This window comes from Ictidomys tridecemlineatus, chromosome 1, assembly GCF_052094955.1.
Source record: "Ictidomys tridecemlineatus isolate mIctTri1 chromosome 1, mIctTri1.hap1, whole genome shotgun sequence".
Classification (NCBI taxonomy): Eukaryota; Metazoa; Chordata; class Mammalia; order Rodentia; family Sciuridae; genus Ictidomys; species Ictidomys tridecemlineatus.
In genome coordinates, this window is record NC_135477.1 from 15,358,157 (window position 1) to 15,615,656 (window position 257,500).

The 257,500-nt window shown below is 46.9% G+C and overlaps 4 protein-coding genes and 2 long non-coding RNA genes across 16 annotated transcripts; 2 read left to right on the forward strand and 4 right to left on the reverse strand.

The window, feature by feature from the left end:
• Positions 1 to 26,350: 26,350 nt before the first annotated feature.
• Positions 26,351 to 55,269, reverse strand: Plekhs1 (pleckstrin homology domain containing S1). Its single transcript, XM_078046223.1, has 13 exons — positions 55,031 to 55,269; positions 51,683 to 51,729; positions 42,579 to 42,667; positions 42,343 to 42,449; positions 41,069 to 41,203; positions 38,683 to 38,758; positions 37,700 to 37,816; positions 35,737 to 35,862; positions 33,675 to 33,781; positions 32,563 to 32,769; positions 31,778 to 31,879; positions 30,948 to 31,083; positions 26,351 to 28,407 (listed from the first exon to the last, which is right to left on the reverse strand). The coding sequence occupies exons 2-13, from the start codon at positions 51,708 to 51,710 to the stop codon at positions 28,228 to 28,230; spliced, it is 1,410 nt and encodes a 469-aa protein (XP_077902349.1). The 5' UTR covers positions 51,711 to 51,729; positions 55,031 to 55,269; the 3' UTR covers positions 26,351 to 28,227.
• Positions 55,270 to 71,073: 15,804 nt separating this feature from the next.
• Casp7 (caspase 7) lies at positions 71,074 to 103,110 on the reverse strand. Of its 4 annotated transcripts, none has more exons than XM_005320687.5 (7): positions 102,973 to 103,110; positions 97,499 to 97,608; positions 80,033 to 80,169; positions 79,441 to 79,569; positions 76,933 to 77,108; positions 76,439 to 76,568; positions 71,074 to 72,695 (listed from the first exon to the last, which is right to left on the reverse strand). In XM_005320687.5, the coding sequence occupies exons 2-7, from the start codon at positions 97,606 to 97,608 to the stop codon at positions 72,466 to 72,468; spliced, it is 912 nt and encodes a 303-aa protein (XP_005320744.1). In that variant the 5' UTR covers positions 102,973 to 103,110; the 3' UTR covers positions 71,074 to 72,465. The 4 variants fall into 4 exon arrangements, with proteins under 4 accessions (XP_005320744.1, XP_021579006.1, XP_077902835.1 ...); XM_021723331.3 differs by lacking the exon at positions 102,973 to 103,110 and adding an exon at positions 102,296 to 102,398; XM_078046709.1 differs by lacking the exon at positions 102,973 to 103,110 and adding an exon at positions 99,248 to 99,268.
• On the forward strand, positions 81,139 to 85,280 carry LOC144377161 (uncharacterized). The gene is made up of 2 exons (XR_013437834.1): positions 81,139 to 82,120; positions 82,597 to 85,280. It is a non-coding gene; the product is annotated as an uncharacterized LOC144377161 (long non-coding RNA).
• Positions 103,111 to 103,162: 52 nt separating the features above from the next.
• Positions 103,163 to 180,815, forward strand: Nrap (nebulin related anchoring protein). 5 transcript variants are annotated; one of them, XM_078046313.1, is made up of 46 exons: positions 103,163 to 103,364; positions 105,117 to 105,198; positions 105,456 to 105,546; positions 106,345 to 106,483; positions 107,861 to 110,521; positions 110,851 to 110,945; positions 111,482 to 111,569; positions 115,702 to 115,806; positions 118,293 to 118,397; positions 119,438 to 119,545; positions 120,215 to 120,319; positions 121,030 to 121,137; positions 121,436 to 121,507; positions 123,897 to 124,004; positions 124,972 to 125,088; positions 127,282 to 127,386; positions 129,128 to 129,235; positions 130,231 to 130,335; positions 134,978 to 135,076; positions 136,014 to 136,118; positions 137,223 to 137,330; positions 137,580 to 137,681; positions 140,382 to 140,579; positions 141,520 to 141,624; positions 144,352 to 144,450; positions 146,303 to 146,407; positions 147,812 to 147,919; positions 149,894 to 150,205; positions 151,365 to 151,469; positions 154,234 to 154,332; positions 155,866 to 155,970; positions 156,723 to 156,830; positions 157,371 to 157,484; positions 159,588 to 159,785; positions 161,377 to 161,481; positions 162,640 to 162,738; positions 164,263 to 164,367; positions 164,717 to 164,824; positions 165,689 to 166,000; positions 171,749 to 171,853; positions 172,596 to 172,694; positions 174,280 to 174,384; positions 177,543 to 177,650; positions 178,871 to 179,182; positions 179,855 to 179,986; positions 180,549 to 180,815. In XM_078046313.1, exons 5-46 carry the CDS (start codon positions 110,450 to 110,452, stop codon positions 180,651 to 180,653), a joined length of 5,166 nt encoding a protein of 1,721 aa, XP_077902439.1. In that variant the 5' UTR covers positions 103,163 to 103,364; positions 105,117 to 105,198; positions 105,456 to 105,546; positions 106,345 to 106,483; positions 107,861 to 110,449; the 3' UTR covers positions 180,654 to 180,815. The 5 variants fall into 5 exon arrangements, with proteins under 5 accessions (XP_077902439.1, XP_040128724.1, XP_040128725.1 ...); XM_040272790.2 differs by lacking the exons at positions 105,117 to 105,198; positions 105,456 to 105,546; positions 106,345 to 106,483; XM_040272791.2 differs by lacking the exons at positions 105,117 to 105,198; positions 105,456 to 105,546; positions 106,345 to 106,483 and having other exon boundaries at positions 123,900 to 124,004.
• Positions 180,045 to 211,718, reverse strand: Habp2 (hyaluronan binding protein 2). 4 transcript variants are annotated; one of them, XM_078046554.1, is made up of 13 exons: positions 211,549 to 211,717; positions 200,013 to 200,049; positions 194,074 to 194,184; positions 191,332 to 191,439; positions 190,057 to 190,173; positions 189,213 to 189,332; positions 188,602 to 188,773; positions 187,988 to 188,085; positions 186,801 to 187,056; positions 185,667 to 185,809; positions 184,906 to 185,040; positions 183,406 to 183,551; positions 180,045 to 181,405 (listed from the first exon to the last, which is right to left on the reverse strand). In XM_078046554.1, exons 1-13 carry the CDS (start codon positions 211,615 to 211,617, stop codon positions 181,241 to 181,243), a joined length of 1,677 nt encoding a protein of 558 aa, XP_077902680.1. In that variant the 5' UTR covers positions 211,618 to 211,717; the 3' UTR covers positions 180,045 to 181,240. The 4 variants fall into 4 exon arrangements, with proteins under 4 accessions (XP_077902680.1, XP_077902634.1, XP_077902747.1 ...); XM_078046508.1 differs by having other exon boundaries at positions 186,801 to 187,059; XM_078046621.1 differs by lacking the exon at positions 194,074 to 194,184 and having other exon boundaries at positions 211,549 to 211,718.
• LOC144377168 (uncharacterized) lies at positions 197,385 to 200,000 on the reverse strand. Its single transcript, XR_013437857.1, has 2 exons — positions 198,791 to 200,000; positions 197,385 to 198,378 (listed from the first exon to the last, which is right to left on the reverse strand). It is a non-coding gene; the product is annotated as an uncharacterized LOC144377168 (long non-coding RNA).
• Positions 211,719 to 257,500: the final 45,782 nt, after the last annotated feature.

The window sequence follows — 257,500 nt, forward strand, 5'->3', positions numbered from 1 at the left end:
GGCTGGGCTCAGGAAGGGCCGAACCCTATGTGAGGTCTCTGTTACAGGGGCCTTGATTCCATTCACTAGGGAGGAACTCTCGCCACCTCCTAAAGGGCCTGCCTCTTCATATTCTTGCATTGGAGGTTAAGTTTTGGAATTTCCTCTATGAATTTTGGAGGAAACATAAACATTCAAACCACAGCAGGATGCTCACACCATTTCCTGATGATCAGAGGACTCAGGGGTGAGCTCTGGAATAAAGGCCATTGACATTATCACTGTGCAACTTGTCAGTCTTTTAAAACGCATTGAGAAGAAAAATTGCTGGGCAACAGGTACAGTAATGAGAAGTCTTCACTTAGTGTCCAGAGACTACAATTTAGTACAATTTCTGCCACTAACTTTGTGACCTTGAGAAAATTAATTCACTTTCCTGGGTCTCATTTTTCTCCACTAGAAGGAGAAAACTAACTGATCTCTAGGTCCTGCTTTTTCTATGAGCCTGTGAGTTCAGCCGCTATTTGTTTTCAGAGTGTTTCACACTTTACCAGGTCTTGGCTATGATCATAATGTTCAAATTAATTATCACAATGAATCTGTTCTCTAATATTAAAATATGTCAGGTGAAAAAATGCTTTGAGCTCATTTATTTATTTTCTTTATTAATATTTACTTACCTATTTGTGTGTGTGTGTTTATGAGAGCAGCTGAATTTCCTCCTGCTTAGACTTCAGAGGTAGAGCAACAGAAGAATCTTATACCTTACAGTGGTATTAACTGCAGTATGGTTGTGTTAGCCATAAAATAATAAAATGGGCCAATAGCAATGGAAAAGCCCATCAGTAAGTGAATCGAAGACTGGGCACGCATAGCACATTAGTTCTTCAGTATTCCCAGCATAGAGAGGGCACCCAGGAGCAGAACAACTCCACCATGCTGATCACTTATTTTGATAAACAACGTGTTGATACAAACAATTGGTAAATTCTATATATTACGTCAGTTGTGAAGTACTGATTTATCACTCAGAACTGCAGTTTCCTGATTCAATTTAATGTACAATAGATGAACATATTTTGGCAGCTCTATGGATCGTCTCTGGTGATTCCTCTTGGATGACAATCCACTGCAGTATCTGTCCCTCCCCTGACATCGAACAAATCAATCATCTAAGAGGCACCAACAAAAAGGATATTTGAAAATTTCAGGTGGTTTGGGGGAAGAATTAGAGTTGACTTACAGGAGTGCCCATTTCCTACTCATAGGAGACGCTCTGCCGGCCATTCCCTGCTGTTACTCAGGATTCCCTCTCTGGGCTTAGGAGGGCCAGGTTTCCAGGTTGAAGTGGGCTAATTCCCTATTTGGAAGGGCACTCTAGACGTCTAACTCCAGGCGGGGAGTATAGAGGAAAGGGCTGTCCTGCTTCTGTAAAAATGAATAGCTTTTGAGAGTGCATTCTCTTTTCTCTCCCAGGATCATTGTCCCAGGAGGACACCTTCCACTGCAGGGAGGTGAATACAAATACGGCCAGGATTCAACCTCCACTCTGGATCATACACCCGTTTTTGAAGCTCCCCTCTTTCCATTCCAACAGCGAAGTGTCCAAAGGGCAATGAACATTTCCCCCTGTTTATCCCTCAGGGTTCATGGAGACATTTTTCATCATCCCCTGGCTTGGTGAGAGAGTTTGTTAACCAACTTCCATCTCACGCCCAGATGACAGTGTCAAGACGGACAGGGCAGCTGGTTTTCTTCAGTGATAAAAGAATGAAAGACGTTGCTGGTAAATAGCTTTGACTATCTTCACAACTATGTTTATGACCTCTTAAATTAGTCTTGCTATCCTTGTGTCTCTCAACAGCTGCTTCAAAAACTGCTCCTTTTCTAGCCGGAGAGTTACCCTGGTTACCAATCTTGATAATCAGTTCCTGGAGATTTCCACTGTGGATGCCTGAGAGCCTGTGACAGCCTCTTCCCTAGGTCCTGCGTGTGATGGCTTTGAACTTGGTAGGATTCTGTGGACTGCTGCCTGTTCAAGTTCAAGTCATGTGGGTGGAGTGGGACAAGGAAGAATGCTGTCTTGCTAGGATCTGAGCAAAGGCATGCAACTGAATTTCTCTAGTGTTTTAACATCAAATGCCTACCATATTCTTCTTTAAAAATAAGAACTGTCATTTATTCTCAACTGATGCAAGAAATCTGGAGACAGTGGTCCCATGGCTCTCTGGAGTTCAGAAGCCCATGTCTAATTTGTGCTCACAGTTGATCTGTATCTACTTCTTCTTCTTCTTAAAAATAGGTGTCTGCAAGTTGGGGATATAGCTCAGTGTTAGTGCACTTTTCTCACATGCACAGGGCTCTGGATTCAATCCCCAGCAATGAAAAAATATATATATATAGCTTGCAAAAATAGTTACCTAGTTACCTGGCAGACTCCACATCAGTCTCTGCAAAAGAAGGTTGAATAATGAGAGCAGAAGGGAGTATCTGCCTAAATTCACAAGAAGAAGGAAGCAGGGAAGAAGAAGGGGGGGGGGGAGAAGGAGAGAAGGAAAAGGTGGAGTGAGAGAAAGAAGAGAAGGAGGGTGAGGAGGAGGAGAAAGAAAACAGGGCAGTCAGAAATGCTTTTTCTTTTTTTCTCTTCTTCTTAGCAATGTTTCTTTTTTATTTATATATGACAGTGGAATGCATTACAATTCTTATTACACATATAGAGCACAATTTTTCATATCTCTGGTTGTATGCATAGTATAGTCACACCAATTCGTGTCTTCATACCTGGACTTTGGATAGTAATGATCATCACATTCTACCATCATTTCTGACTCCATGCCCCTTCCCTTCCCCTCCAACCCCTCTGCCCTATCTAGAGTTCATCTATTCCTCCCATGCTTCCACGAACCTATCCCTCTATGAATCAGCCTCCTTATATCAAAGAAAACATTCAGCATTTGTTTTTTGGGAATGGCTAACTTAGCATTATCTTCTCTAACTCCACCCATTTACTTGCAAATGCCATGATTTTATTCTCTTTTATTGCTGAGTAATATTCCATTGTGCATATATGCCACATTTTTTTATCCATTCATCTATTGAAGGGCATCTAGGTTGGTTGCACAGTTTAGCTATTGTGAATTTACATTGATGTGGCTGTGTCCTTGTAATATGTTGTTTTTAAGTCCTTTGGGTATAGATTAAGGAGAGGGATAGCTGGGTCAAATGGTAGTTCCCATTCCCAATTTTCCAAGAAATCTCCATACTTCATTCCATATTGGCTATATCAATTTGCAGTCCCACCAGCAATGTATGAATGTATCTTTTTCCCCACATCCTTGCCAACACTATTGTTGTTTATATGCATAATAGCTGCCTCTTCAACAAATGGTGCTGGGAAAACTGGAAATCCATACGCAACAAAATGAAATTGAACCCCTATCTCTCACCATGCACAAAACTCAACTCAAAATGAATCAAGGACTTAGGAATACAACTAGAGACCCTGCATCTAATAGAAGAAAAAGTAGGCCCTAATCTCCATCATGCAGGATTAGGCCCCAACTTCCTTAATCAGACTCCTGAGGCATAAGAATTAAAATCAAGAGTCAATAAATGGGATGGACTCAAACTAAAAAGTTTCTTCTCAGCAAAAGAAACAATCTGTGAGGTGAACAGAGAGCCTACATCCTGGGAGCAAATCTTTACCCCTCACACATCAGATAGAGCACTAATGTTTAGGGTATGTAAAGAACTCAAAAAGCTAAGCACCAAAAAAAACAAATAACCCAATCAGTAAATGGGTCAAGGACCTGAACAGACACTGCTCAGAAGATGATGTGCAATCAATCAACAAATATATGAAAAAATGTTCATCATCACTAGCAATTAGAGAAATGCAAATCAAAACCACTCTAAGATTTTATCCCACTCCAGTCAGAAGTGCTTTTTCAACAAAGTATTTTCCTTTGTCAGTTCCCAAGATATTCAGAAATCTCTCACTGCAGAGTTGTTCCAGAGGGGCGTCCTAACTCCTGCTAGGTTTCTCCTGTTTCCAGAAGACAGCTTGACAAGTAGTAAGAAGCCCTTTCAGCTCTTCTTTATTCTAAGGTTTCTCAGATTCATGGGCCTTTCTCAGAATTCTTTTTGTAAAGACTAGGGCTCCAGACTTTAAAAAAAAAAAAAAAAAAAAAAAGAAGAGAAAAGTGGGTATTTGCAGGAATGAGTTCTGAGACTCTGCAATCTACAGGTTTTTTTTTTTTTTTTTTTTTTTTTTTTTTTTTTAGGGAAGGGCTCCAGATGGTTCTTAATGCCAACAAAAATGTGTGAATCATCCCTTTAATCCTTAGGATTCGGAAACTGTTTTGCTCAAGGCTGGGTGTTCCTTAACTCTAAGCACCCTGAAACATTAAAGAATTTTGTATGCACAAATATTGAAAAATAAAGGAGTTTCTGCATTGCTATGTCATTCAGTTGGACATCCTAAAAGATGATGGGTCACTTAAGAATAAGATTAGGAAAATGAACATAAGCTGGGCATGGTAGCTCATGCCTGTAATCCCAGCGGCTGGGAGGCTGAGACAGGAGGATCATGAGTTCAAAGCCAGGCGCAGCAACGGCAAGGTGCTAAGCAACTCAGTCTGTAAATAAAATACAAAATAGGGCTGGGGAGGTAGCTCAGGGGTTGAGTACTCCTGAGTTCAATCTCTGGTACCAAAAAAGAAGAGAAAATGAGGATGATAAGTAAAGAGATGACATACTTGAAAAAAAAGTACATATTTGATGACGTACTTGAGAATAAGGGAGTGACTCTGTTAGGACTTTTGGTGCACCTCACTGTACTGCATTTCTAGTGTAAGCTGCCTTCTGTCCACGCTGGAAGCCCTCTCATGGCCCCGTGGAGGGCAACGGCTCATTACCCACAGTTTGCATATTGTGGGACCAGGAAGTACAGCCAACTTCTAATTGTAACATAATCCAAGATGGAAAATGGAAAACGCTTGGGGTCCAGGACCCAGCAGGCGGTTGGCCACTTCCACACATGCAAACCCACCCGTGTGGCTGCGTTTCCTCTGCCATGGGCTTAATGTGCAGAAGCTTCCAGAAGGTGATCATTAAAACACCCTAAAGGGGAGGGAAGTGAGGATTGTGGGAGGAGGACCATCAGGCTGACATGGTGGGGAAAGACAGAGCGCCATTGAATGCACCCACCATTGAGTGTGCGCAGGGCAAAACCTAACCGACCAATCAACCAACCCACTGAACAACAACCCAAAAGCCCCCAGATTTTCCATTTTCTATTCCTTAATAACCCACTGCTAAACTTCATTTCTCATGGGCAGGAGTAGAATAAAGAAATCCTCATATTTGTTGAAACTTAAAATAGGGTCATTTTAAATAAGCAATGGAGATGAACTGAAAACTCAAGAAGTGAATGGTAGTGAATGTTTAGTATGCAGTCAAAGATTTTAGTGGTCAATAATCGACTATGAGTAGATTAAATGAACGTTTTATGAAGAAATGAATTGGATAGAAAAACATCTTTTTTTAATTAATAAAGTTTATGTTGATAAATTAGGGAGTGCTATGGTTTGGATATGAGGTGCCCCCCCCCAATTCCTGTGTTAATGCAGAAATATTCAGGAGTAGTAAACGGATTGGACTGTGAGAGATGTGACCTAATAAGTCCATTGTGGTTTGAATGGAATGACTGGCATTCATTCCACAATGGTGGTCATCGTAGGCAGATGGCTCACTGAGGGTGTGACCTGGAAGAAAAGGGTTCCTTCTCTCTGCTTCCTGTTCCTCCACCATGCCCTTCCACCATGGGACTCTGCCTCACCTTGGGCCCAGAGCAATGGACTCAGCTGACCATGGACTAAACCTCTGGAACTGTGAGCCAAAATCAACATCCTCCTCCAGGTTGTTCTCAGGGTTTTTTTGGTCACAGCGACCCAAAGCTGAGTAACGCAGGGAGTTTACTATTTTTACTCAGTTCCGATAGATTTTGACAAATAATGCACACTGTATTGACCCTTCGTACTTAGGTTGGTTTTGCATTTTTGTTTTTCTAAAGAGCAGCAAATAAGAAAGATCTAGCTGGTAAAGGGAGACGAAGAAACAACAGGACAGTAAGAGGGAACAGAATGTGCAAATGTCTCACTGTGGGTGAGGCATGGAGCATCTGGGGAGCTAAACAAAAAACAGTGTAGGTGGAGTGTGGTGGACTTAGGGGCCATGACAATGCTGGCAGAGATGCTGTCATAGAAGATTGGCCGACTATGATCGGGAAATGGGGTTCTATGCTCAAGAAGATGCTCAGAGGACTCCGGGAATAACTGGATCCATATATTCAACATATAAACTTATTTCTCAAAATTTACAATGAATAAAGATAGAATCAGAAGAAAATAGAATAGTCCATATTTGTTATCTTGACTCTTAGTTGATTATTTGCTGCTGCTAACTGAGTAGATCTTGTTTTGAGATTAATAAATACTTGAAACTTACCATACTTTGGGGATAACTAAAAATGTGGTCAAGTAACTAGCATAGAGCAAGTCATATTAGATGCTTGATGATATTTATTGTGAATGAGAAAGAGGCCCAGGTCATGAATGGGAATCAATAATGTCTATAAAGTGTTATTCAGTTCCCTGAGGGGGAAATCTGACTACAGTGAATGGAAATGACAGAAAATGATGTCCTAAAATATCACTAAATTTCAGAGCTGGTGACTATGTAATTTTTGAGATAACCCCACCCCCAAATTGTTGACACTTGGAAATCTTTTAAAAATTGTTAAATAAAAATTTCCCAACCACATTAGACTCTAATTCATCCAGTATAAAAATGACCTTGGATTTTAATACTAAAGGACCTGATTTCAATGCTCTATCATTTCTGAAGGATTAGAGATGTCCCTCAGACATTCCCTGTGTCCTTGAATAAGTCATTTGGACACATCATTCAAGAGCTCATTTAAAGCTTGACTGAATTCATTTACATTTTTAACTTGTCTCTCCTAGTGGATTATTTTTATAAGGCTCTCAGAAATTTATTTATCTTAAATTCATTTCTTTCAAATTATACTGTTAAAATTTGAATACTTCTCTATTCTCAGTCTGTCCCCAAGTTTGGTTTCTTATGGTCACTCTTCCTTGGGGACATTGCAGGGAGAGGGAAGAACGGCATGGCAGAACTTCTGTAGTCCTAAAAGATAGGCTGATTGTGGAGGGGTACCTGAGGGAGGGGACCACCCAGACTCTGATTACAGAGTCTCCAGTCTGGACTCCCCAAGAAAAAGGAGATCAAGATGTTATTTTATTTATTTATTTGATAGTATTTATTGGAGTGAACTCAGAGGGCTTTACCACTAAACTACACACTCAGCCCTTTCTATTTTTGTTTTGTTTTGGTGCTAAGGATCAAACACAGAGCTTTGCACATTCTAGGTGAGTCCTCTACCCACTGAGCTATACCCTCAGCCCTTTTTATTTTTTGAGATGAGGTCTCACTCAATTGCAGAAGCTGACCTTTCAAAATGCCATCCTCCTGCCTCAGCCTCATGAATCACTGGGATGACAAGCATGTAACACAATGACTGGCAAAAATGTCAAAAAACAACCTAGCTGGGCATGATGGTGCATGCCTATAATTCCAGCAACTCTGAGGATCACAGACTGAGGCAGGAGGATCACAAGTTCCAGGGCAGCCTCAGCAATTTAGTGAGGGCCTAAGCAACTTATGGAAACTCTTAAAATAAAAAACAAAAGGGCTGGGGATGTGGCTCAGTGGTTAAGTGCCCCTGGGTTCAATCCCTGGTACCTAAAAATAAATAAGTAAATAAATTAAAAAAAAAAACAACTAAAGAAAAGCAGTTTAGTATAGTCTGAGGTCAAATAGCTTTGGTTGGAACTCTTGCCCTTTAATAGCATGTTGTTGAACCCTCTAAGCCTCAGTTCCTTCTGTAAAGTGGGCTAATAGGCTTCACTTCCTGAGTGACTATGGCTAAGAAACAAGAAGCATCATGCATGTGGCTGCTCGGCACAGACTGCTCACTCCTCTCCTCCCAGGCCATGCTCTTGCTTTACAGAATGTCATCTCTGAGCCCCGAGTTTCATCTCCAGGAATCCTGATTTGGCAGCTCTGATCCCACTCCGATAGGTCATGGGATGTGACAGTTAAAACTGCTAAAAGGCCCTGGGTTCATTACAGTTGGGCTGAGTTTGGTTTGCACGTCCTTCCCGAGGATGCTTCACATTTTGATGATGTTTGGTTTTACTTTTAGTACTTTGAGCTCACAATTTCTGAAAACCTCATAAGGACCACCTTCCTGTGGTTTAAGTGACATTTGGGAGCCCATAATTACTTAAGCATGGTTTCCTTTATTCTCTTGCTTACATTGAAAAAATTTTTTTACCTTTTTTTTTGTACTAGGGATTGAAACCGGGCACTTAACCATGAAACCACATCCCCAGCTGCCGCCACTTTTTTTTTTTTTTTTTTCTGTTTTGAAACAGGATCTCACTAGATTATTTAGGGCCTCACTAAGTTGCTGAGGCTGGCCTTGAACTTGCAATCTTCCTGGCTGAGCCTCCTGAGCAGCTGGAAATGCAGGTATGGGCCACTGCGCCCGGAATCTGCCACTTGTTTTTACTAGCTTGGCATTCTATTTCTAGGAAAATCAGCATGATGTACAAACTTGCAGGTTTCAATTCTAGGTCTGGTATTGATGCTTGAGAGGACATTAATATCCTCAGTTTCCCATTTAGAAAAGAATAATCCATCTCTCCCTAATTTTTGATCAAGTTCTCAGTCTTTCTGGTCTGGATTGGCTTTGTTTGGGGTATGAAATCCATTGGTTTGAGCTAAGTTGCATGTTAGTTTTAGGTGGCCATTCTGTTTGTAGCTGAGATTTGGCTTCTGCACATTTGGCTCTTGGCTTCTGAGACCAGTGCTGAGGATAAGCACAGTCCTCCAGTTCAGGAACCTGCCTTCTCTGACCCCCAAGCTTGCACCCATTAGCTGTTCTACTCACTCTCACTCCTGGGCATGGTGCCAATAACACACGCTGGATTTTGTGCTAGAGAAACATGAATTACAATCCTAATTGTTTTACTGTCTTTATTACCTCAGAGATTTCTTGTCACAAATCAAGCGATCTAGCTGAAACTCATATTTAACTTCGTAAACTTCCAAGTGCCAGAATGCCTCCAACTCGCCATAGTGCACAAGGATTACTAGTGCAGCTGCCCTTCTGTTAATGTGTTTTGTCAGCCTTTGAGATATTAACCTGTGTGGATCTACATCCAGTCAGAGGTATGTGTTTTCTGTTTTTGAACCTTAGAATGAGGAAACAGCTAGGATCCTTTGCTTAGAGAAAGTTGGTTCTCTCCTATGACAGCACGAAGTGTGGCCATTCTGCATTTTGAAAGCCAAGACCAAAGTCTGCAATATTATCTATTGTTTTGTTCTGACTTCAATTCCAACAATACCAATGAAAGCTAAGTTTCTCTTGGATTAAAATTAATGAGGGACAGGAACTCCCTCTTGCTTGTCTAGTGGTGCTTTTCTTCCCGACTCAGCCCACTTAGCCAGATTTAGACCACACATGGAGATCTGAAAGTCCTCTCCGAGCTTTGGTAGACCAGTTGGTCCTCTTTCCAGAACTGTTCTGGACCAGAGGGAAAGTTCCTGGAGTCAGTTGGGGTGGTAGAACTCTCCAGTGTTTTTTCCCCATATTATTTTATCTCCCCAAATGCCACTAACTCTGCTTCCATGTTTTCTGTTGAGACTTGTAATCCAGTGTCTCTCCATCATAGGGAACCTGCAGGGTCTGGGCAGGGGTATGGGGAGTGGGTTCAACACCTTTTATTTCCAATCAGTCATTCAGACCATCCAATCTCCTAAGAGCTTCTTAATGTTCCTTCCTTCCAACAGATCTGGGAATTTGGAGTCCTGGGTTCAAGTCCTTGTTTTGCTTCTGAGCAACCTTGGGCAAGTCTTTCAACTTCCTGGGGTTGTTAAGCCTCACTTTGCAGATGAAAATGTTAGATTGGATGGCCCCCCACATTCCTTTTACTCCCAATTCTTCATTATAAAGAACCATTGATTATTTGCTATGAGTGGCTGGAGCTTGCTCTTCGGTGACTTTGGTGCAGTGAGGGAGCTAAGGCAGACACACAAGAATCAGGTTTTATCAGTGGAAGGCTATGTGTTATGAAATGCCCAAAGAGCTGTCTGCTGAGGCTCACAATTTTGATTACAAAGCTCGAAAGTAATACTGAATGTAGTTGGTAAACAAATCTGTGAGCTCTTGGGAGGTTAAATATCATCAACAGTCTTTTGCAATTTGTTGGAGCAGGGACAGACATCTGCAAATTGTAGATATTTACATAGATGAAATACAATACTCTAGGGGGATTATACTGCATCTCAGTAAAAATGAAATGTCTAGTCACCATATTGTAAATTTAATTCCAACCAGAATCTTTATTAAGCCCTCTGGGGCGGAAGGACACAGGGATATAAACATTTTAAAATTCGGCTGCTCTCCAGAGGCTAGCACTCCAAAATGCAGCATTTCTCTTTCTAGTTGCTAAAAAATAATGTCCTGTTGAGTCACATTTAAGAAACTTGAAGTGAGCCATTAACTCCTTATTAGCCAATGCTTGAAACACCAAGAAAACTCAAGGCACAGACAGGTATTTAGACCAATGGCCACATTTTTATTGTGTATTTTGTCCATATCTGATAATGGAACAAGGTTCTCATTAAACAAGAGTCCTTGGTTTAGGGCTGTGCACAAAACAGGCCCTCAAAAAAATATTGCTAATATTTGGATCTTGAGATTCCGATATACCCCAAAGCCATCGTTGCAGAAAGTAACACACATTTGAGAATTTTAAATATGATTTGTATTTCCATTACTTTATCATCTAAACTTCATTTTATAATTTACAAAACTGAAGCTTATAGAGATCACATTTTCTGAAATCACCCTGCACAAAACTCAAAGTGGATCAAGGACCTAAGCCTTAGACCAGAGGCCCTGAGCCTAATAGAAGAAAAAGTAGGCCCAAATCTACATCATGTCAGCTTAGGAACTAACTTCCTTAACAAGACTCCTAAAGTGCAAGAAGTAAAATCAAGAATCAAAAAATGAGATGGTATCAAGCTATAAACCTTCACAGCAAAGGAAACAATCAAGAAGGTGAACAGAGAACCCATAGAATAAGAGAAAATCTTTGCCACCTACACCTCAGATAGAGCATTAATCTCCAGGATGTATAAAGAACTCACAAACTTAACAACGACAACAACAAAACCAATCAATTGATGAGCAAAGGAACTGAACAGGCACTTCAAAGAAGAAGAAATATGATTGATCAACAAATATATGGAAAAATGTTCACCATCTCTAGAAGTTAGAGAAATGCAAGTTAAAACTACACTGAGATTTCATCTCATTCCAGTCAGAATGGCAATTATCAAGAATACAAGTAACAATAAATGTTGGTGAGGATGTTAGGGGAAAAAGTACTCTTATACAAATTGGTGCAACCACTAAGGAAAGCGGTATGGAGATTCCTAAGAAAACCTGGAATGTGACCACCATTTGACCCAGTTATCCCACTCTTTGGTTTATACCCAAAGGACTTAAAGTCAGTGTATTTTAACAGCATAGCCATATCAATGTTTATAGCAGCTAAATTCACAATAGCTAAACTATGGAACCAACCTAGATGCCCTTCAACAGATGAATGGATGAAGAAGATGTGGTACATATACATAATGGTTTATCACTCAGCCACAAGGAGAAATGAAATTAAGGTATTTTCCAGTAAATGGATGGAATTGGAGAATATTATGCTAAGTGAAATAAGCTAATCCCCTTCCCCCCCAAAAAGGCTGAATGTTCTCTCTGACATTTGGATGCTGACTCACAATAAGGGCGGGGGAAGTTAGGGAAGAATAGAAGTACTTTGGATTAGACAAAGGGGAATGAAGAGAGGAGAGGGGGAATGAGACTAGGAAAGATATTAGGAGGAATCAGACATTACTATCCTATGTTCATATGTGAATACACAACCAATGTGATTGTACACATTATGCACAACCAGAGGAATAGGAAGTTGTACTCCATGAATGTATAATATGTCAAAATACATTCTATTGTCATAAAGAACAAATTTAAAAAAAGAAAAAAAATCACATTTTCATGACATAAAGATTTCTCTGCTTTTAATTTCAAATTCCATGGTCCTTCCAAGGTCATAACAATGTGAAGCAAAGATAAATACAGACATCAATATAGATAGATATGGGTGAGGGTTCAAGGGTACGGTTTCAGTTAGGACGAATGAATTTTGGAGATCTATGATTCAGCAAGTGATTATAATGATGCTTAGGAGACTTGAAAATTGCCAAGAGTCAATTTTTAATCTTTTCATCACAAAAATATAAGTACATGAAACGATGGTTATGTTAATTAGCTCCATTGAATCATTCCACAATGTACACATAGATCAAAATATCATGTGGCACACTGTAAAATAAAAGGAGAAAGAAGTATTTCTCCTAATAACTTTGCATTCTTTGGAGGCAAAGAAGTCATTGAGAAAGAAAAAATCTTTTATTCTGTGAGGTTTTCCCTCCTTAGCCTTTTCTAAGTCTTTTGAATACCTTGCGTGGATTCCACATATTGAGATTTCAGAATCCAATTATAAATTTCAGCAAAAGCCCAAAAGCACAGCATTGAGAATGATTTGTAACAAGTCCTTCCATTCTTAAAGGTTCCTTTTGGTGCTCAATGTGCATTGGCTGGGCTTAACCCTGGTCTGGCAGCCCGCCTGTTTTTTTTATTTCCCTCTACCGCTCTCTGCTGGTAGGAGATATGCATGGCAACTTCCAGAACACAGGCCACATGATCTTTCATGTTCCTGTAGTCAGACTATAGGACTTAAATCAATGATTATTGACTCTGGCTGCATATTAGGATCATATGAGACATTTGCAAACATACTGATACTCAAATCCCAGAGATTCTTCCAGAATCTTCCAGAGATTTTGATTCATTTGGGCCTGGGGAGGGTCATTGTTATTTTTGAAAAGCTCACCCAAGAATTCCAATAAGTAGACAGGGTTGAGGATCACTGACCCAAGAAATCAAATCTCACTAAGACATATAACAAAAGGCTCATGTAAGTGAGAAAAATCTGCATTCCATTTTGTCATATGTAGACCGGTTCTTCAATTTATTCCATACCCTTAGTCACAACTCATTTCAACTCTGTGATTTTTATGGATTAAGAAAAATTGAAATAAATTATTTTCCCTGCACACTTTCAGGATTTTCCTCATGACTACCCAGGAATCCAGCCCAAAATAAGTCAGCTCTATTATTTGATCACATTTCATAGTATAAGCTATGATATAAACAAATACTAAAAATAAAATGAGTTATGAAGAACGTATAATTCAGAAAGAAGTAGGCTTGCATTTCATTATTAATGTTCTTATAAACTTAGCATTCCTTTACCATGAGTTCCGTGTTAGATGAAGGAACCAGAGGCCTGCTTACTTTTGAAAGCAGGTGAATTGAAAAGGCAATTTATTTGAGATTGAATTTCTGTCTAGTCGTGAGGAGAACTGAAACTTTGCGGGAGGAAATAATATAAGTTTCAAACACACACACACACACACACACACACACACACAGAGAGAGAGAGAGAGAGAGAGAGAGAGTGAGAGAGAGAGATTCTTTATGTTTTCACATACCACATTACAAATGACTGGGAATAAGGGTTTGGTTTTCTTAGAAGTGAATTTAACAAGTGATTCAAAGAACATCCATTAAAATAAACAAGCATCGATTCTGTGTTCCCAGTAGACGTCCTTCATGTCAGGAAGCTTCTCCGCTCTCCTGCAAACCCTGATCTCATTAGCCCCAGTGGAAATTGATGTGCTTGTTCTCATGGATGCTCCCCTTTTTTGGGCTGCTTCCTATCTTGTGGGCACAGAATGTCAGTCTTTTCTTCATCAGCTCCTGAGAGGGCCTGGCCCTCTGGCCTGCTGGACCTGCTGGTATTGAGGAAACTGGAGTTGCAATGTTTTCACAAAACAAAAAACAACCAATCAAGCAAAAGACTCCCCTTAATCTTTTCTTAGCTTTAACTATTTTAGGAACATGCAACAGATTTACACGCTGGTTAAGAAGCAATTTCCTCTGTCTGATGAGGCAGATGTACCAGTTAGTCCTAAGGGCAACTTCTATTGGGGAAGTTTTTTTTTTTTTAATATTTATTTTTTTAGTTCTCGGTGGACACAACATCTTTGTTTGTAGGTGGTGCTGAGGATGGAACCTGGGCCACACGCACGCCAGGCGAGCGCGCTACCACTTGAGCCACATCCCCAGCCCCCCAATTTTTTTAAAATAATGGAATAATAACCTATTCTTGGTGGATCTGAAATTTTCACTGAACTTTAAAAGTCTTCCTATAAATATAGCTTTTACCAAAACGAAGGAAATGTGAAAGAGAGGCAGGGTAAGTTCGGTTGTTTTTAGCCTTATTGCCTGATTTCCACCTGATTTAAGTTCTGAAAAAATTGTGCAATCATTTATTTTCATGGCTAAAGAAGCGAGTTACAAAACTAAGGAGATACGATCTTGAAATAATATGAAAACAGCCCTTATTTTATCTGGAAGATGAAATTATTGTTCTGTGAGTTTCCCAACATTATAATTTTCGACTCAGCCAAGATTCCAGTTCCGATCATTCGGAACAGATTTAGGGATGACAAGGTGATTTAAAGCTTTCTTTTAAAAATATTTTGTACATGGAAGGAAATCAATTTAGTGTCCCTTAATACTGAGCAGTAAACAGTCAGTTCTATATTCCTGAGATTAGTGTCAATATCAACCAAAACGTTATCACTAAAATGAACTGCTGTGGCTGGTTCTATCTAAAAGTAAATAGGATTACTCACAGAGGTACTGTCTGCTGAATTCAAACACCACCATATTGTTTGGGAGGAAAGACACCTTAGGTTTAAAATGGAAAGGGGATAGGGACCTTGTCGATATTTAAGGCTATACAGGGAGTCAGTAATGAAGGTCAGACTAATTTCAAACGTATTTTTTGGTTACTAGTCACTGCCTTGGGAACCCCATAGTTGAATTCCTTGGTGACATTGCCTTATTTTTAGTTCTTTTGATAAATGAAAACTTCTCAATTTTGGATTTTGTTGTTGTTGTTTAGGTTTTTTTTGTTTTGTTTTTTGTTTGTTTTACCATTTTCTTGCCTTTCCCAAACAGGCAAGAAAATTCCAGAACTCCAGATATCCAAAAGATGTTGCTAGGAAACGTCTGATCCATTCTAGTTACCTTGCAGGAATGCAACAAAATTATGAAGTGAAAAATATTTGGGGCCTTTATAAGAGTACACACATGTGGGATTGCTATTTCTCAGGACACAACAAGAATTCAAGAGATGACATTGTTGGAAAAAGAAAGCCAAGATTATTCTGGCAGGCAGGAACGACAATCTGGCAAGACTCAAAGATTTTAGGAATAACAGCAATTTCACAAAAGGGTTTTGATGTTGTCAGCATGTGAAGTATATTTAAAAATTTTAGAGATTAACTTAAAATCAGGTATTTAATCCATAGCATGGTTAGACTTAATTTTAGTGTTAGAATGCTATTAACTTTAAAAATAAGTCTATAATTAACTTGAATGGTAACCAGTTCGCATATTATTAAGAAGAATTTATTTTCAATTCAAACATCAGTCAATAAAAATTTTCTACAAGTTGGCAGAAAATATATAATCTTTAACAACTTTATATGGAGAACAGATCTATTATTATAATTTCTATGCTGGAGTTGATGATTTTACCAAAATGTAAGCTTCATGAGAGTAGCAATTTTTGCTTCTTTTGTTCGTTGCTAATGGCTCTGGTGCTTTGAATAGTACCTGGAAGGTATCAGGTGCTAAAAATATGTGTTGAATGAATAACTCTTTATTGGTAGTAAGTAATTGAGACTTAAATTTTGGAGGATTCATCAAAAAGTATTTACTTCTTGGATCTTAATCTCTCTCTCAGTCAGAGGCTGGTCATCCATTTGGAAGTCGGGAAGAAATTTTTTTTTTTTTTAAGACTGAAATGTATTTAATTTTTATTCTCATAAAAACTTTTACAAGGTAATTCTTTTTTTTAATTTTTTATTTTTTTTATTGGTTGTTCACAACATTACAAAGCTCTTGACATATCATATTTCATATATTAGATTGAAGTGGGTTATGAACTCCCAATTTTACCCCAAATGCAGATTGCAGAATCACGTCGGTTATACATCCACAATTTTACATAATGCCCAATTAGTAATTGTTGTATTCTGCTACCTTTCCTATCCCCTACTATCCCCCCTCCCCTCCCCTCCCCTCCCTTCTTCTCTCTCTACCCCATCTACTGTAATTCATTACTCTCCTTGTTTAATTTCCCATTCCCCTCACAACCTCTTGTATGTAATTTTGTATAGCAATGAGGGTCTCCCTTCATTTCCATGCAATTTTCGGGAAGAAATTTTGACTTTGACATTGATCTGTGTTTTCCAAATCTTCCGTCCATGTATTTGCAGCCACTTGCTCACATTGATAGCTTGAATTGCCAGAGATGACAAGATAGAAGGGTTCTGTTTAACGTTTATGTCCTCAAGGTGTCTTTCACAGGGTGGACATTCAACACAGTTATTAATAGAGTTGCATTGTACTGAGTGACTTAAGCTGTAAGTATAGCTTTCCATTTTTCTTGGCAACTGTCAACCTGGGCAAGAATCGACATCAGAGGTATTGTTAATAAGTTTGGTTTTATTTTCAGACCCCAGATGAAAAGCAGTTAGCATATGGAAAATGCTGACAGTTTTTCTCCATCTGCTGGTCATTTCAGAGAAAACTGTATCTGCACACTTTCCAGGGTGGTTTTACCCTGGATTTGCATTGCATGAAGATACGTTGGTTACTAAGCATTCAATACAAAGGCATTCCAAGGGCCATGTGGATTGATGGCTACTAGCTTAAGCTTGCTCTATGCTGTTACTGCCTAAGCAGGACTCAGGTTGCACAGCTGGGGAGACCACAGGATGAATTTTCACCAGGTGGGATTGGGCACTCAGGGAGCAGGGGCAGTGGGTATGCTGAATACCTCCTCGCACACCTTCCTCTGTGGGCACGTGTTCTTCAGAGTGAGTGCGTTAGTACTGAATTAGTACTGAAGTGATTAGTACTGAATGCTGACTTGCAATGCTCTTTACTGCCTTTCCAAATGGAATCCTCAGGTGCAGGGTCACGGGATCCAGAACTTCTCCATCTGAAAACACTTGTGTTTTTGCTGTATTCATTTTGGTCTTTAATCACTTGGCATCCCAAGAAAGTCAACACAGTGTATGGCTACTGCAGCTTCTCCTGATAGACCCTGAGTCTTTCTCTGATTCCCTCCTGGATGCTGGGGGCCCCAACCTTGAAGCTACCTTCATGTCGTGCAGTTGGGTGACACACTGACTGTACAGATGAACAAAAGCCAGTGTGGACCCTGCAAGAAGTGGTGGCCCTCTAAAGAGGAGTTCTCTCTGCACGTAAAAAAGTCAATGACCAAAGTTGGCTTAAGTTGAAACGAGATCACTTCCAGACCCCTGGAGTCACAGAACATTGATTGTTTTATTTTCTGGAGGGCAACGACTTCTTCAGATCACATTATTTCTATGTTAGAATTCTTGCTTTAAATTCTTGAATTGCTGGTGGCATAGCTGACCATATGAGAGAACCAAAGCCTGTAGACTAGACACTCTCCAATACAGTAATACACAGAATGAGCTGTGTTTGCTGAAGGGCTCAAAGAAATGTGCAAAGGATTAAAAAAAAAACAGGAGTAAGAAAGAGAGAGAGGAAAATATCAAGGAACACATGAGAATATCAACCAAAAATAATACCAAAAATAATAACAATAACGAAGTTGGAACTCTTTGTTAAGTATGACAAAATGAAATGAAAAAAAAAAAAAGAACAAAGACCTCAAACCATCTTCCTCTAAAGAATCCTTGGGAAATGTGTCTCTTGGAAGTATTCACACAGCTGTCGTCTATCAGATGGAATTAAGGAAATTAATTTCTTATTCATTGATCAGCCAGCTTCTTTGATCTTTTCACATGGAATAATAGACAAATCATTGCTCTAAAAAGTCATTAGATATTAACTTTAAAAGGGGAAGAAAGGAAAATTTTCAAAAGGGAAGAAAAATTGGGAGTTCATAACCCACTACAATCCAATGTATGAAATATGATATGTCAAGAGCTTTGTAATGTTGTGAACAACCAATAAAAAAAAGGGAAGAAAAATAAGTATAGGAAACCACCTTGATTTTTTGCTGATGTCAAGAAATAACAAACTAAACAGGAAATCTGTCAACTCTGGCCAAAATACAATGATGAGTTGAATATCCAGAAGAGATCAAATCAAACGTGTCAGACTTGTTCCACCAGAGTAGGGCAAGGTTTGGGAATCTGGGGGCGGGGGGATGTTTAAGATAGTCCCCCACTTGACATTTTATAAGGAAAATTTGGCTATCTACACGGATGCTCCCGGTGATTACACAGGCCTCCTGGCTTTGCATATCCTTCTCCATAAGCCTAGCCAGTCCATCGCATGGAGTCAGACCTCAGTTCTACAACTTACTAACTGTGTGACCCAGGGAAATAATTTTACTTTTTGAACCTTAGTTTCCTCCTCAGTAAAAGGAAGATAATCGAGGGCTAGGGCTGGGGCTGGGGCTCAGAGGTAGAGCGCTCACCTCGCATGTGTGAGGCATTGGGTTCGGTCCTCCCTCAGCACCACATAAAAATAAAATAAAGGTATTGTGTCCGCCCAAAACTAAAAATAAATATTTTTTTTAAAGGGAGATAATCTAACACTTAACATTATAAAAATTGCTGGGAGGCTTAAATGAAACAACCCTTATGAGGTGCCTGGTGTGCTCCCGTTGTGAACCTGCAGTGAGGGGTCAATTGGTCATTTTGTTCTCATGACTTCAGTGCTCTCTTCCCTCTTGTGCTCATGGAAACTCGTTCCCCCCACCCTCCATGGCCAATCTGCTGCCTCCCTTGTCTTTCCATTCATTCACATTGTCATTCATTCTTTTTGTCCCAGTTTAAACCCCATCTGTTGCAAGCGGCCAATCTGTAATGCGTGCCCATTAGCTCCTAGGCAAAATTCTTCCTCTGAATTGCTGTGTCACTAATGGTTTACATGGTGGGTCTCGGCACTTGAATACACTCTTTCTTATGTCACACAATACTTTTTTCTTGATAATTAAAGGTATCTTCCTGAATGGGTTTAGAATGATAGGGCTTAAGGTTACAAGTGATAATGTAATCTTTTAATCCTAAAAGATTACATTATCACTTATCAAAAAGTAGTTAGTATTCCTATTTTACTGATGCAGTAATTGAGAACCAATTGCAAATTTTTCAGATCAAAGGTCAAGCAGCAGTTGGGTGACGGTTCAGAAGGACCTTAAAGACCGTGCCTGATAGTGGTGAATGGGATTGGGAGGCAGGCCAACCTAGGTTTTATTCTGTGACCTTGAGACAGTTCATTAACCTCTCTGAGTTTTGTTTTCCTTGCCTGTAGAGTGAGGCTGGTAGTACTTAACTTGAAGAATTGTTGAGATTAAATGAAATAATGTTTTAAAGCTCTTAATACAGTGCACAGTGTTACCGAGCAGGTTCCTTTCTGTAACTTCAAGAATAAAAAGGTGTCTTCTACATTTTCTAAGTGAGCCTTTATTGAGCAGTGCCGCTTAGATACCTGGTTTCCAGACTGGAGAGCCAAGTGGGGGCCTGAAGGAGGAGGATCATAAATTTGGGGTTAGCCTGGGCAACTTAGTGAGACCTGGTCTCACAATTAAAAACAAAAAGAACTGGGAAATGTAACTCAGTGGTAGGATACCCCTGGGTTCGATTCCTAGTATGAAAAAGAAAGCCCAAAAAGCAAAATGTCATTTTATTAGTGACAGATGTTGAAACTCTGTTTTCTCTGGAGGCTCTGACCCATGAGGCTTTAAGAACTCATCTATTTATGTGACCAAAACCAAGAGGAGCCTTGGTGACCCTTCATGGAAGCCTTTGCATTGTGAGATTATGACTTCCTCTTTCATTTAACTTGACATGCATTTATTATCATTCTGAGCACTCTTAAAAACTATGAAATATAAAAATTACCAAAAATATGGGTTTTTTTTTTTTTTGCATCAAGAATCCGCAGAGTTAATCAGGGCAGGAACATCAGGTAGAGTTGGCCCTCTGTATCCACCTATTCCACATCTATCTATTCAACCAGCTGCAGATTGAAAATATTGGAAAACAAAGTGTGCCTTGATGGATTTTTCCCCTTGTTGTTATTCCTTAAACAATATTGTATAACCACTACTTACATAACATTTACATTGACTCAGGTATTATAAGGCATCTAAAGAAGATTTCAACTCTATGGAGGGAGAGGTGTGCGTATTTTATATACAAACACTACACTATTTTATATAAGGGATGATGGTGTCCACAGGGAATCCTGGAATCAACCTCCCCGCTGCCCCCACCAGGATGCTGACGGATGACTGCCTAGTTATAAAGAACATTTGCAGATTTGCATGCTACAGAGGAAATGGATACAAAGTGATAGGGAAACATAGATGGAGCCATCAATTCTGCCTGGAAGAGAAGTGAAGAAAGCTATAGAAAAAGGGGATATTTTAGCTGGACCTCCTGGGTTGACTGTTTGCCAAGTAGATGCATACTCTATTAAAAAGTGTCCACAGCACCGCCATTTACTTTCCCTTTATGTTTCTTTTCATTCCTACATCGTAGAGAGTTAACCAGGGCCTTCTGATGTGGTTTTCATGGTCTGAGTGGTTTATACTCAAATCTAGCAAGTTAGGACAGACAGATCATAGCGGGAGGGGAATCATGGGTATGAGAAAGCTTTGAAGATCATAACGAGTAGGCAAATGCTCAAGAGCCCACATAAGACCATAGGAAGGCAAGCATCTTTCCTAAACAGACAGTGACACTAGCATCAGGTCTATTTATATAGCTCAGCAAATAGATACTGCATTAAAAATGTTCACAGCATTGCCTAATAAATCCATAGCCCAGTTCAAGTTAGGCTTATGTAAGCCAGGAGGAATTCTGGCAGAGTCCCTTGCAGTTTTACACACTTTGTTTGGAAGTGTGAGATATTAATTAAAGAAAAGCTGGATTACCACATCCAGCCTGATTTGAGCTGGCAGCTTCTTGGCAGCTTGCCTGTGATGATGAAGACCAATTTCTTCCTAAGTCTCCCTCTTTCTGAGCTGGAGTCCTCTGCCTGCCCCCACGTAGCTCATGCTGGAGCATCTGGTCTCCTAGCTGGGGTCCTCATGATCTGGTTATTGTTTAGGCTTTTTAGTTTTGTATGACAAGATAATGGGATTGCCAGATAGCCTCTGAGAAATCAAGGTTGGATTAGCATAGAAGACAAAAACAATCGATCAAGGAGTTAGCTCTCCTTGGAGTAGAGGAAAGCCCTATCAGTCCTGAATATGCAAAACTGGCAATCCTGGTAGCTTAGCAGTTCTTAGAAGAAGGCCTTAGAGGAGAGCCACCAGCATCTACTTAGCTATTGACAAGTTGAGAGGTTTGTCGTGAGTGCTTCATTGGTATCCTGGTGTAGCTCTGTGAATCCTGCCTGCTAGCCACTGCATGCCCTCTTGCCTGAGTTGACATGTGTGTGACCAAAGTACCTGACAAGGACAACTTAGCAACTTAGGGAAGGAAACGTTTATTTTGGCTCACAATGAGGTCTCAGTTCATCGTGGTCAGCTGATTTCATTCCTCTGGGCCTGAAGTGAGGCAGAACATCACGGCAGAGGACAGGGCAGAGCAACACTCCCTGCTCATGGTGACCAGGGAGAGAGAGAGAGAGAGAGAGAGAGAGAGAGAGAGAGAGAGAGAGAGAGGTAGGAAGGGGCCACAGGGCAGGCCCCCAGTGACCCACCTCCTACAGCCCTGCCGCACCTGCCTACAGTTACCACCCAGAGAGTCATTCAAACTAGGACGGACCGATCAGGGTACAGTTCACAGTCCAATCCAATCATCTCACCCCTGAACATTTCTTCTTTAACACAGGAGCTTTCGTGGGGGACACCTTATATCCAAACCATGGCAATTTGTATATCCTTCTACAAATTGGGACCCTGGTTGTTGGGCTAATTTTAAGATTTCAGGACATCTTCATGACCCCAAAGAGAAACCCAAAGACCATCACTCCCCATTCTCTCCTCCCTTCATACGTGACAACCACTCATCTACTTTCTGCTTCTAGGGACTGTCTATTCTAGATATTTAATAGAAATAGGATCAAATGATATGTGGCCTTTTACGTCTGACTTCTTAACCCAATGTTTTTGAGGTTCATCCATATTGTAATGTGTCCGTGTTTCATTCTTTTTCATGGTTTATAATATTTCATAAAATGGATTTATCATATTTTATTTTTATCCATCAATTATAATTGGCATTTCCACTTTTTGGCTGTCATGAACAATGATGCTGTATGGGGTTTATGTGCAGAAATATATTTCAATTCTATAAGGGAAATGTTTATCCCTAAACAATTTTTTTTACCCATGTTCTTAAGCTATCATTTCTCTCAAGGAAAATATTTTATTCTTATTAATATTGCCAGTGTTTGGCATAGTGCTCTATACCCACAGATGCTCAAAAAGTGCTGATGGTGGTCACTAAAGGAGATAAGGAGTTCTCTGGCCTCCACCACCATCACCACCACCACCACCCCACCAGGCAGCTGAGCCCCAAATCCATGTCCCAGAAACTCTGGATAAAAACTGGTGTCCTTTCTCCTAAACCTCTTACACCCACACTCCTGGCTTACTGACTCTAAGTGTGCACATGGCTATAACAACCACAGTATCTGCTTTCCCAGCCCATAGCATCAACAAAAGCAACCCAAGTTCATTGGGGAAAGGGGAAAATGTCCTCTAAATCTTTGTACCCTTAGGAAACACAGATTGAAAATCCGAAATCCAAAATCCTCCAAAATATGAAACAGTTTGAATATTGACGTGCTGTCACAAGTAGAAAATTCCTCACCTTGAAACTTTGTTCATGCACCAAATTATCAAAAATGTATAAATTTGTCTTCAGGCAATATGTATAAGGTGCATATGCAACATAATTGAACTCCTTGGTTAGAAATTGGATCCCATTCCCCAGATGTCTCATTCTGCATGTGCAAATATCCCGAAATCCAATGTCTGAAACACTTCTGGTCCCAAGCATTTTGCATGAGGGATGTTCATCTTGTACGTAGAGTGGTGTACACTTAGCATGCCCATGAGTGTGTCCCTGAGTAGAGAGACCTGAAGGATGCTGGAAAGGGTTACATTTTGGAAAGCCTATGATAATTTAAAGACTAGACCCCAGAATAGTGCCTTCTCAAGTGACATCAGGGGAATAAGGGATCATGGTATGCTCATTTTCTCTTCCTCACTGTGTGGTCAGCAGTTTGTTAGAGAGTGTTAGACCTTGCATTTCTCTTGTGTCCTCATAACAATTCCCAGGTCTATTGGCTATAATACAAAAACTTGTTAACTGTTGAGAAAACAGCTTGCATTAAAAAGGTCCGTAGCTTGCTTTTCAAGTTAATTATATCTGATCCCAGGCCAAAAGAAAGAAAGAAAGGTGAAAAAGAAATGTTACTAGAGTCATTAATGTGAATATTTTATTTGAAAACACTATCAATATAGAATAATATTTATGAATTAGTATTTAACATAAAAATGCAGTAATTTCTTCCCAACATCTATTTATTGAGCATTTGCTATGAGCTGAGCACTGTCCTTATGTGCTGGGAATAGACGCATAAGTACACACATGTGTGCATAGACAGGGGTGAGTTTTTCCTCCTCTTGGTGCTTACTAAAACTTTCCATGTTGACAGAAATAGTCTATATCTGTGCTACTCGACGCAGTAGTCAATTATCACACAAGACTATTGAACACTTCAAAATGTAGCCTGTGCCTCTGAGAAATGGAATTTCAAATTTCATTAACTGGTTTCAAGTGAAGTAGCTACGTGTGGCTACCATGCTGGGGCAGCTCAGCTCCAGAGTTCTCTGATGTGAGTGTGAAGTTTTCTTAAGCACCTAGTTTTCCAGAGCCACCTAGCCACAGTTGATAAGGACAATGGCCCCAAGATCTTACCACATTGTTGATCTATACACAAATATTTCTCTAACTCAGACATTTTGAAAGGCTTTCTCAATAAAACACATTTCTTCCATATCTACAAGTCCAGTTTCACAAAAGAACCCTGATTTAATCCAGCTGAATCTGAAAAAATCCTCTTCCTTTGGGCCTGTTTATGATACTTTAAATTCTTGTCATTGTCCCAAGAGAGAGTCACTTGGAACTAGCTGTGAGGGGAGGAGCCTTGGGTGTGTCAGCTTCTCAGTTTATTAAAGAATTCCTATGACTCCCATCTGTCTCCTCGTGCCCCTCATTATATGCACACACACATTCACATCCATACATATAACCGCGCTCACTGTCCTCACTTAAGGACAGATGTCCCTGGCCCTGTGCATTCAGTTCCTACCTTACCAGCTGTGTTCTGCATTTCACTGTGGAGGGTTTGCATCCTCAGTAGAGAGAACAAAGCAGAAACACAGTCTCCCTCCGAGGCCTGTTCTAGAGGCAGGAGGTGCCCTTCAGGAACCAGGAGCAGGCTGGAGGAGCAACTTCTCCAAATGCCTCGCAGGAAAGTTGTGCAAAAGCCCAGGAGCCACAGGCCTGGCATGGAGCTGGGCAAGCCTGGGGGGAGTCTCTTCACATTTCTGTGCTCTGGCTTTCCCCCAGCCAAACCGAGCCACACCAGATGCAGGCCAAAGATGCGATGGGCAAGCATGCCTATGGTCCATATGGAGTAGACATGGAAGAGGGCCACCCCTCACAGGCACAGCTGGGCCAGTCTCCCATGCCCACCTGGAACGGGGTTGCGATGAACACCAAGGGCAGCTCTGGAAGGATAAAGGTCACCGATGACGTTTTCCCCGAGGCTGGCTGTGCTTGTGACTGTGGACAGGCAAAGCGCGAGGAAGGCCTCTTAGCACTGGAAAAAGTCTACACCATAAGGAACAAGACTGTTTTCAGAGACCTCCCCATCTCTCAGCAGCTCATCTTGCAGAGCTCTTTGCCATGTCACAGAAAAGAACCCCAAAAGTCATGCTTAGGGACAAAGGCCCCGATGCCCAGATTTTTGGACCCGTTTTGTCAGGACCATTTTTGGGGCCCACTGGCATCGTGAGGAGAAAGAACCTGTATGTCGGGGATGTGTGGCTGCTCCGGCTCTGGGAAAGGGGAGGCACAGAGGACAACCAGGAACCGATGCTGAGGAACGGCAGGCAGAAGTGACAGAGCTTCTCCGCCTCAACTGCCGAAAAGCACGTGGCGGCACCCAGACCAGAGGGCCTGGTGCCACTCAGCTGGTGGCCAAGAGCGGGACGGAGAGCCAGGCTGCGGCCTCAGGATCCAGCTTCCTTGGAGGAGGTGGGCTCATTTGCCTTTCAGAGCTGTCGAAAGCTCGACCTTCCCCCTAGAGGAGGCCCGTGTTCACACTCCATGTTCTGCAGCTTCACTGGGGACACACAACCCTCCACACGGACCCCTGGAAAGATTCTTGGTGGACCAGCAGACAACTCCCCTGGGAATATGATAATGCAGATTCCAGGACCCCACACAAGATCCACCCTGTCGGAATCCTTGGGTTGGGGGCCTTGGAATCCACCCTGAGATTTCCTTTTGAGAACACGCCCCTTGTGTGGGAGAAGCCCCAGGAGCCTGTGCACCTAACAAGTACCCAGCTGACCCTGCTGTGAGGATGGGGGAAGGAATTTGGGGATCGGATGCGGGCAGGGGCAGGCTGGCTGTCTTCCCTGTGGCACACTGGGAAGGGCCAGGGGCTGTGGTGTGTTGTCCCGCACATCTCTGTGCCGGACAGATGATCAGCCGCTCAGTCCTCTGGCTCCTCTTTGCCTCAGTAAGGAGGTGGAAGGACTTGGGCTGACATTTGTCCCTCTCCCTCTGAGGCTTTTCCAGGAATTGCAGGCTGGCCTCGTGAGCAAACCAGGGGGAGGAACTTTGGCTTCACACGGTTGGTTGCCAGGTGGTTTTACCTTGAAGGTTTTTATTTCCTGTACTGAGGTGGCTTGGTTTCTCACTTAAGAAGGTTTAAGACATACACACACACACACGCACACACACGTTTATTTCTCATACTAATATATATATATTTTTTATTACCAAAGCAATATATGCTATGGAAAAGAGAAAACAAACAAATTCAAACATAGATATGTCTCTTGCCCAAGGATCTACCCGATCGTGTTTCTCAGAAGTAATTCTTACTGTCAATCTAAAGGGCATTATAGTAAACATAAAAAACAAAACCAAAAAGCAGGGCTGAGAGACAGCAGCACAGCACCTGAGAGGGTGTTCACAAGGAGGCCACCTGCCTAAATGTCAACCCCACAACCTCTCCAGGAGGGAGGGAGGTGGCCCTCTCCTAAAGAGGGCTGGGGAGTTTTTAGATCCAGAGCTACACAGACACAACATTACTACTAAATTGGGATGTTTTATCTATCAAACTGCAACTTGCCTTATCCCCCAACCCCGCCCTCAGTTTGAGGATTGCACTTGGGGGCCTCACATATGCAAGGCAAATGCTCTGGCACTGAGCTACATCCCCAGCCTTTTTAAATTTTCATTTTGAGACAGGGCCTTGCTATGTTGCTTAGGGCCTCATTAAGTTGCTGAGGCTGGCCTTGAACTTGCCACCCTCCTTCCTCAGCCTCCTGAATCACGGTGATTACCAGTGTGCACCACCACACCTGGCTACAACTTGCTTCTTTGATTCTTAATAGTTTGTGCATATTTTTCATAATTGTCTATGCTGAACTTTTAAACATCTTCTATGTTCAGTTATATGAAATCATAACTAAGCAATTTCCAAATGATTTTTTTATTACCACAAGCAATATTACAATGTGACAATAAACTTTCTGGTTTTTACTGATATCTTTGTGTGTGCATTTCTATAGGATACCTTTTTAGGAGTAGAGGCAGTTGTCAAATAGGCCATGTAAATGAGAACATTTTTACTTTCTAGACAATCAGGACATTAGAAAGTGAAACATTTGAATGTGTCTTCTAAGCACTGAAGGTCTTTTCTAATCTTATCCAAATCAAAGGTGTAAGTTAGGATATTTGTTTTCCAGAGCTGGTTGTAGATTGCTGGTTTTGCCACTAAGCAGCTGTGAGCCTCAGAGCTGTGGAGAAGGCACATGACCCACAGTGTGGGGCCTCCATTTCTTCCCTGTGCAATGACAGCCTGGTAAGATTCACTTTCTGAAGCCCCTTTTGCTCTAATGTTCCCCGATTTGATTAGTGCTTCAGCTTTCGCCCTCGGCTTGTTTATGAAAAAGCATTTGATTCTTTGGGCCTCCCAGGATCAATTTGTTACTGCACCAATTAGCTAAGAGCTTTCAAATTAGAAGCGCTAAGTAGTTCTCCTTTTACTTGCATAGCAAGTAGGGCACTCTTGGATGGAACCTGAAACTGCTTTGACTTCTAAAATCATTTCTGGGTCTTTAAGCAAACAAGAGATGCATTGGATCCAAGTGGCCACCCGGGCCACTTTCTGGACTCTGGGGCTGATGAGTCACAGGAGGTGTTTGGGAAGGCTGCAAGGGTCTCGCATGTCTCCGGGGAATCTTGCCTTCCTGGAATGAGTAGTTCCAAATGGATGTTCCTGAACAAAAAAGCAATTGTGTGACAACGACCTCACAGAACACAGTGTGTACTAATAAGATGAGGGACTTACCCAGTCTGTGTTTGCAGTATTTGGGACAGAGTCTCAGATAACAAGGCCTTCCATTTTCACTGTGTTCCCTAGTCATTATCCCACTTGACCCTCTCAACACCCCTGAGGCCACAGTCAGAGCAGGGACAGTTATCCCCCAGGTAAGGTGCAGGTGCAGCAGTTGAGAGAGGTGTGCTAGCGTGTCTCATATCACCGGCCTGAGTGGCCGCGCCTGGCACAGTCCAGGGCTCTATCCTCTGCTGCAGTGAGGTGGTGGCTGGCTACTCCCCAGTCCCTTTCTGCTGGCCCTTTTTGATGGCTGGGCTCCTCTTGGGTGCCCTCTGCAGTCCAAACTTCTCCTGTTGGATCAGTGCAACTCCTTGGTGTTTTAAGAGGCAGGTACAGGCCTCAGCATGAAATTTCTCTGAATTTGGGATCCGCCCGATGGACAGCTTTACTTTCTAAAATATGAGGAAGAAGAAAATTAAATGACTGAAGAGCATCCTTAGTTGGTCCTCACTTGGTCCTCCTTCACACCCTTTGAAGCTCTTAGGAAGAAAATCCTGAGATGAACAAGATGGCCAGAGGAAGCCAGGGATGACGATGGTTTTCATTTTCTGGAAGTCACTGGCCTGAGCCTCTAGGGAAGATTCCAAAGAGCTTCAAGGATGCCCAGAAGGGTCCAGATGCACCAAGAATTAAAAGGACCTCTTGAAACCAGCGAATCAAAATAAGACCATCAGACAGGACCAGCCTCAGACAAAACTGGGAGGAAATTGACGTTTGATGAGTGTCTCCTTCAACTCAGCAGGCCCTCCCCCTCGAAACTCTCATTTCACCACCTTTAAAAATCTTACATTCTCAGCTGGGTGTGGTGGCACCCGCTTGGAATCCCAGCAGCTTGGGAGGCCGAGGCAGGAGGGCTGCAAGTTCAAAACCAGCTTTGGCAACTTACCAAGGCCCTAAGCAACCTAGTGAGACCCTGTCTCAAAAAAATAAAAATAAAAAGGGCTAGGGATATGGCTCAGAGGTTAAATGCCTCTGGGAAAGAAAGAAAGATCTTACACCCTCTCCCCATCACAGTCCCTACCCCAACCAATCAACTGTAGCCTAACAAGAAAGGTAGATCTGATGGGCTCAGATCCTTTACAATATCAGGGGCCACTGTTCCTTCTCTGGCTCCACATCTTTCTTTCCAACATTCTGTTTCCTTCCAGGGACCAGATATTTGAATTTTAAGAGAACTGTATACACATTTTTACATAAAAGAAAGAAGTCAGGAATAGTGGAGAAGGAGGGCCACTTCCTAATCTTCCAGATAATCGTGGGGTGGGCGCCCCGTAGTTGTCAATAGCACCTAGGAGTTGCAGACAGAAAGGGGAACATGGGGTGAGCCTAAGGGAAATAAATGCAGGTGTTCCTGCCCACGCAGGTGACTCTCCAGTCCGGAAGGATATTCGTGATGAAAGCGAGGCAGAGACAGCCAGGTGGGGTTCCTGGATCTGCTCCCAGTCAGAAACCCTTTTCTTGGCATCTGGGTTGGAAACTTCCAGAACAGCACAGAAGGTTATCTTGGCTACTTGGCCCCAGTGTGGCTCTTTGGCAGACTTAATGCATTAGTTACCAGTTCACACACCATATGAACTCTTATCCAGTCTTCAATACCTAAGCCAAACTTCACCTCCTCTGAGACACCCTCCTGGTCTTCCTCCATAAACTTACTCCATTCTTCTCCTGTCCTCCCTATTCATGTCTCAGGGACATGCTAAATAGCCCCTGATATGCTTTTTTCAATCCACTAATCTATGAGCTCCTTAAGCTCAAGGTAAGGCCATTTTTTTTTTTTGCAGTCCTACAACAGGACACAGTATCCAGCATAAAGCAGATGTTCAATAAATAAGGGATAAATGAATGAATGAACACATGTGTCCTTGCTCTGCCATTAACTCGGAAGGTATCTTAGCCAACTTTCTCATACTTACTGGGTTTACCCATTTAGATAACCGGGATAGGACAATTTGTTGAGCCAGCAGGGTTACTGTGGGATGCAGAAGAGAGAAGAAATATCCCTAATATACATATGATGCATAGTCATAAACCCTCAGAGTTGGAAGAAAGGTTATCTAGTAGCATGGCTTTTAGAAATTTCAAGTCATGAAACTGTGTTTTCAAGGGAAGCTAAGACAGGCCAATATTTGGGGGACTTGTCTGTTTAATAAAACATAAATGAGAACCACGGACTTCTCTAACAGAAGCCCCTGCACACTGTCCCCCTCCTCTTCTCTCTCCCAACTACCACCCTAGAAGTTCAAGAAGCAGAATTTGAAAATGGACCCTCTCGCTTTAGAGAAAGGAAACTAAAGCCCAGAGAAGGAAGTGACTTTCCCAAGGTCACAGGGCTAAAAGTTAGAGATAAAATTGGACCCAGGATAGAATTAGCCATATGAAAACTACACTAATAGGAGAGACCATTTAAAAACAGGCTGACCTTTTAAAACCACACGTACTCTGCACACCTACATATTATGTCTAATTCTCATAATAACTATATGAGGACAGTGTGATGATGTCAAGACTGAGCCTATCCATGGCCAATAAAAGAAGCAAAAAGAATAGTACCTACACTGAACACCTAGTATGTGTCAGTCACTATTTTAAGCACATGATCACATATTATTTCATTTAATTCTCCAACATCGGGTAGGATCAGTATCCCTGATTTCACAGAAGAGAAAATGGAAGCACAGACTTCTTCAAGTAGCTCCTTTGCAATCCATGAGCCAGCCTGATTCTATGCAAACTCTTTTTCCCACACTATGCTATGTCTGAGGTCACAAACCCAGGTACTCTGTCTCCTAGCCCAGTATCTTGCAAATACTACCTTATGTGAAAGGCAGAGTTTCATTTGTATCCCGAGTACTTTTCAGACTCCAGTGAAGACCTTGATCTTGTTCCTCCTGCCACTGACTTGCCCTGGCCAGGGTCGGTTAGTAGGACTCACCTCTTTCTGTATGGACCGGGTAAGGAACAAGGAGACCTCCTCCAGGCTTTGGGGTTTCAGGTCATTCACAGCCAAGACATGATCTCCATGGCAAAATACGCATCCCAGCTGTGGGGGGCCTTCCCACCGGGCCACGCTGCAGTAGAAATACAGGACTCAATACTAGCACGTGACACAGTTCTCAGGGAAGGGAGGGTGGGGCCGGGCCTGCAGGGACTCCTCACTCAAGCTGTGCTGGGCCTCATCTAAAGCTGACCAGCTCCTTTTTCTGTTTCGAGTAACTTCTGCGCGGTCACTACTGTCAGAGTCTATCCCTTCCTCCAAAACCTGTGCAAATCATTTCACCCTTGCAAAGCCCTGTGGACTCTGACCTTCTGCTTCTTTTTCTATAGTTAATCTCCCTGCCCCTGGGATTCTGCGTTGTGAGAGCACCTTCTTCATTACACTTTTAAATAAAATGCATTTTGCGCTTGCTTGTCTGGGCAGCTGTCTTTCTCACCAGGCTGTGGGGCCCTGTGGTGCCGCCTTTCTATTGTTTTGTTTTAGATTTTTATAACCCCACAGTTTCAAGTAAACAGAGGACGCTCAGTAAGTGTTGGTGGGCAGTGAGCCCTCGAGGTTACACAACGCACATCTAAAGAACAAATCAGCAAATTCCCGAATGAGCAAGCTCCGCCTTAAGAGAAGTCCACAGCCTGGCCAAGGATTCCTTGAGTCTTCTTTGTGACAACATGACAGCCCAAGTCCCCGGTCAGTTTTGTCAAAATGACTGTTCCCTTCCTGTCTTGGAATCTCCTTTTTAGTCCACAACAGTCAATTCTCCCACCTACCATATCCGTCCGGCTGCTTCGACAAGAGCAAGATAGTTGATGACATCTGGCGGAGAAAGGAACACGTCAAGCGTCTCTAAGTGGCTTTCATCGGGGATGTTGCTGACAGAGAAAGCATTTGTAAAAGTCACTTCAGGCAACTGACCCTGGCTCTTGAACTGTCCTCTCTGAGCAGATTTTTGGCCTCCTGTTTCTGAGACAGTTTCCAGCTAATGGTTGTCAAAAACATTTGGAGAAAAATGTGAATTTATGTTAGACAATTACTCCTAAGTATCCCTCCCCACCGTTCTTGGGATGTGGTTGTGGGTGGGAGACAATGGAGAAAGAGAGAACTCAGTAAATTGGTTGGATAAGTAAGCACCCTTAAAATGACAACCATCTTGCTAAATGCCTTTGGCATCACTTGAAATCGGAACATCCCCTTCCTTGTCTATAAACCAAGCCTCTCGTGACCTGCACGCCATGTTAGTAATGTTAATGGCAGAAGCCGGGTGACATACTACTCGGATCAGTGTGGATCCAAAGTCCCAGGACCTGAAAGACTAGCCAAGGAAGAATTTTTAAAAGTAGCTGAAGATGCCACCCCAAGCCCAGGGGACTGTTTTCTGTCTGGCTCTGTCACTCACTGTCCTTGGCCACAACATCAATGACAGGGAGAAGCTGGTCAGATTCTTGGCTGACTTGGAGATTTTTAGGAACTGCTTCAAAACTTGAATTACTAAATAAAAACAGAAGGCCTGCCTTGCCCTCAGAACCCATGAGTTTTTAAAAGATGAGAGCTTTACTTGAGTAATATAGACAATTTCACAACAGTCAGTGAGGCCGATCCCTTCTTATCATCCGTGGCCTGTGTTCCTGGATTGGCAGGTGAAAGACACAGATCACTTCCTGAATCTGGTTCCTGCAGTTGGGTGCCTCCATCCTGGGGCTCTGGAAAGGTCTGGGCCTTCTCTGGGCAGTCAGCAGATGCATTGAGCGTATCCTTGAAAAAACTATAGAGTAGAAGACGTTAAAACAAACCCTTTTTTAGCATGTCTATTTACAACTTTCCACGGTGTGTGTCAGATTTAAGTAGCCAACAGCCACGTGAAAACTAACAAGGTCTTGAAGCGTGTCCAACCCTCAGAATCACAGCCGAAGTTAGGATCAAATCCAATAAGATTTCCTTCTAAAAATGGATATGGAACCAAAATAATCCTTTACAGGGCTTGGAGGACAGACTTCGAGTGTGAGAGACATAAATGCAAAATAGGAAACAATTTTCCCAGACAGAAAACGTCCTGAGGTTGTCACAAATGCCTTTCTGTGGGTGGAGAAATCATTGCCATTTTTCTGGTTTTGAGATTACAGATTGAGCATCCCGCATCCAAGAACCTGAGATACAAAATGCTTCAAAATATGAAATGTTGAGTGCCAACCAGATGTTGTAAGTGGAAAACTCTGCACCATGAAACTTGGTTTCATGCACAAAATTAAAAATAGCGCATAAAGTTATCTTCAGGCTATGTGTATAAGATGTCCATAAAACATAAATGAATTCGCATTTAGACTTGAGTTCTATCCTTAAAATATCTTATTATATATATGCAAATATTCCCAAATCTGAAATTTGGAATGCCTCTGGACCCAAGCATTTTGGATAATAAGATTCTACTTGGGTTGAATGGAGTCTGTGAAAACATTTCTCTCAATTTGTCAATTATTAAAAATGAATTTGGGGGCTGTGGTTGTGGCTCAGTAATAGAGTGATTGTCTAGCACATATGAGGCACTGAGTTTGATCCTCAGCACCACATAAAAGTAAATAAATAAAGGTATTGTGTCCAAAAAAAAAAAGAATTTACATTAGTTGTTTTAGGATAACAAGAATCAATTTTTAAAATGGCAGTTTTACTTACCAGGATTTCATTGACATGTAATGGCATTCAATTGTCTTGGGGACCTGGTCTTCACTACCAGGTTCGATGGATTCACCAGAATCATTGGAATCAATAACATTATCCAACTAAGGACAAGAAGAATGGATGTAAAGATGAAAGTCTGCCAATCAGACAGGAACCTTCTACTCCTAACCTGGACATTCACCTGGACCCTGAACTAGTAAGTACATCTGCCACTGGATGGATAATGGTTCTCATTTAGGGAATGTCAACCAACCTCACCTACACAAGCTTGAACCAGTAAAGTTCCTGGCAGACTCAAAGTCCATTCTGTCCTCCTGGGTGCCCCGTGCTTTCTGATACAAGTGTTCTATTGGACTAAATTGCTGTTTACCTTCACGTTTTACCACTACGCACGAACAAGGGCATGAACCCTTGTCCCCTGACAATCCTACTGCAGAATCATAGAAGTGGAGCTGCTCATAGGCTACAGTGCTCACAGGCAGCCCCAGTTGTTTGAGGAGGCCCCGAGGGTCCTAGAAACTTCTGTCCTTGGGAGATGCTCACCAGTCCCTTAGAACTAGGCATCATTGACAGCAATGGTTGCTCCAAACCCCAAGACTCACCTGCCTAGGTCACCACTAACCTCACCCTGGAACATTGCCGCCAATCAAGCTGGTCTTCCTGTGGCTGCCCCTGACCAGTGGTGCTCTCCTAGTCCCCAATGTCCATGCTGTTTGCTTCACCTGGGATGTCCCTGTTCTCTTCTGTCCATTTGCACTGTGTCCAGGCCTGGCTGAAGTCCCACAGCCTGCCCTGATCACCCCACCTCTGTGGATGGCTCTCTGAATTTCTATTGCACAGATTAATCTGCTTTGTGGACTCTGCATCCCTTACAGTATTTAGCAAAAGACAAGCGTAAATTACAACTGATGCTCAAAAAACACCTGGTTGGTTGGCTGGTTGAACTATCATGAAAGACTGTCCCCTAGCACAAAAATATTCCTGGTGAAGAAGGCTTCTGCGCTCAGATAAGCTTGGGAAATGCTGTGCATTGTGTGCCACTCACCTATTTATAATGCACCACTGCCTCTTAGAGGCTCTGAGGTCCCTACTGTTAAAAAGCTTGTATAACTTGGCACTTCCATAACCATTCTCTAGTAGAAAACGCCAGGTCCGGGAAACCATGCACCCCATGCCCCCAGTCATGTGGCCTTCCTGTCTCCCATTCTCTTCTCTCTGCACCCACCGCAGATGGAGTGGCTGGGTTCATGTGACTGGAAGACAGTTCAGGTTCTGCTACTTCCCAGCCTAGAAGCCAGCTCTGTCCTGATGCTGCTTAGAGAATGAAGTCAACTCCGTGTTTGAGACCATCATGGACTGGCTCTTTTTTTCTGTTTTGTCCCCCCACACTCTGAATGGCCACCTAACTGAACGATTCATCATACACATATCAAATACCGTTCCATCCCCCAAATCTTTCTTCCCTGACTCCAATGGAGAGAAAAATCTGTCCCATTTCTGATGCTCCAGGCTACTTTGTGCCTCTTTGTGTAACATGATCATGTGGTAACGATTAGACTGTGAGCTCGGAAGCAAGGGGCAGCCTCAAGTCCATTACTGAGGCCACCACGCCTGGGACAGGACAGTGCCTAGCACTCAGAAGGGCTCCAATGTACCAACAGGCTATTGATACACACCACACAACTTACCACCCGAGGACCTACCTCTTGTTCTTACTTTTCTTTCAGTCCAGAATACTGACAAGCTCCCCAAGTCAACTCCTCAAGTCCAAATTTTAGCCATCAAGTAAGGTCAAATGTCACCTCCTCTATAGATCCTTCTCTGGTTTCCGTTTGGAAATCAGGCCCCGCTCTTCCTATGACTGGCACACCCTGGGACACTGAATAAGCATCTCTCTGCAGCGTGGGGCCCTTTCTGTCTTATACTGTGGCAACTCCTCCACCAGGGTCAGAGCCATGAGCTCATCATCTATCCTGATTCTCCACAAACAGTGCAGGACAGGGGCTCAGGAATCACTTCTCTAAGAAATGAGCCATTAGCAGACGGGAAAGGTTACCTCTAAAAGAACACTTCGAGGACTAAGATAATAACTTTCTTCTTGTGTGTCTTGAGTGGTCTCTGACAAGAAATCACGTGGAAGATGAGCCTGCTTGAATCCTGGAGAACTTTTTTCCATTAAGTACTGCACAAAAGAGATGCAGAAGGAATGAATGATTTTATTTTCCAGAAACAGAGCTAAACCACATGCTTTCTGGAAAAGCCACAGTAGAGTAGTTGGATTTCAAGATCAAAGAACCTTCCAAGTTCCCACCCACGCAAGTCCACACACCTTGACCTGGTCTCTTGAGTCTGCATTGCCTCCCATGTTGTAAATACATAAGCACATCGTTCAGACTGCTTTCTCGACGACTTGAAGCATAAATCAGAATAAGCGGTTTTGTCCTGGGAGTGGCGTTCTTAGTTACTAAGCTCTGCCATGGTGTCCCCACTCCCACCTTTTTCATTATCAGCTGGTGCCATCTGAGCAGGTAATTAACCGGAGGCAGGGCACGCCACCCTTCCTCTTCTTGTTCCTAGTCGTCTTTTGTGTTTTGCTCACCTCTTTCTGTTTCCATAGCAATGCTCTTAGGCAGCATCGATCACGTGATGGTATGGATTATAGGAGTCAAGGTGATAGACATTCAACCAATTAATTATTGCCTTCTCTTCCCCCTAGATACCACTTACTCCACTAAAATGACTGCTTTGTATGGCAGGAGAATTGTTATGAATTCAATTTAATTCTTGCAAGAACAAAGCCTTAGGGTTGGGGTTTTCAAAAAGACCCTGAATGTTCTCTAAGAAGTCCTTGAAAGGTGATTTTAAAAAACATGTGTACAGATGATCCAACTTATGATGGTTCCACTTATGATTTTTCCACTCTCTGATGATGAGAAAATGATGCACATTCTTCAGAAAGCATACCTCAAATTTTAAATTTTGATCTTTCCCCTGGGGGTGAAAAAGGGTCCCCCTTAATCTGTTAAGTCCCAAGTTTTCAGTGCTGTGAATACTACAGCCAAACTGACAAAGAAATCGTAATCTAGAGCTTATATATCATTATATTAGTTAATATTAATTAACAAGATTATATCATAATTATTATATTATAATATAATTATATGATTATGTTATATAATTCTATATTATAGAATGTATTTTTAATATCTGGGATAATGGGAAAGTAGGTTAAATAACAATGACAGAAACCAACAAACTATGGTATCCTTAACTCGAGCTGGTTAGAAAATCACTGGATCTAAACAGCAGAAAAAGGCAAAGTGATCAATAATGTTTTCCCTGGGGAAAAGGAGACCTCATGAGTGGAAAGCAAGAGGTCTTTGCTCAAAAGGGTCACAGGACCGTATCCACTTACTGAATGGATAAATGAGATGAGGTGTTTGGCCTGGTGAGTGAGACACGGTATGAAAAGCTTTTAAAATAGTTGAAGAGCTACCAACTCCATAAACTGGGAGGCTGTGCATCTTTAGGGATGGTTGAGACCCACAGAGAGGGAAAGTCTCTAGGGGAGGAAACAGTATCCAGCAAACCCAGGCAGCCCGTTTAGGACGGAGATCCAAAGCTGTAGAGTCGGAAGGGCAAGGCAGCAGAGGGCAGATGGAGAGTGGCTTTCAAGAGGCAGTGCGTTTACCTCACTCCCTGAAATTCATGAGCATTTGAATGGATTTCACCAGAAACAAAGAGGAGGCGACAGCAGTTATAGTGAGAAGCAAGACCCAGGAAGGTGAATGAAGGAAATCAGTAAGAAAAGAGAAGCCCAGGCTGGACGGTCAGAAACCACAGGGAGACTTTCTCCAGAGGCGTTTGTGCCTGTGCATGGCAAGGTGCCAGGCCAGCAGGCTTTGGCTTTAGCAGAGGGGCCGCAGGCCAGCATACCAGACGTGTGTCCAGGACATGTAAATGGAACGCAGACAGAGGGAGCAGGGGACGGGTCCCAAGAGAGAAGGTGATTCTTTTACCATGTGTGGAAGGCTGTTTCGTGGCGAGGTGGGGCTCACAGCCTCCATCACACTGGAAGGACCAAAGACAGGGCTGGGGTAGGAAACCGGCCTTGTATCACCCAGTGAGTGTCCCTCCTGCTTAGGAAAAAGGAATGATACCATCAGGACACAGCTGATCTCTTATCTGGAATGGAAGAAGAGTCTCCTGTGGGCTCTTCCCTCAGCACCTCCTCAGCTGTCTGGGCGCTGGGCTGCCACGGGCCAGTGCTCTCTCACTAAGACAGGGCTGATCCTGCCAGCTGGCTCCTCCTCTGTTCCCAAAACCGAGGACACTCTGCCTGGCCTTGAAGGAGGCCCTGAGCTTCCTCAACTTATCAGCCGTCTCTCCCTCTGAACCCTGCCCGCTCTGCTCTATCATTCAAGTTTACTTATAGATAGACTTTGCTTTCTCCTGCACCTTGGCTTTTGCTCTAAGCATGGAACAATCTAGGAAATATGTGAATAAAGTCACCTAGAGAGCAAAGTTCCACTTGTCAAGGCCTGCACCAACACAAGACTGACGAAGACCCTTTTGAAGCAAACTAAAAACTTTAAACTACCAGCCCTTCTACAACTAACTGGCAGTATATTAAAATGCAAGATAGATGAAAAAACATTTTTACAGAAACCGCCCTAGATGTTGTCATTCAAAAGAGAATGTCTTGCGTAGCCTGAATAACAACGATGGAAAAGAGTATAGTTCTAGCTACTATCGAAAATCTCTTCCTTTCCTTTCACTCTCCCCCCAGAACAGACATTTGAATTGTCCGTATTTTAGCTCTCTTGCAAAACATGAAAAGTATTTTTTTTTCCTTTTGTTCATCATAAAACATAACATTTCCTCACTTATTTATTTCTAGAATTAATGCCTGTTGCCAAGGAGAAAGAAAAAGCTACCCTTATTCCTGTTAAAAGAGGGTGGTGTTCAGATGTCTGTTATTTTATGAATGATGGAGAGTCACCTGGGTGTTCTGGTGAGCTGCTCGGGCACCACAGCAGAACGATGATATGAAAGAGACCCAGTCTTTAATCTTCTCCCTGTTGATGGGAACAAACTCTGAGCTGACATGTGGCAACAGCAGCACCTGAACTCACTCATTTTGAACCAGAGGATCATTTTATTTATTCCAATTAGTTATATATGACAGCAGAATGCAATTCAATTCATATTATAGAGCGCAATTTTTCATGTCTCTGGTTGAACACAAAGTACAGCCACACCATTCGTGTTTTCATGCGTGTACTTAGGGTAAGGTATCAGTCTCATTCCACTGTCTTTCCTACTCCCATACCCACCTTCCCTCCCCTTTGCCCAATCTAAAGTCCCTCTATTCCTCCCATGCTCCTCCACTCTATCCCCATTACAAATTAGCATCTTTATATCAGAGAAAACACTCAGCATTTGGTTTTATGGGGATTGGCTTACTTCACTTAGCATGATATTTTCCAATTCCATTCACTTACCTGCAAATGCCATGATTTTATTTTCTTTTAATGCTGAGTAATATTCCATTGTGTGTGTGTGTGTGTGTGTGTGTGTGTGTGTGTGTGTGTGTGTATATACCACATTTTCTTTACTCATTTATCTACTGAAGGGCATCTAGGTTGGATCCACAATTTAGCTATAGTAAATTGTGCTGCTATAAACATCAATATGGCTATGTTCCTGCAGTAGACTGTTTTTAAGTCTTTGGGGTATAAATCAAGGAGTGGGATAGCTGGGTCAAAGGGTAGTTCCCATTCCCAGTTTTCCAAGGAATCTCCATACTGCTTTCCTTATTGGTTGCACCAATTTGCAGTCTCACCAGCAATGTAAGCGTGTACCTTTATCCCCCACATCCTCGCCAACACTTATTGTTGTTTGCATTCTTAATAGCTGCCATTCTGACTGCAGTGAGATGAAATCTTAGAGTAGTTTTGATTTGCATTTCTCTAGTTGTTAGAGATATGAACATGGTTTCATATATTTGTTGATTGATTGTATATCATCTTCTGAGAAGTGTCGGTTCAGTTCCTTGGCACATTTATTGATTGGATCATTTGTTTTTTGGGGGTTAAGATTTTTGAGTTCTTTATATATCCTACGGATTACTGCTCTGTCTGATGTGCTACTGGTAAATAAAAACTTGCTCCCATTCTGCAGGCTCTCTATTCACTTCACCAGAGGATTCTTTTACTGTGGCTCGAATAGGCCATGGGAGCAGCTCTCTGGTAAATATGGATGTGTTTGCCAGTAGCTTCAGAGGCCCACCTCCTCCCCATCTGTACTCTGGAAGGAATTCTCATGCCACCCCGGTGAGGAGAGCTCAGAGAAACGAAATGGGAAATAGAAAATAAGAGGAGTAATCCCAGGGCTTGGGGCTTTCGGCTCTATGGTGTTCTGGAGCAGGTGCCCTCCTAGCCTGACAGTGCCATTTGGGCACAACTATCCAAGTGAGCTTCCCCTCAGGGAAGGCCGGTCTTCATGAAGAGTCGTGTCTGAAAGACTGTATATAAATCCCATCTTCTTCACTGCTGACTTGCACAACAGTTTAAAAGAAAGCTCTGGATCTTTAGGTCAACCTAAAAGACATCAAGGTCCCTCAGGCTTCGATATTCCCGGCCTTCTCCATAGCCTCTTCCCTTCACCATGGCCTCACCCCCCAGCATATAAAAGTGTGCAAAACTGGAGTGGGCACCTTCACTAGCTACAGGAGCTGCTCCTCCAAGAGAAGACCCCTTGGGGATGAGCACGGTCCCTCCCTTATACATGTAGCGTACACAGGTATTCTTGTACTAGGTCCTTTTACTTGGGATGCATCTGTGGTAATCGTGACTATTATGGGTTGGATCGTATCCCCCAATCTGTCCAGGATACAGACATCCCAGTTCTAACTCCCAGTCCTCAGATGGTGACCCTATTTGGAAATAGGCTTGTTTCGGATATATTTAGTTTAGATGAGGTTATACCAGAGCAAAGGTGGCTCCTAACCCAAGGTGACTGGTGTCCTTACAAACAGGGGACCTTTAGACACAGAGAATACCATGTGAAGACTGGAGTCACACTGCCACAAGCCAAGGGAAGTTAGGAGAGAGTCCTGGGACAGAGCCTTCCCTGGAGCCTTCAGAGGGACCACGGTCCTGCCCACACTCTGATCTCCGTCACCTGGCCCCCGGAACAGTGAGACCATACATTTCCGTTCTTCTAAGCCACTTAGTTTGTGACACCCCGTGACAGAGCCTTTGGAAATTAGTATAGCGAGGGCTGCCAGGATGGCATTGGAGATTTCAACATGGTTTAAAATGTTCTGGATTTCGGTTTGCTTTTGCTTAACACCCAGGAGACGACTCTATCTCCTTACAGCCTACCTGTCGTGGCTGATGAGGAAGTAATCTCTGTTAGTGGTTCTGATGGACATCACCTCATCCGGGCGGCATTTAAACATCCTCTGCACAGATTGAAGCTTTTCCTGGCTATTTATACCCACGTTGACGCTAGCATTTCTGTTAGATATAGACACAAAGTACTAAGCCAATGCACATACCAAATGAGGAAAAAAACTGACTAATGTTTGACATTAGAATGCATATTTGAATAAAACTTAAGATCTGCTTGATCCATGTTTTAAAGAGCGTCCAGTAATTTGAATTATTATTGCTATTATTTGAATTATTATTTTATTTTTTTTTAGAAAATAAATGTGCACTTTGAATCTGGTTCAACATTAATTGAAACACTGTGTTTGACCTGAAATTTAATTCAAAAGATGCTGTTTCCTTTTTTTTTTTTTTTTTTTTGTATTAGGGATTGAACCCAAGGGTGCTTAACCACTGAGCCAGATCCCTCTCTCCTTTTTTAAATGTTTTATTTTGAGACAGGGTCTCACTAAGTTGCTTAGGGCCTCGCTAAGTTGCTGAGGCTGGCTTTGAACTTGTGATCCTTCTGCCTCTGCCTCCAGAGTCACTGGGATTACAGGCATATGCCACTGTACCTAGCTCAGTTGGATTCTTGAGTTCACAAATCATCTTTTTTTTGTTTGTTTGTTTTGTTTTGTGGTTTTTTGGAATCAAGAATTGAACTCAGGGGCACTTGGCCACAGAGTCACATCCCAGCCCTATTTTGTATTTTATTTACAGACAGGGTCTCACTGAGTTGCTTAGAACCTCTCCTTTGCTGAGGCTGGCTTTGAACTCTCAATACTCCTCTTTCAGCCTCCTGAGCTGCTGGGATTACAGGCGTGCACCACTGAGAAGGGGACCAAATCATCTTCTCAAGTTGTTTTCTTGTACATACTTTTTTTGAAAAAGAGAAGACAAAAAAGTTGACCTAAATTTTTTTTTAAAACCCATCTCAGCTTTATAAAATGGCAATTTCACCTGCTCCCTCCCATCTATACATTAAGTGAAACTCCTTTCCAAATGAATGCTTATTAATTAAAGACTTATCATCTGTAACATAGTATGAATGAACATTCAACTACCTTTTACTCTACGTGTTCATAATTTTAGTTCCCTTTCAAATATCATAATAGGATTAAAGTCCATAGTTCCTCTGTCAATGATTTAAGTTTAAATTTACATGCCACTTGTTAGTATCTGACTTGATAAGATGTGTTATAAATTTCCTTGCTCTGGATACACACCGGTCAATTTCGAGGGAACCTCGTTGGTGATGGTCTTTGTAATAGGAAAGAGTAAGACCCTTGTCCCCATTCTTTGACAGGACACAAAAACGCTTTTTCCAAGAGGTCTGAAAGGTGAAGAAAAAAAAAAAGAAGAAGAAGTTTTGCATTCAGTTAAAACTCAGAGAAAGAGAGAGCATTAAAAAAAACGCTCATGATGCTGGTGGGAGGCTTGTTAATCTGTAGGGAATACTTACTGCGGAGGAGAAAAGCTGAGGAGGTGGTGACTTAATAAAGTAATCTTGTTTATAGACTTCATTTTCATAATAAAATGTGAGTTGCTTGCCTAATAAAAGAAAGTGAACAAGACTCAGTTTGTTCTCTCATAAATTTCAGAAGAGAACTGCTTCAATCAGATAACACTGTTTATTTCTGGAAAGGTCTTCAAACCATTCATTTACTCATAAGATCGTCCTATGTCAGCCCAAGAAAAAAAAAGGAGCAAGTGTGTGACTCTTCCTCATCCATGGCTGGGGCTGTCATTCAAAGGATGCTTCGAGGTACCTTTGTCCTGCTCACCCCCATCTGGTTCTGTTTCTGGAATATGTCACTGACTCTCTAGGTGTGAGCACAGGTTTGTCACCATTCCCATTGCAGGAGCAAGATAATTCTGTACCTCCCTTTTGTTTGCAAATAAAAGTTAACCACCTGCTATTAAAAATGAGGTGGCAAAAGTGCTTTTTTTTGGGGGGGGGGTCGGGGAGAGGGGCAGGTGGAGTGTCTGCAGAACTTGGGGAGAGAGGAAACGTCAGGACAGCTGCTCACCAGAATAATTGGACACTGGGATGCTGATCCCAACGTACGTACTACAGAATCTTGATTCTGTTTTCACTTACTTACTTAATAAAGACGCTCTCAAATTTCCAAAGCCAGGTGCAAATTAGACTTATATCTTGAATGTGAAAGTAAAACCAATCGCTTAAAAAACTATTTAAACAATACTTTGGTTTTCTAAATAATGAAAGTAGTACATATTTCTTGTAGACATCTTGGAACCCAGAAAAAACTAAAAATGCTTATAATTCCAATACTTACAGAGAACAGTTAATGTATGAGTAGCTTCTTGATTTAATCACATTCACCACCTCCTTTTAATAGCAAGTGGCTTTGCTTTGGTTTGCTAGACCAAAGGGCAATACACAGAGTCCTCAAATATTCAAGAATAGTAATTAGCATAAGGGTGTGCCCAATCTACCTGAGGCCAGGGTAAGAACCATTAGAAAAGATCAGAAGGAACAGTGTTCAGTGTTCACACAGGGCCAGCAAAAGCACCCATTCCTTTCAGCCATACTGGAAAGACCTATAATTTACTTATAATTTACAGAACATTAGGTAGAGTCCTGAGGAATAATTAGCCCTAGACTGAGGACTGTGCCAAACTCACCTAACAAATCATAAAAACAAGTCTTAAAAGGACCAAGTTGTTTCCAAGAAACTTAACTGCATCCCAGAACAAAGATTAAGATTTATAGGTATTATATATATGTCTCCAGTACCCAATAGGGTAAAATTTTCAAAGTCTGGCAATCAGTCCAAGATTACCAGGCATGCAAAAATGGCAGGAAAACATGACTATGATGAAGAGCATAACCAAACAATCAAAACAGACTGAGAGCTGACATAGATGTTAGAATTGGCAGAGAAGATCGCTGGAACAGTTATTATCACTGCATTTTTAAGAAATTGGGTAGAGATAGAAAATTTAAAAATACCCAAAGTGAACTTTTTGACATGAAAGTGACAATGTCTTTAGGGGAAAAAGAAATACACTGGGTAGGAGTAACAGAGAGTGAACATTGTAGAATTTAAAAACGTAAAAAGAACACCAGAATGTTGTGAAAAATTTCAAGTGAACTAATATACAAGTAATTGGAGTTTCTTAAAGTGGGGGAGGAAGACAGGAGAAAAATATTCAAAGAAATAATACTATAAATTCTATAAACTTAAAACTATAAATCCCAAGATTCAAGCAAGTCAATGAGCCCCAACCATATGAAACACAAGATACAAGGAAATACACTAAGGCAGATCAAAATCAAGTTACTCAAAACCAGTGATAAAGGAAAAAAAATCGTAAAAGCAACTATTGGAAAAAAAAAACATGATGTATACAGAACAAAGATTAGGAACAATGATACTGATTTCTAGTCAGAAACAATGCAAACAAGAAAAATAGAACAATGTCCTTATAGTAATGAAAGAAACACTGTCATCCAGAATTCTCTATGCAGCAAAAATATCTTTTAAAAAATGTCTTAAAATTTTTAAAAATATCTTTTAAAAAATTTTAAGACATTTTCATATATGCAGTGCTGAAAGAATTCATCACCAGGAGGGTTGCACTATAAAAATGTTAAAGGAAGTCATTCAGGCAGAAGGAAATCTTCCAGATGGAAATCTGAATTTATAAAAGGAATGAAGAATACTGAAATGGTACCTACAAAGGTAAATATGTGAGCTTTGGTCTTATTATTTAACACATTAAAAACCCATTGAGGGGCTGGGGATAGAGCTCAGTTGGTAGAGTGCTAGCCTCATATGCACAAGGTCCTGGGTTCAATCCCTAGCACTACAAAAAAAAAAAAAAAAGATTGACTATTAAACAAAACTAACAATGATTGTGCACATTATAATAGATATATAAATAAAATGCATTCCAATAGCAGCATAAAGTCCAGGAGGGAAAAATGGAAATGCACTTTTGTAAAGTTCTTGTATTATTGTTGAATTGGTATAAAATCACTTAAAGTTAGATTATAATATGTTAAAAATGTATATAAGCCCTAAAGTGATCACTAAAATAATAAATCACATAATGATAACTAATAAGCCAATAAGGAAGATAAAACAGAATTATTGAAATTCTCAGCTAATTCAAAAGAAGGCAGAAAGGACAAAAGGAGAAAACAAAGGGGGAAAAAAAGACAAATAGAAAACAAATATCAATACAAAGCTGAGTGGGCAGTGCACACTTGTAATCCCAAATACTTGGGAGGCTGATGCAGGAGCGTCATAGAAAAAGATACACTATGCTAACACAGCCAAAATTTGCAATGGTTGTATTAATATCAGTGTAGATTTCAAAACAAAGAATACTACCAGGGATAAAGAAGGTAATTTCATAATAATAATGGGTTCAATTAATCCTAATAGAACATAATAATCCTAAACATATATGCACCTAATAACAGAGCTTCAAAATACCTGAAGCAAAACCTAATAAAACTACAAGGAGAAATAGATATGTTTACAATATACTGAGAGACTTAAATACTCCTCTCATTATAACTGAGAAGACAAATAAATAAAAACTGAGCAAGGATATGGTAGACTTGAACAACATTATCAGCCAACTTATCCTGAGTGATATTTATACAATACAGAACATTTCACTCAACAACAACAGAATACACATTCTTCTCAGGGGTACTGGCAATATTTACCGAGATAGACTCAATCTGAGTTGTAAAACAAGTCTCAGTAAATTTAAAAACATTCGAGTTATAAAATTGTGTTCCCAGAGTATAATTTCCAATCAAATTATAAATCAATAAAAAATTTTTATTTAATTTATTTTTTATTCTAATTTGTTTTATATGCCAGCAGAATGCATTATAATTCATATACACATATAGAGTACAATTTTTCATATCTATGGCTATATACAAAGTATATTCACACCATTCCTGTCTTTATACATGTACTTAGGTTAATGATGTCCATCTCATTCCACCATAAAAGAAAATTTCCACCATAAAATTTCCTGAAATAAATAACTCCAGGATCAAAGAAGACACTTTTTGTATTGGATGAAAATTGAAGCTGAATAAGTCAGATTTTTTTGGAGGCCACTAAAAAGTATTTAGGAGACATTTTATTGCACTAAATGCCTATAGTAGAAAAGATCAAGATCTCAAGTCAATTAGCTCAGCTTCCACACTAAGACACTTGAAAACACTGAATTAATTAAATGTAAGTTAAAGAAAGGAAAGGAAATAAAGATCAAACTGAAATTCAATGACAGAAAATTGAAAGACAGTGGAGAAAGTCAAAGAAACTAGAAGTTGATCTTTTTGAAAATATCAACAAAAAATCCCATTTTCAGCTTTGCTATTGAACACTGTATAAGAAGGTCTTTCCTGAGCAATTAGGCAAGAAACATAAATTAAATGCATCCAAATTGGAAAGGAAGAGGTAAAACTATCTCTATTATGAGATTACATGAATCTATATAGAAATCCTCATATAGTACATTTTTAAAAAGCTTCAGGAGAAAATTCAGTAGCTTACTTGATCAGCACAAAAATTAGTCTTATTTCTATAAGCCAGCAATAAATAATCTGAAAATAAAATTAAGAAAGTAATCCCATTTATAGTAGAATCCAAAATAAATAAATAAAATATCTAGGGGTAAATTTAATTTAGAAGGTGAAGTATTTGTACATTGGAAACTACAAAACATTGCTGAAAGAAATTAAAGAAAACAAAAAATAAAGAGAGAAAAATATCCCACATTCATGCATTGGAAGACTTATCATTGTTAATATGTTAACACTATCCCAAGCAATCTAAAATTTCAACACATTCCTTATCAAAATTTTAGTGACTTTTTTGCAGAAATGGAAAAGGCAATCCTCAATTGGAATTCCAATTGAATTGCCAAAACAATCTTGATGAAGAATAGAGAGACCTCAGACTTCCCAATTTCAAAACTTAATACAACACTACAGAAATCAAAAGCATGGTTCTGGTGCAAAGATAAATTATACAGACCAGTGTAATAGAGTTGAGAGTCCAGGAAAAACAGAAACAAAAACAAAAACAAAAAAACCCCACACATCAATGGCCAAGGCCATTTGATGAGGAGACGATGATCTCTTTAACAAATTGTGCTAGGACAACTGGAAATCCATAGATGAAAAAAAAGTATAGTTAGACTCATACATCTTATCAAACAAAAAAGTTAACTCAAAAAACAATGACCTTAATCTGAGAGCTAAAACCACACTATTCCTAGGAGAATACATAAGGGTAAATTTTCATGGTGTTGGATTTAACAGCAGATTCTTAGAAATGACACCCAAAGTAAAAGCAACAAAAAATAGGTATATTGTATCTCGTCAAAATCAAACACTTACTCATATCAAAAGATGTTATCAAAAAAGTGAACAAACAACATACAGAATAATGGGTAAATATTTGCAAAGCAGATATCTGATAGGGGCTTAATACAGTACTCTTAAATGCATTAACTAAAACAACAACCTTATTTAAAAAATGGACAAAGGACTTGAATAGATGTTTCTCTGAAGAAGATATACAAATGCTAATAAACACACAAAAAAGTTGTCCAACACGAAGTGGGAACAATGAGAAACCATTTTGTGCTTGCCGGGATGGCTTCATTAGTAATGATTATGGTGGAAAGTAAGTGTCCGGTGAAGATATGGAGAAATTTGAACCCTCCGACTCTGCTGGTGGGATGCAAAATGATTCAGGCATCGTGGGAAACAATTTGGTAGTTCCTTAAAAAGTTAAGCACATAATTATCATATGACCTCCTCAATTCCAATCTTAAGCATAAATTCAAAAGAATTAAAACGGCACTCAAACAAGGACACCTACACATACGCTATATCCAGTGCTGTTCACAAGAGCTAACCATGGAAACAGTTCAAATGTCCATCATGGACCTGGATAAACAATTTGTGGAATATATATATATATATATATTCCTTTTATGACTTATGATGGAAAATTACAAGTCATAAAAGGAATGAAGTTGTGATAAATGTTTTGACATGGATGAACATTAAAAGCATTTTACAGAAACAAAGCAGCCAGAAACAAAAAGTCACATACTGTATAACTGTATTTCTTTGACGTGTCCTGAATACATAAATCCCTAGAGTTAGAATGCAGATTGGTGCTTGACAGGGACTAAGGAGAAGGGAAAACAGAGAGACACTGCTCAGTTGGGTGAAAGGCTTTAATCCAGGAGTGAGGTCATGTTTCAGAATTGTGTAGAAGGGGTGGCTGCACAACACTGTGAATATGCTAACATCAAATTATTTCCTTTAAAATGGTTGATTTAGGGCTCAGGATGTGGGGCTCAGTGGTAGAGCACTTGCTTAGCATGCACAAGGCCCTGGGTTCGGTCCCCAGTGTTACAAAAAATAGAAGAAAATAGTTCATTTACTTTTTCTTTAAAATCTGTTTTAAAAAGTTAAAAGGCTATTCCACTCCAAAGGAATATGCAACCATGCAAAGATTTATCATGGATGTTCATGGAGTTTTACTTGTGATACCTATAGACTGGAAGCAATCTATACGTCCACCTACAAATTGTACTGTGACCATACAACTGAATACTATTGGGGAATTAAAAGGAACAAACTATTGATATATGCCATAGCAGAGATGAATCTCAAAAAAATCATGCTGAGTGAAAGAATCCAGATGACTTGTTGATACTGCATGATGATATTTATGTAAAATTTATATGGGGCTGGGGTTGTGACTCAGCAGTAGAGTGCTCACCTAGCACATTTGAGGGTTCGATCCTCAGGATCACATAAAAATAAATAAAATAAAGGTATTGTTTCCAACTACAACTAAAAAATAATATTTAAAAATGTATATATATATTTATTTTTTGATATTTATATAAAATTCTAGAATATTCCAGTTTATATATGGAAAAAGCAGAGCAGTGGTTGTCTGGGGAAATGTGTGTGAGTGGAAGAGTGGGAGACAATGGATGAGAAAGCTTGTGGAGTTGACGGATAGGTGCATTATCTTGATTGGGTGGTGGCTTCACAGGTGCATACATATGTCAAAACTTGTCAAATTGTTAACTGAAACCTGTCTGCCTATTGTATGTCAATTATACCTCAATAAAGTTTTTTTTTTAAAGAAATAAAAAAAATGAATTTGGAAAAAATAAATAAACCTCTTCTTATCATCTCATTCCTTCATTCTATTAGGTAAAATAGATATATGATTTTGCAAAAATTTATAGACAATGCTCATATCAGCTTTCTTTGTAATAAGCAAAGGCTGAAAATAACCCAATTATTTTGTCATTAGGAATATTGACAATAGGTAACAAAGTACAGCACATCCATGGAAGAGGGATATGACTCAATGAGAGGGAAAAACTATTAATACATGCCACACTGTGGGTGAATCTCCAAAGAGTTAAGCTGAGTGGAAGAAGTCAGACTTTATACACTATAAGAAGGTGCTATAAGACTCCATTTGTGTAAAACTCAGGCAAATCCAAAGACAAGAGGGGGAGGCAGTACTGTGTGCTGGAGGAAAGAACTACAAACAGGCCTAAGAAAACTTTTGAGGATGATGGCTGTGTTCACTATCTTGATGGTTTCCCAGGTGAATGCATCTGTCAAAACTTATCCTGGTAAAGAAACTGTGGTATATACTCACAATGGAATATTACTCGGCATTAAAAGAGAATAAAATTATGGCATTTTCAGGTACATGGGTGGAGTTGGAGAATATTACGCTAAGTGAAGTAAGCCGATCCCCAAACACTAAAGGCCAAATGCTTTCTCTGATTAGTGAATGCTGATCTATGATGGGGGGGGGGGCATGGGAAGAATGGAGGATCTTTGGATTGGGCAAAGGGGAGGGTAGGAGGAGTTATGAGGGTAAGAAAGATGGTGGAATGAGATGGACATCATTACCCTTGCACAAATGGTGCTTCTCTACACTGTGTACAACCAGAGAATTGAAGTGTTGCAATTCATTTGTGTACAATGAATTGAAATGCCTTCTGCTGTCATGTACAACTAAGTAGAACAAATTAAAACAATAAATATAATTTAAAAAAAGCAAAAAAAAAAAACTTATCATGGGGGACTGGGGTTGAAGCTCAGTGGTAGAGCACTTGCCTAATGTGTGAGGCACTGGGTACAATCCTCAGCACTACATACAAATTACATAAATAAAATAAAGGTATTGTGTCCATCTATAACTAAGAAATATATTTAAAAACTTATTGTGGTATTACACTTCATTTCATTCTCTTGTTTGTTTATTTATTTAGTGGTATACTAGGGATTGAACTCAGGGGGACTACACTACTGAATAACATCCCCAGCCCTTTTTGTTTTATTTTAAGACAGGGTCAGCTCACTAAGTTGCCCAGGCTGGCTTTGAACTAGAAATCCTCCTGCCTTCACCTTCCCAGTGGCGGGTGTGTGCTACCGCATCTGGTTCAGATAGTATACTTTAAATACGTGCAGTTTATTGCATGACAATTGTAATAGATGATAATAAAGCTATTAAAAATATGACCAATCTGAAATTCATGACCATGCTAGGTCCATGCTCCAAATACTTTGAGGTTTCCCGTAAGATGGGGTCAAGGTCTGGCCCCGTGTGGTGCCGCCCTTCTGTGTCCTCCTCCTCTATCCCCCCCCCCCCCCCCCCCCCCCCCCCCCCCGCAACCTACCTTAGGATCCCGTTCTTGTCTGACACATCCTGCCTCTGAGTGACTTCCCTGCTTTTATTCCTGCCATTTCTTCGGATTTCTACGACTCTTTACACAGTTTTTCTTCTTTGGTTTCCACAGCATTTTGTCCCTATTTCCTGATCTCAGCAAAGCCTGACGGCATGTGCTAGCCTGTGTTTTTCAATACAGCTACTTGCGGGCGCTTCTCTTAACTTTCCAGTGAAATGATGAATTCCTTAAGTGCAATGACTCTATTATTAATTTACCGGCATATCACCCACAATATGAAGCACACAGACTGAGAGTAATAGGTTCTTTGTAAATATTTTTTAGTTGAATGGAAGAATTTGGTTTCCAAGTTATTTGATCCTGAACTCTGCTCTTTTAACCACTTGCCTTTAGTGGATTATGTGAATAGGAGCCATGATAATAGAATAATGTACCTGAGCTACCTTCACAGCAAGCTTCATAACAAGCTAGGCAGTTTCTCTAATGAGAATTTCATGCAAAATCATGGAAATCCACCCCTGTTTTTGCTGGGCCATCGTTTGTTATGAGCACTGTCTCCAAGTAACAAATGGAACATTTGGCCCACGAAAAATCACAAAATGTGAAATTTCTAGACACGTCAGCTCTTACAAGATAATTAAGTGAATCTAAAGTTTGTGCTGCATTCTCCAAACCAAGAATCATGATCCCAGAGTGCCCACCCTTTATTCCCCCCATTGAAACCTATGTGTGCATCCTGGTTAGCTTGATTGGATTTGTTTTTCATTTTTTTGATAAAAAGATTTTTTTTCCTTTTGAAATTATGCCCCCAGGTACCTGGACTCTTTGGAGATTTGGTTTCCATTATGGCCGTCTGTTCTTACCTGTCAAAAAGAAGGGTAAAGTGTCAGTTGGTCTCCAAACGACTGTATGCCCCTTTCCATCAGCCACGGAAGCACCGAGTCTCAGGATGGTGCTCACAAATGCTGGGGAGACGGGTTCTGATATCCCCTTTACATTTCTTTAATACTTTCCTCCTTATCCCTGAAGCTGGTGATGGCCATGGCCATGGTAAGCTGGTGGACAAGTCCAGGCAGCTTGTGCTTACCAAGTGGGTGGTCTGTGGACGTGTTGGAAAGGTGACGGAAGGAGCTGTCTTTCCTGGGCTTTTTTGTCCCTGTGTCAAGAGCATTTCTGACTAGAGAGCCCTGGGTGGCAGCAACACCAAGGAGAAGCGATAAGAACAGGGCAGAGGGCAGGAGTCCACAGAATGCGGGCGAGGAGGCACTGCTGAGGACAGGAAAGACTGGAGAAGAAAGAAGCCCTTCTCCATGACAGGGACTTGCCTTCTCCCAAGGGAAACTAGCGAGCAAGGCCGGGGCAGCCGGGGTGAACCGGGGAGAAGACGCAGGGCCTCCCACTGCCATGGGCACCCCCTCCTCATCTCCCTCTCTCCAGCATAAACTTATTCATTCCTCCAAAAGTAGAAATGACTCATCTCTGAATGACAGAGAGGAACATCTTAAGATTAAGACATGTCCTCACAGCATCCTTTTGGTGTTTTGTCAGATGCGTGGAAGAGCTATTTGAAGACCAGTGGGGGAGATTTCCCAAATCCTAAAATCACACCTATCCTGCCTGGGGAAATTGTCTTTCTTGGGGTATCCTGTGCAATAACAGTAGTGATGATGTGGGCGAATTTCTGGGGCATGTGCAGATGTATGTTGAAGAACACTGCCCTTGTCCCTTGCCTGGTCCGATGGACACACTCTACTCCGTGCAATGCCTGTGGAGAAAGACACACTATTGAGGTCAAAGGCCTTTGTTCCCTGAATACCAGTTCTGTACAAGGAAGAAGAATGATATAAACTACTTAAAACTTTGCCCATCCCCCTCAAAGCAGGGACAATATTTAAAAAAAAAAATTACCCCTGAGATTTGGTATTGAATTCATGAGCTTCTTTCCAATTCTGGGCTATCCATGCCTGCGTGATTATTAGGAATGGATGGTTTCCAGCCTGTCATCCTTCTGGCCACCCATGCACGTGAGACTCAGTCGCCCTCCCACGTGAGCAATGGAGTTCAAGCTCAGCCGGGAGGACTGAACAGAAGTGACGAGCTCTGTTGGACATATTTTAAAGCACCATGCACCGTGTTTGCTTCAAGCGGTTTGGGGGCTATTATTTGTCCAAAAGCCCCACATCATTTCTTCTGATAAAATATGTCACTAGTTGTTTTAAACCCTGTCTTGTTGATAAAGGTCAAGAGTAAAATCCTTCCAAGGATAGCAGGTTGAGAACTTCCTGTAGGTTCACATTTCAGAGTTTGTACTTAATCTCACCCTGCCACCAGAGCTCAGAATGAGCAGGTGGCATCCAGGGAGCCCAGGGGCAGGGCACTTAATGCCTGCACCAGTGAGTGCTGTTTCTTTTGTGTCTCAGAACTGTTCTATTTGGAGGTGGCCTGTTTTACAAATGGAAAAGTGCATTTGAGAGAGGAGGAGTAAGGTGGCTTGCACCTAGGTCTCCTGTGGAGCCCCCTCAGGGCACCTGATTGATGCTCAAGTACACTCCTGATGACTTCCACTCTCCTGTGATATTTGATATTCTCCTGCGTGAATATCAAAGTGTGCTTTGAAGGACATCTCTGGCTTCCAGGGTCTGTGAAGAGCTCCAAAGTCACCAGTGGGGACCACTCCTCCCTCTTCTCTCCACCAACTACAAAATGGGATGACAGATAAGGCTGCAGGGTTTGATGGTTTAGTGGGTTAACAGTGGAGATTGGGTTTCAATTTCATCCCCATCAGTTATGAGAGATGTGATCTTGAATATATGACAGTACCCCTTCATGCCTCCATTTCTTCATCTCTAAAGTGGATGGCATAATGTCACCCTTCTAGAATTGCTGTGAGCCTCAGTTGAAATAATCTGATGAGAGCACTCAGTAGATATTATCTTGTTTTCCAATAGTATCAATAAATGCTAATTTTCAGATCCTTTCCAGCTCTGATATTCTATGATTGCTTAATAATAGCTGCATTTATTGATTATAACAGGAACTTGTAAGCAATATATAGAGAGAGCCTCATCACATGACTTGTGAAGCTTATATTCTTTTTACAATGATATAATACCAAGTGACAGACAAGGAGACAGTTATTAGAAAGAGTAAACAACTTGGCATTTGTTTTTTAAGGATTGGCTAGCTTCACTTAGCATAATCTGTTCTAATGCCATTCATTTCCCTGCAAATTCCATGATTTTGATATAAGGAGAGCAACTAAGAACAGAGCAGGGAGGAAGAGCATGAGGAAAAGACTAACATTATACAGAGACGAGTGGTGGGAGGGAAAGGGAGAGAGAAGGGAAACTGTATGGAAATGGAAGGAGACCCTCATTGTTACACATAATTACATATAAGAGATGGTGAGGGGAAAGGGGAAAAAAAACAAGGGAGAGAATTGAACAACAGCTGATGGGGTAGAGAGGGAAGATGGGAGGGAAGGGGAGGGAGGATAGTAGGGGATAGGAATGGTAGCAGAATACAACAGTCACTAATATGGCATTATGGAAAAATGTGAGTGTGTAACCGATGTGATTCTGCAACTTGTATTTGGGATAAAAATGGGAGTTCATAACCCACTTGAATCTAATGTATGAAAGATGATATGTCATGAGTTATGTAATGTTTTGAACAACCAATAAAAAAAAAGAAAGAGTAAACAACTTGCCTTAGAGCACACAATTAAAAAGAAGCTGAGCCTGCCTCCCAACTTGAAAGTCAATCTTCACCACTTTGTCCTTCCTATCCAAGGAAAAAGAATAAAACCTTTCCCTAGTTCTGTCTGCATTTCTTGTTGCTGCCCCCAAACAAATCAACAAGCAGAAAAACCTTTCCATTCATCTCTTCAATCTCACTCAGGAACAGCGCTCCATATTCATTGCCTCAGCTGTTCATTATAGTGTCACTCGGGATTTGTGGACTATGATAACCAAGAGGTCTTATTTCCCTCTGTACAGCCCAAGAAGATTATGAAAAAAAAAAAAAAAAGCTCATAAAAGCAAGATGCCTCAATTGAAAAATTTCCAATTTTTGATTTTCAATTTTTCAACTGCTCCATGGTAATGAGCTTCCAAATCACAATAGTCTTGAGACTCCAAACCAGTGACATTATAGAGTACTTACTGGAAGCTGGTCCAGCTCTCAGGAAAGTGCCTTGTCCCTGGGTCTCCTGCAGTCCACCTGTTCAATGTGAGCTCTGGTGCCAGGTTGGGGATTAAGTGTGAGCTCTGTTTGAAATGTGAACCAGCAGGAAGTTCTCAAACTAGAACTGTTGGGAAGATTTTACTGCCTCAAATTCAAATGGAAGCTGGTGCTCTAGGGGAAGTCCTGGGCTTTCATTCTTCTTGTGGCTTGGCACAGAACTGCCCTTGGTGTTTCAGGTATCTAACACCAAAAAAAAAAAAATAAAAGCAAACAAATAAAAAAAAAAGTCCTGCGAGACTTTGGACCATGGTCACAATAACTCTTATTGAGGACCGCGCCAACCCAGCCTTGACCTTCTGCAGTGACTACCACTGAAACAATTTCTTCCATTCCCACCCAACCATATCTTACCAACATCTTCCTGAGGAGGGTAGGAAGGATTCCTTTGTACTAGATGAGAAAACAGAAGCTTGGCTTCTCTAACACCCTCATACATGCCAATGGTTTCCAGGAAGAGCTAGCTGCTCCCTCATCCGTGATGGGGCATTTCATCCACAGGGTGGTGCAGGGCACAACCCCTGGCGTAGCCATCCAACAGTTTATAACAGTGAGTAGGTTGCTCGAATGGCCATCCTGAGACCTGCTGAGTGGTGTTTGGCCACCAAAGGGCCTTAGTACGTTTATGTATTTGTTAGGAAAAAGGTGTTAATGAGTTTTATCCTGTTAAATCACCTTTCAATGAAAATACCTTGTCTTTCATTTTAATCCTTCTCACCCTCATTAGAATAGTTGGGATCTAATCAGCTCTGCTCTGCATCCATTGCCTGGGTCTTGCAAAGTTACTTAGATTCTCTGAGTCTATATATTTTAAAATTTTCAGTTGTCAATGGACCTTTATTTTATTTATTTGTATGCGGTGCTGAGAATCAAACCCAGGGCCTCGCACATGTAAGGCAAGTGCTCTACCACTGAGCCACAACCCTAGTCCCCCTCTGAGTCTATTTCCTCATCAACAGAATGAAATGGACAATTCTGACTTCATGGAATCTTTTAAAAATTAAAGATTTCACATATAAAAAGCACTTAGCACAGTGTTGGATCCATAGTTAGCATCTCACAGAGGTTATGTCTTTGTTTGTCTCTTTTGCACTCTGTGAAGAGAGCAGGTCTTATTGATTTCTTTATTTGTCTAATTTAATTGAACCTCAGGTATGCATAAATGCTTGATTTATTGTTTACCTCCTGCACAGTACTGGTTTTGCTTGGTTTAGGAGAAAAAATTCTCATGATATTATTTCCTGAATGTTTCTTTGGGCAGCTTTTGGCCACTCTCAAAATAGTCTCATATCTTTACAACTGGTCTTTAACTAGATATTAGTAATTGTAGGTCTGAGTAGTTCTTAAAAAGCCTGTGCTGATGTCCACTTACTTGGGAACTCCCAAGCCATGACAGCCCATCATTGCAGTACAGAGACCTAGACAAAAGAATATGATTTTAAGACTTGTGTTCCTTTGGAAAAGATGCTCATAAAAGGTTAGACAGATAAATAGACTTTCCACTTTTCCACATGTCCATCCATTATCCCACCTTGTTCCAGCCATTTTTTGAGGGGTCTTGTTTTCCAATAGTATCACAAAACTCTTTGGGGAAGAATTTCATATATTCTACAGGTGCCTAGGAAAGCTATTTGTACTGTAGATGCAACCTGTAAAATAAGAACTAGGAACAAACAAAAACTGGCTCAGACATTGAATATTAAACTTATGAAATCTAAACACATGGATGAAAGGCAAGCATTGTTTTCCTTTTTAGTTATCTCCATCCACCTGTGAAGAAGGCAGTGGTCAAATACCTGCTGCAAATCAGCAATTGCCTGCTCACTTGAAACAGCAGATGAGTTATTTCATGACTTGGCTAATTATGCTTCCCTGTCATGGAATTACTCTTCAGTTTTCTGTTGTCTCTTCACAAAAACACAACTGAACAATTTCAATTTCTATTGCATGAAGATGCCTACTATTTACTGGAACATTTTTACTCTATCTAGAAGATTTTTTAATCCCAAATTTTTGCAGGATAAATATTATTCCTTAATTTCAAAAGGAAGAAACTGAAATTTGAAGAGATGAAATCGTTTGAAAAAAAAAAAAAGTCATGCAGCTCATATATGAGTGACAGAAATCAAACTCATCTGTTTAACCCCGAAGCTGGTATGTGTTCTTTTACACTTTCTGTAATATATGAGTCCTGGCTGGGACCAGTTGCCCTGGGCTCTCAGCCTGCTCTGCTACTGACCGATGGTGTAACCTGGCACAGGCGGCCAGGGAGGCACAAGGAGGAGATGACATCTCTGCTGGTCTCACGGGCTGGAGTAGATAAGGTTTCCATTTACCTCCCCGCACCCCTCCACTTCTCAATTACCCTTGGTACTCATCTTGCTCTTGGATGGTGGACACATGACTGTAGTGTTGGCCTCAGTCAAAGGCTCTAAGGCAGAAGGCATCTTGAGATTTCTGTCCAGGATGCTAGTTGAAGGCTCTCTTCCTTGAGCAGTGCATTTTGTGGACAGGAGAGCATTTTTCTTTCACGGGGGAAGCTACCCTGATAACAAGGATGACACCCGGAAAGGGAAACACTGAAGAATCACAGACACAGAGCAGCAGTCTGGAGGGTTTGGCCAACTTGGCACCAAACTGCTTGAATTCCATTCTGCCTCTGGACTTTCCCACTATGAGTAATTGAAATTTCCTTGGCTGTTTAAGTGTTTTTTAATTAAATCGTTCATCAGGGAGGCATTCATGTATTGTCACTTCTAACCTGTTGAACAGGCAGCAAAGTGGACTTCAGAGAAAGGATACAAAAGGAAGCTGAGTCAAGATGGCCTGGTATCCGCTAGCATGGAGTCAGACTTCCAAGGGTTGCTGGTGTGCTCTGTGATCTTGGAGAAGTCGCTTAACCTCTCCATGCTTTAGTTTCCTCATCTTTAAAATGGGGATGACGATGGTACCTATTTGATTCACTATGAGGGTTGAATGAGCTGATATTTGGAAAGAGTTAGGATGGTTCTTGGCATGCGGTGACACTTTATAAGCAAGGCAGTGTGTCTGTAATTTATAACCAAGCTCACCTCTAGAGAATGGGGCTGGGCTCCCCTCGGAGTGTCAACGTATTTTTACATGGTGACAAAGTCATTCTTTTGGGGATGCCCATCATTCTTTCGTTATCCTACATGTATAAATAAAGGTCCTAGGAGGATCAAAATAATCGGGGGTATGTGTGGGGGAATCTAGTAGTAAACGCCACGAAGAAGGCCAAGAATGGGACAGGAGTTCATGCTTCTGCTCTGCTGCAGCTCATGGGAGACTCAAGCCTGTCCCCTTGCTCCCTCTAGGGGAATCTGGTGGTGGTGAGCAGGTGACCTTCAGATACCTAAGGAGTTTGATAAACTCCAAGTCTCATAACACCACCTTAATTGAGTCTACAGTCTCGCCCACGTCCTGCACGGGCAGTAGAAATGGGGTTTCCCCTTGATGAAATGGGCTGGCTGAGAAATAAAAGCTAGGAAAACTAGAATGATGGAAAAAAAAAAAAACACACAGGACACAGAACTGGGCCGGACGGGTAAGCCCATCAGACGGATCAGGCTCCTAGACTCTGGCAAAATGGAGCCCACGCCAGCTTTATTTATATTGGGAGACATCAAAGGCCTTCCATAGAATGTTCTTCACCAAAATCGGTTAAAGGTGGGCTGACAGTTCCCAGTGGGTGACGCCCATCTCTGGAGCTACCATGAGGGATCTTCCTAGGAGAGCTGAGATAAAGGCCATGTGCATTGGGCAATCTTGTCTCGGGAGAGCCATGGATAGTTCACAATGCCAAACCTCAGTCTCCCCGGCTACCATACCGAGAGAAGACCCTCAAGTAATTCACGGATGGCTTCCTGCACTTCAGTTTACCATTTACAAAGCATTTGCATAGGGTCTCCCTCTGTTCACACGTAAGCCTTGTTAGGGGCACAGTGAAGACATTATTTTCCCTATTTTATATCCAGGAAGAAAAGCTAGATACCTTGGCTTGGATTTGGAATGTTCCCCAAAGTCTCACGTGTGGAAGGATTTGTTCCTAGTGCACCAAGGTTGACAGGTGGGGCTTTTAGGAAGTGAATGGATCATGAAGGCTCTAACCTCATTAGTGGATTAATCCACTTATGGATTAGTTTGAAAGGACAACGGGAGGTGGCGGGAACTATAGCAGTGGGGCCTGGTTGGAGGAAGTAGGTCACTGGGGTGTGTTCTTGAGGACTGTATCCTGTCCCTGGGCCCCTTCTCTCTTTTTTCTCTGTGCTTCCTGGCTGCCACGAACTGAGAAGCTCTCCTCCATCACACTTTGGTGCCACGATGCTTCTGCCTTGGAGTCAGCTGACTATGAGCTGAAATCTCTGAAACTGTGAGTCAAAAAAACCTTTTCCTCCAAAGGTAGCAGAATACAACAATTACTAATAGGGCATTATGTAAAATTGTGAATTGTGGATGTGTAACCTACGTGATTCTGCAATATGCATTTGGGGTAAAATTGGGAGTTCATAACCCACTTCAATCTAATGTATGAAATATGGTATGTCAAGAGCTTTGTAATGTTGTGAACAACCAATAAAAAAAAAAACCCTTTTTCTCCTTTAAGTTGATTATGTCAGGTATGTTGGTCACAGTGACAAAAACAAACTAACATGTTAACTGCTACAAGGTTTGATGCTAAGTAAACTACCACCAGAGTAACAGCAGCTGAATCCCACTGAAGCTGGGCACTGGTATATAACACCTGCCTCCGAGTTAGGTCTATCCCGGGATGAGGGAACTCTGATGTTTATATACGACCTCCTGCCAACCATCAGGGATCATTAATTTATACGCATGACTATCGTGTCAGACATGTCAAAGTGGGCTTTGGAGGTCAGAAGAACCCTCCAGACAGAGCCATGTGTATTCTGGCAGCTGAAAGGAGGCCAGTGACTGATGCAATTGGCAGGGGGGATATGGGCAGTTACCTTGTCACTGTTGCCTGCAAACAGGCCTCAAAATAGAGTTTTTGGCTGGGCATATGACTATTCTGAATTCAATCAGGATTTTCAGGGTAAGGAAATAGGAACATATTGTAGCCTAAATAATGCCCACTCCCTAAAAAAGCCTACAGCCTAATCTTCAGTTCATGGATGTTACCTGCCATGGCAAAGGGACTTTTGCAGACATAAATTAAGGATCTTGAGATGGGAAGATGAACCTGGCTTATTAAGTGGACCTGAAGTAATCACAAAGTCCTTAAGGAAGAGGTGGGAGGTCAGGGGAGAGAGAAGATGCTACCGTGATGTCTCTAAAGAGGGAGGAAGGGGCCAGGAATGGGGGCAGCTTCTAGAAACAGGAAAAGGCAAGGAAACGGATTCTTGTCTAGAGTCTATAGAAGGAGTCATCCCTGCAGACACCTTGATCTTAAATTTATGACTTCCATAACGGGAAGAGAGTTCATTTGCAATGTTTTCAGGTGCTAAATTTGTTGTAGTGTGTTAGAAAGTAAATTTCTTCCAAAGAAAGTGAAGGTTACATGGTCCAAAGGAAGAGCCTCTTCCGTGTATCTAGTGGGCATCTCAAACAACTTTCATAAGATCTTGATTTTCACAGTTTTGCCTCTTCCCACCAAATCTATTGCCAATTGCAGGAAACAACCATTTCATCCACCTGCCTAGACCATCAACCCAGGACTCAGCCTGAATTTCTAGTCTTTTCTGACTGCAAATCTGGCAGGCTCTACCTTCAAAATAAGGCCCAAATTCTTGATGGCAATGATAGTTTTACAGGTATAGACTTATCTTCACACTCATTGAGTGGTATTTACTAAATCTGTGCAGCACTTTATATGTCAATCATACTTTTTAACAAAGTGGCCAGAAACAAAACAAAACAAAACAAAAACAAGCCCAGATCTGACTCCCCTCCCCTTATTGAGCATAGAGGTCTCCTCCAACCCACCATCATCTCTCACCTGGGCTGCTACCACAGTGGCCTTCTACTTGGTTCTCCATTTTTCTTTTTCTCCTTAACACATTCTTCAGAGTGTCTTTTGCAAAGTGGGACAGGTCCATCCCTTCCCTGAGCAAATTTCCCAGTGGTTTTACATTTTGGCTGAATGAAATCCATGTGCTTTTATCATGGTTGAGGGTCTGTCATCATCTGGTCCTGCCCACCTTTCCCCTTTGTTTCCGGCCGACTCTACAGCACTGTGTGCTTGATGTTGCTCGTACAGGTCCGGCTGGGTACCTGCTTCAGGGCCTTTGCACTTGGCTGCTTGCTCTTCCTAGAACTCTCTGCACATGTCCCCACAGCCTTCCTCATTCCACCCAGATTTCTGCTCAGAAGTTACTCTCCCCAGAGAGGCCTTTCTCAGCCATTCCAACAGCCCGTCTCCTTCCCACCTCATTGTTTGTGAGCCTCAAGTCCTACTTTATCACTACAGGAAATGCTATCGACTGCTTTCTTGACTAAAACATAAATTCTAGGAGGACTAGGACTACTTGGTAAACCACCCTCTCCCCAAGGCCAGGAGCAGCACTTGTCACTAACTCAATAAATATTTGTTGTTGGAAATGAAACATGTATAGTTTATATGGTTATTTCCTTTTAGGTATCATGGATAGTGAAGGACAAGAGGTGGCTTTCCGCAGAGCTGTGGTTTCCTGAGAACACGGAGCTGTGCATTTTTACATCACCACCCACATCTATATCTTTATGCCTGAAAAAGAAATTGGTCGTCAGCTCCCACAAGCCCTGCCAATAGAAGAGAAATTGTGAACCTACTGTGATTTGCAAGCACAAATCTCCAACACAGACCTTTTCAATCACAAATGGATCTTTCTGCATTCTTAGATGAGAGGGACCATTGTTCCCCTTGTGATACCTGGCTATTAGATGCTGGCTGGTTAATTGCAGCAAATTCTTACCTGGTATTCTTAACCTAACCCACTATTTCTAGATTACATCCAGATCTCTTAGTGCTTTAGCTGTCCATGCTGTTTTGCCCTTGGTTACTAATGTTATCTTAAAATGTAAAAGTTGTAAGAAGTTGATTGAATATACCTTTTTTGAAAATAAATTCCTTCCTGGTATTTCTTTTTTTTTTTCTTTTCTTTTCTTTCCTTATCCCCTTCTTTGAACCAGTCTTACCAAAGGGCATAGCTTTCCCCCAGGGCCCTCCTCTGGCTCCACAGTTTCTCCACTGTCCATCTCCCCCTGTTCCAGGCCCTGGGCCTCTGGTTGTTCAGCTTGGCTGCAAATGGAAATGAATGGAGGAGTTTTCCCACACTGATTCCTGGGTTCCAGCTTCACAGGCCCTGACTTGGGTGCACTGGGATGCTGCCTGGGTATTGGCACTGGAAAAGCTCTCCGGTGTCCGAGGTAGAGAACTGCCACATCTAGTCCCTCTGCTAGATCCTCCAAAGTCCTCTTTGAATTTTTCATACATCTCCTGGAACTCATGAGGATTTGAGTTCTGCTTGATGACTGAGTTTTTGTAACAACACCCACCAAAGGAGAGGGCTCCTCATGTGATTTGAGAGTTCTGTGGCGATGTCAAAGTCTCTTCTACACGTTATTTCTCCGACTCTTCCCAACATCTTTGTGAGGTGGGCCCTCAGGGCCAAGATGAAGCCAGAGTGCTGGAGTGATGATGGTGTGCACAGTTAGCACAACCTGGCTGCCAGATTTTTGTCCCACAAACAAACAAACCCAACCCAAATTATCCAACCAAAACAAGAGGTACAATTAAATTGAAATTTCAGAGAAACCATGAGTAATTTCTTGGTATGTTCCAGGTCCTATTTGGGATATATTTATATTGATGCAATTGTTTTATCTGATATTCAAATTTAGTCAGTGTCAATTTAAGTAACAACAGAAAGAGCTTCTCCAAAGATAATGGAATTATTTGGAAATGAACACTGCGATGGGAATATGCGTGCTACGATAAATAACACTCTGTGCTTATTTAGGGAGGCAAGGGTGTGATAACAAAAGCAAATGTGACTCCATTTTGTTTTATGACTTCATCCTGTAAAACAACCGTGCCAAGGAGAAGGGTCATGACTGCGGCAAGATGTTCTTTTCCTTTTGCTGTAGAAACCTTTAAGAACACAGAACTACCTAATGGGGCATTGTTTCTGTAACTAGGGTAACGGGGGCTCTGTTTCTGTAGCTGGGCTAACTGTGATTGGTTAGGCTTCCCGCCTTTGACTGCACTCTCCCGCTCCTGTAACCTGGCTTGCTTGCATTGGCTGGACCCACAAACGTCCCTTTTGTGGTTTTCAGGCTTATAAGGAGTGACCGTGCAATTGTTTGGGGCTGACCAGGAGAACAGCTTTATGTTCCGGTCAGCCGCCACCGGTGTGCTTCAATAAAGGCTTGATTTCGATTATACGTGAGTGGTCTGGAAGTCAGTTTATGAAACCCCGGGATGAAGCTTTATCTATAACAAGGGGAGGCAAGAGTTTCTAAAATAGAGAGGGTTACATAAGTATTTTTTAAATAGTCATCCTTGACGACAAGCATCAGTAACAAGGATGGCATCAGTCCAAGGCTGCACTGGCAGTTGCTGGGCAGATCTCCTCACAGGAGTATTTTACTGCTGTTCCGTTGTAGTGGGCTTTGTGCAAAGTTGTGATTCTGGTGCGACAGTTCTTGTTATCAGACATGAGATGACATTATGCATGAAATTCCCTCCTTCAGACTTCCTGGCCTTATTTGTTTATGTTTTGTTCAGGGTTGGCACAAGTGACTCCATTATGATTTCTGACAACTTTCACACTGGCATCTTGTATTTTATCTGGGGACTCTGGTCCTCAGTGCCGGTTCCTCTTCTGGGAAGTTTCTGCCGTTCTCTGACCTTCCTATAGTACCCAGGGGCTTTGCCTCTGCTCTGGGCTGCATCCTTCCTCTCCTTTGTGTGGGTAATCACTTTGCTCAGAGAGAGCCTCCTCTGCATTTTAGAATCCAATTGCAGGGGGCTGCGGTTGTGGCTCAGTGGTAGAGAGCGCTTGCCCTAAGCACGTATGAGGAACTGGGTTCGATCCTCGGCACCACATAAAAATAAATAAAATAAAGGTATACAAAATATAATAACATTATTTTTTAAAAAAAGAATCCAATTGCATCTCCTTTCCCACTTTCCTAATCTCTTTCTGTGGCCTGATTTCTATGAGGTCAGGCTGGTTTAAAAACACAATCCCAGGTTTAGTGAATATGTTCTGTGTGTAGGCATCATGGTAAGTGCTTTGTGTTCATTATCTCATGCATTCCTCACAAGACCCTTGGAGGTAGGTACCATTTTTTTGGAGGGGGTACCTGCAGTGGACTATCTCTATTTGAAGATGGAAAAGCCGAAGTTTAGATAGGTTAAGAGACTCCTTAAGCTTGTACGATATGGAGGAGCAAAAGTTGAGATTTGAACCTGGTGCTGTCTGACACCAGAGTCTTTTTGTCTTAGCTAGTACACTGGGGAAACAAGACAATAGTTCTAAGACCTTTGTGACTTTGCTAGTCAAGTTTTCAGCTTATTTAGTTTGACTTTCTGAAGCTCCTGGAATTTGGAACAACCACTGGATAAACTTTTTCTATTCCATGTGGGTGGCTTAGAGATTAAAAATATTGGCAATATAGCAATCCATAAGACATATCCATATTCATATTCTTGGAAACCTTATTTTTAACCCTAAAAAAAAAAAGAAGTGTCACTGAAAGGCTTTTGAAGAAAGACGTCAGCAACCACAGCCAGCCCAGTAAACTCTAAATCAACCCAGGGATGATGTTCTTTAAACACATTTGCTGCAGCTAAAGGGGCAAAGAGTTTTTGCTGATTCTGGTTACCAAGCCATGGAGATGTATCACAGAGGCTATTTCCTAAGTGTTCCATATTGTTTTTAGAATAAGCTGCTGTTTGTGCTTTAGCCTTCTGTAAATATTTGTGCAATTAATGTATGCTGGCAAATATCTCAAGAGGAAAGCAGGCTTTATAATGCCAAGCAAAATTCTAATTAGCAACACAAAAGAAAAAGAATTGGTCTCTTTCATTTCAGTGCTTCTAAACTGTCAGCACTTAAAGCTGAAAGCTTTGGAAAAGATAATTTGCAAAAGCTGATTTTCCTAAGCTTTTGAGAGTTGGTCCTATACCCTAACGTTAAAAAACGTTTGCTTGAGAATTATCTGTTCCTTTCCCTACTGAACAATGTCAGTAATTTTAAAGGGAACATTTTGCATTGTGGGTATGAGTGACCTGCTAAGTGAATGGCTAAGTGATCTACTTGAGAGGAAGCGAGGAGGTACACCTGCTGACACCAGCTGGAGAAGCCGGTGCACCTGGGTCCAACTGGGCCTTTCTTAACAATATGTCCTGGGCTTGAAGATCCCATGCAGACTCTGGAAACTCCTGGGTAGGAGTGCTCCAGTTCTGAGCACACTTTGGCCCTGAATCCTTTGCTATTTGATGTGGGATTGCGATGGGTCTGCAGGTCTGCAAACAGCCAGTACTCCGCTGGCCCTTGGGTGTCCTTGCCAGCTGCTTAATTTAGGCTTTGCTGTCAGTTGTGCAGATTTACAAGGGAGACGTTTGGTATCTGTTCCTTGTGCTGGGACCACCTTCATTGGAATCTCTGATTCCTGGTTTCTACCCCAGACCTACTGGATTGCAATGGGGATGGGGATGGGGTAGGAATCTGCGTCATAAACCGCTCCTCCAGGGATTCTCAGGCACCTAAAACTTGAGAATTATAAAGGAACTAACTTCTACCTGCCATAGCTTCCTCTCCACTGTCTTCCCCTCAGCCTGGTCAAGAGGTTGGAATAATGAAAAATGATACTTCTTCTGGCAACCTGTCTCTGGGTCCCTAGGCAGGAGAGCAAGTATTCCAGAGTCAGGTATGTGCCACTCTGTCTCAGCTGCTTTTACTGGATTGGTTCACCCCCTTTAGGGCGAGCATCCGTCTCTTGGGTATCTTTTCCAGTCCTATCTCTAACATGCCATTTGGCAAATACTAGGACTCAGTAAATATTCACTGTGATTCAATCTGGCTCCATCCCTGCATCTCTGGGAGACCTCGGTGTGAAAGCACATGCTAGACAGCATGATCAAGGAGTCCTGGAGGCGGAAAGGGCAAGTGGAGGGCCTAGGGGACCATCACCCATTCTTGCCTCTCCAGGAGCTGTGACATCACCATATCACCGTCACCATCTTCATAGCATCAGCATCTTTGAGATCTATCATTCACCTGTCACTCTGAGCTGGTGGTGCGCTGAGCTCTTCACCTCTCATTTAACCTTCACGTTACTAAGAAACTGAAGGAAGGGCTGCCTAAGGTGACATGGGGTATTAAGTGGTCAAATGGCACAGCCAGAATCAGAACTTGGGTCAAACACAGAGCCTCATTTTCAAACACGGAGGGTTAAAATCACCTCTGCTATAAAGTTGGAGGCTTTACTGATTGAGATTATGTCTCAGATAGTCCAGACCAAATCCATTTGGTCCTTGACATGTTTCCCAAATCCTTCCTGAATCCTGTGCTATTTGCTTGGGTTGGACCAGCAAAGCTCAAAAAGTGTTCAGCCTTGCGTATCTGCAGCCTGACGCTTCCAGATTCAAATCCCTTGACATAGTTTGGCTTTCAATGATTAAAACAAATTTGTTAGGAAAACAATAGTGCCATAAATATTTATAGTGACAGATAAACAAAACGAATGCCAAAACCACGCTGTTGGGTTTTCCAAGGTTGTTCGTGTACTTTTAGAGGGCTCTTCATGCATGAACCTACAAGCTAATGGAGTTTCCACGTCCATGTCAGTCCTGCCGTGGTAGCTGCGGTGGCTTTCCAAATATGTCCTTGGTGTGTTTGTGTTAATGATTTATGAATCCAAAAGAATTACTAGCTGTCTGATCCAAAATAAAACCCGAAGTGATCGATGGCCTGAGGGCATCCTGGTAAGGAGAGGTAATAATTCTCCCAGTGGGCTGCAAGGGCAGGTGGGAGGGGACAAGTCCTGAGGCTCCAGGGCACAACAGCTCTGGCTGCCAATGAACACTCCCGAGTGCAGGCTCCCAACTCTTTATGAAGACATTTTAAAGTCTGCAATTCACATTCACAGCCACTTTGAGAACACATAAACAACCCTATTATATCACTCAGCAAAGGCTTATTTTAAAACGGAGATAGAGAAAGTGAAAAGCTTGCCATGTTCCTTAAGGGTATGTTATGGGTTGGACATATCCCCAGAGTTCATGGGGTGTTAGCTTAATCCCCAGTTCACACGTTGATGGTATTTGGAGGTACAGCCTCAGGGAAGCAACTAGGGTTACATGAATCATGAGGGTGGGGCCCCATGGTGGCATTAGTGGCTAGCATGAGAGACCTGAGCTAGCAAACTTGCTTAGACTCACCACGTGTGCCTTCCACCATGATATGATGCAGCAAGAAGGCCCACATCAGATGATAATCAGATGTTGGCACCATTTTCTTGGACTTCCAAGCCTCCATACTGTGAGTTAAATTACACTTCTTTTTTTTTTTTTCTAAATTAACTACCCAGTCCATGATTCATTCAGTTGTAGTAACAGAAAACAAACTGAAACAAGAGTTATCATGCAGTTTCACAAGAGAGTTTTGCTCTCTCCATTTTATGGAATACATAAGATGTGGTCCATACTCCGAAAACGGAGTTTCTCAAAGTCCAATGAGCAAATGGATCATCTGAAGAACTGATTAAAGTGCAGATTCTTGTTCAGTAGGTCTGGGGCAACCTAGGGAGTATCTCTGGAAATCCCTGGGAAACTGCTATTTGTCCCTGGCCCATCATAGTCAGCTGTCCTTACCCATGGATTTGGAATTTGCACATTCAACCAACCAAGGATTGAAAATATTTGAAAAAAAAATTGCCATCTTGGGGCTGCAGATGTGGCTCAGTGATGGAGTGCTTGCCTAGAATGTGTGAGGCCCTGGGTTCTATTCTCAGCACCACACAAAATTAAATAGATAAAATAAAGGTATTGTGTCCAGCTACAACTAAAATAATAACGATTTAAAAAAAAATTGCAAGGTTGTGACATCACCATATCACCGTTACCATCTTCATAGTATCAGCATCTTTGAGATCTATCATTCACCTGTCACTCTGAGCTGGCGGTGCGCTGAGCTGTTCACCTCTCATTTAACCTTCATGTTGCTAAGAACGTATTGAACATGTAGACTTTTTTTCTTGTCATGATTTCTAAACAATATAAAACAACTATTTACATCCACATTTTTATTGTATTGGATATTATAAGTAATCTAGAGATGATTCATCCCAAAGGATATCCGTAGATTATATGTAAATATGATATCATTTTTTTTTTTTTTTGGCGGGGGGTACTGGGTATTGAACTCACGGGCACTGGCCCACTGAACCGTACCCCCAGCCCTATTTTGTATTTTATTTAGAGACAGGGTCTCACTGAGTTGCTTAGTGCCTCACCATTGCTGAGGCTGGCTTTGAACTCATGATCCTCCTGTCTCAGCCTCCCGAGCCACTGGGATTACAGGTGTGTACCACTGCGCCTGGCATGTTGCCATTTTATATGAAGGTCGTGAACTCCCACCGGTCTTGGCATCCTGGGGGGGAGCGGTTCCTAGAACCAATTCCCTGCAGACACCAGGCACCACAGTAACATTGAAGAGCACAAAAGAATTGCTATAAATTAGTGATTGCCACAGAGCCTTACCTAGCCAGATGTTTCCTGAAAAGGGGCCTGAAAGTTGGAAAGAGGGAGGGAAGTCAAAAGCAACCCTTGGTGACCAGAGAAGCTGCTAATGCGCCGTTAAGACTGGACAAAATAAAAGATTTGTCAATCAGCATCTGTGACTCTCCAGTGAAGTGAATTTTCTTTCTCACACAGAGGACTTAGTTGCTTCAGGGTTTTAAATCGTGTATACAATGGTCCCAGCACTTTCATTTTGAGATCTATTTTGAGCCATTCATAATCTTAATGGGCTTACGATGGTTTATGGAAATCTGCTCAGGAAAAAAAACTAGGGATAATGTATCAATAGCTAACACTTTAAGTAAGTTAGTGGTACCTGGAGAAAAAAAAATCGAAACGCAGATGGAGCTCCCCGTGCCCAAGGATGACACACGTCTTCTTCATGTGATGAGGGAGGGCACCGTCCCATATTCCTGCCAGGGGGGTCTTGGACTCTTCATAACAATGAGATCTGGGAGGCACGCTCCTCTGGACTGGGTTCTGCCTAGGGCAGAGCTGGCTATGAAATGCTCAGAAACTGGACACAGGAAGGTGTGGCTGAGCAGGGGCCCAACCTAGATGAAGATTGCTGATGCTGAAGGGCTAAGGGTGTAGCTCAGTGCACAGTTCTTGCCTAGCACATGTCAGGCCCTGGGTTCCATCCCCAGTAGTGCCCAGAAAAAAAAAATCATTGTTATATCATGTATGTGCATAAATATGTAACAACAAATCACACCTGTGTATAATTAGAGTACACCAATCAAATATGGAAAACATCATATATATATAAATAATATGTGTACATGGTTGAAATAAGATTTCAATCTTGATGAACATGGCCATAAGTACACAAGGATCTAAAGATGAAGATGTATCCATTTATTTATTTATTTTTGCCAGTACTGGGGATCAAAACTAGGGCCTCCAACGAGTTAGAGTCAGGCAAATACTCTACCACTGAGTCACAACACCCTCCAGTCCCCTGAAGATGCTTTTTTTTGGTACCAGGAATTGAACCCAAGGGCGCTTAACCACTAAGCTACATCCCCAGTCCTTTTTTTAGTTCTTATTTCAAAAGAGGATCTCTCTAACTTGTTTAGGTCCTCACTAAGTTACTGAGGCTGGCTTTGAACTTGTGATCCTCCTGCCTGAGCCTCCGGAGCTGCTGGGGTGTGCCACACTGGCATGTGCTACCACATCTGGCTTGAAGATGCTTTCTTAACCATGGTTTATACTTCTAGTCTAATGGATATAAGAAATTGTACCCCCTTATCCAAAATACTTGGGACTAGAAGCCATTCAGATTTCAGAGATTTTCAGATTTTGGTATTTGCATCGGCTTTACTGGCTGATCATGCCTAATCCAAATTTCATAGAAATCTTGATGCTGAGCTTGGGATATTCACTCTTTATTATCCATAACTGTTGGATAACTTAAAAAAAATAATTCTAACACTTGGGATCATTTCTTTCCCTTCCAATGAAGCTAACAAAGCAAATTAGAGTGCTCTGGTTTGTACTTTGACTTGCAATGTATTTAAGCACATCGATCATCTATTTCTAATAAGGGGCCTTTAAAAGACAGCCTACTTTCCAAAGAACAGCCTGTGAATTCTGGGCATGGTAGAATTGAGGCTTGTTGGTTCTTGATTTATGGTCTCCACTTAAATTCTGAACATTTGGTATATTTTAGATGGCAGAAGACCAGGAACAAGTCCAATAAACTGTCCCTGAAACTAGTTTTCTTATTTGAAAGAAGATACTTTTACCCCATCTGATTTTCTTTTTCTGGCCAAATTAATGACGGCAGCTGGTCCCAAACAGCTTTACAAAGATGACTATACTTACTTTATTAGTGTTCCAGCTTCAAAATAAAATAATTATAAGTTATATTTTGTGTTGACATCAAGTCAGGAGACTCAATTCTTTTCTTTTTTTCTTTTGTATCAGAAAAGAAAAAAAGTGCACTCGGCCACTGAGCAACATCCCCAGCCTCTTTCAAATTTTTATTTTGAGACAGGATCTGGCTCAGTTGTTCAGGACCTTGCTAAGTTACTGAGGCTGGCTCTGAACTCGCCATCCTCCTGCCTCAGCCTCCTGAGCTTCTGGGATCACGAGGGTGTGATACTGTGCCCAGAAGGAGGCTCAATTCTTAATCTTGTCTTTAACATTTTCCCACCGCCATTAATCACTTCAAAAGGAAAGCAAACCAAGCCAGTTAAGAATTAAGAAACCACATTTTAATCAATAAATATGAACATTTGTTAACCAGTTATTAGGTAGAGAGAATAAAGTAATGTATAAAGAGCTCAAAAGAGAATATCACCTTGAACACAAAGTGCTAAAAATATTTGCTATAAACTTCCTCACTTATAGAATTAGAGATAAAAAAAAAAACATTTACTCAGAATAAGGTCTGGAATAATCTAAAAAGTTCCAGGTGTATTTTCATACTAAAACAAATTATTTGGCACATAAAGCCGAAACAGATTATTTTGTACATATGTAGATTATCCGACAGCTCAATGAATAAATGATTGAACGGGTGAACTGCTGAACACCAGGGACTATGATCACTTATGTTCACATTATGGACCAGGCCGACACTCCTCCCGTCTCTCCTCCCTTATGATCCCTTGCTCTGCTCTGTGTCGGGGGAAGTCACCCTTCCCAGGTCAGCCAGCAGCTGGCTTCCAGTTGAGGTGGAATGGTAAGGTGCTGGTGGAAGACAGAGAGGGGAGGCCAGGGCATTTTTGGGGTATCCAACTCAGCTCTGTCCTTGTCTCCGTCTCAGGTGGTGGTTTTGTCCTTGCCATGACTCCATTTCCCAGAGTCCTTTGGTAGATCCAGCTCTCCGTAGGCAGTTCCATCATGGCGCCAGTTCCTGTGACTGATCTGGTTTCTGGACTCCGGAAACCACACATCCCCCATTATCCTCACCATCCCAAGTGTAGTAACAGCTTTTTGCTGTTGGTTTCTCTTCTGTCATTGATGTAGATGCATTTCCTGTATTAAATTCCCTCGGTTGAAACACCTAGAATGGCTTCTATTTTCTGGACTGGATCCTAACTGACACATCCTAGAACCATTAATTATTTTCCTCTTCTCACTTACCTGGGAATGTCTGAATGAGAATCTGCGTGAAGCCAATAAAAATCCACTCAAACCACACAATGCCCACTTTCTGCAATCCAGGCCCGTGAGTATCCCCTCAGCTTTTTTTCCTGACAAAAACTGGAATTCTTTTTTGTGAACTGCAAACATGACCCTGACTCTCTACCAATGTCACCATCAATTACAGTGGACACAGCCAAGAGGTCATTTTTGTTGCATGTAAGTACAACAACAAGGTAAGAGAAATACAAACAAAATTAATCTTAAGTGGAAATTACAAAGTCATTGAATGAAGAACATTGTAAAAAAAAAAAGTCTCTGAAAATTCAGAGAACATAAGACAGCACCAGAAAGTTTCTTCCCTGTTGAATCAATAAATTTTCCTGAAATTAAAAATCTCATAACATTTCTGGATATTTCAAGAGCTTCAAAATAATGACAGTAATAACCTGACTCATCAATGAAGGATTCCTAGCTTCTCGGCTAGAAGAAATGGCTACTTGGGGAAGTAGAGTTCTTTGGTGAGCATGGAGACCACGCAGGGGATCTGCTTTTTCTCATTGAAGCGCGGGTCCTCAGACTGGGACTCAAAGTGCCTGGCCACCCTGTCGTTCACCCTGGTGAGGATCTGCATGATCTCCAGGTCTTTGCCGTGCTCATCCAGGATGGAGCAGAGGGCCTGCACAAACCAGGAGCCTTTGCCGGGGTTCCTCCATGAGTAATAGCCTTTGAGAGGAGAGAAATGAGAAGATCCAATCAGTTAACTGTGGTAGCTAGTGCACTCACCAATAAGCGTGAGCTGTCAGTCTCTGGGATCTTCTTCATGCCTGGCTTTTTTGGAAATGATTCCCTTCCAATTTGCACACAAGTCACTAATGAGAATCATGTTGCCGAGAACAAACACCTCAGATGGAGAAAATTTCATGAAGATGCTAAAGAATGCTTTGGGTGTTCTGTAATGGAAATCCAATAACAGACAATGTTACTCAGGGCTAGTGTTGGTGGATGTTGCCAGAACACTCTCCTGCATCTGTTTTGATAGAGTTATCCACATAATACCTAGGAGGTACCTAAGTGAGAGTGAGACACATCTGCTTCTGGAGATTTCCATAAGAAAGGTGGAGGCCCAGGCTGTAACCCTGCAACTCCTTACCATACAATTGGGGTGAGTGCAACTTTCTAATTCAAGCCTAGAAGAGAGCTTTGCAAGGAATCTCAGAGAACTGTGAGAGTGTTCTTGCTTTTGGCGGGGGTGACGGGGGACATAAAACCAGAGCTGGATGCTGCTGAAGACCTGCAAAGGCAAGGGATGCTGAATACCCTAGGGGCTGAGGCAGGAAAGCCTGCTGCCCCGAGGGCTTGGCACTGTCAGGGCTAAGATGTGTTCCTCATAGACCCCACATGCCTATGGGAGGGAAAGTTAGCTCTAGGGTTGTCCTGGGTCTTGACCAACAGGTCTTCTTGAAGAAGCAAGAAGACCCCGGATGAGAGAGGATACACCAGGGCCCTAGAGGATGCCTAGGGGTTGAGGAAGAAACCAGGAAGACTAATCAGGAATAGAGACGCAAATCCAAGGGCTGAGGAGGAGGAGCAGGGCCCAGGGAACCCCGGATGCAGAGCAGCACTGAGTGTTCCAATCGTCTGCCTGGCCAGGGCGTGAGCGGTCAGATGACCGACCATGGGACTCACATCTTATCCCTAACCTTGCCTCCTTCCTTCCCAGACTCCCTCTTATATTTGACTCTGGAAGAATCTAAAAATAGATCTTTCAAATGGAAAGCTATTGAAAAAGCTGAAAGATCAAGGCCCCTTTAGCCATTTAGCCCTACAGCAGGGCTGAGGAATTGGGAGAACTTTAAAGCCAAGTTGAGTTTGGAGTTTTAGTTATCATCTCCGACTGGACATTCTGGTTATAGTTTTGCAACTGTCTGTGACTTTTTAAAAGTTTCTACGGTATTGTCTCATGTCTTAGCATAGCAGCAAATCTACGGACCTACTGAGATTTTCATCCAGAGACAAGGGAAGAGTCCACTCCCCCCAGGCCCCCCACTCCCCCACCTTCATTTTAAAAAGAGAGTGCAAGACCAATAAGGTTGGTTGTCTTTGGTTTCCATGATGAGCTGTGCTTCTTCCTCTTACTGCCACTGGGTCACACTAGGTGAATGATAACTAGGTCGTCGTAATTTTTATAACAACCAGTTCCAGAATAACAGTCAATACATAGTAAGTTACTGTGTAAAGTGATTTAGAATTCTCTCTTGCAGTGCAAGGTACTGGTAACTACCTGCATGTGGCCTGAACTAGGGCTTTAGTAGGGCACATACATTACCTCATTCAATATGGTATCCTGATGAGGCTGGGCAAAGACTACCATCTCCTTGGTTTTGTGACCTCTGACCTCTGGCCTACAGGGGCTCCAAGGTAACCATTCAAAAGTACAAATGTCATCTCGTGACTTGCACCCCAAATAGCTTCCGTGCTCCTCTTTATCAGAATTAAGTTCAGGCTGCTTAGCGTATCACACAGGGCCCATGACAACAGAGCCTCTTGCCATGCCCTGTCACATGCTGTGCTATGGAGTGAAATGTGCCCTCCACCCCCAAATTCATATGTTGAAGTTCCAGCCTCCAATATAACTGTATTCGGAGACAGGACCTTTATAGAGATAGTTTGGAGTAAATGGCATCACAAGAGTGAGTCCCTGATCCAACAGAATTAGGGTCCTTATAGGCGGAGACGCCAGAGACCTCACCCACTCCTGCTCTCTCTCTCCCGGCCATGTGAGGATACAGTAAGAAGAGCCATTTACAAGACCTCACTAGCAACCAAATCGTTTAGCACCTTGATCTTGGGCTTCCCAGTCTCTAAAACTGTTGTTTAAGCCATCCAGTCCATGGCATTTTGTTATAGCAGCCTGAGTTAACTGATACATCTTGATACAATCTTAAGTCTAGCTAAATGCATTCGGCTATTTGACCTGCTTGGCAAATCATCCTTCTCTTCCCCTTCTCTGAGTTTTCAGGACTCAGTTACAGAAGCTCCTTTTAAGGAACAACTCTCTTGCCTGCCTTCCTAGAAGAGTTCATCTTTCTTCCCTGAGTTCCCTGAGACTTTGCTCAGAGCACCTACAACTCTACCACCATGTCTGTTTACAGTAACATATGACTGCCCTTACGCTGCCTCCTTCCCAAGATCAGGAAGGCCAAATTACTTTCTATCTTAAATGATCCTTAAAACTTAAGATCCCATCAGTAGATCCTGCCAGAGCTGTTTTTTTCAAACACACCACTCTATTTACTATAACCAAAACCACTGCACCAACCACTTGACAAAACTGTCATTGCAGCTGGGAGAATTCTAACTCAGTGATGGTTTGCATCCAAAATAAAGGAAGGACTTTCACGGAACAGTCTCAGGAAAGCACGGTGCTTGGTAAATAATGAGGAGGCTTGCTCACAACTGGCATTTTCTGGTACCTGTGAGTGTGAAGGAATCCTGGCCCAGAAGTTGTGTATGAAATCTCTGTCTGACCTTGGGCACATCTCTCAAGGTCATTTTAGTTTTTCCATCTGTAAAATCAGGACACCATAACACCTTTTCTAACTAACTACACTTTTATCATAAGGATGACACAACGTAAAAGACACAAAGTCCCACTGTAAATTATAAAGCACCGAAGAAATGTTTGTTTTTATAATGACTTCCTAATAATAATAGGAAAAAGTGAGAGAATTCAGCTTTTCTGGACAGAAAAGTGAACGGGCAGAATAACGGTCCCCAAAGATGTCCACATCCTTACCCTGGAACCTGTCACCATATTATCTTATGTGGCAAAAAGGTCTTTGCCAATGTGATTAAGGTTATAGGACTGAGATGAGAGGGGACTCCGGGTGGTCCAGGTGCGCTAGTCTAATCACTAGAGCCCTTTGCAGCTGTGGCCAGAAAGAGGAAGGGTCAGGGAGATGTGAGGTTTCTGGCTTTAAATGGAGGAAAGGCCACAGCCGAGGAACGCAGGCAGCTCCGACACGGCAGGAAAAGGCAAGGAAAGGGGTTTCCCCGCTGAGCTTCCAGAAGGAAGGTGATTCTGACAACTCATTTGGGGATTCTGATGGCCAGAAGAGCGAACAACGCATTTGTCATAAGCCACTGTGTTTACAGGACAGGTTGAGGATCCGTCATCCAAAATGCTTGGAAGCGTTTCAGATTTCAGTGTTTCGGTCTTGGAACATTTACTTGGTCTTTACTGATGGGGCATCCTGACAAGAAAAACGCAAAATCTGAAATGCTCCAAAATCCAAGCCTTTGAGCACGTGGGTGGCTCAAAAAGCTTCAGACTGAAATCATTTTGGATGAGGGATGTTCAAACTGCAGTTAATTCACGCAGCAACGGGAAACAGGGAAAGGCCTCGAGGCTTCGGTCTGGTGGTGGAATCGGCTGGTAAGGTGAGCAGAGGCAGCGGACTGGATACCTGGGACTGTGGAATAAGCGAAGAGGAAGTCGGCTTCCACGGGGATCTTATGTCTGGGATTAGCGTCGGTGTCATTGATGGGCCCTGAGTCAGCCTGGATCCCGTCATCGAGCTCCGTCCCTCGACAAGCCTAAAAATGAAAGGAGAGATCACTTCGTGGTGTTGAGGACAGAAAGGCACGGGCCGTTCACTGCCGTGTCCAGATGCCAGGGACAGTGATATCAGGCCCATCCGAGTGGCCCTCAGATGAACGAGTAAGTGAATGAATGAATGATGGTCCCAGTTAGGCAGCGAGGCAAAGCGTTGCAAGTCTTAAAGAAACCTTCCTCCTTTTGGGATCCAAGGCAAATACATAAACCAGCCACTTAGAGCGGAAAAACCAAACCCAAATTTGCATGCCCCATAGAGACGGAGATTTGCAAAGACAGTGCCCCCCCCAGTCACCCTACAGTCTTTTCCCATTTGTAGTCGTATTGACTTTGAAAAGTGATTACCTGAATGAAGAAGAGTTTGGGTTTTTCTAAAAGGGTTTTGCATCGATCTCCCCTAAAATGGGCCGTCAATTCCTTTATTGGTGTCACGCCATCTTTACCGTAAATTAAATTTTCTTCTCCGTGGCTTAATAAGATGCAGGCGAAGCAGGCTGAGTTGGAATGGTCCTCCTCAGAAGCTGCAGGCAAGCAACGTGAACACTGAAAATTAAGACTGAAGCCCTGTGGACCTCTGATGTGGCACCCCCAGAGGGAAGCAGGCAGCCGCCCAGGACGGCTGGAGGGGAACCAGCGAGAGGTGGAGGGTGGTCAGGGATAGGGCTCCGCTCAAAGCACGGGACTGTCTGCGGTGACCCTTGAGTGGAGACCCGTGGAAGGAAGTTAGAGAATTCTGAAATTCTCACTTGGTCTACACCCTGGGTGGAGTGGCTTCACGAAGAGTGACCCCCGAGGACCCAGGAGCCAAGTAGCTGCCAGAAGGCAGCACACTGGGGAGCAGAAAGGCATGGCTCTGCCATTGGCCAGGTCTGGGACAACGGGCAGGTTACTTAACTATGGATGCCTTGGTTTCCTGGTTTGTAAGTAGAGGTGGCAGAACCTGTTTAATCAGTTAATATTTGTCAAGTGGGCCTCATGCAGGCATTTGGCTGGAGAAAATAAAACGTTATGTCAATGAAATAAGCCAGTCATAAAAGGACAAATGCTGTGTAATTCTACTTTGACGAGGTACCAAGAGTCGTCAAGTGCACAGAGAGAAAGTCGAATGGCTGTGGCCAGAGGCTGAGGGAAGGGGACACAGGGAGCTAGTGTTTAATAGATCTGATGCTTCAGTTATGGAAGATGAAGAGAATTCTGGAGGTGGACGGTGGTGATGTTTGCCAGCAACGTGGACATGCTTAATGCCACTGCACTCCACACCTAAAGATGATTAAAACGGCAGGTTTTATCATGATACAAATTTTTCTCTGTGATCAGTGAGGGGTCGAAGAATGACATTTAACATTTCATGAGCACCTCCTCTGTGCCGACATCTATCCAGGTACTTCACCCAGACCGTCTTATTATTCTCACTGGGCCCCTTGCAGAAGGTCTCATCTTTCTTCCTTCACAGATGAAACACGGATGGAATCTCGCAGGGGTGCCACAGCACTGGCCACAGGGGGCACAAGCATAGGAGCCTGGGAGCCACGCTCCAATGGTGCTGCCAAGCCCTCTGCTTCATTGGTTCCAGAGAGCCGGCGTGGCCTCTGCTGTTCCCATCACTGCGTCACCTGTGCGAGGATCTGCCCGGTGACTTCTGTGTTAGTTTTGATAATAGAGGGACAAGGTGAAGGTGTGATGAATGTTGGAATTCTTAGCTTATTTTAAGATAAAATGAATCAGGACAGAGTTGGAAAGTGAGAGTTTCATCCTCCCTGGGGACCCAGACCACACACAGTCAAGGAAAATCCCTCCTTTACTGTTTTGATAGGACGCGACATGACCTGCTCTGGGCTGGGGCAGAATTCACCTTTCCCAAGAATAGAAACCAACACCTGCCCTCGTGCCTATGGAGGCTCTTATACTTGGCAAAGTTAATCCTCCAACCCCAGGAAACCAGCGGAGCTGGGAGCATGGTCCACGTTTCAGGAAAGCAAAGAGATGAGAAAGGTGCAGTTGCCTGGCCCGGGGCACCCAGCTGTTGGCACTGGTACCAGACCCACAATGGAACTCCTGATTCCTAGGGTGTTCTATTACATGACCTACTAGGTCAGAGGAGTTCAAATTATAAGATTCAAGTTTGAAGACATTAGAAAAAAGCCTAATTAAAACTGATGCCTAGTTAAAAAAAAAAAAAAAGAGGGTAGAGTCGTCTTCTTTTCTAGAACACAGCTAAGAAAAGCAGCAATGAACTGTCTACTCCCTCTGGGTCACTGTCAAATGAATCTGTACAACTTGATCTTCAAACAAGCCCTAAATTCCAGAGTAATCTAAGTGACATCCACGAGAAGGTGTGGGATATAGAAAACACATGGGAAGACGGGCTGGGGTTGGGTTCCGTCCATAATTTCCTCTTCAGTATGTCTCTATCCCCACATTTATAAAATGAGCATGATACTGCTGGGAGCCAACATCGCAGGGTTTGTGATAAAGATTTAGTGAAATGAAATCGTGGACGTGCTGCGGTTCTGAAGTATATGGGGATTATTATTCTCCATCTGCCACTGGGAAAAGTTTCCATCTCAACTCCATTCTGCACTAGGGGCTATAGATTTCTTGCCTCTCTAGGAATCAGTCCTATGAAGCTACACCCATTCTGTATGTTCACACCTGTTTCTCTTGTGAGAGCTTAATTAAGCTGCTTTTCCGGAGATACTCCAGTTTTCTGAAAGAGACCTGCCTCTAGCAGCACAGGCACAGAGTGGCCAGAGGAAGAATCATCCCCAGGCGGCAAACCCTCTGTGCTCCCGAGACCAGCCGGACACGGCTCCTCTCCACACAGGAGGAAGGCAGAGGAGGGGGAGCGCTCACCTCGTTTCAGCAGATCCTGCATCTTGGCACAAGAGCAGTCATTATAGACGGTCACGTCAAAACCCAGGCTCCGGAAGCACTTGAAGAGGGCCTCAGCGTCTTTGTCGGTTCCGTTTCGGACGCACATACCTGTGGGAAGCGAGCGGAGCCACCAATGGGCAGTGCTGGGTGCAGGGTACCACGGAGCCAGGTGCCCAGGTGCCCGTGGCAGCTCCAAAGTACATCCTCTGAGTACATAAAACACCTTCCGAGGTCACAATTTCAATCAGCAAATGAAATGAGGAGCAAATGCACAGGAGAGGGGACCCCGCCTGCCCTCTTCCTGTAGCTCTCAGCCCACTCAATGACAGACAGGCCCCTGATTCCTAGCCTCGGTGGCCCTTGGTCAAAGTCCCTTATCAGCTAATGTACATGGTGGGACATTGGACTTCAAGTTCCTGGTTTCTGTGTATCCCCGCCCCTCCAAGAAGAGAGGAGAGCTGACTGTGACAGGATGTGGGCACAGCATCACAGCATTTCTCTGTTGAATGTCTAACACAAACTGGAGAAAATGGAACGGAATGGGAGAGGGAACCCAGGCCACAGCACCCACCTGTCACTTTGTCGAAGTTCTTGTTGTTGATGATGATGCATTTGCCCACCTTCTCAAAATTCATGTTGTACTGATATGTCGGCACGCGGTCCCGGGGGATCCTGACAGATCGAGTGGAACCATTTTTATTCTTCTTACTGGGAAAGATATAAAACCAGTTAAGGGCTGCGGAAGAGTCATGGCCCTTTGTGCCCAGGAAAGTCGCAGGGTACAGACCTGGGGTGGACAGATGGCCCTGTTGAACTGTCATGTTTAAACAGGTTTCCTGGTAAATTCTGCTAGATGTCAGAGCAATGCAAATTAAAATCACAATGTGATCAGGACACACTCACCAGAATGGCTACCGTGTGAAAGAAACTGAGTGTTCAGCGTCTGGAATGATCACACATGGCTGGGGGAACCTACTTTGTACTTCCACTGTGCAAAACTGGCAGATTCCACTAACACTGAGCTCACACACACCCGAGGTCAGAGGGACTGCCTGGAGCGCAGACAGGTGTACCCAAAGGTTCCCAGCAATCGCCCCCAACAGGAAATAATCCATACGTCCATTCACAGCAGAGTGACTCAGCTGCTGACCATTCATGCCCTGAAACAGACGCATGAGAAGGAACGGACCTTGACCACGTGGAGCCACGAGAACAAACCTCATAGATACAACGGTCGGTGAAGAGCCAAACAGAAAAGGCACCCGCAGCGCTTAGAAAACTAACACCTGGGACTGGACGTCTGCAGATGGTTTTTCCCGCAGTCGGAGGCTTAGGGGCCAGAAGGGACCCAGGGACTGTCTCTCAAGTGTGTGTGTCATGTTTTGTTCCCTGGTATAAGTGCTGGTTACATGCGTGTGTCAAGAGAAAAATTCACGTGTGTGCTTTTCCATGTGGAAATGTCATGATTTAATAACACATATTTAAAAAGAAAAAAAGGAACAGGGCAATTTAAAAAAGAAAGGAGGGCCCTTCTTCTCTCCAGAGGACTGGTGGTCCAGTCTGCCAAGCCTGGCATGCAGGTGTCGTGATGGGAGCCCAAGCCGTTCCCGGAGGGCAGAGGACCCACGTCCAGGGAGAGTGGGAAGCAGCCCTGCCTCTCTCCAGGCCAACACGAGCACCAGGAGGGGACAGGCTTTCATGTGTTCTGAAAATCGCTGAATCCCCAACACACGGAACAAGGAGCGGCATGTAGATGCTCAATAAATACGTCATAAGTGAAGAGGTTGATCAACTGAATCTTATCCCTCACTGTCTGCACGAAACCGAGGTCCACAGGAGGCAGGGGATGGTTCAGGCAGTGACGCCTCCGACGTGCTCTTTGAGAAGTGAGACCCCGCGCCCAGGAGCATCAGTCAGGACGACTCACCCTCCTGCTCTCACACCAAGGTGGAGGAGGCGAAGCAGGGGTGAAGCTGGCTCCTGACCAATGTGCTCTCAGCAACGCCGAGGGGAAGGGGCCTTTCTCCCTCCCCCCTGCCTTGGCCGGGATTCCCGACGGGCTGTGTGTGTCTAACGACCGACTCCTTCCTGCCATCTCTCCACTCGGTCGTGACCTTGTCCTCCACCTTCCCGGGGTCCCACTTCTTCCGAGACGCCTTTGCATTTTTAGAGAATATCCTGAATCCCTTCTCCTGCCTTCCCGGGGCTCCTCCCCGACCCGTGCTCAGCAAGGCCAGCTTTGCTTCACACCATGTCCCCAGAAGGCAGCACGGCACCAAGGAGCGCTGGACTGGGGATGGCAGAGCTGTGTCCACTCCCCCTGTGTGACCTGGCCAGGGAATCACTGCTCTTCAGAGCACCTACGTCCTCTCCTATCAACGGAGCTGGTCACAGGCAGCAGATGCAGCCCTCTGGAACCGTCACAAAGTTCGACCGGAGGTGTGGTGGCAGCAGTGCTCCCTGCGAAGATTTTCCCCCTGCAGACAGGAGCGTCAGCCAAGGGCTCTGTGGCTCTGTCCAAGGACAAGCTCATGGGCCGGAGCAGGACTTCCTCATCTCCACTCTGCTGACGACGACTGACAGCGCTGGTGTGCGTGGGAACATGTGCATGCACAGTGGATCACACGCACAAGCTTTGGTCCTCACAGAGGACCTGGAGGTAGGTGGGGTGGAGGGTGAGGCCCACCTTACAGGTAATAATAACCATCAGCCGGTCGGTGCCTGCCGCGGGTGAGAGCTCCCAGCTGCATTTTCTCACTGAATTCTGAGAGCACCCCAAGGACAGAGGTGGATGTCACCATAACCCCTGCTTTAAGGATGAGCGGGGGAGGCCTGGGTGGGAAAGTCACTGGCTCAGGGTGAGTGGGCACAGACTGGCACCGGCCACCTACGGGCAGGCGCTTGAGTGACCTGTTGCCTGTTCTGCATTTGCACAGACAGGAAAGTTGACGTTCAGGGCTGGCATGCCTCCCAGAGCGGGCTTTACTAGAGTGGTTTTCTTTGATCAAACCCTGTCTTTGATAGGGAAATCCAGGACAGGACTGACTCTTCTCCCAGGTTACTCGGGGAAGTTGGTGTCTAAGCTGTGGCTTTTCTTATACCCGGCCCCTGACTGACTGAACCTTTCAACCAAAGGCAGCTTCAGGGTGGGCTTCATCCAGCATTCTCCTCAACCTTTCAAGAAAAGACCAGGAAGGGATAAAAGGAGAGAAAACCGAACAGCAAGATTCCTGGGCCCTGAAGGCCATTGGGAAACCCTAAAGGGATCAGCGAGTGTGGCCAGCGGAAGTCACGTGTCACGCCCTGGGACTTTGAAGAGATGAATTTCCACTTCTATAGTCTGAGATTCAGATCTACAAGGCAACTACCAAGTAATAAACAAGCTGTGACTTTTTAAAAGGTGCCGTTAGCTCATCCTCAGGTAAGAGCAAAATAAAACCAGCAAACGTCTTTTACAAGAAAAAAAAAAAAACAGGTGGGTACAGGTTACACGAAAAACGAAAGGTCTCTGCTTCTATCACAATGGAAACCAAAAATCAATTAATTTCTTCGTTACAAATTAATTTTGTGAGATTAATTAATTTGGGGGAATAAAGATACATACACATAGTCATGATGCGGACCTTAAAATGAAACATACAGTGTAATTTTTAGCCCTGATAAATAACCTCAAAAGTTCCCTTATCTCTCCTGCCCTCAAACTGAACTCTGAGTTTTCAAAGTGAACTTGATATCTGCTTCCTCTTTCTGGGTTTGAGTCAATGCCAACGTTTCTTTGTAACCCAAACAGCTCCTCGTTAAACTCAGGTCTCCCCAGACCACAGAGGTGCGTTACGGTGGGATGATCCGTTCCGTCGGATCGGATCTGTGTGCCTAAGCAGAGCCAGCTTCGGGGGACCAAGGCAGAGGGTGATGGCCACAGCAGAACCCGGAGAGACCCACTGACAAGGAGGACCCAGGCCAAACAGAGGGCAACCAAAGTCCCCTGCAGACAGACGCACGCATTCTGCAGGAATGAGCCTCCGAGATTAGTCCCCCTCCTGATGGCTCCCAGGTGTGTGTGGGGGCACCTTCTCTCTGGGGGATGATCAGAGAGACTGTGGCCAGAGCCACCCTATTGGCAGAAAGTGATTTCCCACAGAGGTCCCCTGACCCCATGGCCGTTTCTGAGTATCCCAAGGATTCCTGATCTCTAGGCTGGGCCAATCAGTCCTCTTGCCTGGGAATTTGAAACTGGAATTGAGGGAAAAAAAATCAGTTTCTCTCAAAGGACTAACTGAGAATTGCTGGTAGCCACGCGTCGCCATGTGACCTGAGGAGGTCAGAGGACAGGCTGGCAAAGACCAAGGTCCCTGTGACGGTGTCCCTGGGGCTGTGCTCCCCTGCACAGGCTCGGCCCTGTGGACAGCTCGTGGAGGCTCACAGGGCACAGGGGGACCCAGAAAAGCCCTATGGGTCACGCACGCCCTGCTGAGCTGTCTCTGAGCACCACCCCCTAGTTCACAGGGTATCTTGCTGCTGGCTCCGGCAGGACCCTGGGCGGCCCACATCACCGGGTCTGGCGGAGCCTGCCTGGTTCACGGATGTTTCCCGGCTTCTATAACAGTGCTGCACACAGTAGGTACTCAGTGATATTTTGTAAAGGAACGAAGACAAAATACAATAGAGCAAGGCCCCGCCTGTCCCCAATCAGTGACCCTCGGGCCAGCAGAGCATTCCAGAGGCATTAACTAGGTATCCACTCAGGTTCAAGGGTCCCCAGTCAGGAGGACAAGACTACAGAGAGGGAAGCTTTTCGGGGTGGCCCTTGGCTGGGGGTTCCCTTGTGGAGTCCTTCTGAGGTGAGATCCGGTCCTACCTGGAAGCCCTTTTGGAAGGCCAGGTTTTCCTCCCGCATTCCTCTGCCCCTCTCAATCCCAATCTCGCACCTTCATGACAGCCTCAATTCGATTATTCACCTAGGGACTCACTCCTCTAAGAGCCAGCCGAACAGCAGGAAGGTCCAGTCCGGGGCTGGACCACCATCACACTCCTGCGAAGAACAACGAGGCTGTGCTGATGTGGACGGGCTCCAGGGAGCAGAGCCCACCAGGGAGCAAGACTGAAGTGCAGACCCACGGGGCGCAGGCTGCCTGAGGGGGAAACTGAGAAGAAAATAAAACCGTTTTCTTCAATTGGCTCATATTTGCACAGAGAGCCTCCTGGAGGATGGTGCTGGGGATAAGTCCCTGGGTTCTGGGGACGCACTGCCTCTGGGTTTGAATCCCTGCTCCACCACAGAGCTGTGTGATCACACCCCAGGTGGCTTAACCTCTCTGTACCTCGCTTCCCTTACCTGTAAGGAGGACACAATAACGGCAGCTACCTCAGACTTACAAACAAGTGGTCAGCCACAAAGCACTAAAAGCGCGTGGCATGGAGTAAGTGGGAAAGAAATGTCACTGTCACGATTCATGCTGTTACTGTCCATCACCAAAAGTGGTCGGTCACCTGTGTTATGGGCAGCTAGCAGCAGGACCGCAGGCAAGAGGGAAAGAATCTTCCCGGGACAGCTTTTTAAATTACATGCGTTATTTTAAACATTAACCTAAAAATTACTATTTGAAGAGTTAAAAGTCGTTTGCCGCTACAACGGGACCTCAAGATCTGGCCTGTCTTGAAGACTACTGGCTTCGTACATTTTTGTGCTACTTGTTAATAAGGGCTGCCTGGAAACCCCATCTTCCTGAGCCATTTTAACCTTCCCCCTAATATTTTAAACTTTTCATTCCTCCAGATCAACACTCACACAATAATAAATTCAGTTGATGTTCTGCTCACTTGCCCCTTGGCATTTTTCTCATTTAACCCCGGCAGTTCTGAGGCGCCCACCCCACTTCACAGAGCGTGATTCCGTCCATCAGCTTGTCCTAATCGAAGCAGGACCGGGCAGGGCCCGACTTCCCCCCAGGAAGAGCACCATTCTCCTATTCCCTGGCGGCTTGCCGCACTGAGATTCCAATCCTGCCCTAGACGTGGAGCAAGTGGAGCCAGGCTGGCGAGTTTCCCCGCAGAGGCTCAGACACTCTCAAGTTTGAGGCCCACGGCACAGACCATCTGCCCACAGCGTGGCCTCTGACCTTTCTGTTCCCCTCAGCTATCTCTGGGGCCCATCAGAGCAGACAGGGTGCTGCCCCCCCCCCTTCCTGGAGGACGGTGTTGTGTCCCGTGCAGGACAGAGCGCAGCTGGCCTCGCCATAGCATCAGCTCTCTGTGTGGACGCAGCCTCTCAGCCCTGCAGCTCTGGACCAGAATGTCCAACGTACCAAGCTGCAGGGCGCAAGCCCTCTGGGGGGGCGCCCTGGGCAGCACGTGGCGTCTTTAGGGCCGAGGGTGAGATTCATGACTCTGAAACCTGATAAGTTCACTCAGCTCAGACAGCGGGGCCCAGCACTGAGTCACAGCTACAGCAACCCCATTGCCAAAGGCTCCCAGGAGATGCCACCCCAGGCAACGCCATCCTAGAACATTTCTCGTGTGTAACACATCGTTTGGGGTCCCCTGGGTGTGAGCAGAAATTCCCTCTGGGCTCAGTCAGCAGAGGCACGCTTTGTGTCCTGGTTCTAGCAGCTAAAAAGGAGTTAGCATCTGCCCAGAAATCAGCTGCTGGGGTCAGATTCACAACCAGGTGGGACAGAAGAAAGGGCCTGGGGGCTGGAGAACTGCGCTCCTCAACTAGCCCACTGCAAGGAGATGGCAGAGCTCTGCAGCGGGGCTCCGCAGGGTCTTGGGGAGGGGCCCAGGAGGAAATCAGCAGCTTTCAAAGGTCCAGATTAGAACCTTCTCCAGCCGGCCATCATCCCAGGCATACGACTTCCTACACGTGGCTGTTCTTGTGGCCCTGTTTTAGGAACTTCCTGCAGAAGACCTGGACATGCACGTCCTTCTCCTAAATGGACCTCCTCAGGGATTTCTTGGGTGGTGAACAAGCATCATGGATGTTTTCATAGACTCAGGCTTTCCAACGTGCACAGATAGTCGTAATCCCTTGATTCTGCCCAGTACGGACCACGGTGGAAAACTGGCCCCAGGTTTCTGATAAGCCAGATTCTACTGCTTTCCATTCTATCCATCAACCCCTCCACTCTGCCTCAGCCAACTGTCTGCAGATAAACCTGGCCTTTCTCTCGGCCCTTTTTACTTTTGGAAGACTTTCTTCCCCAAGATCATTCTGCTAAGAAGAAACAAAGGGTTCTTGCTTTGGAAGCTGCTGTTAAATGCAAAGTCCACGATAAGTCAGACCAGTGAATTCAAAGTTCAAAATCCTCTTAAAAGCTCAGGAATCCCACAGTTGGCTGCAGATTTTAAAAGAATAATAATAAATCTGGCCACTAAGTCACTGAGCTTAGCGTGGAACTGGCAAGATCACAGCAAACTTGATATCCTGGTGGGATGATTAGAAAGTCACTGAAGTGTGCCCTAAAGTGCACCGGGAAGCCCATCCCCAGGACCAAGAGACGGCCAGCCCCACCACCCTGCTTCTTGGGGTTGCTTCCTGGCCAACGCGGACAAGTCCCTTTATCTTCATTTCCTGGGGGCGTGCGGGTGAGTGCGAACCTCTGCCAGGAACACAGATCAGCTACCAGGAAGGAACCAGATTATCCCAACTTCTCAGGTCCAGAGCCAGTTCCTGCAATCTCTCATCTCGGTGCGAGGCCAGCGCGGTACGTTTTCACCACAACCAAGAGTCAAAAATTTACAATCAAGCTCTGCTGGGTTTTTAGATGAAAGATCCTCCTTAAAGAATCTCCAGCAGCTCATTCCCTCAAAACACCACAGAATAAAAGTATTCTGCCTGCTTGACAAGGAGGGGGCAAGCCTCAGAGAGCAGCAGTGGAGTTTTTACAATCCCCTCTGGGTACCGTCGCTGGAGTAAATACAGGTCTTATCCTCTCCCAGATGCCCTGGGCTGCTCACAACCTGAATGACGCCTTTCTATGTTTGGAAGGGAAGAGAAGCTTGCAAACAGACTCCTGTTTGTTTCCTAAAGTGCCTCTGTGGACAGGATTCCCAGTAGCTGCTTCGTGTTTGCAGACATTCTTCAGCAAACACTAAGCAGAGCTTGGGCCTGCGCCTCCCCGGGCTCTGGTTTGCTAGCTGCTCTGTCTAAATATTTGGGGGATGATTCATTCATGGCTTCCACAGAGGGCATCCCCACAGTCGGTCTTAACACACCAAGGCCAGGGCGGAGCAGGGAGGAAAAGGAGGTGCAGGGCGGTACCTGGCGTCCCCATCGGGAAGGGGCCCCCTCTGCAGCAGAAGCAGACTTCGCCCCGCGACGACAGGGAGCGAGTTTCCCTCTTCTCTGTAATAATAGAAACTCAACATGCTCCGAGCTCCGCAGGGGACGGGAGACTGGCACAGGCCCCGCGGGCCCTGAGGGCCTGCGACTGAATCAGCAGTGAGCTGCACGCTGGAGTTTTCCATAGGACCATTCAAACCCCGGCTGGGAAGGTCACACTGGCCTCTCCCTTCTCTGCTGACCGGCAGAAACTGGCCAGCCTCCACCCTGCAGCAGCCCCCACCCCCGGACGCCTCCCCAGGGCAAAGGCAACTTTCTAAGAGCGCGGGGTCCAGCGGGAGGGGAAACCCCTTCCGTGAACAGGCAGCCAGCAGAAGGAGCCTTAAAAGTAAAACCCAGAACAGCGGCGGGAAGGCCGAGCAAGAGGCGGAGTGACCAGGGAACACAGCATGCTGCAGCTCTGTGACATGACGAGCATGCACACGTGACCCACCGCTCAAGTGCCCAGTCGACCGAAGCCTGCACACGGCATGCACATGCGTGGCAAGATCCGTGGACATGCACCGACGACAGGAAGTGAATCTGTGTTAAATCAAAACATTCGAGTTCACCAGCTGTTTTTTCCCTCCCGCTAAAGGTAGTCAGACCAGGGACATCAGGAGGCTCCAGGACACGCCCAATGCCTTGACCTGCAGAAGCAGCCTGTGAAACCTTCCTGGGGTCCTGCATGGAGGGGACAGCCCTGGGGTTAATGAACTTTCCCATCTCGACCCCCAAGTGCGTGGAGGAAGACGCAGACACACAGGACCAGAGCACGCACTCGGCCCCCAGTTTGGAGATGCCTCTCCCAGTGTCTGGGTGGGGACCTGCAGTCCAGGCTAACTGCCAGCTGATGGAGGGGTGACCACCCTGCTCCCTGCGGCCCTCCCTCCCCACGTGAACTGAGCTCTGGGAGCAAGACAGAACTTGGCGCTCTCCGTTCTTCTCTGAAACTCAAGTTTGCAGAAACAGACTGTAAGAGGGGTAGGTTAAACCTCTTTGAAACCCAGTGTAAGAGGCCGAGGAGAAGAACAGATCCCTTTCTCCTAAAGCGATTCACATCCACATTTCTTTCTCCCCCAAAAAGGGATGATCAGATCTCTCTCTCTCTCTCTCTCTCTGATGATAAAAATGGACAAAGAACTTAAAAAAAAAAAAATCCAGGAGCAATAAAGGCTGGCATATGTTCAAATAGCCCAGAGACGGAGCGGAAGACCCAGGAGGTGCCTGTGTGTATAGAGGGCAGGCCCAGAGCTCACAACGGCTAAGGTGCCTGGGTCCACACCCTGGCGTCACCCCACCCTTCCTGTCTCTTTCTGAGTGGCACACAAACTCGCCAGCACAGGCCCTCGCCAGCGAGCTCAGGGCAGAATCCCGCAAGGCCTTAGAACACATTTCTCACTTGGGATCCCCAGCCTTGCTCACTGCGGAGGCCACAGGTCATGTTCTCATGCGGCTTTTCTAGTACTGGACTTCACCACTCTATTCTAACAGCATTTAAATTTCTAGTGCTGTGTGTTCCAGTTGGATGTGGTGGGTCCCCCCAAAACTCAGGTTGAAGCTGAACTGCTCATGTCATGGCTTTGAGAGGCAGTGGGACCTTAAGATGTGACTGTGTCATAGACACACTGCCCTCACCAAGGCATCAGTGTCGTTCTCCAGGGACAGGGTGGTTCTAACGCTCCCCTCTCTTTGTAGATGCCCACTTGCTCTTCTGTTTCCTGTCACAGAGTTGAAGCAACACAAATCCCTCACGAGAAGCCGAACAGAAGCTGGTGCCATGTGCTAGGGCTTCCCAGCCTCCAGAACTGTGAGCCAAAATAAACCTCTGTTCTTTATAAATCATCCAGACTCAGGCATTCTGTTATAGCAACAGGAAGTGGACTAAGACACTCTGAAAATCTGATGATTTACCTCCTTTTCTCACTCTTTTCTTTTCATCTTGATTTTTTTTTCCCCTTCTGGAAGAGCTAGAACCCAAAATACCCAAAGAAATTCTATCTGCATAGAGGACACAGCTTCACGGTTCCTAAACTCTGACCATGTTTCATTTTAGTGACACGTGGTTCACTACTCCTGAAACGTGCCCTGTCGACCGGAGGGAGGGTCCCTGCTATCCTGCTGCAGCAGCTGTCCCTGTACCATCCCACAGCTGAAGTGAAGCAGAAAGTGTGCAGTGTGTATGAAGAATTGAATTTGCTGACCCACTTGGGTGGAAGCAAAAAACTGCTGTTGGAGGATTAATGTGGTTGAACAGCTCGATGCCACCACAGTTGTGGGTGGCACTTGACATCAGGGTGGGAGCACTAGACTCCAAGTTAAGTAAGCCTGTATCTTGGTACAGTCCTGCTGGGTGACTACAGGTACATTACTTTACCTCTCTGGTCTTATTTTTGTTGCTCAAAACAGAAGGGAGTTAGGTAAATGAACTTTTAAGGAATCTTCCAATTTTAACCATATGATTCTGTGATTTCTTCCTCATGAGATACATTCTGGTTATTTTATTAGATTCTCACACCAATCTAATGGTGTGAGAATGGATATCCCCATGATGCAGATGAGGAAACTGAGAAAAGGCACATGACTTGCAGTAGGCCCTCAACTACAGCGTGGGAGGCAGGACCAGGATCTGATCCCAGTCCAATTGGACTCCACCTCCACTGTTATTTTACTTAGTTAGATAACATGGCTGCTTCAATATGGCACTAATATGACACTGCAAATTTGGGAACAGACATCTATTCTTCTTTTTATTTTGGAGCACAACTTCATTTCTCTGGTTGTACACAATGTGGAGTCACACAATTTGTGCAGTCACACATGCATCTACGGTAATGATGTCCTTTCTCATCCCACCATCTTACCTACCCCTATACGCCCTCCCTTTGGCCCTAACTAAAATTCCTCCCTCCATTTTTCCCATGCCCTGTCCCCCCATTATAGATCAGCATCCAATTATCAGAGAGGATATTTGGCCTTTGGTTTTCTGGGATTGGCTGACTTCACTTAGCATGATGTTCTCCAGCTCCATCCATTTACCTGCCATGCCATGATTTCATTCTCTCTTAATGCTGAGTAATATTCATCGTGAATACATATCACAGCTTCTTTATCCCTTCATCTACTGGCGGGCATCTGGGTTGGTTCCACCGTTCAGCCACTGAGACCCCCACGAGTCTGCAGGCTCAATGTGACATCTTCCTTTACTGAAAAGGAGATGCTCTGGGTGGATTTTCACGTTCCTGTGTCTTTGGGGGCCCAGACCTGCCCTCTCTCAGTCAGCGGCTGTCACGGTGCAGCACCGGCCTCGTGTGGAAGGAATTCTTTGAATGAGCTGAGGTCTGGCCCCTTTCCAGAGCACTGCTTCCTCTCTGAATGAAAAGGTAGCCCACCTGACGTTCTCATAATTACACAAATAACACATTTTAAAAACAGGGATCTGTTGACATGCAACACGCCCTGGAGGAGAAGCCCGAGCTGCAGGCAGGAGAAAGAATTATAACCAAGTGGCATTTACTAAGCACCCTCCAGGGGACAGACTGGAAAACAAGGACGATGCCAAAGCAGCAGCCCATGTGACCCGAGCCTGTGCCTCGAAAACAGGGACTTGGTCACATTTGGAGAATGAGCCTTTGCTCCTGCCCTCTCCTGCAAGGGCTCTTGGTGGCTCCTGACATCAGTACCCAACTCCCCCCCGCCAGTGGCTTCCACCCACCTTCCCCAGCAGAGTCTGGGTAGGTGCCTAGCCCAACCACCATTTCTTCCATGGCCCTGTGGCTCTGCCTGTGTCCTGGGACCCCCAGTGGCTCTGCCTATGTCCTGGGACCCCCAGCACTGTTTCTCTGAGAAGTGGGGGTCCAGTTCCGGCTCCTTGCCTTACCTCCCCTCCTAGCCTCCCCCAGCAACCAGGCTGTATCCTAAAGAAGCCTCGTCAACAGCTGCAGTCCCAGCCTGGGCATTCAATAACACTTGGCTCTATATCCAGTGCAGGGACTGCATGGCTCATGGGGGTGGCGGGTCACCTGTGCTAGGTGCTCCAGGGTCACCTTGACATCAAGTGAGATCCTTCTTTGCAAGGTGCAGTGGCACAGGCTGCAGTCCCAGTGGCTCAGGAGGCTGAGGCAGGAGGACCACGAGTTCAAAGCCAGCCTCAGCAACTCAGTGTGGCCCTAAGCAACTCAGTAAGCCTCTGTATCTAAATAAATATGTTTAAAAAAAAAAAAGATCCCTCTTCAAGGGCACTGACGACACGGGCCTTGAGCTAGAAACTGGCACATAATGAACTGAGACTGTACCCATACCTATTTACCCTAAATACATTTTTAACAATACAAACAATGATTTTAAACTATCTTGGGTAATTTTTATCTGTGTTTTCTAGATATTCTTCAATAACCAGAGAATGAGGAACACATTTTTAATATATATATATAAAGCTTAAGAAGAGTCAAGAGCAGCCTGGACTAGTCAGGGCCCCTGGAATGGAAAGAAAACGATGCTGTGCTGCCACCTAGTGGCCGTGAGAAAAAAGTCAAGACAGAGCTTGGAACTACCCAGGGCCAGAGTCCTACCCAGGCTTCTGGGCAAATGGGGGGCTTCTTTTAATTTTTGAGAATCCTGCAGGGTTTCCAGGGGAGGCTGGGTGGGCTGTCTTGTTGGTGAACTAGAAACAGGTGTGGGGCACTGCTGCCTCGCTCCCTGTCTCCCTGACGGAGGTGCTGGGCATTCTGGGCCAGGGACTGGGATGGAACGAGAGGGAAGCCATCTGCCCCTAGCTGCAAGGAGCATGTGAGGAGCCAACCACACTCTGGTGGTGGGACACCTGGTGCCTCTCCAACTCCTAGATCTCTAGAAGTCACCAACCCCTGAATGCCATCTCAGATCGCCCCAGTGACTTACGTCTTAGCAGAATAAACAACCCCAGTTAGGGTCCCGACACTGTCCAGGAGCCTGAAGTGACGCTGGACACCCACTCCGTGCCTCAGATCACAATCTACGTCTATGACCAGAGGGCACGACTACTCTGTGACCCGGGTGCCACCTTTCCTCATCTCTCTTCTTCAGGCGCTCCTTCCACTTGGTCACAGAGTCCTGTTGCTTTTACCTACCCGGCACCTCCGGAGTCTGAGTGCCCTGCCTCACCTGCCCATGCCACTCGGCCTGGACGACCGTCCCAGCCTCCTGGTTTGCTGCCCATCTCCATAGATCCCCTCTCCACTGTAGCTCAGGGTTCCTGCATCATTTTTTAAAAGACTGTGTTGGTCTGTTTTATGTTGCTGTGACAAAATACCTGAGAAAATCAACTTAGAAAAGAAAAGATTTATTCTGGCCCGCAGCTCATGCCTTTGGGGACATAACAAAGACACAACTGATCACATCACTCTACGGCTTAAACCCTTTAGTGACTCCCACTGTCCTTAGGATTGATTCTAAATCACTTGTTCCAAGGCCGCCTTCCCTCCACAAATGCAAGGGTTGGAAGGAAGGCTGGGCCACCATGACTCTGGCTCCCACTGCAGCCCTGGGGCCAACACAGAACCTGGGGCATAAAGGTGGCAACAGAGGCCCTGGGTGAGAGCTCAGTTTGAGAGGCAGGTGAACGCAGGTTCAAACCTGGGCTCAGCTGATCAACAATGGACTTGGCTCAAGGGACTTACTTGCTCTCTGTCACTTCAAATAGTTCATGAATGAATGACATAATAAATTATCGACCCAAAAGGGCATCTAGAGTGGTTAATTTTAAAGTTGCTGATACTTTCCTAGACAAAAAAAAATTACACCTTAATGAGGTTCAAAATGAGGTTAAAAAAATAGAATAACAACTCTAAATTCTCAGGGTACGTCATAAATCCTAATTGAACGGTATTCAAACTGACTTCCTCCTGGTTGTGTTACCACTTAACAGGTGGAGAGGGTCAGGCGGCTAAAGAATGTAAATAAGCAACCAACATTTCGCCATCTGGAAGAATAAGACATGGAATTACCATCCACTGTAGCTCCATATTCTTTAATAATTCAACAAGCACGTCTTATGCTTCATGCAACTAAAATAAGCATTTCAGATTCAGAAAGTGGCGTTTAATTTAAATATTTTGCAAAGATACTCGGGGCTTACTTTGATAATAAGAAACTTGATGTCAGACAGGTACAATGGACCAGAATGTAAGGACTGAGGGGGACAGAAATCACACCACAAATCACAACCGCTTAGGCAAAGTAGGGTTTAGGCCAACGTCTTCCAACAGGGTATTCAGCGACTCTGCAAGGGCTGCAGACCCGGCCACATCCTCAATTTCCATTTCTATGTTTTTCTCCTAAAACTAGTCTGTCCAAAACACCACTACCTTTTCAAATTCCCCCACCTCCACAGCACCCACCTGAACCTCTCTACCTGCTGTCCAAACCTCCAGTCACCTAAGGAGGGACACATAAACATCCTATCCATGGTTTCCTAGAATCAAGCTCCGTGGTGGGGAGCCTGAGAAGAGTGAAGTACACACGACATTGTGGGGTGTTCAGGGCCCCACCTTGAGCTGTTCCAAATTCACTTATGCATTGAAACACACACACACACACACACACACACACACACACGCACACACACACACACACGGAACGGAGTGAAAGCAAAGCTGGCTCTTGTTTAATGACCTTGCTTCTTCCATCCCCTGATTGTCCCCCCAGATTTCATCAGTGTTGAGCTAGAGTCTGTGAAATCAAAACCAACACTGACTCCAGGAGGTAGACAGAGGGCTGGGTTTTATATCCTTTCCTTTCATCCTCCCCATCTGTCCGTCCGTCCGTCCGTCCGTCCATCCATCCAAGAATTTGAATTTAGAATTCAGAGACAAGATGATCGTCACGGGATGCCTCATCAGCATTTCTTGGACTGAAAAATGGAATCAGATCTTCCCTGACAGAAAGCAAGTCCAGTCAGGGTACCTGGGTGCAGAAGCTGGCTGTGCAGGTGACATGGGGGACGGGGGGCAGTTCCATAAATGAGCAAGTCACGCTGACCGCACCCAGGTCTTGACATTTGTTTTAAAAGGATAATGATAAGATATTTACTAAAGCTACTTTAAAAATCTTTTTTTTTGTTGAACCTTTTGAATTAAACAGGTTTGTCCCTACGTAAAAAGGGGAGTGGGTTTAATAAACAATTGTTTGGGAAGTTTTTGAGTGCACTCTGGGAGAACTTTCCAGAAACTGAAAAGAGAACAATACCTCTAAAGGTTGGATAACAAGGCCTTTGTAGGTCAGGTAATTCCCAATTCCTTCTTTTCAACATAACTGAAAGGGACCCAATCGAGTTGTCATTTTTGGCACAGAACTCAGAAGGAAGAATTAAGATACATTACCATAACAAGATTCCTACCCTCCCATGAACTCACTCGTGATTTTTCAGTATATATAGCGCTAAAAATGAAAAATAGGAAAAAAGACAAAATATCAAACTTGTTCTTATTCCAGCAACTAGTATTATTTAAAGATTTAGTTAGAAACTAATTTTAAAAGCCCATCTGCTTCGTTAATAGTTGAAAATGCATTGCAATTTCCATTGAGAATTATTTTGGTAAGGAATTACTTAAAAATATTAGTTATTTGTTAACATCTTCTTTTTTTTTAGATCAACTGTGAGTTAATAATGGCTTAAATAGTTAACAGTTAAATTTCTTTTAACACTCACAATACCTGGAAAATGTCTTAAAATGCACACAGCCACACATGTGCGCACATAAATACGTCAGGGATGTATTCTGTATTCTATCAGAATAAAATGTAGGGGGATGAATTTAAAAAAAATAAAAGAACACCAGAGTTCAGGGGGAAACAAGAAACAACTTAAAAACTAGCTGTTGAGAGAGCTGTCCATTTTTTTTTTTTAATCTCTATAGATTTGGATCTCCCGGGATATATTTAAAGAAATATTTTTTATATCAACGTTTACACACACCATTCTTTTTCTTCATTTCTGGGGAGTTTAGCAAAGCTTTACAAAGACTTCTGAAATGTTGATAAAACAATTCCTGTTTCTCTTTTCACTTAGAGGCAACCTGCTTGACCCAAATCCTCAAAAACGATGGGAAAAGTAGAATATATCATTCACAGCCACCTTAACAAAGAGTCTCTGTGTCACTTGAAAATATACAAGGGACCAGGTAGTTTGGCAACATGACTCAACACTGGAAGGCTGCTGCTCCAAGGAGCTTTCCTGAGGGGTGGGTAAGCCAATTTACCTCCTGGCTTTTGAAAGTTCCCAGGGGTTGGGCTATATTTTTCAAGTATTTCACAGGATATTCTTTTCTTTTGGTAGGGGATGGAACTCAGGGGCATTCGACCACTGAGCCACATCCCCAGCCCTATTTTGTATTTTATTTACAGACAGGGTCTCACTGAGTTGCTTAGCACCTCGATGTTGCTGAGGCTGGCTTAGAACCCAAGATCCTCCTGCCTCAGCCTCCCAAGATGGTGGGATTACAGGTGTGCACCACCACACCCGGCCACAGATCCATTCTTAACCACGGATCTGAGCGACCTCGGTACCCTCTGCACTTAAAGAGGCACTCTGCAGCTTCTCTCTGGCATCTCGCATGGCCATCACCATTCCTGTGTTAGCTGAGCACAGCACTGCAGTGCCTCCACCGAGGGTGTGATCACCAACCTGGCCGCCAGGTCACTAACGGGAAGGTCAAGTGTGCAGACTCGGGACAAAGGGATGAGTCACACGCGGGATAGTGCGAGACTCCCTGGGACTGCTCAGAATGGCATGCAATTTAAAACCTATGAATGGTTTATTCTGGAATTTCCCACTTCATATTTTAGACACGATTAGCCATGTGTCATCAAAATCTCCAAAATAAAACCATGGATAAGGGTGTGGGTGGGGCTGCTGGACAAAGAAGCCAGGTGCTTCTGACCCACGATGGCTCCTGTTTCCTGTCGTGGCCCAGCCATGGTCAAAGTTACGAGGGGGGTGCAGGGTCTCTCCGTGTTCCTGCGGCCCTATTCCTAAATGGATGCACACAGGGGAAGGTTCTAGAACCTTCTAGAGTCTCATCTCAGCTGCACCCCTGATTGGCTGTCATCAGAAAAGCAACGGTTAAACCTCCTAGTGCCTCAGTTCCCTTATCTGTTAAATGGTGGGGACAACAGAACTGTCCCTGGGACCATGTGGCCTGGGTAAAACACTACCAAGCCAGCACACGAGAGTTTAATAAAGGTAACTATTAGTAGAGGTAAATGTCCAATTTAGAATTTTGAAAGTGGACTCAAGGGAGGAAGAGATGGGAACAGTGGTCCAGAACATGCACCGTCCTCCTCGGGCACCAGGCAGGAAGGAGTCCCCAGCACCGCCGTCCCTTGGCTCCTGGGCCCTGCCTTTGAGTCCCTTCCCAACCGGCAGCAGCAGCCCCAGTTCCACCCTGCAGGTGCCTGCATGTCACCTCTGAGGAGAACAGCCCCGCATTCCTGGGAACTTCCCCCAGACACACAGCTACAGAGCAGGAGACCTTGGTCCCCCAACTCCCGAGACAGGAGGGTGCACAAGGGACCCTAGTGTTGTGACATACAATCCACAAGATCCTATGCAAACCTCTAATGCACACATGAGCTTCCTTACCTAAATGTCCCCTCCCCATGGGTGGGTGGAGATGGCAGAGGGTGGCAGGCTCAAGTGGCTGAGGGTTCCTGATGAACTCAGCAAGGAAGGAAACTTACCGGAAGACAGATGAGACAAACGAGGACCGGTCTGGCCTAGCATCCACGACATCTGCACTTGCAGAATCCCCGGCTCCCAGCTCCCCAGCGTGGTCCCGATCATCTGCCATCTGAGAGGAGGAAAAAAAACAAAACAAAACCAGGCAATTGGTATTCAGTGGCATTGCTGGCCTTGTGATATTTTTAAATGATACTCACTAGGTGACACCGTTTCCAATTAAGCCCAGGGGTGAGCAGTTTGCATATTTAAGCTCCAGAATGACGACACCATCAATTAAACACACGAGTGCCAAGTCTATTCCAGGCCTCATTCCAGAGACACAGCAAAGAGCAGCAAAGGACTCACAGCCCTGCCTTGCCCGCAGGAAGACTCTCAGCCTTCACAGTGTCTGTTCACTGTCCAGTGCATACAGTCAATCATGGGAGGTTTCTATCAACCGGGATCTTTACCACAGTTCCTGGTGGGTCATAAAGTGCTCATCCTTTGCCTGTTGTTGCTCAAACACAGTTCAAGAACACCAGCACCTGGAAGCCACCAAGTCCTCTGTTTCTGATGATTTTACAGGGCTCTACCAAGATGGATTTCTAGCAAATCACTTTCCTGTTCAGGAATTGTCAAGAGATCTGCAGTGTCCACAAGCTTAGCTCTTAGCCTGTCTCCTTGGGCTTCACGGGCTTTCCAGTCTATGGCCTGCCACCCGTTCTCGTGAATACAGAGTTCCTGTGGAAAGCAGCCCAGCCCGCTCACTGGCATTATCTGTGACTGTTTTCTCGGCAGGCAGAGTTGAGTCATTATGGTTCACAGAGCCAAAAATATTTACTACCTGGCTGTTTACCCCATGCTCACTCCTTCCAAAGCCCTTGTCTTGGTCTTGCGGATTCGCACTCTGCTAATAGCCTGGGTCTGAAGGCAATATAAACTCATTGTCAAAGGCATCTGGCACACCAAAGGTGCTTATTAAATGGATACTAAGTGGAAGTTTGGGAGAAATGAATCCCCCAGGGAAATGAATTAGTTGAGGACAATGCTCTTCTTGGAGCATTAGGATGACTTCTCACAATCTAGTGCTGTTCCACTCCTCACGAAGGGACCAGGGATCCTCTTTGAGCAACAGAGGGAAACCTCTCCAGACTGCATTTGTACCTGTTCTCAACCTCTGAGCCTCTCAACCTCACTGAGCAGGCCCCAGCCACCGGGGCCAGTTCTGTTCCCCTTCCAGGGCTAGCTGGGATGGCTGGAAGACAAGAAGGCATCATTCTACAGAACATGTTGTGCTCCAGAGTTCAAGTAATGACTTCTGGAGGTGGGGAGAAGGAATCCAGCTCAGAGAGGGATGTCCACAGAGGCCAAGTGACGGCCTGCTGGCCTGGAGCTCCCAGTGTCATTGTGAGCTACCTTCTGGCTGACCTGAGAGACAGCTGGGCAGTGGCGAGGTGGGGGGGACTTTAGAAGGTGATGGGGTATTGATGGTGGTGAGATTTCATGCACACCCAAACTATCCCCAAACTTAAGAAGTATATATTAAATACGCACAATTTTTCCACATCAATTATACCATAATAAAGTATTTTGTTTTTTAAGAAAATCCTTCAAGCCAAAATGTCTCTAAAAAAAAAATCAAACATTTATATTTAATATTATCAGGAAAGCTGAGAATCCTGGAGACTCCCTGACTCCCTGTTACTCATTCAGTGAATACCTTCTGGGAGTCCAAAGCCCCAGGCCTGGTCTAGGAGTCAGGGACACACCTGTGAGAAGGGGGACCCTGTCCTGCCATGTGGAAGGACAGACATCGATGACAGATGGCTCAAATGTTGACCTGCAACTGTGGTGGGTACCGGAAGGCAAGTGCTGAGTGGCCACACAGGGGACCTTGATAAGCCACCTAGGAGTGAGGGAAAGTTCTCCAGGGACAAAACAGACTCCCCTGAGATCTGAAAGGGGAAGCGGAGGGCAGGGCAGGCGGCACAGGCACAGGGAGCTCTGTGCTCCTTAAACAGCAGTAGGTTCCCTCCAAGGAAGAGCAAGGCTTAAAGTCCCCCACCTTCCCAGCCACAGGGAGAGGGCTTGGGACTCAGCTACAGAGAAGCAGAATTAGGCTGGGCGTTACAGCCCCGTGGCGGGAGCGTTCCCTCTACTCTCTGGGCTGGGAGACCTTCTTTCTGAGGCCTAAGCATCACCTCTGGCTGACTCTGACCTCAGCTGAGGGTGGCGGGCCTTTCTGCTAACAACTTCCGTTAGCGGTGGACTGGACTCTTGAATCTGCAAGGCTCAGCATCAGTTTCTTCCTCATTCTACCAGGCTGGGCTTGATTGCTGGAAACACCCAAGGGCCCAAGGTGCGGTTCCTGACCTTGGTGGGGTTCTTCCCAGGAACGCCAACCCTTGGTTTTGACCCCTGGCTTCCTTTCATTTTCACCACCCACAGAGAAAACTCAGGCTGGGCTCAGTTCTGCGTGCTTCCTGGAGAGGGCGCACCTGGCACTGTGTTCTTGTATCTGCCCCAGTTTCAGGGTCCAGGCTGCAAAGCGCAGACATTCAAGGAACACAGCTTCTCCCACTGTGAACCGCGCCTAATGTCTCTTTAAATGATTTAATAGACGATACCTACTGCTAATGGCCTGGATGTGGTTTGTTCCCCAAGGGTTCACATGTTGGAAGACGGATCCCTAGAACGGCGACAGTAAGAGGCAACAGAACTTTTAAGAGATGGAACCCTGCAGGAGGTTATTAGGTCTTGCCAGGGGAGCTGCCCCCTCGGAAGAGATTAGGGTAGCTCTTGTAGGAACCTTAGTTCATTCTCTAGAGAATGAGCCTGGCCATTCCCTGGCTGCTCTGGCTTCCTGTCTTACAATATGCTTTCTTTCTCTGGCATGTGCTCTTGTCGCTGTGGTGTCATTCACCATGAGGCCTTCACCAAAGGGGAGCTGATGCTGGGCTGGCATCATGCCCTTGAACCTCCAGAACTGTGAGCTAAATACACCTCTTTTCATTATCAAGGGATAAACCTCAGGTATTCCATTATAGTAACAAAAAATTGACTAATACACATCCAAAGCACTAACAACGCCAAGCACATAAGAAGTCTTAGTTGTTATTATTATTGTCATAACTCACCAGGACTGTACCTGTATGCAGACTGGGAGATCACCTTAGCTTTTTATTTTTAAATCACTGAAAATTGGCAGGCACCCAATACATATTTCTTTATAAATTAACTGAATAAACTGCATATCAAACAACTGAACCAAAGGGACCCAGGAGGATGGTTAAGAGCCCAGGTGTGGCCACCACAGATCAGCTCTTGTGTGTATTGGCCACAGAACCTTGGAACAAGTAGTCAGCCTCTGAGCTTCAGCACCCTGGTCTGTAAAATGGGAAACGGAGATGCCTAAGTCTCAGGCAGCTGTGAGGACCCAAGAGACAAGGCATGGCACACGCTGAATATTTACAAATATTCTCCATTATCACCTCTGTCCCCAGGACTGAGAGAACACTCAATGTCAGACTCCACTGATATTTTAAAACAACATCCATATTTAAAACAGCGTTTGTGGATACTGGAAAAAAAGATTCCTGTATCGATCACTAAACAGGCTTAACAGGTGCGCACAAATTGGGGCAACTGGTACAGAGCTGGGTGGGGGAATTACTCCCAGTTATTGCGTGACCTGTTGTGTTTTCCCCCTAGACGTTGGGAAACTGACTAGCAGTTACTTTCCCTGGCAGGTGACATCACACAATCTGCACCCCACTTCTTGCCCCAAGGAAGACATTCTTCCTAAAGGGTCCAAAGAGAAAAAGTCCTGGTGACCTCCTCACCTCCAGTCTCTGGAGGGAGGAAGCTGGGCTCTGCCTGGCACTCAAGTGCTCCACTATGTCACCTGACATTCACAGGTTGCTAGGAGACAGGAAACTTGACCCTTGTCTTGCCTAAGAAACTTCAGAGAGGTTAAGTATGCTGCCCAAAGCCACACAGTTTGCACGTGGCAGAAAGTGGACTGTATACCTAGGCAATAGCAATACGGAGGAGGAGTAAGGTCAGGCTGAGCAGACTCTGAAGGAGGAAACAGTCTGAGTACACAAAGATCAGGCCACGTCAACCAGCGCAGGAGTTCATGGGAAGAGGCCTGGGAATAATCCACCCAAATCATCTACAAGTAATTTTACTTCCTTATAAACCGGAAAGCTGAATTCAAAGGTGAACGGACGCAAGAGTCCACACATAGGGCCAAGTGTCACCTGGCTCTTTTTCACCCCCTCGAGATACCTCCAAGAGCCCTGCAGCAAAGGGTAGCCCACTGTGAGCTGAACGCCAGCATTCTTAACCCTGACAGAGGGCTGCTGGGCACCACCATGCCCTCCTGCATCCGCACAGCGACAATCCGCCCGGGATCGCTGCGATTCCACCTATCAGACGAGGCACGGAGAGGGCCAAGGTCCCACAGCCGGAAAGCAGCGGCGTGGGAACTGGAACCCAGGCCAGTCTGACCAGGGAGCCCTCCCTCCTTCCCCGCCCAATCCCGAATGCAGCGTCCCCAGGCCCCAGGCTCTAGGAGAAAAGGGACGGGAAGCTCAGCAAAGCCAGCAGGAGGGGGCGTGGGGAGTGCTCTCCCTCTCTTCAGCCTCGGCGCCCGCGGTTGGGCCACTCCGCACGCGAAAACCGGTTCCCACAGCGCGGCGGGCGGAGCGAGGGAACCGGGCGGGAGGGGGGAGAAGGGCAGGGCGGCGGGCGGCGGCAGGAAGCGCGCGGCGGAAGGGCTGCGGAGCGCGAGCGGCGGCGGGGGCCGCGGTTACCGTTCCCGAGGTGGTCAGAACCTGCGGCGGTCGCGTCCCACAGCTGCCAGGATCTGGGGCCGCTTTCGCGAAAGCGAAAGTAAAAGTCCCAAGTTTTAGGGGGCGGAGCCGCCCAGACGGGACGCGGAACCGGGCCAGGCCGCGTGCGCCGCGCCTGGGACTGTGCGCTGCGCAAAGTTGGCGGAGGACGGGCCCCTCGCCGCGCTAACAGCTCTGGCACAGCGCGTAGCGCGGCGGGCCACCCGCAAAGTGGCCACGACCACCGTGAGCACTGTCCCGGGAGGTCGCCCTCTGCAAAGCTGGCCGCGCGCATCACCCCGGGAGAGCGCACCCTGCGACTGTGGTCCCGCGCCATCCCCGGCGCGTCTCGGGCCAACTTGGCCGCGCGCACAGGAAAGCGTGCGGGACGAAGTTTGCAGACTTCTAAAGGATCCCGCCGGGTGCGCAGTTCCCCGGAAAGCCCATTCTGCAAACTGTCAGCCGCGCTCAAATTGACTCGCAGCGATGGGGACTCTGTCTTGTCACCCCCTCCTACCCTGCCTCCAGTCTGTACCTCTGCCTGGGCCTTCGCACCAACTTGAAGGCCCAGTTCCCAAAGCCGGCCAGACCCTTGACACGACCCCAGCATGTGCAGTTCGCATCCCCCAGGGGCTCCGCGCCTCATAGGATGTTGTTACCTTCCCCCAAGACCGACCCCTGGGCCAGCTGCGAGGTCGCTGTGGTCTAGAGGCCTCCAGACGTCGCTTCCACTCGTGAGGGCGCCCTCCTTCCCGCGGACGCTAACTCCGCTTTCTCTCCAGCAAGTTAGCCCCTCGCAATCCAGACAGTTTGCCTAGATGTTGTGCCAGAATCGTTCAAGAAGTGTTTACGGAGCGCCCCCAAGTGCCAGCAGTGGGTGTGTGACCGTGAGTTAGCCCAATGCACAGAGATTGACTTCCACCCAGACCCTCCAACACACGCCCTCTTTCCCCTTTTGGTTGACATCAGGCAATAACCTCAGCGGATTTTGCTTGCCGGCTCTCTCTCCCTTGTGCCTGAAACGTCAGTGTTATCTCTAAAATTTCATCAGGTAAGATCAGTTGGTTTCAAGAAATACTGGAGTAAGAGTAAGGGAATAATTATAATTGATCAACTCCTGTACATTCCTAAATTCCCACATATTTTTAATAGGCACTTAACATGATTCCTAATACAGGTGCCCGAGTTCTTATTTAATACCAGTGTTCCTGAAGTTTTGGAGGTAAACCATTTTAGATACTAAGGTAATTTTATTTAAAAAAAAATGGTTGTGAATCATTTGAGAAATGAAGGATCCTGTTGATGAAGCAGGTAAGTTTCTCTGATGTATGTAACTTGCAAAACTAGGATGTTGGAGGGTTTTCTGAAATACAGTGAGACTATGCTAGGAGTGAGAAGGCCACATAACAATTAATCTCTGCTCATTTGCTAGTGGCAGAACCAGGATCATGATGCCTAGAAAAACAGTGAATTTTCCACCCCCAAGAAAGCTGCACCATTAGTGTTACGTTGGGTTGGCCACCAGGAATTCATAGCTGGTTCAAATGGAGAGGTGGCTTGAAAGGGGAACCTTTTCTAACCCCCGGTACTTTATTGTGGGTGGGTGTGTGAAACTCCAGTGTTATTGCTCTCAGGCTGGATTATCACAGTATCAATAATCAAAGTCACAGAAAGTTGGAAGGGAAGAAACCATGTTGAATGTTTCCTTAAGTGTACTGACATTTTGAATCCACACAATACTGTCTTCTGAATATACCTCCTCGGTGTCTCCAGCCTTGGACCATGTCATTTTTAACAATTTATTTAATTTTTTTCTTTTGTTGTGCTGGGATGAAACTCAAGTCTTGGCCCTAAGCACTCTTCCCCTGAGCTGCACCCCCAGCCCCCGTCATGTAATTGTTCCATGCTTCCTTTCTATAATGGCAGGAGGATAGCATGAGAATCCTGCCCCTCACTCTCAAAACATCCCCAGCCCCTTCTATTTGGATGGTTTCCCAAGGGCTGTCCTTGCAGCTGCTCCTGGGCAGGTCCCTCTGGGCCTTCCCTCCAGCCCTCTGCTCTGCTGACCAGGCTCCCACTAGTTCTCTGTCTCTACCTGCTGGGCACATCACCTGCTGGCCACCAACCATTCCTTCTCCACTTCTCTCCAGCTCAGGCCAACCATGACTTAGCATAGGACCCCCACTGAAGGATGTCCTGAGCTGTTCAGAAATACCAGGCTCAGGCTGGGGGCGTGGCTCACTAGTAAAGCACTGGCCTAGCAAGTGTGAGGCACTGGCTTCTATCCTTGTTACTACATAAAAATAAATAAATAAAATAAATATATTGTGTCCATGTCCATCTAAAAAAAACTAAAAAAAAATTTTTTTTTAAAGGAAATACCAGGCTCTGCACCAGCAGGTTTCTACCATGTGTGGAGCATGGGAAGCTCAGGCAGAAACTCTTCCCTAAAGGAGCAATTCATCTTGTAATTATTATCAACTAATGGCCTCTCAACTTCCAAATCATCCTTTTTGTCTGTTCTGTGAAAAATTATCTGGGCCCTTAGTAGTTTCCCTTTGTTAAACTTTGTCTGTAGGGGGCGCTGGAGAGACATTGCCGGTGGAAAAAGATTTGTTTCCTGGTTCTCTGCCTGGTGTGTGCCTGCAGAGGGGCTGGCTTCTCAGCACCAGCTTCTTATGGAGTGGCTCGTGGTCAGAGCACCACACAACCAGCAGTTTTCCCTGGCACCCCCTCAGGTGGTTTTGTAGCAGAGTACCTCTATTGAGACACCTCTCCAAGAACTTCTCTCTTTGGCATCTAGAGGGCTGACTTCCAGAAAGTTCCAGAAAGCAATTCCAGCAAGTTCCACTGGCATGACTCCACAGTGCCTTTTCTGCCATCCAGTGAGTCACAGCCGTGCTCCCTCCGACGAGGTTGGGACCTCAGCCCTGGTGGGGAAACAAGGGAGGCGATGGGTTCCCATTTCAGCTCCAGGGGTAGTGGCACGTTCCGTTGTTGTTTTGTATGAGTTTATCTAACCCCCTGTTCCTCAGAATGGGACTGTATTTGGTCCACCCTTATGACTTCATTCTACCTTTAAAGAGGTAGAATGAGGTCATAAGGGTGGACGCCAACCTAATATGACTTTTTTCTTTCTAAGAAGTGGAAACTTGGACACAGAAACTCAGAGAGGGGAGACCATGAGAGGGCACAGGGGAAAGACTGCCATCCACGAGAGAGGCCTCAGGAGGGTAGGCTTCTGGCCAGGAAAAGGCAGCCCCCGCAGTTGGGTTTTATTATTCAGCCTTGGCCCTGTGTGCCCAGGAACGGGGGTAAGGGTAGGTGAGAGAGCGTGAGCACTAGAAACAGGGCTCTGCTTTGTGAAGCAAGTGTGGGAACACAGTATTGACTGTAGGGTGCAGAGGAGGGAACCGAGTCGACACCATGGGCTCTGAAGAGCGGCATGGGGAGTGCATGCTGCATCTCACAGGAGAGCTGCCCTTTCCCCAGCCCACGGCCAGCTTCTTTGAGTGAGCGACTCTTGAACACCCCATGCTTCTTCCCCTCCATTCACTGAGGTTAGCTCCTTCCATGCATGTTGCCCACCCCAGAAGTCCCTGCAGCTCCTGCAGACCTGTCTACTCTAAAGGCAAAGGGGGATTTAAAGGTCTAGGGGTAACACTCAGCAATGGGCCTTGAGACATGAATGGGCAAGCTTCCCAGACCCCCATCCTTCAGTGGGGTGATTCTGAGCACATTCTATACACTTTCCCAAAGGGTCCCCAGCAAGACTGAGCCCCAGCTGCCTATAGCTGTAATAAATTCACTTTAATGACTTTTCTTTCCCTAGTCCGTGGGACTACCTCCCAAACAAGCTATCTATACCCAAGTTCTGGCTTCTAGCTCTGCTGGAACCATGAACCACGGCAGGCACCAACTCCTGGCGTGGGAGGAAAAACCCCAGTCTATCCTGAGCAGCAGTGATAGAATAAGGGGTCAGTAGCTGTCCCCTCACTTGACCCTTGTCACCTCTGTAATTTCAAAACCAGGCCATAGATGCAGCCCTGAGAGTGCAGGAAATGATTTTGGAGCTGGGAAGAATTGCCTCATGCTCGAGATGACACAATCAAGACACAAAAAGATCTTGACCAGCTGACTCGAGGGGTCCACTCTTTTATTTATCAAGAGGTAAAAAGGGAACACTACGTTTAAGTTCAAAGGGAAACCGAGTGCCCCATGAATGCAGCAGTCATTCATGTGGAACAAAAGGCTGCTCAGCTTCTCACTGGTCACCAGCTCCCTGAGCCAAGACTTAAAACAGTCAAAGCAACATGGGGTGGTGCTGCAGAAGCATCCAGATGGAGGCTCCACAAAGCTCTACCTGATCCACCCCCAGGCCCCCATCCTGGACTCTGCTGGTGGGACAGCGTCACATGCCTCTCAGCTGCTCCTTCAGACCCACTTGGCTTCACCTGTCATGGCCTGTGCCTACTTATGTCAACCCAGCTGCACTGGTGGCACCCAGCTCTGTGAGGGCTCTGGCATCTTCTCATAGGCACAAACCACAGTGTCTTTAGGGTTCTGCTGCCTTTGGGGTTTTCCCATTGACAGTGAGACACGACAGGCTCTGGGACTCCCAGGACACATACACGGCATGAAGAATAAAGGACTTAATGCTCAAAATCTTTCACCAACAGGAGACAGAAGCCGATCACAGACTGGGTAGCAGTCATTTATGTGGTCTCTGAAGATGGAGATCAAGTGACCTAATATAGCTTACACATATTGGGCATCCCTAGTCCAAAACTCCAAAACAGGAAACTTTTTGAGCACCAAGATGATGCCATGAATAGAAGATTTTATTCTGTGAAACTTTGTTTCATGATCAAAATTATTTAAAATATTGTGTAGGGCTGGGGATGTGCCTCAGCAGTAGAGCACTTGCCAAACGTGTGAGGTCTTGGGTTCAAAAACTAAATCTAAAAAAAAAAAAAAAATGTATAAAATTATCTTCCAGCCATGTGTATAAGGTGTAAATGAAGCATAAGTGAATTTCATGTTTAGATTTGCTTCCTAAATCCAAGACATCTCATTATGTATATGCAAACACTCCAAAACAAAAACAAACAAAACAAAAACAAAAACCTCTGAAATCCAAACCACTTCTGTTCCCACGCATTTTAGATGAGGGATACTCAACTTGTAGCAGGTGCTGTTCACCTTGAGAACCAAACCTCGTACTGACCATGTCCCTCATTCATTTCCTGCCCACTTATTCCTGCTCCCTGGATTACACTGCACAGTAAAGTCCTTGCCACGTAAGCCTTGACCTCGGGCTCTGTGTCCTGGAGAATACAGGCTAAGGCCACGTGTTGTTTGAACCAATCCTGTGGCCAGAGGAGCCCTTGGTGTGCTCATCGACTGGGTCTCCAATGGCCTGCTGTAACCTGTGTCAAAGGGGAGGGATGGAGGCCCAGGAAGGGAGGGGGCTGTGCAGAATGGGAGAGGGGTGTGGTCCACGCACAGTGTCTGTTGTCTTAGTCTGTTTTTTCACTTCTGTAACAGAATGCCTACGACTGAGTAATTTGTAAGGAACAGAAATGAATTTGGCTCACAGTTCTGGAGGCTGGGAAGTCCGACAGCATGAAGTTGGAAGGCCTGCATGCTGTGTCATCTCATGACAGAAGCCAGAGGGCAAGAGGGAGCAGCTCACTCAGGCGATGACATTAATCCACCAACCACCCCTCATTAGGCCCACCTCCCAATCCTGTGGCATAGAGGATGAAGTTTCCAGCACATGAAACGTGGTCCCATCCAAAGCACAGCATCATCCCGACAGGTGGGCTGTGTCTATCTTGCCTGGCAGTGAGTGGAAACCATCCCGTTTCCAGTTTGATGGGGGTTTCTCCTCTTGATTTCTGACATCTGACAGAGCAGAAGTGATAGAGCAAGTCAACTTAAGCAGCGTTCTTGCAGCATCCGTGTTTTCCCGAGTGTGACCGAGAAGGGGTGACAGCTGAGGGCTGCATCACCACCTTTGGCAAGGAAAAAAATGTTTCACGGCTTTTTCCTTGAATGCAGTCGACCCTGATTTCTCAGTCCCCCAGGCCCCCAGACTGGGGGCAAGTACATTCTCAGTGATTTTGGGGGCTCCCACCCCCGTAGCCAGGTAAGACTTGGTAAATCTGGTGGAGAGCAAAACATCTGGAGTTGCATTTCGCATCTGCTCTGGCTCGTGGCAACCCTGCTGTCTCATCACCTACCCAAGCTGCATTTCAAGAGAGTTTTCGCAGCCTGGAGTCCCTGATGGGCCCCCTTCCTGTGGTGCACACAGCAGCTTTGTGCCCACAGGGGAGAACCTGAAACTCGCCTCTTCTCATGGGAATATTACTCTTCTTCACTTACTTTCTCTCCTGTGAATGTCCCAATGTCACACAAAAATACTGCTGACCTCTCTCCACTTGACCTGGTGACACCCAGCCTAATCTCAGAGCATTGAGATCAAAGGTTGCTAATTGGTAGCCTGCCAGAAAGATACTACCTATGGCCCTGTTTAATGGTTTTATGCCCATTTTTGTTATATAAAAGAGGTAATTTTGTGTGTCAATGCATGTTTTCAGCTTCTCTGGATATATCAGAACATTTGGGAACACTGGTTACTAATTCCCTGTGACAACAGATGGCTGGGTCTGAGGAGTTTGGGGTTTGGGGATGGGGTGTGTTCTCCTCCATTTGGGAAGGTCCTGTGACTTCAAACCTGGCTTCTCTAGGCATGGTGGGATGAGTATTAACTTAGTTCATTAACTAAATAAACATTTAAAAGAATTTTTTTGCTTGTACCAGGGATTGAACTCAGGAGCACTCAGCCGCTGAGCTACATTCCCAGCCCTATTTTGTATTGTATTTAGAGACAGGGTCTCACCGAGGTGCTTAGCACCTTGCTTTTGCTGAAGCTGGCTTTGAACTTGAGATCATCCTGCCTCAGCCTCCCAAGCTGCTTGGATTACAGGTGTGCACCACTGTGTCCAGCCTCAATAAATATTCATCGCACACTTTTTAGGTATCAGACCTTGTGGTAGGTTCCGGGAATATAGACGTGGCAACAAGGATCAAATATCCTGTGTTGGTGGAGCTTGTATTTTGATGGGGGTGATAGAATTAAAAATAAATATATTCATATTTAAGGTGGTAATAACCAGAGTGAAGATCCTAAAGCTTGAAGTAGGGAATAGAAGGTAAATGAGCTTGAGGGGGGTGGGTGGTGGCAGGTGAGGGAGCATTTTTGTATAAGGTGACGAGATGACATTTAAGCTGAGACGGAAGGCAGTGAGAATGTCACAAAGTGGGGGGGGGGAGAGATTTTTGTCCTCAAGCTACACTTTTGAAGGCCCATGACACAAGAGGACAAGCAGAAAGTCCTGTTTGGAACAGGACAGAATACAAAGGCCTGAGCACTAAGAGTTCTCATTTGCCATATTGCATCCCACTAGACGCTCCCCACAATTTATCTTACTAATTTTTCACTTATACTGTTGTTTAAGTAAAAATGTTTGCTGTTTAAGTGTATCTAGTAGATAAAGCTAAAATTCACGTATGAGCTCTGCCCTTCCAGGGGAGTGACTCAGTCCTGTTTGACTTCCTGAGTTCTCGGGAGCTGGCCTCTTGGCATTAGTCACAGAATGCCTACAGCCAACTTTTCTAATGGGATCACGGGTGGTGCGTGGCATAGGCTCCAGGTTCTTTTCTTGGGTTGTGATCACAGCTACCGTTCCACTACTACCCGCTGCCTGGTCCTACCCCAGGGTTTGGCTGTCCACATAAACATGATGCAGTTGTGTGAGTTCACTCTTCTATTTAGAGAAGCCCGTCAGCTAGAAATACCTCCACCTTATTTCTCAGACGCATGTGTGCTGAGAGCGAGTTGCCAAAATAGCCCCTGGAGTAAGTGGTGGCTTTAAAAACCAACCAACTGCTGACTCAAACCAGAAGGTCAGCAGAGGAAAGTGGACGTCGGATTCTGAACGCTGGATCAAGGAGCCCAAAGGAGTTTGTAGTGTTGGGGATTTTTTGGAGACTTGAGCAAGTAGCCCCGGGGGTTCTCCTTGGATTTCCCGCCTGTTGTCTGCCCACAGTCTTCATTCTTCAGACCCCGAGATGAACGTGCAGGCCTGCTCCAGGTGTGGCTATGGGGTGTATCCTGCTGAGAAGATCAGCTGCATCGACCAGGTCAGTAGCCACAGCCTGGCCTTTGGGAATAATGACAAACATGGGGCACTTGTCTTCTTACATATGGATATGTGGCTTTTTCTGAACCACAGGAGAAAGATGTACTTTTCTACCTTTGTTAGTTCTACCCACTTCCGTGTCTTCTAGGTTGCCTCAAAAAAAAAAAAAGTTGTATTTATTTAACATAAAATAATCATGTGTGTGTTAGTTTTTAATTTTTTTAATCACCATTTTATTCCTACATCTCAATCTTGAAACCTAGAATATATAGGAATCCTGAGCCTGGGGTGGGGGATAAACAATCACTGAGTCTTCTCTGTGATTTCTAGATCTGGCATAAAGCATGTTTCCACTGTGAAGTGTGCAAGATGATGCTGTCTGTGAATAACTTCGTGAGTCACCAGAAAAAGCCCTACTGTCACGCGTAAGTGTCTGATGCCCCTTCCCTGCCGTTTTGTTCATTTTTTGACAAGTAGGTCTCCTAAAGGAACAACCTGTGCCCTCCACGGTTAAATCCAAGCAGTGTCCCCAAAGCGTCCACTCACATCCAGTCACGGCAAAGATCTAAAGTGCGGTGTTATGCAGTGGGTAGAGGATTCCAAATTTCTTAAAGATCAAATCTATCTACAATAAATTCTTGTTCACTTGTTAAGTGTTGTGCAGTTTAACTGCCAGCAGCAGATAGGCAGAGAGCGCTTTCAGGTTTTTAGTCACTTTCAAATCCTTTCCTAGGTTTTTTTAGAAAGCTCTCAAGTGATCAGTTATCTTTAAGTCCTTATGTGCTGAATTTAATTGGTTTTATTTTTGTTTTAAGACTTTTTTGACCAGAAAACTATGAACTTAATTATTAAATTTTATATTTACTGATTTTAAAAAAACAACTGTTCCATTAAGAATAATCATTCAATCATCTTGGATAACAGGGCGTTTCTGATTTTGATTTATATCTCATTTTTGTAGCCATAACCCCAAGAACAACACGTTCACTAGTGTCTATCACACGCCATTAAATCTAAATGCGAAGAAGATTCCAGGAGCCGTGGGTGGGGTAAGTCACTTAATGTTTACATTTCAAAATAGCCTTTCAAGAAAATCCTTCTGCTCAGGCACCTGTTAGGTTTCTAAGTGGATCTCTGTAGGGGATGGTTCATTTCCTCCACAGACACATGCAAAGTGTATTTAAATAGCACCTGTCGCTCTTTGTCCTCCCTCAACATTTGGGGCCAATACACAGGATAATCTGGGTTCAGTATTTGATCCTTGATTCTAATATAATCTTTCCGTCTGACCCGCTCTGGGCAGATGGTGTTAGTTGAATAGGCCTTGCATCCGCTAGTGCTTAATACTTAAAGCAAAATTTACAGGGTTGGAAAATATTACAGGGGCCCTTCTTTTCTTTCCTCTGTCATATGTTGGTACAGAACATTCTCAAAACTTCCACTTCCACACTCTGAAACCTCTCTTTCATGAATTGCTTAAGATTATGTGCAGCCTCTCTTTCCCCTGCGGGTAGGGGGAGGTCAGAGATGTTTGGATTTGGAAATGAGATGGGCTTTGGGAGGGGAAGCGGGAGGTGGAAGCAGAGGCCGTGTTGATGAGCCTGACCCCTTTTCCCTTTTGAAACATCAACAGTGAAGTTTTGTCAAATAACTCGCCGTTGATGGAACTCTTGCATCTCTTAAAGTGATGAATCATTGGAGTTCTCTGGCCCTGGCCGGGTGAGAAATAGCTCTGTGGGATGGCAGTTAGCAACTTTCTAAAATTAGAAAATTACCAGCGAGGTGGAGGGCTCTCTAATAATCTCTCCTTACCCCATGTCCCTTGTTGGTGTGACCCCTCACCCCTTATACTGACAGTGGCCTCACCATGAGGAGAATCTACATTAGACGGAGCGGCTGCCCTTGCCCTGTGACTCTTTACATCTGCTCCCGGAAAAACTTGATGTCACTAAGTGTCCACACTAATGGCCAGTTTACAGTATGTTTATTTAACAAGCCTAATAGACTTGCTTAATTCACTTCCTACACATCACAAACCAATGAAGAAGATCCTATTATTATCCTACTCTACTGGTGAGGAAACTGAGGCCTAGATAGTTGGTCATCCGTCATTGATTTCTAAAGATCCACAAGCCTTAAAAGTCCACAAGCAGTCCTAGGTTACTAAGAAGACTAAGCCTCTTAGAACTTTGATTTTTATCTTTTGATGTCTGCGGGCAGCTATGTGAAATTACTATAAGTGTCATTTAGCTCTTACTTCAACAGTGCCAGGAACTCGGCTGAGTTCTCTGTTTTCTCATGTATTCTTCGCGAGAACCCTCTGAACTAGTGTCATATTGCAGTTGAGGGAGTTGAGACTCAGAGAGGTGAAGTAACCTGCCCAGGTTCATCCAGCTCGGTGGGTACAAATCCAGATCTTTCTGACTGCAGAATTCTTGTCATCGGCCCAATGCCATATCTACCTTGAAGGTGGCAAACTCTCTAGAAGCAAAAAAATACTTGTTGATGTTTGCACATATCCAGATGTTTTACAGTTGTGAACGGGAGATGTGTTTACAGAATGCCCTTGCATGTATCACACTCTCTACAGAAAGACTGTCGTGTCGTGTCGCATCTTCCAACCCTACCGAGCCTCAGCTGGCAGTTCCACCTTACAGTCAGGCAACAGGTCACACAGGATTTACCTTGCTGCAGTGCTGAACTCTCTTTCTTTTAACTGTGTGTGACAGGTCCAACCTGGCTCGAGGCGAGGATTATCGCTGGTTCTGCTTCCAGCCACAGGCAGTCATGTGGGCATCCCAGGAGGCCTGAGCGTATCTATTTGTGTGAATTTATGTGACTATACGACTGTGTGTGTATGGACATATGTGTGTATGTGGGGAGTGCGTGTATGTGTGTATGCAGGTATGAATATGTGGGCACACACACACATATATGTACATGTGATATGTGCATGGGTGTATGTGTGTCTACATATTAAAGTGTATCGCATATGTGTACATGGTGTGTGTGTGCGTATATGTATATGTGTGTGTGCTAGGTATGTATGTGTATGTGTGCATATGTATGTGCATATGCCTTTGCATGTATGTGTGTGCATGTGGTGTGTATATATATGTGCACACACTGTCTTCAGGCATGTGTGGTATACACGTACACGTGTACATGTGTGTGCGTGTGTACAGATGTGTAAATGGTATGTGTGTGCATGTGTGCGTGTGTATGTACAAATGACTACTGAGATCCCTTTCTTCTCCTTTCCCACCAGGGAAAATTTTAAATGGTCAGCTATATCCCTTCTAGGCCTCAGATCTGCTCCCGCAAGACTTTTATGCAACCCATCTAGGGGGTGTGATGGGTTATTTTTTATGCCCCTTATGTCTCTGAAAAACTTTGCCAATGAAAGTTTTAAAAAAATCATTGTGCATGTGCTAAGAAAACAGAGGAAAGAAAGAGATGCTTCAGGGATGGTGGTGAAGGAGAAAAGAGGGCACAGATTCTAAGCTGGCATTTGCAGCAGACTTACGTTTCTGTGTTTCCAAAATGCCCTTCTTTGAAAAATAAATAAATATTTACTAAGACAGAATGTCGTTGTTTGATAGGTGTGAGTGGAATGTTTAGAAGAATAAGCATCTGTGTTCTCACCTATTCAGAGAATGAACTTTAGCCCTAAATGCTGGACGTTACTGGTCACACTAGGGCTCTCCCCTTGTCCGTCCTTAGTGGAATTGGGGACATTTGTGATTGTCACAGCTGGGAAGGGCAGTTATTGCCTCTGGTGGGTAGAAACCAGGGGTGCTGTTGAATGCCCTGCAATGCTCAAGAAGTTTCCCCACAAAAAAGATTTAACTGGCCCCCAAAATATCAGAAACCCTGCCTTAAGTCTATGTGATGCTCATGGTACTTCCTTCAAATACTCGAAAAGCAGCGGGTAAAGGTGTCAGCATTTACGGGATTTAACAATATGCACCTTGGAGCAGCGTGAAGCAGCAGTAGGCAGTAGCAGGCCGGGAAAGTCAGGCAAGAAAAAGGTCCCTTGATGGGAAACTAGGATCCCTGAGGGTGTATTTTCCTCCAGGTCTGTTTCCTTATTATCTATAAAATTAAGGATTTAAACTTCAGCTTTTAAGAATTGCAGATACCTGGGCCTATCTATCTCAGACCTGATAAATTGGGCTACCTTCATTTGGACCTAAGACCCAAGTTTTTTCTTTTGTGGTTAGTTTCCATGTTTTCTTGAAGAAATCTTTGCCTACCCCAAGGGATGAAGATGTTGACAGTGTGTCAGTTCTGACCAAACTGAGATGCATGTGTCTGCACCATCTGTGCTGCTACATCTTTCAGTACCATTTCAATCAAAAATCATAGTATGTTTTGTAGACACTGGCAGACTGATTCTAAGTCTTGAAGAACAAAATCGAAGGACTTAGGTTATCCCAAGTTATCCAGATTTACTATAAAAGCCGTACTCATTCATTCAGTGGAGAATTGGTACCAAAATGGACAGACCAGGGTGGTCTTGAATACGAGGCCCAGCAATTGCTCTGCTCAGATGTGGTCCCTCAAATGACAACAGAGGCACCACTGCAATTCAATGTAGCAAGAATGATCTTCCAAGAAAATAATGGAGAGATTGGATATTTTTATGGAAAAAAAAATGAACCTTGCCTCCTACCTCACACCTGTGCACAAAAATCAACTCAAAGTATATTATAGAGCAAGATGTTAGAGGTAAAATTGTCCATGAGGAAGTACTCCCATGAAACTGGTGAGGCAGCGCTTTAGTGAACTCCTTGGGTGAGGGTCATCCAGACTGAAGCAAAGAACATCACTCTGTTGTCCAACATTCTCGGCGGTCACTCCAACCTGAATACTACGTGTTGTGTGTTAAGCTCATGGAGACTTTACCTCAGTCTTGTTAATCACCCTGCTCAGCACAGCTTGGCACAGAGCAGGAGCACAATACGTGCCACCTAGCTGGTGGCACAGACAAGACCACAGCAAGACGGGCAGCACAGTGGGCCTTGTGGTGTGGGGAAGGCGCTTTACGGTCAAGACTTGGGAAAGATCCCCCTCCATTTAGCTCCGCGTTATTTATTTATTTGTTTTTCTTACTCTTCTCTGAATGGAAATGTTACCAACGACATCTTCACCGTGTTCATCTTCACCATGTTCACGCAGATCCATGACCAAGAAGATGGTGAACAGTTGAGATCGGTTTTCCACTGGGACATGAAATCCAAGGATGGACCCGATGCACCTCACAGGCAACCGCTGGTGAACGAGGTGAGAGAGGAGCGGTGGAGAGCTTGGGAAAAAGAGAAATGGCAGGCTATGCAAATGAGTTGGATGATGGTAATGATGACGGTTAGCAGTAGAAATAGCAAATATCACTTCTACAGAAAATCAATTAAGTTTTCTTTTGTCCTTTCTGTAAATTCAACCAGCTATGAAAGAGACCTCCATCAATGGCTGGCAGCACTTCAGCTGTGTCTTTTCCAGTCCAAGTTCTTGTTCCTCCAACCTTATGTTCCTGTCCCTGGAAATAGCCCCTCCCCCACACCCCGGCTTGCAACCAGCGCCGCCCTTTCTTCCTCTGGTCCTCCACTCTGCCCTGGCCCTTCCCTCCTGGCCACCCTCTCCACTGGGATCCTCATCATTTCTACCTGGACCTCTGTGAGGGCCTCCTTCGATGGCTTTGCCTCCTGCACATTCGCCTTTCCCCAGCCTCCTGTGCCCATGCTGGTCATGAACCGCTTCTTGTATGTTCTCGACTTCCTCGTCCCACCACCCTCTCTGTTGACAGCCTCCTTGTTTCAGAATCCCTCAGTCATCTATTTTTAATTACATACATGATACTTGCATTTTTCTTATGATAAAAAAATCATACACTGCAAAGTTAACCCTTTATCCACCACCTCCGATCCAGTTCCCTCACTTTAGAAGAACCCACTGTAATCACTTTTTGGGTATCCTAGACTTGACTCTATTTTTTTGTTTACATATGTTATTTGTCAGTTACCTATCTCTAGTTATCATCTAGCTATTTATTGTCTATCTATTTTCTATTTATTTCTATCTATCAATCATTTAGCTTTATCAATCATCTATCTGCCTATCACTTATCTGACTTTCCACTACTTACATTTGAACATACCTATCTTTATTGAAGGGCCTTGACTCAGTTATTTAAACACTCTTTTGCCTCAGTTTTCTGATTTGTAAAATGAACTTCAGAAACTTCCTAATTCACGGAGCCTATTGTGAAAATTAAGATAAAATACCTACAAAAATATCAGGACAGTGGTAGATAGAATAAATATTGGCTATTATTATTTTTATTGCTAGTTTCACACACATTTCTTTTGAAAGGCCTATGTTTATTTTCTCATGAAACAACATGCATTGTTTTTCACACTCAACAAATATCTTGGAGACATTTCCACATGGGCAGCCTTCCAAGCTGTGGTGGACGGGTGTAGCACGGAGCATGGGTCAGAGGCTTGTACCATGGCATCCTATTGATGGGCAGGGATATTTTCCCTATTGCAGAGTTGCAATGAACACTCATTTTCATGGCCTCTTTTGGATACAAGGGAGTGTTTCTATAGAATAGATAATGAAAATAAGGTTGCTAGGTCCAGGGTGTGTGCCTTTTTAATTTTCAGAGTTAAAACAGCCGTGCATTTATTCTCCCACAGGCAGACTATGACCCGTTTTCCTATACTCTCATCAATACTTGGTTTTACCAGATATTTTGACCATCTGTATTTTGTTTTAATCGAGATTTTGCTGCTTGCTAGTGCAGTTGAGCATATTTTCAAGTGGCTTTTTTTTTTTCCAGATTTCCAGAGGCTGGTTCTGCCCAGCCTGTCCAGCCTGCCCTGCCCGACTGGCTCCCTATCTCTTTCCCTCATGTCAGTTAAACTCAGCTCCTGGGTCTTTTCCACATGCCTTCTACTTTCCTTCATGGCCGCCCACACTCCTGGGAATCACTCAACACATTATTTACTGGGTCTACTGTGTGCCAGGCACTGTTGCAGACACTGGGGATCCATTAATAATGGAGCATGAACATCCCTGTCTCATGGAACTGACCTAGAGGAGAGGCCTTTCCCTCTCCCTCTGCCCTGTTAACTGACCATGACCTTAAAGGTCCAGCTAAAATTTCATTTTCCTACCAAAGGCAGGGGCCTTCTCATACAGAGGTGCATTTAAAAACCTCTCTTTGTGTCCATCATCCTTACAGAACATGATTACATATAAATAATTTCTAATTGTTTTTCCCTATGTTAATTTTATCGGCAACGGTAAATACCTTCAAAAAGAAACTTTGCCTTCTTTCTTTTTTTTTTTTCCTTTTTAAAAAATTATTAATAGGCACATAACACAAAGTAGGTTTTTGAAGTTTGTCTGAATAATACTGATTAATCTCAGGTTGGCTGTCTGCAGGGACCCTCTTCCTTCCCCACAGCCCAGTCAAGTGCAAAAAAGAGCAAAAGATGTTAAGTTATATTTGATCATTTTTCTATAACATCAGTGTATTTCACAAATTTCTATCACTTAGGATATTAGGTCATCTTCTCGTCTGAGGAAACGAACATGCTAGTTAGTGAAGACTTCTCGCATACCAATAGGAGCTTGTGGTTTTTAAAGAAGATGTTATTTGGACAGTGTATGTGACTGCTGCTGGGAGTGCGGGGTGGATGGAGGGATCTTGCCAACCAAGTATGCAAGGCGTGTGTTTGTGGCATCTTGTGCTTCCTTTGCAGAGAGCCTACTGGCCTGGATATGGGGAAAGCAATGCTTGGTGCCCAGGAGCTCTGCCAGACCCGGAAATCGTAAGGATGGTTGAGGCCCGACGGTCTCTTGGTGAGGTAAGGGCCCTAGGAATCACCTTAGCGATTGCTTTAGCAAGTAGTTAGCAATTGGCTGAAATCTCCCTTTGTTTTGACAAATGCAGCAGAGGAATAGTGTACCCACCAAACAGTCCCCTGTCCTAATTCCCAAAGCCTGAGTGCGTGTCACCTTACGTGTGGGAGAGACGTGGCAGGTGTCATTAAGTTGTGGGTCTTGAGACAAGAAGAACCTGGACTCTCGGGTGGCCCAATATGACCACAAGGTCTGTATGACAGGGAGGCAGGAGGGGCCACTCTCGCAAAGATGCTAAGGACAGAGAGAGGTCACAGTGTTGTGGGGCTGGGAACCCAGTTATGTCAGAGCGTCTAGGAGCTGGAAAAGGAAAAGAAGTCGATTGTCCCTAGTTCCACCACAGGGATGTCACCCTGTTGGCCCATGCGAGGCCAGGACCCACCCCCTCCAAACTGTGAGACCCTCGAAAGTGTTCCAGTCGGAAGGCATCTGTAGCCCCAGTGCAGAAGGCCCCAGCTGTTTGCACACCGCGCCCCTGGCCCTGTCACACACCGACCCTTTGAAGAGTCACTTTGGAAAATACCATTCGTCTTGGTGACTCTTCCTTTAGAGAGTGGGAAGAAAGCAATAGAAGCATGATCACTAAGGCGAGATGTTTTATTAGGAAAACTCTCCAATCTGGAAGCGCGGAGGGGCGAGTGAGCCCTCCCTCTCCCGCTGTGGGAGAACTCTCTGGAGCACACCAGTTCCCGCAAAGTCTCCCGTGTGAATGGCTGTGCTGCCGCCAAGCAAGCCTTGGAGTCCAAGGACACCGGTGGGGTTGGACCAGGCTCCCCACAATCTGGTGTAAACCCTGCAGGCGATACCTTTTGACCTAGGGAATGTGCGCTCCTTGGTGTTGATGGTGTTACTCAAGCACCATTTTCAAACTTATTCCAAGTGACGGAAGTGTTCTCCTAGTGTTCTTTCGAAGCCAGCTCTGTTGGTCTGATTCGTTCTCCTCCGGTATCTTACTGATTCTCACGCTGCCGTGGCTTCTGGCCAGCAGGCGTATCCAGAAGACGATGAGCAGCAGAGAGGCAAGGGGAGCTTTCCGGCCATGATCACACCTGCTTATCAGAGGGCCAAGAAAGCCAACCAGCTGGCCAGCCAGGTGAGTGTCCTGAGTTGATTCACCTTTGATTGTCCTCAATTTTGTCACTAAAGAAGCTCTGTTATTAAGAAAAAATAATATCAGATGGTGTTTTGGTGCAGTAGGAACTATTAGTGTTGTGTTAGGGAGAAATAAAACACCATTTTCACTTATCCTCTGTGCCTCTATTGGGCCACATCTCCAAAATGGAGAAAAGACCATGTATGTAGCTCATCCAGAATGGACCTAATGATTTCTTAAAGTGGCTTTAGTATTAAGGACACTCGTTTTTATCAACCAGATGGCAGGTCCTCCTGAAGACTGGTGTAGTTTTTGGTCAAGAGCTCAGATTTTGGAACTAGGATGCTGGGATTTGAAGCCTAGCTCTGTCACATATTTCCTGTGTGGCCACAGGCTAATTACTTAACCTCTCTATTCTTCTGGCTGCTCATTTGAAAAGCAAGGAAAAGAATCATCCCAGTAGATGAGTTACTCTTTGGTTTACACTTAGCAGTGCCTGGAGCTCTCTGGAATTTAGCATGGTGCATAGGTGCCTTTGTGACCATGATAGACTTGTCCCAGGTCTGTGTGGAGCATGGCCTGATGGTGTAGATTCAGGAGAGCTCTAAGGTGAAGTCCTCACAGAGGCTGGGAGGGGCGTAAACTTGACTCTGTGCCGGCTCCTCCTAGGTGGAATACAAGAAAGGGCATGAGGAGCGCATCTCTAAGTTCTCCACGGTGGCGGATACTCCTGAGCTGCTGCGGGCCAAGGCAGGGGGACAGCTACAGAGTGATGTAAGACGACATGGAGGAGGGAGGGAGGATGCAGGAGGCATCCCAGCCCTGGGAGGGGGCAGCAGTGCCAGCAAGAGCTTCCTAAGGTCAAGGATGGTCAAGTCCATGAGTCAGTCAGCAGAGACCTCCCCAAAACTCCAAACAGAAAATGTTAGATGAGGTTAGTGCCAAAGAAGATAGAGCCGATGAACTGGAAAGAAATCCCTCTTGCCACTGCAAAGTAGAAAGCATAATTTCTAAAGAATTTCTACCACTTGCCTTGGCATAGCTTAAGTGCCCCACAGCCTACTGAGACCCAAGCACGTGGTGTTCTGAATGGGAGGTGGAAGCACAAATCCAGCTTCCCCTTATAAGCCATTTCCACTTGCCTTGTCGTGGATCTTGGATGGAGGGGCTTTCTGGGTCAAGGGTTGGAGACCTCACTCAGCCCAGCCCCAGCACCTGGCCCACGGCAGGTGCCACACAATTAGGCACCGAGCTCCACGCTGAGCATCTCCATGCCCCAGGTGCTTTGCTGAGTGCTGGGAATGATCGGTAAACGAGATGCAATGCCATCAAGCCATAAGCTAGTGATGTGCCACAGGGGCGTGACAGGGGATGAGCAAAGTGTCCTTCACAGGGGCCCTCAGCCAGGCACCTCCCTGGGAGCATCAGGTAGACAGTGGGATTGTGGCGTGTGAGTCAGTCTTTTCTTTTTCTTGTTTTCCCAGGTGAGATACACGGAGGACTATGAGCAGCAGAGAGGGAAGGGCAGTTTTCCTGCTATGATCACGCCTGCTTATCAGATAGCCAAAAGGGCCAACGAGCTGGCGAGTGACGTGAGTGGCCGTGGCAGTGCTGTCATGTTAAGGAGGAAGCAGACAGCTAGCCTGGGCCTGGGGAGTCCAACTTCCCGTCTACTCTCGCATGCATCCCCGAGCCAAGAAGTAGCTTTCCCTCGTAGTTTTCAGTCATTTTGGCCGTGCCGATGACCTGGTGCTTCTATGTCTAAGACATATTCCCTAGACTCAAGCAGAAAAAGAACATTCCATAAAACACTCATTTTTTTTCCCCCTCCCTCTGGCTCCTGTGCATGGGAGGCTCAACTCAATGAGTTTGTTCTTTCCCTTCAAACAGGTGAGATACCATCAACAATACCAAAGAGAAATGAGAGGAATGGCGGGTCCAGCCTCTGGAGCCGAGGGCCAGGTATGAGCTAAATGGCTTCCTGGGAGACTGGCCTGCCCCTGGCCAGTTGTCAGTTTGGCCCCTACTAGCTGTGACATAGCCTATGTCCCTTTAACCGGGGGACGGGCTGTGGATCATCTTTGCCCTGTGTGTGTGGATGGGGGATTTTCCAAGCCAGGAAGTAGCAGACGAATAATTACACAGGTTTCGATTGGAAGCACTGTTTTCTTTAAGAAGCTCTACAAATATGGCGGCTCAGCTGAGCATGAGCCATTCTCATCCATTTATTGAAGAACAGACCCAAAGATCAAGACTGGTTATGTTTAGCTCACCCTGACACTCAGCGAATTTGAGTAGGTGAATATCTTCCTTAGCTGCAGAGTTTGATTTATTTGGCAGCGAATTAGTTGACTCTACCCCATGCGTGACCTATAAAATTAAATGACAAAAGAATTTATTTCTCTTCTTTAGAAAAACAAGTCACCCATTGTGGCCACACACTCATGTGTCTTAGGATGTGTGTGTGGACATGGGCAGTGACCCCTTTGCAAATGTCGGCCTGAGGAAAAGAAGGCTTGGTTTTCAATCCAAAAGACCATTTTATTAAATTCTACAGGCTGATTGCATACTCTCTTCGTGCTTTATATTCAACAAAAGTGGATTCTACTGGTTTCATATGTTAAATATGTTGTCTAGAAGGCTTGAGACAACTTTTAAAGATGAGTGTTATTAAGAGATATCTGGCTTCTGTGGCCGTCAAAAGATTTTATTCTGTATTTTGACAGTCCTTCCACCACTAGCTCTAACACATGTTTAGTGTGAGCATCGAGGCACGCCCATGCACATGGATGAAATGTAATTTCTGGGATCGTAGTTGGTTCTTGATTTTTAGGACACTTGGAAGTTTCCAGTCTTGATAATAACAAATACAAGAATCAAAGTGGGTGTCGTTGGATTGCACTGTTAGCAGCTGCTGAGGGGACTCAGTCTGGTGTGGCATTTCACTGTGTGATTTAGCGTGACTCGCCAGGGCATGGGTAGGATGGAGTGAGAGAGGCAGACAGATAGCTATAAATATCTGTAATGCCTGAAATGCCAAGCAATTCATGCTTCTTTTTAACATCTAATTAGACTCATTAAAATGACTATACTGTGTATTTGATTTATCATTTGTAACCAATCAACTCCCCAACGGGATTAGGTATTTTACAAAAAGGTTCTCTCTGTCTGTCTGTCTATCTGTCTGTCTGTCTCTCTCTCTCTCTCTCTCTCTCTCTCTCTCTCTCTCTCTCTCACACACACACACTCACACACACACACACACTCACACACACACCACACACACAAAACCACCAGCACAAAACTGTAGAGCAGGATGGGGAAAAACCCCATAAAGCAGATTTCTAAAGGATTTGAGAGTTTTTTTGGTTTTGCTTATTATATTTGGCCCAGAATATTCTGGCAGTCAAGCAAAAAGGAGCACTCAGGCTAAACAGTTTTCATGACTGGACAGAAGGAAACCTGGACATTTTAATTTGACCCAGTTCTTTTACTTAAGAAAATGTGTGGGCCACAGTCCAGCCCTGGTGCTGGAGGAGGGTGGGTCCTGCCCCATGAGGCCCCGGAAGATGGAGTCATGAGCTGGGGGACACAGTGATGGGCATTGAGCAGCAAGAATGCAGAGGAGGGCGCAGCTGGTTCTGCCCGGGGTGGGTCTGGGGTGAGGGAGGATCGGGGACACGCGAGAGAACGTTCATCTGAGCTGGTCTTGCCGTGCCTCTGGCTGCCAGGGAAGGGTGGCCCCAGCCACTTGATGGGAGCTTCATGTAAGAGAAGGTCTCTGTGGGAGCGGACGGGTGGCGTGGGGAAGAGGAAGGGAAAAGTCAAGACGAAGGTTACCGCCCTCTGTCTTCAGTGCTCAGTGACTCCCGTTTCAGATAACTGATGTGAAGCTTTCCCTCACAAATTGCAAAACTGGCAAAAGACCCCATTTCTGGTTTCATGACACACATCACCGGGGGGGGACAGGATAGGGGGTGTCAAAGCCTCTCTGTGCACAGATCTGCCATGGTACCTGAGTAAGATGGTGCTCGAGACCAGGGGAAACAAAGGACTTCCCTGCTGTCAGTGAAGACATGCACAGTCCCTGGCACCACGGCACTGGGAGACGGGGAGTATCTTGATTCATCTGGTGGAACTACAGATAATGATCATGATGAATAGATACCATTGATTTACTGCTGTGTACTGTGCACCGAGAGCAGGCCTGACCCCAGGGCCTGGCGTCCTGATCACCACATGGTACGGCACCTGTGGTGGTCACTGGAATGCCGGAGAGGATGGACCTCTGTGGGAACAGGCTCTGGGACCAATCATTTCTGATCACCACCCAAAGTTTTGATTATCTCAGCAGGGTGACTTGGAGGAGTATGAGGAGCCCAGGGGAAAGGGCAGCTTCCCCGCCATGATCACCCCAGCTTATCAGAACGCCAAGAAGGCCAACGAACTTGCTAGTGATGTAAGTACCATCAAGCAGGGTCAGCTGGCGGCACCGCAGAGATAGAGGAGCCATGAGACTTTGAAAGCTGTGCTGACTGAAACCTACACACAGGCACATTTCTTAGAGCTGAGCCACGGGGGAATGTTCGCCTAGCCCTCGACTCCCATCCACATTTTCTGATGTCTTCTTTTTTCCTGTTAAGTCTCTGTTTACATTTATCAACTTTGCAAGCAGATTGATGTGGACAAACAGCACAACTCACTTTAGATCTTTTGAAGCAAGTACAAATGCTGGTCCGGCCAGATAAGCAGAGATTAAGAGTCTCAACCAGAACCCATTTAGAAGTTGAGCATTTTAACGGAAGAGCTGATTAAAATAGGTTATATGATTATCAGACTGGGTGGAACCCAACGATAAAGTCATTTTTATTTGCAGAAAGTTAGCCAACAAGCAGTCCTTGAAAGATAGGCTATAATTAAACTTGGTAAAGTGAAACTTCACTGCAGACCTTAACAGGCTGACTTGAACTTGACCTCTAATCAGGGACCTCATATTCAAAGGATCCTTTTCCCTTCACCTTGACTCTGTCTGCTAAGGGTCGATTACCCACTTGCCAGAACGGCGCCACTTTTGTCTAAGAAAGGAAGTACAAGACATGGCCTCATTACCAGGCTAGAGTTAGGATACTGGAACCTGGGTTCAGAATTGGGCTGGAATGACATGATCGTTTTAGGACTACATTTTTTTTTTCTCAAGCAGAATTAGAGTGTAATGCGTAAGAAGTGTGAAAAGTTCCAGTATCATTTTAGTTCAAGAAGGACCAAATAGTTTGTAGATGTAATGGAAGAAGTCCACGTGAATTCTTTGCCTTTAGAAAATTCTATTCAGTAAATGTTGACATTCATTCTGGAGTTATTTTGGAGATGTGTTTCTCCCAGAGCATGGAAATGGCAACTATAGATCTTCTTCGTGTGTTTTCTTTCAGATAAAATACAGGCAGGACCTGCACAAGATGAGGGGCGCCGCGCATTATCATTCTCTTCCAGCCCAAGACAACCTGGTTCTCAAACGGGCCCAGAGTGTGAACAAGCTCGTGAGCGAGGTGGGTATGGGGGGTTACACTCCCGCGCTGTCACCCCTTTGCCTCCTAGGCAGTAAAGGGGTGACCCTGTAATAAAAAGGGCCATTAAGAGAGTGACACCACACATACAATCCGTGGGTTTCCAGTGTCTGAAGAGTACGTAGTAAAACACAATTAACAAGAACACCAGGAGTCAAGCAAATTAAATTTTTCTTTGGTGACTCAAACATGTCTTCCCAAGTCCTCACCAGGCTGTAGATAGTCAAAAGTGCCAGGCAGCAGATTTCTGGTTGGCAGAAAGAGTGCAGGACTTTGAAAACAGTATGATGTCATTATAGAGTGGAAAGCCAAGGTCAGAAAGAGGGTTTGAAAAGTCAGACTTCCCTCCTTCTCCCATCATTGTAGCCAGAGTTGGAGAGGCTGTGACTTCCTACCTTCCAGGCGGAGCTAGCTGCCCGAGGGGCGTGGTGTGGGTCTACCCTGTGCTTAAGCTTTGGGGGATTGTTAGGATTACTTGGCAAGGAAAAACCCCACCGTGTCCTCTCTGAACCCTCCTCTCTGCCCAGCAGCTCCTCTTACCCCCATCACTTCTCTGGACCCAAATTGGCAACCTCCGGCAACACGGAGAGTGATGGCTGCTAAAAGATTCACTTAACGAGTCATCTGTACCTCAGAGACAGAGATTCTTCTCTAACCTCTAATGGCTGTTCCTTTCCCCCAAACTGTTTGTTAACCCATGGTTCTGCAACTTGGGACAACTTGGGAAAGTGTCACTCCTGAGTCTCATCATGCTTGGAAGTAGTAGATGGGTGTGGAGGCCTTGGCCTCTGCATCTACACAAATGTTCCAGCCGATTCTGATGTGCAAGACCATTGACGTACTACAGCCTCAGCGTCCAATCCAGCCCGCGGACTGTTTTTAGAAGTGAAGTTTTGTTGGAACACAGCCACATAGTATTCACTTACATATTGTCTGTGGCTGCTCTCGGGCTACCTAGGCAATTGGTGTAGAGGCTACATGGGTGGCAAAGCCTAAAATATGTACTGTCTGCTCATTTTGTTAGCTCTAGATTAGGCCTTCACTCTGTCATGGGCCTGTAAAAGATAAGTGCCTGGTTCTGATTCATAGAGACTCTCAGGGACTAAGGTGGAGTGAGACCCCTGGTGGTACATCTCTGCCACCCTGGAATAGCACAGTTAACATGTTGGCCTTTTCCTATGCCAATATATAAATAACCGAATATATGAATATAAAGACATACATCTGCAGTTAGGATTCAACTATATATACAGTTTTATATTTTTTTAACTTAAAATCATAGTGTGAACATTATAGTGCATTTTGCATGTTTTAAGGGACATATCCCCACTCTAGTTTTATAATACGATAACAAATGAAGTTGTCCTTCCTTTGGTAGGAGGCCACAAGCGAACCTTTGATTTCTTTTTTGCCTTATGTTTCTCCAGTAAGACCAGCCAGCTCTGCCTCTATAAATAGTGATCGTCCTCAGCCGCGTTCTGCAATTACTCAGGGTGACTCAAGAGTTTAATCTAATAACTACAGCCTCATGGCTTCTTCCAGGCACCCGGGGGAGCTCAGATAGCCAGGCTGCTTTAAATTGAAGACACTCTTCATCAGGGTGATCCCCCTTGTTATATTCTTTAATAAAGTGCCTTTTTGGGTGAAATTTTAGTGATGTATATATAGAGAGGTGAATATACCCCAAGTGTGTAGTAGGAAGAATTTCTACAGGTGGCTGTGTAATAGTAATCCTCATAATCTCTCCTATACTTTTCCCTCAAAGACTCACCACCTGATTTCTAAAATTAGTTTTCCATTGTTTTTTTAAAAAATTGTTTTGTGGTGCTGGGGGGTGTCAAACCCAGGGGTTTGTGTGTGCTCAGAAAGTGCTTTACCACTGAGCGTCACCCCCAACCCCAGTTTTGCCATTTTATTCAGCTGTATGTTTTTATAGTATTTGTTCTTGAAAAGGACCATATATTTTTACTTTGCAGAGTGAAATTGATTATTACTTTATTATATATATATTTTTTTTTTTACTAAGGAAAACACATACTTACAGCATCCTATGCCTGGTATTTTAAAATATGGGGTTGAAAGTTTTCTAAAACCACCTCAGTGAAGTTCTGGAAATGTTTTCAAGAGGGACGTGGGGTTTGGTTCTATTGTGCATCTGGTGTTTTGGTTCCCAAGGTGGAATATAAGAAGGATCTGGAAAGTAGTAAAGGTCACAGTATCAACTACTGTGAAACGCCTCAGTTCAGGAACGTGAGCAAGATCTCAAAATTCACCAGTGATGTGAGTTGCTGATGCCTAAGCATTTGCATGTGTCCCTGTGTCTTGGAGAAGCAGGGGCTCCCAGGCATGAGTACCTATGAGTTTTGGTTAAGGTTGCCTGCTGGGATTGGGCGATGTCAAATTCTGTCACATCCCTCCTCTCCCTCCCCACACTCGACTTTGAATCCTCAGGGCAGGACCTCTCCTCTCTGTCTTTCTGAATCCCTTGCACACAGCCCAGTGTCTGCTCCTAATGACAAATGCTGGTGAGGGAGCCTGGCTGAGCATGGGACTTTGTGCTTCTGAGTGAATGCATGATCTCACTTAACTCTCAAGGTCATCTGGGAGCCAGACATTCTCTCCCTGCCTCAAAGATGAGCAGATACATGCTGGAGTGGCATTTGTGAGTCTGGACATTCTCAGAGAAAGCCTGGCGATGTAGGCTTGAGGATATCAAGAACCTGTTCTAGAGTGTGTGATTTTACTTCTGCTTAGCTATATTAATAGTAGAATTCGCAATCCCAAGTGACCTGGTAAGGCTCAGGAAGAAATGTATTTTGTGTGAAGGTTCTAGTTAAGAGGACCAGTTTTGGAACTAACATACTTGGTGCCATATAGTTACCCAAGTGGGCAAGTCAGTTAAGCTCTCTGAGCTACTTTGCCAGTCATTCAAATGGGGATGATAATAAATCCTTCTTCTTCATAGAGTGGCTGGCAAAGGTTAACTGAGATAAATAGAATTGTGTCTAATAAATAGCAATAGTATTCTACTTAAATGCACCGTGGGCCTGGAAACTCAATGTCCTCTCAGGGTGGGTGATTTTAATGAAACGTCATGAAGCTACTCAGATTTTCCTATTTATGACTTTGCATCATTCCATTTTGATCTTCTCTTTACTTGATGTTATTTGAGACATAGCATCATTCTTTCACATGGTTGCAGTGACCATCTTTTATATCACAGAATTTGGCAGAGGTCTGGTCTTCTTCATATACAGTCATTCCTCTGCATCCATGGGACATTGGTTCAAGAACCCCCTTGTTGGGTACCAAAATCCTCAGATGCTGAGGTCCCTTATATGAAATGGCTTAGTAATTGCATATAACCTGTGTACATCCTCATATATACTCTACATCACTTTTAGATTGCTTACACTACCTAATATAAGTGCCATGCCAATAGTTGTTATACCATATTGTTTAAGAAACTGTGACAATAAAGTCTGTATGTGTATAACACAGATGCAATTTTCTAAATAAATATTTTCATTCTATGATTGATTGAAACATGGTTATAAATTCCATGGAGGCAGAGGGCTGACTATATGTGGAAGTAGAAGTTATTTCATGCAGTGGCTTGTACCAGTCCCCAGCCTGGGACTGTGTCCACAGCATCCATACAATCAGAGCTTATCCAGTAATGAGCTCCACATTCTCATGGTAAGTTTTCACATTGGAAAAGGTAAATTTAAAACAAAAAATATAAAAATAAACAAGTAAGTCAAATCTGCTTTGTGCTACCAATGCCTGTCAGACCCATGCTCCCAAGTGCTTATCTGCTGTCTTGATCCAACTTCTTGTGCTCGCTTGAAATTTAAGTGGTTAGAAAAGAAGTTTGCTTTATTTTTTTACTCACTGGTGCACTGACTTCTTAAACAGGTTCTATTTAATCATTTATAGTTTGGATTCTGTGCATTAAGACAAGTAGTTCGTCTTCAACAAGTAGGGAAGCTTTTGCTAAAAGTTCTGTGTTTCTACATAGAATAAATATAAAGAAAACTACCAGAACCACATGAGAGGCCACTATGAAGGAGTTGGCATGGACAGACGCACACTTCATGCTCTGAAAGTTGGCAGTCTGGCCAGCAATGTGAGTGCTTGTGCAAGGGCCTCTGGGGGTGGAGAGGGGTGGGGCATCACAAACTCAGCTAATTGTTTTTTAACCTCTCTAAAATACTTACGTTCTCCTGGGTAAAGACAGACCCATAAGAATTTCTAAATGTTAACCAACACAACCAAAAATATGCATAATCCCTTAAATTTTTTAAAGACTCAAAGTATCTATTTTTTAGCTTTCTCTGGTTTGAAGAGTACTTAGATCTATTATAATTGATCCAGTGTGAAAAGAACTTTCGGTTTCTGAGTGATAAAGAGAGTGGATGAGCATGACTCATATTTGAAACCCCCTCAGGATTCCAAGGCTTTTGTGATTTATTTGGAGTTTGTTAGGTGCTTGTTTGTCTATTTGCTTATCCAGTCTTCATGTTCATTGAAGACCTACCGTGGCTAGGCACTGGGCAAGGTAATGGGATCACAGAATAGAACAGGTTCTTGTTTTCCCTGTAGCATGTAATTATTAATCTCTCTTTGGCTTTATCAATCCAATTCACAGAGTTTCAAATTCGAGGTTATAAATCTTGGAGGTCAAGGACACTGAAAGGAAACTGCTTTCATGATGCAGATGTCAGTTTTCTCTGCTTGAGAATGTCCAATTTGACCTTAAAGAAAAAAATAAATAAATACTCTGAAGACTCAACTTTTTATTCCTTTTCCGGGGGTGAGCTAAGAAGTACCTTCATGGTTTACCCGTGAGCACGGTGCTCTTTGTTAACAAAAATGTCAAGGAGTCTCATCGTTAAAAGGAAAGATAAATACACTACAGATGGAAGTTAACTAATGTTTGATTAATGAAGAAGAATTCAAATTAATTAAAGGCAAACGTGTGAACATAACTTAATTTTCCTTGGAGGTGATGCAACTGAATTAATTTTGTTTCTGGCTATTTTAAAAGTCTTTCTTATGACTTTCAAATGAGGTCAAAAGAAAACAGGGACTGATTTCTTTTTCTTGTTCTTTGGGTTCCAGGTTGCCTACAAGGCTGATTACAAACACGATATTGTGGACTACAACTATCCAGCCACCCTTACTCCTGCCTATCAAACAACAATGAAACTGGTTCCCTTGAAAGATGTAAGTCCTCTTCTGACGGCACTTTTATTGATTACTAGCCACTTCCTCCCTTTGCGATGATTCTTAGGCAGGAAGAGGGACAGATACAAGAGAGACCGCTGGCAGAGATTGAAGGGACTTGAGAAAGGGGGCTCCTGCCCCCGGGAGGTCCACCCATGCATGGCTGAAAACTCAGGTTTTCAATGTAAAAAGTGGGGCCAACTCTGTTTTTGTCTTGAAAATACCCTGAAGTTCATTTTCTTCTCTTAGAAATGAACTGCGGGGGGCGTTTAGGATCATTATTTCTTAGCAATGATGATTTTTGTTTTAAGCTTTGGAGTATAGTATGTTAAGGACTGAAGGAAGTCCAATAAAATGAGTAGATGGGTATAAGTTGAAAGGAAGTGATAACGTTGACTGAACTTTTTCTCAGGGGCAGATTGGAAAGTATGTATATATATCTGGGTGTGTGTATGTACATGTAGATAGCCATATCTATCCATTTATCCCTAATTGTTACAGCATTGCATATTTTAAAAGTTTGGCTTGCCCCAAACAAACTAGTACAATTCAGTTTATTGTTTTCCGATCATAAGAATTTTACTACATGTTTATTATGAAAAATTCTGAAAAATACAGAAAAGTACAAAGAAAAAGATAAAAGTCATTTGCCATCTTAAAACGTTCTTAAGGTGGTCTGTCAGTGAGTGGGTTCCATCGTTCTTGGTCAGTGAAGGTAGACTCTGACCAACAATTTAATACACAATTCTGCATATATTTACTGAATGCCCCGCGTTACTTTCCTTCAGTTCCTTTGGAATCAGCATGACTCCAGTATTTGACTCGGGTTTCCCCATTGGTACATAAGGCTTCACCCTGCTCTCTCTCTTGCAGACAGTTGGAGCAGCAGGATTTGGTTGGGTCTAACACAGTGTTCTGGGCATCAGAGCACACGCATAGCAAAGGATAGTCTATTGGATGAACGGAGATGGGAAGCAAAGGAATGTCAGCCTCTTTTTCCCCAGAAATGTCATTGGGTTGACTTACTCATCTCACCTCAATGAAGCCAAAGTTAAAGTTGGCCATCACCAAAGCTACTTTCTCTTTTAGCTGCAAATATTACCTGAGACACTTGCCAATTAAGAGTACTTCATTAAACCTCCAGGGTGTGCTTGTGCAGCCGAGTTCTAGAAATCATGCCTAATAAATAGCACAAACAAAACAAGATCAATGCCTACAATTTTGTTATCCCATTATAACATGACCCGAAACTACATTTTTCCATAGAAGACTCTGGATCAAACTGTACACCTGAAATGTAGCTAGCCCACTTGGGACGTCTGATACAAGAATTAGCTTAGACTGAATTAGGGGTGTTGCTTTTAGAGACAGGTACTAAACTGGCAGGGCATGAGCCACAAGCAGGCTTCAGGAGTATTTTTTGTTTTGTTTTGTTTTGGGCTACACATATTTTTAAAAAATTGAAGTTGTGAGTTAGGGGAATTCATATTTTCATCTTTTCTTGAAAAGTCTGAAAAGCCTGGGAAAAGAAGTCCCACTTTCTGCATGGTGGCAGTTGTCTGGGACTGAATGGTGGCTGTTCCCTTCATGTGACTTAATCTCTTTGACCTTTCCTTCCTGGCTCTGGTGTGAATTTAAGTTTATTGTCCCTAATGTGGGGACTTTAGTGTTCAGGAAGTTTGGGGGAATCCATTTGCAAGAGCATTTGTGTCCTCTCAGTCTGATAGCATTAAAAATGGTGAAATAACTATGAAATTAAATAAAGCATGGGCCCTTAATTAGAGAGCATTCCCTTTAGATGGATTTTATAAACACTAATAGAATTAAAATGAGACTCTATATTTAGCAAAGAAACCCTTCAGAATGTAGATTGGAGCAATGGCTGGGCATTTGTGATGTTGCAAAGATGTGATTAATCATGGAGACTGTTAATTATGTCCTGCAGAGAAAAGTAATTGTGCTCTGTGACATACTTAATGCAGAATTATCGGGAAGGAAGATGCCATTTAAAAAATATAGTTTTCGTGACATTTTATCATGCATAATTCTGAATTCTAATAGACTCCATTATGAGTTGATAAGTTTTCACTCTGAATTAATGCATTAGGAAGTCACAGAACTGTAATCTCATTATTAGTTGACTTTGAAATGACTTTGTATTTCCTAGTTTTTCCTATGCACTCAGGACACAGACAAACTTTTCTCCTTGAATCATGGAATAAAAAGTATAAAAAGGTGCTATCCTTGACTCCAAATGCAACAAAAAAACACTCTGAGGCCCAGTGTATTTTTCCTAGATCCTGTTCTAGAGGTTAACTTGTAAGTCATCCGTTTTTACATGGAACACATTTCCCTGTCTAAAGCAATACTAGCTCTGGCTATGGGGAACCTCTCATCCATATACCAGGTGAACAGTCCCAGCACACTAGCTTTGGCAAACCAGGTTTCTAGTGCTTAGATTAAGAGCCACTCCTGGGATTCAAATCCAAGCTCTGTCATTAGTACGGGTGGCCTTGAGTAAGTCACCTGAGGTCTCTGTGCCTTAGTTGGCACAGTATAAGGTAGGGATGATAGAGTGCCTGCTGTAGGGTGGTTGGGAGAATTAAATAAGTTATGTGTGAGAGACTTGGAGCACTGCCGGGGACACAGTGAGTGTCCTGGTGTTGGTCATGATTACAGACAAGAATGAAGGGAGTTCAGACCAGGGAAGACAGTGGCATATGAGCAGCAGCCAGCGGACCCAAAGTCTATTTCATTTGCATCTCTGAATTTTAACAATATTGAATTGTTTTCCAGTATATAAAACTGCAGGATTTTTCATGATAATATGGATTTCTGGTTTCTTTGGAATAATTGGAATGTCCCACAGAGATTGGTGGCCTTCAGGCTGCAACTCCCCAACAGGGGCTACCATCTCAGGGAGGCAGCACCCAGAGATAGCAACAGGTGGACAAAAGGACAGAGACATAGGGCTGTCGCGTAGATAGACAGGAGATGGGGTGGGGCCCCTGTGAAGGGCAGAGCCAGCTGCCGAGAGCAGGCTGGTGGCCATGACTGCAGGTCCAAGCAGAGATGGCAGTGGACAGTGGGGACACTGTAAGGGGTGTGGGGTTCTTAGGCAGCTGTCATCTACTATGGGATCCTGGGTGGGGTTGGGGGCTTCAGGGAATACATCAGAGGTGTGCAATCTGCCTGGGGGAAGTTTGGTGGTGATCAGCCCCACAAGCCAAGCCCAGGGCCTGGCAGGCTCAAGTGTCAGATAGGCTCAAGTGTCCTGAGGGACTGTGTGTGTCATTTAGGGCCCTGGGAGCAAGGACCCATCAGCAATACTTACGTGCTCACTCTGCACAGGCACCTGTGACAGTTGAAGGAATGAATGAATGAACAAGTGAACAGGTGGGAGGGACCAGGAAGGTGTAAGGGAAGAAGGGCAGGGTTAGGGATGAGTTGACTTCTTCTTTTACCTGGATTTCCAGCTAGCTTGCGTGTGCAATTACTCAAAAGAGTCCTTAACCATCCAAACCTACCCTCATTTCTTTCACCCCAGATCTCCTTCCAGCTAAATAGGTTTGGGGGCCTCCTGCTCCGCTCAGCTCAGCACATCCCCCGCCCACCTGCTTTCAGCTGCACACCTGGGCTTTCACTCCCTGGCTCCAGTTCCCTTTGCCTGGGAGGTGCATCTTGGTCAGGTGTGTTTGGAGGAAGACAAGGTTGGATGAATACGGTTTCATGTGCAAATAGCTAGTAACCCTTCACTCTCTAAAAAGCAATTTGCATTCTCAAAAGAGAAAATTCACTAGTCCCAAATATCTTGAAATGGGAAGCCAGGTGCTGGAAATCCCGCCTCCTCCCCTTCTGAACTCACTGCTTCCATTGCAGTGCTGAGCTAAGAGCAGTTTTCTTGGGGACTGTCACCAAGTGGAAGTGAGCACCAGGCAGGGGCTGGTGCACAGTTGCAGTCACCCTAGGCCGTCCCTGTGAGGGGCCACTGATGCTCCTTTGCTTCCCACTCAGAGACGTGTATGAATGTGGGTGGACTTGTTTTTCCTCTTTCATTTTTCTTTTAAACATCCCTTTTTTTGTGAGGCATAAGACATACAGAAAAGCATAGCAAGTGCAGTTATTCACCTTGAATTTTTATAAAGTGGCTGTGTACAGATCTTCCTTGAGAATAAGCCCAGGAATCACATTATTGGGACGTGGATATGTGTATTTGCCAAAATGTCATACCGTTTTCCAAAGCTACTGTGCCAATCTGCACATCTGTCTGTGGCATTATGGGGGTTTCGGTAGCACCACGTCCTTGCCAACACTTGATATTCTCAGCAATTTTAATTTTCTCTCTTCAGATGGGTGTGGAAGTATATCCTGTTGTGATTTTAGTGTGCATATCTCAGGTTCATAATGTGGACAAGCAGCTCTTCCTGTGTCCACTGACGGGGGGGGGGGGGCTCTTTTTTGAGTGTGCTGTTTTCCTGTCTGTTGGCTCAGGATGTCTGTTGGTGTCCAGTTGAAATCTTTGGTTCTTTTTATAATAATTTGAGAATCACCAATTGGTTGGGTTGGGGAAGGGACCCAAGCAAATATTAGAGAAGAAAAAGAAAAAACCAAGTGACATCTCTCTGTGCCTGTTTTTACCTAGGTCAACTACAGGCAAAGCATCGACAAGCTGAAGTACAGCTCTGTGACCAATACTCCACAGATTGTTCAGGCCAAAATCAATGCCCAGCAACTGAGCCACGTAAGTCACCTGCCCCAGCCCGGCTGGAGGTGGGGGTCTTGTGATCACTGTGAGGCCTCTGAACATCTAACTCCCAAAGATTTGACTTTTATTAACAGCATCATGTCTTATTATGGCCACGAAGTGATCCCCCTCAAAAAAATTTTTATTATGGAAAATTTCAAATGCATTCAAAAGTAAAGAGAATAACATAATGAATCCTCAGGTACCTGACCCTCAGACTCAGCAAGTACCCACTCATGCCACATCCTGCTTCATATATAGACCCACCCACACCCCCCCTATTATTTTGAAGAAAATAACTTAATCACAAATATTTTACATATGTGAATCTTTAAAAGATGAAAAAGTTTAAACATGTTTATACCATTTTAATACATCACACCAAAACAACAAACAAGACGACCTAACAATAATTCTTAATGTCACCAGTGTCCAAAGTTCAGAGTTAGTTTTTGGTCAAGACTACATCTTTAATGATGCTGTGTCCTTCCTTAAGGAATCACACCTGGCTAGCCTGTGTGTATGAGGTGTGTGTATGTGTGTGTTTTAAGATGGCTCTTTCTTCAAATGAGCATTTGGTAATTTCTTATTGAGGATCTACCCTACATACGGCAAAATGTTCAGCACCACAGCAAGTTACAAACATTAGTTTCATACCTTCAAGGGCTTGTAAAGGGAATTGGTGAAGTTGCCGCAGGGATCTCTTTTTTAAATACACAATTCTGAGTGTGCCTTGGAGTTGTTTATGTTTTCAATCGGCCCCTTCTATCTATTAATTAGACACATTCCCCAGATTACAAGCTTCTGTGTAAAATGCCTTTTCCAGAAATTCCTTCCTAGTGATGGATCTCAGGGGAAAGTGGGAAAGAGTGTCTCCCCCCAAGTTCTCCTTTTGCCCATATAAAAACCTGCAGCTGCATTTTCAACCCATCAGGTGAACTACCGCGCTGACTATGAGAAAAACAAGTTGAATTACACACTGCCGCAGGATGTGCCTCAGCTGGTGAAGGCCAGAACTAACGCTGAACTCTTCAGTGAGGTGAGCAGGCAATGGGGAGGACACGGAGGGGGTCGTGGGTGGATGTGAACGTGAAGGATCCGGCGTGGACCAACAAGCAGGGAACCTTCTATTCCTGAGAGAGGTTCGTCAAAGGCATCCATCGCATTTTAATTTTGAACTTTGCCATCTTGCGGCATCCATTCACTAGGGATGAATTGGTCAGAGCAACTCAATTCTCATTACCCGAGCACGTGTATGGCCTGTGAGAACACGTACAACCATCATCAGCACCATGGTCATCATCATCCTGGTGACTTCTGACTGGTGACTTGCTGTGTGGACAAAACACAGACTTTAAGATCAATCTTAATTGCTAGAGTCTTGCAGAGTCACTGGTGGGCTGTGATTAGACTTCTCATTCCAGATTGGATTTGTGGGACAGGAGAAAATAACTCCAGAACTAATGCTTTTTGAAAACCAGTTCTATACTGGGGTAGCTGGTATGATGTGACATGATAGGATACAGAGTCAGCATAACCCTCAGGAGCTGTTGTAGGGACACAGTTGTTGGCATGGGCTTTGAGATTTGGTAGACCTGGGTTTAGATGTAGGTACAGCCAGTTTTTACCTGGGTGACCCTAGGTGAGTTCTTTAATTTCTCTGAGCCTCGAAGGCCTAATGAGAAGATTTGCAATTAGTGAGATAATGCATTTAGGTCAGCACCAGCAAACCCTAGCTGCTGTTACCATGGCAATATCAATACCTTCCATGACAAGGGCACTTGGCCAGGTCAGCATTTGTTTCCATATACCATATCTAAGTCATTCTCCCAGCAACACTGAGAAAGAGGAGATGATATTCTTTTTTTGTAAATGGTAAAATGAAAGCCCAAAGATGTAATTACCCGTAGTCACATGACCAAGAAATAATAGAGCTTTGTCCTGCACTGTCCATGTGGCCCTCTAGCTAAGGAATCAATGAACTGTGTTAATAGTTATTATTACTATTTTTATAATAGCACCCAAGGACTCTGGCCTGTAAGTTGTTAAAGAAACCTACTTTCCTTGAAGAAAAATTGTCTTCAACTTTTGGAAGGACCTGTAGGTATAGCAATTCCTGCTCACCTGTGTTTTTGTTTGTTAGGTTAAGTACAAAGAAGGCTGGGAGAAGACAAAGGGGAAAGGATTTGAGATGAAGCTGGATGCCATGTCTCTGTTGGCCGCCAAAGCCTCGGGGGAGCTTGCTAGCAATGTAGGTTTTCTCTCATTAACTCAGAAATGGATAAGGAATGGTTCCAATAACGTGTCAGTGGTCCTGCTGGAAAAAAAAAAATAATGACTGTTAACATTGTAAACATCGAAGTACTTTAATCTTCTTCTGGATCCACGGAAGACGGGGAGGTGTTTTCTCAGAATAGTTCTCCTTGCATTTGTTAAACCGAGCCCCTTGGACGGCAAGGTTTCTCTCGCACTCACAGTAGACTTGCTTTTTTCTCTCAAGATTAAATACAAAGAAGAATATGAGAAAACAAAAGGCAAAGCCATGGGAACAACCGACTCGAAGCTTCTGCACTCCCTGCAGGTGGCCAAGATGAGCAGCGAGGTAGATTCCCTTTCCACCACCCCGCCCCCAGCCCTTTACCCAAAGTTATGTTACTTTCAAAGTTTTTCCTGGCAACTTCACCTAGTCATTTAGGATAGCACCAGCAAACCGTATTTTTGATTTCTTCTTATTATTGATTTCTGCCTGCAACTCTTTTCTTTCCTGACTTGTGTAAGAGGTTTGCTCACTTTCTTTATTTTACTGAACATGCTCTTCTTTTAAAGTAGAGGAAGAGTGTAGCCCGCACTGTGACAGCCTCTGCCGATCAAGGTACAGAGGCGTTTGGCCACAGTTATTTAATCCACACAGGTTTACCAAGCAGTTACTATGGGCAAAACACTTAGGAGACACTGGGAGCTCATAATGAGTTTCTTCCTCATGGAGCTTAGTTCTACTAGGAAAGTGGCTTAGTCTATTTTTTTTTTTTTTTTTTGCTATAACAGAATATATGAGACTGGTAATTTATAGAGAAAGAGGTGGTTTATTCAAGTCTGCATTGGTGAAGGCCTCATGTAGCATCACCGTGGTGGGAAAAGTGGGCAGGCAAGAGAGTACCTGCAACACAGAGAACACAAGTGTGGCCTTGCTCTTCATAGCACATTCTTTTTTTTTTTTTTAAGTGCTCAAATATCTATTAATCAGATAAGCATAGTTATAAGTATCAGTACATATTTTATAAATATTATTATAAAATATGAATAGCAGAATACAGCATGCTAGTCTATATAATAATCTCTGAGGTTTATATCACAATGTAGTAGCCCATTCTTGTGATGACTAGTCCGGTCCCATGAGGGGGAGAACCAGCTCCCTACTGAGACACAGTGTCTTCTCACGGGGGCTCCACCCCCATGACCAAACACCTCCCACCAAGCCCCACCTCCCCACTGCCTCATTGAGGGATTAAGCCTCCAAATGTGTTTTGGTGATGGGAAACCATGTTCAAATCTAGCAGGGAGCTAGGCAGTAAGCATCTCACTCATTGTGGTGATGTTCTGGAAGAATCCTGCAATCACAACATACATGGTGTTCAAAGTGTTTACCAAACAACCAGGACAGCCCAGGCTCCAACCAATAAGAATGATGCTACTTGTAAGCAACTCTGGTGGCTGGAGATTAATCGTGGTAAATATCACTTAACAAACTGGGGAGGGAATCCTTTGGGGAAGGAGAGCGTGGCTAGAAGGGACACACCTAGTTTCTAATAAGGTCTTCCCTGCCAACACCGAGCAGGCCGAAAGGGCCCTCAAGCACTGAGTTCCTGCTCTGTGACCACTGCTCAAAGCTGCAACGCCAGCTTATGCAGCTCTGAAGGTACAGGTGGACATAATTACCCGACAAAGCCCTTAAGAGGCCGTGGCTTAGCTGGGCACATGGCACACGCCTGTAATCCCAGTCGTTCAGGAGATGTGACAGGAGGCTGTGAGTTGAAAGCCAGCCTGAGCAAGGCACTAAGCAACTCAGTGAGACCCTGTCTCTAATAAAATACAAAATAGGGGCTGGGGTTGTGGCTCAGTAGTTGAGTGCCCCAGAGTTCCATCCTGGTGTATCCCTCCCATCCTGACAAAAAGAGGTCATGATTTGAATGGAATATGTGCATTGGCCTCTGGGTTGCCTCTGGATGTGTCTACAGAACAAGCCCTGTGAAATGCAGTCATGAAGCATAAAGAGGCATGGAGAATTTGGCTTAGTTTAGACAGAGAATGAATTGGTATTTTTATGCATTTGGAGCAACTGAGGGTCATAAAGATGGTATGTTGCCCAAAGTCATAGGTAGTCAGGATAGAGATTAGACCCCAGAGCTCGTGCTAGCTAGCCTACCTCCTTCTACTCCAGCACCCTATCTTCCCCACCACATGCCATCCTCATCTCTCACCTCCATCACTATGATCACCACCAACACTACCACCATAATTACCACCACACTACCATCATCACCTCCATCACCACCACCATTACCACCAAGCTCTTTATTACCACCATCACCACCAAGACCACCATCCTCACCATCACCACCATCATCATCATACCAGGATCCCCATTACCATCATCATGGCAACCATTACCACCAGCAACCACTATCATCACCATCAGGACCACCATCTTCACTATCATGGCAACCATTATCACCATCATCAGCATCATTACCACCTTCATCAGTCATCACCATGGCCACCCTCATCACCAACATCATCATCGCATCATTACTGCATCTCGTCACTGTCATCCTCATCACTTACATATATCATGTGTTTGCTGTGTGACAGTCCCTGGACTAAGCACATTTCTGCTCCTCTTTCATATACTTATTACAACCGTTTCAAGGAAAATGAACCCTCAAGGAGGTGGCATACCTTTCCAGAGGTTTCCCAGCTGGTAAAGGAGAGATCAGGCTTGAGCTTAGGCGTGACTGGATCTGAAGCCCAAGCTTTGTTATTCTGCTTCTGCCAATAGAGTGCCCTCCTGGAGCAGCCAGGTAAAAAGAGTTAAGATCCATAAGAGAGAGGTATCCCGGAGACAGGCGGAGCCACAGCAGCCTACAACACTGGCTTACAGAGCCAAGCTCTGGATCAGACCTTTCTTACAGAGGGGTGGCATCGAAAGCACCCATTCCTCCCGAAAGCCTGGGAATCTTGTGTTTTCACGTCACTTCTGCAAGAGCAGCCTTTAGGTAATGGGCCTTGCTTTGGTACACCCCAGGTTGAATACAAGAAAGGCTTTGAGGAGAGTAAGACCCACTTTCACCTGCCCATGGATATGGTAAACATCAGGCATGCTAAGAAGGCCCAAGCTCTTGCCAGTGACCTGGATTACAGGAAGAAACTGCACGAATACACCGTGCTGCCTGAAGACATGAAGACTCAGTGGGCCAAGAAAGCCTACGGGCTCCAGAGCGAGGTGAGCCCTCCCTCACTGCCAGCTGTGCCCACCTCTCACAACTAGATACACTCTCAGTTTGAACTTGTACATGAGACTATTGCATAACCTAGAGCACTAGGAGGAGCTTCTGGAGATGTTGGGCCCAGGGAGGACAGGAGGGAGGCCGAATCACGACAGCACAGACTCAGGTGTGGTGGATGGAGGTGTGGGGCTCAGGCCAAGGGGGAAGGCTAAAATGTATTGGCACAAGCAAAGGGGAAACCAATCTTGGAAATTTAGTAGGTTGACAAAGAAGGTCCTTGGTCAAAATATCTGAGAAATGGTCTTTAAAAATTTATTAAAAATTTTTTTTGAATTTATTAAGATTCTTTAGAATTTAAATTTTTAAGAAGCCTACAATTTATTCAAAGAGTAATTTCAAATTTATCAAACTTTTAAAATTTATATGTGTTCTTTTTAGTTATACATGACAGTAGCATCTATTTTGATATATTTTTTGTAAGCATGGAATATATATTAATTCTAATTGGGATGGAGAAATGGCCTTTCTGTTAAGGTTGTAGTGTTTGAACATTTAAGTAGGACATGATATTTTTTTTTTTTTTTTTAGACAGAGAGAGAGAGAGAGAGAGAGAGAGAATTTTAATATTTATTTTTTAGTTCTTGGCAGACACAACATCTTTGTCTGTATGTGGTGCTGAGGATCGAACCTGGGCCGCACGCATGCCAGGCGAGCGCGCTACCGCTTGAGCCACATCCCCAGCCCCAAGACATGATATTCTTACTACGAGGCAGGCCCAATGGCTTTACCTCCCAAGCAGAGAGGAGGGGGCATAAGGGAGGGGGCAGTTCTTCTGGGAGAAAAAAACGCAGCATCGAGAGCTTCCTGACTCCTGCACCAAATTTGTCCTGTCTGCACCCGTGTCTGTGCTGAGAGCCGGTGGTGTTTCTCTTGCAGCTGCAGTACAAATCCGACCTGGCGTGGATGAAGGGAGTCGGGTGGCTGACTGAGGGCAGTCTCAATTTGGAACAGGCCAAGAAGGCTGGACAACTGGTCAGCGAGGTAACCTGAGCTTATGCGCCTGGCTTTCAGTCGTTCTCAGCCCAAGTCACCGAGAGTGACCTTAGCGTCTGATTCCTCCTCCTCCTCACTCCAGGCTTTTATTTTAGATGTGATTCATGGGAGAGTACTTCTTCACTTTACATGTGCAGCACGTCCTGAACTAACTTTCTATACCCTTAAACTTCCTGGAGAGGGATTTTTAAGAAGCCTACAATTATCCAAAGAGTCATTTCATACAGAAAGATTGTGCAGGTTGAGCATCCCTAGGCTAAAAGCCTGAAATCTGAAATGCTCCCAAATCCAAAAGTTTTTAAGCTAACTAACATGATGCCCCAAGTAGTAAATTCCACACCATGAGACTTTGTTTCACGTACAAAATTATTTAAAATATTGTATACTCTGGGGCATAGTGGTGCATACCTGTAATTCCAGCAATTCAGGAGCCCAAGGCAAGAGAATTATAAGTTGGAGGTCCGCCTCAACAACTTAATGGGACCCTGTCTCAAAATCCCCTGGATACATTCCCCAGTAACACACACACACACACACACACACACACACACACACACACACACAAATTATATAAAATTACATTGAGACTATGTGGATGAGGCATATGTGAAACATATAAGAATTTTTTTGTTTAGATCTGGGTCCCATCCCCATGATACCTCTTTATGTCTATGTGAATATTCCAAAATCCGAAAACATCTGAAATCCAGAAAAGGCATTTTGGATTAAGGGAAACTCAACTGGTAATGTTTTTCTTGTGTGAGGAGGATGTGATTGCTTCTGAATCAGAGTCTGATAATTGCGGTGAGCATTCTCTTTATGCCTGGGCCTTAACTGCCTTGCTGACTTCAGACACGTCCCTCACTATCCTGACTCCTTTTTCCTGGTATTAAAATGAGAAGGTTGAACAGGATGTCCCCAAGGGCCCTGGAGCCCGAAGCCTGTGCATCTCTTTATGCCACGGAATGGCAGCAGGCAGAAGAGGACTTTGGAAGGACATTTAATTTGGAAGTGTGACTATTTCAGGAACTTTGTTTGGGATCTTCAAAAGGGATTCTTGTCTCAGAGCCAGGAAGGCTGAGTCGGCATGTCTCTTGCAAATGATAATAATAGTGATCAAATAGGTACCATTATGGACTGATGATCATTGTCTAATCACTGGTGCATTTGATGGACCACTTTGAGTGCATTCATGCAAACTGCTATTTATAGGTTACGACTGTCCTATATGGGTAGAGATGATGATCCTATTACTATTACCATTTTATGTATGAGTAAAGGGAGACTTGAGTCAAACTTTAGGTGGGTAGCAACCTGGGGTTTGTACCCAGTTTGGAAGACCTAGTGCCCTAACTGTTGTCCACTAGGCAACAGGTAAGGTTGCCAAAAGCATATTTTGTCATTTATTCTTACCTTTCCACTGCCCTTCTCTCAGACAAAGACATTTAGAGCCAGTCTGAATAAATAAGGAAGGTAGAAAGAGAGAAATAATCCTTTGAGGTTCCCACTTCCTAGCTTCCTGGAGACTTGCTCATTTCCGGGTGGAACCATGAAAGCCTGTTCTGTCTTGGATAGGGGTGCAGTCTGGAGGGGGACCAGGCAGTGGGTCCTTTATCCTCAGGAACATCAGTTTCTATCTCACTTCTTGTGCTGGCTACAGATTTTTAAGCTGTTTGGGGCCAAGAGGATTTTTCCCCTTCACTTTTTTTTTTTTTTTTTAAAGAGAGAGAGAATTTTTTTTTTAATATTTATTTTTCAGTTCTCGGCAGACACAACACCTTTGTTGGTATGTGGTGCTGAGGATCGAACCCGGGCAGCACGCATGCCAGGCGAGCGCGCTACCGCCTGAGCCACATTCCCAGCCCACCTTCACTTTTTTTTTTATATGCCAGAACAGATTTTTGCCTCCTTAGAAAGTAGTTAGTAAGTAAATTTGAGCAAGGCAGAGTCTGGGGTGACTGGAAATGTCAACAATGGAAGAGCAATGTGACATCACATGGTGAGGGGGTTTTCCTATTCTACACCGTGAAACAAGGAAGGAAAATCTGAAGACTCTTTAGCATATTTTCTTTAGACCTTTTTTTTTATATAAAAGGGAGGAAATTTGGAGCTCCCAGCGTTCCAATTTTGGCCCCTGGTGTTCCTCCTTTCTGTAGCCAGTGCTTCCTGGACAATCATAGTGACAACAATGACAGTGGCAATGGCGAGTTCTAAACACATTGCCAAGGACTTGGCTCCCGTGGGAGGAATAGCACAGAAGCGCAAATCCACCCTAGAGTGAAGGAGCTTCTGTTGTCCCTGTGGTAGAGTCAGAGCACGGTGGGCACAGGTCTGTAGGGACACGCCCTGTGCCATGGAGCTGATAAGAGACACAGGGGAGGTTTGAACCCAGGTCCTTGTGGTTGCAAAGACCAAGTCTCCTCCACTTAACCCTCCTAGGTCAGATCTAGATTTATAAAATGGAAATACTTGGTTGCACACAGCGAATTACAGTCTCTGCCACAGGAAAAACTAAAGTTCCCACCCAGTAACAGCCATGAAAACACCAGCGCAGGCTGACTTGGGGCCATGTGGTCCTGCTGGGGCTGCAGGACCAACCAGAACCTTCTTCCCAGGGAAACGCTGGGTCACAGAAAGTGTGTGCACACATGTGCTGTGTGCATGGTGGTGGGGGGGCAGCCCAATTATAATGCTGTGGAGTCCTGTTCCTTTTAGAAAAACTACCGGCAGAGGGTTGATGAGCTGAAGTTCACCAGTGTGACCGATAGTGCGCAGATGGAGCACGCCAAGAAGAGCCAGGAGCTGCAGAGCGGGGTGAGTCCCGGGCTGCCCTCTCTCCACCAGGCTGCTGTGTCATGGGCCTGGGAGTCTTCAGGGACAACAGCAGGTGCTGCCCAAGCACGACTCAGGAACCAAAGGACCTTCCCCTTAAACAGGCTGGACCTGGCTTTCCTCAGGCTTCCAGGCTGCATCTGGGGACTGGCCACTGGTCCCTGCTGCTTTGCTCACCCCCCTTCTCCCCCAAGTGTTAGAGATAGGTGCGGGACTGTGACCCTTTTCTGCCTTCAGGATTCCTTCCTTCTTTCTTCTTTCTCTTTCTTCTCTCATCAAAGACTATAAATCTTGGAGAAGGACATTTGCCTGTGGGATGTGTGCTGGTCACGCTCATTTGACCTCAAATACGGGCCGCAGAACAGTGAGGCGCCATGTACACTATTTACAGATTGGTGTCCAGCACTGAGTGGATGCCCTCTTCCCTACAGCCTGACCAGGCCCTCTCTAGTTTTTCTTCCTAAAGAAGTCCAGGTCCCCCTGCTGTAAAGGATGCCAGCAATGTCACTCCGTCAGTGGAAAGCCACTGTTTGGAAACTCAACTCCATGGTGGGGGGCGGGAGAGAGAAAGAGCAACAGGAGGAGAAGTTCACTCCTACTGTCCGTTTGGTCACTGCTCCCTTCCTGGTAACAGTGCCTCCCCATGCATCAAGGTCATGGAGGCACAGAGGACAGAGTGTTCCTTATCTCTCCCTCCCTCCTTATCTGACCCCCTGGTGGGCTATTCTGTATGGCCATGCACAGTGTAAATGACAACAGCTTGGGGCGGTCAGTGGCTTCTGGGGAACAAAGGTATGAAAATAGAAACCTTGGAGGAGTCTGCAGGTTGGGCCCTAATTTAAACCTAATTTACTCTATTCTGCCATCTAGTGTCTGGCCTGGTGGTTTGTTTCTCTTTAAATTGTTTTTGTTTTTAATTGTAGAATATTTGTACCTACTTTTGTGGTACAGTATCGTAATTTGATACATGGGTACTGTTTTAGGCAGCTCTTTTGCTGCTGTGACCAAAAGACTTGACAAGAACAGTTTTAGAGGAGGAAAAGTTTATGTGGGGGTCACAGCTTCAGTGATGTCAGTCCACAGAGGGCCAACTCCATAGCCCTGGGCTAGAGATGAGGCAGAACACCATGGTGGAAGGGTGTGGTGGAAGAAAGCCGCTCAGGACAAAGTGAGACAAGCTCAGCTCACCAGGGACAAAATATATACCCCAAAGGCATCTTCCCAGTGACCCACCTCATCCAGCCACACCCTACCTGCCTGTGGTTACCACCCAGTTAATCCATTCAAGTGGATTAAAATAGATAAAGCTCGAATGACCAAATCATTTCACCTCTAAACTTTCTTGCATTGTCTTACACATGGAGCTTTTGGAGGATACCTCATCTCTAAACTATAATATGTATAATGTGTAATGATCAAATCAGGGTAATTAACATTTCCATCTCCTTAGGTATTATCATTCCTTGTTAGCAAGGTCATGTTGGGAATTTTCAAACTCCAAATAATTTTCTGGTTATTTGGAAATATACAATTAGTTGTCCTAGACCATACTTGCCCTTGTGTATACAACTTTAGAACTACCCTGTGCCATCTGTATTGTAGGACCCATGACCCATCCTCTGTCTTCCCTTCCTAGCCTTTACTCTTCCTGGCCTCCAGTGACCTCTGTTCTACTCTCTATGTGAGCTGCTGGTTTTGGTCCCTACAGATGAGTGACATCGTGTGTACTTGTCTCTGTGTCTGGCTTCACTTGGCGCAGTGTCCCCCAGTTCCCCACCTGCTGCAGCAGTTGTAATGCCCTTCCCATCACCCCCACCTGCTTCTCTCCCAACAGGTGGCCTACAAGGCAGAGAACCAGCAGTCTATCCACCAGTACACCATCAGCAAAGACGAGCCTCTCTTCCTGCAGGCCCGGGCCAATGCTGCTCACCTCAGCGAGGTACCGCAGGGGGTGTGGGCAGCCATGGGCTCTGCTACTTGTGCCTTTAGCCACGCAGCCCACCAGCCCCATTGGTGGTGTCTGTGCCAACCGAGGTGACTGACAGGGGGTGGTTCTAAACGTTGCTCCCAAGCACATCTGGTTCCTGGGCCATGTTCCTGGGGAGGGGCTGGCGACCTTCCCTAGCGATGGGACTTGAGGCTCTGGGTGGATCCTGGGTCACAGGTGTGGTTATTCCAGGGGTCAAAGTTGAGTAGTGGCAGAGGGGAGTGGGAAGAGCTCAGAAGTTGGCCCTAAACTGCTTGGGTTTGATCCCCGATCTGTCACTGTCCCAGGGATTTGACCTTGGACAAATTCTTTTTTATTGTTGTTCTTTATTATAATTATTCAATCACACTAACTGTCCAATTAGTGGGCTTCACTGTGACATTTTCCCATACATGAGTCTGTCCTGTTGATTCGGGGCGCCTCCCAGGTGCCCCCTCTTGCCCTCCTCTCCCCCTGCAGGTCCACTTCTTCTGTCCTATAGCCCATCTTCTGTTTTCTGTTGTCTGGATTTTTTTTTTTTTTTTTTTAGTTTCCACATAGGAGAGAAAATGTGTGATACTTACCTTTCTGTGTCTGCTTGTCTGACTTAACATGATAACCTCCAGTTCCATATATTTTGGACAAATTCTTTACTTTGAGTTGTCCCAGGAGTGGAACGAGGCTAGCCTTTCCTCGCTGGGTTTTCATGAGGGTTCACGGGGCAGATATGCATCAGACACTGGGAGGAGCAGGCACAGTGGTTGCCCTCAGGTGGGAGAGTATCCGTAGTCCTGTCTCCCCTGCCTCTCTCTTCTAAGGAAGGTCCACTCTTAGCTCTCCATGAAGCTCCCAGGGCTTTGGGGTTCTGATCTGGGGGTAGGTGGTGGCGAGGATTGGAAGGAGAAACAAATGCTAAATTGATTCCCACACAGAAAGGGAGGGGGGCTTCCCCAAAACAGACCTTGAAACCGGGAGGTGGATGTAGAACAGGGAACAGGAGGAAGGAAAGGCCCAATGGATGGAGAAAGCGTATAGCCAGAGCCCTGCTGCTGGAGGCACGTGGACAGACACAGAGGACAGATTTCCCCCAAATTCTGTGTCGTGCAATGCTGCTCTGCCTGTGGCCTGTCTTTGGGGGCTTCACATATTCCTGATATGTTCAAGGCTTCTGGAGTTTAATGTCTTCTGATTGAAGCCCTGTGTGCCGAGGGGTCTTCAGCCACCAGCAAGGAGGCCTGCGTGTGTTCAGTCTGTGTGAGCCTGGGGCTTTCAGTTTGCAGGGAAGATGTGATTGTGGTTTCCTTGTTAGCAAGGTCATTGCAGAGTCTAGAGAAGCCCTCTCACAGAGGATGATCTCTTGTCTCCTAAATCCCCCAGAAACGGTACAAGAGCAGCTGGGAAAACCAGAAGGCAAGAGGGTTTGAGCTGAGTCTTGATTCCTTGACCTTCCTGGCAGCCAAAGCCAAGAGGGACCTGGCGAGCGAGGTGAGTCAGCCCCCAGAGTGTCGGGGAGTGTGGGGTCCTGCTGCCTAATGTCTGGGAGGGTCTCAAGGAATTGGGGCAGGTTCTTTATCCCCATGAGCCCCAGAGTTCTTATGTGTAAAGGGGGATAATAATAAGCATGGCTACCCTTGCTAGTTCCCTGGGCCTCTGTGTTGGTAAGTGGTAACTTAGTAATAGTTAGTAAGAGCAAGAATCCAGGGTCCTCACTTTCCAGATGTCCAGAGATGGTCCGTGACTTTCTAATGTGATTTATGATGTTCTAAATGTTTCTAAATCTGCTGTAGCCATGGTTAAAAATATAGGTTCTAACCAGGTACAGTGGCGCACACCTGTAATCCCAGTGGTTTGGGAGACTTAGGCAGGAGGATCTCGTATTCAAAGCCAGACTCAGCAACAGTGAGGCGCTAAGCAACTCAGTGAGACCCTGTCTCTAAATAAAAATTCAAAATAGGGCTAGGGATGTGGCTCAGTGGTCAAGTGCCCCTGAGTTCAATTCTGGAATCAAAAAAAGAAACAGAATATAGGTTCTGATGTAAGACCTTGGCTACAACCACAGCTCTGTCACTTCTCAGCACTGTTATTTTGGGCAGATTGTTTAACCCTTCAGTAATTAACTTGCTGGTAAACAGCTAATTGCAAAATGGTCATGTGGAAATGAAATGAATTGATGTGCATTTATTCATTTGATACTGGGGATTGAACCCAGGGGCACTTAACTACTGAGCCACATCCACAGCCCTTTTTATATTTTATTTTGAGACAGGGTCTTGCTAAGTTGCTTAGTGCCCTGCTGAGTTGCACTGAGGCTGGCTTTGAACTTGTGATTCTCCTGCCTCTGCCTCCTGAGCCACTGGGATTACAGGCATGCGTCACTGCGTGCAGGGAGGTGTGTTGTTTTATAGTCCAACGTCCTCTGTTATGAGCCTGATGGGAGATAAGGAGTTTGGGTCAGAGCATAAGTCAAACTCTGCTTCCTCCATCATGGAAGTCTTGCTTTAAAAACAAAACAAAACAATAACAACAAAACAAAACAAAACAAAACAGAAACCACCAGTTGAGCCAGTGGCTTGGTCACATGGTTGGTTTTCACTCTGACATGAGCTCCTTACCTTGTAGTCAGCAAGCAACATTTTGCAAACCAGTTTGTGGATGCACTTTGAGTGGCACCTGGTTACCCCATGACTGGCTCAGTAAGTGTGCAATAAATAGTGGCAGATGTTGATGATGTTGCAGGCAAGAGATGAGTGTGGAGCTCAGGTCTCCTAATGGAGCAGCAAAAAGTTGAAAATAGTGCCACATAGCGCACGTGCTGCAGTTGCCCAAGCATTTCCCATTGACTCTCCTTCTGGTTGTCTCTGCTCCTGGCCTAGTGAATTCTTCAGTTTTCAGGAAACATACTCTTTTTAATTCCCATATTCCTTGAGCTCCTTTCTTAAATACCAGTTATATGTTGCCTATTCTATGTCTTTTTCATTTCAAGACTACTTTTTAAAAACAATTTTCTCTCTAAAAAGATTTAGGGGTGGGGGTATAGCTCAGTGGTGAAGCACTTGCCTAACTTCTATGTCTGAAAAAGAAAAGAATTTTAAAAAAAATTAAGGTTATTTTTGTGGGGAAAAAAAATAAACCCAGGCCATTTAAAAATAAATCCCGAAAGATCTCAAATTATTAGAGAGGAGTTGGAATTTCATAAGAAAATTGGTAAAAGACTGATAATAGCTGAGCATTCAGGAAGCTGCCAGAGCTTTTGGGCAGACAAGGTTAAAAAAAAATGGAATTAATGGGTAATAATATTTTATCTCCTCATTTGATGAAAGGAAATATATCAGTTGTCCAAACTCTAATTCTTTTAGGATTATGTCAAAGGCTTTGTTCTAACTCACATGCCTCCAGTTTGAATCTGAACAGCTCCTGGAGGGGATTCTCACATCTTGCTGCTCTGCTGCCCTCGTGTAGGTGAAGTACAAGGAGGACTATGAGAAGTCCAGAGGGAAGCTCATCGGGGCCAAGGGTGCACAGGGCGATTCTCAAATGAGCCACTCGCTGCAAATGTCCAAACTGCAGAGCGAATTGGAGTACAAAAAGGGCTTCGAAGACACCAAGTCCCAGTGCCACGTCTCCCTCGACATGATCCACCTGGCGCACGCCCGCCAGGCTCAGCACTTAGCCACAGACATAGGCTACAGAACAGTGTCCCATCACTTCACAGCGTTGCCCACGGACATGAAGGTGGAGTGGGCCAAGAAGGCGTATGGCTTGCAGAGTGATGTAAGCTCTATGTGTGTGTGTGCACGTGTAAACACGTGGGTGCTAGTGCTGGTGCAAGTGTCCCCCCCACGCTTCAAGACAAGGTGATGCTATGGGATGCCTCTTTCTGGCTCCCTAAGTGGAAACACCTTAGCTTCCTGCTGGTTTAACCTTTATAGAAATTATGCCCATTTTAAATTCCGCACTAACAGAAAATCACAGAGCTACTTGTTCCTTCTTGGATTCTGATCTACATACGTCTTCCAGGTTTCTTTTGACCACTAGGGAAAACGTATTTGTGACATTCTTAGCTGTGGTTGGCTAAGGGAGAGTGTCACCATGGCTCCCCAGTTTGGAAATGACCAGATGGCCAGCCTTCAACAACCTTCTCCTTCCCCGTTATGACCCACTGGGTGCCGTTTTCTTTCTGTCTTTAGTAGGCTCTTGTGCAAAAATGTGGGTGAGTGGAAAAGGCGGGTCAGCTGCAGCCAGACTGTTCCACACACGTGTGTGCTCATGTGTCTGTGTGTGTGAGCGTGTGTACTCACACTTTTTTTTTCGGGCAGGACTGTTTCATGATCCACAGATGATAGGTAGTTGGGAGAAGTGTCCATTTAAATAACTGTCCATTAAAACTACTCCTTCAATGGCAAGTAAAGAAATGAGAAACATCTTCCTCCTGCCCCCCACCGTGGTGGAGGGCAGGAATTGGCACCGTGGGAAGCCTTGGATGTCTTGTGAAATTCCCTCCAGTAGCTCCCGCCTGAGTTCTGTTACGAATTCTCATTTATTTCTCCCCTTCGTGTCATTTTAAACAAGAAAACTGGAAGTGCAGACAATGAGGATGCGCTTCTTTCCGAGGTAGACCTGAGTCCCCCGTAATGAGGGCCAAGGTGGGTTTGGTCCCTCCTGCTCTACCCCCAGGAGTGTGGGCGGGGCCTAAAGCCCAGCTCCACCGGGAGGGCTCCAATTAAAGAGGAAATTAATTTACATTTGGAAGCCCTACCTGTGACTGTGCAGAAATGGATAAGACAAGAGTGGCATATGATTTGACTCAGCTGGCACCAAGGGGACATCGGGAGCCGTTAATAGCCCTTTAAATGTCTGTGCACCAACAATGGCCTGCCTTTTTTTTTTTTCTTTCTTTCTTTCTTTTTTTTTTCTCTCTCTCCTTTGTCAGAACCAATACAGGGCAGATGTGAAGTGGATGAAAGGCACGGGCTGGGTCGCCACCGGGTCATTAAATGTGGAGCAGGCAAAGAAGGCAGGAGAACTCATTAGCGAGGTGAGATTTCCTGACAGCGTGTACCAGGCCTGGCTGCATTAGGCGTGCGGCGTTTCTGTATAAAATTAAAATAATTTCCACTCAAAAGGCAAAGAAGAAGGCAAAGCCACATGAAAGGCCTCCGAACCCGGACTAGGGCTGGTAATTAGAGGGAAACCACATACCAAACACACACCAGTGGGGGCCCATAGAGCCCCGGCAAAAACAAAGTGGGTGACAAATGACATTATGAATAATAATGACAATCAAAAGGAGCTCAATTGCTACCCACCAACTTACCTTTTTAATGAAGCAGCACAGGAGAGATGATGAAAAGATACATTTATTGCACCCAGAAAGCGCTTTGTGTGACTTTACGCCCGTTTTCCTTCTCTCTTTCGGCCACAGTGTAAACAGTTTTTGAATATTCACGTGGTGTCCGCCGTGGTGACATGGTTGGTGCTTTCTTGGAAGAGTAGATTAGATTCTACTGAATTTAAATCTCACTCCTGCCAACTTAGAGCCACCCTGGCTGGACCCGAGGGCTTTCTGCTTATAAAAGGAGCCATTTCCCCACCTTTCAGGACAGCTCATTGAGCAGCAGTTTTAAAGACTCAGCACGGTGGACGCTTTGCTAACTCGGTGCTGTAGGGAGCTGCCTGTGTCTCTCTCCGGGTGTTTAGCACCCTCTCTAGACCCCAGATGCCCGTAGCACCTTCTGCCTCGCTGTGACAACCAAAGAGGTCTTAAACATGGCCAGATGTCCTCCAGGAGGCAGAATCGCCACTGGACTGGGTGCCCCAGCCAGTCATCCGTGGCTCCTGCTCACACAGAGGACCCCATCAAACACCACCAGGCCCTCTTCATGTCTGTTTGGGGAGGGGCTTGCTCAGGAGGCAGGTGAGCCTTCGACTAACTTCGGGGTACTCTGATCTTTCTGGATTTTTGTGGGCATCACAATGGCCACATCCCTTAAGTGCTTAAGCTTTGGCCATGAGCATCCTGGGACGTTGTTTGGAGGAGACTTTCTGACTGAAGGCACAGTCCACACCGAGGGACACAGAGGGACACCCATGCTGGTTTTTCAAGCACACCTGCTCCGCATTGATACTTTCCCAGGGGAGAGCATTCTAGTTACAGGCCACACAGCAGGGCTGATTTCAAAAGTGGCCTCCCCCAGATCAGCGTCGGGACCTTGTTCAGTAACACCTGAGGCTCAGAAGGTCCTCAGAGCTCAGTGGGGACAGTACTGCCCTAAGTTGTTCTGTAAAATTAAGGAGAGACGCTCTCGGGCAGATGAACCTGAAAAACTTAGAGGAACAGACGTTTGGGTTTGAAGATTCATGATCCTTACCTCTCAATTTGGGGCCCACTCATAAAGGGAAACCAAGAGTAAAGGCCGCCATCTGCCTAACTGGGCTTCAAAGTAATTCTGGTATGAGTCTAAGTCTGGCAGCCAAGAAATCTTTGGGGAACCATTTATCCCTTGGTGATTTAATTTATGACATCATGTTGCAAACCTTCTCAAGGGATTTGGTTATCTTTCTTAATGTCTTTGTTTCATACCAGCCCTCAAACTTCAGGGAGAAAGGGAAAACATCACTCGACAATCTTTCCCAACTGTCACTTCAGGCCACCAGGTTTTTAAGTTACTGTTCCCTTGAGTTGACTCCTTAACTGTCAGAGTGCCAGGCATTGTTGAAAGAGCCACAGGTGGGCATGCACGCATGCACCCATACCCCCACCTGCACACTCACCCTCCACCTGCCTATGGTATAAAGCAAGAGTCAGATAACCTTTTCTGCAAAGGACCAGAGAGGACCAGATAGTAAATATTTTTAGCCCAGCAGGTTTTATGGACTCTGTCACAACTAGCTGAAAAATGACCATATGCAATACATAGGTGAATGATCATGGTTGTGTTCCAATAAAACTTTATTTACAAAAATGGGTAATGGGCTACATTTGACTGCATCTAATTTGACCTAGCACCATACGCAAAAGCCCAACTAGGATAAATAAAGGGATATTTATTAAATAATTATTTGATTTGGGAAAACAAACTACACAGTCCTATTAAAATAGCAACTATTTCGGTTCTTGGGAAGAATACTTTGATTAAAGGAAAAAGGAATTAATTTAAGCATGATTTTCAAAACACTTCAAAATTGGGTTCTAAGGCCTTTGCCAGCATGTGAATTTTTTTTTGTTTCGGTGTCTCTCAATTTATGTGGTGACTCATTCCAATCATAGCACCGTTTTCTTATTTAATATTTTAAAGAATTATTACACATACTAACCAAACCATCCTCTTAAGTGATTGGCTAGTGTACGTTCCCTGACTGTTAAATGCCAGGGTTTTGACTGTGATAATGTGTGCCAAGTCCTTTTATAGAAAGAAAATAGAAAGCTTCAATGGATAAGTAACTATGAACGCTCTCAGAGCCAAACTAAGATATGTAAACAACTGCGACATAGTATTTGAAGCCTATAAAAGGAATCCTTTCCTAAGTGTGGATCCTACAGTTTTTTTACTGGTATAACCTAATTTTGAGATGTTGTCTTTGCACCAGGTAGAAATACTTTAATGTTAATTGACATGAGGTTATTCTTAAATTGAAACAAATATTAACCTGAAGGCACCTAGGATATAAAGATGGAGGAAGCAGAATAATAATTATGTTCACAAATTCACTCTAATCTCAAGCAACCTATGATTTTCTCTTTCAAATGGCATGAAAGAGCAGCACAAAATTCACAGCTTTGATCTTTTCCTGCTCAACAGAAGAAGTACCGTCAGCATCCAGATGCTTTGAAGTTTACCAGTATTAAAGACACTCCGGAGATGGTCCAGGCCAGAATTAGTTATACCCAAGCAGTGGATGTAAGTGATAATGTATATACATTATGACTCTAAGAGTGGGCCCTTCTTTCAACAGTGCGATTGAAGCGGAGGGGATCTTGGGCTTGCTCCTTCTGTCGTCCTAAGGATGAAGGAGCTCCTTGTCCTTTGCAGAGGCTCCCCTTAGCGGGGGTGCTTCCTCATTAGGATGCAAACGGGGCGTTCCTGCACTTAGGATGCCAAGTGGGGCTCCGCACCCCACTGCCCCAAGATGCTCTCCTTCCTGCCCATTTGCATGTCTTGAAGATTCCCTTTGTTTGAAAGTGTTATTTTTCAGAAGGGAACTTGGGGTGAGATTCTTGTTAATTGGAATACCGAAGCCATGCTTAGGGGTCTATAGGACCCAAGGGCAGGAATAGTTCTGTTTCCCAGACTTTGAAAACGATTTGAATCTGATTTGTGGGCATTAGCCTGGCTTTCAAGACATTTCCCATATTCCCTTTATAATGTGGAACCAAGGTTTGCCCTCTCAGTGCTGGGTTCACAAGAGACTAAACAGAATGATAAGTTCCTATAAAAATTCACTTTGGGACATGGATTAACTCTGGCCAATTCAATTGAGAGGAGCCCATGGCTCTTTGGGTAAAGCAGAGCTACATTTTAAATTTCTTCAAATCGTTCAACTTGCCACATGGAAAATTCCCAAACCTCATGGGTAGGGGTTTTAAAATTCTCTCCCTTGCGTCCCAGCACATCATTCCGACTGTGCCTTATTTGACAGGAATTCTGAGATGGGCTGGGCGCTTGTCAGAATAGGCAGTGGGATGATTTCCAAGCTTATGGGCTCAGGAATTTATAATTTCTTGTTAATCAGCCCATCAAAATCAAATTGAATTCTGAGAAACACAGATGGTCAAATAGGAATTTCTTCGGAGAAAAACAATATTTGCTTCCTCCTTACCCTAATCACCTCTAGGGGGCACTGCTGTGATACGCAGGAACTTGGACACAGCAGCTAAGATTTGGGATGGAAAAGCCTGGCTTAGAAACTTTCTCTGGTGACTGATGCCAGCTCCACATGTCATTGCAAACTACAAGGATGTCAGAAGCCAAAATCAGAGCTATGGGTTAAAAGAGCCCCATACCCACCCAGGGGAGGTTTATTAGGACAAGAATCCTTGAGATGGGAGAGGGGACAGGGATGGAGGCAGAGGAACCCCACAGACAGGCTTCTGCCTCCTCATGCCCTCTCGCCACTTTTAGTTAATAACCAAATCACCGGATGGAAACTGGACTTCGTTTTCTTGTTTGCACTCACCTCAGAGGTGTGCTAGGAGTGGCGTATTCACAGAGGGGAAATATTCTGAGCTGTCATATTCTGAGTTGGAAAGTAGAATTGGGGAGAGAATGATGTACACGTTGCCATGTCAGCTATAAATCTGGGTGCAGGCAGGGTGCCCACGATCCTGTGTCCATGAGGACATGGTAGCTACAGCACCTTGGTCTCCTCGAGTGCAATGTGGCCAGTGCATGGGGAGGCTCTGGGTTTAATGCAAACCCTCTCTCCATCCACAGAGGCTGTACAGGGAACAAGGAGAGAACATAAAGCATCATTACACGCAGACCACAGACCTGCCTGAGGTCCTGCTGGCCAAGCTGAATGCCATGAACATCAGCGAGGTGAGGTTGACCTGAACCACTAGGGACACTGGTTTCCATGATGCAAGTCAGAGTACCTTCATGGGCATGCACTATGCCCAGTGCTCAAAAGGTCCTGGGCTGGTTTTAAGCTCTGCTGTCACCCTCTTGAAACGTGTGACCATTTTGAACAAGGAGAGCCACACTTTGGTTTGCATTGGGCCCTGCAAATGATGTAGCTGATTCTGCATAAGTGTTGAGTTCATTGCAGAGAATGAGCCAGGGAAGACAACCTACCTGCCTCAGAGCAAAGGGATGTGTACCAAGGAGCTGAAGTATGGAAATATCTCAGTAAAGCTGAGTACCTCCGGGGCTGTGCCAAGGAGATGCCTGGGGGCTTAACTCTCGTCCCCCATAATCTCTATCTACACTCCTACTTGCCACTCCTATTCTTCGATAGAGACATTTGGTTTTTCTTTATCTTAACATGAAGATCTATGCAAATGCAGCCTTGCACCCGCTTCTTCCAGTCAACATGCTGGTCAGAAAAATATGGATCTGACTCTTTGCTTTTAACCCCTGTCTCTGTGGTTTATCTGCCAACAGTGGGTGGGAGGCAGGAGCCCACTCTGAACATTTGTTCTAAGCCGCAGTGATCTCCAAACCCCACTGGGGTTAGGATTGGGGTGGGGGGAGAGAAGCCCGCCACAAACCAGATTCCCACTTTGGTAAACCAGAGTTTAGGAACCACCGGGTCACATGAAGGTCTGTATTTGTACACATCTTTCTTCCAGACACGGTATAAGGAATCCTGGAGTAAACTTCGAGACGGTGGATATAAACTAAGGTTGGATGCCATTCCGTTCCAGGCAGCAAAGGCTTCTAGTGAAATCATAAGTGATGTGAGCATCCGATACTATGACAATGTTTCATCCTACCCAGCTTTAGCTCTTTTTTGCCTCTAACCCCTGCCTTCTTTTGCCTGTGGATAATTTCCTCTCCTCTCCGAACTGACTGTGTTAGGGCAATCAGATAATGACCAGTGCAAAAGAACATACCTTACAACAAAAAAAAATTCCCTAGCCGGGGGAACAAAGCCAAATGCTGGACTGTAAACATGGACCCTGGGCAGATGAAATGTACCCTCCACCAAGAGTTTTCACAAAGGGAGTCTGTGTGAAGAGACCGTTAACAATGCGTGCACCTTCTTGCAGCCCGGGCCGCCCAAGTGCTAATGTGTCCTGCCATTTCATAGCTGAGCCCTTTAGTCATTGGGAGTCTTGCATATGAAAGAATAGACCTTTTGACAACTCCCGCGCGTTTTCTTTTAACTCACCCAGTTACTGTCAAAAGAACAAAACATTTTTGCCCAATACCCACCTCTTCCATTCCGTGTCCCTTGTCCCCGAGCTGTTACTCTCTCCCGCTCTCTTTCCCTTTAGTACAAATACAAAGAGGCATTTGAGAAAATGAAAGGACAGATGCTTGGCTCCCGGAGCTTGGAAGATGATCTCAGCCTTGCACATTCAGTGCACGCGACCTCACTGCAGAGTGATGTAAGTAGGAGAAAATGCGACCGGAGCCGGGGGCCCCGCTGAACCATGCTCATGGCACAGCCAACACTAGTTGTCACTTGTCCTTGTGGAAGTGGGCACTGGTTCTGTTGTTAAATTGCGTTTGGACTTCAGCCTCTTCTGCTATCAAATGAGGTTGGATGAGTTGACCTCTTAGTTCCCTTCCGGGCAGGACATTCTTTGATTTGGAACACTGACCGCAAATGGTGGCCTATGGCCTGCAGAGGTAATTTGTTTGGTCTGCGGAGTGAATTAGCTGCAAACATTTAAAATCGGAAAGTGTGACATAAAAGTTTGAGAAGCTAGACTGGGTTCCTGAAGGCCACCGTGGGTTGAGGTTGCTTACCAACAGCTTGCTGGTAGCTCCCTACAGAGGGGATCTGTGCTCTCCTGGCCAGCAGCTGCCCCTCCTCCTCTGCCTTTTCCTTCACTTATTTGTGCTACCTGCACAAATGTGGGCATCAGAGCTTGCCGCCACCCTTAGAGTTGATCCTGACCCCTGGGTGTTGGCACATGTGTGTACATGCTGTCTCCTTGCACTTGTGAGCTGGCTAACGCCATTGGTAACATCTGCATTCAACATGTTACGAAAGTCCAAATGCTTTCATGTACAAAGTCTCATAAAACCTCAAACCATCTCTGGGAACTAACTCTGCCTTGTTATTCACCCTGGTTTCCTGATAAGGAGATGGAGACTGTGTTGGTTTGCATCACTGTGACCAAAACACCTGACAAGAATAACTTAGAGGAGGGAAAGTTTATTTTGGCTCATGGTTCAGTGGTTCAGTCCATGCTCAGTCAAATCCATCGCTTTGGGCTGAAGGTGAGGGAGAGTTTCGTGGCGGAAAGGCATGATGGGAGAGCTCTGCTCCATTCCTGGCAGCCAGGAAACAGAAAGAGAGAAGGAGGAATGGGGCCACAGGGAAGATGCACCCTTCCAGGGCTCACTTCCATGACCCCCGACTTTCAGCCAAGCCCCACCTGTCTACAGTTACCCCCCGGCTGAACCATTCAAACTCAGATGAACTGATAAGGCTACAGCTCTCACAATCGAATCTTTTCTCCTCTGAACATTCTTGCATTAATATGGGAGCTTTTGAGGGGCAAGTCATAATATATCCAAGTCATAATTAGAGACTGGGTGGTTCAGTCCCTTACTTAAGGTCAACTAGAGAGGAGCAAGGCCAGGAAGTGGCGCCGACTCCGTGTCTCATTCTCTTTCCACAGCTTCACACGTTCTTTGCCATTTTATTCTCTGTCTCGGTTTCCCCATTTCTAATACCCACCCCCCCCTTTCTTTTTGTCCTGTGACTATGGGGTTGGGCATGAATTGTGCTTGGCCTTGTGTTAGAGCGAGGGCAGGATAAGTGGAGTGGCAATTTAGGGTGGGGTGATGGAGCTTCAGGGAAGCGATGGGAAAGATGGAGGAGGACGAGGAAGAAAAGGTGGTGATTACGCACCTGACTCCCGAGAAGTCCCTGGCTGAATTCACAGGCCTTCCCGCAGCTCCTCCAGGAGGGTATGGAGCCAGCGGTCTGGAGTGGGCTTCCCTCACCTTCTCAGGATGTGCGTGGGGTTTGGGGAATGTCCATCCTTCAGGGCTGGCTCTCCAGGCATCCACCCTACTGCTCCTGGCCCTCAGGTTGACCAGGAAGTCACCTAATATTTTGAGAAAGTTCTTCCTTAGTTACTGTGAGATGAGGACCCTTGGTGTCTAAACCCTGAACCCGAGTGGATGGTGTGAAAAAGAGTAAAAAGTGGATAGGGTCCAGGGTGGCCGTGCACCTTCATACCTCTGGAAAAATTAGATCTAACGAATTGAGCCAGGAGATCACTGACGTTCTATCTGGGCCTTGTATTCTCCCCTAACAGGATCAATGACCTCCAAGAACTGGGGTGGTGAATGGCAGGACTTGGAGTTGAGCCCTGCTTATTAGGCCATTCCCCACAAGCAAGGAGCACAAATCCTGCCAGGAACATCCCCGGGGCTGACCTGGGACACTGACACTGCAGTAGCTCTTGCTGACAGTCCCATTGCAAATGGTGGCTTTGAAATAGCCGCTGTTGATCTGTTTGCCCCTCCAGGTGAATTACAAGAAAGGCTTTGAACACTCAAAGGCACACTTCCATCTGCCGTTGGACATGGTAACCCTGGTGCACGCCAAGAAGGCTCAGACCCTGGCCAGCGACCAGGACTACAGACATCCGCTCCCCCAGCACACGTCCTTGGCAGAAGACCTGAGGCTGCGCTGTGCCAAGAAAGCTCACAAGTTGCAGAGCGAGGTAAGGAGGCCTGGCCTCTCCCTCAAGGCCCTTCTTCTCCCAGGTCTGATTGTGAAGCACTGGCCTGCAGCTCCTGACCGACACTGGGAATCCTAAATGTGCATCTTCTTCTGAGACACAACCTGAGAGTTCCTGCACAATTACACGAGTCAATAAGGACAACCACCACTGACTGAGTATTTTTGCTCAATTCCAAGCACCGTGTTTTCACACATTCTCTTGTTTAATCCTCACACTAACCCTGAAGGGATGGTCTTCATCCCCACTACACAGAGAAGTTACAGTGAGGTGCCAAGAAGATAAACGGCTTACCCAAGATCACACAACTGTATGTGAGAGAGGGGGGTGCTGGATTTGAACTTGAGGTTCAAGTGGTGGAGATGCCCCTAGGTTCATACATTTTCACACTCAGGAGATGCCAGCGGCTTTGCCTCTGGCTGCACATTGGATGGAGGGTTCCTTTTGGAGCTTTCTCCACTCCTGTCCCCCCTTCTGGGGAGCACTAAGATGTGTCTATAGACGCTGCTCAGAGCCCATCCATCAGCTGACCCACGTCAGGGGAAGCGAGCGCAGGGGAAGGTCTGGGGAATCAGAGCCCCTTCTTCAGGCTTCTCCTGGTGCCTGTCCTCTGCGGCAGGCCAGGGAGGACTTGCTGGCTCTGGAGGAGAGGCAGCTAACGCTCCTCTGCAGCAGCAGCAACAGCAGCCTGTTTTGCTCACACCTCTATCCCAGGTTGCCAGGTGTGCGTGCTCTGAGATTTGCAGGTAACGGGCCTCTGTGGGAGAGTAGAACACCACACGAGCCCCCGTTCCTGGTTTGGCAGTGCCAGCGAGCCGAGCGGCGCTCAGGTCTGGTGCCTGCCGTCTCTTGGAGTTTTATGCCTGTGTACGGTGTTTACTCGATGACATCAGCTGTCAGGAACCTGAGAGCAGCCGTAGGAACCAGGGAGCTGCCACGCTCTTCCCGGGCCCCTTTGTCACTTGCACAGAGCCCTCGCTTGCCCTGCCTCCTGTTGTGATGGCAATTGGAAGGCAGAAGGCCCAGGGGCCACCTCGCTGGCTGAGGGGAGTGACTTTGGGGACTCTTTAAACTGTCATCCCAAATCACTCTGGTACACACGCTCGCCCCTATCCAGGCAGGCTCAGACAGGCCTTTGCCAGAGTGTTTTGGATTCGTTTATTCGTTCTTTCTTAACCCATAATTAATTGATGGCACCCGCTGCTGCCGGGTTTTGTTTTAGAAGACCTGTTAAGCCATTTGCACGCGCCCCAAGACGACTGACTTCCTACCCGCAATCCACCCCAGCGTTTAGTTTTTGATAGCTCACATTAAAATGAAAATCTGTCTAGCGTCGCTACCACAGCTACTCTGAGACAAGTGACAGCAGAATTATCTTCTTCTGACCTACATTTCCCCACCTAGTGAGCATTTACCAAGAAGCATCTGTGCGATCGCTGAGCATGGTGCGTCTGAGAGACGGACGCGGCCCTGAGTTCTAATTATGACAGATGCTATGTCACAGACCTTTGGCTTCTCCTTGCTACTGTTCTGAGGGTTCAGCTTTTCTGATTCTTTGTATTGTTCCTTGCAGAATTTGTACCGCTCAGACCTGAACTTCATGCGAGGCGTTGCCTGCGTCGTTCCAGGCACGTTGGAGATTGAAGGAAGAAAGAGGGCATCTGAGCTCATCAGTGAGGTGACTGGGACTGGGGTGGGGCTGTAAGGCCAGTGGGAACTTAAGTAGTTGTCAGAGTGGTGGCTCACCACCTAGCCTCTTGCCTGGCTTCTGTCCTCACTGATTCTTCCATGCAGTTAGATGCCCTTGAAGATGTCATTGTGGCCCTGGAGTCAGTTCCTGTATTAACATGTAACAGTTATCCACTGTCCCTTTGAAAAGTGGCCCTGTGGTACAATGCAAAGCCAACAGGCTTTGGAGACCAATAGATAAGAGATGGAAGTTTCAGACCACTGTTCATTTGCTGTATGCCCTCAGACCAGTGACCAGCTCTCTCTGAGCCTCAGTTTCTTAATTAGTCAAATGGGAATACTCATGCCTCCCCATTGAGCTTTTGTGGGGACTCACACTAATCTAAGCACAGTTCATGTGTCAGCTATATACAAAAGTGTTCACTATAAGATCGGTGGTGATTTTTGGTTAAAAAAAAATATGCAGTGCTTAGAATTCTGCACCCCTGGGTAATGTAGCCCACAGGACTTCTTTCCAGTCAGGGGCACGTAATGGAGGCACAGGAGTGGAAGGTGTCAGAGTGCAGCCCAGGAGCTCCAGTGGGTTCCCAGTGTGCATCCTGTGGGAGTTTAGGTCTGTTTGTGCTCCATTTCTTCAAGGAAGTCACTAAGATGAAGGTTTCTTAAGCTCATGATGCATCAGAACCCTGTTTGGAGCTTAAAAGAAAACCCAGAGATGTGGGCCCTGCTAGTGACTTTCTGATCCCCAGCCTCCCCAGTAGCTGGGATCAAAAGGTGGTGTGGCAGGTGCATGGTCAGAGGCTACAGAGCCGGCCCTAGTGTCACCTCAAGCCCAGGACAACCGGGTCTCTGTTCGGGAGCAAACTTCAGATTTCAATAGTCTCGTCTGCTTTCATGGCAAAGGCTAGCTCTCCCCTTCCCCCTCGTGAGTGTCTGGTTCAGTCCACTGTCCTGTCCTCCTCTCTGCTTCTTCATCCCTGTAAGTTGGGAGGTCACAAGAGCAGGGGAGCGACTGGACTCTGGAGTGACAGGCTTGCAGCTTGCAGCCTTTGCAAAATGAGTCTTCAACTAGTATTCCAAGAACTGGTTCTCCTCTGGGTTTAAACCTTATGGAGTCGTCTTCTTCCTTTCTCGTGTGTGGATTTAGAGTAAATACCGTCAGCATCCTGGGTCGATCAAGTACACGACTGTGACGGACACCCCCAACCTCCTTCATGCAAAGTTCAGCAACCAGATTACCAATGAGGTAAACTCTCCTGTGGCTTTTAAAAAAAACTGATGTTTGTGGGCTGAGGGAGGAGGAAGAGCCTATGTTTGTACGGAGGCTTAGAGAGCAAAGAGCATGATGTGCAGAGTCTGAATATTGTCCAGAGGGAAAGAGGCGCAGTAGGGAATGTGGGTTAGTCTGTGGTCTTGCTCCCTTAGGGCAGGCTTGGACCAGCCTCTGCAGTGTTCCCCGGGAGTGCTCAGGCCTGAGCCACTGAATCCAAAGGTTATGTCACGAGAGCCTCAGATGATTCCTTTGCACATTGAAGTCTGAGAAGTTCTGGCCTATAATTCCTTTCTTCTATCTAGGCAAATATGGAGTGACCCATTTTATATTGTCACTGTGGGGAGGGTCTGTGGTTCTGCCTGACGGTCCCAAGGCTCAGGGCTCGTCAGTTTTCCTGATCCCTGCCTCCTCTCCTTCTCACTCGCCATTTACCTGGCTCTAGCAAAAGGAAAAGAATGTTACTCCATAAGCTGACTTTCCCACCCTTTTGATCCTACTTCTTTCACTGACCTGACATAGGTGTGCTGACAGAGATGTAAATATTGAGTTGTCTTTAGGTTTTAAGATTCTCCTGACTGTGACTTTTAGAAGTCAAGTGAAATTTGACTATTGATATGATATGATATATATATATTTTAAATCAGAGTCTCTCTAAGTTGCTTAGGGCCTTCTCAGTTGCTGAGGCTGGCTTTGAACTTGCTATTCTCCTGCCTCAGCCTCCCAAGTAGCTGGGATTACAGGCATGTGCCATCCTGCCCTGCTTGAATAGGATTGATACTGTTAATTCCCACTTTCACCCCAAGTTAAAAAGTAAGAAGTGAGCTGGAGAAAAAAGTCTGGAGAGGTGGAATTCATGGTCTGATTCAGTGACGTTATCAGTTTTAAATTCTTATTTAACCTTTCCTGCCTCTCTTGTGAATTGAGTGCCAAGCAGTGACAATACCTTTTACGATGGCCTCTGGCCTCGGAGAACTCAGCAACCCTTTAGCCCCCTTTCTAACCATCAGGATAGAGGGCTCTGTAGAGGGCGAGGCCATCCAGGGCAGCCCTGGCGTGGGCTTGCTCATGGGGAGGGTCCCTGGTGTCAGGAAAGGACGCACACCAGGACTGGGCGCCCCCTTCCTTCAGGCAGGGCTTCTTCTAAATCTCTCAGGTCTTAGCATCATCTTATACTTTGTCCTCAAGGACAAGGTCTGTGTCATGAGAAATGTCAATAGCTTCTTAAATTTACGTCATACCCTGGCCTACTATTGAGCAAAGAAAATAGCAGCTTTTTATATATTTCTCCTATTTCACTGATTTGACCCATAAAGACTTGAATGGGAGGAAATGTCTCCTTGGATGTTGCAGATGTACCTCTGACATTGAATGACCTTTTGCTGTCATGTTTGCCCAGTTATAAAAGAGGAGTGTCCAGCACTTCAGAAACGCATAGCACTTATCTTCTTTCTTTCTTTTCTTTCTTTTATTTAATTTTTTTTTTCCGGTTTTGGGCAGCGTCTCTATAAAGCAGCTGGAGAGGATGCTAGACACCAGTACACAATGACCCTGGGTCTGCCCGAGTTTGTCCGAGCAAAAACAAATGCGGCCAATCTGAGCGACGTAAGCCTGTCCTTCTGCTCAACTTGAGCATGCTCCCAGCGATGCATGCTTGTGTGTCTGTGAGGAGCCCTGACAGTGACTTTTCTGGCATTCATAGGAGCCATATTTCAGATGCATGTTTTAGATGCCCCTGTGCAACCCACCTACCTTTGCCCAAATGCGTCGGGTGCATAGGTGTGCTCAGAGCCTGCCGCAGGATGTGCTGAGATTTTTCTCTGCCAAATAGGAAGTCTTTGCTTCTCAGAAATTGGTTCTGGAGCCCTGTGCTACAAATGAAAGGGGTAGTCTTTGTTCACTGATTCATGTAATTTATTTTTTTAAAAAAGATGTACATGTGTTCCCACTTTAGGCAAAATACAAGGAGTCTTGGCATGATCTCCGTGCTCAAGGCTACAAGCTGACAATAGATGCGCTCCCCTTCCAGGCTGCAAGGGCCTCTGGGGACATCGCCAGCGATGTGAGTGGAATGTTCTGACCTTCCATCTTGCCTAATCTCTGTTAACTTCATGTAAAACAATGTCTGTGGCTGATTTCCCTGAATTAAAGCAAATCTATAACCATGAGAGACAGGATGTCACCTGCAGAATATATTAGTTATGAATGAGATCCTTTGACAGAGGGAGGGAAAGAAATGCTTTGTGAATCGAGAGCTAAATTCAGGCAACTGATCTCCAGCAGGAAGGAGCTTGTGGTTGATTTCTAATTGCAGAGTCTGGGCCGTCTGGGGACGCCCTGTAATGTGTGAACTGCCTGTTTTGAAACCCCACCCAGAATTGGAACCGGATCTCCCCTGAGACGGCTAGGCAGCCCTAACAAGCCTTCCCCTTGGCTCCCTGAAGTTTCCTGCCACGGCGTTAGGGTCTGCCAGCTGCGTTGCAGCCACTCTGTTGATAACGTCCGTAGCTTTGGGACATGAAGGTGACTTTCTCTTTCCCAGAAACAAATCGCAGAAAACGTGGACTTCAAATAAATGGATCCTGTCTTTGGGGTTTAATGTTTTGCCAAGCGCAAACAGATGAAGCACGAGTTTCTCTTTTACCCTTTTTGATAAATTCCGTTTGGCCACAGGGACACGTAAGGGGAGTGGGACCCTTGCTTTGGCTCTAAGGATCTGATTCTAATTAGATGGAAAGATGGAGCAGTGTTTTAATTGTTCCTTCCCCAGGGAGGAAGGCACACTCTCAGGCCAGCCCCGCCGTGGTGGCTCCTATAATCTTCACCTCCTCTTGTAAGAGGTGGTTTTTCTAGGGTCTTCGGGGTAGCACAGATGGAATTTAAGCAGCTGGGTACAGAACCCTGACCCGCTGGTGCTGCCGTCCAGTTTCTCTACAGACACGACTTTGTGAAGGAGCGAGGGAAGCTCATCGGGATCCGCAGCGTGAGCGATGACCCCCGGCTGCGGCACTGTCGGCTCATGGGCCAGCTGCAAAGTGAGCATCAGTACAAGAGGGAGGCAGCCGGCAGCCAAGCCCAGTGCCACCTACCCATGGACATGGTGCACCTGGTCCATGCCAGGAAGGCCCAGGCCCTGGCCAGTGACCATGACTACAGGACTCAGTACCACGAGTTCACGGCGCTACCCGAAGACTTGAAGTTGGCCTGGGCCAAGAAAGCCCACGCCCTGCAGAGTGAGGTAGGCCCCTCGTGGAATGCAAACCAGCCCCTCCTTCCTCCTTCCACCACACGCTGGTGTCCACCACTGCCCCTTCCTTGGGCTTCTGGACCCTCAAGTCCCAGTGACTTGCTTCATCTAAGTTGAAATCCATCATTCAGTCATTCAACCTATACTGCTGAGCACCTTCTACATACCAGGTACTGTGCTAGGCCCTGGGAGTGTAACCGTCAACAAAAGGAAAACAGTCTCATGCTCATGGGACTTCTGTTCTCCTGGAAGGAGATAGACCATGATTGATAAGGCAAATCTATAGCAAGTTAGATGGCGACATGCTGTGGAGACAAATGGGTCAGGGGAGTGGGTAGGGGGTGTGGATGTGTGTGTTCATGCAATCTAAAATACAGCATCAGGGTAGCTCTTGTTGGAAAAGTGACATTCACAGGCCTAAAGGAGACGAGAGAAGGGGATAGAGAATTCTAGGCAAATAGAACAGCGAGTTCAAAGGCCAGGGTCCTGGCAGGAACAGGCTTGGCATATTTGAGACCCAAGTGAAGCAAGTGGGGGGCTGTCATGGGAGAAGGGGTCAGAGGGAGCACAGGGTCTAGGCTGAGGGTGCGGGGGATGGAGGTGAGGATGTGACACCTGCTGACTGCTGCCCGTTGCTTGTATCATTGTCACAGCTCTAAGGTGGGGACAGACGTCACTCCTGCCTTATAGATTGAGAGCACGAGGGAGGCACCAAGCAAAGTCTAGCTCCAGAGCCCACTTTCTCAGCCATCCTGCTCCCTTGGAGGGAGCCTGAAACAGGATGTCATGCCCCTTATGGTGCACTGTAGACCCTGAGGCCCAGAAAGGGGGGTCCTGCCCTGAGCAAGGACAGTGAGCAGGTGGCAGGGGCAGCAGCTCCTCCCCTGTCATGACTCCTGAGATGCAAATCCCAGGTCCTCCACCCTGGCTGCGTGAGCTTGGGCAGTCCCTGTCCTTGCAAAACCTTGGACATGGAAACACTGACTTGGGTCTTAGTAATGATGACAACGTGACCATGGCCAGTGCTTACGCAAGATGTGCAGAGTGGCAGACACAGTGCCACACATCATCTCTCCAGGCCTTTAGCAGGAAGGTGGTCCTGTTTTAGAGAGTGAATTCTGGGCCATTGGCACATTAGTCCTTACTGTGTTCACCAAGGTTTCCCAGTTTGGGCACTTGTGATACTTTTGGCCAGATATTCGTTTGTGATGGGGACTGTCTTGTGTGCTGTAAAATATCTAGCAATGTCCCTGATCTCTATCCTCTGGTTGCCTATAGCATTAGTCATAAAATTCTCCAAATATTGCCAATGTCCCTTGGGGATAAAATTAGCCCTAGTTGAGACTCTGGTTCTCGGTTGAGAACTGGTCCATGGGAAGCACTTAGCACCGAGCCTGGCCCATAGCACACTGGAGCAAGTGTTAGCTATTCTAGAATGTTCCCCCCAACATGCTTCCCATCCTGGGGGCCTTCAGGGCAGAATGCCTGCTCTTAAGTTTAATTAGATATAGCAATAAAGGGGTGTTCCGAACACATACTTGGTTATCAATTATTATGGTAATGGTCTTATTAAATAATTACGTTAGTAATTATTATTTGCAATATCACATCGTTCACCACTGGGGAGAGTATGGAGTGTGCAAGGCCAACTGGGTCCTGCAGAGGGAGATTTTACTTGCTGCCAACTTCCACTCTCAGGGTCACTGCAAGCAGGTGACCCTGAGAACCACACCCACCCACAAGGAAAGCTCAAAATGTGACTCTCCAGTGCCCAACTGGTCAATAGTCTATTTTGGGGGAGAAAAGAAACTGCTGAGACAGGACAGGCACTCAGGGGAGACTCCGAGGCCACCTGGGGGAGGTGAGTACGCCAGTCTGGGCCAGGAGGTGTGTGTTGGAGGCAGCCACTGTCCTTGCTCAGGGCAGGACCCCCCCCCCCTTTCTGGCTTTCTAGGCCTCTGTCTGTGCTCTGGAAAAGCAAAGAGGTTTGCTCTGATCCAGATTTTTGAGATTCCTAGAAAAATGTTTATTTATTTTTTAAATGGCAGGGTCCATGTAATGTCATATTTTGTTTTACTAAGTAAGGAAAAGGGGGAAAAACCCTAAATGCTACCTGAAGGTATGATTTATGTCACTGTTATTTCTAAACAGAAAGGAAACTTTAACACTAGAAAAAATGGGACGTCATCTAAACAGGAGAAACAGTGGTTGGCAATCTCATCCTGACATTTTAAGACCAGGGTCTGTATTAAATTTTTGAAGGTTAAGAAACTATGGCTTAAAAACTTATACTACCATGTTATGCTCCGTGCACTGTCTTTTGACTATAAATTGGTTAGTTTGGGAGTCTCGATTCTAGGATAGTTTGAATAGTAGACCTCAAAATGTCCAGCTGCTTTTGAGCCTTCAGCTTTATTGTTGTTATGATTTAAAGAATCAATTTTCATGTCGTTGTATTATGTAGAAAAGGACACAAATGCTTAATGGGAGGTCCCCCAACTTGGCAGTCCGAGAAGGAGCCTCCTCAGTTGAGCTGCTGCCCCCGCCCTCTCCCATCCAGGCCGGAAGGAGAGCGTTGTGAGGGGCCAGAGGGGGCTGAGCTCCTCAAGGCCATGATCGCCCAGGTCAGGGCCAAGCCCTTCTTTCCTCAGGAGTTCGTGAGACACCCGGGCTGGGCCTGGCAATGTCCATCATGGACACATGCTCGTCCTGCCGCCTCTTTGTGGCCTTTCAAGTCTGCTATTCCATACTCCCTCCATGATCTCATGCTGGGACCATGGGAGGTCCTGAAAAGCACATGCCCCACCCTTTACAGGTGTGTGTCCTTGGGCAGGCTCCTGAAGCTCTCCATGCCTCAGCTTCCCCAACAACAGTAACAATAGCTAAGACACGTGGGACCCTTGCCCTGGGCTGGCATTAGTATAAATATTTTGCACAATATTATTTATTGATCTAGATAGGTACTAGTATTACTCTTATCTTTACAGATGCAGCAATAAAGCATGAATACTCTCAGTAACCATGTGCCCCACTTCGCAGGCTGGCAGGGATGTGACTTGCTCAAGACCTACTGCTGGGAGGAAGAGAAGCAGGATTCCAGCTCTGGTCTCCTGACCCCTGGTTCAGTCTCTTTGGCTTCTGCATGTGGCTGGATTAGGAACCCCAATCTCTGGCTTCTGAGCCTGTGCTCCTGACTACAAGTGTGGCCTACTGTGTTAGTCAGATTTTAGCTCCTGTGACCAAAATACCTGACAAGAACAACTTACAGGAGGAAAGGCTTACTTTGGCTCATGGTTTCAGAGGTCTCAGTCCATGGGTAGCCAACTCCATCATGGCGGAAGGACATGGCAGGGAGAACTTTTAGCTCATGGCATCTGGGAAACAGAGAGAGAGGAAGAGGCCAGGGAGAAGATCAACCCTCCCAGGGCATGCTCCCATTGACCTATTTCCTCCAACTAGGTCCCACCTCCCAGTAGTCCATTAACTATCAGTGGATTAATGGATTAATCCATTGGGGTGGATTAATTCACTGATGAAGTCAGAACCCCCATGATTCAAAAGCCTAAAAGCCCCACCCCTGAACATGGGGACTATGCTTTGATGCATGATCCAAACCATAACACCTACCCAGAGCACAGCAGCTCAAGGCTGTTCGGTGAATCCAGCCCATCTTTGAAACACCAAACATGTTCTGCAGATGAGAACAAGAACCTCCCCTTTGCAGGATGGTGTGAGGGTGGAACGAGATAGTGGGTCTAGAGCAAGCTCCACTGCACACAAGGTGACATGATAATGTTTCTAATTAGTACATATACCCCCTCCTCTAGGCACCTGGGTACTCACATCATTCACTCACAGGCTCATCATAACTCAGAGACTGAATGTTGCCTCTAGTGTATTTGCAACAGAGGGCTCCAAAATGGGGGTGCCCCCCAAACCCCACTTATGACTCTGCAGGTGTCTTCCAGGTCTTAGTATATGGAAGGAAAATAGCAAGGTTGCTGTTTGCTGAAGCCAGATTTGGATGGGCAGTTTGGGAAGGTCTATTATTATCTTAGGCTCATTCTCTGAAGCCGTCTTTGGGTAGCTGATTCTCCTCCACTCCCCGCCCTCTCCCCTCTTTTATCCTGAAGTCTGGGGCAGGTGTGTTGTTTTTAGGGTCTGGTGAATAGTCAAAGCTGGGCTGGGAGCTGAGATTTCAATAGACGATCCATTTATAAGAGAGTGTGAGGTGCAGTCAGATCTTTGGGGAACCTGCATCTTGCTTTCTGACTTACCTGCGATCCTACTGTTCAGCTCAACAAAAGGCGAGTTGAAAGAGCGCTCCCCACTTCATCTGGCTTATGAAAGGAGCAAGGCCTGGCTGTGAAGAGGCCCTGTAGGATTATTCTCTCCAACTTAGAAATTTATCCAATTTTCTCTGTTCTTTATCAGAGTAGAAGGCAAAAGCTTTGCCGGTGTAGACTGAAAGATCGCGGTATAAAAAGCAATCTTACTGACATGGGGTTTTGAAACCTGCTCCCAAGCCTGAGTGATGTCTCCCTCCACCAGTTGGAAGGCAGAGTGGAATTGGCACAGGGGCATTAGCCAGCAGACAGCAGATCAGAAACGGACTCTCTTTGAGGCCAGCTGTGAGGAGCACTGTGAATCCTGAAATGAAAGAAAACTAAAAAGGCCGAGAGGCTGATTTCCAGAGTGATATTTTGCGTTACAGCAGAGCTTATATCTAAATTAGAGAAATGCCATCGACTTCGTTTAGATCCAAATTTTAGATTTCCTTGGAGAAGCTTTTCCACCTTTAAAAATGCCTAATTTCCATAAAGAGAAGAAGAAAGGGATGCAGGTGACTGTCTCATTGAAGGTAATGGTGGGCAGATCAAGGAATTGTCGTAAGGTTTGATGTTTTGGGGGGCTCCTAATCAACCCATTGTCTTAAAAGCACCTCTTATTATTTTCTCCAAGGAATGGTGCTGTAGTCCTAGTCTTCTGAGCCCTTAAAATGAAGAAAGAGAACGAAGCTTAGCCCCTTTTTGCAATATAAGCAAATCATAATGACACAGTGGGACGAGGTAAACTGAGGCTTGAAGAATTAAAATGGCTTACTCTTAGCCCACTCATGTCTAAATTTGTTTTAAATCCTGGCTTTCATTGACTCCTGCCCCCTTCACTTTTGCTACCACAAGAACAAAATTCTAACTGGCTCTTGTCCCTAGGTACTCTCACATGTTTTCATGAGAACAGAGTGGTTGTCATGACCTTCCAGTGTCACAGAGGGAAACTGAGTCACATCTTGGTAAAATTTGCCCCTAGTTACAGCAGGTTTGATCTGAGCTCAGAGCAATTTTATCAGCCCAACAGTGAGTGGAGAGATTTGATTTGGGCAGGTGGTCAGTCATCTCCCTGGCAGAATACATGAAAGAATCCTGGCCGCTGCCTGGGTCTGAGCACATGTCTCAGCTCTTTCTTTAAGTGAGAGTTCACAGAAACCATCACCTTTGGCTGCAGATCCTGCTGGTGGGGGCTTCTTGTATCACGTGCAGGATTCATTATTTTACCTCCTGGCAGAATGCACAATGCAAATGACTGACTCGATGACCCGCAGCTCGGGCTCCCGAGGAAGGGGCTGAACTGTTGTAAGGAAGCCTTATTGCAAATGCCACTGCAAGTCAAGGACCTTCTTGAAGTGCCCTAAGAGTCTTGGGCACTCTGCTGAGAAAGCCCACGATTTTCTTTCTGCAGTTTCGCTACAAGTCGGACCTCATGGCCATGAAGGGGACAGGATGGCTAGCACTGAGATCCCCACAGATAGAGAGCGCCAGGAAGGCGGGAGAACTCATCAGCGAGGTACCATCAACCTGTCCCTTCCAGAGTGACATTTCTTTGAAGAGAGAACCTGTTCATGGAGTAGGGATCCCAATGGGATCCAGGGCTGCTGGATTCCCAGTGTTTTCTCTGGGACCATTTGCAACAAAATCCTAAAACGGAATGAGATTTCCCACCAAAGGAAATCACTATTGGGGAACTAAAGGCAAACATGTTAGAAGGTTCTCAGTAAACACCGTATATACAATCATGATCGAATATGGCCATTATTTTATTGGAGGCAAGGAGTTTGCACCTGCCCACTGAGTTGACTCATAGTGTCTCGTGTCCAGACAGTCTCAGAGGGTGTTAAAGGTGGCACACCGTGTCCTTCACTGAATTCCCCACCGGGTTAATGACCTGGAGATCCCTCCCTTGGAATCCCCCTATGGGTGGCTCTGCCTTCTCTGTGTCCTTCATAATGGAACTTGTCTGGTCAGGGTCCAAGCAGGATCACATTAATGCTGAACATTGTCCTCTGCTCTATTCCTTTATCGTGAAGAGTCTTTTTCTTTAAGAGAGTCAATGCCTGTAAAATGTTCCTAATCACAGAAGAGAGCTTGGATCTTTCCCATGCCATTGATTTGGGTACCCACCAGAAAGATTTGTTGTCCAATCATGTCACTGGTACCTTTGATTCTAAAGGAGGTGGGGTGAAGCCACATCTGGGAAAATGCATGATGTGTGACTGTGTTTGGTGGAAACCTTTGTCTTTCTCTTATAGACCAAATACCGTAAAAAACCAGACAGTATCAAGTTCACCACAGTGGTTGACTCCCCAGATCTGGTTCACGCCAAGAATAGCTACGTGCATTGCAACGAGGTGGGTTCTTTCTCCTCACTCATCCTGGGCATGTGGTGGGGTGCAGCTGCTCAGTGGTCAGTGCTGAAGAACACAGGCTTTGGGTTCAAATCCTGCTTGTGGGGGCTTCCTGTATCACAGGCCTGGTCCATTATTTAACTCCCAGAATGGAAACCTTCTGAGCTTGCAAATCTTCTGTCTGGATGACTGTGGGTCAGCTGCTTTCACTCTTCTAACCTCAGGTCTCTTATGAGAAGGGGGTTGCAGGACAGGGGAAAAATGAGAGCAAAGATTTCATGAGATTAAGTGGATTAAATGAGGATTAAATAAATAAAAGCAAATAAAGCTTTTAGGAAGTATGGCAAGTACTGTATAAATGCCCCTTATTATGGCTTGATCCATAATCATAATGATAATAATGCCAAGTATTATTGATGATCCCTTACCCTGCGAGAGACCAGATATATCTTAATTGCTGATGAATGGCAATGGAATTAAAAGCTTAATATAACCCAGTTAGATTAAAAAAAGAAAAAGAAAAGGAAAAGGAAGAGCAGCTACATTCAAAGCTTCTTTCTTTTGCTCCTTGTATAATTTAGCTCCATTTCCTCTATCTTGTATTTATTTCAAGAAGTAGGAACCTATTTTTCCCCCTCCTGGATTGTCAAGGAATTGATCCTGTAAGCAAGGGAAAGAGCTGCCCCATCCACCCAGGGAGCCCAGATGCTGTATGACCAGAATATTCACATTTGCAAAGTCCATAGTGAATTTGAGACTGGATTAGACTCTTGTATCTTCCTCTTTGAAATTACATGAGACTCAAATACTTTCTAAAATTGTTCGCACTTTTTTTTTTTTTTTGTACTGGAGATTGAACCCAGGGGTGCTTAACCCCTGAGCCACATCCCCAGTCCTTTTTATATTTTATTTTGAGGCAGGGTCTTTCTAAGTTGCTCAGGGCCTTGTTAAGTTGCTGAGGCTGGCTTTGAACTTGGGATCCTCCTGCCTCAGGCTCCTGAGTCCCTGGGATTCTAGGTGTGTGCCACCAAACCTGGCTACAAGTCTTCATTTGTTGCTCTAGATGTAGCAATCATGATGTAGTTTGAGTTTTAAAATTGTATCTGCTTGGGTCCTGGGTGAACTATGAAAAGCTTAAATTTTTTTGAATACATGTTGACATTTTGTAATATGAATAACTTCTTAGGTGTATTATTATTATTATTTCTATTAGTATTAAACAACAAAGGCCTGAGGCTGTATCTTATTACCAGTAAAAATCATGTGTCATGCTCCCTTGCAAAGACCCTCTGAAATATCCACACACCTTAGACTGCAGGTGTGGCCAGCCAGTATGTTGATTTGTGATCCATTTGGAGCAGATCTTGGGGAATATTTTTAACAGTGTCTATGTGGAACCAGCCACCTCCACTTGACCCTGGCCTCAAAGGCTGCTGCCTCCAGGCACAAGATTCTAGAAGGACCTCTCCTTGTGCAGGGCTGGGTTTCGCTCCATCCGGTGGGCAGTTGTGTGGGAGGGGCAGGAGAGGGAATCAGCTGCTTCTCTCCTGTGGCTTCACCCTTGACCATGAGTCTGCCTTACCCACAGCGCCTGTACAGGTTGGGGGATGCAGAGGCCCTGCACAGATACACCCTGATCCCCGACCACCCTGAGTTCACCCGAGCCCGCCTCAACGCGCTGCACCTGAGTGACGTAAGTAAGCTCCTGGTCCCTGTCCTGTGGGCCGACTTTGCTAAAATGACCTGTGCCCGAAGTGGATTTTATTCATTAGAAAAAGAAGAGACCTGGGAAGGAGGAGGTGGAAGAGAAAGAACAGTGAACTGAGAGTGGGACACACTGTTTGTGTGACTTTTGTCACTTTCCTTGCTGGACCTGTTTGCTCACCTGTAAAACTAGGCTGAGGCTGAGCCACATGAGGTTCCTTCTGGCTCTGACATTCTGATCCGGGCATCTCCCACGGACCTTAGTGTGTGCTAGGTAGTGGTCAGGGGCGTGTTCTCCTGGCCCCCGCAGGTGTCTGCATCCTGGTTCCCTCAGCCATCCAGAGGAGTTGGAGATGGAGGGGCACCACCTCACCCTGCAGCTTGGGGAGACGCCCCATGGTAGCCTCTCCTGTCCGAATGCACTTGCCCCTCTGTGCGTGTGTCTGTCCCCTGCAACACTCCAGTTTCCCTGGGACGCCTGCACGACCAAGATGCTGTTTCCTAGACCCAGGCTTGTTGTTAGCAGGGGTTGAGCCCCCCCACCCCCCGGTAGTAATAGAATAGGCAGCTGCTCGGCCAGCAAAGCTGTGATCCCTGGATAACAGGTAGAGAGGCGTTGGAATCAAAAGACGTTCTCGGATTGGAATAACACAGGCTGAGTGTGTCAGCCTGGGGCAGCGAGCGGCCTCCCAGAGCCCGGCCATTCTTCCCTCCCTGGCCTGGCCATTGTGTCCTGGGGCTCCGTGCGGATCGACAGCTGCTGCCGTTCACCCCAGAGGTGGCCGCCTCGCAGGGGTTGGCAAGAGGCGCCTTCTAGTTAGCGTGTGTATTAGTTTGTTGCGTTTGTAAAGCCCTGTGGGATCCCACGCAGTGAATGCGCTGGTGCTTTGTAAATATGAGTTATTATGACCATTTGATGCTTTTGAGGGATGCACGAGGGATAATTTTAGAACAGTAGCTCTGGTGGGCTGACCTCCATCTGGGGAAGCTGGACCGCCCCCTCCGCAGAGCTGGCTCAGGACATCTAGCTCATTAAGCGGCCAGGGTGGGGAGGCAGGGCCTCCACTGGAGGGACTTCCGGAGGCCCACAGCCATGGAAGCTGTATCAAATTGCCAGTCCACCGGGGGCCCAGCTTAAGGAGGAAAGAAGCCACCCCCAGGTTGGTGGCAGGGAGCATCTTCCCTCTCATGGGGGGCCAGCCCCACAGAGTCCTCGAGCTGAAATTAGCTGCCGGGGGGCGTGCAGGTGTGAAACTCATGGACCTCATTTGAAAGAGCGCGTCTCTGGGGGCGTGTGGAATACGCACAATTGGATCAAGTGCTCTGCGAGGAGGAGGTGGAGGCAAAGTGACCTTCCTGGGCAAAGAAAGCCATTGAGATGTGCAAGGCAGCCGGAATGACTCAAAATCAAATGGCTCTAATGCGTGAGGACGAGGACAAGACTGTGCCCACTGTGATCAAGAAGAGGAGCGCCCAGGGTTCCAAATCAAAGGGCCTCCAGAATCTAAGGATCCCAGTGGCAAGGCAAAAACCTCAACAGAATAAAAAACTCAGGAAGAAGTGATCACAATCAGGCAAAGAGTAGACAGGAGGAAGAACAGGAGAAGGAGCTCGGGCCACTCTCTGGCCAGATGACCCCCGAGCCACCGATACTCGGAAGCTGGGTGCATGGGACACCAGCGTGGGATGGCGTTGGGCTTGGAGGTTGTGCAAAGCTCGGTGTCATTAGCCAGCCCGGGCCTGGCGTGGAGGCTCTTCTCAGAGAGGCACTGTGTCCCTGATCTCAGAGAGGCACTGTGTCCCTGTTGCTATCTGATGAGGTGGGGCCACCAAAATAGGAAGCATCATGCTGAAGGGGATCGCTGTTCTGCTGCTATCCGAAGGCTCCTCCCTTCTGTGTTCCAGTGCTTGCTGCCAAACTCGAGGGTGACACCCAGTAAATGGAATTGTTTAGGCTCTGTATCCGTCAATCAGGTGATTTCCCCAGCAGGACAGGCTCTGCGTTCCAGGCCCTGGGACACTGTAGATATTTGGTTCCTGGTCTGCGCTGTTGGATTTTGGAGGGGGAAGTGGGGGCGAAAGTGAGGGTGATGACCACACAGGCGCGCACAGGTGACAGACCCGCCCCGCCGGGCCCAGTGCTTCATGGTTCCCTCCGGTGCCAGGCCCAGCCTGGGAGGGGCTGGGCCTCTTCGTGGCTTTCTGCTCTTCCTCCTCTGCTCAGCCTCCCAACCCCCCGTGGAACAGAGGACCAGCCTTGACCTCTATTTCCGGGTGACAAGAGGAAGATTCTTTAAGGGCCCTGCCCCGCTGTGGCTGATGAAACCAGCGAGTCGTGATGAGGTCCGAAGCGTCACTTTGTCCTCTGTTGGTGATGTGTGGCTTTCCTGCTGTCTCCCTTCTCTGTGGCTGAATGAAAGCGAGCCCTCCGCTGGGACCTCCCGCGGACGCCTTTCATGGAGTCGTTCCCTTACCTTGAAAAAAAAGAAAATCGCTACATGAAGGTGCTGGAGATTCTGACACCTCCATTGGTGGTGTGGGTCTACCCGAGGACCCGGGCTGTGATTCCAGACTCCTGGAGGGGGCCCGGGGACAACCTGAAAAGGGAAAAAATGAAAGAAGGGACATGAAACACATGGGTCACGAACTCAGGTCCTTGACAATACACTGAATCCAGGTGAAGGCTCCTCCCTCGGAGCAGGCCCCTGGGGTGCTCAGGAGAGGTGTGGGATGTGGCATCAAAACCAGGCCGGGCCCTCACCCCAGGAGTCACTGGAGCTAACAGACCCGCAGGTGTCCAGACCCCAGGAACAGCGCCGTCGGCACGTGGGAGGAAACTGGGTTCTTGAACTTTGAGCTCTGGCCCGTAGAACTGCAGACCCTGGACCCAGAGAGTGAAGGCAGAGATGGGAAGGAGGGGGAAGGGGTGCCTGAGACCCAGGCCCACAAGAGCAAGATCCAGTGGTCGGGTTGGGGGCTTAGAGCTGAAGGCCTTCATGGCCAGCCCCAGTGATCCCAGAGCCGGGGAGTCCCCAGGATGCAAGGGGGCCATGGGAACCATGTTTGGGAACTCCTCCTGCTGAGAATCATAATGCAGTGACAATGGAGTCGCCCCCACTTACCCACGCTTTTCCTTTCCCCATTTAGAAAGTCTACAGAAACTCCTGGGAGCAGACCCGCGCTGGCGGCTACGACTTCAGGCTGGACGCCATCCCGTTCCAGACTGCCCGGGCATCCAGGGAGATCGCCAGCGACGTAAGACCCCGCGCGCTCTGTGTTGCTGATAGGGCTGCTTGGTTTCCGCGGCTCTGCTGAAAGGCACAGGACAGGCACCAGGACTGTCACGAGTGCCCCCCTCTCCACGTCAAACTGAACGTGGATTTCAAAGGAATGAAAAATCAGGGCCTGATTTCTAGGATCTTGGCCAGAAATTTGGGGTGGGGAAGGTTGCCTTCCTACCCTCTCTCTTAAGAGTGTGTGGATGAGCATCTGGAGGTCAGAGAACATGTGATTGGTTGGTGTGCAGTGAAGAGACCTCTTTTAGCCGAAGTGCAGGTGGAGAGGAGAAAGCCTCTGGGCCTGTGCCCTACATTGGCTTGAGTTCAAATCCTGGCTCAGCCACTGAGGATTTGGCTGTTTTCTTGAGCAAGTTGCTGATATTCTCTGAACTCAAACTTCTATGTCTACGAAATGGAGATTTAATACTTGTCTTCTAGGACTGATGTAGGGATGGAAATGAAATGGCTTACAGTGTCTGGCTCATGGCGGATTGTTCAAAACCCCGCTGCCATGATTAGTGAAGAGGAGAGCTTCAGTGACTAGACAGGAGGCACAGGCTCACCCCACAGCCAGCTGCTTGCCAGTCCACCGTGAGATAAGCACAGAAATCAAGAGCTGGTGATCAGAAACGTTCTTAGCAACAGACATTGAGACAGCAAAGGGCGTGGTTGATGGACTCTTCTCACTCAACAGGGTAACGGCCAATCTGGGTATTATCAAGAGCGCGTGGTCCAACCGCACAAGGGTCTTTGACGGAGTAGAAATTTAACAACACAAAATGAGACAGGTCCCTCACCATAAATGATTTGAGAAGTACCTGACTGGGTCTGGTACTAGGGATCAAAGGAAGAATAGGCATGCTTCTTGTCCTGTTGGAGTGTTGGTTACAACAGCCATAGTATCAAGAGCCACCATCGGTGGGCTTGAATTGGTGCTGGACTTGAAGCCCCACCCCCATCTCATTGAATTCTCTCAACATCCCATGGGGTGGAGAGTCATCCTTCCATTTTATCAGATAGGGAAACTGAGGCTGGGAGAGGCCCAGCCAATGATCCAGGGCCACAGAGGTAGGTCTACTTGAATCCAAAGCCTGTTTCTAGCCACTGTGTGCTTCCTGCTGTGAATCCTGTGGGCTCCCTGGAGTCTGGCCCTGGAGGGGAGGCAGGCTCGTGACCCTCTGCTCTTCTGACTTGCAGTTCCGGTATAAAGAGGCTTTCCTGCGGGACCGGGGCCTGCAGATCGGCTTCCGCAGCATCAACGATGACCCGAGGATGAAGCATTTCCTGAACGTCGGCAGGCTCCAGAGTGACAATGAGTACAAGAAGGACTTTGCCAAGAGTCGGTCCCAGTTCCACAGCCGCACAGACCAGCCTGGCTTCCTCCAGGCCAAGAGGAGCCAGCAGTTGGCCAGCGACGTGCATTACCGGCAGCCCCTGCCCCAGCCCACGTGCGACCCCGAGCAGCTGGGCCTCAAGCACGCGCAGAAGGCCCACCAGCTGCAGAGTGACGTGAGTGCCTTCACAGGTCCCATGTTCCCTTCTGGGGCGAGCCAGGCTGAGACAGCTTCGGAGACACCTTAGTACCAGGAGGACTAGAACAGTAATTACCATTTCTCAAATCTCTCCTGGGGGCCAGGCTCTGTGCCAAATGCTTTTCCAGCACTGGGTCCCATTGTCCTCAACCCCAGGACTGCTTCGTTTTATAGATCAGGAACTCCAGACTCAGAGAGGTTACATAACTTACTCAAGATCACACAGCAATTAAGTGGCAGACCTGGGATGTGACCCACCTTTGGCTTGATGTGACAGCCCAAGCTCTTAGTCGGTCACTGTACTACCTCCAGTGGGTCCTAGTAGTCACCCTACCCAACTCTTGCACTTTCCTGGGAAGAAACTAAAGTTCAGAGGAGGAAAGTTAAGTTAGTGAGTTAGAGCAGGCCCCAGATCCTCCTCACCCTCATTGCTTGAGTGGGCAGATGAGGGAAGCTGCAGCTGGCCAGCTCAAGGTCCCCATGCAGGGAGCCCCTGCTTAACATGACTCTGCTCCTCCCATCCTGGCTTTGCTGACAACTACGTATTCGGCTTCATCTGGCTTCCTTTTAAAAAGAATCCTAACTGCAAGGTGGTGCAAGAACCCCAAACCCTGCTGACTTGTTCCTCCTGCTTCCTCCTTCCCCCAAGGTCAAGTACAAATCAGACTTGAACCTGACCAGGGGTGTCGGCTGGACCCCTCCCGGCTCCTACAAAGTGGAAATGGCTCGGCGGGCTGCAGAACTGGCCAACATGAGGGGCCTGGGTCTCCCTGGGGCTTATGTGAGTAGCAAGTAAACCCTGCCCCCCGTCTTGCAAGACCATGGGAAAGGCAAACTCATTGTTTCTTTTCAAAGTTTATTTTTGGCCAAAGGTCAGCTGGCGCTAAAGAAGTGTGAAACACAGCTCGAGCGAGGCGCCTAATTTCCTGGGTCTGAGATGACCGGGCGGATGACACGTGGGTTAAACTTCCCGCAGGGTTTTCTCTGAAGTCGCAGCCATTAGTTCTGCAGAGGCAAACCTACCAGGGCGACATCAATCCCGGGCCAGGGCAGCCCGGGCTGCGTTGACTGCTTGCTCGTTACAGGCGCGGGAAGGGTCAGGGACTCTCTGGCTACAACAGTGTGCGTTTTGAACCCTACTTTGTTCAGGAGAAAGATTCCACGGCTAAATGAGAGATGGGCTCTGCCGCTTTCCCGTCCTTGCCTTGAGGATCACTTTTCTTGGGCAGGGCGGGGGAGGGGAGGGCGAGCATGTTCAAGGCTCCGGGGGCGTCTTGGTACGTCTTGCGGGAGCAGGGCAGGGGCTTCCTTTCAACTGAGGGAAGTATGTTTGGTTTCTGCAGGGGGAGCCGGAGGTGGTGGAGGCTGGAGGTCACCCGAGGGGGGAGGTGAACCCAGATGCCACTGAGATTCTGCACGTCAAAAGGAAAAAGGCTCTGTGGATGTGAGCAGGCAGCCCACCCCCTGTTCTCGAGAGAGACGCCACCGAGGAAGTCTGCTTGCCAGACACATCGTGCCCAAGATGGCCTCGGTTTGGGCAAGCTGTGAAACACAGCACACCAGCCCATCCCCAGAGCTGCCTTTATTAAAGTAACGATTCTGAAACCAAAGGGAGGAGGTTGTATTTTTTTGGTCGTCTCTCCCCCCCACCCCCCGCCCCAGGAGGGTGGCTGTTGTGTTGAGCGCCTCAGTGTTTGGAATGAGGAGAGTCCGGGTGACTGCCCCTGGCGCTGGGCATCCTGCAGTTTCGCATTTGCCGATGTCCCGGGTGGAGGCAGACTCTGTGAATGCTGATCTTCTAGAGGGCACAGTTGTTGGAACAGAAGCGAACGTCACGCATTTCACGTTGATGCCATCATTCCCGGGAGCCTCGTGAGATGGTACTGGTCCCACCAGGTCCAGCCTGGATAGCAGTTATCTCTGCTTAGAGCCTGGACACGCTGGCTTGTGGCCTCCTGGAGGCTCCAGCAATGTCCTTAACTGCCCAGGAGGGCCCCTTGGTGCAGAGGGGCTCTGGGGTCCAGAGGGCAGCATCTTAGAAGCCCGTCTCACTGTGGAGGGTGGTTCTGATCCAGTTCAGGAACTTGGTGACTTGGGTGTAGACGCCTGGTTTCTTCCCACATTCTAGTCCCCAGCTCACGATCCCATAGACGTAGTGGGTGCCATCCTTCTCACAGGTCAGAGGGCCTCCAGAGTCACCCTGAGGGGAAGAGCAGGCGGAGATCAGCCTCCTGGGCCAGAAGACATCAGAGACGCCCCCGCCTCTCTCCCTCCTCCTGCTCCCTGTCCTCTGGATGGGATCACTGCCAGTTCTCAGGGGCTTTCTACTTCCCCTGGCAGTGACCAAGGGATGAGCCCTGTTTGGACAGACCCACAACCGGGGGAGGGCAGGGACTCCGAGGCAGCATGGCCTAGCCCACGGTTCAACCTGGGCTGTGGGGTTGGGTCCTTGGGTTCCGAACCATTTGATAAACGGGGCCTCAGTTTCCCAATTCTAATCCGTGGATGGCAACAGACACCCCTCCCAAGGGCTCTTGTGAGGATTCTTTGTAAAGGACATAGATTGGGCCTGGAGGAAGTGGCGAGGGGGAGGGTGGGGAGGAGACAGGGTAGGGGGGTAGGGGGATGGGACACGGGCTCCTCCCAGTCACTCCCGCTTAGGCTCTGCCACTAACAGGGTTTAAGCAGTGACTGCTCTCTCTTAACAGGAGCTGCCACCTTACCATCTGAGGGACACATTAGTCCCTTCAGGCATCTGAGATTGGAGAATTACTTTGGTGACTGATAAGGGTCACATGACAGGAGACTAAACCAGGTTTGAAGCCCATGACTTTGGTTTCCAAAGCCCTCGCATTGTCTAGAGAACAGAGCAACTGCTTTTCTCCCTCCCCTTCCAAAGGCTCAGTGAGTATTGCACCCCCTGCCTTTGCCCCTGCCCTGAGCAGGTGGAAATCATGGCTTCCTGGTAAAGGCACAGGGTGGCAGGAGAGCCACAAACTCTGGAGAAAGAAACCTCAGTTTCCCGTCCCCAGTGGGCTCGAGGCTGGCAAGTCATTGCCGGGTTCCTTTGTAGGGACGCTCTGAGAGACAGGATTTGAATGTGGCCATGCTGGGCTTTCCAGGACAGTGGGGTGGCCTCTAAGGACTGTGGGCAGAGAACCCTAAATTGAGGTCTTCCTGGGAATCTGGGGAGGATGTAATGTGTGATATGGGCCTTTCAGGGAGAGGGGCTGTGGGGAGGGGGCTTTGACTTGGGAACCTGAGGCCTCCTCAGCACCCTTTCCCTCCAGCTGTCCCCACAGACCTGGCAGCTTGGGGCTCCCGAAAGTCTGCAGTAGGAAGAATGGCATCAGGCCCTGGGTTAATTGTGGCCCTGGACCCGCTTACTTTTCAGGACTAAATCAATTACCCCCCCTCTGTCTTTCTCTCTCTCTCTCTCTGTCTCTGTCTCTGTCTCTGTCTTTCTCTCTATCTCTCTCTGTCTCTGTCTCTGTCTTTCTCTCTATCTCTGTCTCTCTCTGTCTCTCTTGTCTATCTCTGTCTTCTCTATCTCTCTCTCTGTCTCTGTCTCTGTCTTTCTCTCTATCTCTCTCTGTCTCTATCTCTGTCTCTCTCTCTGTCTCTCTTGTCTATCTCTGTCTTTCTCTCTATCTCTCTCTCTGTCTCTGTCTTTCTATCTCTCTCTCTGTCTCTCTCTCGTCTATCTCTGTCTCTCTCTGTCTCTCTTGCCTATCTCTGTCTCTCTCTGTCTCTCTGTCTCTCTCGTCTCTCTGTCTCTGTCTCTCTCTGTCTCTCTTGTCTATCTCTGTCTTTCTATCTCTCTCTCTGTCTCTGTCTTTCTCTGTCTCTCTCTCTGTCTCTGTCTATCTCTGTCTCTCTCTCTCACTCTCTGTCTCTCTCTCTCTCTCTCTCTCTCTCTCTCTCTCTCTCTCTCTCTCGGCCAAGGTAACTTCCCTAAGCAGCTGTGCGGTGGTGAGGATATCACCCCTGCACCTGGAGGCTGTGAGAGTTCCATTAGACCCTGCAGGCCTGCTGCAGCCATTACGCCCACTCGTCAGATGCACCAGGGGAGACAGGTCCCCTGCCTGGGCCTCCACTTTGTGGCAGGTGGCCCCTGGCTCCCCTCACAGAGCTGTAGGGGGCCTCTGTGCCCAGCGTGATTCCTGCCGGCCTGTCCCCTGAGTGCCACTGGAGTCTGACCTGGCAGGTGTCCTGCCCGGGTTTCTGAAGGTTCCCTGCACAGATCATGCTGTCGTCGATGGTGCGGTCGTAGAGACGGCGGGAGTTACACACAGTGTTGGAGATCAGCTTGACTTTGGCATCCAGCAGCTGTCGGGACCCTTCTCCTGGGGGACAGGGACAAGAGTCACTACCTCGGGGACCGGGGGGCACCCATCACACCAGAAGCCGCAGGAGTAAGGAGAAGGGCATCAGCCCTCGGCTCAGGAGGGAAGGAGGATTCCAGGAGAGGCCCCGACCTCCCTTCCCTTCAGCCTCCCAACCTGTGCAGAGCCGAGCTGCCTGACAGCAGCCAAGGGTCATCGCTGGTGCCCTCCTATCTCTCCAACGGCACCACGAGGTCTGGGAGAGCAGGGGTGGTACCATCCTTAAATTTCCTATCTAACGGAAGGGCTGCCATGTAGTGTATTCCGGATGCAAAGATGAAGGCACAGATGTATCCCCGTGCACTAAATTACCTGCTTCCCAGAGATCCCCTAAAGTAGTGAAATCAGCTAAAACATGTCATTGATTTTGAACATGCAGTCTTAGAGGACTATTCAAGACAAAGAAAGTCATTATAGTCCAAGGCCCCGTAAAATCCCTAACTAAGACACCATTGTGCCCACCCGATCACACTGAGCACAGAAAAGGAGGACAGGCTCAGGGGATTGCAAAGAAAATGAACACAAACAGTTTTCTGGTGGACCCTAAGTCCATTTGGTCAGAAATCTCCTTTCCCAAAAGCCTCCTAAAAATCTGCATATTACATTTCACTTTCTTCATGAATACAGACCGATTTAAAATGATTCTTGCTTTCCATTGTTAAGAATGAGATTGGGAGAGACGACAAATATATTTTGAGTGTTTGGAGGACAACTTGAACTTCCCCCTTTGAATTTCTTTGTATCTCAGCAGATTCCAGGCCTTGGAGATAAGTGTGATTATTGGGAGATTAAAACTGAGTTGTAATTAGTTAAAATAGATTCTACTGTCATGTATAAAAAAAATTTTTTTTAAAAAACCAATGTTCTATAGGCCAAAGAAGATGTACCAATTTTTAAAAAATATTTTAAAATAAATAAAAATTAAAGCATAAAAATAAAAAATAAGTAAATAAAACTGAGTTATTCAAGCAACAAAGGCAAGAGTCCACCACAAGCCCGTCTGACACCACAGTCCATGTGTTTTCTGCTCTGCCAAGGGAAGGAGAGAGGTCATCCAGGTTCAGGATCAAGGCGAGAGAGAAGCCAGGCATCGAGGGGCAGGGCCAGGGATGGACACAGAGATCAGGGAAGGTCAGGGAAGATTCCTTGCTGGTGGTGAGATTTAGCTAGATCTGGGATGACAAGGTCGATTCTTCCTTTTGATAATGCACCTTAAAGCAATTATTTCAAGTTCAGAAGGACACGTGAGGCTGGCCCTTTTCTCTCTGGTTGACGTGGCTCTCCTGAGTCTCAGGAGAATGCGTGCCAGACTCACCCGTTTCTGTCACACCCCAGCCAGAGATGTGGCACTCAGTCCCAGAGGGAAAAGGATCGTCAGGCAAACAAACCGTCTTCACGTATTTGGATTCCACAGCACAGTGACCATCGACGGGCTTTAACTTGAGCAGAGCTGGGTGGAGACAGAGGAGGAAGCACAGGCCACGTCATCTCTGTCTGAGAAGCATCAGCTTCAGCTTGGTGTGAAAGGTGGTCATGACAAAGCCCTCCCACACCCTGTGCCTGAAAAATTTCTTCCTCAGTCATTTCACCTTTTAAGTTTACACCTAGGAGCAGCAACACACGCTGAGAATAATATCAAGAATCATAATTGAGTCTGAAACCACTTCTAATCCACTTTAAAAAGCAGGCCGTGTCTGCTCATGAACACCTACCAGGTGCCAGGTACGGCCACTGGTTCATCGTGTCACTAAACGTAGGAAGTTAAGAGTTGTACAACAGTGCCCACATTTTATAAAAGAGGAAACTGAGGTTCAGGGAGGTGACCAGCTCCCAGTAAGCAGGGGACCTGGGGTTCAAGGTTGAGTGCTTTCCACAATACAATGTCCCTGTATCTCTTCCAACTTAAGACCTGTCACGAACACATACTCTTAAGATCTAAAAAGCTCTGAAATAATTTCTCTACCTTATAGGACCCACAGGGGACCAAAATGATCAAGGACCAAACCTCAGCTCTCCATCAGTGGAGAAACCCACCCAGGACGAGACCCCAGGAGATGGGCAACAGAGGAGACTTGCCAATGTCGTTGTGGGGAATCTCGTCTCTCTCGTTATAGTGGCTGTACTTGAACATCTTCTCCACCCTGAAGGTCTGCTCATGGAACTCGGTCGTCTTCAGGTCCTGGTCCCCTAGCACGACTTTTAGATGTCTGACTTTTATGCTGGAAGGGAAAATAAGATGATAGGGAGATTGCCCTTGGTCATGGGACCTGGAAGCCACACCCCAGCTCTGCTCTGGGGAGCTGGGTGACCTTCGGCAGACTCCGGACCAACAGCCTCAGCATCCTCACCTGTTGTGCGCACAGGACTCTACTGTGGGTTCCAAATATGACCCCGTGAGGGGATTTCTTTATTAATGGAAGCAAACTCCAAACCCATGTTGACATTTGTATCCATTTTCCGGGAGACTTCCCCTTCTCCCTGGGCGTGGCTGCAGGACAGCCATCGGGTTGTGAACACATCTGCTGACATTCATTGGTAGGTACTAATGGTCATTTGTCTGGCCTCTCTTGGAAGGAACCTTCCAGAATCCCATAATAAACCATTTAATGACAGCGTAGACTGGAAGCCCCTCAAGGTCCCCCCAAAACTGGGATTTGTGGGACCAGCCCTGACCATGAACTTGGGGCCTTTGGAGGAGGGGGCAGCTCTTGAGCTCCCAGAAGTCACCTCCTTCTGGAAGCACACAGGAGAGCTGGCCAGGGACACCTGACCCGGGAGGCTTGTTGATACTGGCATCGGACAATGGAGTGGGTTATCTTTCTCTGTCCAGGGCAGGACTGCACAGCTCAGGAGACAGATGCCAGTTCACTTCCCATCTACCCTCTTTCTTCCCACATGGCTCCGTTTATGAAAAGAGGAATAAAAAAAATACCCTTCACCTCCAGGTATTCACCAAGCGCTCTCTGTGTACAAACCCTGCTGTAGGCACTAAGGACACCACAATTAATAAAACGGAGAGGAATCCCAGCCTCCCTCGACTTGTCTTCCCATGGGCGGCACTGACCACGCGGCGGCTGTTTTCTCTCTAGTCCTAAGAGCCACTCTGCCTCTGAAGCATTCGCCCCTAATCCCGCCAAGCTGCCACTCCGGTGGGAAAGGGAGACCCCCCTGCCAACAAGTCACCTGGTCCTTGCTCCCAGAGACACCTACTCAGTGCAGTGGGCAGCGGTGAGCACCCAGCAGGGGTGGATCAGCGCACCCCCACAGTAGTGGCCTTGGGGCATGGAGGTGGTCAGTGGCAGGGTGGTCTGCAGGGACACCTGCCACGGGTGCTTGCCCGCAGTGCTCTTGAAGCCGCCGTAGATCCGCTTGACCTTCCTGTCCGCTATCTCCGTCCTCCCACAGGAGGCAAACCCGGGCAGCTTGGCTGGGGGCTCTGCGGGGCTCCCCTCTAGGTTGGCAATGTCTGCTGGATGCAAGAAAACAAATCACTCGACTCAGCCTCTGCATCTCGATTCATATAACACAAGTCTACCATAGAAATCACATTGAACGCATCGCTTTCCTTCCCATTTCAAAGTGAGTTGCTCCTGGGATCTACATGCATACAAACACGGAAGTGTGTGCAAATGTATAAACCCATCACTGAGCTCTCTGCTAATGAACCCACGCTGTATTTGGAGCTTTGTTCAGTGCAGAGGGGACAATGTCCAGATGATGTAGAGTAGGGAGATAAGATGTTTGCACAGACAACTGGGATGCAAAGGGACAGTGGTAAGTGCTGCATGAATGGTCCTGAGGGTGCGTAGGGAAAGGAGAGAGCGGGCCATTCAGTAGATCAGGAAGGACTTCTTGGAGGAGGGTGCACTTGAGTTGGTTCTCAAAGAATGTTTGGAAATGGCCAAGAGCAGATATGGGACGAAGTGTTCTACTACAGGTGACCCTGAGAGCCAGGCACAGGTGTGAAACTGTGGTCAGGAGGGACCCCTGCTGGTCAGGGTAGGAGAGCACATATTCTGGACCTGGCCCAGTTTTTGATAGGCTGGCAGGAGCCCTGGAGCGGGAATTCAGACCACGTGCTTCCTGAGAGGCTGGGGGCCAGCCAGAGACTGATCACCACCATAGACCCCAGGCCTGGCCTGGCACCTGGAACGTGGCAGGTGATCAAAGCCTAGCCGCTGGGTGTACCAACCCAGAGTCCGGAATCACAGGCTGGAGGCTGGACACCTGGCCTGGGTGGGAGAGCGTCCAGCTTGTGGAGAATCCGAGAGTTGCCGAGGGTGGGTAGGTGGAAGGGGGGTTGGCAAAGCAGGTGTGGAGGGGGAACAGGGTTGGCTGGAACCGGGTGCCAGGAACGTCACCTCCCACCCCATGGTCCTTATGACAGCCCTGCTTACCTGAGGCTGAGCAAGCCGGGACGTCGCAGTACTCCCACTTCACCTTCTCACTGTTGACCTTGATGAAACACCAGGGCTTTTTGTCTCCATCTGGGTTTCTAAGGTAAAAATTTTAAAAAATAACTCAGAGTCCAGGCTTGGAGACCTCAACCTCCTCCAACGCCCTTGGGATCAGCTCTGCGCTTCCCCTGGGACAAACCTCCATTTGAACCCTCTGACGGGTTAGCAGAGCTCCGGGTGCGGGAATCCCAGGGACCAGAAGGGGAATTCACAGGCCTGCGTCAGACCCGTGGGACACGACAGTTGTTCTCAGGAAAGAATGAGATCCCCACGGAGACCCTTCCTCATCAGGGAAGTAAAGTGGTCACAGAAACATGGCGAGGGTCAGATTCTTCAGCCCGAACCTCTGGATCCCAGGCAAGATCCTCTGAGAACAGCCGGCCAGGAGGCCCCACGAAGACGGCTTCAGGAAGGGAGCAGCCCCGAGAGGGACAGGGAGCTGCCCAGCACTTTGCTGAGTGGAAAAACCTCCCTGGAAGATGTCCCGTCTGTCTCAGGACCCGTTTCCAAATCAGGCAACCAAGACTGGGCCCAGAGAACGTGGTGCTCTTTACCTGCAGAAGTTGTGCTCCCCAATCCCGCGGGCCTCTGCCTCCTCCATGAACATGTTGTAATTCTCCTGCAGCAGGAGGTGGGAGTTCCAGTAGAGGCAGGGGTGCTGGTTGGCTGTCCTGCTCACACTCCCGCGGTAGGAGTAGCCGTCACCAACGTAGCAGTCGTCAGGACCTCGGAGAGGGTGACAGGGCTGTGAGGACAGGGGGCCATGGGTGTGCTGCTTCAAGGGGCCTGAGTCGTTATCACTCGGAGAGTTCATCACAAGGTTCTAGAAAGTTCTACACTGAACCCAACTTCAAAACATGAGAAATACTGGTTGGGAGGTGGGTGGGAAGTTAACATCTCAACTTGGGGCCTCGGAAGGGACATGTGGAGGGTGAATTGAAGCCCAGGTATGCCCAGGTGTGATCCACCTGCCTGCAATATGTCCCAGATTATACCATCTTTACCGGGAGCCAGACACAGCCTTGGGTTGGGAGGATGAGGCAGGAGTAGGGTTTGGGAAACTCAATTGAACTGCGTTCTGGCAACAAAACCCAAGCAGAAGAGGATTCCAGAGGCCTCCCTGGTGGCCCTGAGTTTCCGGGGAAGCGGTGGCTGAGACCCATACCTATTTCGCAGAATCTCCCACTGAACTGCTCCGGACAAGCACAGCTAAACCTGGATCTCCGCTTATGCCGGGAGCAGGTGCCACCGTTCTGGCAGGGGTTGGGCCTGCACACGGGAGCCGCTGTGAACACAGGAAGCGGGGCCAAGAGGGCTCCTCAGGAGGAGCTGCAGCCTCCCTATGAGATGACCAGGGGATATGGGTGGCACTTTTCTGCTGTCACCTTTTACAACAGATGGATCACCAAAGGGGAGAGGCAGACCCATGGACACACATGAGCTCTAGGAACATGAGCCGATGTGGAAGAAGCAACACAGGTGGAGGCCATGCAAAAAGAGCTCATGTGTGTAGATGGGTCACCCAGCAAGGAGAGGAGGCATAAGCGGAGCAGAAACTGGGGACGAGTCTGGGCTAGGCTGAAACTTGGCTCTCGCCTTGCATAGCTGTGTGGCCATGAGCAAGTTAATGAACCTGTCTGATTTCAGTTTCTTCATCTATCAAACTCTTCCTTGCAAAGTTTTGGGAGAATGTGAAAGAGATTGCAAATCTCCTGGAACAGCACCTGACTCAGCAGTGATTCAAGGTAGACTAATCCCCCAGCATGGCCCATCTTAGGAATCCTTTAGTGCCAACTCCCCAGGGGGAGTGGGTTTTGATTCTTTCTGGATGGGAAGGGACACAGATCAGTCAATTCCCACTGGGCTCTCCAGGGAGGATTAGTCTTAAAATTCTAGTTCAGAAGGCCATCTTGGATGCCACGGAAACTTCAGTTACTTTACGTCTGCACTAGCACACAATGAGATGCAGTGGTTCAGGCACCAGCAGAAAAGGGGGTTCCACCACCTACCTCTGGAGCAGTCTGGACCCGTGTAAGGGTATTTACAGGCGCAGCGGTAGTAGGGGGGACTGTGCGTAATGAGACATTCGCCCCGGCCACATGGGTTGTTCTTGCATTTATTTTGTGCTGTAGGAGATGGGCAGAGAAACGGGGGAAACACAAGATATTGTCTGGGCACCTTTTGTTCAGAGGGATACCTGCATGGGGCATCCTGTGGGGTGGGCAGAAGAGCTGTCTGTGGCCTTGTCCATGGTTCTGAAATGCCCTGCTGCACTGGATGGCTGCTCTCTCATCCCTGGGTCAAGGGTGATTGCTTCCTATGCTTCTTTCACTGCTCAGAGTCTTTGTTTTGTCCTCTTTTTAGTAAAAACCTCGATACATTTTTACACCTTGAACAAACAGCTGGTATTTTAGTCTCTGCATCTTATAACTGATTTCATATTTCATTTCACAGTTTTGTCTTTCTTCTGAGAAGTCGAGGGATGAACTCAAATGCAATGTCCATGTCCAGTATCCTTGACCACCCTGAGACACTTACTGGAGGAAGGTAAGGTTTGAAAATGGAGGAAATAAGTGGGAAAGACACAAAGGAAAGAAGTCGGCTCCAAGGTCCTCTATACGCTCCAGACCCTCGCTACCTCCCCACATCCCAAGAGATTCTTGGCAGTGCTAGACTGGACAGAGTCCAGGTTCTCTCTAGGGGTGCAACACCCACAGGAATCCTAGTCCTGATGGGCATCCCACGGAAATGCCTTCATGTTATGCCCTCAAGAGCTTTCAGAAGGACGGCACCTTGCAGATGGCAAAGATGAAAGAGCCCGGGGCTGAGAGCCAGCTACCAGGGCTCTCATTTCTGCTCCTCTCCTAACTTGCTGTGGGAGCTGGAGCAAGTCTCTGCACTCTGGGCTTCCTTTCTCTACCTGGGTTGCACCTGATGCGCCCTGAGGGTCTTCCTGGACAGTATTTCTCTGGTATGATTAAATGTTATGATAAATGTTTTGAAAGCTGAGTCCTGAGTTTTGGAAGGCAACTTGGGTAGATCCCAGCCCTCATTCCCTCTTGGCCTCGGTCTTCTCATCTGTAGAGTGGACATGCTAGTCCCATCTCACCGTGCGAGAGGAGAATGCAGAGAGATGCTGCCTGTGACCGTGCAGAGGAATCCATCGTGCACGATGCCACAGGTGCAGCCACAGTCCCTCCCGTGGGGTCACTTGGCCCTTCAGCTAGGGCTGGAGGAGGAATGGCTTCTCCTTCCATTCCAAGGAAGAGTGAACCTGCACTTACCGTTCTGACATCTGTTCCCAGAAAAGGGAGCCGGGCAGCTGCAGGTGAAGGTGTCCCCGCTGGCGACACAGTCCCCCCCATGTTCACAGGGGTTGGACTGGCACGGATCTAAGACACATGGGCAGAAGTCAAGGTCAGTGAGGGTCAGCCAGTAAGAAACCCCCACTTTTCATCGGACTTCAGTCTCCAGCCCCAAACGAGAGAGTGAGAACAGAGCCAGGGACGGGGCAAAGGAGAAAAGTGTGCGTCGTCCTTAAAGAGCGAGGAAAACTGCAGCCACGCGACCAGAGACAGGGATTCAGGCTCGTGAGAGGGGAGACGGAGCGATGAAGACTGCAGCCCCTGGGCCCACCGTGGACCGGGCCTTTCTCATGGCGAAACTCCCCGTCTCCCCCGCGAGCGTCCTTCTCCTCCCATCTCGCTGGGAGTGCTGCGGGGTCTGTCTCTGATGCTGGAGGCATTTCACAAGCCCCAGACCTCCCTACTCCCAGTGCCCAGGGGTGGAGGTCAGGAGTGGGGGGAAGAAAACCCACCCCTCATGAAACGCAAGGCTTCTGAACATCAGGAGAGAAGACCAAAGGCGGAGGGTGACAGAAGGATTGACGGCAAGGAGGAAATGACCCAGTGGCCTTCATCTTCCTTCAACTACTTGTTCAGTTAGATTTTGTCACATTTCATCTGTGCCTTTGGCTTTTCATGGTTGTCTGAATGGACCTCCCCCTTGGGGAATTCTTTATCCTTCTGTTCACGCACATTGTTCTTTGGTTCAGGAACTCGGATCCCTGGGCCTGGCTCTTGTTTTGATGGTCCCTTCTGAAGTTCCCCTGATGCCCTGTCTCTTGGCCCTGCCTTCCAGGCCACTTTGCTCAGTTAACACAGCTTTTATTCCACTTGCTCCCTGATTTCCGTGCCTTCTCCTGGCTCAGTCACGTGGCTTTGCCTGGACCCAGCTTCTTATTTCCCTTTCTGCCCCCAATTGCTCTGGTTAAGAAGCTGCAAGACAAGTGTGGTGGAAGCACACACGTGTGAGCGCGCGCGCGCACACACACACACACACACACACACACACAAACATACCTAAACCTTCCGAAGAGCGAAGGGCAAAGAGAAACACAGCAAACATGGACTCAAAGAGAGGCTCAAAGCCAAGCTGCGGATCCCACCCTCAGGGCTCCAGGATAACGTAGATCCTGCTGCATCACTCGGACCCAACCTGAGATCAAAGCTTCAGAACTGACTCTGAACACGACTACGAGTCCCCGAGTCAGGAGCCCTGAGTGTAAGGCATTAGCTTGCCACCAGACCTTGGCCAGACCGGTTCTTCTCCTGGCCTCGCTGACTCCATCTGCCATTCAAGAGCTGGGGAGATGGTTTCCAACACCCTCCCCCCCACACACAGGCCTCATTGTGTAGGATTCTAATTGAAAAAGATCCAGTCCATTTATTGATTGGGTTATTATTATCATTTTTTTGGTGTTAAGTTTTTTGAGTTCTTTATATATCCTGGACATTAGTCTCTATCTGATGTGCGTGGGATAAAAATTGGCTCTCATACTGTAGGCTCTCTCTTCACCTCAGTGATTGTTTCTTTTGCGGAGAAGAAGCTTTTCAGTTGCATCCATCCCATTTATGGATTATTGATTTTATTTGTTTGCGCTATAGGAGTCTTGTTAAGGAAGTCAGGGCCTAAAACAACCCAGTCAATAAATGGGCTAAGGAACTGAACAGACGCTTCTCAGAAGATAATATGCAAACAATCAACAAATATATGAAAAAAAATGTTCATCTCTAGAAATTAGAGAAATGCAAATCAAAACTACTCTAAGATTTCATCTCACTCCAGTCAGAATGGCACCTATTAAGAATACAAATGACAAGTGTTGGTGAGGATGTGGGGAAAAAAGGCATACATCACTGGTGAGACGGCAGATTGGTGCAGCCAAAGTGGAAAGCTGCATGGAGAAGCCTTGGAAAACTTGAAATGGAACCACCATTTGACCCAGCTATCCCACTCCTTGGTTTATACCCAAAGGACTTAAAAATTGATACTACAGGGACACAGCCACATCAACGTTTATAGCAACACAATTCACGATAGCTAAATTGTGAATCCAACCTAGATGCCTTTCAGTAGAGGAATGGATAAAGGAACTGTGGTATATATGCACAATGGAATATTACTCGGCATTAAAAGAGAATAAAATCATGGCATTTGCAGGTAAATGGGGCTGGAGAATATCATGCTAGGTGAAGTAAGCCAATCCCCCCCCCAAAAAAAAGCTAAATGTTTTCTCTGATATGTCCATGCTGATCTATAATGGGGGTAGGGGGGAGCATGGGAGGAATGGAGGAACTTTAGATAGGGCAAAGGGGAGGGGAGGGAATGGAGGGGCATGAGGGTGGGAAAGAGGGTGGAATGAGATGGACATCGTTACCCTAGGCACATGTATGAAGACGAATGGTGTGACTCTACTTTGTGTACAACCAGAGACACAAAAAATCGTGCTAAATATGTATACTATAAATTGAAATGCATTCTGCTGTCATGTATCACAAATTGGAATAAATAAAATTTTTAAAAAAACTTAAGAGAAAGATCCCGTCTAAATTAATTTTTTAATACCTATTTAGGGTGCTCATCAGAGAGGAGGGAAGAGAAGCCCTTACACTGGGTCACAGGTAAATTCCTCTTGGGCTTGTGGCCTCCTTCCCGGAGGGCCCTGACTCAGATCTGGTACCTACCGTCGTCCGCATAGTACCAGTCGGGATTCTCCGCGTAGGTCGACCACGAGGTGGTGTTCTCCTCCGCGTTCTGATGCTCGGAGCTGTAGTCGTAGTAGTCGGGGGTCCAATCTGCAGGGACGGGAACGGCACAGAAGAAACCTCAGCATCAGCATCTTATTTAGTTGGACACTTTTTCCTGAAAGAGTTCAAAATCCTCAAGGAGGAATCCCGTGTCTTTCCAGCTCTGCATACTGATGGGGGTGGGTAGCCGGGATCAGGCTTTGTGGCTTTTCACTTAGGGGTGTTACAATCCCGCAAGGCCGTGTCGTTATTTGGCAGGGCCAAGGGCACTGATTGAGAGTGCAGGGAGGTCAAGCCTGGGCTGTGCACTAACTGTCCTCTCTGTGCCTCGATTTCCCCTCTGAGAGCAGCAGGACCGGGGCCTAGCAGGCCTCCATGGTTCCGTGGGGGGTGGACCAGGTCAGGTTCTGCAGCTTGGGAGCGCCTGGTTGGGTGGCTCTGTGAGCAGCATTTCTTCGTGAGACTTTATTCGTCACCTTAGTCTCATGAAGTCACTTTCCTTTGGGTGCCAGCATCAGGCTTCTCCCAGCCGAGTCTACAGAGCCACCGAAATAGCTGGTGTTTACTGAGCCCTTGCAACGCACCATCTCATTTCATTCTCACTCACATCTAGCAGGTGTATCATTTGCTTGACTTCAAGTTAAGAAAATTGAAGCTGAGAGAGGTTGAGTCACTTGCTCAAGGTCACGTACTAATACAGGGCAGGGTTTTAGCTGATGCAACTTGTGTCCATGTAACCACTAAATCTCAGCAGTGATCTCAACCCCAGGGCCCCACTGCTTTGACTGGCATCGTCCACGGCCTTGGCTACACCCACACGTGGCTGTGGGAGAGGGTCTCCAAGCATTCCCTCTCCAGACCCCGCCTGCCAACTAGGACTCGCCAGTCACAACCTTGATAAGGTCGTGGCTCTTGCCTAACAAACGGGAAGGCTGTGCGTGGAGTTGGCCTCTGGTGAAAATCTCATGCTAGACCAGACTTTGACAAAAAGCCCTTTGTTGTCCGGGGCCTTGGAAGACGCTGGTGGCTCTGCGGCTGGCGGGGAAGAGTTTGGAATGGGAAGAAGTTGGGTTAGTTTTGTGCTTTCCAGCTGGTGGGTGTCAGGGAAGCTGTCCGGAGATGCGTATGATAATGAGCTGAGCCCATGCAGACAGGCGACTTGAAAGGGACCAGGCAGAGCCGGGAGCCCGTGGACGGCGTGGAGAGTGGAGGACGGCACTCCACCCACGCCTGATAATCAGCCACCTCATCTCACCATCCCCTCCCTCATTGCGTTAGAGTCTTTATGTCTCTGGCTTTTGAAAAATCCACTTTTGCACAATGGCCACTTTATCTTTCCCATTAAAACGGAACCGTCTTTTCATTTCCTTTTTGAATACGCCAACTCTGGCTCCTTGGCAAAGTTTCCCATCATATCTCAGTGTCAAGTCCAGACTCCCCTTTGCTTGCTCATTATTTCTCCTGAGCTGCTTTTCCCCACTCTGAAAATGGTCCCAGAGGAGGCCACCTTTCCTGGGATGAGGATCCAGGTTGAAGACAAGGCCATTGTCTCCCTGGAGCAAATGACGTCTCCTTCCATCCCAGGGCCGCCGAGAAAGACCAAGAAGAGGCACAAAGGAAAGGTTCTTCTGAGTTGGACGCGAAGGATTTCAAAGGGACATTTGGAAGAGACAATGCGAGGATGAAATCATTTCTTGATTTCTTTATTCTTTGGAGAATTTGTTTTTGTTTTTCCAACAGGGGTTCACAGAGAAGAGCCCATGGCTCATGGTTCAGGTTGTCCTGTGGTTTCTCCCATGGCTCCCACGGGTCAGGGGTCTGACTGGCCGACCTTGACTGGACTATCAGGGATCCCTCCCCCAAGAATCTCTGGAAGTCCTTTGGGAGACTCTTACATAGAGGGGACGGTGTGGGGTTTCCAGGGCATGGGGGATGGGTGAAGTGTCCGTGGGAGGACTTGGACTTGAACCCAGCTCTGTCTGCCAGGGCTGCTCATCTCTCAGGGATTCCGAATCACATTCCCGCTGAGCAACACCAACAGTGCCTCCTGTTCGCCAGGGTCGTGGGTCCTTGGTTAAAGGGAAAGAACCATCAGAGAGAGACTCGGTGGTCCTACCACCAGAACAGAAGCCACCCCATAGAGGGTTGTGCGACGAAGGCACGGAGGTCCTTCACGTGTGGGGGAGCCACAGTGTGCTTTGATGGTCTTGTGGGAGCATCACGCAGCAGGCTTCCTCCACCTCCAAACTCTATGCCTATTTGGTTTATCCTCTCATGTTGGCACTATCTATACCAGAAGCTCGTGTTGTGCATCTGCAACCAGACAAGGATTATGCCAGGGGCTGAAAGGAGGCACGGGGGACCATGGAGAGCTACCTAGTTATACAAATAGGAGTGGGACGTGGCCTTGACCTCAGAGGAAGCTCCGGGCGGGGTAGGCTGGAGGAGAAAGCCAGTCACAAGGAGATCAAAGGGTGGTACTGACCCAGGAAGCCAGTGGAACAAGAGCCCCAGCCATCTACCAGCCGGAGCCCAGCCCACATCACCCAGCCGGGTCAGATCTGAACTACCCAGCTAAGCCCCATCTAAATGGCTAACCCCAAGAACGAATATCTAAATACACAGGTAATGGTTGAAGCCACTGAGTCTGGGGTATTGTGTTACTTAATAACAGCAGCAGACATCAGGATTGATTGATGTTGGGTTGCTAGCGGAATAACAATTGTAGATATTTGAGGTATAGGAACATCCCTTACTGGCCAAGTTGGCTGCAGAATTTAGGTTTGGGATGATGGTACCTCACTCTGAGATTCACTTAGTCCATCTGATTTGTTTCCTCCAACTAGAGTGTTGGTTTTTTAAGAGGAAGGGCCACGTTCGACTTCACGGTGCCCAGCAGAGCCCCGTGTGCAGTTGTGTTGGGCAGACCCACCTCCCCCTTGGCCTCTGAGCCTCCTGCCTTCTGATTGGACAGCACACGGCTCTGCCCCAAAGATGGCCCCTGCTTGAGGCAGAGCAGTGGTGAGTTCAGGAGAGAAACTCGTGAGATGTGGGTCATAAGTAATTAGTGAAGAAAACTCCTGACGGGAATCTCAGAACTTGTCCAGATGCTTTCTTAAGTAAAGAGGATCAGGATCGCTGCCAGAGGTGGATTCTCAGTCCGTTGATAGATTGTAGCGGACAAATTTGGGTTCAAATTCCAATTACATGAAAATTTGGGCTGCAAGAAAGAGGAGAGGCTTGGCGAAGAAAGGGGCAACTGACAGAAGTGTTTTATTTCAGGTTTAAAAAGAAAAATGTGTGGATTTGTCTACGTATCAGAGTCTGTTTCTAGGGACTACCAGGAGGAATGGTGAGATCATGCTCAGTTAACCAGAGAGCCCTAATGACAGGTTATTGCAAACTGGATCCTTCCTAGGGGTCGACACTAGGCTAGGTCGTGTGGTTGTGCACAATCTTACTTAACCTGAAGCATCCCCAAGGCATATGTGACACTATTTCTAATCCACACATAAGGAAAAACCAAAGCAGAAGGACCTGGCCTCCTAGCCCACATCTACCTAACTCCAAGCCGTGTTTGCCTCTTTACGAGCCTCGTTTGGGTTTATGTTTCAGAAACTCCATGGGTTTTAGCTTTCAGGAAGCAACATGCACTGAGATATCTTTAGCACGTGCTCCGGGTCCTTCCACCAAGATTACTGTGTCCACGTTTAGCATCTCTCAGAACAAGCGCAGAGGTCCTGCAATGGGGGCTTCGCAGCTGCTCTGGTTAAAGAGCCTGCCAGATGTGCGGAACAGAATAAAAATCCCCGGAATGTCGTCCCTGTTGGCGTCATCCATCACGGCGGCACGGACAGCTCCTCCGAGGGCCTCCCCCGGGCCCAGCCCTGTCGGACTGCATTTGACGCTTCCACTCTGGCTGACGGGCAAGCGCAGCACAGGGCCTCGCTGGCAGGCGGAAGGACAGCTGATGGATGGGCTTGGCCTGTGTTTTGCAGGGCAGAGCCCAGCCAGCTTTGAAGAGGCATTTCCGCAGGCCTGCTGGCTGCTGTGTCACCTGCTTTGGGGAGATGGGCACAGTCTGTGCTGTTTGATGACCACCTCCTTCACTGCCCACTGGGGACTGGACACCTTCTGCTCCAGCCAGGCCCTCGCTGTGCACTGTCTCCAGCAAGACCCACCAAAGAAGCGGCTTGCCTGTGGGCATGAGCAGTGTCCCCTCTCCACACTGCTGTCTGGAGCCTGCAGGAGATGACAAAGTCCATCAAAGCACAACCCCGTGCCATTCAATCACACACCTGACGGGCATGGCTTAACACCTAGCCTGCCCTTTGCGTGACGGGTCCCCTGTCCCCTAGCCAGAGGCTCTTGGAGCACCTCGAGGTGGGTCTTAGGAGCAGCCTGTCCCAGGGCCCATTCATTCTCTCAACAAATTCCCACAAGCCATTAGCAGAGATCTTGCAGAGCCCAGTTTCACGGGGTGCTCAATCCTCTGCTTAAACACCCCCAGGGATGGGGAACCTATTAACTCCCAAGGTTCTGAGGGCCCATTCAGATTTTTGGAGAATTCTGCTGGTTCGGAAGTTCTTCCCGACTGCAGATCAAACCTGACCCTACAGCTTCCAGTCTACTGAACGGCAGCTCTGAAACTTACGAATGAATCCACTCCTCCCCCATGACCTCTGTGAGGCAGGGTTGTTCAAGTTGTCCTCTGCACCATTCCAGGATGTCTAAACTCACTGGCGACATCTTTGACAACGTTCTGGCAGATGGCAGTAAAGTGTCTTGTGGTAGAGAAACTCCGTGATTTCCACAAAGTTGCCTCCTAGACCATGGGTGGGGCTGCTCTTCAGACTCTCCAAGACAGTGAGTCTTCTCTGTCTCCTCCTGTGTCTCTCCACAACCTCTGCAGCTCTGTCTCTTTGACACCCAGGCCCTTTAATGGTGCCTGAGGTAGAGGCAGCCTTTCCAGCCCCTGGGCCTCTCGCTGGCTGTGCGTGTGGGCGATGGATGACCGTCACAAGGGCAGCCCTGGGAGTGTGACCTCCGGAGGATCTGGACTCCACACCACCAAGTTCTCTCCTTAGCTTTGGGGAAAGATGCAAAATCTCTCAAAACCCAGGCCCCATGAGTATTTCCACTGTGTTCCCTGAGCCCATGGGGTCCTGGAGCCTCGTGCTCTGGGCTCCTGATGTCTGTCTGCCCGTATGTCTGTCTGGGCTTGGCTGCTGGAGAATGTCACCACTGAGCTGCTTCTGACCTGGCTACTGTTCGCCTTGCTCCAAATCAGCCCTTGGTCCAAAGTTCAGACATGAGCATGGCCTCTGTGTCTGGTTCCCGTCCTCAGGGGGTGCCAGTCCCTATCAGTGGGTGTCAGCCTCTGGACAGAGGCAGCCATGATCCAAGGTTCCTCCTCGGGACTCTGAGAACCAAGGGAGACAGGCACCCAGAGCCAGCGGCCACAGGAGGATGACGGGAGGAGGAAATGGGGTCCCGGCTCCCCGCGAGAGGGGCCCAGTGGGTCGGCCTTCCTGAAGCCGGCCATCGCTCAGGCACACCCTGGCTTAGCCTTTGTAAGTCACTTCAGCCACCAACGGGCTGCGGGACGAGGAGAAAGTTGCCTCCCTCTCTGGGTCTCGGTCTCCTTCTCTGTAAGATGAGGGAGCTTCCCCCTGGCTTCTGAGACTGGCCATCTGAGGTGTCCCAGGGCAACCTGAAGCTGTGCAAAGCACTGGGTGAGGGGACTGTTCCTGGGCAAATTCCCTAGGGGTCTGTGACCCCCTGAACCAGCTGGACCTGAGAGCCCTGTAATACCTGCCCTTCCGCCAGCGCGGACTCAGGAGGGTGGGAGGCCACAGGGTGGTCAGCACACTCACCTGGGTCCAGGTCATCGAGGAACGGCACCAAGGAGAGCTGAAAAACAGAGCAACAGACACAGCGCGTTGGGCCAGGCCAGGCCAGGCCAGCGGGGCGCTCCCTGGGCTTCCGGAAGCCAGAGAGGACCAGATCCAGGTCACAGGAGCACTGGGCGCCTTCTGGGGGTGGGGAGGGGTCTACTTGTCGATGTCCCCTTCCTCCTCAGCAGAGCCTCGTGTTGCCTCACACACCTGTGGGCCCACGAGCCCAGGTCCTGACGCTCCGCCAGTTGAAGTGGTTGTCTGCCTGGTTGCCCCTTACGTTCTAACTACCCCATGGGAGGCCTTTGAGCAGGAAAGGCAGACTCAGGTCACATAGCTGTGACGGGGACTGAATTTAGGCTCAAGTCTGAGTGATTTCCTTGAGTGACAGCCTTTGGGGACTGGGGATGGGCAAACGCTTAAACTCTCCAGACATTTCCGTTGTTCTTGGAATAAATCACGAGCACCCACCTGGACCTCCAACCTCTTCCCATACTCCTTCCTCCCCCTGCCCTTTACTAAGCACCAGCCACACCCGGCTTCTAAGTGGCACAAGCCAAGTTCCTCCCACCTCGGGGCCTTTGCACTGGCTGTCTTCGCTACCTGGACCTCCTTCCCCGCAGTCTGCCAGGTCTCAATTTAAATGCCATCCTCTTAAGAAGGCCTTCCCCAAACACCCTATCAATCAGTAGGACATCCCTCACCCTATTTTTGTTTTTCTGTTATTACACCTGTGTATCCCCACCACGGTCCTCATTACAGCCTCGTTTTACACTTGTTCACTTTTGCATGTCCTCTGCCTCTGAGATTAGCTTCTGTGGAGGTCTTCATTTGTCACAGACGCATCACTCAATGTCTAGCACGTGCCTGGCCCGGTGGCATTCCTCAGAAGGTTTTGCTGACGAGTGATCTGAACAGTTCCCTTTAGAACGCAGTTCTTAACCAGAAGAAGAAACCTGAACTCACCCCATAACTGGAAAAGGTTCTTTCCCTTCAAACAGGAGGCTCACACTAAGGCCCCGGGGCAGTGCCCCACCGTTGGGCTTTATAAATAAAGTTTTATTGGAAAATAGTCCCATGACCATTTTCCCTTTTTTAAATATATTTTTTTAGTTGTCAATGGACCTTTATTTTATTTGTCTATACGCGGTACTAAGATGCAAAACCAGTGCCTCACACGTGCTAGGCAAGCGCTCTGCCACTGAGCCACAACCCCAGCTCCACACTTTTTTTTTTTAATGACTGCTTTTGTGCCAACAGGGGCAGAATATTTGTGACAGAGAAAGCATAGCTCAGAAAAAACCACCATCAGGCACTTTCCAAAGTCCGCTGACCTCTGGTTAGAAAATGAGAGCTGTATCCCTGGGCAGACTTGCCCCCGGGTCCTGGCTGCAGGGAAGCTGAGCTCTGGGTGCCCCCTCCCAGGACCCAGGGGATGCAGGCAGCTCAATAGCTTTGCCTCCTCCACCTTCGGCTGAAGTTTTAATTTTCTGTTTTGCTGTTGGTTTCCTTAAACATCTTTGGGAAGCAGGAAGAGGATGAATTAGAAAGGAAGATAAGAAGAGACAGGGATCACCTCCTGATGTGCAGTACCGAGGCAGGACATCGACAGAGAGCATTGTGGAAAAACAGGCGCCTCTTGAATCCACCCTCAGGGAACACACGGGTCCCAGTGGAGATCCAAACCCCGGGGCATTCTACAGAAGGGCGAGCCTCCACTCCTCCAGAGTCGCCTCAAAGGAGAAAAAACAATGGAGGACTGTCCTTTGTTTCAAGAGATGTGGCAACTGAATTCAGTGTGTGGTCCTTTGATTGGATCCCAAATTTAAGAGAAGCACCACAACAAAGGTCATGACTGAGACAACTGGGAAGTTTAAATATTTCCATGGTATCACCATATAGTGTCGAATTTCTTGGGGATGTATAACGTTGCCATAAATTCATAGGAAAATGCTTATTCTAAGATGTGCCTGCTCAAGTGTTTAGGGTGGTGTCTGCTCTCTATCTGCAAATGATTTAGCAAACAACAGAAAACACACACACACACACACACACACTCACACACACACTCATACACTCACACACACACACACTCATACACATACAGAAGAGGGAGCGTAAAAGTGGCAAAATGTTAACAGTTAATCTCGGAGGGTGAAGGATGTCCACTGCGTTGTTATCATTTCCATTTTTCTGTAGGTTTGAAAACTCACAAAATAAAAATTGAGGGAGGAGAAAGGAATGCCAAAGAAGGACAAAAGGAAAGAGGGGCGGTCCCGTGAGGTCTGGGCCTGTGCCTCTGCCCCATTTTCTACACCAGTGAGGGGGGACAGGTGTTTTGTTTGGGGGCTGGGCTGGGAGTCTTGCCCAGGGAGGGTGTCAGGCCTGTGGTGCTGGTACAGGGAGCACCCGAGGATGCTCTGGGTGTCAGCATGGGGCATGGGGGCCCTGGGGACAGACGTCACTCTTCCTCCAACCTCGCCTCACTGCAGCCGCTGGCTGGTGCTTGGCCCTGGGCGCTGTACCCTGCTCCACCTGCCCTCCGTTGACCTTGTCCAGAGGACAGGGCTGCCCTCTCCTCAGGAGGCACCGCAGGAACTCTTCTCTCTGAACTGGAGAGGGTGGCCCGTGCCTGGCTACCATCAGCCCTGAGAAGTGTGCAGGACAGGAGAGAGGACTGTGGGGACACCCTTTCTTGGACCCCACCAGGGAAAGGTCTTCAGGACCTGGGCTTGAGCCAGAGCGTGAATCTTGGCTCTAAACAGAGCCGAAGGGACACCCAAGTGTCGTGCTGCCCTCGGCCAGCAGGTGGCAGGCACGCCCTTCCAAGGCCGTGCTTGGCAGTAACCAGGTTAGGATGCAGCTGGACTTCCTGCCCAGAGCTGACCTCTCAGGAGGCTGACTGCTGCTGCCCACTTGAGCAGCAGAGGCAAGTCACTCTGTGACTCACTGTGTCCACCCACAGAGAGGCTGCGATGGGACGTGGGAGCCAGAAACCCAGGCTGCGGATCTGGGAATACTATAGGGGACCCTCAGAGCTGGGACCACGCAGTTTCAGGGCCACGCTCCTGAAACTGACAAGGACAGGCCTGCAAGCAGAATGATGGACACAGAACCTACTCCTTTTGTCCCATGAGTCTACTCCGTTTCCCACAGGGACAGTAAAATGTAGAAGAACTCTTACTCTTGGACTTGCAAATCCATAGAGGAAGATTGATGGAGGAGGAGGAGGAAGAGGAGGAGGAGAGGAGGAAGAGGAGGAGAGGAGGAGGAAGAGGAGGTGAGGGTTGTGATAACTAAGAAGTAGAAGAGACCAGAAAAAGGATCTCAGTTCACAATTATGTAGAGCTAACCCTGAGCCACAGACTGTGCTCAATGGGTGCAATACATGTTGTCTAGTTTGTCTCACATAACACTGGATAATTTAGGTACAATAAGTATGTCCATTTTAGAGGTGAGAAAATTGAGATTTGCAGAGATTAAGTTGCCCTAAATAACTCAGCTAGTAATGCTGGAGCCGGGTACAGAGGGTCAGCCTTACATGGGTGTCCTGCTCTTACTTGTCCTCACTGGGAGGGCCCAGGGAATCCAGGCATGCAAACCCTGTCGGGAAAGGGTGGAGGAGGAGACAGAACCCTAAGAGGGGCAGATGCTGAGCTAGGTTAAAATACCAGGATCCTGTTCTTGGAAAGCTTTCTATTTATAACAGGTCCATCTGCAGTGGCTCAGGCCTGGCAGACCACATAAAAGGCCATTTGGTCTTAGGGGGAAGCACAAAAGTGAGCCCCAGCTGGTCGCCTGCGGCAAACACATCTCAACCAACTCTCCACCCTGATGGGAAGGCACACAAGACACTGTCCACTTCTCCAACCTCCTCCATTCCTAGTTTCAATGGGGCTGAGACTCCACGTGTCCCAACTGACCAGCTCCTCCTAGGTGGCTGGACTCGGCTGCTGCTCACAATGGAAGGCGGTTTCTGCAATGGATCCAGCCGAGGGTCCCTCCACTCCACACTTGGACTTTCTCAGTGGCTCCACAGCTCAGGACTCTGACCTTCCAGAGGTCAGGAGCAGGCCCTTGGCAACATTAAACTCCCCAAGCCACCAGCAAGCTTGTCTCAAGGTCTAGTGTAAAATTACAGTGTAATTTTCTTGGGATGCTCTAATCTATTTTGTCCGATCTAGTGATTATTTTCATCTAGTCATGATTTTAACTAGGTTCTCGCTCTGCCTTTCAGAATTCCAAACCTTCTGGAAGACAAGACAGAAAGGCTGAGGCTGAAAGGCTGAGTTGCTGTGTTCCAGCTATCCCATGGAGTCGGTGGAAATGTTCTCAGGCGATGGGCAGGCAGAGGGGGGCCAGAGGCCTAGAAAGGGCCTACAGCAGAGAAATCTTCCTCCCAGTAGGTGAGAGGCTGGAGCCCTAATCTCAGCCATCTCTTCCTTCTTGGATGTTCTACCAGGTACCTGGTGGAGCAGATGTCACTGACCACCAGGGAAGGATGGCGTTACTCCCGAGGGCAGCCCGGCGGAAGAGAACTTGGCACTGTGGCCAAGTGGGTCTGCAGCTGCTGGATGGGGGGGTGTGTGACAGGGACACATGCACACAGTTCAGTAGGACCAGTCCCCACTGCTAGATGCAGAGCTTGGGGCCAAAGTAAATGGTGGAGGTGACAGGAAGCAGTCGAGAGTGTCCAGGTCACTAGCCCAAGTGCTGTCCCCATACCACCCTCCTTCTCTGCTTCTGCTCACATCATGAAAAGAACAGTTAAGCCAACCCACGGGTCCTTTGATCCATTAAATTGTGGCGAAATATATGTATCATTATATATAACCTTAACCACTTTTAAGGGTGGCCTCTTTGGCACTCATTGCATTCACAATGTTTCCATCACCACTCTCTGTGTGCAAAACGTTTTTCTTTTCCCCAACATGACTTTCACCCATTAAGCAATAACGCCCCCTTCTTCCCTTCCTGCATCCCCTGATAACCTCCTTCTTCTTCTCTCTGAACTTGCCTCTCCTAAGTGCCTCATATAAGAGGAACCCTGCAACATTTTTTCTTCTGGGACCGGTTTTATTTCATATGCATAATATTTTCAAGGTCTGTCCATGTTGTAGCATATATCAAACTTTCTTTCCTTTTAATGGCTGAATAGTGTTTCATTGTCCTGCCTGTCTGTCTGTCTGTCTGTCTATCTCTGTCACATTTGGTTTATGCGTTCATTCACTGATGGACACTTGGGTTCTCCACACATTTTGGCTATTAGGCTGCTATGAGCATTGATGTACAGTTATCTGTTAGCGTCTCTGCTTTCAGTCCCTCTGGGTGTCCATCTAGACATGGAGCCACTGGGTGATGTTGTAGTTCCATGTTTAATTTTTCCAGGAATCCCCGCACTGTTTTCCAGGGCAGATGTGTTTTATGATCCCACCAACAATGAATGCAGGGTTCCAATGTCTTCACCCCCCACCAACAGGGAAACCAATAACATAGAAAGTATTAATTTTTTTTTTATTTTTAAGAAATACCGCCATTGTGACAATAATGAGGCGGAGCCGGCCTGTCCTTTTTATGCCCAAGGACTCTCGCCCTTCTCACTTGTGCTCACAGGTGCTCAGAGCTGTCCTGGGGTTGGCGGGTCCACTGGGGCTTTGCGTCCATCTTTTCACCTGGGGCTCAGGGCAGGAGGGAAGTCTGGAGGGAAAGACTTTGGTGGAAAGTTTGGGTACCTCGGAAGAAGACGCGGGTCCGTGTGCCTGCAGGGGGTTTCCTTCTTGAGAGCCTGGGTGTAGCTATTCACAGAGAGGAAGGGACCCCTACAAAGGAGGGAGCCAAGGCCCAGTGAAGTGGCTCGCGTGGGGACTTGAGTGGGCTGGCAGATGGGGAGAGACTGGAGCCCAGGCCCCTATTTGGATACCAGTCTCTGTGCCTGCCTCAGAGCTGTACCCAGGTACCTGGGTGCTGGGCCGCAGCAGCAGCAGCAGGGATGGGCAGGGGCAGGGGCCGGGGGGAAGAGTGCCCCATCTGGGGACCTGGGAAATTGCTCTTTAAAGACACTGGTTCTCCAACCTCAGGGGCCTAGGGATTGTGGAGAGAGCTTGGTAACAGCACAGACCCTGGGCCACCTGCAGGCACTGTGCTCCCGGGGGCCTGGCTGGCTCCGGAATGTGCATGTACCACCAGTGCAGCCCGTTCCGCCCTCGGCCACGCTTGGATCCCACCAAGTGACCCAAGGAGATGGAGGGTTATCTTTGTTCCCGGGCGGCTGTTGAATCAGTCCACGCCTCAGTTTCCTCAATTATAAAAACAAGAATTCCCTCACCCACTCTGAGGTTCTTATTTCAGAGCATTTTGTTTCTCAGGGCAAGTACAGGACTTGCAAGGGACCCCTCTTCAGGTGGGCACTAGGTGACAAATATCTGCACAAATGGACCATCCCAGGGACCTGGGTCGAGTAGACTTAGGAAGAGGTGGGGCTAAAAGTGAGGGAGTGAGCCCGTCCAGGGTGGAGACTGGAGAAAAAGGAGCCCTCAATTCTGGAGGTGATAATGCACCGAGGAGAAGATAAAACAAAGGAGTAGGCCACGTCTGGGTCCTCCACGGACGGGAGCCCTCACATTAACCTTCTTGGCCAGGTAACTTCAGCAAACCACCCAGGGCTTCCGCAAAGTGAGTGCCCACTGCTGGAAACCAGCTCCACCACCAAAGCTGTCCTCCACGCTGTAGCAGGTGACCCGTTGCTGGTCCCTGAGTTGACTTAGGTGGTGCCTGGCCAGGACATGAAATGACACTGAAATGCAGTCTGAACAAGTCTCAAGTTACTGTCAACCATCCCAGGTCCACCTCAGGGAGAGACTCGGGTGGCCGGTGCGTCTCCGTCCTCCATCCCTGGCTGATCTGCTCTCCGACAAGGAGAAGCAGGCTTCGGGGCAGGGCTCTAGCCTGAGGACAGCCAGCTAGAATTCAGCACGTCCCTGTGTTTTGTTGGGTTCTCCATTCATGGTAGAGACACTGTCCTTTAAAAGTAGATCAGTCTAGATAGAGAAAAGGGGAGTCTGTTGAACAAAAGGAAACTGGTTGGGGCCGTGGCAAAAATTTTCAAGACGGGATTCGTTCATGACAAACCCTGACCTAACTGGTTGGTTAACTGGCAAGACTTGATCCTTCCAGGGTCAGAGGTAAAGAAAGCTTCAGGGGCCCTGAGGAGGCTTCAGGTGGGATCAACCTGATGGAGTCTGAGGCCACTGCCCCGTCTGACACCCCTGGTTCCACATCGAACAGTCCCACAGTCCTTAGCAGGGTCCGGTGAGAGGATCCATGCCACAGTGGTTAGGAGCACCTGCATTGGGCAGATGGGTTTATCTGTAACCTGCCAGGGCGCCATCTTGGATGGATTATTGAACTTCTCTGTGGTGTGGTTTCTTATCTGTGAGAGGAGAGGGACACTAATCCCTACCTCCTGGACTTGTTGGAAAGCCTCAGTCTGATAATAAACATAAAACACACAGTATTTAGCATAGGATAAGGACTCAAAATTGATCGCTGCTGTTATTGATACCACTGTTCGCCATTGATGTCGATGATGATTTGTATTTTTTTTTGCAGATTGCTGAGTGCACCCCGGGGGGAGGGGCAGATTGAGGAGAGCTCACTCAGTGCAAAGTCTTCCTGGAACTTGTTTGTCAGGTCACAGGCACATCACACCGGCTCCCTCCCCCCACTATTTTCCCTGGGATCTTTGCCAAGCCCTAAGCCAGGAAACCTTATTATATTAATTATGAAGAAAAAGCATGTTTTATTTAAAATCCCGGCTGCCGAGTATTCTGCCATGCTGTTTCTCTGTGGCAGCAAAATTGCTTTTGCATTTAGGAAACCCTAATGAATTCAGAATGTAAATGTGTCTGTGCCTATACACACATGTGATTTCCTGCGACCTGATTTCCCTAAATACCAGTGTACACTGCCAAAGCTAATGAGCTGGACTCGTGCTTCGGATGGGTTTTTTTAAAAAGATCTATGAGAAGTTGCAGTGAAATTCAATGCTTCCCTTTTTGGGAAGAGTACGTGGAATCCAAGAGAAAGGGCCACCTCTTCTGCCTCTTCTAGGTTCTGAACGAGACGGGCATTCTGGGGCGCTTAGACTTTGGCTCACATCTGCCCATCAAAGGCCTTATTTTGGTCCTACAGCCCATGAAGATTTGGGAGCTTGAATCAAATCAGATGCTGGGCCTGGCTGCTTGGCCATCCCAGTCTGGCTCCAATGCCTTGACAGCTACAGCGTCTCTGAGCAATAACCAGACAAGCATGCTTTCTCATTCTCTCTCTCGTGACAGAAGCAGGCAGATCCTGCACATCAGTCACGTGGGAAGGGCACAGAGAGTGGAGGGACCACAGGACCTGGAGACTTGTGCTTCAGAACACTTGCTCCTCCCTTCATGGTGCAGTGTATGAATGTGAGTCCAGTGTCTCCAGAATGTCTCATTTTCAAAACACTCAGAGATCTGCGTCCGTTAAGAAATGTTCTGATTTTCCAATGCTGCCTGGCAACTAAAAGAAAACTAGAGCACTCAGCAGGCTGACCTTCTACCTGCCAAATAAAACCTGGGCTGTGAGCAGAAAGGACTCCGGGTGGCCAAGTCACAACCCTTGGCTGATGCAGCCGTTTCTACAGCTCTCTATCTGGGAAGATTCTAGAGTTCCAGGATTTAAAAAGCCCAGAAATGTGAGCAAGCAGGCATTTTAATTTGAAGACCCCTTTGTCGGGGACATAAAAAGCCATTGTCTCTGCTTCTCTCTGGGGCTGGACTGGGATAAGCAGGACAGACCTACGAGCACTGTTCTCTCTTGCTTCTGACCCTGCAAGAGGCCAAATCCCATTGCAGCCAGCCCAGTGTGCCCTAAATGACCCCAAGAACTAGAGTAGAATGAGATTTCTGGACAGTCCCCATCATTCTTACAATCAAGTGGGCCTCCCATGATGGATGAGGAGTTGGACAGGCCTGTGTCCCAGTCCTGGTTGGCAAAGTAGTTGAGCGTCACAGGACTTATTTTTAACCCGAGAACAGGGCTCACGTACTCATCTACGCTGGGTTCAGGTGCTCAAAACTGATAATTCTGGAAAAAAACAATCTAGACCAGATTAGGAAGGCCTGGGGAGGATGCCCCAGAGTTCACAGCAATGATGCTTGACCTGGAGCTCTTTGATGAGCAGCTATTGAAGTTAAAATCCAAGCTAAAGACGCTCCTAAAGAGCAGTCAACAGCATGTTCACCGTGTGACCCAATTCACAGGAGAGTGCCCAAAGGTCTTCCCAGTGGACAGCAATCACAGATCCTGCGAATGCCTTGCTTCAGAATGTCAGCGGCATATGGAACCCATTACCCTCCACCCAGCAATGGGCCCTGTTCTAAGAGCCTCCGTACCTATAGAGTGGATTGTGCCCCTGTGATGAGGACCAAAGAGGTCTCATGCTTAGCCAGGGCCCAAGGCCTGACATCTAAAGCTCAGCTCTTCCACTTCCCAGCTCCGTGACAAGTCATCCTGCTCCATATCTGTAAAATGGGACCAAGGACGATACCTACGACTTAGGATTCTTGTGGGAGATCAATTAATCTGCAGAAACCTCAGGCCTGGCCCTCAGGACTCCTCTTTCCAGGCTAAAGTCGGTTATTATTCTTAGCCACAAGGGTGGGAGAGGCCACCCAGCCCATCTGGCTCTGTGGCTTCTGTCCCCCAGTGATGCCCCAAACTCTCCAAAGCATCTGAGTGCCTTGGCCACTTTCCTCTGGATGCCCATGCGCTGGCCTGTGGAATTTGAGCCACCGTCTCGACCACCTGTCTGGCACACATCTGGGTAAGAAAACATTCCAAAGCCCCGAGTCCTCTCTTTGGAATTGACTAAGCTCATTGCCCGAAGGCGATCTCTCATATTTTCTCTTTTATCCATTATTGACTTATAATTTCATCGCTAGCCCTAAAAATTCACTGGGGCTTGCAAAAAAGGGATTTTTTTTTTTCGGGACCATTATCCTTTCTGTGAACTTCAAACAGACTGCATCCACCCTTCTCCTTGCAAACTTTAGGCTTAATTCCTTCCGACTGGTACTTTCTCTAGGCCTCCCAGGGGCCTCTGATAATTTCCACCATCTTTCTGTAGACCTGTGGGATTTCTGCCATGTGTTGGGCCCAGACCGCCAACAAGCAATCAAATGATGCAGGAGGGGGGGTGGTGGTGCTGATAGCAATCTGTAATTGCAGCCACTGCTCATGCCCGAGTCATAATTTGAAAAGAAACCAAAGTCAGTCACTTGGCAGCTGACTATGTGGCCAAGAGAGGTGTCTGAGCAGAGTTTGCTGAGGAGGAGGCAAAGCTGTTGTCTAAAAAACACGCTAAGGAGAAATCCTGTAATTTAATCTGCTTCCTTCAGGAAGCAGTCTTTGGAATGAAATGGGACGTCAGCTGCAAAGGTACTTAATAAGATGCAGAGGCTCCAGCTGTTACTTCAGTTCTTACCCTTTGCCCACTCTCTTCCACCCGCTCCCCAACAGAAGAGAACGTTCTCTGATTTTTTATAGGGAAGCTGTGTTCATTCTGGAAATTTTAAGTAAAAAAAGAGCTCACATTTATTGAAAGTCTCATCGATGACCTCATTTAATTGTGACCTTCCCCGAATCTGTGAGAGATTAGCACTTGGTTCTCAGGCGAGAACACCGAGACTCAGAGAGATGGTGTTCCTGGCCCCACATTCCTTACCCGCAGAGAGGCCAAGCTGAGATTCACCCCTGGCCCCAGAGCCACGCTCATGCCTCAGCCCACGTCCTGCGGGGAACTCCTAGGAGGCTCCACCTTGCCCTGGCCTGCAGAGATCCAGCTGAGCCTGGGACCACAACAGCACACGGCAGCAGGGGCCAACATCTCCACCTCCCATCTCATCCCAGAGGTTCTGAGTCCCCAGCCCAAGACCCCCTGATGGGACTTCCCTGCCTGACGCCCTCCAACCTCCCTCGGGCCCCAGCCACTGGGGTCATGGAGATAAAGGAGAAGAGGTGCCCACCACGAAGCCTCTCCCCAGACCTAACCCGTCTGAGCAAACCCTTCGCCAGGACCAGCAGGATTCCTCTCTAAGGCCCATCCCAGCGTTGGCTCCTAAAGGCAGGAAACTCGGGTGTGTCGTCACCAGCACATCCGCAGACTGTTCTGGGGAGAGAGTTGGTGGCTCTCGGTGGCCTCTCATCAGGGCCTCCGAGATCCATGCCAGATAACAACGGGTGCCTTAGCGGATTTTCTTCCCAGGCTCCTTTGTGGGAATGCTTCACGCAGGCTCTCAAGTCAGACGCATGTCACCCTGGACTAGCAGCCCGCGCCAAGGCCTCTCAGACTCAGGACATACTCACTTTGGCAATGTTTGCCTTTCCCAACTAACGTCTGTCCTCGCTCCCTGCACAACTGGTTTCGTCTTCCCAATAACCTCAGGATCCCTGGACTGTATAGACCTTCGAAAAGGACACTTACCCCGACGGCTGACTTTCCCACAAGAACAGTTAGCAGCAGAACATGGAGGGCAGGCCTCCTGGCCGACATCCTGGCAGTTGAAGGCCTGGGCTTGGCTCTCGATGCAGTTTCTTTGGTTGTCTTTGCCTTCAGGGGGGAAAAATGTCAGCCTCCAAGGATTCAGGAACAAATGAAGAGGATGCAAATTATTAACTAGGCATCAAATACGGTTTAATGTTTTGCAAACCAACTATCTTGATTAAACAAATGGTAACTTTGGGGCTGGGCTGAGTCATGGGGTAGTTTCTCTTCTGGGAAGAAAAATCTCCAAAGAAAGGGACTGAGGTAAAGAGCCCCCTAGCTCCTGGGTGCACTTGAGGGTCCAGTGCAGAGAGCTGAGGGTGTATCTTTGCATCTCAGCCACAGGATGAGTAGACTCCAGACCAGGCGAGGCCGTGCCAAGGTGGTTTCCACTGCTGACTGGGGGAGAAGGTTGATGGATTTCTGATCCTTCAAATCTCAAACAGAATTAAGTCCTGGATGGGCTCCTGATAACATCACACTTTATATTCATGAAAGATAAATTAAAAGATGCAAAACTGCTATTGACAAACATTGATTCTGGGTCCTTTGAAGTGTTGCCCACAGTCGCTTGTTGGCTTTAAAAGTTTTCTTTTAAATCTCATTATGTAAGGTTTTTGCTTTTTAATTATTTTTCCCCTTCATTGGAGTCATTCTTTGATCAAGAGGAGGGGATAAAACATGGTGCTCCGGTTCGGGGACAATTGTTCCTGGTTTAGACAAGGTTGCAGGTAGGGCTATATAAAGAAGCGATTCCCTATTAAGCCTGGGTTCCTGTGGACACAATTGATCTCCTTAATAGGTGTGATCTTGAGCTCCTAGAAACTCCCGACTGCCCACAGTAATCTATACACAGGCTCCAGGAATTCTCTAGACCTGAGTTCTGAATTCAGGTTCTGAAATGCTGCCCGCATCTGAACCACGTCTCACCTGTGCCTGCCCCTTTCACCTCTGTCAACCCCCTCTGCCACGTGCACACAGTCTGCTCGGTGGCTGCTCCCGCCTTGGGAAATCAGGTTGCTAGCTGTGAGGACCCCTCATGTCCCAGCCCAGAAGGAAGCCAAAGTCAGTGTCCCAGCAACCAAGTGGGTCTTGAAGGACCTATCGGGTCCTGCCACTTTACTGCCTAAATAACCCTCAGTTGTTTTTTTTCTCCTGTTCTCTTGTCTCCACCCTATCTCAGGCAGCCATGGACTCCCTTCTGATCAGCATCCACCTGACCCCTATAACACATGTACATGCTGGTCCCTTTTTCTAGAAAGTTCTTCAGTAACTTATCCTACCCTTTCTCTAATCCTTACCCCAACCCTAACTCTGCCCTTATTCATTCCTGAGAAATTCAATTCAGTCAACTCACCTACTTCATGCATCTTTTAGGTAGTAGCTCAAACATGACTTCCTCAGAAACTGCCCCTGTGTTTTCCCTCCAGCACTGATCCCGGTGGTGATGATGCATTGCTGGTGCTACTTCATTGATTTCTGTTCACACTCTGTCCGCATCAGACGGAAAGCTCGTGAGATCAGGCATGGGATTCCCACCTTAGACACCAAGTACTTGCCCAGCACTGGACAGAGGCTGAATAAACTTACGTTGGATGAAATGAACAAAACCACTTTATTACAGTGACAGCTGGACATTTTATAACGGGATGCCTTCGACCACATCGCCAACAAATGTGAAAACAGGACATAAAAAAAAGCCTTTGTAAAAATTCTGAGCATCCTTCCACTCATTGGTGGACCCGACGTTGAGATTCTCAAATACCCGCCGAGGGGCTCCTGTGAGCTGGGCATCGGAACGGAGGGCTGCAGGGAGCCAATGTGAACTTCACTCTGAGGAGCCCAAGTTCTGGCTGAAAGAGTGAACTGGTGAGTGTCAGTGACTGCTAACTGTGAAAAAGAAAGGAGCCAGGAGTGGGGCGGACATCCTGGCAGGTGGAAGGTTTCCGCAGGCGGGGACGGTGGGGGCCCAGGGTGGGTCCCGTGGCTGGGGATGCTGGTGCTCATCTGCTCCGCACAGAGGCCCTGGCTGCTTCCCCGGTTCTCACGGCTCCTGCACGGCAGTGAAAACCCATCTGTGGCCATGTTCAGGTGAGCCTTGCCACTGAACCCCTCGTGTGGCCAGGTGTCCCTTCCCCCCCCTCCACCACCTCATGTACAAGTGGCCTCTGGCTCAGGGGAGAGACTCCCAGAAAACAGGTCAGCAGCTTTTCTTCCTGCGTCCACAGGAAGTGGCCCGGGCAGGTTGGCTGTTCAGCTTTGTGATCTGGATTACTTTCCTGACATATAATCTCCCTTTATTTCAAGCAAAAAGGGAACGATTTTGTTCTTTTTGTAGTAGCTCCAAGCGCCCCCCGCCCCGCCCATTGTCTCTTATTTCCCTAAAGTTTTGTCATGCTGACAATGTGAAATTGAATAAACTCCTATTCTTGGTCCTAAAGGAGATCTCTAAAGGATACTTAATCCTTCTGATTCAGAGGGACAGAGGGGGTGGCTTGTCAGGCCATATGTCTTTATCTGGGGAGAGGGGACAGACCTACGGGGCTCTCTGGGGCTTCAATGCAAACTCAGAGCCTGCCTGCTCCTCCCTGGGGGGTTTCCACCGTGGCCATCCTCTGTTCCCGGGGTGCTCTGGGTGCCGTTTCCCACGTGTCGGGTTACACACTGCTGAACAGAGCTCCTGTGCAGCCTGGCTTTCTAGTGGGCTTATTCTCCACCCTCAGGAATGGCGTCCTCAAGGTACCCTGGCCAGAGACCCACCTTTGGATGCACTGGGCTGGGGATTGTTCTAACAGCAGCCCGTTGCGGGGCCTGAAAGAATGTGTGTCGTGTCTGTCTTTAAGTCAGTCTTCTTCCCTCTGTGTGGGGGCAAGCAGCAGAAAGGGGTGCCCAAATCCAGCAGCCCGGACTCAAAACAGACCCAGGCTTGAGTTCCCACCCTGCCATATCCCCGCTAAAGAGCATTTAGTCATTCATTCTGTATGCGTTTATTGAGCACCTACTTTGGGTCATTTTCCCACTCTGAGCCTCGGTTTCCTCAACTGTAAAATGGGCTGATAGAGTTCCTGCCCTGTGGTATTATTGACAGGCATGCATGAGAGGATCAGGGTGCACTGGCTTTGACACCACTGAGGGCTTTCTATGGTTTGGGCTTGCAGAGCCCCCACAGGGAGGAAAGGATGCCCAGTGGGTCTAGTCTGCAAACAGGGAAAGGAACCATCACCTTCTTGGCAAGGATTCTTGTCTTATTTGGCTTCTTTAGAACCAGGATCAGCCAATTTTTCCTAAACGTCCCAGAGAGTAAATACGATTTCTGTTGCAACTTTGCACATCTTGCCATGGTACCACAAAAGCAGACACAGGACGTACTTTTGCAAATGGGCATGACTATCTCCATGAAAACTATATTTATAGATGGACACAGTGATGCATGAGTGTGATTCCAGCAGCTCAGGAGGCTGAGGCAGGAGGACTGTGAGTTCAAGGCCAGCCTCAGCAACTTGGTGAGGCCCTAAGCAACTTAGTGAGATCCTGTCTTAAATATATATATTAAAAAAGAACTGACTGGGAATGTGGTTCAGTGGTAAAGCACCTCTTGGTTCAATCCCTGGTCCCCAACAAAAACAACAAAAACAAAAAAATTCTATTTCCAAAAAGAGGGCCGCAATTTACAGACCCCTACCTACTGTTGCAGAATGTCACCTGGATGCAGCAGAGCATTGCGGGAGTTAATGGGGTACTGGACAATAGGACACAGGGCTCTGGACTGATGTGATACCGCCACTTCAGAGAGTGTGCCCAGGAAGCATGCCCCCCTCCCCTCTAGGCCTTGCTAGAATCTGTGTAGGGTGGGAACCAAAGAGCATTTAATCATTCATTCTGTGTTTGTTGAGCACCTACTCTGTGCCTAGCAGGGCTCTAGCTGGTAAAGCCATGTGCAGTTATCTCGTAAAAGGAGCCTCACTGGGTCATGTGGATGGTCTGCCGGAAAATTCCTAAAGCCACCTCTGATCAGAGAAGACAGTGTGCAGAAAAATGTCCCTGCTCTTTCCCATTGTTCTGAGGGCCCCTGGGGAGAATGGAGCAGTGGAAAGACCTTGTCAGCCTGGCACAGGGGTGTGTGTGTGTGTATGTGTGTGTGTGTGTGTGTGTGTGTGTGTGTGTGTGTGTGTGTGTGTGAGACCCCTCCCACTCTGCCCAGGCCCCCAGCCAGGTCAGTGTGTCCACCTGCACTGGAGACCTGGCGTGGCACAGCCCATCCTCTGACCCGGAGGGCACCAGCCTGCCCCGTGCCTACGAAGGAAGCCAGAATTTACTGGGCAGCTTCTGGGATTCAGGCACCTCTGTAATCCTGAGCTCATCTCTCTCTTCATAATGACTGGGCAAGGTAATTTGGCCCATTTTTTATATTCAAGTGAAGCTCAGAGAGGTTAAATAACTTGTCCATGGTCACATAGCTTGAAGCACGGCCAGGATTTGGAGTCTTCTGGCTGAAGCCAAGGCCTTCTGACTCTCCTGCATGGGCTCTCCTGTTAGGGCAAGGCCACCTGGGTTCTTATTGGAGAAAACACATCGAACAGCAAGGATGGCCCATTGTCCCCACAATGCCGCCTCCTCCTCCTCCTTACTGTTCCCTGTCGGGTGGGTGGCAAGTGGCTAGTGTTTATTAAAGCAATCACGTCCTTCCAGCAACGCAGCCACTATTGTCCTAGGTTGGGTTTCCCGGGAAACGGACAGAGCTGCTGCGGTGGTGTGCGGGAGGATGTGGCCTCGTCCCCTCAGTCCTCCCTGGAGGAGGAGGCAGGCGGGCGGCCCTGAGCAGAGGAGGAGTCGGGTTGCTGGGAAGTCAGGACAGAGTCCATCCCGTGGAAAGTCCCAGAGTTGGGATGCCCTGAGCCCGGGGGCTGGGCCTCTGTCCTGGGATGGCCTCTTCACTGGACATGGGCTCCCCCCACGGAAGGACGTGACCGTGGGCAGCTCTCTAAGGGCAAGAGGGAGAGAGGAGCTCAGCTGAGGGCCATGACCTTACCCCAAGGTGGAAAGGTGGCTGGGAAGCAGGGCACCCCTGCAGCAGCGCAGCAGCCGCCCCACCCCTGAGCCGGACGTTGGTTCTGCATCCCGAGGGTCAAGTGCCAATCCAGGAGCCTGAATGGCTCGGCCAGGCCTTGAGCAAACATCTCCAGCTGTCCGTGGGCTAATCAGAGATGGCTGAAGCACGAACGCAGCCAGGCTGGTCCACAGGGCAGACGAAGGCAGATGATGAGTTAGACCGATCAATATCGAGAGAGAACTAGGATGCCCTTATGGAAGACCTGAACCCCACGCACTGAGAACCTGGGCTTTAGGTGAGAGCCGTGCTCCTTCCTGGCCAGGGGAGAAAGAGAAATCGGACCATTGGGCACCACTGACATCAGACATACGTCCATTTCACAGGAAAAATGGTGTTTTCCCTCATGGTCTATCCCAGGTCAATTTTGAATTTTTTTTTTTCCAAGCTGCTGAGCATGGATTGGAGTTGAGTAAACAGGATGCGGCATCCCACAGAGACAGTGAAGATCTCATTTGAGCCATATGGCTATTCAGCATGGCCAGCGGAAGGGTGCCCCACTGCTGGCAGCCAGGAGTGTGGACGAGCCATGATCCCTACTGTCTTCCTCACCGGTGGTGCGTCTCCAGCACACAGTAGGAGCTCCTCCAGCACACAGTAGGTGCTCAAGCAACACCAGCTGGGGGACAGAAGGAATAAATAACCTCTGTGACATCTCTCCATCTTAGAAAATAGCACACATGTCTTTTCAAGTGGGAAACTTGGAAGTCGTCATTGATCTCTTCCTTTCCTCCTCCTCCCCCAGTCCAAATCACGGACAGGTTTCCATCTCCAGAATGCAACTCAGATCCTTCCAGCACCTTCCACGCTTGTTGCCCATCTCCTGCCTGGCCCCCTGCCTCCCGTTGAGTCCATTCTCCAAGATCCAGTAGCACTCATCATATTACGTCACCCACCTGCTTAAAACTCTTTGTCTTCCCTGTGCGCTTTGAACAAAACCCAAATTCCTACTGAGACCCTGTTGGATCTGACCTCTGTTTATTTCTCCAGGTTCATCTTGGGACTCTATCACCCATGCACTGTTCTCCATAAGGACGGAACCGTGTCTGTCAAAGTCATTGCTGAATCCTCATCCCTTGCTTAGGGCCTTGTATCGAGTAAGCAGCAATAAATATTTGTTGGATGGGTGGATGGGTGGATGGGTGGGTGGATGGGTGGATGGATGGATGGGTGGATGGATGAAAGAGAGCACCGTGGGCAGCCATGTTGGATCAGGGACAGATCCCCTCCACTGGCAGGGGCTCACAGCCAAGCTACGGATTCAGAACCACTGACACCGCACACCCTGCCAACCCCAAGTGCGACCCAGCCCAATGTGAGCGGAGCACCTCAGGAATCTTCACACAATGACTAATCTGCCCATTTGTTCTTGCTTCTTTTCTTTAATCTTTCAGTGGGGCTTCAATCTTCACTCCGGCATTTTAATTTCCTCTGTTCGGTGGTTGTCTATGGCAGGGAGAGCGCATTTCCCCCTATTTCTCCCATCCCATCAATCAGTTCTGCGGAAACACAGTCTGCCTCCTTGGATCTCCAGCCTCACAAACAGCCATCACCTGGGCTGTGTGATGCTTCTTGTTCTAAGTGCGTCTTTGATTTATTAAACATTTTTGAATAAAATTCTGCATACGTTTTGCATGTTGGAAAGCACCTGCCCCCACCCCACGTAATAGAATACCTGAAACAGAAGGGATCTTGAGATTTGGGCGTCTCTTTCTGTCTAGACTTGTCGGCTTTCTGAATACACGATGCTGTGATATTTTCAAAAGCCCTTTTGCTTCTAGGGAAGGGAGACCTCTGAGGGCCTCTCTAAAATGTAGTTCTAGACACTGCCAGGCATGGCCACCTTCCCTGAGCACATTTGCATACTACCTCTGCACAGTGCTAGCAAGAGCCTGGGTTGGCATTAGAACCCAAAGAAATGCCATTTACTTGCAGAGCCATCTTGGGCAAGTTGCTTAACCTCTCTGAGTCTATCTTACCTAAGTTTTGTGTGGATTAATGGGATGATATGTGCAAAAGGGCCCGACACAGAGTAAATCCTTGATTTGTTTTAATCTATTTTTCTCTCTTTCTATTCCAGAGCTTGTTTTATTCCTAAAATCTTATGGAGACTATATATCTTTCTCCAAATTGGCATGATAATCAATAAAATTTATATGAAAGAAGTTAGACAACAGTGGAGAAAGAGCAACACCCCCCCCAAACACACACACAGAACTGTGAGACTCCTCTCACTGAATCATCCATCCGTTCTCTTGTTCTAGAAGCCATTGTGTGCTAGGTACCAGGGCATCCACAGATGCATAAAGACTGTCTCCATGAAGAAAAGCCCAAACAGGCAAATCCACAGATACCTGCAAACCCGGGTCCTTGCCAAGGTCAACTACCAGCCTCACAGGGTGCATGGGAACTGGAGGAAGCCCAGGAAGAAGATGGGTGCCATCAGTCAGGACAGCACAGCTCTCGGCTGACCCATCCTTAGCCACACCCCCGTCTCTGGGGGCTCTGGAAAGCCAGCTGACTCTTGGGTGATTGTCCCCTGCCACCACACCAACACATGCTTCTTGCATGCCCAGCACAGGGTTTGAGACTGGCTGGAGCTGAGAGGACAGACCTCACCTATGTCCCCTGGACCTCAGTTCCCCTCCTGTGACATGGGGATGATGTTGGTCTCCACCTTATAAGGGGAGCCACTGCCTGGGTTAAGATGGGAAAAGGTCAAGGTGCTTGGAGCCATGCACCACAGAGGAGCTCTGGAGCGTTGGCCAGGTGGTCTGCTGCCAGGTTGTCTACGGCTGGGCCTCCTGTCCTGCTCTGAGGTTGTACCAAGGGCTCGGTTCATTAGCGTAAAGGATGTTAGAAAGACACTTGATTGACGATGTGAGCAATACTCAGCCAGAGGGTTGACTCAAGTGAGAGGCACCTTTGACGTGGCCTAAAAAAATAAAAGAATTGGAAAGGCTGGCGGCCTGAGGCCTAGAGTGGACGTTCAGGGATTCAGGGCGGCGGCGCAGCCTCCCGAGACAGAAGGCTTTCTTATTTCCTTGCCGCTGCTGATCACCCAGCTGCCTGAACTGCAGTGTATGGACCTGTGTGTTGTCACCATGCCCTGGGCCCAGCAGCCCTTCTACAGGTGTTTGTGTGGCCGGAGCTTATCAGCTGGCCCAGTGACAGGTGGCTTTGGCCTTGAATCGTTCCTGTCCTCTGGAGTTCACTTTGCCCCCTGACCTGCTGGATCTTCCAGCTCCCAGGGACCACTGAGCCCCAGGCAGGCATCCCCACAGGGGTCCTGTGCTAGCAGCTCACCTGCTGTGCACCTGCTGAAGGCTCTCACCTGGGCCCTCTCAGCCCCACCCTCCCTCCAAGCCTGTGGTGCAGGCCTTGGGCACCCTTGCCTGGACGGTGCAGTAGCCTCCGGTCCCAGCCTGACCCACAAACCCAGCCTGAGCCAGGAGACACACCACCCTGAGGTGTCACTCTCTGCTTAAAACTTGCCCACACTGTCTCATTGCCTTTGGGACAAAGTCCAGCCCCATTCAGGAACATGAGAGGCCATGCTAATCGGGCCCCTGGTGGCTTTGGCTTTCCCTGTCCCCACCCGCTTGTTCCTTACTGCCATTTCCCACCCCCAAGCCCGGGGCCTTCATTTGTTCCCCCTCCTGGTTCCCCAGACAGAGTCCCCTCCACTTGCGGGGCTTGGGCGTCTGCTCTTCCTCTTTGAGAACTTGGCTTGAGGCTCTCCCCCTAGGAGTCAGAGTCAGCTCCGCGTCCTGAGGTCTCCCTTGTGGCATCTTCATCTTTATGGCTCAAGCCTGATGTGTCACCCCTGGGGACATGTGGGGTCTGAGACTCTGATTACCTCAGTTTTGAATCTCCAGCATGTGGCACACAGTAGGTGCTCAATAATTGTCCACTGAATGAAATGCATGGGTCTGCATCAGCTCAGGGCTACATGAGATCTCAGAGGGGGAAAGGAAGGAGAAAGAGGGACGTGGGAAGCCATAGCAGTCCCTGAGATGGAGGGTCCCCCAATCAGGTCTGAGTCTATTCAGATGGTCAGCGTTGACCTCTGTCCCTAGCGCTAAGTCAACAGAAGGGGCAGCAACAGCCAGTAAATAGAGGGAGCTCTGGTAGTAACTGACTCTCAGAGGGAGAGGCCTCCCTGGATTGCTCATGCTCCGAGGGTCTGGCTCCACCCAGATCTTTGCAGGGAGCCCGTCTCCTGGCCTGGAGGTCAGGGGCAGGAACAACGGGGCTGGGATGTTTGGAGCTTGGGTCTTGAGGGCCCCCACTTTCTAGTACAATGACCTGGGACTGGTTGTTCAACCCCCTGATAACAGGCCAATCTCACTGGTCACACGCGTGAGGGTCTTGGCACGGGCCTCCCAGGTGGCCAGCACCCAGTGGCGGCTGCTTCTCTTCTCACAGCTGCCTAAAAGAAGGACCTTCCCCAGCCCCAGGGAGCACACACAGTGCAGGCGAAGCGCATTTGTGTACTTTGTGTTCTTTCCAGAGCTGACGTTCTCCACTGGATGCCTCCTGACAGGCACCTGAAGAAATCACAATGGAACCCCTTATGCACACACCTCGAGCATTTGCTAGAAAGAAACCATCTATTTTCTGGAGGCTAAGCTCATTTTGGGTTTAGACGTGCTTCCAGAGGCGTCTGGAACATTGACGCGGGAGATGGTAATGGGGAGCTGAAAGGAAGTTTTCAGATTTGGGGAGATTATTAATCCACCAGTGATACTGGGACAAGGCAGTGGTTTCCCGGTTCTGCACGCAGGCGGTGGAGTGGGGCTGGCTCAGCCCGGCTCACCAGACCCACTGTGCACTTCCCACTTGGGGAACATCACATGGGCACTTGAAATCAATCGCCTGGGAATATTTAAAACATAGATTGGCAAATGCTACAAGATCAGGGCTTCTCGGGGTGGCTGTTTGAAGTTCATCAGTCCACCCCTCCACCCCCCGGGGACGAGAAACAGAAAGAAAAGTGACACTCTCAATGCCACACAGCACAGGGATTTAGGAGAGAAATGGTTAAGCAGAGCTTTTTAGAAAATGTGAGGCTTGATCTGGGTCTCTCAGGTATTAATAGAAGTAATGGAGGGACGAACGGGTGGGGAGGTGGATGACACCAGGCCCCACCCCTCCACAGCAGCGCCAGGCCCCGTCCCTTGGAGCCTCTGAACCCCCAGCTTCACTTGGCAAGAGGGGCTCAGTCCGTGCGGTTAAGGATATAAACCTTGTGATGAAAATGTTATTTTGGATTATTTAAAGCCACGAGTCCTAAAAAGAAAGCAGAAAGCCTTTCCCGACTGGGTCAGAGAGATGAGAGGGGAGAAAAAGAGGGAGAAATTCAAAGGGTGAGAGCCTAGACTTTGAAGAGGGAGGAAGGGGGCCACGTGTCAAGGATGTGGGTGGCCTCTCGAAGCCGAGGAACGGCCCTCAGCCGACAGCTGGCAAGACCAGAGAGGTCAGCGAGGACCGCAGGCCTGTGGACACCTTGATTTCATCTGCCGAGACCCACGTCAGACCCATGGCCACGGAAGGACACAAGAATAAACCTGTGTTGCTTAAGACATTGACTGTGGTCATTTGTTATGGCAGGTAATTAAATAAAATGCCAGTAGTGGGACTAGAATAAGTAGCTCCAAGAAGCCGAGGAAGACCAGCCCGGTAGGGGCCAGAGCCTGGGGTTTTCAAAGGACAGCAAGTGCCTTCCCTGTCCTCAGGGAGGCTGCAGAGGAAGCAGAATAGGACCAGGGCAGGGGACAGGCAAGTGGCAGGGACAGAAGCAACAAAGTCCCAGGCCACTGAGTCTGGGGCTGCAAATGCAGATGTCTGCAGGGGCCAGGCGCGTCATTTGAAATGAGCAGCACATGGGAGGAGGGAAAATGGTGGGAGGATGGCGAGGTCGGCAGTGAACTTGGGGTGGGGATCACTAGGCAGTGGTGGACCCAAAAAGCAGGCGAGAGAGAGAGAGCCAGGAACAGAAGGCAAAGGTCAGTCACCCACTTTTAGATATCAGGGGGACTCTGGATTCCCGGGTCCTTTTGAATATGCTAACCCTGGCCACTAGACCTGCATTGCTGCAGGGCAGGATGCTGAGGCTGGGTGCGCCCTGTAGCCTGAGCTCAGAAACGCAGGTCTAGGTGGCCAGGTTAGCGTAGTCAGAGTCCCCCTCATACCTAAAAGTGGGTGACTGACGCACTGATTTTTAACCCACGTGGGTCAACGTCACAGGTGCCTCTGGGAACACAGCATGGGCCAGCCTCTGACCTTCGCCTTCTGTTCCTGGCTCTCTCTCGCCTGCTTTTTGGGTCCCATATCGATTCTCCCTTTGGACTAAGGCCTCAGGGTGATGACAGAATTCAGAGGTGGGAGGCCTGGGGTGGGGGCGGAGCCTGTGCCTCCCGCTGCTCTGGGCCCAGGGCGTCATTATAAACAGGAGATGAGATCATCCCTCGTCTTCCCACACTCTTTGCCCTCCACCCCACGCCCCCAAAAAAGGAATAGAAAGAAGAAGGAATTGCACGGCTTCTCACCTGCTTGCTGAATACCTGCAACCCCCCCTCAGCCCTGGCCTTTGATGCTGGAGCGGGGCTGGCACTTGGGCGGATGGGAGGACAAGGGGGGTACTGCGGACCCCGAGCCTTGCTCCCACCACTTTTGCCTCACCCTCTCCAGACTTACCTCTCTAGCCTTTGGGAGGGCCGAGCAAAAGGGAGGGCAATTATTTGGATGCCTTGTCGGGAACTAATTTCTGCTTTCTTAGGCAGAACAGAATTCGATATTCTTCTTCCCCCAAGCTACTATCTCTCTATCTATCTGGGGCAATTGATTCCTCTTACTTTTCCTATAGCACTAGATTGTTGCTGAGGAAGCGATTCTAAGTGCTAAAATGCACGTGTAGGAAAAAAATCAAACCAGAGAGGCTGTCCCAATGCTAAGCCTTGGTGCAGCCAGAGTGAGAACCCCACCGTCTGACGCTCATCTTGCTCACCAGGGCGTGGGAGGCTATCCTGGGTTGGCTCCGGCCTCGCTGTCATCCACCAACCCTCACCCTGAACACCGCCCATGCCCGCGGGGGCAGGGTCTTGCCCTGAGGCCCCAAGAAGGGAGAAAGCACCCCTAAGTGACATGGCAGTTAGTTCTGATAGATACAAGGAGCTGGGCCAGCGAAGGATGGCGCAGCTTTGACGGAGACAAGCTCCGCCCGGGCTGTTCCAGGAGATGGCTTGCTTTGAACAGATGGCTCAGCATCAAGGGGAGGGAAAAGTGGAGGGGTGGGGGCGGGAGGGAGAGGAGGAGAGGGCGCGGGGAGAGGAAGCCCCCCATTTCACAGAGACCAACCCCGAGGAGACTGTCTCTGATGACCAGAGGAAAGGCTTTGAAAAGTGGAGGGCAGCGCCTCACACCCACTCCCTGAAAGTGGGGGTGGATCCCGGCAGAAGTCACATGGGGACCCCTGCTGTGGAGCCAGGGAGCCCGGCAAAGAGTTCAGGTGATAGAAAAATAAGTTAATAGAGGACTGAAGTGGAACTGCCTGCCACCAGCCTCCCATCCGGGCGGAACTCCTGGGGATGGCGGACACTGTCAGGCCCCTGCGCGTCTTCTGCCTGGCCAGACCCAGGGCACCGGGGAGCACGCCCAGAGCCGGGTGCACTGTGGGTCCGGGAGGCCAGTCCTGTGTTCAAGGTGGCCACACAGGCATCCTGGCTCCAGGGGCCCTCGGTTACACCCCTTCCTCTTCAGATCCCGGAGCCATTTGGTAGCCACAGGCGATGACATCTGGAGAGAAGATAGACCCTTCTTCCCACAAAAAACAGGGCGTCTGTGTCTCTGATTAGGAAAAGGGAGCCTTGTGGATGTCTCCAGAGCAAAAATTGGGTCCTGTTGCTTCCCTGTTGAAATCCTTCAGTTGCCTTTCTATTGTGCCTAGGAAAAACAAACAAACAAACAAACATCCTCACTCCTTTAGGGACACGCCAGGCCCTTCTCTGGTGCCTGCTTTCTAGCTACCTCTCCTTCTTTGGACTACTCTCCATTTTGCCTGCCAAGCTTGACTGAGCAGCCTCCTCTCAGCTCTTTAAACACAGCCTGCTCCCCATCACTACCACAGGGCCTTTGCATATTCCTTTTCCTCTTCTAGGACTTCCCTTAAGGCTGCTTTTTGTAAGCCTGACTCCTTTGCATCCTTGGACTCAGCTTACAGGCCTCAGAGCGTTCCTGTCCAGCAGAGAGGTCCATTCCTTCCCTTCTCAATATCCTTCGTGAAGTGGCCTCACATGTCCGGTGTTACTGCGGCTCCTGTGTGCATCACGCGGAGCCACTGACCTGGCCAGCCAGGCTGCTCGGTGATGTTCCCACAACTGTGAGATTATCTAAGGACACTGTTCTCCGCAGATCCTGTTAGGTGACACATGACTGCATTTTAAATTAACTGACATAGGGCCGGGGGTGTGGCTTTTGCCTGGCCACAGGTCCTGGGTTCTATCCCCAGCCCTGCTCTGCAGGACACCTCCTGTGCGCTGGAGTCTGTCATGTCCCTGCTCCTGACAGGGCCTGCGGGGTCTGTGGTCCAGGCTTTATAGAGGTGGCTATAAAGTCATGCGACTTTATTTTATTTTAAGCCACCAACACCTCCAAACCAGCGCTGTCCTCTTAGAAACCCTCTGGTCTTGACCAAGTGCCATTGAACCTCGTGGGCCCGTGTCCCCACGGCCCTCGGACGCAGTTCCCAGCCTTCCACCCTGGACTGGAGTGTTTGCAGGGAAGCCTCCTTTATCTAGAAGGTCCCAGTTAGGGGGACGAAAACCAGGCCTGCCAGCCCAAAGTGACAGCTTCCCGGTGGGTGCTGAGCCCTCTGTGTGGGTCCCTCTGCCCGGGATGGACAGGGTGGCCGGATCTGCCCCCGTGCTTGTGTTTTGGATGGTGGGCTGTGGTCCCCACTGAGAAGGGAAGGCGCCGTGCGCTGGGACAGCCCAGGGACAGCACCCAGGAAACCGCTGCTCCTCTCCTTCCTCCTGTCCCGCGAAACTCCCACCCTGTCTGTCCTCCATCGGCTGGCCTTCTGTCCTTCAGCTCTAGGCGAAGGACACAGCCTGCTTTTCCACACGCAGTTCAATGCAGGGGCTCTGCCCGGGGGCTTCCTCTGACCCCTGCTCTCCTTTCTCAGAACCCTGTCCGGCCGTTCCAGTTTGGGGATTGATCTACCCCGAGTGCGGTCTCTGCTTTTCTGCATGGCGAGCACTCTCCGGCCTGGTGTTTCTCTGTCCTTCTCCCACCCCGACTCTAATCTTTGCAGCTTAGAGAGGCTTAAAACGCTTCTTAGGCATAAGGTTGTTCTTATAAGGCAACTATTGACGAGCTGAACAGCAATGATTCCAAAACTTCGTGTGAGAACTTTCTTGCTTCTTGCACTGCAGTATGGCAGACAGAAGGGGAGAGAGGCCTACTACTGTCTTAGGTGGTCACAGTATTCTCTTTCCAAGCAAAGGTGGACCGTGGGCCTCCATGAGGAGCCAGCCCCTCCCCTCCCCCACTCAGCTGACCAGGGGGAGAGGATGGGTACACTGTCCCCTCCCCTTGCTCAGCCTGAGCCGGGAGCTTCAGCTCACCTGGAGCGGAGGCACTGTGCTCTTTCCCATCATTCACTGGTCTCTCCACAGCCAAGCAAGCCATTAGGACAGAACCACGGCATCCGAGCTGCCCTGGGCAGTTTGAAAGCTGCTTTCGCTGCCTGATTTCATTGACTGCTCACAAGGCAACAGGGAAAGCACAAAGGTTCCCATGTGCCCAGTGAGGCTGAAGCTTAGAAAGGGGACGTGGCTGACCAGAGGGATCTCAGGTACCAAGAAGGAGCAGTAGGACTAGAATTCGAGATTCTGGCTCCACAGCCCTCCTGTGCCCAGCCACTTCCCACAGTGAAGAACACAGCTGCAGCAGGGTGGGTGATGGTGGGTGACCGTGGGCAGGGTGCGGGCACTTTTAGATATCAAGAAGAGACAGCTCTGTGGTTCATTCCCAAGTGCAATCGGTAGCAGCCTCCACACCATGGGATGTAACGGCCTGGAAATGAAAGTGGAATGAGCCTTGACCTTAGCGCATGGGGGACTGGAATCCAGGGACCTCAGCGCCACCTTGGGTACAGCTGACTTTGCACTTGGGAAGTGGTGGAAGGTTGGACGATTGAGAGAGGGCTGGCTCCTTGTGTGGGGAACAACAGAGGCGAAGGCTCTTGGCCGTTCTGCGCCTGCTCTTGGATGCTGCACATTCAGACTGGAGGAGGAAAGAGAATTCGTGAAATGCCACCTGGCCCCAGCAGCCCCCTCCATGATAATTCCAGAGGGAAACTGGAAACACCAGTTGTGAGGTCGGAAACCTTGCCGCTGACATTAGCCTTCAAATCCGTCACTTGCATTTTTGAGAAAACTGTCAGTGTCCCGGGCTTCTTTCCCCACATTTGCAGATTTGACCTAGTGGAAGCCCGACATTGGCATGACGTGGAAAGAAGGAGTTTGAAAATCAGAAGAGAGGCTGGACATATTTATGGAAATGGGTGGATATTTTTCCTGAGATTCGGGAGGAGCGAGGCCCCAGGACATCCACTCTAAATCATCCAAGGGGACACGTGATCCCTATGAGGGACAGCTGGAATTCCCAGTGGAGTCCTGATGGAATAATAACGGGCGTATCTTCCTCCCACCGATGTCTACAGGGAAGACCTAATAAATCACACTTCAGGACGCAGGATACACACCCGTCAGGGCTGCATACATATGCTGACGGCTCTGAGGGCAGAGGACCATCATCCTCGGCTGACACACAGCAGGCGCCACACCACAGGAAGTGGCCTGGACTGTGTCCCAGCAAAGGAGTCCTGGGGTAGAGAAGGAAATGCTAACAGTCAGGCAGGGTGTTTACCTGGGGACATTCAGAATGGCTGCTAGCCTCCTGAGAGCGAGTTGCTGGCCTTGGGCCTCCACCATGGTCTCTCAACCTCCCGCTGTTGGCCCTGTAGGCCAGAGGATGCGCCATTGTGAGGGACTGTCCTGTGTATCTTAGAACCCTCGACCTCGTCCCTGCAATGCCTCCAGCAACTACCCACACACTTGGCGATTCAAAATGGCCCCAGGATGGGGACAGGGGCTAAAATGTCCCCATTTGAAAATGACTGACCTACACTAGGAAAGACAAAGGTGAGTTTTGTTTCTCTGTTTGATTACCAAAATCTCCAGTGGCTTCCTGTCTCAGGGTGAAAGCCAGAGTCCCCTATGGTGCCCCGTGTCCTTGGGCCTCACCTGTCCTTCCTCATCCCTACATTTCTTCCCCTGACCGGCTCAGGGCCAGTCATGCTGGCCTCCAGGCTCTCCGCTCGTGCACCCAGCATGCTCCCTTGGCCCGGAATGTTCTCTGCACTTCTTCCTCCCCAGGATCCACGTTGCTCATCTCCTCACATCTTCACTTCTCCGCTGACCTGCGCCGACATCTCAAAGGTCACTTCCTTGGAGGCACCATCCTCGACCAACCGACGCCTCAGGCTCCACCCCCCATGGCTTTTTCCGTCCTTCCTTCCGACCTGTTTTCCCTGTGGTTCTGTCACTGCCTGCCACTGTGCATCTGCCCCCATCTCTCTCCTCGGAACACAGGCTTCACAAGGACGGTTGCTCCGTCGGTCACCAGACGCTGTCTTCAAACGCATCTGCAGGGTTTTAACTTATGGAGAGGACTGGGGAGAGAGCAAGGCCGTTGAAAGAAGATTTTCATTATGTTCATTTCCCAAGGGAAGAGGGCCACCATGCTGCGTGGAGACGCACCAGTTTGGTTAGGAGGCACAGCTAGCGCACAGCCCAGGCCAGAGACTTTATTGGGGTTTCTGTGGGAGAGGGGAGGCGGGCTGGGCCACACCTTAGTACTGGCTAATGAGAAGAATCACAGTGGGGTCTGGCTACAGAGGTGGTCTCCCATCGCCTGGTGCCTGCCCCTGGGCGGTCAGGCCGGGGAAGCCCGGGCTCGGTGTGTTAGATAGGAGGTGACTGGGGCTAAGGCTGGCTGGTTTGCTAATAAAGGACATGAACGCACGTTGTCATGATCTTCAGAGACTATCCAGCCCTGGAAGGGACAATTTCCACAGGGGCCCAGGAGACACCCCAAATGCCAGAACATCATAAGGTAATAAAAACCGTGGTCAACCTCAATGGCCAGGCTGAGAAGTGTGCTGCTGGGGTTAGGACCCGGATGGCGTCTACATGGGTCAACAGTGGGCCTCCCGTGAGGTTCAAGGGAACCTCTGGGGGTATGACTCCTGACTCCTTAGGCAGTGTCCCCTCTTATAGGTGTAAAATTGAAATCAGAGGGGACCTGGCACAATGTATGTACTGGGGTCCAAGGGGCCCAGCTCTGTATGGGGCTAAGCCCTTGGCTTGGGGTCAGAGTGACGCGGCTCACATGGCGGCCACGCATCCTGGGAAAACGTCATGCACTGGCAAGTTGCCCAGCTCCTCTAAGCCCCAGTTGGCACATCTAGAGAATGGGAATGGGAACCGTGCTCTCTGGCCAGGGTCACTGGGAGGGGAGCCTGTAGTGGACCCTGCAAAATGCCATTCCACCCCGAGTGGGATGGACCGTGACTTGGTGGATGAGATGCAGGGTTGGTCCTCAGGGGACTTAGAGAGCGATTCCCCGATGGGAGCAGGGCAGGATGCTCAACGCCAGGGAGGAGCCAGAGGCCTTGGGGGGGAGGGGACAAGCCGGGTGCCAGGCTGTGCTGCCCCCAGGGACGGAGGCCACAGGAGCCTCAGCTCACACTCCCCTTAGCTACGCGGCACTTGGTGAGCAAAGCTCTTGCCCCTCCTTTGTCTTATTTGATCCTCACAACGGAGTGGGGCGGACAGCCATGCCCACGATGACCAGGACGGAGAGGCTTGGGGATGCTCAGGGACCTAAGGAGCAGTGACGTGGTCGAGGACCCAGATCTCAGTCGGGTCTTCTGACTCTAAATTCTTGAAGAATCGGCGCCGGGCAGGATGCGCCCAACGCTGTGGGAAGAACAGCCGCCTTTTGCTGTGGGCTCCCAGGGGCCGGCGTTGGCTCAGAGCCCCGGAGCCACGACTGCGCTTCCTTGTCACCAAGGGCCCAGGAGGGCGGTCCTCTTGTCCTCTGCTCTGTGCACCTTTCTGGAGCCCAGAGACACGAAGTCACTTGTCCCCTGGGCAAAGCTAGTGGTGTGACTTGAGATGTATCTGACTCCACATCTGGTGTCTGACCCCTGTGAAATTCCGCCTGTTACTCCAAGCGCGACTTTGGTGCCCTGTGTCCCCATGACCAGAAGCTGCTTGGTTGGGTGACAGTGGGAACAGAGAGGACAGGAGGAGGTCTCCACACGTCTAGCCTAGCCAAGCCCCACCAACCCCAAAGCTTCCTGGGGTGAGGGAGGGAGAGGACTAGCTGACGGCCACCGCAGGGCAGTGGGCAGCTCACCCAGAGGGACCCCCGTGGTGCCTATTGCCACCAACCTCCTCCCAAGCCCTAAGTGGGGTCTCTTTGCTGGTGTTTTCCCAGCGGAGGCAGAAGCGGAGGATCCCATGGGCTCTGAGCTTCCGTACGGAGACTTGGGACTGTGTGGGCCTCCGGGGGGTGCCCCAGTCTGCTGTTCCCCAGGCTGCAGGCTCCTCGGGCACTGTCCATTTTGGCCCAGCTCACAGCTGGTCCTGGGCTCAGAGAAAGCTCACGGAACGAGAGGGCAGACCAGGGAGAAGCGGGCTGCAGTCTCTCCTTCCACAACGTTCCTGCACCCAGCTTGGCTCAGAGGGACCCAGGGATGGGACAGCCTCGAAGGTCTCCGTGTGCCCAGCCTCCAAAGGCCCCTGTGACCTGAGATTCCTTTTCATGCTCCTGTGGCTACTATTTCTATCCGAGATTTGTCCTGAGACTCTGTGGCCCGTTGTCAGACATTTACACCAAGGGCCTCATTTACTTGTGTAATTATTGTGTCTTCTTGCTTCAAACATCATGTCCCCTGGTCCCCAAGCTGGGACCCAAGGGCACAATACCTTTCCTGCTACTCTGCTTCTGCCTCTTCTCAGTTTTCCTGTAGAGCAGGTGGGGGCGGCCACTCACCTACATCCCGGGACACAGGAAACTTACTCTACTGATGAATGGTGGACTGTCCCGCCTGTGTCCCCTAGAGGACATGCAAGGAGCCATGTCAGCCATGAAAAGTGGTATATTGGCTGTTTTAAAATCTGTTCCTAAAAAGAATGTTAGATGATTGGATAAAAAGACAGTTCTCATCCATTCAATGCTGATTATGTGTCAGGTACTGAACTAAACCTTTTGCATGCACTATTTTATTTGATTACCACTGCAGCCCTATGAAGTAGACACTCTGTTATCTCCACTGGATGGATAAGGGAACCAAGGTTCAGAGAGGTTAAGTATAATGTTCAAGGTCACACAGCTAGGAAGTGGTGGAGTTGGGGTTCAGATCCAGGTCTATTTTACCTTCCAATCCAAGTGACTTTATAAACCACTAGGAAATGGAGTCTTCTCATAAAGAAACCACCCCTTTGACCCCTCTTCTGATTGCTTGGGCATTTCAGCTAAATATATACTTTCTTTCTTAGCAATAGGGACATTAGGGGTCCTGTGCATGAGACTTACTGTTCCCTATTACCAAAAAAAAATCTTTTTCCTACTCATTTTAGGTGATACTGTGAAAAGGATACTTGACCCAGATACGCAGTGTCTTTTGGAACCCCCCGGTCGCAGCGAACAGCTCTTAATTAAGCTCCGACCTTTACCCAGTTCATCTGTTTCTCCATCTGCTCTTTTCCTACCCAAACTGCTCTGAGTGGAAACGAGGCTGGACCCGGGAAGCACCAGCTTTCCTCTCTCTTCCCTCCCCTCTGTGGCTCCAGGCTCCCATTCCCAGCGGCCCACAGGAAATGGCCACTGGACGTCTGTCCCCAAGGCACCTCCGACTCCCTGAGCCTGAAGCCAAGCACATTCTCTCTCCTCTGTGCCTAGTCCCCACCCTGTGGCAGGTGCCCTTGTCCTCCCAGTCTGCGGAGCCCCTGGTGTCCCGGGCCAGGGAAGCCACATGGGTGGCTCTGCTTCCTCGTTCCCAGTGTGCGGAGGTGGGGTGGGGGAGTCCACCGCGGCCTCCCCAGCCTCCTGAGTCCCAGCCTCCTCGGCCAGCCTCTGCGCTCAGTCCACTTCACAGCCCACTGGCCCTGACAGACAGATCTTGCCCCCAAAGACCTCACCGCACACTCATCTCCCAAAACCCTTGTGTCCCTGCTGCCTGTGGCTTCAGCCAGGTAAGGGCCTCCATGACACAGGAAACTTATCTGATGTCTTCTCACTTAGAATTCAATTTTCTTTACCGCCTCTGGCTGAGGTAACTTCCTCCTTCCTCTACACATCTCTAACCTACTTGGGTATCAAGACCTGGAGAGACAGATGAGACCGAATGCCATTTTCCCACCCAGCTCCATTGCTCTAGCTGCCTGGAGCTCTCTAATGAGAATTCTGAGATAATCTCCATGATGGGCTTGAAAGAGAGCTGTGATTGATTCGTCATGTCTGCCGTGGGTCTTGGAGGGGGAGATGATTGATTAGTGATGTCTGCCATGAGTAAAGCCAGGAGAGATGGGAGCGAGAAGAGACTCGGGCTAGAGCCAGTGGATGGTGGCCTCTTTCATGCAGCCTGTGACAATGGCAGTCCTTTGGATAACCTTGCTCAAGATGGAGCATCTATCAATAAACACATTGGGATGGGTTTTGAGGATTGAAAAAATAATGAGCTCTGTCTCTAGGAAGGTCATGGTCAGGAGTCTACCTGTCCAGCTTCTTATCACATTGCACCTGTTCTCTCTGTGCCAGATAATTTAGAACCTTACTCATAATGCTGTGGTTTGCTCATGGAACTCACTGCTTGCAGCACGAGGCTGAGGGTCAAAGCACATCGTTTGCACTGATCACCGAGTTCTGTGGAGCAGGAACCTACTGGGCCATTGTGCAGATGACATGACTTTTCCAAGGACACCTAGGCACAAGTGTGGGACCAGGGCATGCATCAGGGATGTTGGGCTCAGACCTTGGCTATTAGACTGGCAGGCATTTCTAGGTTTCTTAGAAGGCGGCGGTGGTGTTCATTTTGGGTGAAGGTGATACAAATAGACTGCAAGGTCTTTAAGCAGAAACTTGTCACATGTTCTTCTGTCTTTGCTTTTCACACTCAGAGTTGGTGGAGTCTCTTTAACACTTATACCTAGTTTTTAATACACTGTAGCTATTACTGTATTAACACATTTTCAAGGCACTGGAATAGAGATCACAGATACATACAGGGCCTAGGTCCTGGGCTCAAAATAGCACAGGGATCCTAAAAAAGACTGCGCCAAGAGACACAAGTATCCCAAGCTCTAGGGTTGCAATGAAATTTTTTTTCCCAGATGCAGCAGCAACTTTTGGCCACAAGAGGGAAGTAAAGACAAGGCTACCAGGACCAAGTTCCAGCAGCCTGTTTCGTCCAGGCCTCAAGCTAGTGGAGTCCTTGGCAGCAATTATTGTTTATTATGGCCACTGTGATTAGTCTCCAGATGAATCTTACCACAACAGGATGGTGCAAAGATCTCACGGATGACTTCCTTGCAACTTCTGGCGTAAGCTAAGGTAGAATGGGCATTTGATTCATGCATCTATTTGTTCTACCTGCATATATTGAGCACCATGGTATTATAACCCTGGTGTACCTAGGGGAGGAGAGGGATGATGGATGTGTAAACCAACAACTCTAGAGCAGACTCTAAAAGGTACCTGAAGCACAGAGGATGCACTGAGCATGTCTGAAAGAAGCCAGGAGGGCATCTCAGAGGAGGTGATGTCTGAGCTGGGTTGGAGAAGTCTAGAGTTCACCAGATAACCAGGCTGCAGGTGGGGCATCCCAGGTAAAGGCAACAGGAGAGGGGCAGCCACAAACAGGACTGGCATAGAAATGATTCTTTTTACTGTTTGCTCTGGGCTGGAATTTGATGTCTATCTTCAGATGCAGACTCTTGAAATTCTCCCACATTTGGAGGTAGATTCATAATGCCCATGGGAATGCTACTAAAGGCTCCGTAGGAGAGGAACAATGGGAAGCATATCTTCTAGAAAGTTCTTATGATCCTGGTCTCCTGAGCAGATTCCTGGGCACTCCCAGGGATGGCATTGAGGACCTCCCTCTGGGACAAGCCCCCCGGGCTGAGGCTGAGGCTGGGCAGGACACGAGGTACTCCTAGTCCCACCTTTGCACTGATGGCCGGGAGTCCTGTCTCCTGGGGGAACAGCCTGAGGTCCCTAGGCACGTGGATTTTCAGCCTTGCTCTATTTGATGAGCCCTTTCTCTCCCCAAATGGCCCTTCCCCCTTTGCTCCTGGCCCCTATCCTAGAGCCCCACCTGATGCCCTGGCAGTTGACAGGAGACTCCTGGGGTGAGCCAGGGGCAGGTAGCCTTGAGTTCAAATCTAGACTCTGGGAGCGTCTTAGCTGTGTGCACCTGAACTCGACATTTCACCTCTCTTGGCCTCTGTGCTCTGTCTGGGAAGTGAGTGTCATGGTTCCTTCTACCCAGGCTGAGGTGAGAAGTCAGAGGCAACGTCTGTGACCTTGCATCCCAGGTGAAGGCCTAAGCTGTGGATTTAGCATGCCTGAGGCGCGCTGGGGGGTGTCGGGGTGTAAGGAGCACCCGGGGGATGTCAGATGTCTTCTTTCCTTCGGTTTGGGGAACCTATGTTGAGGAAGAACTCCCAGAAACTTTTACCTCCTGGGATGGAGTCCCTTAACCCCAAGTGGCTGGAGCCAGGGAAAGGCAGAGGTGAGCAAAGGGAGGGTGCAATGCACGAGCAGGCCGCTGGGGGCGCTAGAGGACAGCCTGGCCTTCTCGGAGGCCTCCCCAGCACCGCTGTTGGGGGTGGGGTAGGAGGGGGTCTCAATGGCAGCTCTGCACCTGCGGGAAGGGGTGGGGCAAGCGGATGGGTGCAAGGGATTAGAGAAAGGTCTTGCTGCGTCCATTCATCACCACCGTGATGACACGGCAATATTGGAATAGTAACTTTGACTTAGGGAGCATGGGTCATGTCGGTCATCTTTCTACATGTGAAATCTCCACGACAGCATCTTTATTATTCCCATTTTACAGATGAAGCCACCGAGGCTCTGAGGGTCTCAGGAACTTCCCCCCATGCTAAAAAGACGCAAGAGCCAAGATTAAAATCAGGTGCATCTAACTTCAAAGTTCAGCCTCTTCCCATTTCCCAGCTGCTTCTCTGAAAGAATTAGTCACTCTTGAGCTGGAGGGAAAAGGCCCCCTTAATTTTTTCCCTTGACAATTTGTTAGTCTGAATCAAAGGGAGTCTAACTCAGAGGCAGATTCCCCAAGCCAGCTGGTGCTCCGGAGCTGACAAACAGAATCCTCACTGCCAGCAGAAAATAGAGCCCCAAACAGAACCCAACCTGTGTCTTCCTCTTATCCTGCCGCACCATCCTACAGCCCTCAGGCTGGGCCAAGTCCTGCCATGCCCCTCTCCCTCCTCAGGTCTGCCTGGAGGTGGACATCCCAGCCCCACAGCGATGGGTCTCCCAGCTCCTGCCCCACTGGAAGCAAGACGCACTTGGTTTCAAGTTCAAGTGGAGACTGCGTGGTCTTAGGCAGGTCGTGTAACCTCTCTGGGCCTTAATGTCCTCATCTGTTAGATGGAGTAACACCCTATTTGCACAGATCTAGGCTGCCACAGGTTATAAGATGCTCCATTATTTTTCAAGTCACTGAAAAATGAAAAAGATAAAAAAAAATATGCTGCCAATCAAACTGTGACTTAATGCTAAGGTGCCATGAGTTGTAAGACACACCTGAATTTTGAGGATATTGAAATGTGTTTGGTTCAGAATCAATGACATAATAGTCCGCACATAGAGGCTCAGGCTGTCGCCCAGGCAGAATGGGGTTCATTATCTGCATCACCCTTGTGCCCTGGGCAGGTACCTGTGGAATTCCCTCTGCCCTTGGGGGCACCTCTGTCTTCACTCCTGGGGGTCTCCAGAGCACTTTCTTCCCAGGCAAGAACTTGGACCCAGGCCCCTTCAGAAATGGAGAGAAGAAAGTAACTTGAAAAGTTCTCAAAGAAGTTTGATTTTTTCTTTTTTTCTGGTGAGCCTGTCAGCCTCCTACCTGGTTCTTTGAAAGTTAGAACATTAGCTGGGCCAGCGGGGAGCCGAGCACACCGCTGATCGCTCACCGCAGCCCAGCTGCAGCCCAGCGGAGCTCTCCTTCTCCGAGGCAGAGGCGGGCGCTGGAGCTCGGCTCACCCCAGCTCTCCACGGCGCCCTCTCTGAACAGCGAGGCTGTCTCTCCTTGAGCTGCAGCCCCCAGCTGCCTGACCAGGCCACAGTCAAACTTGGGGTCTCTCCAACTCGCTGCAGCCCTGCAGAGCAACAAGCCAGAGCCCTGAGCCCCTGTCGCCTGTAACCGGTGATTGATGGGGGAGCCGGCGGTCATCCATCACCCAGGAGAGCAGCGTCCCGGCAGGGCCACCACGCCCAGCCAGCGTGCACACGCACAATTTCTCCCCGGCTGTGGCCTCCCTGGCTCTGGACCCCTTGTGTCTCCTTCGCCAGATGTCAGGGAGGAGAGAGGGCTGAGTCCTCCTGAGACGCATCTGGTCTTGAGAAGGGTAGACCACGACTTTGCTGGGACACTGCCTCCCGCACTCTCATGGGGAAAGGACTCAGTTGCCATTGGACCCCTGCTCTTGGCTCCTAGAGCTCACCTGGGTCTCGCCCACAGATATGCCCATCCTGTGTGTACCCACATGCACCTCAGGGGTCAGGGTGATGCCTGCCCACCTCTTTTGCCACTGCTTATTTTCTTTCAAACAGGGCTGACGGTTCCACCGCAGATCTATCTGCAGGTATTTATTATAAATGTGTGCAGATGGATAGAGGCCATTCCCTGCTGCCCTGGACATGTTTACTGCCCAACAGACATAGAATGTTCTGGAAACACCAATTACAGCTCCCACGCCATGGGGGTCCCAGGCAGAAGAGTCCATGCGTGTTCCATTTTTGCAGAAGGAAGCCATATTGTTGCGCTTGGTTTGCCCACTCGTCTTTTTTCTTGAGAATACAAAGAGGAGGCACCTGGCTTAGCCACAGGGAGGGAGGAAGGCAAGTCCCACGCAGCTGGGGAGCTGGGCAAGTGCTAGACACTCAGCCACAGCTGCTGATGGGTGAACCTGGGCAGAGGGACTTCAGGAGCAAAGCCAGGACTGGCTGGACTCAGATTCCAAAAAGACTAAGCAGTCCCCAAAGAGCTGGAGTTCATCTCGAAACGACTGAGGTGCAGAGAACGGACCAGTGGGACCTCAGCTGTGTCATCTGTTACGTGGGCATTATCCGACGCTAGCATCTGGTCCAGCCTCCTTCCTGCCATTCTGAAATCCAAGAGCCTGTGACAACAGAAAGCCTGTCCTCTCTCTCCAGAAGTTCAGCAGTGAAGCTCATTTATCAGTGAAGTCTGACCTGAATTGATGTGAGGCAAATGATGATTTTTATGTGTCCCACCAAATGTGAATATTCATCGTTTTTCATGCAAAAATACTAATGTGTTTGATCAAAGGGAGTTACTGCAGATCCTCCAGGGGGAGTTATGTAACATGTAGTCTATGCCCCAAATTATTCCTTTTCTAAAAATCTGAAAGGAAAAACAAGGCTCAATTTGAAAACATCTCAGGTTCCCAACATTTCTGGGTAAGTCCTGGGGACCTGCCATAGCTTCCTCAAATGATTGTTCTGAAAATCAAATGAGATGACACCTGTAGAACACCCACCTTGTAAGTAACCTGTGCCCAGATCCTACCGCCAAGTGGCTTTCTGGACAGAAGATAGCTGATTGGAGGAGGGACCTTTTCCATAAGGGAGCAAAAGAGACTTCTTGCAACACCAGGAAAAACACTGAGACACCCCCCCACCCCGGCACCCTCAAATCATTTCTTACATTGAGTCAAAATATACACCCCCCCCCCCATGCCTCCCAGTTTGCACCCTCAAAGACAGTCTTTCCAGAAAGAGCGTGGCTTTGCACACGGCTTTCTTCCCCAGCCGCCTTGGGTTGCTGTTCTCCCAGTTGGTTGTGAAGTCAGAAAATGCATTCACATCTGTCCTTGATCTGCTAAGTCAAGAACATAAAAACCCAGCAGCACAAAAGCATTCTCGCGCACCCCTTCCAAAAGGGCAGTTCCCGTCAACCGCGTGGGCGAGCGAGAGCTTCTTTACATATGTTTTTGATGCCGAAACTATAACATTTGACTTTTCTCCCCTGCTCCAAAGTGTTATCCAAATAAATAAGAATTAGATGATGTTTGTTTAAACTTGGATGCATGACCTCAGATGCTTGTTTCTCTTCTGACTTCAGCATAAGGCTTAGCTACTTAATCCCTACACTTTTTAAGCATGCTATTTATTTATAAATTTATTTATTTAATCAAATCCACTTATGCTGGGAATAACTTCTTCCTGGGCAAATACCTAAATGAGGAGGGGGTTTTGTATTCTCTCCGAGGTGGAATGAGTGCCCATCGAAGCCTCGGGGCATCATACTTTCTAGACATGGTTCCATCTTATTTTCTTATCTGGAAACTCAACCTTGGCCTCTTGACTTCCTGCCAAGGAGGAATAGGGTAGGGAGACCAGTTGACTAGCTCTGCCTGAGACTGGGGTTGCTTAGGCTTGGACCTGTCAATTTTAAAACCGGCTAGCCATGGACAGGCTGGGATAAAGTGGTTGGCCTCACCCAGAGGAGGGTATTGGGTGCATCCAGGTAACGCATCCCAATGACTGGGTCAGAATGCACGGACCAGGGTCTGGAGGCTCACCTTTAATTTTGAGATGACTTACCACGTGGTCACACAATTAGGGAAAGGAGGGGAGGGAGAGGAAGAAGGTTGAATGGGAAGACTTTGGCAGGAATGGGGGTCCTGGTCCCACCTCAGGGGTCACCAACCACCTGGGACCAGGGATGAACAACATGCCTGGGGGCACTAGTGAGGACCCCGGGGTGGCCCAGGGAGGAGGACCCATTGGCAGCACCCCTCCCTCAGTCCCAGTGAGCACTGTTCCTCTGCAGGAGGGAGTTTTAAAGAAGGACTGAGGGAATCCAGAGGTAACCTAGATCCTACTCTGGAAAGATGATAATTTTGTGCCAAAGAGTTCATCTTAAAGAGATGGTTTTAAACGGAAGCAACTGAGATGTTGATGTTGAGGCCTGGCTTTTTACCTCTCTGTGGGGAGGGTGCAGGGTCAGGTCACGTTAGGTACCGGAAGAAGGTTGCACCCCTCCTGCAGAAAACATGTGAGTTTAAGTGTGGACATCTCTCCCCTGCTGGGGACTGCCATGGCTACAGCTCACATGGCTTTCAAGGTAAAATCCAAATCAGTACCACAAGACCTCAGGTGGCAGAGCCCCCACACTGTTCCCTTCCCAATCTCACCTGCTGCCCTTGCTACCCCTCCCTCTAAGAGTGCCCAGCACACCCACCGGGCTACTTCCCATTGCTGCTCTCAGATTTCTGCCTGCCTCAGGGCCTCTGCACGTCTCCTGGTTCTTCCTCCTGAACATCCCCCTTGCTTCTTTTCTGAGATCACTCGTATTTTCCCCTTCTCTTTCCTACATTAAATGTCTCTTCTTCAGACACACAATTCATGACCCCTGAGATTAGGCCACAAACCTCTGTGACGGCTTAGAGCCATAGTGATTAATCATCTGTGACTGTCTTTTGAATTTCTGATGCAACTACCGGATTGAAAGGCCCATAAGAGCAGAAACCAAGTCTGTTTTCATTAGTGCTTTGTTTTGACCCTGTGGGCAGTGCCTCACCCATCTTATGTTGGTGGACAGAGGGAAAGAAACGGGAGGAAAGAAGAGGAGGGCAAAAAAGTGGAAAGGAAGGAGGAAGGGAGGGAGGGAGGGGGCATCCAGAGAACTGATGAGCATTTTGGTGTTGGGTAGAGCTAGGGGGTTTCGCCAAGAGTTTCCTACCATCTTAAGGGATGTGATATCCTTAGGGTCTTATTCTTCTCTATTTTGTCCCTGCAACAGTTGGGGCAGATGTGTTCGCAAGGAAAAGCTGAGCAATGAGACATTTTGGGAAACAAGGACTTTGGAAACTTGCATTTTCCTGGGAATCTGGAAGGTGACAGACAGCCCAGGGCTGGTTGCCTGCTCAGGACAGACCCAAGGAGGCCCTGAGCTCTCCCCCGTAGCAGTCAGATGCCGCACAGGCAGGAAGTTAAGGGTGAGGCAGAACACCATCTGCCTGCATATTGAGGGCACCTCAATACACCCACAGAGCCCATCTTCAAAGACTCAGGGTTGTTTGATCTTGTTCCAGACATTTAAGAACATCTCTGTTCAGTCACTAGGTAACAACTAAACTAATAGCACAGAGACTTTAGTAGTCACAAATGACAGGGAATACAGACTTCATAAAATTAGTTCAGAGAAGATATGACACAAACAACCACTATGACAAATGGAAGAAACAAAATCTGATGAGGGGGAAATCTGATTTCAAGAGTTACCACATTATGATATTCCAGATGTCCAGTTTTCAACCACGGCAACAGCAAGTGATGAGACTCACAAGGAAATAAGAAACTATGGCCCATACGTAGGATGAAGAGCATAGATATCCAACTTATCAGATCAAAATTTTATATCAATCATTTTAAATATGCTAAAAAACCTAAAAGCAACTATGTACAAAAAAAAGTTAGAGGAAACCATCAGAATGATGTATCATCAAACCGAAGATATCAGTAAAGAGATAGAAATTATAAAAAGGAACCAAATAGAAATTCTGGAGTTGAAAAGTGTAATAAACGAGATGAAAAATTCAATAGATGCCATTGAAAACATATTTGATGTAAGAAACACCCAGGAAATTTGAAAATAGAGTAATTGAGATAACCAGTTTAAGGTACAGCAAGAAAAAGAATGGATAAAATAACAGCCAAAGAGGTCTAGAGAACACCATCAAATATACTAATATGTCCCAGGAGGAGAGAGAAAGAGATAGAAGGTCTATTTGAAGAAATAATGGCTGAAACATCCCAGTTATGCTGAAAATATTAATCTGCACTCTCAAGGAGCTCAACTTTATTCAAGAAGGATAAACTCAGAGCAATCCACTCTGATACACAGCAAAATAAAATGGTATAATCAAAGACCAAGAAGGACTCTTGAAAATAGCAAGTGAGAAGCAACTCATCATGTATAATTAGAAATCCCTAAAGGATTAACAGCTGACTTCTTCTCACACACCATGGAGGACAGAGAGTGAAGCAACACATTTAAAGTGCTGAAAGAAAGTAAAACTACCAACAAACAATTCTGTGTCTGCCAAAACTATCATCAAAAACTGAAGGAGAAATTAAGACATTACAAGATAAACAAAAATGGAGAGGATTAGTTACTATTATATCATCCATAAAAGAAATGTTAAAAGAAGATGTTGGGGCCAAAATTTCTCAGATAGTAACTGCCACAGTCCGGCTGCAGCAGAATAGCCGGGGGGTGACGAATAACTTCTGTACTTTGATACAGCAGGAGAGGGAGCCGTTTATTGTAGGACAACAGAGCTATTTATACATTTTGCACAGCTTATCTTAATTAGCATAAACTAGATACATCAGTCAACCAATAAGGAATCTCCAAACTTAATGGCTCACTTTTGTTACTTCTCAAACCACTCCCTCTGGCATTTTGCTAGGCACCATCCAGACTTGTTTACGAACTCTAACATTTCTCTGGCAAAATGCCAGGCGCCATCCTGACTTGTTTACAGACCTTAACAGTAACTCAGATCCACCTGAAGAAATAAGGGAGGTATACTCATACATTGTTAGTGGGGCTACAAACTGATGCAACCATTATGGAAAGTGGTGTGGAGATTCATCAGAAAACTTAGAATGGAACCACCATTTGACCCAGCTATCCCATTCCTTGGTTTATACCCAGAGGGCTTAAAATGAGCATACTACAATGATACAACCACATCAATGTTTATAGCAACTCAATCCACAATAGCTGAACTATGGAACCAACCTAGGTGCCCCTCAAAGATGAAAGGATAAAGAATATGTCACACACACACACACACACACACACACACACACACGCACATACTCACACACACAGGAATATTATTCAGTTCTTAATGAAATTATGGCATTTGCCAATCAGTGGATGGAGCTGGAGAATATTATGCCAAGCAAAATAAGTCAATCCCCCCAAAACCAAAGGCCAAATGTTTTCTCTGATATATGATGCCTAATTCACAATAACTGGGGGAGGGCTAGAGAAGAATAGAGTTACTTGAGATTAGGTAGAGGGGAGTGAAGGGAGGGATCAGGGTATGAGGGTAGGAAGCACAGTAGAATGAATCAGATATTATTACCCTATGTACGTATATAACTACACAAGAAGAATGAGAAATTATACTCCATCTATATATGATGTAGGAAAGTATATCCTACTGTCATGAATAATCAATAGAACAAACAAAAACTAAATAAATAAAAGAAACAATTCTACTTATAACAATATTAAAAAGAAAGATACTTTAGAGATAGATTTAAGGAAATGTAAGACTTACATTCTAAAATTACAAAACATTACAGAAGGACATTAAAGAAGTGATGCCTATTGTTCTGTTTGGGTTGCCATAACCAAATATCACAAATTGGGCAGCTCATAAACAATAGGGATTTATTTCTCAGAGTCCTGGAGGTTGGGAAGTTCAAAATTAATGAGGGCTTAGGCCTGGTGGTGACCCACTTTCTGGCTTACAGATGGTGCCAACTTGCTCTGTCCTGATGTGGTGGGAGAGAAGAGCTAACTCCCTACGCCTCTTGGATGAGGGCGCTAACTGCCGTCATGAAGACTCTCCCCTCATGTTCCAGTCTCCTCCCAAAGGCTCCACTTCCAGATACCACCATTTTGGGGTTAGGATTTCAACCAATGAATTTGGAGAGGACACGAACATTCAGACCCTTGAAAGTATCAAACTTTTGGTGGTATTATTATTATTATTATTATTATTTTACAGAAATGGACAGAATGATCCTAAAATTCAGATGTAATTGTAAGGGTCACCATCCAGCCAAAACAGTCTTAGAGGGGAGAAGAGAAGGCTGGGTACTCACACATCCTGATTTCAAAACTTCCTACAAAGCTGTGACAATCGAAAAGGTGACCAGCATAATGTCAGCCCTATAGACTAATAGGATGGAGCCCAGGTCTTGGTGACTGATTGGTGACAAGAGGGCTAAGACCCTTCAGTGGGGGAAAGAACGGTCTTTTCAACCAGTGGTGCTGAGAGGCCGGACCATATGACCTCTGCCTCCCACCATGTTGAAAAATAACTCAAAATGGACCCAACACCTACAAATAAGCTAAAGCCATAAAACCCTTAGAAAGAAACTTAGGCATACACCCTTATCACCTTATATTAGGCAACAATTTCTTAAATGGGACATCAAAAACAGGTGTCACTAAATAAAAAAAATTAACTTGGACTTCATTGAAAATTTTGGTACATCAAAGGACATTATTAACCTAAAACAGTCTATGGAATGAGACAAAATATTGACCAATCATATATTGTGTATAGATTTAGTGTCCAGAATATAAAAAGAACTCTCCTAAAACTCCACAAGAAAAAGACAACCCAACTTCAAAAATGGACAAAGGATAAAAATTACACTTCTCCAAAGAAGATACATAAATGGTTTAGAAACTTATGAAAATACAGTTCAACATCCTCCATCATTAGGAAAACACAAATCAAAACTGGAGTGTCACTTCACAATCAGCAGGATGGCTAAAATTCCTACAGGAAAAAAGGAAAGGAGGAATCGGTGAGGACGTGAATGATTAGAACTCTCACAGATTTGGGGTGAGAATGTACATGGTACAGCCACTGTGAAAAATAGCTTGGCAGTTCCCCCAAAACGTTAAAAATAGCATTACCATTGGATCCAACAATTCCACGCCTAGGTATGTTCTCAAGACTATTGGAAACATCTGTTGAGGCCAAAACTTGTACACAAGTGCTCATCACAGCATAATTCATAGAATCCCTGCGGAGGAAACAACCCAAATATCTATCAACTGACTAATTGTCAAACCAGATATGGAACATCTCTACAACAGGACAGCCATAAAAAAATAAGAAGTGATACACGCTGCATCATGGGTGGACCTTAAAATATTCTATGTGAAAAAAGCCAGACACAGAAGACCCCAGATTGCATGATTCCATTTATAAGTAATATCCAGGGAAGTCAGATCCATGGAGACAGAGAGATGAGTGATCGCCAGGGTCTGGGAGGAGGGGACATAGGCAGTGACTGCTTACATGGGCCTGAGGTTTCCTTTTAGAATGGTAAAAATGTTCTGCAATTAGTGGAAATGACCGTACAGCATTGTGAATATACTAAAAACCACATAATTGTACACTTTAAAATGGTAAAAATATGCATTCATTGTTATGTAAATTTTTTTTTAAAAAAAAAATATTCACCCATTTACTGATCAAAGTTCTACAATGTCCCTGCTGTCCTGTAACAGGAACTACATCTGTTAGGAATGCATTTGGCTGCATGTAAGGAAAGTTAAACCAGTGGTGTCTCAACCATAAGGACATTTACTCTTTAGTGAACTACTAACCTGAAGGTAAGTGGCTTTAGGTAAGTGGTCTGGAAGCACAACACTGTCATCAACTAGTAACTTAGTGTTTAAGATTATGTCTGTGTTCAAGGCTAGAGAAGGGGAAGGGCTGTCACTAGCTCCTTTTGCATGTGTCCCTTCCATCAGGAAAGTGACATCTCCCAGCAGTCAGTCCCTAGTACCTCCCACTGGTAATTAATATTGGGTCACACAGCCACACCTAAGTGCAAAGAAGATGGTAATCAAGTACCTGACTTTGTTTTTCAACATCTATCAGAGGAGGGCACAGAAAGTGGAATTATAAAAGACAATTGTATTCCACTATCACAATGACTGCCAGGGAGATCAAATATCCCTTAGGACAGGGAGGGAAGTAGGTTTGCTCTCTCTGATTGATGAGTAGTGGCTGTCTGGAACACTGTGTTGAGAAAGACTCTGAGGTCTATTCTAGACTCAATGCCTACGTTGATTCTTGATGTCTTCAGTGGACAGAGAGGGGAAAATGGCAGCTCGAATGGTCTATAGTTACCACCCTTGTCACAGGAGTGTCGTCCCAGACAGGAGATCCAACAGTGAGCATTACAGTAAGTCCCAGGAGTTGACTGCAGCCTGATCTCGCCTCTCAATATCACGACTTTCAACACGACACCCAGGAAGGAGATGGTGCTTAGAGGCATCCACAGTGTAAAGGAGGAATCTTGGATTTGGAACCTGACAGCAGGGTTAAAGCTTTTGGTCTCTCTCTGCCTTTATTGGTTGGGTAATTTGGAATAAATCATCCTATTTTAGAGATAAGAAAAAAATCATAATTAAAAAGAATAATATTCCCACTGATAAGTGAGATTGCACACGTTAAATGAGATTAAATGAGTGTAAAGCCCTTTGGAAAGTTGTAGTGTTTAATTTAACTGCAGAGTGGCATCATTTCTGTTTTGGAAAATAATAAGGTGCACCTCATGTTGTGCTTATAGTGTAACAGTTAATAATCTCTGAATAGCATCTCACTGTATAAAATGTAAAGGGATATGAAAGTATATAAAATGAAAATCAAGTGTTCCTTTCATCCATTTCCACCCGCACCCCTCCCCAGATGTGACCACCCATCACGAGTAGGCAGGTGTCTATCCAGACCTTTGTTCCAAGCATTGACCTACATGTATGCGCACACACACTATATCCACCTGAACGCTTGGATACAAGAAGCATCATTTTTTTTCCCCATAAAATGTAAATTTGAGTTCAAGTCCTAAGACTGGTGGGAAAATCTGATCTCTGTTATAGTGGGACTCTCTCCCTCTGCTCACTCTCTCCCCTTACTAGTGTTTTGGTTTGGTCTGTACATATCCGCTAAAGACCCAGATGCTAAAGGCTTGTTTGCTAGGCTGTGGTCCTCCAAGTAGTGGGTGGAGCCTGTAGAAGGTGGGGCCTAGTGAAAGGGAGTTAGGTGGAGGAAATGTGGAGTGACTGCCTAGAGGGTATGAGGTTTCTCTTTGGAATGATAAAAATGATCTACAATTAGGTTGTGCTGCCTTCATATCGAGGCCCTGAGTAACAATGATGTAAACAGTAATGGCATATTGCTTGCTCACGTTGCATGTTCATTGCCTATTAGTATGGGGGAGGCTGGCTCCACGTCCATCCTTGTTCAGAGCCTCAGGTTGACGGCAGCGGCACTGTGCGGACTTGGCTGGTTTTTGAAAGACAGCACCGGCAGTCCTGTGCCAGCCGTTTGATGCTCCAGCCCCAGAGTGGCTTGTGCCCCGTGAGCCCACGACCGGATTAGTAATATGGCTCCAAGAAAGGTAAGAGCAGGAAGAGGAGTCCTCCCACGTCCCACAAGGAGAGAACTGGGCATTGGTCAAGAACAGCAATGCCCGACATGTGGGCCTTTCCTATGGGTGGGCTGGCCCAGTGTGGGGGGTACCTGGCATCGGGACAAGAAGTGGAGAGGGGGAAGGACGGGGTAAAGCCTGAGGGCTGCTTTCCTCCACGTAACACAGGACAGCTGCCCACTTTCCCTCGTTCATGATAAAATCCCTTGGAAGGGTCTGCTCTTCCTCTGAGGCCTCAGACTGAGCCATCATGGCGGACCTGGCCTTCTCTGGGTTGTAGGATGGGATTAATTCTTCCCTCGCTTGCTGTGTTGACTTTGGCCTGGTTCTTTCCTCCCTCTGAGGGCCCCCAAGGCCCTTTAAAACCATAAAGACTTTACCTCTTTAGATTTCTTTCCATAGGCTGTAAGAATGAGCCTCACTAATGAGGCTTCTGGTTCCTTCTATACAAAAGTCCTCCCGGCTGTTTCTCTGGGGACAGACTCCCGCAGTGGCAGAGCTCTGTGGATGCCCTTCCCATTGTCTGTTTCCTCCTTTCTCAGCTCCTCCTGGACCAACTGAGGCACTGGTGTTTCTTCCAGTCACCTCCACATTTACCTCTGTGAAGACTTGTCCTTTTGAGCACCCTATTTTCCCTCATCGACTACAAGCTTTGTAAGAACAGGGCACAATTTTCTTCTTGTGGAGGCTTGTGTCTCTAGCCCATGCAACAGAAATCACTTGGAAAGTCATTTCTGAATGGATAAGTGTGTGAAAATGTGGCTGTCGGGCAGTCGTGATGCACAAGACCAGGTGGCCCAAGTTCAGGAGCACATTCAGTGGGTGTGAGCTCAGCCAGGCCCTGAGTTTGTAGGGTCCGTGGGTCCTTGGTGGGATGCACAGCTCTGGAGAGGGCTCAAGTGCATTAGGAGTGTGGGACATTCTGGGAGGGGTAGAATTAGAACGTCACACACTGCTCTGTGAGATTCAAGGTCAGGCACGTCACATAGGATGACTTTGGCCATAATTCTTCAGGAAGCAAGAAGACAAGGACTCCTTGATGGTGGAGATCAGGGGAGGGAGTGTCATCTTGGGCTGATGGTCCAGGCTCTTCCTGGGGTCCCAGAAGTTTTGTTGAGAGTCAAGGGGCTGGCCCAGCAAGATGTGTCCACGAGGTCAGTGCCCCGGCTTGTGTCGGGCTTTGAGTAGTGAACCGAAGGCTCCAACATGAGGGCCCTGGTGGAACACCCTGAAATCCTGGCAGGGATCTTGGACCCAGGAGCACACTGTGAAGGACCAGGAGGGACACCATGTGGCAGTGGCCACAGCAACATCTCAGAGCACCTCTCAGCCCCACCATCTCTTCTGGTTCATTCAGCAATTAGAGGCAGGACTAAAAGTTTCACTTCATTTAGAGACACAAGGGTTCGGGAATGGATGGGGGTTGAGGAAGCCGTTTGGTCAAGTCATCAGGAAGGGCCAAGGTCCATGCTTCTCTGATGTCACAACATAGGCACAAGCTTGGTGTATGTGAGCAAATGAGGGGGCTGTGCATCCTCAGGTGCCCGGCTGGGTCTCTGGTAGTCAGGGAGGAGCCAGGATTTGGAGAATACCTTTTTGGTCAAGGACTCAGAGGGAAGCTTCTGGGGCCTAGTGATTCAGAGCACCAGCCAGGGAGCAGACTGCTGGGTGGAAATCCAGCCTCTGAGAGGTAGCCCAGGTGACACGTTCCTCGTGCACCCAGCTCTTAGTAGGCGCTCCGGCAAAGTTAGTACAGTTCCTGGGTGGTGCGGTGGAAGGGTGTGAGGCTGTCTTACGATGCTCATTGGGAAGGATGATGACCAAGTGAAAAGACAGTCACATGGAGTTTTCACTCTGCCAAAGCCTTTTTCCTTCAGCCGAGAAAACTTCGATCATTAATTAGGAAGGGTTGAGTTTGCTCAAGTAGTCAATAATTTAGAGACCTGCTTTTGAAACATAGGACCAAAGACCAGCAAAGCCATTCTGTCTCCACAGTGACGACTCAGAAGTCCAAATGCACCCGTCAGTCTTTCTCCCGTCTCCTGGTATGCTTTGTTAGACCTTTCAGTGTTAGTCAGCTTTTTGTCACTCGGGCCAAAACACCTGACAAGAGCAACTCAGAGGAGGAAAAGTTTACTTTGGCCCCCAGTTTCAGAGCTCTCCGTCCATGGGTGGCTGAGTCCATTGTTCTGGGCTAAAGGTGAGGCAGGACCTCACGGCAGAGGGCATGGGGGCGGGGGAAGGACAGGAAGAAAACAAGGAGGCAGGATTCAGACATAGGATCCCCAAGGAATGCCCCCGGTGACCTCTTCCTCCAGCCACACCCTACCCACTTCCAGTTACCACACAGTGGAGTATTTCTTTCAAATGGATGAATCCACAGATCAGGTTTCAGCTCGCATCACCTAATCATTTCAGCTCTGAACATTGCTGCATTAACACAAGCATTCTGGGGGGACAGCTCCGGTCCAAACCACAAAGCGGCTTTGTCTCTCCTTTACCTTCCCATTCCTCTTAGGTGAAGTCTTTTTCTTGGTCTGGCAACTGGAAAATGTACACTTAGAGCCTGGTCACTTAGCAGAATAGGGTAGAGAGAGGTGTAGCAAAACCCTGGAAAGTATGGATCCCTAGAACGCTCTCCTACTGCGCGGACTGGGCAGTGAGGAACGGACGATGTCCAACTTCAATGAATGACATTCACTTTCTCACTCATGGACTTGCGGGTTGGCCGGGGCAGCTCTGCTTCAAGCTGTGGGTTTGCTTTGGTCTCCTCCTGTGTCTCTCACTTGGGCTGACTGATGACTAGTCTTAGGGGCATGCTTTTGTCAACATGGATATCAGAACCTCAAGGTTGGGGGGCAGGTAGAAACAAAAGGGGGGTTGTTCTGAGGGCCTGGGCTCAGAATGCTGGCACACTGTCCCTCCTGCCCCTGATTTACAATGACAACAAGTCACCAGGCCTCGATTGACATCAGTGGAGGGGGGTCACACACTTCCACTCACGTGAACGACGTAAAGGTAGGAAAAGTTGTGAATAAACAATAAACTCCATGTGCCCTCACTGCGCCCACGTTGGAGGCCCAGGGGTACATCTGGGAAGTGCCACCAAGTTCAGGGCTGCCCATTCCTGTCTACTTCTCCCGTGGGAAAACGGAACAACACCCCTTCTCCTTCTCTGATAACTTGGGCCAGTGGAATCCAGTGAACTGACTGATATCTGGCAAAAAGTAGAGAAACCACTTTCTGCTAAAATAGATCAAAAGTGAGAATGACCCACACATGGAAACTTTGAAGGCTCTACTCGCCGGCTGCTGGAGGGCAAGGTCTATGTCATCCGAATCTTCTACTTTTAGTATTTAATCACATCCTTTCAAGACCATCCAGATACATGTTCTTATTGTAGCAAAGAGATGGCTGGACCTTTTAAACGTCCCCCAGAGCACGTGTCGTCAGGAGCTGCCCTTGAATGTAGCCCGAGAAGAGATCTAGCTAAATTGGTCTATGTGGAAGTTGGAATTCAAAATCAGGTCCACAGATATTTTTGTGAGCACCAGCTATGGAACAGCCATGCTGCTAAATTCGGGGATGGAAGCATGAATGAAATAGACAAGTCTCCTCTCACACGGCGCTTTATTAAGTGGGGAGTTCAGACAACAGGTGCATAGACAAGTGAACCTATTGTTCCATATGTTCATAAATGCAAGAAATCTCGATGGAGATGGGGGGAGAAACCTGAGCGGAAGGAGGTTCAAGATGTCCAGGGACTGCTTGTCAGCAGAGACCTGAAGGAAGGAGTGGGGAGCCGTGAAGATGTCTAGTGGCAGGGAGAGTCCCAGACAGAGGGAAGAGCAAGTGACAAAGTCCTGGGGCAGGAGCCAGGTCTGCCTGAGGACGGCAAAGGGCCACGTGGCTGGATCAGAGAGAACAAGTGGCAGAAGAGGAGGAACCAAGGCCAGGAGAGTGGAGGGTAAGACCACATGGGGCTGAGGACAAGTCCATGACACTGAACTTGAGCTCAGGGACTCACTGGATCAAGCCACTGAACCAAATGAACTCATCTGCTCCCCAAACCATTTGCTCCCCAGACGTGAAACACGTGGAGAGTCTGCTCCAGAGCAGGGCTGGGGAGGGTCCTGGTCGGTGTGGCCAGATACACCAAAGGGACAGAGCAGTGGAGCAGCTTGGAGATGGCAGCTCCACCTGGTTCCCCGGTCACTCCGAAGCCACGAGGAAGCAACAGCGCTGTGGAGAGGAAGTCACTGAAAAGCCAAGTCCCCGTGCAGACACTGGAGTCCCTTTCCTGGGAAATAAGCCACTCAGCTGAGCACTGCTCCCCCCAGGAAGCTCCTTCTGGACCTGAAGTGGCCTCCATGGCTGCTCTGCTCTGTGCACATGCTGCCTCTTAGCATGCAATTGTGCAGTCATTCGGAGTTTGCCCAGCACTCCGGGCTGAAAAGCCCTGGGGGAGAGGGAGAGCGACCGGCTCACAGCCAGTTCCGCCGCCTTGGAATGGCTCGGATGGGTCATTTGGAGGAAATGGATGGAGCCTTCGGAGGGGGTTTTATATCTGCTTCCTGGCTTCAGTGTGCACACCTGGGATCTAAAGGAAAGGGCCCTCTTTGGGGCATTGCTGCAAAATCCATGTTCCCAGAGTCTTCCAGGACAAGCAAATGTCACTCAGGCCCACACCAGGGTTAATCCAAAGGGGCCCACTCTCCCCTGACTGGTAAAAAGCTGGAGTGTTTTCTGATTTATTTCCCATTTCCCTGTTTAACTGGATTCCTGAGTTATTCAATTTTTCGAGGAGCGATTCCTTTGTGCTTTTGGAAAGATGGAGTCATTTTTAGCTCATTGCATTACCCAAATCCGTATCACCGAGGGCTTTGAAAGGTGGGCTGCTCTCCTTGGCTTCTAGGTATAATTAGTGCCCATTATAATTGTACCACTGGCCAATCACGGGAGGCTCCCAAGGGGCCAGGACTTGGAGAGAGGCTATTAATAAAGTCATACTTAATAGAGTCTTATCTTGCCGGGGGCAGGGAGCCCATCTGTCTGGCATCCCGCGGTCCAAGCCCTGGCAGGTCCTACAGGCCTCCTTGAGGTGGCAACTCTGACCCATGTGCACAGCAAACAAGCTTCAAAAGGGGAAAAACTGCCCACAGGAGAAGACTGTGATGTTTACGGACCTTGCCAAGGAGGAGCGGCCAGCGTGCTGCTGGACGAACGTACCTCGCACCCCAAAACCAGAAAAGGACCCGACTCTGCATCTCTGTGAAACTGCACAGAGGCAGCTTCTTTATCCCTCTCTTAAAGGTTTTCCTGGAACCTGCAACAAAAAATGAAAACAGCAGCTTGCTAAGAAGCTAATGAGTCCCACTCACCCCTTTCTCCTGCCCCCTCCCAACGAAACACAATAGGCCGATTTACATAGGTCAGCATCTGAAGGTAATTAAAATGTAATCTCATATTTGCAGCAGGCTCTCTCATCTAGAGTAAATTCCCACCGCCCTATAACATGGCTACTCCACACCTGTAGGGCAGTTTAAGCTTCTGTTCCCTTCCCTAAACTTATGTAATGGGTTTAGATTCTCATAGCAATCTGCCCCAGCTGGGCGGGAGCAATGGCACCAATATCCCCATTTAACAGAAGAGAAAAACGAGGTCCAGAGAGACTCCGCGTTCTCACCCAAGTCCAGCAGAGCCAGGCCTAAGAGGCCAGGTTTCTTTGTTCCCAGTGAGGAGTTGTTTCTATTGTATCATGAGGAGGTTCTCATGAACGGCTTCTCCTGGTGCTCTGATTGCTTTGGTTGACTCCGTCCCCAACTGTACCAACCCAGGCAACAAGATGTTCAAAAAATAAATTGAAAGGAAAAGGATTTTATGTAGGGTTCTATGTAGACTTTTGGAGCTAGAAGTGGACCTGAAGCCTGTGTAGACTTTCAGAGAAAACCAGGGTTGGAGAGTAAAGTGGTAAGGACAGAAAGTGGTAAGGACTATTGCAAGAGGGGAAAAGAGATCTCAGTCCAGAACTGGAACTTCTCCAGATACAACAGGAGGTGGGGATGTGTAGTCAAGGAGCCGGTTTCATGAGCAAGGGTTGAACAGGATCAATGGGTGGGAAATTACCAATAGGATTCATCGGGGGCAGAGGGTTCTTGCTGCACTGATCACAGAAGATTCCTGCTGAAGGCAGAACAAGGTCATCACATATCAAAGGCAAGAGATTCTAAACTGATTTGGCAATATATTCTCTAAAACTGGGGTTCACAGGCTCAGCAAGATCAGGGGCCATGGTGAATGTCTGAGAAGAGGGTTGGGAGGGGCTGACTAAAATTTGGTCAAGGAAAGATTCTTTGCCATGCCCACTCCTGACTTCATGGACAGAAACTCAGAAGGGGCTCCACCCGTAGAGCCCAACACACCATGGAGCTGAGACAGCACAGAGCTAGAAGCAAGGGCTCCCAACTCCCAGGCTGGTTCTCCGTCTTCTTGTGGATTCAGACGTTCCTTCCAACCCTGAGCCTATCATAACCTGCTCCAACCCTTTCCAGGACTCAGGATTGTGAAAACATGGGTTTAGTACATTTGCCCCTTTATCCATTGACTCGTTTGGGGGACTTTTTAGTGTCATGTGCTTTGAGTTCTTTATATATTCAGGATATTAATCGTCTGTCAAAAGATTGCCTGGCAAAGATTTCTCTCCCATTCTGCAGGCTCTTTCTTCAATCTATATTGTTTCCTTTGCTGGGCAGTTTTATACTTTGGTAACATCCCATTTAATGGCACTTGTTATCATTTCCTGAGCTATTTGAATCCTGTTGAGAAAGCCATTGCCTGCAGCTGCCTGTTGAAGTGTTTCCTCTCTGTTTTCTTCTAGCAGTTGCAGATTTTCTGGTCGAATTCCTAGGTCTTTGATCCATTTGGGGTTGACTTTGGTGCAGGGTGAGAGATTGGGACTTAGTTTCATTCTCCTACATCTGGATATCCAGTTTCCCCAGCACCTTCTTAAAAAGGTGGTCTTTTCTCAGAAGTGTTTTTTGGCCACTTTCATCAAGGAACTGATGACTGTATCTGTGTAGGTTTGTATTTGTGTCTTCTATTCCATTGGTCTGTGTGCTTTTATGCCCACACCATGCTGATTTTGTTACTATAGCTCTGTAGTGTAATTTGAAATTGGGGGTTGTGATGTCTCCAGCATGCTCCTTTTGTTCAGAATTGTTATAGATATTCTGGGTATTTTATTCTTTCATATGAATTTTAGGGCTGTTTGTTTTTCCTAGTTCTGTGAAGAATGTCATTGGTATTTTGATGGGGATTGCATTGAATCTCTAGATCATTTTTGGTAATGTTGGCCATTTAAAAAAATTTAATTCTGCCTGTTCATGAACATGGGGGGTCTTTTTTTTTTAATCTTCTAGTGTCTTCTTTTCTTTCTTTTTACAATGTTCTGTAACTTTCCTTGGTGAGATCTTTCACATCTTTGATTAGATTTATTCTTAAGAACTAAACAAATATCTCTCATAAGAAGAAGTACAAATGACTAATAAATATATGAAAAAATGTTCAACACCTTTAGCTTTCAGGGAAATGCAAATCAAACTATACTGAGATTTCATCTCCAGATAAAACAGCAATTGTTAAGAATACAAATAACAATAAATGCTGGTAAGGATGCAAGGGAGGGGAAAAAAACCTCAGTTGGTGGGCATCTAAATTAGTACAATTGCTATGGAAACCAGCATGGAAGTTCCTCAAAAGACTAGGAATGGAACCACTATATGATCCAACTTTGCAACTCCTCAGTCTTTACCCAAAACAAAAATAAAATAAAGTCAGCATACTCTAGAGATACAGGCATACACAATCATGTTTACAGCAGCAGAATTCACAAGAGCCACGTTGTGGAACCAGCCCAGGTGCCTGTCAATACATGAATGGATAAAGAAAATGATCTATACGCACAATGGAGTTTTATAGAGCCATAAAGAGAATGAAATTATGTCATTTGCAGGAAAATGGCTGGAACTGGAGAACATCATGTTAAATAACATAAGGCAAACTCTGAAAATCAAGGGTGATATGTTTTCTCATATATGTAGAAGCTAGAGATTTAAAAAAAATTTAAGTGTATATGTCAGAGGGGGATGTCTCATGAATATAAGGAGCCCAATAGGGCAGAGAAAGGGGTCCAGGAGCAGAGAGGAGGGAAGGGAAAGTGATACAGGGGAATGAAATTGATCATATCATGTTATGTGCCTGTTTAAATATGCCACAGTAAAACTCCTATTTGAGTAATTATTATGCACCAATTTAAAAAATACATTTTTAAAAAACACATGCTAACTGAGCTTTCTCGTTGTTTGGATTCTAAATGGAGTTTACTGATTTAAAACCAAACCAGGGCACTGGAATGTTCCCTTAGAAACCAGCACCACATAGAAGACAGAGCACCTGACTGGGCAACCTGATGCCTCTTTTTTTTTTTATTTCCTGTGTGTTTCGGTTTCTGCTTTACCTTAGGGAAAGGGTTGCAGGCAGGGTGTTCTTCTCCACCTGCCACATGCTAGCTGTCAGATTCCGATTCCTCTGACCCTTCGTTTTCTTCTCCATGCAGCTGAGAGCAGAGAAGTTGGGCAGTGGACTCTGAGGCCACTTTGGCTTTAAGGAGACTGGTTCAGGGTACCCACACAGCCCTGTCCCACCCATCCCTGCAACTGGGAGATCAGCTTGTACTCAGCAAATAAGTTAGGAATACCAGTCAAATCTCAACCAGACCTCCGAAGGAGCTTCGATGTAATGTTCATTGTCCTCACGTTCCAGGGGGTATCCAGTGGGGGTTGGGTATTAGAAATGTTGGGTTCCACAGCTGTTTTTGTTCAAATGTTAAGGAACTCATTCTAATAAGATTTGATCTGTATGAGTGAGCATTGAAGTTCCCTTAAAAAAAAAAAACCAAAAAAAAAAAAACAAAAAAACACCTCCCTCTCCTTCAGTCCAGAGGGCTCTTCCTTCCAGCACCTCCAGGGATGGTGTCCTCCTTATCATGGAGATGAGAGCCGGGTGACAGTGCTGGGCCCCGGGGGTCTTCCATTCCAGCCCCTCGCTGTTCAGATGAGGGGTTGTACAGCTTTAAGATCTCAGCTTGCTCATGACCCAGAACCCAGAAAATGAAGACGCCCACGGAAAGGAGTGGTCAGCATTCTCCTGACCATCCTTCCTTCCCCTAAGCCCATTAGAGAAGTCCAATTGCAGGCCCAGGGAAGGTGCCCCATTCCTCGTGCCCTGCCGTCTCAGGGAGCGTGATGGGGGTGCGGTAGGAAATCTTCCCCTCTTCTCCACCTCCAAAGCAAGGGGAGTCCAGATGGCCTCCTCTGGGCGCCCGTTACTTGAGGCTGCACTCGCCCATACCCCCACCCCACCCCAACACACGATATTGAATAAATATGCCTGGCCCTGGTCCATGTGAGAATTCTGGAGAGTTACAATTGTTATTTCCAGGAATGCACAGACACCAGCAAAAAATTCATTTCCCAAACGCATGGCTATTTTGAGAACCAAATCTCCTGCTCTGTAGCAATCAAATTGGGGGCTTTTCAAGTCTTGCTTTACAATAGAAACCTGTTCTGCCTTCAGCTGCCTCTTACCTACAAGAATTCAATAAGAGGGAGAGAGGGACCATTAGAGTTTCCTCTTCCCATCTCTGCTTCGGCGCGACATACATTCCTGGCCAACTTTCCCGACTCTACATCTTAGTAAATTCTTCCTGACAATAGTTAGTGACAAGCATGTCAGAAACAACAAACTCCGTCATCTATAAGGCTTATCAATAATTTAGTCTCTTCCCCCTCGTGAGAGCCTGTGTGTTTTGCAATAATGAAATATATGATTTTAAAAATAAATAATAGGCCGTTGTCAGCCCGATTGTAGCTGCAAGTTATGAATGTGATTGATTGATTGAACATTTGACTTCATCCGCTCCAGCCGGATCAAAGAGAGACTCTTCTACCCGCCTAAGGCCACTAGCAATTTATTTAGAGACTGTGTTCGTAACCCAGCAGGTAGCAATATTGGACTGAGGTACACAGAAAATCAGCTCTTTGAGGTTTTTTCCAAGTCCAAGGGAAGCAACAAATGAGATTTTTTTTTTTTAGTTCATTAAATCATTAACCACTTAATCACTAAAAACAAGACGTTCTAAGCGTTCCTCTTAGCGGCGATACCCAGGAAACAGAGGGAACGCCACTTTGCCCAGATCTGGCGTTGGGAGGTGGGCCCTCTTTAAACAATGTGACAGCCTGTAATTTTTTATTTATATGGCACTGTATTTTTTTTTTCTTCATCTTAACTAATCAGCGTGGCAACAGCCACACTGACATCCGAAAGTGACAGGTGTCTGAATTGCAATGAGCTATCTATACAACAGCCACCGTGGGGGAAGGAAAAGACAGAAATATGGAGGAGATGTTTGTAAAACAAATATTGCAACTGCCAGACTGGCTGAATGGAAAAGAAAAAAAAATAGAGAAAAGAATAGGGAACCCAGAAAAGAGCGGGTGTGCGTGGAACCGACCCCAAGGCAGCCGGCGCTGGGCTCCTCCTTCATTTCGGTGTCCGGTGGGCAGCAGAGAAACGGCCCCCTGTTTCTCAAGGAGGGTCTCGGGGTCAAGTGTAGGTCTCGGTCCCTCACTCAACAGCTTCCCTGAGCTTCTGAAAGCCCCGGAAAGCAGAGCCCTCCCCAGGAGCCAAGGAGCTGCCTGGCATTCCAATGAGCCAGGCCTGCGAGAGGCAAGCCGGGTCCTAACAGGGTGCCCGGGAATAAAGGAGGCAGGATGTGAGGCCCGAGGACATCCACCCACCGAGGGACGCCCGTCTTCACAAGAGCAGGTTACGGTCTTAGTTGTTGTGGCAGGGGACGGGAAGAAAGGCGGCGTGTCTTCCTTTTCTAACTCCCTAGTCCTGCGCTGTCTGACCTGGGGCAAGGCAATTTAATAATCACCCGAATGCTTTTGACTTCATAGGCCCTTTCATCCGGGGATCTCAAAGCACTTCACAAATACCAATTCATTAACCTTCACAACCCACCCTGGGGGACAGGGGGTGGGTTTTCCCTGTGGTGGGAGCGCTCAGCTGGCGGCCCCCGGGAAACGCAAGTCTTCCTTCAAGGTCATTTGAAAG

What these genes read in the sequence shown, in the direction of transcription:
- Plekhs1 (XM_078046223.1), bottom strand. Translation starts at nt 51,710, where the DNA reads ATGGAAACCAAATCTCCAAAGAGTCCAG. An exon ending in CTCGAAGTGTTCTTTTAGAG is followed by an intron (nt 33,782 to 35,736) that starts GTAACCTTTCCC and finishes TCTTGTCCTTAG; the next exon opens with TTGGATAATGTTATTGATTC. An exon ending in CCCGGTCCATACAGAAAGAG is followed by an intron (nt 28,408 to 30,947) that starts GTGAGTCCTACT and finishes CTCATATTTTAG; the next exon opens with AAAGTAAAGCTGTCCATCGG.
- Nrap (XM_078046313.1), top strand. Translation starts at nt 110,450, where the DNA reads ATGAACGTGCAGGCCTGCTCCAGGTGTGGCTATGGGGTGTATCCTGCT. An exon ending in CGTATGGCTTGCAGAGTGAT is followed by an intron (nt 150,206 to 151,364) that starts GTAAGCTCTATG and finishes CTCCTTTGTCAG; the next exon opens with AACCAATACAGGGCAGATGT. An exon ending in CGACCTCACTGCAGAGTGAT is followed by an intron (nt 157,485 to 159,587) that starts GTAAGTAGGAGA and finishes TTGCCCCTCCAG; the next exon opens with GTGAATTACAAGAAAGGCTT.
- Habp2 (XM_078046508.1), bottom strand. Translation starts at nt 211,617, where the DNA reads ATGTCGGCCAGGAGGCCTGCCCTCCATGTTCTGCTGCTAACTGTTCTT. An exon ending in TGGGAACAGATGTCAGAACG is followed by an intron (nt 190,174 to 191,331) that starts GTAAGTGCAGGT and finishes CATCTCCTACAG; the next exon opens with CACAAAATAAATGCAAGAAC. An exon ending in CCGGGCAGGACACCTGCCAG is followed by an intron (nt 181,406 to 183,405) that starts GTCAGACTCCAG and finishes TCTTCCCCTCAG; the next exon opens with GGTGACTCTGGAGGCCCTCT.
- Casp7 (XM_078046671.1), bottom strand. Translation starts at nt 87,927, where the DNA reads ATGGAAAACTCCAGCGTGCAGCTCACTGCTGATTCAGTCGCAGGCCCT. An exon ending in CTTCCCGATGGGGACGCCAG is followed by an intron (nt 80,170 to 87,721) that starts GTACCGCCCTGC and finishes TATCTTTCCCAG; the next exon opens with TAAGAAGAATAAAAATGGTT. An exon ending in CCAAACTCTTCTTCATTCAG is followed by an intron (nt 76,569 to 76,932) that starts GTAATCACTTTT and finishes TTTCATTTTTAG; the next exon opens with GCTTGTCGAGGGACGGAGCT.